The sequence below is a fragment of the Notothenia rossii genome (genome assembly GCF_949606895.1).
Source record: "Notothenia rossii genome assembly, chromosome: 2".
NCBI lineage: Eukaryota > Metazoa > Chordata > Actinopteri > Perciformes > Nototheniidae > Notothenia > Notothenia rossii.
Window position 1 is genome coordinate 80538682 of NC_136904.1, and position 288358 is coordinate 80827039.

At 41.1% G+C, this 288358-nt stretch overlaps 15 protein-coding genes and 1 long non-coding RNA gene across 40 annotated transcripts; 5 read left to right on the top strand and 11 right to left on the bottom strand.

Annotated features, from left to right (window-relative positions):
* Positions 1-4203: 4203 nt before the first annotated feature.
* LOC307028480 (leucine-rich repeat-containing protein 58-like) lies at positions 4204-11173 on the bottom strand. The gene is made up of 4 exons (XM_079663539.1): positions 10418-11173; positions 6503-6631; positions 6101-6378; positions 4204-5512 (listed from the first exon to the last, which is right to left on the bottom strand). Exons 1-4 carry the CDS (start codon positions 10876-10878, stop codon positions 5319-5321), a joined length of 1062 nt encoding a protein of 353 aa, XP_079519665.1. The 5' UTR covers positions 10879-11173; the 3' UTR covers positions 4204-5318.
* A 983-nt stretch (positions 11174-12156) lies between these two features.
* Positions 12157-32906, bottom strand: LOC307029474 (follistatin-related protein 1-like). Its single transcript, XM_079665541.1, has 11 exons — positions 32750-32906; positions 32585-32641; positions 20231-20332; positions 19968-20097; positions 18384-18416; positions 17952-18082; positions 17037-17155; positions 16575-16687; positions 15748-15858; positions 15531-15625; positions 12157-13508 (listed from the first exon to the last, which is right to left on the bottom strand). Exons 1-11 carry the CDS (start codon positions 32750-32752, stop codon positions 13464-13466), a joined length of 939 nt encoding a protein of 312 aa, XP_079521667.1. The 5' UTR covers positions 32753-32906; the 3' UTR covers positions 12157-13463.
* Positions 32907-38411: 5505 nt separating this feature from the next.
* LOC307028032 (uncharacterized protein) lies at positions 38412-46727 on the top strand. Of its 5 annotated transcripts, none has more exons than XM_079662750.1 (5): positions 38412-39274; positions 42963-43316; positions 43405-43489; positions 44593-44671; positions 44777-46727. In XM_079662750.1, exons 1-5 carry the CDS (start codon positions 39205-39207, stop codon positions 44882-44884), a joined length of 696 nt encoding a protein of 231 aa, XP_079518876.1. In that variant the 5' UTR covers positions 38412-39204; the 3' UTR covers positions 44885-46727. The 5 variants fall into 5 exon arrangements, 2 of the variants coding, with proteins under 2 accessions (XP_079518876.1, XP_079518877.1); XR_013804815.1 differs by lacking the exons at positions 42963-43316; positions 43405-43489; positions 44593-44671; positions 44777-46727 and adding exons at positions 39352-39473; positions 39794-39878; positions 41219-41288; positions 41395-41785 and having other exon boundaries at positions 38474-39274; XR_013804817.1 differs by lacking the exons at positions 42963-43316; positions 43405-43489; positions 44593-44671; positions 44777-46727 and adding exons at positions 39352-39705; positions 39794-39878; positions 41219-41288; positions 41395-41785 and having other exon boundaries at positions 38490-39274.
* LOC307028033 lies at positions 46490-64778 on the bottom strand. 4 transcript variants are annotated; one of them, XR_013804820.1, is made up of 9 exons: positions 64316-64778; positions 59506-59580; positions 59231-59340; positions 59067-59145; positions 58860-58934; positions 50098-58564; positions 48836-48904; positions 47894-47941; positions 46490-47549 (listed from the first exon to the last, which is right to left on the bottom strand). It is a non-coding gene; the product is annotated as an uncharacterized lncRNA (long non-coding RNA). The 4 variants fall into 4 exon arrangements; XR_013804819.1 differs by lacking the exon at positions 47894-47941 and having other exon boundaries at positions 59236-59340; XR_013804821.1 differs by lacking the exons at positions 47894-47941; positions 64316-64778 and adding an exon at positions 59742-64290.
* Positions 64779-71230: 6452 nt separating this feature from the next.
* On the top strand, positions 71231-117684 carry LOC307029422 (nectin-3). 4 transcript variants are annotated; one of them, XM_079665392.1, is made up of 8 exons: positions 71231-71623; positions 78292-78630; positions 78741-79043; positions 84738-84831; positions 105885-106042; positions 111091-111190; positions 111320-111412; positions 111616-117684. In XM_079665392.1, the coding sequence occupies exons 1-7, from the start codon at positions 71554-71556 to the stop codon at positions 111396-111398; spliced, it is 1143 nt and encodes a 380-aa protein (XP_079521518.1). In that variant the 5' UTR covers positions 71231-71553; the 3' UTR covers positions 111399-111412; positions 111616-117684. The 4 variants fall into 4 exon arrangements, with proteins under 4 accessions (XP_079521518.1, XP_079521519.1, XP_079521520.1 ...); XM_079665393.1 differs by having other exon boundaries at positions 105885-106033; positions 111088-111190; positions 111320-111399; XM_079665391.1 differs by having other exon boundaries at positions 71232-71623; positions 111320-111399.
* On the bottom strand, positions 100842-103351 carry LOC307029419 (zinc finger protein 862-like). Of its 3 annotated transcripts, XM_079665384.1 has the most exons (4): positions 103042-103351; positions 102718-102858; positions 102247-102502; positions 100842-102132 (listed from the first exon to the last, which is right to left on the bottom strand). In XM_079665384.1, exons 3-4 carry the CDS (start codon positions 102451-102453, stop codon positions 100951-100953), a joined length of 1389 nt encoding a protein of 462 aa, XP_079521510.1. In that variant the 5' UTR covers positions 102454-102502; positions 102718-102858; positions 103042-103351; the 3' UTR covers positions 100842-100950. The 3 variants fall into 3 exon arrangements, with proteins under 3 accessions (XP_079521510.1, XP_079521512.1, XP_079521511.1); XM_079665386.1 differs by lacking the exon at positions 102718-102858 and having other exon boundaries at positions 103047-103351; XM_079665385.1 differs by lacking the exon at positions 102718-102858.
* LOC307029423 (gap junction alpha-5 protein-like) lies at positions 111616-165943 on the top strand. Of its 4 annotated transcripts, none has more exons than XM_079665395.1 (3): positions 111616-111721; positions 154853-155090; positions 163417-165943. In XM_079665395.1, the coding sequence occupies exon 3, from the start codon at positions 163518-163520 to the stop codon at positions 164649-164651; it is 1134 nt and encodes a 377-aa protein (XP_079521521.1). In that variant the 5' UTR covers positions 111616-111721; positions 154853-155090; positions 163417-163517; the 3' UTR covers positions 164652-165943. The 4 variants fall into 4 exon arrangements, with proteins under 4 accessions (XP_079521521.1, XP_079521522.1, XP_079521523.1 ...); XM_079665396.1 differs by having other exon boundaries at positions 163455-165943; XM_079665397.1 differs by having other exon boundaries at positions 163478-165943.
* LOC307029424 (uncharacterized protein) lies at positions 116875-131435 on the bottom strand. Its single transcript, XM_079665399.1, has 6 exons — positions 123252-131435; positions 122856-122942; positions 122343-122642; positions 121848-121974; positions 121713-121737; positions 116875-121582 (listed from the first exon to the last, which is right to left on the bottom strand). Exons 2-6 carry the CDS (start codon positions 122935-122937, stop codon positions 121463-121465), a joined length of 654 nt encoding a protein of 217 aa, XP_079521525.1. The 5' UTR covers positions 122938-122942; positions 123252-131435; the 3' UTR covers positions 116875-121462.
* On the bottom strand, positions 131454-167682 carry LOC307029421 (gap junction alpha-8 protein-like). 2 transcript variants are annotated; one of them, XM_079665390.1, is made up of 3 exons: positions 167609-167682; positions 145250-145420; positions 131454-136246 (listed from the first exon to the last, which is right to left on the bottom strand). In XM_079665390.1, exon 3 carries the CDS (start codon positions 132725-132727, stop codon positions 131480-131482), a length of 1248 nt encoding a protein of 415 aa, XP_079521516.1. In that variant the 5' UTR covers positions 132728-136246; positions 145250-145420; positions 167609-167682; the 3' UTR covers positions 131454-131479. The 2 variants fall into 2 exon arrangements, with proteins under 2 accessions (XP_079521516.1, XP_079521515.1); XM_079665389.1 differs by lacking the exon at positions 167609-167682 and having other exon boundaries at positions 145250-146045.
* Positions 167583-173100, top strand: acp6 (acid phosphatase 6, lysophosphatidic). Of its 2 annotated transcripts, none has more exons than XM_079665387.1 (11): positions 167583-167764; positions 168375-168594; positions 168706-168834; positions 169782-169912; positions 170037-170116; positions 170206-170293; positions 170469-170601; positions 171325-171425; positions 171578-171670; positions 171748-171913; positions 172003-173100. In XM_079665387.1, exons 2-11 carry the CDS (start codon positions 168382-168384, stop codon positions 172135-172137), a joined length of 1269 nt encoding a protein of 422 aa, XP_079521513.1. In that variant the 5' UTR covers positions 167583-167764; positions 168375-168381; the 3' UTR covers positions 172138-173100. The 2 variants fall into 2 exon arrangements, with proteins under 2 accessions (XP_079521513.1, XP_079521514.1); XM_079665388.1 differs by lacking the exon at positions 167583-167764 and adding an exon at positions 167812-168137.
* A 352-nt stretch (positions 173101-173452) lies between these two features.
* On the bottom strand, positions 173453-197668 carry bcl9 (BCL9 transcription coactivator). 3 transcript variants are annotated; one of them, XM_079663964.1, is made up of 10 exons: positions 197423-197668; positions 195391-195558; positions 182715-183194; positions 180903-181216; positions 180308-180415; positions 179980-180166; positions 179132-179225; positions 176785-179014; positions 175993-176265; positions 173453-175849 (listed from the first exon to the last, which is right to left on the bottom strand). In XM_079663964.1, the coding sequence occupies exons 3-10, from the start codon at positions 182999-183001 to the stop codon at positions 174810-174812; spliced, it is 4533 nt and encodes a 1510-aa protein (XP_079520090.1). In that variant the 5' UTR covers positions 183002-183194; positions 195391-195558; positions 197423-197668; the 3' UTR covers positions 173453-174809. The 3 variants fall into 3 exon arrangements, with proteins under 3 accessions (XP_079520090.1, XP_079520091.1, XP_079520092.1); XM_079663965.1 differs by lacking the exon at positions 197423-197668 and adding an exon at positions 197041-197386; XM_079663966.1 differs by lacking the exon at positions 197423-197668 and adding an exon at positions 196460-196644.
* A 15133-nt stretch (positions 197669-212801) lies between these two features.
* LOC307028871 (uncharacterized protein) lies at positions 212802-222709 on the bottom strand. 2 transcript variants are annotated; one of them, XM_079664238.1, is made up of 7 exons: positions 221372-222709; positions 220643-220716; positions 220200-220428; positions 217348-219320; positions 216672-216884; positions 213825-213944; positions 212802-213693 (listed from the first exon to the last, which is right to left on the bottom strand). In XM_079664238.1, the coding sequence occupies exons 1-6, from the start codon at positions 221709-221711 to the stop codon at positions 213840-213842; spliced, it is 2934 nt and encodes a 977-aa protein (XP_079520364.1). In that variant the 5' UTR covers positions 221712-222709; the 3' UTR covers positions 212802-213693; positions 213825-213839. The 2 variants fall into 2 exon arrangements, with proteins under 2 accessions (XP_079520364.1, XP_079520363.1); XM_079664237.1 differs by having other exon boundaries at positions 216672-216887; positions 221372-222708.
* Positions 222710-223904: 1195 nt separating this feature from the next.
* On the bottom strand, positions 223905-231652 carry chaf1b (chromatin assembly factor 1, subunit B). 3 transcript variants are annotated; one of them, XM_079664511.1, is made up of 14 exons: positions 231523-231652; positions 231034-231179; positions 230319-230451; positions 230038-230158; positions 229461-229564; positions 228971-229067; positions 228761-228845; positions 228439-228532; positions 228267-228336; positions 228086-228177; positions 227819-227978; positions 226889-227506; positions 225329-225417; positions 223905-224461 (listed from the first exon to the last, which is right to left on the bottom strand). In XM_079664511.1, exons 1-14 carry the CDS (start codon positions 231644-231646, stop codon positions 224361-224363), a joined length of 2034 nt encoding a protein of 677 aa, XP_079520637.1. In that variant the 5' UTR covers positions 231647-231652; the 3' UTR covers positions 223905-224360. The 3 variants fall into 3 exon arrangements, with proteins under 3 accessions (XP_079520637.1, XP_079520638.1, XP_079520639.1); XM_079664512.1 differs by having other exon boundaries at positions 231034-231174; positions 231523-231639; XM_079664513.1 differs by lacking the exon at positions 231523-231652 and adding an exon at positions 231427-231511 and having other exon boundaries at positions 231034-231174.
* A 612-nt stretch (positions 231653-232264) lies between these two features.
* On the bottom strand, positions 232265-243365 carry morc3a (MORC family CW-type zinc finger 3a). Of its 2 annotated transcripts, none has more exons than XM_079664510.1 (19): positions 243178-243365; positions 241563-241635; positions 240509-240641; positions 240172-240398; positions 239683-239824; positions 239144-239300; positions 238022-238150; positions 237795-237914; positions 237591-237688; positions 237397-237504; positions 237149-237277; positions 236096-236173; positions 235810-235843; positions 235593-235658; positions 235374-235494; positions 235209-235281; positions 234055-235120; positions 232932-233146; positions 232265-232825 (listed from the first exon to the last, which is right to left on the bottom strand). In XM_079664510.1, exons 1-19 carry the CDS (start codon positions 243214-243216, stop codon positions 232663-232665), a joined length of 3171 nt encoding a protein of 1056 aa, XP_079520636.1. In that variant the 5' UTR covers positions 243217-243365; the 3' UTR covers positions 232265-232662. The 2 variants fall into 2 exon arrangements, with proteins under 2 accessions (XP_079520636.1, XP_079520635.1); XM_079664509.1 differs by having other exon boundaries at positions 234055-235123.
* Positions 243366-244521: 1156 nt separating this feature from the next.
* Positions 244522-273099, bottom strand: dop1b (DOP1 leucine zipper like protein B). 2 transcript variants are annotated; one of them, XM_079664507.1, is made up of 38 exons: positions 273028-273099; positions 264108-264285; positions 263061-263242; positions 262775-262945; positions 261748-261928; positions 261510-261608; positions 261083-261206; positions 260884-260993; positions 259660-259771; positions 259081-259201; positions 258846-258965; positions 258457-258565; positions 257945-258181; positions 257550-257851; positions 256915-257309; positions 256010-256284; positions 255773-255925; positions 255517-255617; positions 255216-255406; positions 253191-254751; positions 252913-253012; positions 252392-252583; positions 252129-252251; positions 251889-252023; positions 251728-251783; positions 251163-251267; positions 250594-250660; positions 250350-250509; positions 248213-248295; positions 248013-248122; positions 247775-247924; positions 247486-247547; positions 246775-246903; positions 246525-246661; positions 246369-246424; positions 246143-246286; positions 245878-246016; positions 244522-245679 (listed from the first exon to the last, which is right to left on the bottom strand). In XM_079664507.1, exons 2-38 carry the CDS (start codon positions 264243-264245, stop codon positions 245422-245424), a joined length of 6888 nt encoding a protein of 2295 aa, XP_079520633.1. In that variant the 5' UTR covers positions 264246-264285; positions 273028-273099; the 3' UTR covers positions 244522-245421. The 2 variants fall into 2 exon arrangements, with proteins under 2 accessions (XP_079520633.1, XP_079520632.1); XM_079664506.1 differs by lacking the exon at positions 273028-273099 and adding an exon at positions 268779-268985.
* A 1893-nt stretch (positions 273100-274992) lies between these two features.
* slc5a3b (solute carrier family 5 member 3b) lies at positions 274993-281418 on the top strand. Its single transcript, XM_079663527.1, has 2 exons — positions 274993-275294; positions 277752-281418. Exon 2 carries the CDS (start codon positions 278019-278021, stop codon positions 280143-280145), a length of 2127 nt encoding a protein of 708 aa, XP_079519653.1. The 5' UTR covers positions 274993-275294; positions 277752-278018; the 3' UTR covers positions 280146-281418.
* The last annotated feature ends 6940 nt before the right edge of the window (positions 281419-288358 follow it).

The window sequence follows — 288358 nt, forward strand, 5'->3', positions numbered from 1 at the left end:
GCACCACGCAGTTGCAGTTTTTGGCAATTCAAGCAGGAAAGTAAATACTCTGTTCAATACAAAACTGTGCCTGAAATTCATGTGAGCTTCACATTCTCTAAAACAAGATCTCAATGGCTCAATGTTTAAACCCTGAGGAGAATGCAACAAAAAAAAAAGTAGTTATTTTGAATATGAAGCTACTTAAGTATGTAGGTTTCTACCGGACACAGATGTGAAAATACTTCTTAGTTTAAAATAAGAGCCGGGAACAAGTATTGGGCATATCACGCCACGATGTTTACCATCACAAGCTAAAATATCCAATGGTAAGGTTAGTAAAAGTGCTATTCTGTGCTTGAGATTATTCTTCTGTTGACTAATGCTGGTACTGGGTCCACTATTATTATGGATTCTGATGTCTACAATTATATCAAAAACCACCTAAAAGCAAAAACACATGACAAACTAATCAGCATATGAAATTTGAAAAGCTGTGACACAGAAATAGTGAACTCTGGAAGAAAAGAAGACAGCTGCCTCTCTACTCAACATCACCTGTGCTTTCTGATCAAATGACACCACCCCATTGAATGACTAAAACACAGTTGCCAGCTCTGTTACACCCAAAGCGTGGCAAATCCTCTCAGGTTTCCTCCAAGATCAGGTTCAAGATGGACTGTACCAGCAGCAGTTGGACTGCATCAATGCTCAGATTACCAGGATCCTGAATATTTCATCTGGCGACACAGGGCTCACTCAAGAAAGCAGGATTCAAGAAGCAGAAGCTGGATGAAACAGGACGCGTGTCGCTCTACTGAGGTTACGGGGGATCAACTCTAACATAAAGATGTTCTAATGAACAAACACAGGTGTCACATACAGTTGCCAACTTTTTTCTAGACTGCCATATTGTGCATCAGCTGGAAGTCTGCCAACCACAATAAAAAACAAGTGAGGCTTTCAATCCAGTGACACACAGTTTCCTGTTGAGCCCCTCCTGACAGGGAGCAGCAGCACCGTTTCCTCACATGGAAGCAGCTGTGATTCAATACCTGGCCACAGCTCCAGTATTCTGCAGCGTGTAAGACTGTGTGGGTGTAAAGGCATTGTTCCGTGTGTGTGAAGCATCTATCCCCTCCGGTCTTACACTGTCCTTGGCAGAGCCTGGACGCTCCCCTGGGACATGCCCAGGTTTGCCCACTAACACACAAAGACAAATCCCTCTCTGGGACGCTGAGGCTCCTCCTGCTTGGTTGCTATGGACCTGGATTAGCAGTTCTGGATCAAAGCTCCCCTGCAGGCTCATAGTGGGTAGCATCAGTCCACTCACTCTACCTTCACAGCTGATTGTAGTTTTTAAATTAAGCGGGGAAAAAAATAAGTATAGAAACGAATAAAGCAGTAAGTGCCAGAAAATGTGCCATGTGAAATGTTTTAAAGCTCATATATGATATCAGATTTCTAGTATGTAGTCATAACTAACTTGAAACCTGCATTACTTGATTCTTTTTGGAAATATACCACTATCTAGCTGACAAACTGCCCACTATGTTCGTTAGCTAGTGGCTCAATGTCTCTCTCTGGTCTCTGATGTTTGGCAGGTGTAGCAGTTTCCTGGATACTTTAATCCAGTTTACATTAAAAAATATGTATTAAAACATCTTTAAATGATGGTAATACAAAACATCTACTAATAAAGTGTCAATAGGTCTTTGTATTTTTTACTTGGTCAAAAGTTAGACAATGAAAACAGGGAAAAATGTGAACCGTCAGCAGTGCTAATTTCTGGATTTCAAAATGTGGTAAAAGAAATACCTCAAGGCCAAGCTTTATTCAAAAACTTTCAACAGTAGCTCCACCAATCAAATCTGGGTCCACTTACTAGCATTTTCAAGACTTTCAAGCGTAGTTTGTAACAAATCTTATATTGAAGGTCCACTTGCTAGCTTTTTTAATTAAATGTGTTATGTCTGACAGTTGAGCAAAAATAGTTTCAACTTGAGAGGAAAATGGAAGAAAACTGTCTGATTGCTCAAGGAAAAGTTACTGTAAGTATAATCTTATCAGCTAAAAATGTCAAACCTGGATGTTAAAGAGGTGTTTTCCTGTAAACTGCAACATCTTCTAGCTGATACGCACTTCCTATTCCCTCCAAAAATGTTGTATCAATATGTAAACTTTTCTCCCTTTTTTGTGTAAAGGGGATGATGTTGGGTCAAATGACTGTGATAGCATACATTTTTTTTTTTTTTAAACCTTCAAGTTATTCGCCATAGCAATCAAACATTGTTAACCCAGTGGTGTATTATCATTCGCCCATTGCTCATCTCTCCCTATAACCACGTTCAGCACCTCCTCGTGGCTCTGGGCTCAGACCAGACGTTCTGCGCTGGGATTAGCAGAGTAACTCTGAGGACAACGTCTGACTGTGTGAGGGCGTCTGCAGTGTGTGGCTGTCGTGTGTAAAGGCTCAGCTGAGTGTACAATTATAACTCGTCATGTGCGAGGTCTGGCATGCAAGTTAATACACACTGGTTATACTGTGAGCTTGTATGCCTCTGACCAGGGGCGATAAGAGGCTTAGAGTATCAAGCACCCTGTATTTCAAATAACTTTGCTGTTTGATCTGCTGATCACCTGCAGTGCTGCATTTAATGTGATAGTCGAGAATGAGGTGCCCCCATGAAATGAAGCAACCAAAAACATATTTTAGACACAAACAGTCCTCAATTACAACTGCAGAGGGAAATGTACCTTGCAGAGTCGCAGATCACTGGAACAGAGACAGCATCTTCCTCCTGTGAGACTTCAACTTCCAATCACCACGTACTGCTTCCAGTTCATCATGGCTGCATCGGTTACATCTCAGATTGCATTTGTGACGACACACTCCTAAACACAAAGCATGAAGAGTTAAAGCGTGTGTAAGGTAACTCCACACAATGTGCTAGAGTCTCGCTGGAGAGTTCCTATGTGCCTGCTGTTGGTGACTGGGTCCTACTGTATGTGAACATGTGTGTGAAAGATTGAAAAGCAAAGGAAACACTTCAGTCACACTGGAAACCAGAGGGGAATTGGTCAGACCAAACAAACAATATATGCACTCAAAAGATCCTTCTTACCAGGCTAGACTTAAAGAAACTTTAAGGTGAACATGCTAGGAGAGGACACAAAGTGTGAAAAGAAACAAGAGGAACAAAGTGTTTCGTGGCCGTTGGCAGGTGATGGTAAAGGATTATTCAGATTGTGCTGAATGCACTTGGCATCTCTAGGTTCTGGCTTAAAGAAAAGGTTTCTCAGTATTCACACTAAAGAATGAACTCACCTTCAAATGCAAATGAAAACTCAACACATTGAAAAAGCACACACTGTTTGGGTGGGTTAATGTACAAAGTAACATTTCAAACTCTCCAATTGTTGTGCACAAAAAACACATTCCCTGTATACTTATCTTGCTTTTTATTAACTGGCATTCAAAAAAAACTTTAAAATGTCCATCCATCCATCCATCCATCTTCTCCCGCTTATCCGTGGTCGGGTCGCAGAGGTAGCAGTTCCAGCAGAGAGCCCCAAACTTTCTTTTCCCTGGCCACATCAACCAGCTCTGACTGGGGGATCCCAAGGCGCTCCCAGGCCAGAGAAGAGATATAATCCCTCCATCTGGTTCTAGGTCTACCCCTTGGTCTCTTCCCAGCTGGACGTGCCTGGAACACCTCCCTAGGGAGGCGCCCAGGTGGCATCCTAACTAGGTGCCCGAACCACCTCAACTGGCTCCTTTCGACGCGAAGGAGGAGCGGTTCAACTCCGAGTCCCTCCCGGATGACCGAACTTCTCACCTTATCCCTAAGGGAGACACCAGCCACCCTGCGGAGAAAACCCATCTCGGCCGCTTGTACTTTAAAATGTCCTGTCCTAAAATACTCTGCTTTAAAAAATAAAAACTTGAATGTCACAATACAAACACCTTTTAAAGATATAACAAATCAGTCTTTATTATTGTGATTATATTCTGTACAATCTACTTACATTATCTGAATGGGGTACAAGTAAATACAATTAATATATCTCTATATATTTTCTGTTCAAGTGTCATCTATTCTGCAGACTTTAAAATAAAAACAGTTTGTTTAATATTGGAAAAATAATTTCTATAAAAACATTTAATTTAGCTATGAAAGGGTATTTGTTCTCTTTGCTGCTGTTAAGATAATTAGTACAAAATCACAAAAAAAAACTTGAATTCATAATGTTAATTTTGTCACATTTCAGGGTGCATATATCACATTTCTTCTCACTCTGTTTTACTGTGTTAGAACTCACCATTAGTAAGGCACTTGTATACTCTAGTATAGGTGTTACTGTAACATAGAGGAGCTTTCTTGTTTTCTAAACATTAAAAAAGGTCTAATGTGAAGCCAAGGGCTCCTCACTCCTCACTTAAAACACAACCTGTCTGATATCTCCCAGCATACACAAATGAAGATGAAGCAGAGATGTAAACAGGAACAGCCATTTCCTGTTTAAAATGATGGTTTCTGTCTCAAAACGACTCAGCAAAGATCTGCAGTGTTGGCTCCGTTTACACACATTTATACTCTTATGTCAAGAGAAAACTGACCTGAACACAAACATGAAGGCTACCGTGTCACACTCAATAGCTTTTGTTACACAGTGATGGTTTTCACAGGCCTGGACAGACTTTCTTCAGCAATCTCACACAACCCATAATCTTGATTCATTTACTATGCCATGATAGCAAACCAATGATCAAGGCTGTTGTGAGCGGACCATGGTGCAGACTAACAGATAAACCTTGATCTTTTCATTTTGTTCGGGCAAAGCAGCTACAGTGTGTCACTAGTAGCAAGACAAAATACATACAATTGTTCATATCCAAACTTTCAGAAAATGCATGTACTTTGGCTACTAAAAAGCACCATGTGTCAAAAGATAATGTTTGCTGCATTGAAAACGAAAAGAGCCCTGTCGCTCCTTCACTCACTTTCACAGTTTCACTGCCATCGTATGCTCCACCATGAGACCAGCACTTTGACAGATTGTGGGCTTGCAAGGCTACTTGGAACAATAAGGTCTTCTTCACTTTTTTTACGTAGTGTAATATGTGGTGAGAGAACGGATTCTTTATATCCAATAAAATGAAGTCAATACATTTCCAGGTCCGTAGGAGGGAGTTGTTCCACACAGTAAAGTAGCATTACTGTGTGTCAGTATGTCTGAGTTTATGTGGAGTAAAGTCTGACAGCCAGGTTCATCTCTGTATAAGTGGTTAACAGTGACAGGACTGACAGGCTCAGAGGCTGCTCCATAACGTCCTGCTATCCCAGAAGCACCCTCTGCAGGCGGTAGGCGGGCACGCTGCTCTCGTCCTCTGACTCGGCGTCGCTCTGGGGGTTGGAGCTGCAGGGAGACGTGCACTCTGGGGAGCACAGGTAGTGCATGAGGGGCAGCCGGTACTTTCCACAGAAGTCCACAAACTTGATCTGGCGCACACATGAATCAAAGTAGACGCCTGGAAAAAGTAAGAGAAGAAACAGGTTTCAGGTTACTTGTGTTATTCTGAGAGAATGTATCTATACATTAACATGATAACGTTAAATTCTGTAAATTCAGATGTAAGCAAAACAGCATTCATATGCAGGCTTGGGAAAATATGTAATGCATTTTATAATATTAAGTGTCTTTCTCTTTGGTGCGGTTTCGTATACGACAGCATATGTTATTCAAGTGGTTCTGGACCAAGGCCATATCATCAAAAAAACCTCTTCATGCTACACAAAGTTTGGCAAATGTTGACCTCAAATCTTTGCCTTTCTCTCAGATACATTGTGGATATAGTTGACCTTTTCAGGTCTCTGAAATGTCTTTTAAAGTATTTGTGCTTTATGTTTGAATTGGTCAAAAACTGTAGAAACATGTCAAATCTTCATTTCATGCGGTCATACTCACAAACTAAAAGAGAAGAGTCGGTTGTAAAAAAAGAAAGAAAACTGAGCTCCATACTTTAGAAAATAATGATGATTACAAAATTGAACAAGATAAAAAAACCTCAACATCAATCTGTGCATTTTCTTCATGTAACGTAATAAAAGTGTCTCACCGGCACACTTGGGGTTGGGGCACTTGCTGGCCAGGTCCAGGTAGCCGAGCAGGTTGGAGGGCAGGTCGCAGGGCGAGTAGGGAACATTCCGGCTCTTGGCGGAGCGCGCTGCCAACTCTAGCAGTGATGGAGGGTCGTAGGTCATCTCCTTGACAAAGCGCACGACCAGTGGGTTGCCACGGAGACTGAGCTCTTGCAGATGCACAAGGGAGAGGATCTCCCTCGGCAGGTAGGTGAGCAAGTTGTTGTGGAGACTTAAAGATCGCAATGAGTAGAGCCTGGAGTGGGACAGAGAAATATTTTCACATACAAATTGACTACAGAAATTATTAGATCAATGCATTTACAAACCTGGCTTTTATGTAATCTGGAAATCAGGTTACAAGACACTGGTTTTGTTACCTGGTGAGCTGAGGGGGGACACTTTGGATGCGGTTGTCACACAGGACCAGGTAGCTGAGGTAGGGCAGGTTAGCCACTTCTGGAGGAATGGCTGTGATGAAGTTTCCACCCAGATATAACAGCTCCAGACTAACAGAAAAAAGGGACAAAAATAGTTGATTTTTAGTTTAAAAGGTTTAATTAAAGTATTTTAGCTATTTTATGGAAACACAAAATTAGGAGGGATACATTATTTTGTGGTGTAGCTTCAGCGTTTGCAGTAACCTTTGCTTCAGTTTTAAAGTGATCATGTTTTGTAGGTAAACATGTCATAAAGGGAAACTTTTCTGGCAAACAAAACTGAAAAGTGAGCCCAAGTTAAAACTAATACATACCACAAGGGGGAGCTAAAGATGCATGGGTTCATGTTGAAGCGTTTGTGTGAATGTTTTTGTGTCTCTACATTTATTTAGTAATTTACTTGGAAGCCTACTCATCATCAAAAAGACAAAAGTGTAGAGATAAAACAATAGGTCCAAAATGGTCTCATCATTACGACATTACTTTAAAGTACACACTTTGTTGCTTCATCAACTCAGGAAAAGGAGTGTGCAAATATAACATTTGCAATACATGTACATTTTTGTTAAAGCTCCTAAGCAAGACAAACTTAGTTTGATATTTGATGGCTAGAAGAAAAAACTGCTTCCATGTTTAGTACATGCGTGTTGTATTAGGACAACATACATGTGTGTTGTATTAGGACAACAAAAGGACTCCGGTAGGTTAATGGAAGTATGGAGTACACAGCGGGGTAATTGGGAGTGAAACAGAGAGATGGGGTGAGAGAAATGGATGGCTGGTCAGCAAAAGTAAGCTGTCCGGCCATCTGCCTGCTGGAACTGATGACACAGCGACCATGAGAGAGGAAGCCATTACGCTGACCTTGGTGGTGGACCACTGAGCCCCTCTGTGTTAGGAACTGAGACATTTGGGTCTCCTTAATAGCCTCACAAACACTCAAAATACCAAACAGATCATGCATTTTAGCCAGAGTGGCAAAGTCCCTCACCTTCCGGTGGACCTCCATGGGAACTTATTCAGAAAAAAAATTATTTATTGAAGTCAATGGAGAGAGAAAGATTATCTTTCGATCCCGTTTGAATTGTGCCACGAATTACACATATGATGTGTGTCAATTTAAAAGATAATTTTGCAAGTAAAAAAAAAAAAAATGTGTCGTAAAACCAGTGGCGGCGCCAGAGATTTTCTCTAGGGGGTGCTGTTGGGTAGCTTGACGTCTACTACACTTACTGTTTAACATGTTGGGTTACTTAATGTTACTTCATGGTAAGGCTAATAAACATGACAAGGCTGTAATGCTAACTAACGTGCTAGCTACTAGCTAGGTAGCTAACTTGATCCAGCCACTCCTGGTCCTTTCATCAGACGGGAAGCGAAAGAATGAGCAAGACCCATTGCTGGTATGATAACAACCTGGTACTAAGCCCACAGGCATCTTGATAAAGTTATCTTATCTTAGCCAGCGCCATATAGATAGATGCTATCTATATGAGAGATAGCTATATGTACTACAGCGTCTCCAGCGCTTTCGAACGGCAATGTCCGTGGCTGTCTCCTCCTGATTGGTGGAGTTGGCCTAATAGCCGTAGCGCCACTTCTGTGACGTCATCGAAATGTTCAAATCTGGATCAGTCTGTATCAGATCCGTTGCAGCCCCTTTTTAAAAGATTTGGGCATGGAGGAAAATAGAGAGGGTTGTGTTTTCTGATACTTGGTGAGTTCCCTGGAACACCGGGACACATATTCATGTATAAAAGACGCACAAAAGTGCATTTTGCATGATAGGTCACCTTTAAGCTGTCTGTGGCTCTTTCCCGCTGTAACGATGAAAATATCCCCTCTGTGGGACTAATAAAGGTATTCTGATTCTGATTAATATAGTATTCATCCATGCTTTGATTATAGGCGCGAGTGTTTTGTAATAACAAATATATGTGAAAATAAATTCTAAAAATGTATTAAAATGACAAACACATGTGTGTCCTCAATACACCAGAAAATACCTTTATTTGGCTTTAAGCTGCTTCAGTATTTACGGTAAATTAAGTATTTTGAAACATCACTGAAGCCTAATTGTGACAAAAATGTGTTAACCCTAACCCTTTAGTAAAAGGAAACCATGGGAAGTTTGAAAGGAAAGGGTCACTACAAGTTATAGTACATGAAGTGGCTCTTATTTATGGCCTCTTACTGAATGTGCAACAACAAAGTTTTAGCATATGATAAAGTAAAAAAAGACTTGGATGTTTGATCACAGTGACTCATGGGTCACAGTGACCCATGGGTCACTGTGACTTGCTACTGTTAAAGTCTGGAAATGATAAGATAGTAAAGTCAGGACTGAGCTCCTTTTCTTCCACATACTGTACATCTTCCAAAAGCATTACAATGAGAAATTAAGTGCTAGTTTGTTTATTTCTATACGTGTGATATATTATTCCACATACTTTGCATTAGGGCTGCTCGATTATGGCAAAAATCATAATCTCGGTTATTTGGGTCAATAATTGATATCACGATTATTAAAAACGATTATCCATTTACTTTGAAAGTTTCCATTTATTAAAAAAAAAATGTGAACAGTATGTTTTTAACAGTTGATTACCCTGAACTTTAAGCATAATTCAACTGATTTTTTTTTTCTTTTTATAAATAATCGTTTTATTTCAATTATGTTGTTTTCATAATCGTTGCAAGCCAAAATCGTAATTGTGATTAAAATGCCCTACTTTGCATATTCTTTAATGAAGTGTCAGTTAAAATGAAAACTTGGCCTATTATGTAGAATGTGGGGGGGGGGGGGGGGCTTTTTTAATCCTTTTGTGTTTTCCTTTTAGATATAATCGCTTTGAATACAAATGGTAATGATTGTCACAAATATTCCATGACACTTTTTCCAAACTTTCCCATAATAAAAAAACAGCCGGGGGTTGTTACTGGCACAGCAAGTAGTAAACAACTATCCTGCACATACTATGAATCATGATGTTTACAAGACATAGTGACTGGAAATGATCCCCGAAGCACCTTTTACAGCTTTTGGTACATTCTGCAATACACTATTGATAACAAGTGGTTTAAAGCTTTCCAGTTAGAGCACATGTCATCAAATGTTGCAATATACCACACGTGAGGACACATGTTTGGTTAAAGGCTGATATGGTTAGAGGAATGGCAATGCACGAGTGTATGCACTAATATAGGCACTTTGTCTCTAAGCCATTTATTTGTTTTTACTTCAACTACACTTTTACAATGTACACATATGTTCACTGTCAATGAATCTGCTAATTATTTAAATCAGTTGTTCGATTTCACTTGGTCCACTCCATGTCAAAAATGTGTGAAAGATGAAAATGTCCAGCAGACACAATTAGCAATATAAAGTCCGAATCACTTAATTCATAAAGTTGAATGAAACAAATTATCAAAATGTTAAATATTAAATCTTTGTTGATTACATTTATTAATATACAATTTAAGATGTACAACTAGTTGTCACGTTTTGCTTAACATACTAATATTAAGCAACACATTTTTGTTTAGATAACTCGACAGTTTGAACACTATTATACGTTACTCATTTATAAGTGAGGTAACCATAGCAACATCGCTAGGTTCCATGTTATACTGAAGCTATCAACCTAAACCGTACTTAAATAATGTGACAACGGTCATTGCACTGAAGTCGATAATATTCGCCGAAAAACAATAATACACTTGGAAGTAGGCCAAGTTGCCTTGTTCGTCCAACATCCCGCCCACTTCTGTAAAGCTACCTCGTATGACCTAGATATAGAATATTGTGGGATATATAAATATAATATTGATATAGCTACCCTCTTGACCTACCTGGTTAGATTTTCTATCTCTGAAGGTATGCTTTTCAGTCTGTTTCCGCCGAGGGAAAGCGACTGCAGACGGACCAGCTTCATACACTGAAGTGGTATCTCCTCGAATCTATTCCCACTAAAGTTCAACACTTCCAGCTGCAGAGAGCCGAACTCTTTGGGCAGCGAGAACTCGTCCAGTCGGTTGTTCTTGGCTATCAGCTGCCTCAGCCTGGGCAGTCGTGTTATCCCCTCACAGATGGCCGACAGCCCGTTGTTGCTGATGTCCAAAAACTCGAGGTTGCAGAAAAGGCTGACCGACGAGGGCAGCGAGGCTAACCGATTGTAGTTCAGGTAGAGCTGTTTTGTGTCCTTCTTCCTCTCGTCGCTAACACTGTCGACGGAGAAAGTGTCCAGGCTCAAACGGGAGTAGTCCAGCACGTTGTCGCCTACTGCTGCAGCTGCCCCTTCGCGAATCTCCATTTTGGTAGTTTTAGCGTGAATTTAAACTCAGAACAAATTCCTTGCAGAAATTGTTGCTTTAGGCTGAACGCCCCCGTAAACCGCGAGTTAGCTCCAGGATTTGTTGTCTGTTTTGGACCTCAAGAATGGGAAGATTTCTACACAGCCACTCGTAGAAACCTAACCACATCACAAGAGGGAAATCTAGGTCACTACTTTTGTACTGAGGACACGCTACTGTAGCTACATGATCCAACATTGAATGTGGTGTTGCTCTCCTACAGTGCAGCCGTTCTTTGACTGAATCGTTTACGTCCATGTTTAGACATTGGCTAATACTTGACACTGACCCCGCCCACGCACCCGTTGATTGGTTAGTCTCCCAGTCTGTCATATATCAGAAGTACTAATCAAGAGATTTGTAGCAGGTTTATATGGGGACCGTTTATTGATATTTTTATAGCCGTACAACAACACGTTGCTGTGTGTAATTGCTTAATTTTCTCAGTCTAGTTACAACAGAAGATTGATGGCCGATGATCCATCATGCCAACTGTCCAGCCTTGTCTGCCATTGTGCAACACCCCTCTTTTATTGCATTATGCAATAGGTTACTCACGCTGACTTGGGTGTGCATAGAATGTGAATATGGTACAGGATAATCGGGTTGCTTCTACTGTATTCAGATCTATCCACATGCCTGTCACTGCCGTTCATTTTATAGCTTGCTATATGATGAGAATTAGGGCACATTCAAGTTGTGTACAGTTTTGAGAAACTGCTAATGGCTGATGTAGTTAGTTAACACACATTTAGAATCAAAATATAAATGTTAAGATAAAATGCACAAGATGTTCAAGCGTCCAAATGTGGAAATGTTTTCTCATGGACCAGCTAAAATACAGGGATGTTTAAGCCTAAAAGTGCACTTGACCCTCATATTACCTTTACAATGTACTATAATAAGAGTATGAATGTAAAGTTATGCAAGTGCTTCACAAAACATTACCAAAGACAAGAGCAAGAAATGACAGAGAAAATGGCTATTAAGAAAAGCAAGGGAAGAATAACTAAGTTTTGGAAAATATATGTGTGAGAGAAACTGTCTGGTTGATAGGTAATAACAACAATTTTGGATTTTAAAATACTCAGGCAGTCAAATGAGAGTCTACAAGGGAAGTAATGTGTTCCTAATGTATTTGTTATAGGAATAACAGGATGAGGGGGAACTTCCTCTTTCACTTCAGTATTTTGAAATTGTAATTTGGTAAAAACACATACAAAGGGACAAAGCTATGCTATGGTGTATTGGGCTTTATTGGCATACATACATAATCCTTACAGTCTCTGCACCCTTAGTGGAATATAAAGATTTAGCTTGAACCTAATAATACAACTTTCACACAGACATTTATCAAGGATGGAGTCACAAAGCACTGTTTAACTGCTTAACTTCAGCAAAGCACACTCAGGAACACCTATGTGCAGGCAAAGGTAGAAACCATACTTTTTGCAGGTCTAAGGCACTGGTTTTATTGTCAATCCTTCCAATTTAGATACAGGATTTTAACAAATACACATTTTACAAACCAAACTAGTCTCAGCATCACACTTCGTTAGCACACAACCACATAATCACACACACACAATTCATATTCACCCGGTTATTGATGCGTCTACGCTACTATAGCTGAGGCTAGTCCTTCTGTTAGTGATTTTGAAAGCACAGGTATAGCGTTGTTGCTGGGTCCAGAGTAATGTTTTACCTGGAGATGTTTTTACATTATTCAAACATTTCATAAAAACTTTGGTTTTACTTTTCATCATGCTATATTCAAAGATCAGGTCTCACCTTGGTGCAGTTGCTCCACAGTGACAGCTGGACCACTACGTCTTTGTCTCTCAAGACACAGACAGACATGTTTAACCAAAAACCACCAGAGAGACTTGCCTGAGCATAACATGGGAACAACAGTTCCAACTCAAGCTGATAAAACATCGTACATAAACTTGAGCTAAACTAAAGCATAAGAAAGCTAGAAAGGAAAGAAAGAGAAGTGCATTCGTCAAGTAGTGGCCTACTGTGGCAGTTCTATATGGCAACAAAATCAAAATCACTAGTAACTTTACCCACTTGTCCCATCTTCCTGAACCAAGATGCTGATCGTAAAACCTGCGAGGGAGGGGAGAACAATTCTGCAAGTAGTCAGATCTCCAACAGCTCCCGCATTTCAACAGATTAACTCCTAGATCCTTTCAACACTACTTTCTCAAAAAACGACTCCCAAACAGTGAGAACTTGACATGTTTTTTTTTCATAATAACTGTAAAAATATAAGGATTGTAGTAAAAAAATAGCCCCAGCGCTAGTGTAGAGGCAATACCACAATCAAATATGACAGTACTGAACACAGGGGAATCCTATAATACTCTTGCCCCTGAATCTAACAAACATCAACTCAAACACTTAAACATCGTAAAAAAATGTATAATAATTAACAGAGCAAGAAACATGGAAAAGTCAGTATAATAACACATGTTCGCTGAATAAATCAAGTATGGAGAAAGGGTGATGACGTGAATCCTCTCCTTCATTGTTTCCTTATTTAGGCCTCCTTTGTGCTGCTGGACTTCATCTTCTCAACAGTTTCCTGTTTCCAAAACAATGAAAAGGATTGGACAAAAAAAGTGAGATATAGTGTACAATTTATTTAACACACTGGATTTATAATGATGTAAGGAATTTTGTAAAATCTTTGAAAAAAAAATGAAATGTAATGCTTTATTCATGAAAAGCAACATTGATTTGTAGCAATGTCCTTATGACTGAGTTCAGCTACATCTGGTCACCTCAAACTCGCAGCCAGTTTTGTTTACAAAAGCCTCATAAGCTGCCCTTCTGGAGTAGAGTGTACATGACCTTGCTGACTCAGCCATGGACTCAAGCCAGAGCCCTATAGTCCTACATAAATAAGCAAGCACACACACAAGAGCAGAAATGCCACCAAAACATTTTGACTGTAGAGGTTCCAGAAAGATTTTCAGAACTTGGTTCTAGAACTTCATTCCTAGGTTCTAGATCAGAATTCCTGGTCTAGAGCGGTTGAAGAGGCAGCACGTCTTTATGTGTTGTCCAGGAGGTTCCAGCACTTCTTTTTAGACCACTGTTTGTTTCCTTAACACTGGCAGCATTATTCCTTTATGTTCTAAGTGATACCCAGACCTTTTTTAAGCATCAAGTGTTCTACCATTGTAATAGGCTATGTGGTTTAGAGAGCACTTCAACAAGACTCAAATTAAAGCAGCAGGGTGGATTTGGCGTTAGGGCTGCGAAAAATATTACACGATAACAGTGACACTAATAAAACATTTATCTATTAATGACTATGAGTGGACAATTAACAGTTGACATGTTGAGTGACTTCTGACAAATGTAGTTAACATATCACATCATGTTAATGCTGCTATTTTGATTAAACTTAGTTTTATACATCTTTCAGTATTACTTAATCCACAATTATTTTTATTTTACGATTCTTACTTCTGTGTGGCATTGTTAAGAGATTGTGTCGTTGAATTTTCTATGACACGGCTTTGTATTTTTACATTTCTAAATCCTTTAACTGGTTTCACTAATTCCTTCAAAGTATAATTCACTTTTAAGAATACCCAGCTATATATGTTTATGATCGTGAATCATTCACACAAAACCTTAGTTTAGGACATGCCTTCCACTTTACAATCTATATAATAAAATGAAAGGTTGATGATCATTGTAGCGGCCAAAATCCTATAGAACCAAAACAGCCGCTGAGGCACTAGTTAGCGGATCTTACGCAGGGCAATGATCATCCAAGTCCAGACAAGAACCTCTATTTGTGCATTTTATTCCAATAACAAAATGTTTTTTTATCAGGGTGTTTCAAGCCACACAAAGGAAAGCCATAGGAAAGGCTTAAGGAAGAGAGATATAGGAAACCTGTTCATTGTACTTTGTTATTGGAATAAAATGCACAAATGGAGATTCTTGTCTGGATTTGGATGATCATTGCCCTGCGTAAGATCCGCTAACTAGTGCCTCAGCGGCTGTATTAAGTTAATTATCTGTTTTAGTTCTATATGATTTTGGCCGCTACAATCATTTTCTTTCTGCCATATTCCCTTTATTTCATATCCATGGCAAATTCATAGTTTCATCGACCTTATTTAGAAAACATCTCTTTATTTCCCAGCTTTTTCATTTATTGCTGCTCTTTAAAAGCCAAGATTCATAAAATTGCTGATACCCTGGTTCACTGAACTGTGTAAGGTTGGTACAGTCACATACAAATGTACAACTACCAATTCTTATGTGAATTGTTTTTTACTGGATGAGCAGTTTGATTCAAATCCTCTTTGCCCTGGAACACATTGCAAGTAATGAAGGTTATATCCTGAAGGAATATAAAATAAGTCACTTGGGCTATGGCTCAATGTCAGGGATATTACATTGACCTTACATTACGTTTATTCCTATGAGCAGAGGGCAGTGATGGCGCTTTGAAAATACACATTGCAAGTTTTGACTTTGGCCAGGTGCTTTTTTCTGACTTATAATTTACGTGCCATATACACGATGAGCACATTACATACTTTTTCTTGTTGACAGGGGTTTTCAGATAACAAAGACAGACCTGGTGCTTGTTGAGCTCGGCCACACGGAGGTTCCACTCCTCCTCAGTCATCTCCGCCCCAGCATCCAAAGACTCATCCACAGCTGCCGTTTTGTCTGCACAGATAACAAAATAGTCAAAAATGGCCACAAGGCTTTTTATTTCAATGTGTTTGTGTGTGATTAAAATGACCAAAAGAATAAATAGCATAAAGATCATGCCCAGTGTTTCAACTCACCAGTGCAGGTCATAGCAGTGCAAACCCAGTTGCCGCATGCACAAACACATCGGTTACACTCGACCTGGGTCTCTGCTCCGTCCTCATATGTCTCATCCTCCAAGGCACATTCTGCAGAAAGACGCATGGCAAACTTATCAGCCAAATCTGCAGATAGTAGACTGCAGCAGAGTGATAATCGAAGCAGCATTTAACTTTAATCAATTTGCATGGCCAAGACTTGTCAGCATTTAAAAATGCCACATCATCCATTCATCCAGTAGTTTCATTTGAAAGTTGTAGGCCTTTGGCATGTTTTTGCTTACTAATCAGTAGTCAGCGATGTGTGTGTGTGTGTGTGTGTGTGTGTGTGTGTGTGTGTGTGTGTGTGTGTGTGTGTGTGTGTGTGTGTGTGTGTGTGTGTGTGTGTGTGTGTGTGTGTGTGTGTGTGTGTGTGTGTGTGTGTGTGTGTGTGTGTGTGTGTGTGTGTGTGTGTGTGTGTGTGTGTGTGTGTGTGTGAATGTTATTTCTCTGACAGAGCCTCTGCTTCCTGTGAACTTTATCCCACATAAAGCTGCATCACATGACTGAGCAGACTGAAATCAAGACTTCAAGACTCCAGACTGCAAAAGAACCTGTTGTGATGTGTGAACAGCACAGCGATCTGGCAACCTCGAAAGTTGTGAAATGAGAACCGTAGCTAAAAAAAACAAGCAATTTGAGGCAGTTTGCCAATTATCAGGACTGCCTAAGTGAGCTTATGTCAATGCATCCATAAACTATATCTACTGGTGTGTAACTCTTTGTTAAACTATGTCAAAGTACACAAGCTATCACTTTAAGCTCACTCTTCTCTGGTGGATTGAAGCCAGGCTTCAGGCAGTTGAGGAACTCATCAAAGCTCAGCTTCCAGTCGGCGTTGTCATCAGAGAGTTCAATGAGGGCATCAACACACAGGCTCCTGGGAAGCACAGATAAGCACGTTGTAAACATTGGATAAACATTAGCTCCTCCAGTGGCAGCACATTGCAAAACAAAGAAGCATACAGAAGAAAGAATAATGAGTGTTGTATCCCGCAGAGTACAGGTGTTTATTCCAGTGCAGGCTCCCACAGGAGGCCTTCAGTAAAGTTTAGCTTGGTTAGATAGAGTTCAATGATTTTCCCTGTCTAGCTTTAAATAGCACAGCCCCACACAGATATGGATCTGCATGTGCAAGCATTGCCACAGCGGAAAACTTTGACACAGTTTGGGTGGAACATTGCAAACAGTGGCAGTTTTTCATTTTCCCTGCCAACAACCACACTGACCTGAGCAGGTTGTTGCTCTCCTGGTCTGCGTAGGACTGCAGCTCCACAACAGAGTCATTTTGTCCGATGAATTTGAGCAGCTCTGAGGAGTCCAGCTGGGAATCACCATTGTCGTAAGACTGCAGAAACGTACAGAGAAACATGAGAGAGACAGTTAATGCTTTTGTACAGTAAATATGAACAATCAAACTAAATATTCACAATTAATATATTACTTATTGGTGTTTTTGATAAACACATCAGTCTAGGACACAGGTACATTTGCCATCACTGCCACCAAATGCAGCTAGAGCACACCAGTTGCCATGACAATCTTCCTGTAAAGATGTGGTAAAGTCACTTTGTCATGAAAACTTAAAGACTGCCTCTACTTACAGCCTGGATCTCTTTTGTGATATTTTAGAAATGAGGCTGGGACAGCAATGGGTGTTGGAGCATGAAAAACGATATCAATTAATTTTTTGGCATGTATCTTCATATAAATGCTCATCACATTAAATGAACACCAGGGCTGCATATTAACCCGAAGGCTCTATTTTTATTGTCTGTGTAGGGCAACTTAACAAAGGGTTAGACCATGAGATGCTAAAGTTAGCTATAAATATACTCTCAAATTATACAACGTATTGTTATGCTGGGACAAAAAAGAAAAAGAAATTAAGCGAGTTGCACAAATTGTTCAAAGAACCATCTTCCCATTCTGCTTTAATGTCATTCATGTACTAAGAAATAGAGGAAGGGTTCCAGCTGACATGCTTGAAAGGTCTGCTACATAAACAATTAGACAGAGTCGGAGGTGGCTCTAAGGAGAAGAGGGTTTGGAGAATGTCCACATGAATATATAAACTTGGGAACAATTGTGTGCACTAATTGAAACTGGGTTCATTCTGTCCTGTACAGAGAGAAAAAGCCGACCTTGAAGTACTTGAGCAGGATGTCAGAGAAGTTGGATCCCTTGGCAAACCATCCGTCTGGGACCACCTCAGTCTGCAGCCACTGGATCACACGACCCCTCAGCTCATTGCGGTCAGCAGCATAGCAAACCACTGCAGGGGAGGGAAGATTTCCATAGGTCAGCAGCATTAATGAATAATCCAAAGGGCAACATTTATCTGGTAAGCTATCATGTTTCCATTAGTGTATACGTCAGAAGTTCCATATTAATCAAGTGCTTTCCATTAGACTGTAAAATATAGTTATTGCACAGACATAGTGAACATACCCATAACCCACCTGGGAAACATGGACTTAATCAAAACACAAAAGAGGTACACCAATAAAAAATCATTTAATTCGATTTTTGTTTTTTACGTGGCTAATATACAATATACTAATACAAAAACTCACCTGGGCTGGCAGCGGCCTTTTCTGTTTTCTTCTCTAAAACAACAGAGAAAGACAAGAACATTTAAAACAAAAACATGCATTGACTTGATTCAGAATAATGGAGATAAACTTGGTTGCGACTGAGAATTAGGCCAACGGTCTGCATAGAGTACAGCGTGATGTAACTATTTTCCCTAAATACTTTTTCTGCCACAGCACTGATCAATGTCAAGTTCAGCGGGGACAAAGTGTCATATCACCCAGTGACAGTGGTTAAAGTTCACTCAAGATAAGATGCTAATATTACATTATTTCAGAGATAAGTCAAGGCCAGGAGTCAGCAGGGACATGTGGATGGCCCTATATTGTTCACTAGCCACCCGATCACTTCAGGTATCAAGTCCATGAAAAAATGGCTGCTTCTGAGATCACACACTAATCCGTTCAATTAACTCCTAACAGTATGATCAGCACCTCTACCAATTAACAGATGAGCCATCCACTGAGATAAATGTAACATTTGTGATATTGGGCTATATAAATAAACATTGATTGATTTATTGATGATTGATGAGCCAAATGCTGTCGAATGTTAAAGATACAAAGCAGGCTTTTAGTTAATATTTGAGATTCTCAAGTGTGTGTGGTTGATTAAAATGGCGGCTCCGTTGTTTAGGGTGAGTATGAAGTCATGTTGGGATAATAAACTTAGGAGCTTAGGGGTCCAAATTGGGCGAATGCTCAAATAACAAAACAATAACAAGGTTAGATTTATATTTGAGCTTCTACCCTCAGTTGACTTCCCACATATCCCTGTAATAACATTACATGTTATTAGTTTCAGGAGTCCCTGGACTCATATTTTACGACAGATTACTTTCTGATTGGGTTATATGCAGTGAGGAATATTACATTTATAAAACCAGAGCATTGGTATTGGATCATTGAGGGCATCAGCAGGTTATCAGGTGCAAAGACTTTGATCGCTACATCTTTACTCAGTAACACCGTGACATGCTAACCATTGAAGTGTTATTGTTGGGTTATGTATCTATCACACTGATTCAAACAATGTCAGTAATTAATTAGAAAGGATGAACAGGGTAAAGGGTACAGCTACCACATTCAGTTTTTCAATAGCACGATAACTAGAGGAACGTTTCTCAAGGGTTCAACGTAGCTAAAGCAAAACGTAGCACAGGAAAAAATGTTGGAATATGGTTTAAAAAAGACCCCCTCTGCTTCCATCATACTCCGAATTGGCACCAGGTAGAAAAAGCACCCTTGACTATCAGAACACTTAATGGCCCTTGATAAGAACATACCGTACTTGTAATATTCAATGATAAAAAATTTACAGTCTTAACCTCACTCAGAGGTGTAATTTATTGGGATAGTAATAGAGACATTTGATAAAGCAGTTGATGATGCTAAGGTTGGCTTAAAACCTATGTAACAGTTATCACATGCCAAAACAAAAATCATAAGTCATTTTATAATGCATTTTATGAAGCATGGGCATCATAGATTATGTGACTCAAACTTTCAATGTTAACTCGTTGTTGAAGTTGTTAAAGATCAACAGGGACGTTTTAGTTCACCAACCATGGCAGTGTCCATCGTGGGCCACCTGGACCTTCAAGCCAGTCAGACAGGCATCCCTGTGGAGCTCACAGTGATTCCTGTAGGTCTTAGAATTACTGCCACACACTGACCTCTTGTGGGGCTTACAGCTCTGCAAAGACATGGGGAGAGAATACAGCTGAAAACTAGGGGAATAGGTATTTTTGAAAGGTTACCACTTTTTCATTGTGTTGAAGTAATGTCCCCTGGTCTCTACAGAGTCACATACTGTATGTAATACTCACCTCTATACACAGACAGCTGGGCTCCCCTTTCTCTGTGACAGCACACTCTCTGCCAGCCCCACAGAACACATTAGCACACACCTTGCTCTTGCTCTGCAGCTCCTGAAAGAAAGGAAACAAATTCAAAGTTGTTATTAATTACTAGGCACTTTATAAACATTATTGATTTTTACAGATTTCACCCACAGGGCGGCGCTGTTGCCCAATTAAATTAACATACACATTGATAGGCATTGGGAAGTTGCCAACCACATTTTAAACATGTACTAACCACAAAGTTTCACATTGAACCATCAAACTTCCTCACAGACATATACATTGACCGTTTCCTCTTCACTCTGTTAACCAGTATCGTATCTCTTCCTTGAATACATCCGGAAATGAAGAGGCTCTCTGGTTTAATACTTCCCCTTTTTTCTGTTTGTTAATGAGAAAGATATTCCTATAGAATACAATTCCTCTTAAAATTGCTCACAATGGACAATGACATTTGAAGAGCAGCTCCTGAAACAGGAAATGTAACATTCAACTATGCACGTACTGTATCCTCACACACACCAACACGCAGCTGCTATACAGATAAATAATGGTCATTAAAGGAAGATGAAAAATAACTAGTAAAACTAAGTAACATTAAATATACGTATCAAAAACAAATAAGTTAATTCATATTCTAAATCTTTGATTTTAAAATGTCTATTTTTCCATGAAATTCGTTTTTTTCCCAACAATTTTTATACAGCCAAAAAAAAGCCAAATAGCCAAAAAAAAACTGTAAGTGTTGTCTTTTCTCCTCAACACTTCATTTTAGCAAACACATCCAAAGACACTAATCAACTCTGCTATCCTGAAAAAAATGACACCATTTCCCCTTTAGGAGGCGCTAACTCACCAATATGGTAAATTCAAATGGTCATTACTTTAGGGTTATTCTTCTGACTCACTTGGAAACACAATTCACCTACTTTCAAAAACCTTATAGAGTATGCTGTTAATGATTAAGACATTCATAACCAAATACAGCTGCAGCGATGACAACATATCTCGGTTTGAGGTATTGGAGACAAACTGAAGACAGAATGAGAGGCAAGCAGGATGAGACTTCACATGCGTCAGTTAAACTTTTATTTTCGAAAACATAGTCAGTCTAATTTTCTCTTGTTGACGCTTGCCTTTGTTTCCTTGTCTTTTGTTTGTTTATTGAATATCACCAGAGGACTTGCCAAAAAATGAGTTCACTAGAGCTAAAAATCCAACCAATCACAAGACGCCAAGCAAGCGGAGGTCCTAGAGCTGCTTTATGACCCTCATTACTTCTCCCTTACTCTATCTGTGTGTATTTGTATTTGTATAAGTGTGTGTGGGGGTTTGTGTTTGCCTGTGTACAGGGTGTTTCCACATCTGGAGTCTGAGCTGTGTTTTCCTTTGGGCCCATTCCCATGCTCAGTGAAATATGTTCTCCTCCCTGTTTCTCCAGACTCCCCTCCTCCTCTTTAAGCTGCTGTTTCCTGCAAGAGCGAGACAGAAAGTTGGCCCTCCATGTGTAAGTGCACGTGAGCTGGCTTCCAAGCTGCTGTGTGTGTTTGTCCAAAGTCTGGTATGTAGGTGAACCTGGAGCTGGATTTCTGTGACCAAACTCTCATAAGCTCACTAATGAAAGAATATAACAAGATGGATGCTGGGAGAGGGGCGGCAGTCACATGCATGTGTTGCAGTGCAGCAGCGTTAACCCTGAAGTGGTCAGAGGAGAGGGATCGTAGGGTTTTGCTTCATTTCTATGCATACTTTTAGAGACACGCACATATTTGCACTCAGGAGTTGAGGTCATGGAAAATCTTCAAAGCGATCCCTCTGGCTTTGAGCATGTTGGACAATTCCGTTTGTTAGACACAGCTGGGCGAGAAGCTTGTTGAAACCTGTAGAAACCTTCGATGAGATCATGAATAATGGATGGGCGGCTTAGATAAAGCTGGTGTAAACGTAGAGCTCTGACCATCTCTATAACCAGCAGAGGAAGCGTTTCTGAAGTGGTTTGTTGCTATGGTGAAAGCATGTTCAGGTTCCTGTTTTGGAAAGATCACAGAGGTGTCAATCAAAAGAGGCAAATGGAACCAAGTCCCTTAGTTATATCACAGCAGAGTGTGTTCAGGATTTATTATTGACACAGACTGTACAAAAACAATGGACAATCGACTGTAATGTCACCAAACCACTCTTCAACACACCAGGGAAGGGAGGCTGCCTTATGTGGACATAAATCATGCCTGCATGGAGCCTTCATTGTTGCTATGAACTGGAGCGGGCAGACATGCATCATCATCAAGTACTGTTGTTGTCCTTGTTTTGGCTCCTAACCTTGCCTTGGTCACAATTCAAGGCTTACATAGAACCCGGACAATATTTATCTCCCTGTGTGACTCTAAATCTGTCATATTCAGCTATTTAGTTTGAGTTATATTTGATAAAAATGCACATATTTTCTGGTTTCAATACTCTTCTTTGATAGAAAAAGGTTATATCATTGAGTTGTTGACATTCGAACAACATTGAGGACATCCTCTCGGGCTTTGGACACAATGACCATGGATTTCCTAATTCTTACATTTTATAGAACAAACAACTTATCCATTAATCAAGAGCGAAAATAGCCGTTTGTTGTACCCGTATTTAGGATTAAGAGTTTCAGAATTGAGGCTTTTAAACTCCACTCCTGCACACATTGCATACATTGATAAGGTGTTAAAGCATGACAGTATCCTGGCTTTCTACCACAGTAACAGATGGCAAATTCAGGTGTCTCTCGACCAAGGTAATTTTTGTTTCAGAAACCAAGATTAAGACCATAATGTCAACATGCTGAAACACAACCAGTATTCTCTGCAGACCCCACCATGGGTGGATACTACAGCGCATGCAACACACTCATTAACCTAATCACCATCAGAGCAAACATAACCATTTTTTGTCTACAACTCAGCACAAAAAATAACAAACACACCCGCTGTTTGTGTCCTACTAAAATGACATACATTTTTCATTACAGCCAACAAATGATGCAATATTTTCCTTCACATTAAAAACCAAACACTGGAGCTATAGCTCAGGTACGTGACTGGTGAGTCATAACAGATTAAACAGAGGTGTTAATACAGAGAGCTGCCTCAAGCATTAAACTGATTGCATATACAGTGTACACATTTCACAGCTCATTTTCCTCTGTCCCTTTTCTTCCATTTCTTTGTGTTTTAATCTTTTAGTCAAAAGGTTACAATTATTTAAAGGTTTGAAGAAGATAAAAAGATGAGTGATATTTCTCAAAACCCTCAAGTGCATATTTAATCTTCCTAACTCTGCGTGGTGCCTTACAATTCAAGTCAAGTATACTTTTATTTCTACTCTGCGGTAGCTCTCTCTGTCATGTCATCTCACTCTCAGTACCATGCCCTTTTTTAGGCTCCAAGAGATATGTCAGTGATCCGAGACCAGTTTTGCAGGGCTGGATATGAAAGAGAGGAAGAAGAGGATGAAGAGGCTTTAAATAAAGTCTGAAGAAACAGGTAGCTGGTGAAGATAAAAGACGAAAGGCAGGAGATTGTGTGCACTCTAAAGTCAATTTCGGCGTCATGCTAAGGCCGACTGCAGTTGAAGGCAATATATTTCCGCTTCATTAAAAAAAAAAAAAAAGCCTATTTCATTATTCACTGCTGATAAGGCCGAACAGAAAGGCTAAACCTGCCCCCAATAACACATGAAAAACACATTAAAACCTCGTTCTGCATGTCTTTCAGCTGTACATGCACAACCGTATGAGAAATGAAGCCTATCCGCCATTTACTGCATGTTTTGTGCATATGTGTTTGTGTGTCACTGTGTGTGTGAGTGTGCATATTGGTGTGTTCCCGGTGACGCTCCATTGATCTAGCCGGCGATTCGATGCTTCTCTCCCATGGGTGTCACTTTAGAGACACGGTGAATCCATTCCCACAGTGCACCCTGCCCCCTCATTAACATAGCGAACATTGATTTACGGATTGTAAACAACCTTCCCTGGATGAGCCTGCAGTGATAAACAGCCTACTGGACATAACTTTTAAAAAACAATACTTAACTTTAATTATTAAATACCGCAATTAAACCTTGTGTTGGTAATTATAAAACAGTATGACTTTCTGTAGCAATCAAGATTAGTTTAATCAGCTTGATTGGTGTATTGAGCACACAGAGCTTCACTTAATGCAATCCAATACAACAGCCCAGCAGTAAACACTGTTCATATTGAGCTTTCCCAACACTGTTTGAGACGTTGATTCAGCGCTTGGCTCATTGTGGAGGTTTTACTTTCCTGGGCTGTAGAATTGTAACACATCACAGCAAAGGTGAAAGGTTGTTCGGCTTTAGCAGCATGCATCAGCTTCTCTATGTGATGTTTCCATTATAGCTGAATATAATAAGCTGCAGAAAGATAGGATTTGTTCTGTTTTTTTACGAGATGTATTGCATGAAGCTAGATGTAAGCGTAAACTTCAAAGATACAAACGTTCGACAAAACATGTTCCTCTTCCCCCTACGGTAGCCTGGTGAGTGTTTTTATGAATAAAATATTAAGCTTTTGACAACTTGAAATGTTAAAATAAAATCATCTCAGAAGGGTGAAAGAATATGGGAGATTAATGTGGTTTTTATTCACTCTAGTCACTAATATGAATTACTAATCTATATGCCACGCTAGAAAAAATGCTGCAAAAAAAACAAGAAAAGAATAAATGATTACAAGATTTAAAAATGGTTGAGATGCTTTTTCGGCATCTTACTCCCAAAAACTTAAAGTTATTCTTCGACTGAAAGTATATTTCAGAACTCACAATGAAGATGACAGGAGCAGCTGAGACAGTTAATTCATAGCAGACATTAAAGCTTCCATCTGTGTGCTGTCTCAATTAAAATGTTTAGCTGCTATTAATGAAAAGTTAGGCTTAAAACATACTTCTAACAATAATTATTATGTAGAACAATTTATATGATATGGTTGTTTTTAGAACAAAATGGATATTTGGTACATATGAAGGAATAAAAGGAGAAGTTCGACATTCTGAAAGATACACTTTATCCATTGTCGAAAGTAAAGAGGATAAATTCCATTCATGTATATTAATATGAATCTCCAGCTAGCAGCAGATTAGCTTAGCATAAAGACTTGAAAAAGGGAAATCAGCTAGCCCGTCTCAACGAAGAAACCTCCAAAGTCAATGAACAAGATTGAAAGAAAATAAAAAACGCCAAGTCGTAGGAATTATTTCTTTTAAATTGTGTTCGGTTTGTCCAGAGTATTTACAAGTATAAAAAGTTAAAGTGTGAATCTTGATGTAACTTTATTCAGTTTATTTCCAGACTAAAATGACTTTATTTCCTATATCATGTACTTCACTGCCAACAAATTGTCTCAGACGGACGGACAAATGCACGCACAGCCAGGCAATGCAACCCACTGTTTGATAAGCCTGTTTTCAGTAGGAGAAACAATGAAGGTGGAAAAAAAGATGAAGCAAGGTGAAGGACAGGATTAGAGGTAGGGGGTGTACATTCCTGAGCTTTGTTTAACCTCAGCTGGGGTCCGACAGAGTTCGTCTTGAACCAAAATCTCCTCAGTATCTAGGTCAGAGAGGTGCCGGCTCTCCCCCTTCCTCTTCCCTCTGTCTCAGATTGTCCAGCTCTGTTAGTACATGAGACCATGCCGGGAGCAACGAGAAGACAGGGGGGGGCTCCACTGCACCTCCCTCTCACTTCTCTTCCCCTCGAACCAGAAGAGAAGTGGAGCACAGCCAAAGCAGAATAAGAACCACTCGTACACTAACTACAAACCACGAGGAATTTAAACAAGCTTGTGACTTAATCCATCCCACAGGGGAGAAACATAACAGACGATCATTGGTTCCAGTTTTTAAAAGCTATAGAATTTCCCATCAATAATTCAAGTGACTTCATTCTCAAATGACAAGCATTTTCTTCCATGTTAAACCATTCAACTGTATCTTTGTATATACCAAATCAGGTTTAAGCCTCATTGCTTTCGTACTTCACAGATCAGAAATACTCACTCAACCCCCAACAACAACACAATAATGAGGCCAAAGTGAGAGTACTTTCAGTGTGTACTAAAGATATGAGAAGTACAAGTGGTCTCGAATGCTTTACGGTGGACCAGGTCTGAGATGCAGAAACAAAGGGACTCTGTGTAACGACCAGTATACACGCAGATCTGCCTGTTATCCTTCTCCCTGTTTCTTATTCAGTGTGAAAGGAATGCACCAACGGACAGGATGATGTCACCCAGTCTGCAGCCTCTTATTTTACACCCACAGGCCCCGTTGTTCAAGAGCTGAAATTTAACAACTACACCCTGAAAGAAAGAAGAAGAAGAAGAAGAAGAAGAAGAAGAAGAAGAAGAAGAAGAAGAAGAAGAAGAAGAAGAAGAAGAAGAAGTAGAAGAAGAAGTAGAAGAAGAATGGACAAAGGAATGAAGGATTGAAGGAAGTTAGATAAAGTCAAACACAGTGAAAGTGAGAGAGGGAGAATAAAGAAAAGCAGGAAATTAGTCACACTCTGGGCAGAGCCACATCCGCTAGCAGTTAAAATGTCAGCGGAGAACATAAAATGCTATGAACAGCAGCAGCCCCAGTCTCCCCTCCCCTGTGCACGCGGTTGTCCCCCTGCTGGGACAAAAGTATCCCCTCTCCACCACCTCACCTTTGGAAATCCCCGAGGGAACTGTAACACTTTAATCCGTCTCAATTCATCGACATTTCTTGTCATCTTTTTCTGCATAAAGTACAGATTGTGTTTGTTTGTTCTCTAATCATTGATCCAATCATTTCCCCCCATGTCCTTTTACTCTCTTATTCTCTCCATCTACTTTGCCACCTTTACCCCCCCCCCCCCCCCCCCCCCCCCCTTTACCAACCCACCCCTGCTGGTTCTGGGCATTTTTCCACTGACAGGAAAGGAGAGATGAAGGGGAGGGAGACAGGGAGGGAGGGAGGGCTCTTGCTAGACGCAGGCCAAAAGAATGAGTAGATTCCCTGCCCTCTTCTCTGCTCCCTTTCTGAGGCCAGTATTGGGGCTAAAGGCTGGAACATGTTTTTAGAAGGAAGAGGCTCATTTAGAGACTGCGTGACGTGTGCAGCCAATTAAAATCTGTTCAAAGACCTCCACCTTTATCATGTCCATGTCCAACAGTCAGAGGGGATGTGATGATAAATCCATACAACTTAATCTGGGACACAGAACATTTCTCGTAAACTCTGACAAGGCATGTCTACATCTTAATGTTTCCTGTACGCTATAGAAAACCTTTGGGACATTTTTCATGTTGGGTTCAACTTGGATAAATAACCAGCCAATTCATCAATAATGAAAAAAAGTCCACAAAAGCGTGATCCTTAATTCAGCGCCAACTGTGCCTAAACTCTTCGTAAGGACATTGGTTCAGTGTTATTCCATACTACTGAATCATTCAATTTGTTACTCTGCTTTGAATTTCTTGTATACTTTCTTAAACTTTAAAGCAACACTATAGTTTGTATTAGGTACAACACATTTAAGGCAGCTCCATTTGCTAAATAAAGGTATTTATATGTGTTTAAAGCTCAGAAAAGCTAGTAAGATGAACTCAGAGTTCAGGAATGAAGCTCAATGCTTAACCAATTTAATCGTTTGAGAGGAATGCTTGTTTACTTAATTTGATGACTGGATTTATGATCTCCACAGGACTTGCAATAAAAGTTTTCCTGACGATTCTGACCTACAGTATGTTGAACTCACAGACGCCATGCCTTGCTTATAAAAGTTACTAATAACACTGTACTTTTACTAAGCAAGCATTTCCTTGTAATCAAGTGTTTTTTAAAGTATGATATTGCAACTTTACCTTACAAAGAGATAGTTTAGCTTAGGCTTTTTGAAGTGAGGTAAAAAGGTTATTACCTACAGTGTTTACTTTGGTGAACTCTCACTAACCCTTTAAAAACACTATGGCAACACAACAACACAAACAAACTAAACACTCAAGGCAGCGGTAGAAGATCAATTCCCATATGTTCTCAACGAAGTCTGGTGGTAGCTTGTTCGAAAGGGCTTTTTTTTACGGCAAGGTAAAGCGGAATACATATTCTAAATATAGCATACACTTAAAGGTGGGGTAGGTAAGTTTGAGAAACCGGCCCGAGATCCACTTTTTGTTATATTCCATGGAATGCTCTTAACATCCCGATAGCAATGAATATCTGAAGTGCTTTGACAAAAAATCCATAAAAATATGTCATCTGTGGAAGCCGTAGCGCTGTAAAAAGCACGACCAATAATCTGAGCCGGCCCGGCTAAAATAACTGGATGGCCGACCTGCCTGTCAGCCTTCCATCTGTGCACAAACTTATCTCGTGCCCTCATTGGTCATGTGCGCGTTCGTGTGTGTTGGAGGAGGGGCAGATTTTTTCCGGCTGTGTATTTTCAAATTCTAGCCCACTCGAGCTGGTTTCTCCAAAATGACCTACCCCACCTTTAAACTAATATTGATTTTTTAAATGTTGTCCTTTTTTAAGTGGCTAAAATACCCAATATATGTTAAATTGCTCACAAACTCAGTATATTAAGTGTGGTCTATTCCTTTGAAGTTGTAAAAGTCTGTTCTGTAGCTGACACTGATGTTTGGATAATCCTTTTTTTTGGCATGGCTGCTGTGTTATAGCCCACATCTCTGATCACAACTTATCACAAGAAAAAATCCTTCCATTGCATAAACCACTTCAGAATAAAAACTGTGTGAGCGAGCCACTTTCAAGCAGCAGAAGTTGTCAAGGCTCTCTGGTTAATGGTAGAAACATTTAACAGTGACATTTGCAGAGAATAATGCTGGCTAATGCTGGCGTTCGCCCATCTCTTAGGACCAACTGACTCATGTTCAACTGCTGTTCACATTGAACCCTTCTCCACTTCGGCCTTCAAAGTTCTCGTTTGAATATTTGCTACTACCACCAAGATAATGCTGGTTTAAACTCATCCTCCAATCACCCCGTTTTCACCACCAAACTGCATTTGAGATGCAGCGCCTGATCTCAAGGTGCTTCCTCTACACGGGTCGCTGGAAACAATGAAGATGTGTGGTGGAAGTAAATGTAGAGCACACGTTTTTTTTGTGTCAGAACATTTTTTTAGGCAATTTTGAACTGAAGTAAATCAGAGCGTCAAACTATTACTTAGCACTTCACAATAATAACTCATTGCTGTTGACCATCAGCTACAAAGAGGCTAGAAAGACAAACTGACACCCTTTATGGCCTGAATTCAGGAGGCCTCTTGTCCTGATTATACTATACGTTTAACTTTGATTGTGTATGAGTAAGTAAATATGTCACATTTTCATGATCTGTTGCCCCTTCAGTAGACTTTCTGTAGCTCCTTGTCATTTGACTGTGTGTGTTAATTTATGTGTGCCTTTGAGTGCAGACTGCCGGTAATGATAAGACACCAGTACAGCTGGTAAGCTAAATGAGGACTCCTTTTAAGCCAAGCCAAGAGTGAAGAGAACACACTGCAGGGACATGAAACAAGTACACCCCCCTTTTCTTTCTGTCTCGCTGCACAAGTCTTACCTCACCCACAATCTCCCTTGCTATAATTGCATGACTGTGGCTCCATCTCCTTTCTGTTTTACATCGCGCCCTCTACAATCCCTGCGCAGAATCCATGACTGGATGTTGGGCTACAGTAATTAGAGCAGGCTGATACAGACAGAGGACACAGCGTCCCCTCATGTTCCCTCCACCTGGGCAGATATTTTTAGCCCACCTTGAATGAGCGAGAACAGGCATCAACATGGTGGCAACATGGCGGGGTGTAAGAGACGCTCAATCACAGTCGGCTACAGTTCCAGGGCTTCAACAAGGGAGCCAGCTCCAAAATACTTAATTGTCTCAACTCTTGGACTGCCTAAGAGGAAAGGAGGGCTTGTTGCGCTGACTTTCTCCTGCCATCTGTGTTTTCCAAGATCCAGAGCCGCTGCAGATAACTAAATTAACCTCTGTCTCATTCCACCCAGTCACAGCGGATGAGGCAGGATAAAACACTAACACTGCATGCCACAAAACAAGTAAAGTAAACACTGCTTTCTCTCTCTCTCTTTATATATGCAAGTGTGTGCACACACACATGTCCCCCGAGGCTGAAAACTCTTATGACTTTCACTACGCCTGCATCTCGACCTCCTTTGCATATCAAGCTCCCGGCGTGTTTGAGTAAAACATCAACATCTTATTCACAAGATGCGTATCTGGTTTCCTGCCTGCACACACGCAGTTTTCCAACACCGGCTTGTCATCAAACGCTGCAATTTCTCACCTCAGGAAGCACACAGGCATTCTCCTTCGTAATATTTTAGGAGTGAGTGTCCAAATTTGAATACCCTGCATTAAAATCCTGAAAATAAGCACATCAGTTCACACACACAAGCCCTATGTCCACCAGTGTGTCCAGCTCCTTCATGCCATGTATGTAACACACATCCCCTTACCTAACCTAAATACACCCTGCAGGCTCATTAGGTCCAGTTTTGCTCCGACTTGTTGACCTCCTTTAGACGACACACAGGAATGCCAGGACAGGCCCTTCCCATGGCCAGTGCACAGGCCATATATCATAAGGGTAATTACCTTTGGAGAATAGATGCCTTTCTAATGCCTCCCCATTAACTTTGGTGGGTACACTCCACAGACTCTGCTGTGTGCTCTGTCTTTACCATGCCATACCTCACAGATCACGGTCATGAATCCAATAAACGCGAACACAATGGCACATTTTCCAGCCACTGGGCAAAGGTAGGGAAAGCAGTTGAAGGTCATGGGAGGGCCTGCATGTCAGACTGTGAGTGATGTCATAGCTGAAGACACTAATGGCCTTCTGTGTGAAGCTGTAAAGATAGACTAGGCAGCGAACAATCGGTTTATCTTGAGTTTCACATTTGGTGTAGCTGTTTGAAAGATGTATCCTCTAATCAGGCTACAGCTATTCCCCCTGTTTATTTCCTCAGCATGCATCTGTTGTGCAGGTCAACAGAGGAGTCAACACAAAGCCAGGTGTTCAACAGCTGTGCACGGTGAGGTTAAGACCATCAACCACCACCTGGTGCGTGTGTGTGTGTGTGTGTGTGTGTGTGTGTGTGTGTGTGTGTGTGTGTGTGTGTGTGTGTGTGTGTGTGTGTGTGTGTGTGTGTGTGTGTGTGTGTGTGTGTGTGTGTGTGTGTGTGTGTGTTGTGTGTGTGTGTGTGTGCGTGTGCTTGGGCGTGTTTCTATTTCTTAAAGAAGCAGTTTGACATTTCGGGAAACAGGATTTTCACTTTCTCACAGGCAGTTTAATGAGAATATGGAGGTGTACATCCCTCTGAGCCATCAGGCCAGATAATCTAACAGCACTTTATCTCTGTGTTTACTCAGAGGTAGGACTACTTAGCACCGCAGTGTGAGAGCAATAAGGTGAGTATTCTCACAGCTCTGCACTCACAACCCCAGTGTCCACAGACAAACACACATACTCTCAGACTGACCACCCAAACACAGTATTTGTTTGCCATCAGAGCAGTTGCCAGTCGGCGGAGCGTTTTGTGCTGAAGCATCCTTTAATATTGATGATGAGGGCCATGAAACCCAGCGCTGAGCTTGCGGTGAGATGTACACAGACTCCAGCCCTACTTTCTTTTCTTTGCACAGCTGCCTGTCACTCTTGTGTCCTCTTACTGCAGCTTTTGCTGTGTTAACCTCACAACTCCACAAAATAAAAACCGAGACTGTATTATTATTATTTTCTGTGTCTGTATGTGTGTGGTCCAGCACCATGCAAAATGTGAGTTTTTGTTTCAGATTACAGACACTAATACATGCCTATGAAACAGCATTAGGCCTATTTGGGCAAAACTTTCCAGGATTATAAATGATGTCCCTGTTGAAATAAAACGTGCAATTCATTTCAAACCTGAGTCTGATTGTCTTCACAATTGTGCTCATAATTGCCATTGTTGAGTGGCAACGACAATGGCATAAATGGATCTCCTTGAGAACAAAATAAAATCTCTAACAAGGCACACAGCACCGGGTTGTGTCATATAATAGACTGACTCAGACCTTTTTCCAGATGTTTTCTAGCTCGTCTAGCTTTGTGAACAAAGCTGCTGTGTTAATGTGCCTCCAGACGTTCCAGAGTTATGTGTGGAAAAACGTTTAGTACATGTAAGGTAACGTTTTGCACTGGTTGAAACCCTACAGAGAAAACTACTAGTTTCAGAGTAAGAAAAAACGTTTTAGCCAAACTTACCTCAGCGTTGGAGGCAGCTACAGCCAGCAGAAGCAGTACGGAGACACTTCCCAACATCTGGGCACGAGAAAAGAAAAAGTAAGAGTTAAGCAAATCCATCACACCAGTTCCTCGGCATGTTGAGGAAACTTGAAAGAAAATGTCACATTTTTTGTAATACGTTACCATTTTTCGTAGAAGCTGCTCGGCTCGGGTGTGTGTTCGGAGGAGAAAGGGAGCTGGATGTGTGTCGGAGGCAAGCAGGAGGTTCCGAGATTTCAGGAAATTTGAGGAGCACTGAGGAATTCGTGCCAGCCCGTCAGTCTCTCCTCCTCTCTGCGCGCCGCGGCCAATCAAAATGTCTGGAGCCCTCCGAGGACGTTTACACCAGAGGAGAGGAAGAGGGGGAGGAAAAGAGGAAAAGAGGAAAGTGTGTGTGTGTGTGTGTGTGTGTGTGTGTGTGTGTGTGTGTGTGTGTGTGTGTGTGTGTGTGTGTGTGTGTGTGTGTGTGTGTGTGTGTGTGTGTGTGTGTGTGTGTGAACCTCTCCTGAAAAATCACCTTAGATCGTAATTACTGTTGCGCGCGTGTGCGTGGGGAGGTCCATCATTTTTAGATATTATCACACGCCTCCAGTAGTCCATTATTTATTCTAAGCTAACTAAAATATATAACATGTATCAAACAATCAGTTATTTAGATTGATTAAGTTGTGTTAATTGTTCAATGGTAAAAGTTGGTTTCAGTTCTTAGTTTGTGTGATAGACTATAAATTGATGAAACTGCATGTTTAGCCACTAGGGAGCAGAATAACTAGCAAAACCCAGCTGAGAGATTCGCATTCTTGTGAATAAAGTAGCAGGGCTACAATCGAATATGTATATTTAATTGGCATACAACACTAGATTTCCATTACATTTGTGGATATTATTTTGGCTTTAGAGGAAAATGTCTACCTGCTGCAGCTTGAAATAGCGCTAAAAACAATAAAAGACACAGGAGAGGATGAATACTACAAACATAACAAAGAGCAAGTTCACATTACATCTAGCCATACTACATTTAAAATATTTCTTGTCCTTTTGCAATACTAACAACACTTGGTAATAATGCGACCGTCCTTATTACGTTTTAGATAGAATTGTCCTCTGGAAATACCCATGTTTAAAGCTAATCAAAACTGAAAAGGTCCCAATATTTTATTCATCCTGCTAAAATCTGGGAGCCTCTTTTACGACATAAGTAATGACGACTGAAATAAAAAAATGTAAGTTCGAAAATGTGCAACATAACTGAAATCCTCCTGACATCATTACCATAATCAAAATGTTACCCTTAAGCCGATAAAGGAGAAACATCCCTTTTGTGATGCTGTTATGGCCTCTGTCTAAAATAGATGCAATTGAATTGGATAATAAAGCATAATAAAATTGCTTTTTGTTTGTTTGTCTCTTTTTTTTTTTTTTACTTACATCACAATAGTTTATACTATTATAACGGTTAGAAGAAGGATAGGTTTATGTTTTAGATTTTTCTTTGCAGGTCCGTCATGTCTTATTATTTCTGTCTAAAATCATATTTCAGCTGTTACATCAATAATATAAAACCCAGTTCAAGCTCAAGTATCTTTCTAGCAATTTCCTCCAATCAGATCCTACATCCAGTAAAAACCCTGTGCAGAAAGCTCTCTTACTGAAAGATTAATGTTTAAATATTCTTATGATTTAAGTATTTCATGATTACTAACCATCATTCATGTGCACGCTCAAGCGAAGAGAAGGCTAATTTACTGTAAAAGTGATTAAGAAGAGCAGAGTGAGGCATTGAACACCACGTCACACTGAATGTTGAATAGAAAGTAGAGGATTAATGATTTTCTTTCTACAGCAAGCCATCAATATAACTTCATCCCCTATGAGGACATCCACCTGTTTAAATAGATGCTGAGATTATTTGACAACCTGGGGCTTTTTGTATTTGTGAGTGTGTGATACGTTTTTTATTCTACCTGCCTTGAAGTTGACTTAAAAGGCTACATTTAGTTTTCTGTTCCTAATGCATGATTATCATATCTGTTAGAAATAATGTTCTATGTTTAAAATACTTCTGCTCTGACTGAATTTTCTGACCTTTGATTGCCTCTCCATTCCTATTAGGAGTTGCACAAGAAAACTTGAACTGTGAAACAAGCATCTAAATGTATACATCTTGGCAAAGTGACTAAATGTTTGCTATTTACTTTCCAGGTTCGACCCTGATGCAAAATGTTAATACTTAAAAGGAAACTCTTTCGATTTTAAAGATCAGTCAGATTGGGGAGTACTACTGCAACAACAATGCTGTTTCAAACGTGTGGCTCCAGAGAGGGATGAGTGGAATCTGGCTAATTGCATCAGAACTAGACTTTGAAAAAATCAAGCGGATGGAAGTGAGAAGAGCCTGTTTCTCATTTCTGCTAGAGGCCAAATTAGCCACTGCCAAAGACGATAAAGCAGATAAATGTTTAACTGTCTAATTTATGTCCTACAATGTTGTAAAGGTGAGTCTGTCAATTTCTATGTTAACCTATTTCAATGCATTCATTGGAAAGGTATTATCTTAGTTTTTCCTCCACTCTTTTAATACATCACCGGCTTGTAGCAACAACAGCATGGTTACTGTATTTCATCGTTTCTTTTCTCACACATCCAAAGCAGATTAGCGTCAAGTCACACACGCCACGAAGTCTGAGAAACTTGTTCCATTTACATTTAGCACCAAACCCACAGTCTTCCCTTTACATGTACCTAACCACGTAAAACTCAAAATGCAAACCCCGGTCTGGTCTGGTGTCCTGCGCTTCGTATACGTGACCATCAGAACCTGTTTGTGAGAAGCATAAAAAAAGGTTGTGCGCAAGGAGAGGCTGCAAAATCACAAGAACCTTTTTTTTTATTAAACAATTGATTGAAATCAACACTAGATATGTTTGTTCCTAAACAAATGTCCCTGTTCATGTCGTTATTTTACCAACAAAAAAATCTCAACAATAAAAAGCATGTTTCTAAAAGGAACTTCATTTATATGTAATGTCAAAGCTGATACACTTAATCCTGTCAGCCATTTTTTCAGTTTTTGCCATCTTTCCTCTAAAACTTTGCCTGCACTTACACATGTTTACACACACACTCAAGCCCATACTGACATGTTTGACATATTAAACACAGATTTAGAACAGGACACACATTTCCAGCAGATTAGTTTTCACAGTGTTCAATCTGCAAGCAGCCGGGAGAACATGAATACTTAATCAGACAAACTGTTAAATCTGTCTTCTTGCTGTAACGTCTAACAACAAATATTCCCTTTCCAAACCTTTAGAGTAAGCACTGCTCTCTGCTACTACTGATTTGAATTCATGCACGCACATACAAGCGAATCATACAGTATTCAGGAAGGAGAACAGAGGTATTAGCTGCTCTGATGTCTCTCTGTGTTCTGCCAGGGGCTTTCCAAGAGGCATCTCAAATATTCACAAACATCCATCAATGCCTGAAGGGGTCAGAGACCATCCCGTCACACGTGCACACACACACACACACACACACACACACACACACACACACACACACACACACACACACACACACACACACACACACATGCACACACACACACACACATGCACACACACACACACACACACACACACACACACACACACACACACACACACACACACACACACACACACACACACACACACACACACACACACATGCACACATACACAAAGGCATGCAGCATACACATTGAATTAGTTTCTCTGTTGCTCCTGGAGTTTTCTTTAATCATGTTTTTTTCTTTCAATGTCTTTCTCTGAAGAAGTGTGATTTAGAGGCAGCTTGTGCGTCAGTGTGTGTGTGTGTGTGTGTGTGTGTGTGTGTGTGTGTGTGTGTGTGTGTGTGTGTGTGTGTGTGTGTGTGTGTGTGTGTGTGTTGTGTGTGTGTGTGTGTGTGTGTGTGTGTGTGTGTGTGTGTGTGTGTGTGTTTGTTATTCTCTGTGAGATGGCAACATGTGTATGTGTGACAGTTAAGGTTTGAGGCTTCCTGTGGTAGGTGCATGTGTGTGTAGGAGGACCCTGCTGAACCTGATAATGTGATCATTAAGGACTCCTGTCTCAAATGTAGTGCTCATTATATTGCCGTGCCTTTATGATTTCCCAGTTGCAAGTATTGAAGAGCAGGGATGAGGGGTTCCAAACAGCTAATCAGTTTCTGAATATGGTTGTTGTGCACACACACACACACACACACACACACACACACACACACACACACACACACACACACACACACACACACACACAAACAACGCCCACACAATAACCCAAACGCAACAACTATGCTTAGCTTACAGAGAGGAAGGGGGCATGTGTGCAGCATCGATAAGGACTGATGCCCCTTCACATACTGCTCAAAAATATGACACACCTATTAAAAAGGAGTCTTGCCTGATCGTTAATGTTTTCTTCAGCTCCTTGACCTTTGGTCACACTGTGGCCTTTTTACAGTAAGAGATCTTCAACCTATAACACAATTTCAGAGAGAGAGAGTCTCACCTATGACAGTCAGAAAGCTTGTACTTTAACACTTTAAAATACCTTTACAGTTTAATTCCGAAGAATTCACACTTAAAAATGAGTACGAGAGAAAATGATAAATACACTATACAACACAGACCCACACTCACAGACATACACGTTCACTCTATGTTGTGACCTAATGCTCAACTGTAGTGAGGAACAGGAAGTTGGGAAAAGATTGTTACAGAAGCCCCTTCTGGTGCTCAGTACAACTAAAGCAAGTCCTTCATAATCACTGCTTTAAATCTTTCTCAGCTTTTTCATTTCATGTACCTCCACCCTAACTTCTTTCTTCCAAGGTCAACTCTGCTTTGAACACATTAATCACATGCCACCCGTATATCTCTGACACCTTTGAAAAGTGTCAGTTTCCTCTTCCTGTTCTTTTCTGACAGTTGATCTCTGTGTACGTGTGGGCAGAAATGAAGGAAGTGAGAATCATCTTATATGTGGCCGAGCCTGTGTGTGGGGGTTGTAGACGTAGACATGGAAATATTGGTTGTCGGCTAAGCTACATCATCGAGATGTGTTCCTATTCTGGAAATACATCCTGATGAGACCATGACATTTAAAGGGATTGAAGTAATTTGACAAGAGTACAGTTTGGTTTGAATGAGTATGTCTGCTGATTTCTTCTCACAGCAATGCTATTCATTTTCATGTACTCTTTATTTGTGTTGCCAGTAAGTGGAGCAGCAGAGTACCGCTAACACTAAAGTTCAAAGCAAGGCAGGGGAGACACACTTTTCAAAACAGACTGAAACGAATGCTGGTTATCATTGTCTCCTTATTCCTTATTATTATTCTTCATCACCTAGCAGCTGGTGCAAACATACGGATGCGTCGTACATCACATTTTTAAACATAGCCCACTAATGACAGGAGGCCTTTTTGTTTTATATTTCAACCAATCCTCTCAACATCAGAAGTTCTTCACCTTGTACCATGAATATATTTTTGATGTCTTGATGCGGCTTTAATGATTGGTTTAATGTTTGGATTTACTGAACTGATCCGTAAATACTTGCGGAAACAATCACTTGTAATGAAGGAGTTAAGAATGATAATAATAATAATGGCAAATCTATTTTGCATCTACAACCTAAGTAAGTACGATATATACAATATGTTTAAATGAACCCAGTGACCCACAAACACTCACACACACACACACACACACACACACACACACACACACACACACACACACACACACACACACACACACACACACACACACACACACACACACACACACACACACACACACACACACACACACACACACACACACACACACACACACACACACACACACACACACACACACACACACAGCAAGGAAGTTTACATTTATATCATTTATAATTATTAAACCTTTGTTCAGGTCCATCATCGAGAGTCATGGGCTTACCAATGAAGAGCAGTCTGTTCATACTCAGTCCAATAGAGGTCAAACCTGCCAAATGTTTATAAAAAACTTGTGTAAGCCAAGACACTGAGCTAGCAGAAATAACGCACTAAATTAAATTCAGCTATGATTTTACTCCTGCTGCGACATCGGTCTGTGAATGAAGGTTTAAGAAGTGTGGTTTTCACACCTCTGATGCAGCAGCACAATATTTGTTGTTTTTTAAATCCCACTGAGAAACATCAGAGAGCCGTCATCTACACATGGTTATGATGGTTAGAATAAGGAGCAGGAACATGTAACTCAACCACTCAACCGAAAACAAAGTGGTTTTCTGTAGTTATACTTGAGTTAATAACACAAATGAGTAATGTGAAAATTAGAAATGATAGTTTATATTCAACCTGATGCAAGTTTAAATTCTCAATATTGTACACATAAATTGTATGATTCCTATATGACTTTATTTAATGTACAGCAAAAGTATGGACACATTTTCAGCAGTCATATAAACGAACTATCTAGCAACAAACCACTTCCTTTTCTCTGCGCCTCCTACACAAAGACATCTCTGAAATGATGTTGAAGTTTCAGTCTGTCTGTATCTGATGGACATCATGTTCAACCGAGCAGCTCTGCTCTCCATTCAACTGTATGCTATTGGCCAAGTCTTCGCAGGTACAGTGGACATTTGTGTTTGTTATGCATGCTTTTCTGTAGATATACTAATGATTTAATATTTCCTTCAATATTAGGGATTTTTCTGGATGAGCATAGGAGTATAGAGGTGTCCAGGGGAGGCTCAGTCATCCTCACTTGCAACATTTCCAACACAAATGGAACGCAAATCAACTGGAACAAAGGCAACACAACAAATGTATCACAATTCAACTGGAACAAAGACAGTTATCTTTTTGCATATTCATTCACACATAATCTGACTTTTTCAAATTTCACCTCTCACACACTGATAGACATAACCTTACCTCCAAAGCTAAATATTTCTAATGTTCAGCGTAACGATGCAGGACTCTATAGATGTAATGTAACTCTGATAAGTGGTACAGTATATATTGATTGGAATTTAACGGTGTACGGGGAACCTGAAGGTATGTTGAGCACAAAGTAGGGCTAATCATTTATACACCATAGACATGCCGTATGTTACTGAAATTAATTCACGTGTGATTTGTGCAGGAGTCGATCCACTGTGGTTTTACACACTCTCAGCTGTAATTGGATTGCTTCTATGTGTTTTCACTTCAGCTGTCTGCCTCTTCAGGTGAGTCTTATCTTTGGGCTTTCGGGTTTACGAAGTATGTTGTATGATTTAAGTATATATTTTTCATAATTAATTACATTTTAAGTTAGGTTGGATTTAAATCATAATTTCTCAGACACCTAGTTTGATTTCGGTTCAGTCTTGATTTCATTTTGTAATGTCAGCAATCTAAGCTCCATCCAAAAATAAAGCAAAGGTAAATGGAATCTCATTTGTGGCGCTCATGGCATCAGTTCTTTCTTGACATTTGATACCACAGTTAACAATAAAATCTCGCCCCATGGTCCAACCAGCAGCTCTAGGTAGATTTGCTCTAAGGGTTTGATGAAGTTTAACAAAATATTTTCATTAGGAACAGTATGGCTGTGGCTCAGGGGGGAAATAATGTAATGTCCTATAGGCATCGCCCAGTGACGTGTAACCTATGTAGAGGTGCTTTGTAAGCAATAAAAGCAGCAGCTAAATAGCATCAGGTAATCACTGTTTACCAGAGACACACTAAACTCACACTACATGGATCAAGTTAAGTCCGCTTTACCACTGTTCAGATACCTATAGAACTATTGGACAGTTGATGCAATCAGCTAATACAAACTACAGTATCACTGAACTTTAAGTTTTCACTAAGTAAGCATAGTATGTATATTTTTGTACGTGTGACCCTATAATTGTAATCGCTACAGTAAAAAGCATGTACGTTTCGAGTCAGCACATCAACACTTCTGGAGATCCTTTTGTTGAAAACATGAAGAGTAACGAGAACGCTCCATTTTGATTTGCCTTTCCTTAATTCTTCATTGAAGATCATCTGGTATGTTTGTGCAATTCTCTTTAGATGCACAGTATGTTGTAATACAGAGTGTCACATGTTACAGTAGCCTCTTTGGGTTTTGTGCAATCTAATAATGTCAAAGTCAAAATTAACTTTGTCTTTGGCCTTTTCACCGACACTGTAGCCTTCAAAAGAAAACCTTCAACATATATTAAGGTGTTGAAATTGGCCAACATCACTGATAACAATAAAAGAAAGAGAAAGCACCCCTCCTCTCGACTCAAAATTCCTTTAAAAACAAACAAGATCAGTGTCCATCGCTTATCTGTCACTACTTAAAAGTTGTATTGACACGGGGATACCTTTTTTTTTTAAATCTAAGTCATTTACAACGAGGGGCCCTGAACCTCCTGCCAGAACGCAGTACTCTGAGTTTAGAAGATGGGGGATACTGTGTATAATATATATATATAACTCAGGGGCTAATTCTCAAGAATAAGTATTGTTACTTTAAGTACATTTTGCTGATAATACTTTTGTACTTTTCCCTCAAACTTTTTCTCTGCAGAAAACACAGAGCCAGGACGCCAAACCAGATCGCAGTCGAGGGGCAGATGGATATTCAATCGGAAGAAGAGGTCAGAAAGACTTTGACTCTCAAATGTACTTTATTTTCATTTCTTCCTGCGAGGAAACGTTAACCTTTAATTTCTATCTCTTTTGGTTGCCCCACCTCGAACGCAGGGTGTCACAGGCAGTAGGACAAATATAAATCGCAGGAGTCAGTACATGGAGAGGGTCAATAACCTCTATGATCGCTGGTGAGCTGAAGCCATTTTAAATGAAGAGACACGGTCAAACCAGGAGCTGCAATGAAAGCCAATCAGAAGGAGGGACGACTGGTCACTGATACCTTTGGCTTATCTAACATTTCATTAAAACCAGTGTTGTCACTTTAAGGACATAATGTTTTACATGTTTATTTTATATTTATGGTATTCTTTGTATTTTTTACATCTTCTTATAAATATGGTTTATTGTTGATGTTTTTGTTGATTGTTTGTCCTCATCTGTCCTGAACTCTGAGCAAATCAAAGCTGCTGATGATGTCGGCCAATAAAGTTACTCAACAGTTTTGTGTGCCTCCTAGTGTTTTGTTGAGGCATTACAGGGGAGGTGTTACAGAGTAGAGTTTTATTTTTATTAATTATTTATTTCAGTTTAAGTAATCTGTGAGTGTGTTTCTCTGCTGTTTTACTGATCGGACATTCTAAATATGTTTAGTAACATGATAAATCAAGGGTATTACGGTTGGGATTATGTGATGGTTGAAGATCTCTGCAGTACGGCCATTTTGTCAATTTAAAGCAACAGATGTGGTTTTTTCTAATAATTTTTAAATGTCTTTTGATCAAAACAGTGAACTCTTTCAAAGCAAGAGCTGTTTACTCATATGGGGAAAAGCCTATTCAATCCACTGAGAAAACTGACTTGATTTGTTTCCAAAAGTATATAAGTCCCAGCATAAAACTAAATGTTCAGTTTATCATATGATTCCTAATGACATCCTTATAAGATTCAAGATTCAAGGGTTTTATTATCATGTGCACAGTACTGTAGCTAGTTGTGGAAATAAAAATCTTAGGTCCCGAGCTTCATCAACAATGTGACTTATATAAAGGACATAAGACAACAAAAATAAAAATAATAATAATACAAAAATAAATATGGAGCAAATGAAACATGTGCGATATATTTGAATACAATAGTGCAGGTGAAAGAAACAGAATGTAAGATTAAATATTGTACAGTGAAATACCTATACATAACTGTTATTATTATTATTATTATTATTATTATTATTATTATTATTATTATTATTATTATTATTATTATTATTATAAATTAAATACATTCTAAAGATGCAACCAGATGAATGCTTTGGGTAATAATGGTCGATTATTGACATTTCTTTAAGATTTATTTTTTCTAATCTAATCAAATCAATAATTCATTTAATTAATCCATCTAATTTTAGTCATGTGAATTAATTTAAGTGTTGAGCTACCAAAGAGCAAGCAACCACTTCCTTTTTGGGCTTTTGTTGCGCCTCCTACACAAATACACGTAAAGTTCCTGTTGAAGTTTCAGTCTGTCTTTATCTTATGGACATCATGTTCAGACTAAACCTAACAGCTCTGCTCTGCATTCAACTTCTATCCCAAGTCTTCGCAGGTACAGTGGACATTTGTGTTTGTTATGCATGCTTTTCTATAGATATACTAATGATTTAATATTTCCTTCAATATTAGGGATTTTTCCGGATGAGCATAGGAGTATAGAGGTGTCCAGGGGAGGCTCAGTCATCCTCACTTGCAACATTTCCAAAACAAATGGAACGCAAATCAACTGGAACAAAGGCAACACAAAAAATGTAACACAATTCAACTGGAACAAAGACAGTTATCTTTTTCCATATTCATTCACATCTAATCTGACTTTTTCAAATTTCACCTCTCACACACTGATAGACATAACCTTACCTCCAAAGCTAAATATTTCTAATGTTCAGCGTGACGATGCAGGACTCTATAGATGTAATGTAACTGAGCTAAGTGGTACAGGATATATTGTGTGGAATTTAACGGTGTCCTGGGAACCTGAAGGTATGTTGAGCACAAAGATGGGCTAATAATTTATACACCATAGACATGCCGTATGTTACTGAAATTAATTCACGTGTGATTTGTACAGGAGTCGATCCACTGTGGTTTTACACACTCTCAGCTGTAATTGGATTGCTTCTATGTGTTTTCACTTCAGCTGTCTGCCTCTTCAGGTGAGTCTTACCTTTGGGTTTTCGGGTTTACGAAGTATGTTGTATGATTTAAGTATATATTTTTCATAATTAATTACATTTTAAGTTAGGTTGGATTTAAATCATAATTTCTCAGACACCTAGTTTGATTCAGCTGTCTACCTCTTCAGGTGAGTAATAGTTTTGTATTTAGTCCTGTGTCATTACTAGAGCTACATTTATCTATGTTCTAAGTAATGTACCTTTTCTTCATATTTGCAATGACTTCCTCCACCTTTTGTCGTCCCGTGTTCTAGTTACAATGTGAGACGTTTACATATTTTCTAGATTTACTGAAATATTATTAATACTCATTCCAGTAAAATGCCATTGCATAATTTGAACTGTTGATGATGTTGATCGATTACTGCACCAACTCTTTTCTTGGCAAACATTTGGACTTCTCAAAGCAGGAAAAGTAAAGGTGTAACTAATGTTAATGATGGCTCTATTCCTCAAGTCACACACACGCAGAACTCAGGAGCTGGCTCACCTAAATAAAAAGCAGCCATCATGTTTTTCAAACTGTGCTTCTCGTGCTCTGACGACTCAAAATGTCTGAAATGCAAACCGTCAAGTGTTGTCCCCGTTTCAACAAATATTTGCTTCTTTTATATTATAACGTGTAAAGTGTGTTGTTTGAACAAGATCCTTACATTTTTTTGCTATTTTTTGGCTCAGTGGTTTTATTTTTTAATAAAGACATTCTATCTGCTTGAGTTTGCAGTTTTATAAAAACCCACTATGGGCGTCCAAACAAGTGTTAAATAAACCCTAAACTTGAATAAAGAACATTTACAAGATATTGGACAGTTAATTATCTAGCCAATTAACTGCAAGAACCTTCATTCTTCTAATCTGATCACATACAGTACCCACACAAATCCTGCATCCTGGACTGTAAAATATAAATAGTTTAGCCATATAAAACAGATTTGAACCAAGAGATCACTTTAAATCATGGCTATGTTCTGTAGGTCCGAGCAGCTGGATTGGCCTTTGAAGCAAATACCAGTCAGAATGGCTACTCCTCGTATAATAAAGTTTCTGAACTCAAACTGGAAAGTGTTTTTTTATCTCTGCAGGAAAAGCTGGACTAACACCTCAAACAAGGAGAGCAACATCATGAGTCACATCCAGTTCTGTGTCCAGTTGGGAGGAGAGGTCAGCATAACTTTGTCATTACTCAAACAATAATGTTATTGAAACAATGTTTTATGCTTATTGGCTCTTTTGATATCTGAGTTTATTTAGTTGATTCACTTTCAGTCACTGCAGGTGGCTCCACCTCCACTCCACAGCTGTGCAGTCTACAGGGTGAATCACGAGCAGAGGGAGTCTTTGCAGAAGCTTCAGATTCAGTTTAAAGCTGAATAAGAAACAGTGCAACATGAAAACGAATGTTGCATGTTCCATCCATCCATCCATCTCCTGCCGCTTATCCGTGGTCGGGTCGCGGAGGTAGCAGTTCCAGCAGAGAGCCCCAAACTTTCTTTTCCCTGGCCACATCAACCAGCTCTGACTGGGGGATCCCAAGGCGCTCCCTGGCCAGCGAAGAGATATAATCCCTCCACCTGGTCCTAGGTCTACCCCTTGGTCTCTTCCCAGCTGGACGTGCCTGGAAAACCTCCCTATGGAGGCACCCAGGTGGCATCCTAACTAGGTGCCCGAACCACCTCAACTGGCTCCTTTCGACACGAAGGAGGAGCGGTTCAACTCAGAGTCCCTCCCGGATGAGCTTCTCACCTTATCCCTAAGGGAGACACCAGCCACCCTGCGGAGAAAACCCATCTCGGCCGCTTTTACATGTTGAATATCTGTAACATGATTTAGATTTCTGTTTGGTTGCTTTGTTTTTATGTATGAATTAGAAATAGGTTAACTTAATAGCACCCCTGTTTTGGTTGCACCTTAAGGTGGTGGCTAAGTTGCTCTGTGTGCCAGGCAGGGCAGCATGCCTTGTTGTGGATGTGATTGCATATCAAATCAATATTGAAGATTTTAAATAAAATGCCCACATTTGAAGTTTGCTGTATTTTCTTCCTGTTATGATCTGGACCAATCCAACGGTGTCCATCACTAGTGTGCAATATAAAAATGATTGCATATAGTTTTCTAAAATAGGGAGATATATGATTACTTGTGTGTTAATATAAAACATTTTTTGATTTCATTTGATTTGAATCAGAAACCTCATGTTAGCTTACCATTGGGTATTAGACCATACATTGGTTACAATATTTTTCTTTTATTTCTATCATTAAAAACATCGATATGTAAATATGTTACATTTGTCTCATAACATCTTGTTATTATGATTTCTGTATCTCTGATGTATGACTTGTACATGAACATATTTTATATTTAAGTTTAACATAGTGACTTACCAGATTCTGTGACTTACAAAAAACTAAAATGTTCATCATACGCTTTATTTGGAAAGCTGTTAGAAAACTTGGTGCCACCATGGTTATCAGACAGGATCACAGATTTTGACGGCGGTGATTTTGTGTGAAACTACACTGAAAAAAAAAGGCCGTTGGATTAACATGATTTTAATATGGAAACCGGTTGCACACATTAAAAACATGTGTACTCAAAACTATTCCATTATGTTAAAGACACACAACTATGTTATGTCAAAGAAACATGAAATTGTTATGTTAATGTGAATATTTCCTTTAATATAGGTATATTCATTTACCCTATGTTTAACCAACATGACTTTTAATGTTCATTTTAGGATTTTAATATACTCAGTATATTTCATTTGTATCTGTTAAAGCCACATTAATGTTTTGTTTAAACTACATGCTATAGTTTTCTGTTTAATCTACCTAGTGCTCAAGGGGTACATAAGATTATTTATTTCATGTGAATAGAGGCATGTCGTACATTCTTCTACAGGATCCATCCTAATCTCTTATGTCTACCGCATTTATCATAACATTTTAAAACAAATATTCAATAAAGACAAACACATTTCTTTGAACAACATTCATGTATTTTTCTCAAAAAATAAAACAATATTAACAACCACCACACAACCAGATGAGTTTTGGGGTTTTCCATCATGCAGCCCCAGGAGAATTAACAAATACATTGAAAATAAAGAAATAGAAGAAATAGAAAATGTTTGTGATGCATGTACATATACATTATTGTGTTAGAACACAGCAAGCAAGCTTAAAGGAAACTATTCTCCCGACCAAAATAAAGGTTTATTGGGCCAAATGGCAAAGAAAGGCTTATTTTTGTAACTCATTCATAGTAAACAATTAACAGAAAATGTCAACGCCTAGCCGAAAAAAGGAAATGTTTTTGCAAATCCATTATCTAAATAGTAACCTGCTAATATGAAAGGGCACTTTAATACAAAAAAGCAATGGCATTGCTTTGGAAAAATACATAAAAGTATAATAATGGCCTGGTTTCTCACCACATATGCACTAAAGAAAGTATTACAAATAAAAACAAGAACTGACATTTTGAAGTTAGTACATTAGTACAATTAGTGCAATTAGTACATTCTGAAACACATGACAAGTGGTACATTCTGAAAACACATGACCCCAGGAAAAACCCACATTTCTGAAACATGCAAATCAAGCAAAAAGCATGAGCAAAGGAAGTGCAAGACAGTTGTATCGATGAAAGTCCAGTATGAATGCTGTAAAAGTTCACAATGGTCCATGGCAACAGCTCACTCAAATAGTTTGTTTTTAAACGCTTGGGCTTTCTTGGAGAGCATGTTGCCGTCTAGCTCCATTAACATTTGCTGGAGCACTTCGAACGTGCACTTCAGTTTAGGGGGGTCATTCAGGTTCATTGCATAAATTAGTCCAAACAGCATGGTAGCAGCTAATGCAATGTTGTCCACATCAGTTAGTACCTGTTGGCCTTCCAGGACAATCTGTCCTCTGGTCTCATCTGTCCTCTGGTCTCATCTGTCCTCTGGTCTCATGGTGGAATTGTGTTTGACGACATAAAGTCCCACTGTAATCCCCTGAATGGACCACAGAATGACGTCTTCATCTTCTGCCTGCAGAGCGCACAGTCACAAAAGGAACAGAGTGAGATCTAACAAATCAATACATATATATACCCATTACTAAATCCCTGTGTTTAACAAGTACATTTGGTCAGATTTCAGTACTTTTAAGCCTCCTTGTTATCTGACATACTCCTGTCTGACCTGATAAAAAATGTTTCATTTCCTGTATCCGTTTTAAATTAAAAGCCCTCTTGCTTTTCCGTGTAGTCTGGCTATTAAACAAAAAACAGGGATGTCACATACTTTAGGCTATATACTATGTGGTGTTTCAATAAATACATATTTTAACGCCCAACAAAAAAATCAAAAGGTCAAATATTACTTCTACTGACCACAAACTCTCATTGAGGACAATCCCGGCCTAAATCGACATCATCAACCTAAGTGAAGGGGAGTAAGAAAATAAATAATCTATTTTGCTCAATGAAATGTGTACACTATTGACTCGATGTATAATTTCCTTAAAATTAATTCTTAGTCTAGTTATGTTTGACATAATACAGTTCAGACGCTGGCCATCTGTCCTCCTCTCTTCTCAAAAACCTTCTGAAGTTTGTCAGAAAACACATCCAGCTGAGAGAGAAATCTTGATTGGAGGGGCAGGCTCGTTATACGCTTAAACTCCGCATTTATCAAAGAAAACAAAATATCACAGTCATAAAAATCATGAAATCTTTTCATTTTCTAATGATGTTATGATTGTAGTTGTGTGCTTGCCTCAAAACGATGCAGAGAAACTAGTCCATGCATTTGTTACTTCAAGGCTAGCTTATTGTAACTCTTTATTATCAGGGTGTACCAAAAACTCAGTTAAGTTGCTTCGGCTGATTCAAAATGTATTGACCAGAGCACGGAAAAGGGACCACATTACTCCTGTTTTGGCTCCATAGTGAGAATAACTTTTTATATCAAGTAAGAACAACCAGGTTAGACTACATTACATTTCATTTACGTTTTTTTCCAAAGCGACTTAAAATAAGTATTACTATAATATAAGAATACATATAAAAAACACCCTTATAGCCATTTCAACAAACAAAACATTATCACTTTTGTGAAGGAGGCTTTATCGCAGAATGTTTGGCTTTTGCCTATCACTTTCTGAATAACTTTTGCCTGATAAATCAGAAAATGTGTATATCCCTGCAATGTTTGCAGCATGTAAATGTTATGAATAAATATTCAGAAATTGTCAGTGTAATACCAGTTTTCAATTAGTTAAATATCAAGTTTAAGTTAGTCAAGTAAATCACACAAAACATTTGAATACTCACCATTTACTACAGAGCCTTTGGAACAATGTTCAAAGGAAGGCAGAGGTCAACCTTCTCCACACCAATTACCTATCACAGAAAAACATATTTGAAATTATTTCATTATTCAAACACAAATACAAAAAAAATGTTATGCTCCTTAAAGGCGACATGTACCTTTAGGTTAATATGAACCGACTTCGGCCGAGATGGGCGCCTCCAGTGAAAAAAGCTACAGTAGCCTATACTAATGCAATGAGTACAACTTTGTACGGAGCCATACACATCAGTGTTGCGAGCTCATTTCCATTGGTTTCAATGGAGACGTGCACTGCAGCAGCGCCCACCGCTCGTCATGTGACGAGGAACAACCAATCACAACCGAGAAACATCTCAACTTCCGTAAACACAAGTGTACGGCAAATATGGAAGATACGTTCATTTCACAGCGGGTGGATCGTCACCCTTACTTGATCTGTCCGGCATGTCCCCCATATTCATGGTATGTGCACCGCTGCTAAAATGTAACACAATCATTAATATCCTCCACTTTCTAGTATCAAGTGTCGCTTTCCGGGACACACCCCCAGACACAATATTGTGTCTCTGTTTTGATCTGTGTGTATTTACGGTATTTACATGAACACAGAGCGGATCAAAGCAGAGACATAAACACCGTTTTTTAGGGAAAACACTGCGGTCCCACAGACAATATTGTATCTTTAACAATCAACACCTTAAATGGGTAAAGATGGTCGCTTAACGTAAGGTAGGCCTACAACCTGCATCAGCGCCCTTAAAAGTCGGCACAAGAGTAGATCCGGGACCGACGCAGTAAAGTTCTACACCGCCTGACAGCAGACATGAAACAATAATTTAAAACAAGACGTAGCCTATAGACATGCAAACATGCCGCAAGCTCATCCATCATATATGACTGCCCCCTCCTCACTGAGCTCGGTTTAATGTGCATAACTTTGGGCAAGGTTCATAGTTTTAAATATTGTAAATCAAGCAACTGTCGGACTTACGCTCTACAAACACTCACAGTATAAAAAAACACGCTAAACACAAGTCAATCAATATAAACTCACCTTATGATTTTCATGGCTTTATCCTAGCTAACACCAGTGAATGACAATGTTTACACATTGACAGCTGTATTTACGTTGCTCGTTGTAACGGCAAATGTGAACTCTGCTTTTTGCAAACAATGCGTCTTGTGATAACCTGTAACTATGACGAACATTTGATGATTTTAAATCACTTTAAATAACTTTTACCTTGTAGAGATGTTCTCGCTTACTCCTCCGATGCGGGAAGAAAATGGTAGAGTTCAGTGTAGAGGGGAAGCTCAAAATTTATTTTCAAAATATCATATTTAATTCAAGGATACATTGGTTAAAACAATAGTCAAAAATTTCAAACAAAATGTACAGCAGTCGTGCCAATCATCAACTCTTAAGACATTAGCAATAAAGGTCAAATCTGTGTTTCTGTTTCAAATGGTAATGTTATGCTAACGTGCACTATTGTTATATTTCATTTTTCATTTCTGCTGATTTCTTTTGTGCTGTGAACATGTCAGCGTTTCATGGCCAGCAGATGGTGACAAAGGTTACATGTTTCACACAGTCACTGTAATGCAACATTATAGACCAATTAGTAACTTGGTAAGCCATTTTTGGCAAAAGATTTGTGTTTGTACACTCTAAAAACAAATGCCTTGGCTCAACAGAGAAAATCATCGCAACAGTTTGCATCGATGTTTATTGAGTTAAGACAACTTCTAATGAAATTGTCTTAAAGCAAAAAAGTTATTTGAGTTAGGGGAGAAGGCTTTTCCTCTACAATCAGAGTTGTTTTTAATTACCACTTACTTAATAATTGGTAGCATAAACACAAGTTTTGAAGTTGATTACTCAAAAGATTAATTTGTTCCGACTAGTTTTACCACATGATTTAAAAGGAATTTTAAGTTGTGTACTTAATTGCCATCATTGTGAACACACGTTTTTAAGTTGACAACCATTTAAAAATCAAGTTTCTCCAAATATATTGTATTCAATAGTTTTTTTTCTTAGCTTTCTCATGTTTTTGCCTTTAAAGAAAGAAATTAATTGATTCCACAACAAAAATATTAGGCAATTCACTTTTATTTTGAACTGCAGTTGTTTATTTCAACACATGATGTTTCAATCAGAGAATTCATTTAGTTTGAACATTTATTGACACATGCCATATGATGAAGGTGCATGAACACCTGAAATCACAGCTGACTGCAGGAGAGAGGAGAACCATTTTAGTTTAGTTTGGCTGCAGGACGTTGATTGGCTGCTGGAGAATGAGGTGAAATGTAATAGGTTAAAGAGAAAATGGGGACACAGCAAATAAATGCTGCCATCACAACAAAGTTAGAGGCCTTTAAATATTTAAAACCAGTGCCAAATAAGTAAAATCTGTAAAGTGTTTGTAAAACTACAGAAACAAACTCTCAATGGCCACCAATCTGCAGATCACACACATCAATTTTACAAAAGATGTGACAAAGATGTTTACACTGCCGACAGTCATTATTTTAAACAGTATGAACACATTTAACGCAGAATGCTTGCTCATTCATTTGTTTCCCTCGACCACGATGGTTGCCATCGTATGGTCAGATCGTGGGGTGGACCGGTCACTGATGAAGGCGATATTCATGTCCTTTTGAAGCACATTAAATAATAGGTTAGCGCATAAGAGATAATGAATTAGGTAATTGCATACTTTTTAAACTGTCACTCTTAGCTAATTCAGAGCCATTATTACCAGCTGCTAAAGCAACGCTGGTATTGTTTTCACCTATTGAGTCTGCATGTGTGTGTCATCATGGCAATGTGGTCCTGAAGACACAGAGGTGGTTTTGAGTACTTTGCCTAGTGTTTAAATGCATGTGGACAGATTTGGTCAATCACAACCGTGCAAGTTTTAGTGTATCTTCTCATCTTTTTTGCAGGCTCCATACAATATTTGAACTGGTTAAGTGAAGAGCAGAAGCCACTTTTCAAATGTTACACAATCCTTTTCCCATGCCATTGCTGTCAACACCTATCCATGCTGAACGTTGCTAAGATATTATGGATTGGGGTGTGGCCAAAAGTGCAATATGCTTCAAAATGTAACTGACAGAGAGCAGTGCTTTTGTCCTGTGTTTTTACACTTTGCCCATGGATTTGATTTTATTTCAAGATTTTTAATTACGCCGCTAAACTCCTTGAAAAGGTCCTCTTCCTTTTCTCCAAGGTACACGACAAGGCAGCGGAAGGCTATAGTTCTCTGCGTACTTCAATTTTATTTTGCTATTTTTGAAAAAGGAAAAAAAGAGAAATTACCTAAATGAATATATTCTGAATGGGTGACTGCCAACAACTTGCATTTCAATGACAACTCTAAATAACGATCCTACCTCAAGAAGCATGTCCTTGATCTGCTTCACCGAGATTCATTTTTAATAAAAAGCGATATCACAAAAGTAACCAAAGTATTTTTACACTCACAGTAGCCTCTACTACTTTGTATCCTCTCACAGAACTATTCACAGTTCAAAGGCTGCTAATTTTGGTCAAACAGCAATTTGCCTATAAAGTGCAATTACAAGGCTACTGTATTTGAATGACAAAAGATGACACTCACCTTAAAATGTCCTTTGTATATTTCTATTTGTTTTAACTGTCGGAACTTGTCCAGGCATGTTAAGTGGGGGTGGACTTGAAATCCTTAACTCAAGGTGTAGAACAATGAAGTTATCAAGCCAATTGCATTACTTACTACAACTTGAATTTTGTTTTAAGTCAATTAACGCAGAAATCAGAGTTCAAATTACACACAATATTAAGTTGATGTAATTACCAACATTATTACGTCAACACAACTTATAAATTAATGTTTGCAACTTAAAATGTGTATCTAAATCAATTAACTCACATTTTTTTATCTTGCAACCATCCATTTAATTAAGTGGAGGTCAAAGGTCGCCTGAATTCGTTTTTAGAGTGTAGGGACAAAATCAACTCGTATAGACCGTCCTACATTTTGAGATGATTGCATTTTGTGTGATTTGCTATTTTTCGTATTATTACTTTGTTCGTTGTCATGTACAGACTGAATTTAAGACAATGCTCAAAGTCAAGACTGCATGCAGTTAAATGAATAGTGACAAAAGTAAGATAAATTGAACAGGTCTATAAAGAGGCACACGGTTTTCCCTTGGGTAAGCAAGTTGTCAACATACATTGAATTTGGGTTCGGATTGACATAAACACTGGATGGTGCTGCCTCACTGAAGACATCAGAAACAAGCTACCGTACATGGGGAAAAATAAAAAACTCAGGTCTATATAAAATATATATATATTTTTAAATCCCTTGAGTTAGCGTTAGAAAATAGAGGAATTGTGGTAAGACGGATAGGTCAAAAGGTCATGACAGAACAAAAAGGCCCTGGCTGAATAAAAGCTGAATTTATTGAAATAACAGATTTCTGACAGTATTTGTTAATCGATTAGTATTTTATTTATATATATTATGTAGAGTAGACTGACTTCAATGGCTGCATGTTTGGGGACAAAAGGACTTGACAAAATAGTTTTGCTTGTTTTTCTTTTTATTTCACTGCATTATTTTTACAGCTATAATTGCAATTCGATTTCCTCTCTTGATGCATTATTATAGATGTAATTACCCAGCTGCAGTGGTGTAACTTACAACATTTACTCGAGTGCGTTACAGCTCGGAGGTACTTTTTTATAGGTACAGCATATAGGTATTTCAAAGATAAAGCATAAACACAAAGAACATCAACAACATACAACATGTTTAAAATCTTGGAAGTGACAAGACCAAATTCCCTTACCTTTTGGTTTAACTTATTCAGATATGTTTTGTTCAACAATGTAGACTTAAATAAAAATGACAAAAGGCTTAATATTGATAAATGAATCATAACTGAGTTTGGAAAAATGTTCGGGGGCCTGAGTTCACTGTGTTTTCTTCATGCAGTGAGTTAGGGTTGGAAGTTAAACTGCAACATATTTTGTATTTCCTCTTCCGACAATGTGCTTTATGATATAAACAATCAAGTACTGTTTGCAGATTGGAAACGTATTGCTTGCAAAGGGATAAGGAATGCAGATCCCCCGCAGTAATGGCACAGTTGCCTTTTGTTTGACAGCAATGCTTACTTACACAGTACCTACTATGGAAAAGCTGTGTGCACTAAGTCTCCACTGTCTCTATTTAACTTAAATGATCAATACAACAACAATGTGCAATATAGATACTTATACGAAAATAAATACTGTGCAATACTCACCTTTATGTGAAAACCAGCTTTGTAATAAAGGTCCCAACATTAATATATAATGTCTCAACACCTTACATTACAGTTCACTAAGTTCTGAAGTTGCTGTCATCATTTTTGTGGATGTGTACTTACCTACTTATTTGTCTTTATTTGTATTCTAGTATAACAACTGTGTGCTTTTCTTCTATATATTAATATGTTAGCTCATTCTGTATTATTGCCTGCCTTTTTTACCTACTATATGCCACTATTTCTTGTATGCCAATTTTACTGTAACAATGTCAATGTACCCGCTGTCGGACTAATAAAGGATTTCTGATTCTGTTTAAATTGTGTTGTGTGATCATTTAGATTGACAATGACACTGAACAGTGCTTGAATTGTTTTGTGAACAAGCTGTAAAATATGTAGTAAGATTACTCTTTAAGCTACTCATATCCTGGCGTAGTAAACAAGTCGGTCACTCTGAAAGAAGTACTCGGAGTATATTACATTACACTACATTGCAATTAGCTGACGCTTTTGTCCAAAGCGACTTACAATAAGTGTGTCCGACCAAGAAGATACAAACTTGAAGAAAACAGAATCATATAAGTACATCAGGTTTCATAGAGCTAAAACATTTCAAGTGCTACTCAACTAGCTTTAAATAAGCCAGCCCTTTATTAGTATATAAGTGCTTTGTTAGCAATTCTTTGTTAGTAATTCTATCGATCGAAGTGGAGTCGAAAGAGATGAGCAGCATCAGTTTCCCCGGGGAGATCTTCTCCGCGAAACGAGGCTTTCACTTAGGGACCATCAACAAATGACTTTTCAATTACAAAAGAACATTTTTCTTTTTAATAAATCGACAGCTTCCCGATCGAGTGAATGTGAAGCAAATCACTCAAAAATAAATGCTGGGTCAAAGAACTACACTGGCTGTATAGGATACACCTCTTTTTATTGCATTTTAACCCTCTATATATTTTATATTAATATTTTTGATTGAAAAATGAGCTTATTTCTTCAATACCTTCCAGGTCATGTGACCTAATCACTCAAAATCAATGTTGGGCCAAATAACTACACTGGCTGAATAGGACACACCTCTTTTTATTGCATGTTAATACTTAAATAATTGTTATATTAATATTTTGATGCAAAAATGAGCTTATGTCTTCAATACCTTCCAGGTTATGTGACCGATTCACTCAAAATCAATGCTGGGTCAAATAACTACACTGGCTGAATAGGACACACCTCTTTTTATTGCATTTTAATACTTAAAATATTTTTATATTAATATTTTTGATGGAAAAATGAGCTTATTGCTTCAATGGAGGAGCCTGTGACCTAAGATGTTCATCGTCATAACTACACTGTATGTTCGTACGAATAAAAACCTTGAACCTTGATTAATTAATTAAAGTGCTACTTGTTGTTTTGCCCGCTGAACGGCTGGTCCTGTGGCTCATCTTTTTTTTTTAACTAGCAGATGCTCAATCTAAGTCTGTTCTTCAAAGTCACTGTCGGACTCAGAATTCTCAGAAATATGACCCTCACATTCTGATACACCTTCCTCTTCCTCTACATCATCATCAAATGTTTCTCTCTCTTCCAAAATCATTTGCAAGGCCCTCTGAGCAGAGAATAATTTGGCCATCTTGAACAGTTGTGATAAGACACACACACACGCACAATTTCCACACTTGTGTTAGCCCCGAACATCCTGTATGTAATATAAATGTGTAGGGGGGGTGTACAGTGGGTGGTCATTGAAAATGTGTTCTGATATATGTTCTTCACAGAAAATTAGCCAACGCCATTGAGTGTGAGTTTGAACAAATAATGTATCATATTATTTTTCTTTAGATAAATAATGAAACACTATACAAAGGTTAATAATATATTAATTATTTTTTGTATGGAAAATTCTGTTTATTTTTTCAATAGCTTCTCTTTCATGTGACCGAATGTCACACTCAATTTTGTTTTAACAGCTTCTCTGTCATGTGACATAGAAGCCCAGGGACGTGTGTTTGGCTGGACAGGAAGGAAAGAACGAGGGCATATGGAGTGGAGACCATCACATTTGCCAAAGCAAGCCCATTTAGCAGTGTTCCTCCATGGATTTTCCCAGAAGCTAAAATAGATATGAGTATCAAAAAAACCTCACATCTTTCCCAAATGTCATGCCATATTCTTAACACAATCTGAATGCTCGCAAAATTAAACAGTGACATGGATAATACATTTGCTTAGGGAGGCATAAGGGTTAATGTGCTTATTTAATTCAATACTACAGCCATCACAGTAGGATGTTAACATAATTTACTGTAATTGACCCAAGGATGGCAGATTGCTTAAAGTTGCATTGTAGTCTTACGATAAGAGATACAGTAATTAAATGAGATTTTTTACTTTTGTAATGTTTGTATTTAGGAAAATATGTCAATGAAAGAGGGAGAGATGGACAGCACAGTATCAAGAAACAGTCTTACAGCGCACCTACGGGTGAGGAAGACAAGGACACAAGTCAGGGTGACAGGGAAATAAGTAACGCACAGCCACAGTCTGAGATAGACACAGAAGAGTCAGACCAGCAAAGTACAGAGACAGCCACCGAAATGACAACAAAAATGAACGGAAAAGGACAAACAGGCAAGGACAAGAAAGGGCCAGAAAAGGATAAAAAAAGAAAAAGAAAGAAACAAAAAACAGGGACAGAGCCTGTGGGGAAAGATGAAGAAAAAGTCTTACAGCGCACCTAAAAGTGAGGAAGACGAGGACACAAGTCAGGATGACAGGGAAATAAGTAACGCACAGCCACAGTCTGAGATAGACACAGAAGAGTCAGACCAACAAAGTACAGAGACAGCCACCGAAATGACAACAAAAATGAACAGAAAGTGCAAAGCAGGGCCAAAAAAGTAAAAAATTGCCATGACAAGAAAACAATGGAACAAAATTAAACCTAAACATGGCAAAAAAAAAATCCGTCCCCCCTGACTGATACATTTTATCAGGAATTTTTGAAAAATAATCCATGCTGCACACTTGCTTTCAAATACCAGCATGTTAAGACAAATGATAGCCGTAAAAAGAATTCACCATTTTTCTCTGCCTCTGCAAAATGCACATTTAATGGATGCAACGCTGTCTACGGTTTGTCAAAAAAGAACAGGCCGAAATCAACGGATACAAAAATATTTTTTAAAGTCATGCGCATTGGTGAAGTTATACACCATAAAAATCAAAGGCGATTTAGACCAGCAAAATACACAAGACGAGGAACAATTTCCAAAGCCTTAACCAGTGGTGTCAGCAATTATTATTACAATATGTTAAGACGGACACCAGTAGAGGAAATAATGGCTGGTAACATAAGCAGAAGCCTCACCAAAGACGTGTTAAAGAAAATATCCTCTGAAGTGAAGAAAAGTGCAAGGCTCCACGATGACATGATGCTTGAACTCATGTTGACCCAAAAAATAATCAAAGAGAGCAGCAGTCATGCATCATCAAAAGGCTATCTTCAGCACCTACAAATTGATCCGTTTGCTGTACATTTATACACAGATGTTGGACTAAAGATATTGACTGAGCACTTGAAAAAGCCAACACCTACAACTCTCTACCTTGATGCCACAGGCAGCGTGATACAGAAAGTTCCTGATCAAAATAAGCGGGTCCTGTATTATGCTTTGGTTTTGCCCGGAATGGGTAAGGATAAGCCTCCCTTGCCTGTCACAGAAATGATCACCAACAGCCAGGGGTTGACTGGGACAAAAATTCAGCCCTGGCATTTTCTGTTGACCAGCCCACTACATTTTCAGCAGACACTACATAGAAGTCCACTAAACTTGCGGCATCTTCTCTCATGCATACTACAAAGGAGAGTCATATTCCTTGATAGCAGTTAACAAATAAAGCACTTAACTATGAACTCAAGGACTAAAATTGACAGCTATATCAATCAACCTTTATTCATTATAGTGTCAAATCACAACAGAAGTTATGTCATGACTAGGGGTGGGACGAGACTAACGGGAAGAACCCTTATGCTACCCTTTCACTTTTTAGTCTGTGACTGTGAAAATCTTTTGGTGTAAGCCCAGTATTAGTTCAAACCAGACTCGGACAATAATAACAAAAAAATATCCTGACAAATAATCTAAATAGAAACATATTACAGACAGTAGCAGCATTAGAGCTGAAACTCACTCACTCATTATGAAACCATAAATAGAGAATTGGAAAAAAATATATATATATATATACTGTAGCTGTGTGAAAAGTCTAAGACATGGGTTACAGGTCTGAATAGATATGCATTCTCATATACGTGTATGTGCACAAGTATGTATTGCTCTATACTTCCTCGTCCGCAGCCAGCCAGCTCCACTCCTCACCAAATTCGTGACCTGCAAGAAACAGCAAACAGAACTTGTACTCAGTATCTGTGTACTGACAAATATATGTAGCCATGTAGCCTTTTTGTGACGTAGTGACACTTAGTGAACAAATGTATCTGTCATGAAGGATGACTTAAGTCTCAAAAGAGCCCTAAGGCCTACCTGCATAACTGTTAATTGAACTTAAAAGATATGCAGATGTTTGAAATTAAAACCATCAATATGAAAATCTTCAGCCAGGAAATAATCATAATCAAACCTTTTGTTTCAATCCGAGACAAAACAAGTTGCATAATAAACTCACAAAGTCAAGACGAAGCTCTCAGATATGATGGATGACTAAAGCATCATAGAAGAACTTCTAGCAGGTCAGGAAAACCTGTTTGATAGGAGATAATGGTAGCAGAGAATATAAAGAGACATTTATGAATTACCAATTGTCATTTTATCACACATATAGTATGTTTCTTCACATAAACCTTTAAACATACACATATTGCATTCCTCTCACCACATGAAATAAGCTCAGGAACCTAAAAGTGGCCCAGTGAATGATGGAGCCTTAGGCTCTCATATATAGGGTGGTCCACCTAAAAGAGAGATGGAAACATTACTAAGTCTCATCATCACAAATCAAGTATGAATTAATATAACATTATAAGACACATGACATACTCAACAAATCATAGACTTCTCAAAAAGTGGTGAAGTGGTAAGGGAGCGAATCCTCGAACATGGACGGAGGGGGAACAACTCCTCAAGCTCTCACATGTCAAGTGGTCAACCTGAGAGGGAATCGGATACATTATTAAGTCTGAAAAATAAATAAAATGTTTTCCTCTGTCCTGCACCTAGAGTTGAAAACTTTTGGGATGTGCATTTCTTTCAAAACTTTTTTAAATGATGAAGTATGAATTTATACAACATTAAAAAATACATGATAAACTTACCAAATTCTAACAGTGACAGAACAAGTCCACATATAGAACAGAGGGAGAACGACTCCTCAAATATATCAGAACAACCTGTAATGGAGAATAATTGATAATTTAGTGTACATGATCACATCATTAAGGATCAACACATAAGCACAATACAACTTCTGAAAAGCATCATTAAAATGACAAATAATGAATTACTACATCCATAATGTGTGATAATAACAATAATATTAAATATTTCTCGCCTTATCAGTGGAGCAGCTTTTTAAGCAGCTCACTCTTCTCTGCAAGTCTGTCTATCACAGAGTCAGAGTCCAAGGACATGAGGATGTCTTTCTCTGTGGCCATCAACATAAATGCCTCCAATTTATCAGATGAGAGGGTGCTTCTGAGTCTGTTTTTAATAAACTTCAAAATTGAAAATGTGCGCTCACAAGCCACCTGTGTGAGGGATGATGTAAGCAGGTATTTATAAGCAAGGCCTAGGGCAGGGTATGCATCTGTTAACATGTTGAAATGGCGAAGTATCTGGTAGCAGCACAGAGGGCATTCTTTGCAGGAGCAACAGCTTATGGGAGTTATCTCAACCTCTTCTGTGTTGTCCTCCTCACCACCTGATCCATCTTCTACTGTTCTTGCTTTGTACTCTGCCAATGGGGATGCCTTCAGCCTGTTCCACTGGAGTGCAAAGCTTTTCAACTCGGCCTGCATATTTTCCTTGGTTGCCCTGCTGTCAAATCCTTGCAAGCACTTGCTTAAGTCTTGAAGGGCAGACTGGGGAAGAGCACTGGTGCAGAGCTGAGGGAAGTTTCTGGGATCCAGACATGCCAAGTCAGCATATAGATTTCCGTGTGTTAAAAAGCGCCTATGAATGGCTTCAATTGCTGTGTCCATGATCCGGTTATGCACATTCACCTCATAGGATTTTTCTGCATCATCCAGGGTCTCATCCTGAGCCATCTCTCCAGGCAAGACTTTCTTCATCCTCCTCCTCTTTTGTGGCAGTGTGGCCTCCACTTCAATGTCCGTGTCATCTCTCTCTTGGATTTCTGTGTTTGTCTAGTTGACAAATGTGTCTGCTGCTTTTTTTACAGATTCAAAATCTCTTCCCAAGCTTTTCAGCGTATCCTGTGTCGATGCCACCATTCTGTGAGCAGAGAGGATGTCCAATCCTGCCGTCTGAAGGTATTTAGACAATGGAGAGGTATGTTCAAATATGCGGAGGAAGATTTGAGCCATCAAGATCGTCTCATACTTGAGCAATGACTCTGCATATCCTCTGGCCATGACACGGATACATGGTTTCACTGTTGCCTGTTTCTGTATAGCTGATAATGTCAACAGCACATCAACGTACAGACCATCTTCCGGTTTTCCAAAGGAGCCAAACACCTTCTTCAGGGCCTCATGCTTGGCCCACCAGCGTGTCTCGCCAATAGGAGCAAGGCGTCTACGTCTCTTGTTTCGGCCTGACTCTTCCCACACATTCATCCTTTTATATGACTCTTTGATGAATACCGCAATGCCATTGAGGAGCGCAAACAGGGACCCACTCTCAATAACAATCTGGGTTGTGTTTGCAAGCACCAGATTTAGTACATGTGCGTAGCACCATACAGTACATGCACCTGGTTTGGAGATTGTGCAGACAATAGTGAGGAGAATCCTTTGTATTGGCCTTGCATGTTTGATGCCCCATCAGTTGCATTTTCAATGCACATGGTCTTGCTGAGGCCCATTTTGTCCAGAACTTCTGACAGCATGTTGACAAAGGCCTGTCCAGTGGATGAACTGCACTTCAGCACTGCAACAAGCCTCTCATGAACAACATCAGTAACATACCTCATAATTATAGAGCATTGATCCTGAGAGGTGATGTCCTGTGTTGTGTCCAGCTGCACTGAAAATATTACTGCTTTCTTGATATCACTGGAGATGTTTTTTTGAATGAGATGGTGAATTGCATCTATCAATGAGTTGACTGTGGTTTTGGAGAGTAAAGTTACAAGGGAGCCTCTGCCTCTCGTGCCACCAGACAAATGCAACTTTTTGCTGTTCTCAATGCAGCTGTCCAGGGGTGCTCTTTTAAACAGAAATCATACTTCCCCAGTAGAAGTATGAGTTCCAAGAAATTACCATGATCAACTGTGTGGTCTTCCAGAGTATATGCTGCCTCATTTTCTGACCTCCTGTATGCAAGCCCCCTCTTCCCAAGACCCTTGATGACATCTACGATGCGCTCCAAAACCTGCCGTCTCTTTCTGACCTGCTCTCTGTGCGCCAACATCTGACTGCCACCAAACACACTGCTGATATCAGCACTGGCGGATTTCAAGAGGTAAGCTTCAGCACAGTTTCTGTGTCCACTGCTTCTCTCATGCTCCTCTGTGCGCTGGTGTATATGCCTCCAATCTGACATTCCACTGATGAACAGACTGCTATCAGTTCTATTACCGAATGCCATGCAGATGAAACAATACAGCATGTGACGCTCTGGATAGTATGTCAGCCACCTTCTACTGGTGCCGTCTCTGCTACAGAACACTTTCTGCACCACTGGATTGCTACTTTTTTGCTGAGGATGGTAATTTAAAAATGACTGGAGATTTCTCTGATCAGGTTGTGAAAAAAAATCTGTTATTTGACTGGCACACTCATAGCTCTCAACAGCTGTTTCCCTCTCAGGTGATCCTGTCTTTGGGCTGACACACTCCTCACTCTCTACAGCCAAACCACAGAATAATGTACAAGATAAAAGATTGTTCATATTGAACGAAACGTTCGCGAGCGTAACAACACTAGTGGCTTTGCCATGTTTTCATTATGACACTTAGTGTTTTCCAATGCAAAAAAGTCAGATCTTTGTGACAATACCTGAAAATGCTCAAGACAGCACTATACACTAGAGATGTTAAGATTCACCGATTCGCATCGGTGCACCGGCATAAACGTTCAAGATGCGAGTGCACCGGTTGAAAGAGTGCACATCGGCTACAGTTTGGGTTGAACTCGCGATGCATCGATTGCGTAGCGTCTTTGCATCGGTAAAAAACCGATTCATTCATATAAAATCCCCTTATCTTGTCAACGTTCAGCAGAGACGATCTTTGATATTTGCTTCGCCACTACGGAGAACGAGAGTCTCAGTTATCAACACACACGGAAGTTGAGGAGAAAGAGAAACACAGCGCAGCGAAAAATACCTACAAATCAAACGTTTGGCAACACTTCGGATTGTTCAAGAAAGACGGTGTAATAGTCATTTATGCTATATAGTTGACCGCAGGTCATGGAGAGTAATAAGGTATCCGTAGACCTTTGTATGAGGTATCTTTATTACTTAACAGGTCTACAGCCATGATACATAGATCCGTCCTAGATGCGGACTTGCATACACACAGTATCACTCCGCAGCCGCACCCCATCAGTAACGTCCTGATGGTATATGTGCGCGGCACTATTACTACAGACGGTCAACTTGAAAAATCACTCGCAAATTGTTAACGATGCCGAGCCGCTTTAAAGTACACAAGTAGTACGAGGAACTTAGCGACGCACACAAAGAGGCGACGTGGGGTCTGCGGCTGAAAAGAGAAACCTGAAAGTGAGACATATGAGTTAAATCACTCAGTGAGGTGTTCTGTCAGAGAGAGGTGTTTAGCTTACAGCAGCCTGTGACGGCCAATAATAATTTAAATGTCTTCCTTACTGTAAGCAGTTATGAAATACCTGTTTGTGAAAGGTTATTTGTTTTCTTTATTGTTCAGATAGAAACCAATGCTTTCTGCTCACTGGTGAGTTAGCCTCTGAGTGTTAAGCACATCAGGCTGGCAGCTGTATGGGCATTGCTCTATGGTAGCTGTTATTTGCACATTGTTAATCATGAGCAATGCATCCTTACATTGTTTAACTGTGAGGTGTTATACAATTGTACTCTGGAGAGCTTTTAAAGGTAAAAAAATAAACGGCATGATGGGATGTGCAGTACCAAATATGTAAAGCACTTTTTTGTTAATGTATGATTTGCTGCATATAAGGAATAAAACAAAAATCCTCTGTCGTACCATATTGAAGTATCATTATTTTTGCATCGTGTTGAATCGCATCGTATCGCCCCGAATCGCATAATGTTGAATCAAATCGTATCGAACTGTATCGCAACAGGGGTGAATCGTATCGTATCGCATCGCCTGGTGTTTCAAAGGTATCGTTAATGTATCGTATCGTGGTAACGTATCGAGATGCGCATCGCATCGGCCTCAGTGATGGAGATGCACATCCCTACTATACACAGCCATTTGAAAACTACAGTAAAAGTAACACATTTACAAAGAAATTAAAGTTACACACAAATTATGAAATAGTTATCACCTCAGTAAACAATAAATGAATTGAAAGATTACAATAAATTCAATGGCAAATATTGCAAATTAATCTAATTATTTCCTATAGGTTTACTTATATTTTTTGCTAAAATTCAAAGTATCTCATCTGTGTTTACAATACAGCTTGATTCCGCCGCTTCATCTCTACTTACAGCTCGTTGGTCCATGTGAACGTTTACTTTTGCTATGGCTACAAGAAACCGCTGACGTTAGCAGCTCTTAGCTAGCCTAGCTAAATCATCTGAACAATAAAAACCCATAATATCACAATTCGGCATATTTAAACAAAATCAACCACAACTACCAACATTCACAGCCCTTCAACTCTGGGCTAATATGTTGTCACAAGTAGGACTATGCAGTTACGTTTTCTACTTTTTTTTTGGACATGTCTCAAAAATGTAGCCTAGCCAGCCCAGGCTAACGTTACTTACCATGTATTCCTCCACTCGCTCGTCTCCCGGCGCAGCAGCACCTGCTGGGGCGGTGACCACGGCACCAAATAGGTCCGTCAATTTAGAATATTTAGCAGCCTCCACCAACAGAGACTTCAGCTTTTTAAGTCGCAGTTTTTCAGCGCCACCCGGGCGTTTCTTCTGCTTATCCATTTTCAGCGCAGCAGCAGCCCGTCCCGCGACTCCCACCCATGCCATGAGGTCCCGCCCCACCCTGGTTTGTGTTGTGATTGACAGCACTGTCAGGGCTCTCTGAGCCTGTCAGCCCATGATTGATTGACAATGACAAACAATAGACCAATAATATGTGTCGATGCTGGCAACACACTGCTAGCCCTCTGTAACCAATTGGCCGGCCCAATTGGAGGGAATTTAGAGGGAAAAAAAAGAAAAGAAAAAACATTGCGTCCGGCCCACATTGGGTCAACGGCCCACCGGGACGATGCCCGGTATGCCAGATGGCCAGTCCACCCCTGCCAACAGCCATTCCATTCCATCTATTTTCCATTGGCTCATGGAATTTAAAAGAAAGTTGTCTCACACAACAAAGAGAAAGATAGCACAGGTTGAAACAGATTATGTTGGGCTCTGATAAACAGTGTGCTTCTGTCTTTTAACAGGGAAAATATGTCAGTGTACCTTAACAGAGCATTTGAGATAGTGTCTGGACAAACTGAACATATTCCTAACTTCACTGTGCTGCATCTGTGCTCTGCTCATAGCATGAAGGTTGTGTCACAAGCATTTGGGAAAAAACTGTAGACAGAGGCACACAGGAATATGCAACATTCTGTTTTGCGTACATCCTAAATTGCACAAGTATGCAGGAAGCCCTTGATGTGTTTTATCATATGTGTGTGCTTTTTGATGCAGTGGAGTACACTCATCTGGTGAAACAGAGCAAAATGTACCTCGACAAGTCCATTTTGCAAACTCGGGACGTGAAACTGGAGGAAAGTGGACATGTAATGGGAGAGGAGGAAAGCAAAATGGAAAACAATGCTCATAGCATTATTGGAAAGTCCCCTTTTACACAAGCTTTTCAAGTCAGGCGGGACCAAGCAGAGTGTGACATTCTCTCTGACGATGTTGTTCATGTAAAAAAACACTACCTCTGTCGTGGTGTCATTGATGCACTGTTCAAAAACGACATGGGGATCTTCCCATTGTGGAGTGGTTTGTTGCTTGGGGATCTGTCGCGACATAGAAAAGGTACCTCTAAAAAAGATGGAAGTCAAAAAACCAGGGATACCAACTGCCATGTTGAGCTCTGGTTTGGGTTGGTCAAACACTCCATCCTTTTAAAAAAAAAGTACCTGAGACCAGCAGAGTTCATCTCCAAAATGTATGCCTCAATACAAGGAAGATATATAGAGCACATTGAGCAACACAATCTGCCAATGCATATTCTGGACAAAAACTTTGGACATCCTAGCAGGCCAGATGATGACCACGAGGAACAGTGGAACAATGATTAGGTGCATGTTGTAGGGGGAGAATATGAAGATGAAAAATGTAAATACAGCATACAAACTTATAACAGAAACTAGATTTCTAAATCAGACTTTAAACTGCAATTACAGTTTCTGTTCCTGAGCAGCCTGTTTAATGTCATTTAGTGAAAACTCTAAAAGGGACTGAGGTTAAATGCATACACATGGACAGTTTAATTATATTTTGTGTATGTAGCTTTGATGGTGCATATACAAAAACAAGGCCTCCGCCCAAACATTCAAGATTGTTAACCCTCTGGTATCTTTCAAATGCACTACCCTAATTAGTCATTCGGGACAAAAATGTCCAGAGTGACACCGGAGGGTTAAAAGATTCCTCAAGTGTCCATATTAAACAGAATGCATCTATTTCCCCTCAATCCTGACTTAGTTGACCTGGCTGTGGAAAAAAAAGGACACCGAGGTGGTCGTGGCAATGCTCCCCTCACAGATGAAAGGACGCATCTTACTTATCCGCCACTGTGAGCTATGCTCACTTCGACCCCACCAGTGGTTGACAGGGGAGGTACGTGACTACATGTTTCAAGTGACTGAAGTTTCACTCTACACTGTGTCATTTTCTTTATCTAGCATTTAACGATTTCTGCCCAAAAAGTATCTGAAAAAATTTTCTAGATACTTTTGTCAGTCACAAGATTCTCAAAGTTGCAGGGAATGAAAGTTCAGTATAACTGGGAATATGCATTAATTGGCAAATTGTTATGATTTCTTTTGCCAGGTAATTGAAGGCGTGTTTCATGTTGCTGCCAACAAATTTGGCGTTGTGAACAAAATGTACTTGCTAAATCACTACACAGGTGTCATTTTGTTCGGGGACAGAACTCAGCTAACATGACATCTCACAGTTTACCAAAGGTAATGTGTGTGGTCTGTGTATGTTTATGTGTGTGGTGTGTTGTGTTTGTGCATGGTGATACTGTAGGGGGAAGTAGGTGTGGATTTGATATGTGGGCCCACACTCACCCATTAGATACATGGAGTGAAGCATTGGCTGAGGTCTTAAATAGGAAATTAACTGAGATTATTTGACTGTATCCTCTCTGAAACTATAGTCATTAGTTAAATCACCTGATAAATCTACTTACTATTGAATTTCCATACCAACACTTGTTTTAAGCACGACAAATGAATGGCACAAGAACATAATTGTCAGACTAATGTTGTTGTTATTTTTACCTTAGCCTTCAAGTTTGTTTTAATCCTTTATTTGATGCCATTATAGGTAAACTTTGACAACTATGAAGCTGTCCTGTCCTTTGTACTTGTCAACAACAACCACTGGAAGTTGCTGGTTTGTAATTATTTTTGTTATTGTATTATTTCTGTTAAAGCATAAGACTTTCATAGTGAAACCAAAAATATTTTTTGATGAAAAGTGCTTTTACTTTTTCACAATACATTCATGCCAAAACCAGCACCGTATTCCTGGTGGATCCAGCTCAAAGCATCGAAGAGCTTGATGACTCCGAACATGCTGCCAAAAGAATACAGTAAATCAAAATCCAATAGATATTTGAAAATTCAAGGAAAAACTATATTTAAACGTAAAAAATGTGTCACATTTAGTTACATTCATACTCACAGACAGCATTGAAAGCATTTTAAACAGTCTGATACAGTCTGTGTTCAGACAGTGATATCTATAGCTGACCTGTGGCTGCCCCTTATACAAATAAATGGTCATATGGTGAATACAAACAGTATGAATTTCTGTTACATTATCTTTAGGAGCCACATAATTAGAAATGTAAAGTGTGTTGAAATTATCCTTTCTCAGGGAGTACTTCAGGATGAGGAGGACACGCCACAGCATAACAGACTGGGTGGATGTTAAGTGGAAGGGAGGCGTTATGGGTCACCCACTTCAAAAGGATGGATGTAGCTGTGGTGTCGTTGTTGTGAAAGTGAGCTGAAGAGATTCTGTTTTCATCCAGTTAACAAGCAGAGTTTTTAATGTGAAAGACAGTTTAATGCAAGGACGGATTTAAAAAAGCTGTCAAAAGTAGTGGTTGACCGATAAAGGTTTTTTAAAGGCCGATGCCGATCCCCATAATATTTAGCAGGCAGGTTGGCCAATGGACAATATATAGTATAATGCCGATATCATGTTGTTGTTTATTGTATTTTTCACAACTGACAACAATTGGATTATGACACAACATTGCTCAACTTAAATTAGTATTCACTTGAACACAGAAAGTTTAATTGACAAAACTTTGCTTCTGAATATCTCAAAATTCCAATAATAGGACCGGTCTATATCAATAATTAAAGGTTTTGGGAGACATTCTAGTCAAGGGTGGATGTTTTCTATAATGTGTCTCATGTTTTTGTCTGTATCTGTATTACTATACAATAAAGAAGAAAAACCCTCCATAACATAAGTGTTGTTTGTTTAGATGGCAAAGGCAGTCATGGAATCCTTCCCTCTGATCCCGAATGTGAATTTCGAGTGTTCAAAGAAATACATGACACAGGAGAGGAGAGAACTGGCTCTCGAAATCCTTGATTCATCAGGTAAATACCGTAAATATGAATATATGTATATGTATATATGGGTGTCTGTATGTATATATATATATATATATAGATATATATATATATATATATATATATATGTATTTATATAGAAGCTGACATACATGTATTGTTATCTTGTTTCATTCTTTGATGAGCACACTTATTGTGCTATGTGTGCTGCCTTAAGGCCTCCAGGATCTGGATCTCCCATCACAGACCGGGTGAGCTGTTGTGAAGAAAATGTGTAATTGTGATGTCTACATTTATTTATTTATTTAACAGGGACAGTGCACATTAATGAACATTTCTGTAAATATGCCAGAGTTAGCCAAGAGGCTATTTTTCATCTGTAGTCCCTGGACAGATTTTAAAAGTCAACCTAAAACACATTTAATTTTAAACAACTAAATACAATACATTTAAAAAATGCAACACTCACTACTGGAATACTTAAATCAAAAAAATGTAAAAGACAGAACAATAAAACAAAAAAAATAAAACAAAACAATAGAGCATGTTAAAACACAGGGAGTGGGTTTTAAGGAGTAGATGATTGTGTCAGCTGATTCCTCACTAACACTTGAGTATTAAGACAACTGAATGGTAATCTAAGGTACAAATATATTATAAATACATTATTTCTTTCACTTCAACAGGTTCAGTGGGATGACTGCGAACGATGGTACCATGCCCAGTGTCTGGCAATGGACAGCAGAGACCTTAAAAAGGCAGAGACAGGATATTGGAAATGTCCTTTGTGCAAGTAATGCTTGAAATGTGCTCAATGATGACGATTAGTAAAACATATGTCCTGTGTAGCCTTGTTTGTATTACTTTCTGATCATTAATCACTGGGTCACATGACAGGGAAGCCATAGAAATATTAATATTAAATAGAGGATGTAATATTATCCGATATAAAGAGCTGTTTCTATTGTGTACAGTGTAGTATTCAATTAATAAAGTGATTTTGAGTCATTAGTTATTGAAGAAATAAGCTAATTTTCACATAAAATTATTAATATAAAAATATTTAGAGGGTTAAAATGGAATAAAAAGAGGTGTGTCCTATTCAGCCGGTGTAGCTCTTTGACCCAACATTGATTTTGAGTGAATCGGTCACATGACCTGGAAGGTATTGAAGAAATAAGCTCATTTTTGCATCAAAATATTCATATAAAATATTTTAAGTATTAAAATGCAATAAAAATAGGTGTGTCCTATTCAGCCAATGTAGTTCTTTGACCCAACATTGATTTTGAGTGAATCGATCACATGACCTGGAAGGTATTGAAGAAATAAGCTCAATTTCGCATTAAAATATTAATATAAAAATATTTTAAGTATTAAAATGCAATAAAAATAGGTGTGTCCTATTCAGCCAATGTAGTTCTTTGACCCAACATTGATTTTGAGTGAATCGGTCACATGACCTGGAAGGTATTGAAGAAATAAGCTCATTTTTGCATCAAAATATTCATATAAAATATTTTAAGTATTAAAATGCAATAAAAAGAGGTGTGTCCTATTCAGCCAATGTAGTTATTTGACCCAACATTGATTTTGAGTGAATCGATCACATGACCTGGAAGGTATTGAAGAAATAAGCTCAATTTCGCATTAAAATATTAATATAAAAATATTTTAAGTATTAAAATGCAATAAAAAGAGGTGTGTCCTATTTAGCCAGTGTAGTTCTTTGACCCAACATTGATTTTGAGTGAATCGGTCACATGACCAGGAAGGTATTGAAGAAATAAGCTAATTTTTCCATCAAAATATGAATATAAAATATTTAGAGGGTTAAAATGGAATAAAAAGAGGTGTGTCCTATTCAGCCGGTGTAGTTCTTTGACCCAACATTGAATTTGAGTGAATCGGTCACATGAACTGGAAGGTATTGAAGAAATAAGCTAATTTTTGCATCAAAATATTAATATACAAATTATTTAAGTATTAAAATGCAATAAAAAGAGGTGTGTCCTATTTAGCCAGTGTAGTTCTTTGACCCAACATTGATTTTGAGTGAATCGGTCACATGACCAGGAAGGTATTGAAGAAATAAGCTCATTTTTCCATCAAAATATGAATATAAAATATTTAGAGGGTTAAAATGGAATAAAAAGAGGTGTGTCCTATTCAGCCGGTGTAGTTCTTTGACCCAACATTGAATTTGAGTGAATCGGTCACATGAACTGGAAGGTATTGAAGAAATAAGCTAATTTTTGCATCAAAATATTAATATACAAATTATTTAAGTATTAAAATGCAATAAAAAGAGGTGTGTCCTATTTAGCCAGTGTAGTTCTTTGACCCAACATTGATTTTGAGTGAATCGGTCACATGATCAGGAAGGTATTGAAGAAATAAGCTCATTTTTCCCTCAAAATATTAATATAAAAATATTTAGAGGGTTAAAATGGAATAAAAAGGGGTGTGTCCTATTTAGCCAGTGTAGTTCTTTGACCCAGCATTAATTTTGAGTGAATCGGTCACATGACCTGGAAGGTATTGAAGAAATAAGCTCATTTTTGCATTAAAATATTAATATAAAAATATGTTAAGTATTAAAATGCAATAAAAAGAGGTGTGTCTTATTTAGCCAATGTAGTTCTTTGACCCAAAATTGATTTTGAGTGATTAGGTCACATGACCTGGAAGTTATTGAAGAAATAAGCAAATGTTTCCATAAAAATATTAATAAAACGTATTTAAAGTATTCAAATGTGTGTTCAATAACTGTATGCTCTGGAGTGAATTTGCTTCATATTCGCATCATGATCGAGAAGCTGTCGATTTATTAAAAAGAACATTTTTCTTGTGTAATTGTAAAAGTCATTTGTTGATGGTTCCTAAATGAAAGCCTCGTTTCGCGGAGAAGATCTCCCCGTTAAACTGATGCTGTTGTCGGTTCCGCGAATGTCAGTCGAATATCCAACCTAAAACCAAATTCAGCGCGGTGCGGTACCATATAAAATACGCACTGTTTAGTGTACAACGTCACGATTTCCCTCTATCGGAGGTTGGGAAGTCCCAGTTTTCCATTGGCCCCTTTAGGAGCTGACACTAGCTTTGCTCTGATGGCGTAGGATGACCGTGCTATGATTACATCCAGGATGTTACACCCATGATGGACGGACAAATATTGTTTTAACTTTAACGGGAATCTATGGAGACCTCATAATGCACGGTGTTTCTCCAGCAGCGTCAGTATTCTTATCGGTGTTTACGTTGATTCAGAGCACAGTCGAAGGTAAGCTTTACAAGCTAATAGTTATCGATGTTTCCTTCAAATAAAAGGACTTGCTCCATGTATACACGTTACGCTATAGGTATGGTAGAATAAAATACAGAGCTGCAGTGTACAAAGTAGCATACTCTTTGTTCTCTCCTTCGATAATGCGTTCTGCTACACGCATTATCGAAGGAGAGAAGAGGAGCTGCTGCTGTATTTGACCATAATGTAATGAACCAGTAAACACCTTGTGGAGCACATGTCTTGTAACAATAGGGATGAGAAAACACGAGGAGCAGAGGTGGGAACTGTGAAGAAACTAGTACATTTACTCAATCTGACCTTGAGTACAATTTTGAGATACTTCTGTACTTTGCTTGACGACGCTGAAGTTAGCTTCCGATTCAGAGCATCCGATTCGGCAGTTAAGGGACATTTAATTTACAGCGCTGAGCGAACAATTTGTGAAAATACAAACAAGGGAGATTTCAGTGCTTTTTTCGCATCCTGACCACATTAGACCAGGTCCTGATCTAAAACCACTTGACCTAGACTCATCAAATCTGGACTGGATTATCCCAGAGAGTCTAAAGATTCTTTATAACACAGTTTCAGATTTGTGAAACCTTTATTCTATTTGTGAAAATACAAAAAAGGGACATTTCAGTGCTTTTTTTATATGTAGACCACATTAGACCAGGTCCTGATCTGAAACCACTAGACCTAGACTCATCAAATCTGGACTGGATTATCCCAGAGAGTCTAAAGATTCTTTATAACACAGTTTCAGATTTGTGAAACCTTTATTCTATTTGTGAAAATACAAAAAAGGGACATTTCAGTGCTTTTTTTATATGTAGACCACATTAGACCAGGTCCTGATCTGAAACCACTATACCTAGACTCATCAAATCTGGACTGGATTATCCCAGGGGGTCTAAAGATTCTTTATAACACCGTTTCAGATTTGTGAAACCTTTATTCTATTTGTGAAAATACAAACAAGGGAGATTTTGCAGCTTTTTAAAAAATCTAGACCACATTAGACCAGGTCCTGATCTAAAACCACTATACCTAGACTCATCAAATCTGGACTGGATTATCCCAGAGAGGCTAAAGATTCTTTATAACACAGTTTCAGATTTCTGAAACCTTTATTCTATTTGTGAAAATACAAACAAGGGAGATTTTGCAGCTTTTTTTTAAATCTAGACCACATTAGACCAGGTCCTGATCTAAAACCACTAGACCTAGACTCATCAAATCTGGACTGGATTATCCCAGAGAGGCTAAAGATTCTTTATAACACAGTTTCAGATTTGTGAAACCTTTATTCTATAAAACCTTATACCTTATACCTTATTATACCTTAAAACCTTATCTTAATTCCAAGGGCAGCGGTCAGTGCAGCTGACAGTAATACACCTCTGTGCTGCTCACATGCTGAAGTTGATTAGTATGAAGTTGTCCATGGTTCAGTGCAAGGAGACAAAACTTTTTTTTTTGTACTGTTTTGCCCTCCTTCAAAATGCTACTGTATTTGGCCAGGTATTGTCAATTTCAAGGTGTATGGTACATATTTTTTCATCAAAGACTGAAACTAATGGGTGCAAGAAACATCTCGCAGCACTGCAGGAGGCCATACGGACACAGAAGTCAGAAAATATCAATTTCAAAAATGAAGATGAAGACCACACACCTTCTGATTTTGAAGATATGCACAGATCTCTCACAAAATCATCCCCTTTCTTTGCTCCTATCAAAGAGGTGGTCACACAAGCACAGGAGGAAGCAGGGAAGGAGGATGACGCAAACGGAGCATGCCAGCCAAATCCTCATTATTGTGACTCTTGTGGAAATAATTCTCCATTGCGCTGGTACTGTGCCTCTTTGGACAGGTCTGATGCTTAAAGATCTTGGCAAAACCTGTGACAGTAATGCTGTTGTAGAGAACTGGTTCCGCACAACAACAAAAAGTGATCCTTTCATCAAAATTGCACAGAAGAGCAGGAGACTTTCTCCAGCTACAGCAAGAGTTTGTGGTTGGAAGACTCAATAATGAAAAAACAGGTGCATCCTTCAAAAACATACGCTGAAGGCAAAAGACAATCTGAGGGACCAGAGACACTTCCTCTGTCACAAGAGGAGACATGGAGGAAGCGAAGTAAAACGCAGAAAAGAAAGTCGAAGTACTTCAGCCGCCCTACTCCAACTGCTCAGAGAAAAAAGTATAAACTGTCTGAAACAGATGCAAGGGGAAAGCAAAAGGGATGCTGTCCACATTGGGGAGGAGAGGGAACAATTGGACAGCAAACTGTGTCAATGACAACACTTGCACAGTGGACAACCTCCTGTACACCCTGCATCTCGCAATAAAAAGGAGACAAACATTACATTACATTACATTTAGCTGACACTTTTATCCAAAACGACTTACAGTAAGCACATTCAGAAGATACAACCTTGAAGAAAACAGAATCATATAAGTACATCAGGTTTTATAGAGCTAAAACATTTCAAGAACTACTCAACTGGCTTTAGATAAGCCAGTCCTTTATTAGTATATAAGTGCTTTGTTCGTAATTCTATCGCTCGAAGTGGAGTCTAAAGAGATGAGTTTTCAGTCTGCGCCGGAAGATGTGCACGTGCTGGGGTGTACGGTTTAACCATGTCCTGGATGTAGGAAGGGCCAGATCCATTCGCAGCATGGTACGCAAGTACCAGTGTCTTGAAGTGGATTCTAGCAGTTACCGGAAGCCAGTGAAGGGAGCGGAGGAGCGGCGTGGTGTGGGAGAATTTAGGAAGGTTGAAGACCAGACGAGCAGCTGCATTCTGGATGAGCAGCAGAGGTCTGATGGCACATGCAGGCAGACCAGCCAGGAGGGAGTTGCAGTAGTCTAGGCGTGAGATGACGAGAGCCTGGACCAGAACCTGCGCTGATTTCTGGGTCAGGAGGGGACGTATCCTCCTGATGTTGTAAAGCGTGTATCTGCAGCAGCGGGTTGTAGCAGCAATGTTTGCAGTGAAGGACAGTTTTTTATCTAGGGTCACACCCAGATTCCTTGCAGTCTGAGTCGGGGAAACAACAGAGGTGCCGATGTTGATTGTTAGGTCAAGAGTGGGACAATCTTTACCCGGAAGGAAAAGCAGTTCAGTCTTGTCAAGGTTGAGCTTGAGGTGGTGAGCAGACATCCACTGAGAGATGTCTGCTAGACAAGCAGAGATGCGTGCAACGACCTGGGTCTCTGAGCGGGGAAAGGACAGAATTAGTTGGGTGTCGTCAGCGTAGCAGTGGTATGAAAAACCATGCGGGCTAATGACAGATCAGAGCGAGTTTGTGTACAAGGAGAAGAGGAGGGGACCAAGAACAGAGCCCTGAGGGACCCCTGTAGTTAATTGACAAGGGTCGGACTCGGACCCTATCCAAGTAACCCTGTAGGTGCGGTCTTTGAGGTATGAGGTGAGGAGGGAAAGTGCAGAGCCTGAAACTCCAAGTTCTTGGAGAGTGCGAAGGAGGATCTGATGGTTCACCGTGTCGAATGCAGCAGACAGGTCCAAAAGGATGATGACAGAGGAGAGGGAGGCTGCTTTAGCCGTGAGCAGTTCCTCAGTGACAGCAAGGAGGGCAGTTTCTGTTGAGTGACCTGCCTTGAAACCAGACTGGTGCGGATCCAGAAGGTTGTTCTGATGGAGATAACAGGAGAGTTGTTTAAAGACAGCGCGTTCAAGTGTTTTAGACAGGAACGGGAGGAGAGAGACAGGCCTGTAGTTTCTAACATCAGACGGGTTGAGAGTGGGTTTCTTTAGGAGAGGGTTTACTCTTGCCTCCTTGAGACTGTTTGGAAAGTGACCAGAAGTTAGAGAAGTGTTGATGAAATGGGTGAGAAACGGTAGAATATCAGGAGCGATAGTCTGAAGGAGGTTTGAGGGGATAGGGTCCAGAGGACAGGTGGTAGGATGGGCAGAGGTAATGAGGGTAAGAACCTCACTTGGAGAGAGAGGGGAGAAGGAGGTCAGTTTGCGGGTGAAGGGAGGGTCTGGTGACCCAGCGGTGAGTAAAGGTGAGTCAGAAAAAGAAGAGCGAATATCATCAACCTTTTTTTCAAAGTAGTTAACAAAGTTGCTTGACAGAAGGGAGGAGGGGGAAGGGGCTTTTGGGGGTTCCAAGAGGGAGGAGGGGGAAGGGGCTTTGGGGGGGTCCAAGAGGGTGGAGAAGATGGAAAAAAATCTTTGGGGATTGCAATAGGAAGATTGGATCTTATCTTGAAATAAAGTGCTTTTTGCCTGAGAGATGGAAGCAGAGAAAGAGGAGAGGAGAGTCTGATAGGTTAGGAGGTCGTCATGGTGTTTGGATTTCAACCATTTCCGCTCTGCTGCCGGAAGGATGGTTCTTTTAGCACGCAGTGCGTCATTTATCCAGGGAGCAGGAGGGGACTGATGAGCCTGCAGAGATGTGAGAGGACAGAGAGAGTCCAGAGAGGATGAGAGAGTAGAGAGGAGAGTTTCTGCAGCAGAGTTTGGAGGCAGGAGTTGGAACGAGTCAGAGGAAGGGAGGGCTGAGAGCACCGATGAGGCAAAGGTAGAGGGGGAGAGGGAACGGAGGTTACGGCGGACAGGTGCAGAATTAGAAGAGATTAGTTTGTTATGTCTGGAAAGGGGTAGAGAGAATGAAATTAAGAAGTGATCGGATGTGTGGAGCGGGTTTACAGAGAGGTTAGAAGTAGCAGTTCCTTGAGAATATGAGATCAAGGACATTGCCAGCGTTATGAGTTGGTGGGGATGGAGACAGTGAAAAAGCAAAGGTGGTTAACAGAGATGTTAGTTCAGATATCTTCCCTGTCTGGAGGTTGAAGGTATCGTGGTTTTAGATCAGGACCTGGTCTAATGTGGTCTAGATTTTAAAAAAGCTGCAAAATCTCCCTTGTTTGTATTTTCACAAATAGAATAAAGGTTTCACAAATCTGAAACTGTGTTATAAAGAATCTTTAGAACCTCTGGGATAATCCAGTCCAGATTTGGTGAGTCTAGGTCTAGTGGTTTTAGATCAGGACCTGGTCTAATGTGGTCTAGATTTTAAAAAGCACTGAAATCTCCCTTTTTTGTATTTTCACAAATAGAATAAAGGTTTCACAAATCTCAAACTGGGTTATAAAGAATCTTTAGACTCTGGGATAATCCAGTCCAAATAAATCGGCTATGCAGCGATTTAAGAGGTTCAAACACGGAGGATTGTTCGCTCAGCGCTGTAAATTAAATGTTCATTAACTTTCCCCTTAACTGCCGAATCGGATGCTCTGAATCGGAAGCCAACTTCAGCGTCGTCTTTGCTTGAGTATTTCCATTGTATGCTACTTTGTACTATACTCTCCTACAATTCAGAAGTAAATCTTGTTCTTTTACTCCACTACATTTATTTTGTACCTTTAGTTACTTAATAATGATTACTTTTACTTATTGTAGGCTACTTTAAGTTAATTTTTATGCGTATGCTTTTGTACGTTTTACTTGAGTGACTTTTTTAATGCAGGACTTTTACTTGTCACTGAGTATTCCTACACTTTGGTACTTTCTACTTTTACTCAAGTACAAGTTCTGAGTCGGCTACTCCTCCCAGAGAAGTATTTATTTAAGTAAATTCAACCACATAGGCCTACTATGAGATGCAAAGGTTAGAAACTTGATGAGGTGTAGTGAGTGTTTACTTTAGTAGCCTACTTTACATTTTCTTAAAAGACACATGTTCAAACAAAGGCTCTATCACTTCTCTCACCTTTTTATATATAATGGCTCTGCATGTTGTCCCATCACATATGAACTTTTTAAAAAGCAAAAACTAGGAGGAAAGAGACACAATAAACACAAAACAATGCATCTACATCTTTGTTCAATAATGTTACGTGACAGCTGACACGTTTTCATATTGAACTTATTCTTTCAGCTGGGAATCTGTATGGTTCATATTGACACTATTGACTGAAATATGATGATTTCTTTTTTTAAAGTAACTAGTTTAAATGCCTCTTTTTAGCCCATTTCAATGTGTCTGTTTTTATGACATTTTAAATTAGTACTGAACATTGCTATAGAAATATAGCCAGGTTAAAAAGAGCTCCCTCATACCATGGAAAACTCTGGCTTTCGGCTCATCACGGAGCTGCCATCCATGGCGGATCTTTACTCCCAGTGGCTCAGGAAGAAAGCCCTTATCAAAGACGCCATCACCCCAGCCAGAAACTGTTCTGTCTGCTACCGTCTGGCAGGCGTTACCGCAGCATCTGGACTAAAACCACCAGACTCAGGGACAGTTTCATCCCACAGGCCATAAGACTATCAAACACCTGAACTTTGAAACAACATCCTTAACATTAATCCTGCTGCTACTTAGAAACTATTTATCTAACATACCATATTCCAATCACTTGTATATAGACTCTTATTGCAATATTTCACTTTTTTTTAAACTATTTTCTTTTTGTATTTACTATTTACTTGCACTATTTTGTTCTGTTTTATTGTGTTGCACTGTTGGAGGAGCCTGTGACCTAAGATCTTCATCGTCATAACTACACTGTAGCTATGTTCGTATTAAAAGCCTTGAACTTGAACCTTGAACACAATCCTGCTGTTTTATTTTTTGCCTGATGAGATTAAATGTTTTGCCTGATGAGATTTTATGCATCTTGCAGCGCTTCAGGTGATTGGAGGAAACGTCACCGTTGTGCAAGGAGGGACTGCCAACTTTCCCTGCCAACTTATCGGCGCTACGGAAACACTCAGCCAAATTTCCTGGCAGAAGAAGACCAGAGAAAAACCTCAGAACAATAACTTCTTTACAATTTTGAAGACAGGACCACATTTTGTCAATGGATATGATGACCGTTTTAAATTTACTGGGGACTTAAAAGCCAAGAATGGATCCCTGCAGTTATTTAGAGTCACATTGATGGACGAAGGCACCTACACCTGCATCTTCACGCTGTTTCCCAGCGGAATTCACAAGACTGAGATACCTCTAAATGTGCTTGGTAGGCTATACTACAGTGCATACAAACATTACTGAGAGAATACAAATGTGACTAATGTTTATACCTCTATGGTTTTATGCTGACTTATTTGTGTATTCTTACCCTCCTAGTGCCTCCGGTGACAATCCTGAAGGATGATCATCCTCTTTTGGGTAATGAAGAGGTTTCTCTTGTTACCTGCACGGCTGCTGGTTCAAAGCCTCCTGCAGAAATAAGCTGGCTCACTGGTGCTCTGGCAGGAAAAGTAAGAGAATCAACCACCTCCACCCTGAATGCTAACAGTACTACAACCACAATCAGCTCGCTACTTGGAGTACCTACCAGAGAATTAGACGGTCAATTGGTCAAGTGTGTCGCCACCAGTGCAGCCATGAAGATTGAAGAAACCCTGCCCTTCACCATACAGCTCTACTGTGGGTATACAAATACTTTCTTACATTTCTAATTCTTTATCATATTACCATTTTCAATCTAAGGATTCATTCATTAATAATATGAAAACCAGGATGTTGTCAGTGGCTTTTGCGGATTGGGCCTCTGACTTGGTTGAAGGCCCAATCTCCATTAATGCTGGAGATAGATTTTTAAAGGACATACAGTATTACCCTCATTTTCAGGTTCACGTTTGTATTTTGTGCTTCTTGTTAGGGCTGCACGATTTGGGGAAATAATCTAATTGCGATTTTTCTGACAGATATTGGGATTGCGATTTGCGATATTTGTTTTTAATCGACCAAACGGAAGTTTATTGTAAAATGCGGCCATATCTCAGGCTAGGAAGGTCATATCAACGTGCTCCCGTCTCTAACACCCCCGCAGCCCGAGCTACGAGTGAAATAACTAAACTTACATGAAACTTCCGTTGGGTTGCTTTAAAGTCAAGCTTCAGTTTAAGATTCCCCCTGTACTAGATGTAAAACATGTGATGGAGCATTACTAACTTGACTCAGATGGTTTGTTTCACCAAACCATCTAGGAAAGCTCCATTGGAAGCCATTTGGAAAGGGCAGGCACTTTCAAAAATACCTGGCAGGTGATTGAATCAATCTGTCTATCACCTTCTATCATGGGCCACTTCTGATTGGTTAACAATGGCTGGTACATGTGGAGCACAGCACTTCTGATTGGTGTGGATGACTGACACACAAGAAGAACAAAAAAACAAAATGTAAAAAAAAATTGCAGGCTTTGCGATTTGATAATCGCATCATTTCAAATCGCGATTTCGATTTAAAATCAATTAATCGTTCAGCCCTACTTCGAATGTGACATGTTTTTTTGTTCAGTTTGTTACCATACTGTGCTTCAATACCTCTTTTCACCCTCTGTCTGTCACCAGAGCCTGGTCTGCTCTGATTGGTTAGCTGGCTGGCTCTGATGTAATTGGTCTACCGCTGAGAGATGTCCCACACCTTAGCCTTAATGTCTTGGAGCGCTAGCCAATAGAAGCATATGTGATGTGATGACTACTGTATGTGCTTAGGCCAAAAAATAAACTCTGGAGATAACTTAAATATTTTAGCCTTTACAGACCATTCACATGCACAAAAATGCAAATAGCACACTTCAGTAAATGGATAACCCCAAAAAAAACAATAGGGCCTCTTTAACAAGACTCTACCTTCTCAAAAGTAATATCATTTGTTTGTGCACCCTAATGATTCCACAAGAGAGTCATTTAATACTGCTTCTATACTTAGCCATTAAACATTTACAAGCTTTTCAAATAATGGCTTTTCTGGCACGGGTGTGTTTCGTTTTAATGTTCCCTCTGGCTTCATTAAGACATGTCAAGACATGAAGTGGTAGCCACAGAACTCGTGCAATACTTGGCCCCTGAGGTGTGAGGGAAATGGAGACTACATCATCCACAGGCTGCATCAGTGATTTCTTCACTTATTTTGCAGCTGAAGCCTTAATAAATGACCATCATGTCCGCTTCTCATTATAATTGTTTTTTATTTTATTTACATGATATACTCAACAAACTTAAATTGGATATTTCACTGTCTCTTTGTCTTGTCTTATCTTCTTTCCATTAGTCTTGCCTCATGGACAGGTAACATTAATTAAGCTCAAACAAGCGCTTTGTGGAACGTTTGTGTAGTTGAAGGACACATACTGTATAATGGCACATATTGTGTTCAACTAATCAAATTAGTCAACTGCAGTATTTTGAGCGGTTAGATTTCACACAATGTACAGACTGAAAGAGAACTGAACATACCATACTTCTTTTTTTAGCTGCTTCTTTAAGGGGTCTCCATCTTCATCTGCTCTGCCAGCCACTTGCATGTCCTTCCTTACCATGTCCTTGCCTGTCAGCTCCATCTCCAGCATCCTTCTCCCGATGACCCAAGAATGTTTTCAATGCATGTTTCCAAACCATCTCAGATCTCAATCTTGCCTCTTTGGCTTTGTCTCCAAAATGTCTAACCTGAGCTGTCCCTCTGATCATTCCTAATCATGCCAATCCTTGTTATTCATCTTCAACTCTGTCACGTCCCCCTCTGCTTCCTGTCTCTTGGTAAGTGCCTCTTCCATCAAACCATACAACATATCTTTCACCTTTTCCCAACTTCCTCTTAAAATATCACACTTTTTAATTTGGATATCAATGCTTTCTCCAATCAAGACACAATGCAACTCCTTCTGACCCTCTCTACAATTCTCCATAAACATTCTCAAAGCAAACTTGCATCTGTCGCGCTCTTTCCTGACATGAAACTATACTGCTGTTTTCTGATCGACTTTTCATTTCATTTAATCGTTTATTTGAATCGGGACAGTGCACATTGATGAACACTTTAAAACAAAATAATGCTTACAAGTGTAAATGAGCCGGATTTTAGCTTTGAGATCATTTCCATCCGTAGTCCCGTCACATACAACATATAAGAACATGACATTTATATACATAGCAAAATGAAATACATGATATGCAGGAAGAGCACGAGCAGCATACAAGCATTTACCACATGGCAGTACAATGTAGCAGCTCCGACATAAAGTGCAAGAGAAGATAAAAGTGCTACATAGAGTGCAAGAGGAGATACCCCTTTGTTAAAGTGCATTTAGCGGTGATTACACGTCTGTTTGTTGCTCAACCATTCTTTAAGTTGACCTTTAAAACTATTGAGAGTGGGACAATCCCGTATCTCATTTGGGAGGCTATTCCACAATGAGCTGCCTTTAATGGAGAGTACATTTTGTCCACGGTACAGTGGTGGTACGAATGTGGCTTTCTGTCAAACACCTTGATAGCTCTCTTGTACAGCTGTTCTATGGGTTTCAGGTTTGTGGCACAAGCAAAACAACTAAGCTTCCTAAACACATTATATCTTAACCTTCCCTTTCTCTTCTGAATGATCAACTTTACACCGCTGCAGTTTCTACAGGTCATATTTCCATTGTTGAGGTCTACTAGAATAGATTTAAATTGTGCAATTTTCCAAAATCACATTGGTTTCTCATACAGCATCTCTGTATAGTATGTGTATTCACTCACAAGTCCTAAATGGCTTGTTGGAGCTCCTGCCCCCCCTTCCCTGTGAGCCCAGTGTGCTCTGATTGGTCGGGACGTTGTGAGGCTCGTTGCGAAGCTCGTTGCGAGGCTCGTTGCTGCTCGCCGCTGCTGTGAGCTGCTGCGAGCTGCTGTGAGGAGCGGACAGGTTTCCGGGTCGGCGATACAGCGAGAACAAGCTAAACTCATCCTGAGCACACACAAACACTCACAGCCGAAGTAAAAACAATAAGTGTGGCTTGATATTGAGTAAGAAAAAGGTTTATAACTGCGAGAATGGGTCTGCGGAGAGCATTTCTCTGCGATCCCAACTCGTCTATTACTAGCGTTCAGGGAGCTCTATGCAAGTCAATGGGGACTCCCTGTTAGTTAGCCAAGGGATCCTGGTGTGTGAGGTGCTCCGCGGATTGGTCCATTTGGGCCAATGCGGTCATTTGTTGTTGATTTGGGTATTCACACGTCACAGAACCCAGGAAGCAAACAATGGAAAATGAGAAATCTCCAACGAGGCGTTCTGGGGCAGCATAGACAGGTCTTTGCTGTGTTAGAGTTTTACTCGCTACAGGGTGTACTTTGAGGGGTTTTGACTCTCCAGACCGTTTACATGCATAAAAACCTTCATAACACACAAGGGGTAATAACCGGGAAAGGATGACATGGGCCCTTTAAGTGTTGCAGCATTTTTATGGGCTACACCCAGATTCCACACACAAATTCCAATCCACCCAAGCTTGAACATAAAGCAACAGAAATAACCGGCATGCATGTATGCATATAAATTCTTCTTCAGTGACAGTTCAATAAAATAAAAAATACATATATGCTCCTAAGTCAATATGCTTTTCAAGTGCATCACATCAGCTTCATTTAGCTGAGGTAAAGTGTTGGTATAAAACCAGACTGTGGAACTAGACCTAACATCCATTGGAGCCCTTTAGGGGATTTATCTTTCCTGAAAAATGTAAGGATGTCAAATGATAAAATCACCTCACTTGTCTTTTCAAGCCAAGAACTTATTTTTTTTGACAAAAGAGCAAGATGGTGCAGACAATTGCAAAGACAGGGACACAAATAGGTGAAAGAAGGTGTTTAGAAAAATATCACTCGTCATCGGCTTGAGCTTCAATATCAGGATTAGGGCTGCACGATATTGGAAAAAACTGACATTGCGATTTTTTCCCCCTGCGATATGAAAAATACAGGAATTGAAGAAAAGAAAAACCATCCTTTCTTGAACTTTAATGCTATACAATTAGTATTTTTTTTAACAATATTTAACCGGATGAAGGATTTTAGTCACGGACATCTGGATCTTAAGTTATCAGAGCAACAAGCTGAGCTAGCTCGGTTAGCAGCGCCGAACTGCCCTGGAGAAACACATGAAACTACTTTATTCAGTGTTTTTAACTTTAATCACGGGGTCCGTTTGCTTTGGAGATTTGATTGTGATTGGTGGTTTACTGTGCATGCAGAGCCTGCATGTCACTCACTCAAGTACCCCTGACATGAGCCGCACATGTTTTCCTTTTGTAGAAAGCAGCAGAAGGATTGTAACATGATGTGTTTGAGTTAATTTGCCTACTTAATATCGCACGTCATAAAAAAAAGAAATTATTGCATTTTTTTTTTTTTTTAATCGCACGTCCTGCGATGTGAATATCGCGCATGCGCATATCGTTGCGATTATCATCACGACTTGATATATTGTGCAGCCCTACTCAGGATACATTGACTACAATGGAAGTAGTCATCACACACAGAGCTGGATGGGACAACTAGTTCCCAGAACAGTGTCCTTCACATGCTTTGTATACAAGACAGGGTGTTATTCAGTCACAAGATACATGTATACCGGTTCAAAGCAGTATTCGCTTAGTTCAGATTAGCTAAGGCCCACGTAAGCAATAAACATGACAGTCATATGCCTATCTCCCTAGGGGCTGTGCCATCATATTTAATCGTCGGAACATAGTTATCGTATGTTCAACACAGTGTCTCATGAGCTTCATCCATGTAATCATGCATCCGGTTACGTACACAGCTACGTACTGTAGGGCCTTTGTTATCATGTGCTACTCTGATATGAAAGAGTACATTCAATGTTTTCACAACAGAAGGTTATCAAAAGAGAAAATAATAATGTGCATTAAAACAGCTAATGGAGAAGATGAGTCGATGCAAACAACAAAACAACTTTAAAGTGTTATTTTTCGAACAGTTCCGTGTACAAGGATTTACTGTCTCAGTGGAATTCCCCACCCACATCTCTATTTACACAAAACACTCCGGCAATAGCCTGCAGCTTCCTCTTAATTTTAGATACGTGGCTTGTTTGCTATGAAATGTAACACCATGACCTTGATTTGCAAAGCAGCCTCTCTTTGAAAAGTCAAAAATAATCTATCACAGCTAAAGTAGTGTAGATAAGAGGATTCAGCAGTTTAGAGATCCATGAGGTTTAGGTTTTTAAAATCCCTTCAATCAGGTGCCTTAGAAAGCATGATAACAGTGTAATGGTTCAGCTGTAATTAGTATGTTAAAGTTAAAACAATGACCGCTTATTCTCTCTCCCTGTCTCTTGCAGTTCCACCGATGAAAGGGACCATTCTTGAGATTTCTGAAGGCTCCTTTATATGTGAGGCTGAAGCAAATCCACCTGCAAACATCACCTGGAGCAGGTACTGTCGTCTGAATTAACTGGTTTCAGTGAACAGGATCTTAATCAAACAATATTATGTTTAACCTTGAAGAACTGTGTGGTTTGTTGTTCTCACAATCTATGGTTGGATGGTAAGAGTTGTGCTACTAGCCAATGTATTTGAAGGATGTAATAGTGTGTTGTAAAATTTACATTTTGGATTATTGTTTTAGCTGTAGTGGTGCTCCAATAAAAAGCATTGTCTAAAGAATTCAAAACTCTAGAGACATATCCCAAAATGTTTGAATGGCAGTAAAAGTACATTTTAAAAGGTTAATTATAATTTGTAGATACATACAGTATATGCTTCAGCAGGTCAATAATGTGCTCTACTTTCAGTTCTTGTTTCTGGTTTCCAACCCGAGGCAATATTTGTTTCCAGAAAGACATTGTTTGATTATGGTTCACAGTTGGCTCCACTGTCCATATGTTGACTCCATAAAACCATTATCAGTGCAGACTCGTTGTCTCGGAAACGGAGCTTATCATCATGTCCTCTTGTCCTCTCCTTCTATTTTTTTTTCGGGCACAACCTCACTCATCATACATTGTTTTAAATGACACTCACTCTTCGCCATAAATAACACAGCTTTTCTATAGGGTCAAATTACTGTAGGTCTCACTATGAATGCGCTCAACTTGATTACTATGCGGCGGCGGTGTATAGCCGAATCACAGCCCAACCCTTGAGCAACCACACAATTTCACTACATATTTTACTTTTGTAACTCTCAATGTTTGTGACTAATAGAACTCCTCGTGTACTTGTACAGCCAGCCAGTCATATTTATGCATTAAGTGGGGTGCTGCTTTGAGGTTTTGATTGATATTAACTAGGTCTTCTTGAGCCATACACTGTCTTGAGATCTTATCCATTGTATCTTTTTTTTTTTTAAACTTTCTTTTATTGATTTTTTCACAAGGTAAAATTACACACAACAAATATTACATTTCAGAGAGAACAGTGCCTGTACGGAGACGATCTACATAGTTATCAAATATTGCTTGGTTTTTTATCACTCATTTGTTATGTACCTTAACCATTTTTCCCAGCCCTTAAGAAATATGTCTTCCATTAGTTTCAACTTGTATGTGATTTTCTCCATTATTAGGATATCACCAATAATATTAACCCATTGTCTTGGTGTTTCCGCATTTAGCCAGTTTTTAGTGATAGCCTTCTTTCCAGTAGCTAGGAGGATCTTGATCAGGTAATGATCTCAGACATTTACAGATCTTTCCATATGTCCAAGGTATAATACCAAACAGGTTCGAGGGATTCTATAGCCTAATACATTGAGTGTTGAATCTTTTTTGGCTTCCATCAAGCACGAATACAGGGTTGACACAACTTTGGGAACATCATCATGGTAAGCTTGTGCAATAATCTTTACAATAGGTTGTATGTCATCTTCATTTTTCTTAACCTTTTTTGTATAGTAGTCCCTCATTTGCATATATCTGAATAAGTCTTCGTTCTCTAGGTCAAAGAGGTTTTTCAGGTCTTGAAAGCTTCTAATTTCTCCCTTCTGGATAACCGTGATTATGGCTGTTAAATCCTTTTCTGTCCATTGCTTGAATCTACAGTCATAGCTTCCTGGTTTGAATCCTTTGTCATAGGCTATCCAGTCTAATAGTCCAAGTTCCCTTCCCAATTTCAATTGTTTAATAATAGAATACAATTTTTCTAGTGTAAATGTTGTTATGGGGTCTAGGTCTCCCTTTTCTTTAATATGGGGAGGTATTTCTCTTTTCCGTATGAGTGGTTGAATTGGGGACTCATATGTAAGTATTTCGATGTCTTTCCAGCGGGCTATATAATCGGAGTTGCACCAGTAAATGAGAGGACGTTGTTGTGCTGCATGATAATATTCCTTTAAGTTTGGAAGTGCCAGTCCCCCTCTTTCTTTAGGGACTTGCAGTGTGGTATATCTTATCCTAGGCTTTTTACCCCCCCATATGAATCTTGATATAAGCTTATCCCAGCTTTGGAACTGAATCTGCTATATATTTATCAGCAAGGATTGAAATAAATACAACAAGCGTGGTAGAATATTCATTTTCACTGTATTTATCCTGTCAATAAAACTCATCGGGTAAGTTTTTCTAAATCTTTCCTTATATCTTTGTCAATACATTCATAGTTGCTTTGGTACAGCTTTGCTACATTTTTTTTTATTCCTAAGCATTTAATTGATTTAGCTTCCCAGTTTAAGTGTAATTCTTTTAGTTTTTGATTTGTAGCGCAGTTAAACATAAGGATTTGAGTTTTAGATACGTTTAATTTGTATCCTGAATATTCACCGAATTGTTCCATAATTTGCATTAGCTTTATAAAGGAGCTTACTGGATCTTTCAGCATGATCATGACGTCGTCTGTGAAAAAGCTAATAACATGTTTTCGTTGACTAATTTCTATTCCTGCAATAGCATTTTCCTGTCTGATCATTTGGGCTAATGGTTCTATATATAGAGCAAACAGGGTAGGGCTGAGACAGCAGCCCTGTCTAGTTCCTCTTTCCAATGTAAATCTGCCTGTTAGTGAGCCATTAACTTTAGCTCGAGCTGTTGGTTTGTTTGTCAAATGCTTTTTCCGCATCGAGACTAATCAGTGCTGCTGGTATTTTATTTTGTTGTATTCTATGTATGATGTGTAACGTTCTTCTGATATTATCATGCGTCTGTCTACCTGAAACAAAGCCTGTTTGGTCCTCATCTATGAGGTCTGGTACTATTGTTTGTAGCCTGTTTGATAGTATTGTAGTGTAGAGCTTGTAATCAACATTAAGAATTGAGATTGGTCTATAATTTTGGCAAAATTCTTTATCTTTTAGTGGTTTGGGGATATCTGTAATAATTGCTTCTTTCCATGAGGGGAGAGTATCCTCTTTTGACTTGATCCCATTAAAGGCACCTAGTAGCAGTGGAGACAGCTCTTTTTCTAGTTTTTTGTACCACTCAGATGGGAATCCATCACTACCTGGAGCTTTGTTTCTTTTCAGTTTTCTGATTGCCTTATGGATTTCATCTATAGTTATCTTTGCTGTTTTACGTTCATTTTGAACTTTACCTATAGAGGGCAGAACCAGTGAGTCTAGGAATGACTTTGTACACATATGATTCGTTGTAGACGTTTGCATGTAAAGATCTTTGTAATAATCTCTAAAAATATTTTCAATTTCTTTGGGTTCATATTTAGGTTGATTTGTTTTAGGGTCATGTAGTTTGTTGACTGTGATTGCTGCCTGTTGCTTTCGTAAACGTCTTGCCAACTTTGTAGCTTTGGGGCCTAATTCATAATAATTTTGTTTAAGATATCTTGCTTTTATCTCCATATCCTGATGTAGTAAGTTGTTGATTTGGTTTCTCACCTCTTTGATTTGTTTTTGTGTTTTTCTATCACTTTTTTCTTTATATTTTTGTTCTAATTGTTTCAGGTCGGCTTTGAGATTATTATATTGAGTTTATTTTACTTTTTTGAAGTTACTTGTAATATAAATTAATTTTCCTCGTATTACTGCTTTTAATGTGTGCAATTCGATTTTGAGAGGATAACAACTGGTGACTTCTAGAACTGTGTGAGTCACATTCTGTTTTTAGACTTCTCTGTTTCAGTTTCTCTGTATAAATGCTCAGTAGTGATCTGATTGAAATTGTGATTTTAAATCTCAAAACCGCTACAGTATCTGTCAGGCAGAAACTTGGGACAAGTCATTTGACAGAAACCTTAAAACTGAACTAATTGACTGCTAGGGTTAACTTTGATTTAAACATTTGTAGAATAATAAGAGCTTTATTGAGTAGGTGTAACTGTATTAAGGGTTAAACTCATAACTTTATAACTTAGGGTTTAATGTAATTGGAAAAACATTGTGACACTGAAAATATAATAACAACTCAGGAGGTAGGCAGTCTAGATTTTCTTTTGAGGGCCACCAGCTGCAGAGAATTAACTAATTAAAGGGGCGTGGCCCCACAGCTGTGAGAAATCAGCAATCACGTGTCCATTTTAGGTAACTTTCCTGGAGCGTCAGCTCCAGCGTCACACTGACAAAGACAAAGGAGTCCTGTTGGAGTAAGACTGACAAAGACAAAGGAGTCCTGTTGGAGTCACAAGGGAGGCAAATCCTACTCTGATTGAGCTAAGTATCGCTGGTGTTTTTATTTTATTTAGTTTTTTAGCCCCTCATTCTATAATCATGTGTATTTTCTCCATTCCTGTTTGTGTCTTCTCGCAATTATCACTGGCCCCGTGTAGCCAGTCAGCTGTTCCTAAATCTGACTTAATCTCTCGCTACACTTCCCTACAGTCTCTGGATTTCCTTGCTCTCACTGAGACCTGGATTACTCCATCCAACACATCCACCCCAGCAGCTCTCTCCACAGCATATTACATCTCCCATACACCCAGCCCCTCTGGCAGAGGAGGTGGCACTGGTCTCCTGCTCTCTCCCAAATGGAGCTTTTCCCTCTTCAAGCTACCTAACTTCACTCCTTCCACCTTTGAATTCCATGCCGTCACAGTAACCCATCCTATACAATTAACCATTGTTGTTCTCTACCGTCCAACAGACGCCTTGGGGGACTTCTTGGAGGAGTTAGATCATCTCCTCTCACACATCCCTGAAACTGGCCCTCCTGCTGTACTTCTCGGAGACTTCAACCTCCAGACTGGGAAGACATCTGAACTAACATCTCTGTTAACCACCTTTGCTTTCTCACTGTCTCCATCCCCACCAACTCATAACGCTGGCAATGTCCTTGATCTCATATTCTCAAGGAACTGAACTACTTCTAACCTCTCTGTAAACCCGCTCCACACATCCGATCACTTCTTAATTTCATTCTCTCTACCCTTTTCCAAACATAACAACCTAATCTCTTTTAATTCTGCACCTGTCCGCCGTAACCTCCGTTCCCTCTCCCCCTCTACCTTTGCCTCATCGGTGCTCTCAGCCCTCCCTTCCTCTGACTCGTTCCAACTCCTGCCTCCAAACTCTGCTGCAGAAACTCTCCTCTCTACTCTCTCATCCTCTGTGGACTCTCTCTGTCCTCTCACATCTCGGCAGGCTCGTCAGTCCCCTCCTGCTCCCTGGCTAAATGACGCACTGCGTGCTAATAGAACCATCCTTCGGGCTGCAGAGCGGAAACGGTGGAAATCCAAAAGCCATGACGACCTCCTAACCTATCAGGCTCTCCTTTCCTCTTTCTCTGCTTCGATCTCTCAGGCAAAAAGCACTTTCTTTCAAGATAAGATCCAATCTTCCTATTCCAATCCCCAAAAACTATTTTCCATATTCTCCACCCTCTTGGACCCCCCCAAAGCTCCTTCCCCCTCCTCCCTTCTGTCAAGCGACTTTGTTAACCACTTTGAAAAAAAGATTGATGATATTCGCTCTTCTTTTTCTGAACCACCGCTGGGTCACCAGACCCTCCCTTCACCCACACACTAACCTCCCCCCTCCCTCCAAGTGAGGTTCTTACCCTCATTACTTCTGCCCGTCCTACCACCTGTCCTCTGGACCCTATCCCCTCAAACCTCCTTCAGACTATTGCGACTGATATTCTACCGTTTCTCACCCATTTCATCAACACTTCTCTAACTTCTGGTCACTTTCCAAACAGTCTCAAGGAGGCAAGAGTAAACCCTCTCCTAAAGAAACCCACTCTCAACCCGTCTGCTGTTATAAACTACAGGCCTGTCTCTCTCCTCCCGTTCCTGTCTAAAACACTTGAACGCGCTGTCTTTAAACAACTCTCCTGTTATCTCCATCAGAACAACCTTCTGGATCCGCACCAGTCTGGTTTCAAGGCAGGTCACTCAACAGAAACTGCCCTCCTTGCTGTCACTGAGGAACTGCACACTGCTAAAGCAGCCTCCTTCTCCTCTGTCATCACCCTTTTGGACCTGACTGCTGCATTCAACACGGTGAATCATCAGATCCTCCTTCGCACTCTCCAAGAACTTGGAGTTTCAGGCACTGCACTTTCCCTCCTCACCTCATACCTCAAAGACCACACCTACAGGGTAACTTGGAGGGGGTCCGAGTCCGACCCTTGTCAATTAACTACAGGGCTCTGTTCTCGGTCCCCTCCTCTTCTCCTTGTACACAAACTTGCTCGGATCTGTCATTCCGGGAAAAGATTGTCCCACTCTTGACCTAACAATCAACATCTGCACCTCTATTGTTTCCCCGACTGAAATTGCAACGAATCTGGGTGTGACCTTCACTGCAAACGTCGCTGCAACAACCCGCTGCTGTAGATACACACTTTACAACATCAGGAGGATACGTCCCCAGCTGACCCAGAAAGCGACGCAGGTTCTGCTCCAGGCTCTCGTCATCTCACGCCTAAACTACTGCAACTCCCTCCTGGCTGGTCTACCTGCATGTGCCATCCGACCTCTGCAGCTCATCCAGAATGCAGCGGCTCGTCTGGTCTTCTACCTTCCTAAATTCTCCCACACCACGCCGCTCCTCCGCTCCCTTCACTGGCTTCCGGTAACTGCTCAAATCCACTTCAAGACACTGGTACTTGCGTACCATGCTGCGAATGGATCTGGCCCTTCCTACATCCAGGACATGGTTAAACTGTACACCCCAGCACGTGCACTCTGCTCTGCATCGGCCAAACAGCTCGCTGCTCCCGCACTGCGAGGGGGACCCAAGTTTCCATCAGCAAAAAGACGTGGGTTTGCTATCCTGGCTCCAAAATGGTGGAATGAGCTCCCCATTGAAATCAGGACAGAAGATAGCATACACATCTTCCGGCGCAGACTGAAAACGCATCTCTTTCGACTCCACTTCGAGCGATTGAATTACTAACAAAGCACTTACAGTTGGGCAAAAAAGTATTTAGTCAGCCACCAATTGTGCAAGTTCTCCCACTTAAAAAGATGAGAGAGGCCTGTAATTTGAGACAAAATGAAAAAAAAAAATCCAGAAAATCACTGTCTGATTTTTAAAGACTTTATTTGCAAATTATGGTGGAAAATAAGTATTTGGTCAATAACAAAAGTTCATCTCAATACTTTGTTATACCCTTTGTTGGCAATGACAGAGGTCAAACGTTTTCTGTAAGTCTTCACAAGGTTTTCACACACTGTTGCTGGTATTTTGGTCCATTCCTCCATGCAGATCTCCTCTAGAGCAGTGATGTTTTGGGGCTGTCGCTGGGCAACACGGACTTTCAATTCCCTCCAAAGATTTTCTATGGGGTTGAGATCTGGAGACTGGCTAGGCCACTCCAGGACCTTGAAATGCTTCTTACGAAGCCACTCCTTCGTTGCCCGGGCGGTGTGTTTGGGATCATTGTCATGCTGAAAGACCCAGCCACGTTTCATCTTCAATGCCCTTGCTGATGGAAGGAGGTTGTTACTCAAAATCTCACGATTCATGGCCCCATTCATTCTTTCCTTTACACCAGTGGTCACCAACCTTTTTAAGCCCAAGATCACCGACCTCGGCCTAGGTGACAGGCGAGATCTACCTATTGCAGAATTGAGTGGAAAAGACGGCCCAGACAATGCTTCCAATTTGAGGCCTTTTATATAGGCTAATTGCATCTGAATTACTCTTACAATGAAGGCTCCATAATCAGCTCACGGCATATAGGCAGGGGTAAAGTGCTATTGGGGGGCAGACCTCACCTCCTCAAGGGGGGTCCGGGGGGATGCTCCCCCGGGAAGATTTTTTTTAAATATTGAAGTTGAAAGCATCAATCTGGTGCACTTTGAGAGCAACATGAAGAGATCTATGGATACCTCTCTCAGCACCCATATGAAACAGAACTGTAAACAGATTTTCTTTTTCTTTATGGATATTTTACAAATCACATTAAACTGTATTCTTGTTTTACTGCCATATAGTAGGCTATTTCATACCTGTTTTTCATTTATTGTCTTATTGTTTGTATAACTATAATGATCATATGAAGGTGTGCCGCGGAAATAATCTTTTGAATAATTTGTGACACAACTGTTCTAAACACTCAAGAGTCCTTTAGCTCACCTGAGCCCCTCAGTCTGACAGGAGAGGACTCTCCTCCAGCTTGTTGTGGAAACAGCTCCTTATGTCCGTTAGTGCAGCTAGCTAACCAGATGCTAACATCACGGTCCCCGCTAGCACCGGTCCCTCTCTCTCCCTCACTCCCTCTCTATCACACTAAATGCGCTATCACCACACACAAACAGAGCCGAGCTTGAATGACACAAGCACACGTATATTTCCATGCAACTCTCTGATTGGTCTGGTGTGTTGCCTCGGTTGCGTTCACTGAACACGGGAAATTACAGTCCTGCCGTCGTCTCTTGTGTCATCATGAGGTTCACGTAAAGCACGGTTAATGTACTATATTATTGAGGTGTCTCAAATATACGTCAATCAAGTGGCACCTGCTAACGGGGTGGTGGATGATAGGTTTACATCTAAAAACATATTTTTCAAACATTATTATTTTAATTTAATTTTGTTACTTTTTTTTTTACGGCCCGCAATCTACCCGCACCACACGGTCGATCGCGATCGACTGGTTGGCGACCACTGCTTTGCACGGATCAGTCGTCCTGGTCCCTTTGCAAAAAAACAGCCCCAAAGCATGATGTTTCCACCCCCATGTTTCACAGTAGGTATGGTGTTCTTTGGATGCAACTCAGCATTCTTTCTCCTCCAAACACGTCTAGTTGAGTTTTTACCAAAAGGTTCTATTTTGGTTTCATCTGACCATATAACATTCTCCCAATCCTCTTCTGGATCATCTAAATGCTCTCTAGCAAACTTCAGACGGGCCTGGAAATGTAATGGCTTAAGCAGGGGGACACGTCTGGCACTGCAGGATTTGAGTCCCTGGCGGCGTAGTGTGTTACTGATGGTAGCCTTTGTTACTTTGGTCCCAGCTCTCTGCAGTTCATTGACTAGGTCCCCCCGTGTGGTTCTGGGATTTTTGCTCATCGTTCTTGTGATCATTTTGACCCCACGGGGTGAGATCTTGCGTGGAGCCCCAGATCGAGGGAGATTATCAGTGGTCTTGTATGTCTTCCATTTTCTAATAATTGTTCCCACAGTTGATTTCTTCACACCAAGCTGCTTACCTATTGCAGATTCAGTCTTCCCAGCCTGGTGCAGGTCTACAATTTTGTTTCTGGTGTCCTTTGACAGCTCTTTGGTCTTGGCCATAGTGGAGTTTGGAGTGTGACTGTTTGAGGTTGTGGACAGGTGTCTTTTATACTGCTAACGAGTTCAAACAGGTGCCATTAATACAGTTAACAAGTGGAGGACAGAGGAGGCTCTTAAAGAAGAAGTTACAGGTCTGTGAGAGCCAGAAATCTTGTTTGTTTGTAGGCGACCAAATACTTATTTTCCACCATCATTTGCAAATAAATTCTTTAAAAATCAGACAATGTGATTTTCTGGATTTTTTTGTTTCCCTCACTTTGTCTCTCATAGTTGAGGTATACCTAGGATGAAAATTACAGGCCTCTCTCATCTTTTTAAGTGGGAGAACTTGCACAATTGGTGTCTGACTAAATACTTTTTTGCCCCACTGTATATACTAGTAAAGGACTGGCTTATCTAAAGCCAGTTGAGTAGCACTTTAAATGTTTTAGCTCTATGAAACCTGATGTACGATATGATTCTGTTTTCTTCAAGTTTGTATTTTGTTGGTCGAACGCACTTATTGTGAGTTGCTTTGGATAAAAGCGTCAGCTAAATGCAATGTAGTGTAATGCATCCCATAATATGGCTGGGTCTGTGTTGTTATTGTTTTCCTCTAAGTATTTCTGTATTCCATCTTTGATTTGTTCAACAACCAATTTGTTATTCAATATGCCCACGTTCAATCTCCATAATGTGTCTCTCCGTCTGCACCCCACTTTAATATTCAAGTAGATTGCACAATGATCAGACACGTCAGCCAGTCCAATTTGACAGTCCTGTATTTTATCCCTATTTTCCTTCTGCATAAAAAAGTAATCAATCCGTGAGTGTACTACCGAGTAATAACTGAAATCCTTTTCTTTGGATTAAGGTCCCTCCATACATCAAAGAATCCCATTTCTTCCCAAGTGTTTTTCACCAGCTTTGTAATAGGTTTTTTAATTCTCTTACAGTTTTTTGTTTCCAGATCATAATCCATTATCAAATTGAGATCTCCCCTACTTATACATATTCCCTCTGTTTCTACTGCTATCAGATCAAGCAAGGCCCCAAATAAATACTTATCACTCTCAGGCAGGGGCGGATCTAGACAAATATTCATGGGGTGGCAAGAGGGTGGAAGGAGAATTTGAGGGGTGGCATCCCCTGGCAGAAGTATATTCTGATTTAATCGCAGTCATATCAATCAATGTTAACTTGGAAAGCCACAATATTGATATTTTAACTCAATAACATTAGGTGAGATTATTGTGGCACATCAGTAAAGCCTTAAATATAAATATATAAGGTGGCACACGTAATTTAATGAATTTTAACTGATTGAGTTGGTTTAACTCTTAGACCAGCAGGGGTACCAAATATGCAGACTGCTGCAATAAGTACATTAATTAACTGTCTCATCGATGTGTGTCTGTATGAATATGATAATATTAACAACCATATTATTCCTATCAGCTGTCAATCACAGTTATGATTCACATCTTCAGTGTTATTATTAAATAAACTATATTTTTTGGAGGAGTTAATGATGAACGTTCCTCAAGATGCTTGCCCACCCTCCTTCAAATTTGAAAGACCAGTAATTACTATCATAATTCAAAAGAATCAAAGGAACAGTTCAGCGCCACACAACTTCATTGCAAACAGTTACAACCTTGACTTTACATCAGAAAGAACAAACATTAAAGAAATGACTAACTGCATCAGTTAGGGTTAAAAAAAACTGTATTCAGCTAAAACATACATCGCTGCAGTTATTATCCAGTGGAATGCCCGTACCTACTGGCCTAGTTAAATCAAAGTGCTTACTTTTTTTTGGCTGGGCAGTGAAGTTTTACACACCGTCTTATTTAACTTTCTCAGGACTTGAAACTGTTTTTTGGGGGCAGACCCCCACAAAGAAGAAACATATATTTATGTAAGGTCATCATCTTAACAGTTTATTATTCTCATCGACTCATCCGTGAGCAGAGCATCAAGTTGGCATGTCTATAACAGCTGAATGTGGCGATTACCATCTTGATCAGCAAAACGCCACACAAACTTAATAAGATTTAAAGCTATGGTGCGTTTTGATTCAATGCTGAGTACAGCTAAACTTGACAGGCTCCTCTTTGTCATAGTAGACCGCAAACAGTTGCAGCGCCAAAGTATTTGTGTTGGGTAATCTATGGTAGGGCTGCTAACCCATACAGTGGTGGGGCTCAAGTCAGTATTTGCAATGTAATTACATACAGGCTCCCCTTGACAGTGAAACGCCACGCGTGAGGTTTAGATTATTTCCCTGTCTCAATCCAAATTGAACTGTATGAAATAAAAAGGCACATTTGTCTTGTATTAAATAAAAAGGGCGACCTGGAGCCAATCCTGCAATTTCCTCACAGGTGAAAGAGTTGAAAACCCAACTCCAGCAGGGGGATCTGGGGGGATTCTCCCCCATTTTTTGCATTCACTTGCACTCGGACATTAGAGATTTTTTCTCATAAATGTCCGATGAGCCACAACTTTTCTTTCAAAACAAAGCTGCCAAATGGGGTGGCAGCTGGGGTGGCAAGGCATTTTTCTGAGGTGGCAGGTGCCACCCCGTAGAACCGCCACTGCTCTCAGGTGGTTTATATATGTTCACCAATGTTACTTTAGTTTTGTCAATTGTCCCTTTCACAATAATATATCGTCCCTCTCTATCTTTTATTTATTTTTGGTACTCAAATTTGACTGCATTAGAAATTAAAATTGCTGCTCCTCTTTTACGTGCGTTAGAGTGGGAGCTGTAAAAGGTGTTTTTGAATCCAAATTGTTTTAATTGTTCATGTTCCGTTTGTGAAAGGTGGGTTTCTTGTAGGAAAGTAATCTGTGACTTTTCTTTTTTTGATTTTCGTTATAATTGTTGCTCTTTTTTTCGGGTTTCCCAAACCATTAACGTTAAGGGAAATAAGCTTAATTCCGTCTTGTTTGTTAGTCATAGGTTGATTTTCGTTCAGTCATTTTGTAGTGTCTCGCACTCAGGTTAACAGTGATATAGCTATTGGCACTTAACAACATTGAAAACAAGAAAACATTTCTAAACGACGTCCAAATAGAGGTGTCAACAACCCTCGGATGTTGACTCACCTCTTGTTCTGAGGGGTAAAGTCTTCCATATGGGAAGGGCCCCCAGCTAGTAGTAGGATAAAACCCAAATTGAGTTAAACTGCCCATACTAGGCTTATAACACAGGCAGCTATGTTTCATTCCCTTTTTAAGCCAACATGCCATATATCAATATGTCACTTCTAATTTCAAAACTAACAGTTCTTAATGTTTTTGAATAACATTACAAGGATAAATTCTTATCTTTTTCCATAATGCGTCAGGCTGAAGAGGAGGACTTTCATTCTGTGTTGTTTTCTTAATGTTCGAATTCTCGCAGCAGTCCTCTCGCCCGTTTGCCTGTCTGCGATGTTCTGTTGTTTCCGACGCGTGTCCAAGTCTCGATCCCCGTGGGTTTGAGCACGCCGCGGCCAGCGTAGCCTCTCGTGCCGTATATTCTCAAATTGTTCTGTCTGGATCTCGATTCCATATCATCCATAAAAGTTTCCATAAACTTGTGTTCTTTTATTATTTCCTGCATATCGCTTTTTGCCTCGCTAGGCTACTCCAGAGCTCAAACTCCTCCGTGCAATTCACAACGGCTTCTATTTTATCATTTTGCTGTCCAACTTCTGTGTGTATTTTTACCAGTTTCTGGCTAACGTCTTCTTTGAATTCTGTCAGCTCGTTTTTTATTTGAGTGGCGATGTCCTCCTTAAAGATGGTCAAGTCAGTTTCAGCTCGCTTCGCATGGCTTCGATTTGCTTGCTAATGCTGTCCAGATTAGCTTTTGGTTTAGCCATTGCTGTGCTAGCTTCTGCAGTTAGCCTGTCCTTTTCTTTGTTAATATTAGTTTTTTCTTTACCTTGACGGTTCTCGCTTTTCTTATTCCTTGCTTTTGTTGACCCTCCGCTCATTATCAACTGTCCAGGATGTTTTAATTTTCGAGTTAGGCGGAGTTTATTCTGTTGGCATAAGGGAGCTCACTGTTCAAACGACCACAATGCTCAGCTGTCCATCCATTGTATCTTTGTCTTGTGACTGAAAGGGCCAAAGGCTAGACCTACTTTGGTTGAACTATGTGGCTGCGTCCCTGCTTTTGACAAATAGGTGTATGATGTGACATGCGAGATTGACTGAAAATTCTAAATATTGGTCATGTTGGTAGGATTGGGTAGGTGTGGTGTTACTTGTTGGTACATGGGTTGGGGGGGGGGGGGGGGGTTAGTGCCCAAGGGCCCCTGGAGGTACTAATCCGGCCTTGGATATCAGTCCTTAAAAAATAGACGAGGCAAACTACACGAGACGGAGTACAGAGAGGAGGTCCGAACCCTGTGGGGGAGAGAAGGCTGCGGCTGTAACACATGGTGCCAGGATAACAAACTTCATCTCACAGCAGCAACACACAGGAGCTGATTGTGGAGGTTCAACATAGACTCCAGAGGCCTGTACGACGAAGCCGAAATTTCGCTTAGCAAGCTAACTTCAGTTAAAGCTTTAGGGTTTCCGGTCCTATGACTCCACGCTGGTTCACTTCTTAGCAGGCTAGATCTCCATGGTAACTTATGCTGAGCGGCTAACCTGGGGGGTATACTACGAATCTAGTTCAACCTATCCTGGATATGTTTTGAGTTATCCGGTTGACTTAATCCAAAACAAAGCCGCTCTCGCTAAACTGTCCTACAACGCTGGCTATCAACTCGTTCGCTCAAGCCAGCTGTGTCCTATCTAGTTAGGTGCACGTTCACATAAAAGGGGTGGTATCTGGAGCATTCGACCAATCACAAACATGGAGAAGCGTACTGGCAGCGCAGCGTCATACTTCCTGAATGAAAAGTCAACTATAATATTAGTCAAATATGAAGAAGTTAAACTTTAAACATCCATGACTTAAACACTTTATCCAGGATAAAAGCCACATAGCTACACCTGCAAGGTGAATACAGCTGGTAAAAGAAAAAGTGTTTGAATGCGTACATTAACAGGTTTATGATATCACTGCCCTTTCTAAGACACGATCTGACTTTAATTACATTTGACTCGAGTGTTTCGTCAACTTAATGTGTTGCTTAAAATAATACTTATGCATACAGTATGTGACACTGTGAGTGTTGCACAGCCAGATACGGCTCAGCTGACTCAGATAAGGAAATATATGATATATTATGATGTGATATGATGTGATATGAATGATAATGGGACACATCGACGTCTGCACTCACAGTGCCGCGGACTGTAGGCAACGTAATGTTACTTTGAACGGGTAACTTATGTTGTGGCAGATATTTAATTAAGCTTTCTTAATAGTATAATAGTTATAATAGTCAGATTGCTCTGAAGATGGGAGGTGATATTCTATTCATTTTCACGTTCACACAGTCGGTGATTTTGGCCGGCCGTCTTTCCTGCAACGGCAGTTTAAACTGTATTTCCTCCGCACACTGAGCTCTGATTGGTCAGCAGGCGGGATGCTTTCGCTGAGCTGATCTCTTATCCTGGAACCTATCCTGCTTCGGAGCACAGACTAGGTTCCAAGATAAGTCACCATGGAGATCTAGCCCGCTAAAAAGTGAACCAGCTTCTTAGTACCGGAAATCCCAGAAGTCATCTTGCTAAACAAAAATCCTGCTTCGTAGTATACCCCCCTGGTCCGGAGCAGGGGGGTATACTACGAAGCAGGATTTTCGTTTAGACGGCCGGCCAAAATCACCGACTGTGTGAACGTGAAAATGAATAGAACATCACCTCCCATCTTCAGAGCAATCTGACTATTATACTATTATGTTAAGAAAGCTTAATTAAATATCTGCCACAACATAAGTAACCGGATCAAAGTAACATTACGTAGCCTACAGTCCGCGGCACTGTGAGTGCAGACGTCGATGTGTCCCATTATCATTCATATCACATCATAATGTATCATACATTTCCTTATCTGAGTCAGCTGAGCCGTATCTGGCTGTGCAACACTCACAGTGTCACATGCTGTATGCAGAAGTATTATTTTAAGCAACACATTAAGTTGACGAAGCACTCTAGTCAAATGTAATTAAAGTCAGATCGTGTCTTAGAAAGGGCAGTGATATCATAAACCTGTTAATGTACGCATTCAAACCCTTTTTCTTTTACCAGCTGTATTCACCTTGCAGGTGCACCTATGTGGCTTTTATCCTGGATAAAGTGTTTAAGTCATGGATGTTTAAAGTTTAACTTCTTCATATTTGACTAATATTATAGTTGTCTTTTCATTCAGGAAGTATGACGCTGCGCTGTCGCTTCTCCATGTTTGTGATTGGACGAATGCTCCAGATACCACACCTTTTATGTGAACGCGCACCTTACTAGATAGGACACGGCTGGCTTGAGCGAACGAGTTGATAGCCAGCGTTGTAAGAGAGTTTAGCGAGAGCGGCTTTGTTTTGGATTAAGTCAACCGGATAACCCAAAACATATCCAGGATAGGTTGAATTAGATTCGTAGTATACCCCCCAGGTTAGGTTGCAGGATAAGGGATCAAGTCAGTGAAAGCACCGCCTGCTGACCAATCAGAGCTCAGTGTGCGGCAGGCCTGGAATTTCGTCATTTTAGGGGCAAGGCCACTTGGCCTTTTGAGTTGTCAATTTTTTAAGGGCACAAAGGCCAAAAGCCAGGGCACCAAGGCCATAAATTAAAACAATGATTTAACATACGATATGAAGTGACTACGATTGTATATGCATTTACAATACTTTTATATATGTTTATTAAGCATTCAATGGACACCAAATTGCAATTAAACAAATTCTTTATGAAAACTACAAAGGATTCTTATAGCACAGACATGTTTGGCTCACTGTGAGACTGTGGTAGTGGGCCTACGTCAAGGTGCGTCCTTATTCTGAGTCACTTGAAGATGGAGATGATGACGAGTCAGGGAGATTTGGACTTTTGGGGTTCCTTTGACCATAGGGATGAATATTGGGTCTCCTTTTGTTGATGCCAGCTGCCCACCATCTTGCCACAGCTTCATCACTTTGATATTCAGCAGGAGCACAACCCTGGGATTTGATGAGGAGTAGATCTTCAATTGTTGAAGTGTGCAGGCTTAAACGCCAATCGCCCTGCATTCTCTTCATTACTGAGAACTGCCGTTCAACTTGAGAGGTAGAGACAGGAAAAACTAGGACTATTTGTATTAGGTGCAGCAGATTGGGGTACATTCTTCCCTTCTCCAACAAGAATCTGGACCATAATGGGAGGAAAGTTTCCCTACTATGGTGACGCACAATGTCGTGTTTGGCTCTGAACCATTCTTTGTCTACCTCAGGCACATTGCAGCCATTTTTGGTCAGGAGGGGCTCGAAGTGTTTACACAAATGATGGATTTCCTCCTCCCCAAACTCCTCTAAGAAATTTGGTTCTGTTGGGAAATTGATGGGATCGAATATTTCGGCAGCCAGGAGTACAGGGTCGGTGGAGAAAGTAGAGAATCTCTCACCAATGGCCGCAATGATGTTGTCAACTATGTTTTTCCTTGACAGAAGGAAGGCTTTGGCAGAAACATTGGACTTTCTGATGTTAATATCATTGTATGCAAATTCCTCACTGGTGGTTGTGAAGGACTCAAGCACTGGACGGAGATAGGGGCCTGGCTTCTCTGTTTGTTTGCGTAGCGCATCCTGTGCAGCCAGGATCCTGCTAGGCACACACGACAAGGGCAGTTGATTGCCTTGGAAATTCAGTGAGAGTTCAGCCAAGTCAGATAGAAGATCCTGATACAGTGCCATGTGAAGAATAAACTTTGGTGAGGTCAACTGCCTTAACACTGCCCTGATCTTTTCTTTGTCTGGTGATGCCTCATCCTGTCTTTCCTGGAGGTGGGTAACAATGCTTCTGTAGTTTTTTGTCGCAAGACAGGAAACAGCCCTCCTCCTGTGATCTATCCACCTGGTCCCCATGGAGCGAGCTGGTTTAATGACGTGCTCCTCCAGTTCCTCTCCAATGGCCTTCAACTCCCTCCATTTTTTGGGAGAACGACGGTAGAGAGAGTAAATCTTCATGAGCAGGTCATCAATCTTGTTCAAAGAAAAACAGAAAATACAGAATTAAATAGGCATTATTAAGGCATTAATCAGACATTGTATTACAAATTCTATTTTCATATTTTATAGAAGAATTACTCCTCCTACCTGTTCAAAGTATGTGCCCTTGAAGGCATCCTTCAGACATAGCTCTAGTCTGTGGGCAATGCAATGTACTTTAAGCATCCACGGCACATGTCCCTGTAGTTTGGTGAGGACACCATTTGTCTTCCCAAAATTGACTGCTGCACCATCAGCTGCTGTTGCTGTCAAGCAGCCACTCAGATCAATGTTGTTGTCTGCACACTTTTCCATAATGGCCTCAAATATTCCATCTGCATTACATGCTGTTGGCTCTGCAATACTTTAAAAAATAGGGAACACAAAAAAGAAATTAAGAATTAGGTCTTCTTACTATTAAATAAGTGAAAATGTAATTACAATCACCTGAACCTATGTAAAATCATTACATTCTTTCTCTCAATTGTTCTGCCCTTTTCTAATTAATTGTAAAGCAAAAAAACAAACAAACATATTTTTACATCTATATAGTAGACTATTTGTCTCTCTTATTCTTACCCAAGTATTTTGATCGCGTTTTGAAAATTGGGCGATATAAACGGGCAGCAAACTTTGAACTTCCGTCTGCGATCGCCGGTGGTCAAATAAGTCTGCTCAGAGGTCTTTGACAGCTAACAACACAGCGCTGACTGCTTAGCACTAGATAATAATAAAAAAAGAACACAACTGCAACATAACTTATCCAAGTAGTAACAAAAACACTTCAAAATATTATTATGCATTACCATACGAGCAAGAAATAGTAATGTTATCCATAAAATTACACTTAAAGCTGGACAAATGAAAAACTTAACGGCAAACAGGATCATCACAAAACCTTACCTCACCTCAGCCTTTTCTTGAGCGGAGAATCAGCTAGCTAGGTCCTAAACCGTCCTACGCACACGGACGCGTGAGGGGGTGGGCGGAGATAGGTCCTAGACTGATGTCAACTGTCATCATAGACCGTCCGAGCGGTGCATTCCAGGCTCAAATCAAGCGCACCGCTGATTTTTTTTTCCTCCTTCAAAATATGCTGGTGTTGAAGCCGTGTCAGAAAAGAGGCAGACTGCTAAACCACAAAACTTAGTCAGAGAGGGCATCAAGGCCACTGTGGCCTTATGGCAGATATCATTTTTAAGGGCACAAGGCCAAAGTGGGAGGGCACCCTCGTGGCCCTCGTGAAATTCCTGCCCTGGTGTGCGGAGTTTAAAGCGATCAAGTCATATTACAGGAGAAAGGAAATACAGTTTAAAATGCCGTTGCAGGAAATCTTCAGAGAAATCTGACTAATATAACATCAGCGTTAAGAAAGCTTACTTAAATATCTGCCACAACATAAGTAACCGGATCAAAGTAACATTACGTACTGTACAGTCCGCGGCACTGTGAGAGCAGACGTCAATGTGTCCCATTATCACATCATAATGTATCATATATTTCCTTATCTTTTTTTTTTTTATATTACATTTCATTTAGCTGACGCTTTTATCCAAAGCGATTTACAATTACAGGGACATTCTCCCTGGAGTAACTAAGGGGCTAAGTGCCTTACTCAAGGGCACATAGTGGTGGTGTTCCTGGTGGGATTTGAACTCACAACCTTCCGATCTTCACCCCCACCTCACTATCCATTAGACCACTACTATCTGAGTCAGCTTCTTGAGCCTTATCTGGCTGTGCAACACTCACAGTGTCACATACTGTATGCAGAAGTATTATTTTAAGCAACACATTAAGTTGACGAAACACTTGAGTCAAATGTAATTAAAGTCAGATCCACTCGTGTCTTAGACGGGGCAGTGATATCATAAACCTGTTAATGTACGCATTCAAACCCTTTTTCTTTTACCAGCTGTATTCACCTTGCAGGTGCAGCTATGTGGCTTTGATCCTGGATAAAGTGTTTAAGTCATGGATGTTTAAAGTTTAACTTCTCCATATTTGTCTAATATTATAGTTGACTTTTCATTCAGGAAGTATGACGCTGCGCTGTCAGTACGCTTTTCCATGTTTGTGATTGGTCGAATGCTCCAAATACCACCCTTTTCATGTGAACGTGCACCTAGCTAGATAGGCAAAGCTGGCTTGAGTTAACGAGTCGATAACCAGCGTCGTCGGACCGCTTAGCGAGGCCGCGTTTGTTTTGGATTAGGTAAAATGGGTAACTCAAACATATCCAGGTTATGTTGAACCGGCTTTGTCGTACAGACCTCTGGAAGCTTGCGCTATTTGTATTTTTATTGTTGTTTTTTTATATATATTGTCTTATTTATGTCTTGTAATCGCACTGTTGAGGAACTTGCGATGTAAGTTTTCATACATTACATAATTAAACCATAGTTGCGTAATGCGTATGTGTTATGACAATAACCCTTCAAATCGTCAAACTACATTGGCCATCTTCCATCAGAAAAATCTGAAAAGTTTATAAAGGCAACATTTGAGGCCAGTGACTATTTGCTCGAAAAATACGTGGAAAACCACAATTTAGGGTGAGTAGCTAAAGTATATCCTAAAATATGTAGATTAAATTAGGGAATGTCTAACAGTGAAGTGAGTGTGGTTGTTACAATAGGAAGATAGCAGTGTAGATCAGTGGTTCCCAACCTTTTTTCCCAAGAGCCCCCCCAAATGACTCCACACACACACACACAAGGGGGGGGGGGGGCGCAACAGCGGTAATTAAAGTTTCAAAGTCTCAAAATGCTACAACTACTGTCACAAACTGGATGAATGTGAAGTATGTTGTTAAAGGAGGATGAAAGCGTAATGAAGGAGCACTATTGGAGTGACTTTGATGGTTGTTATTGGACTCAGGATTAATTCATTGGGATTCCCGCTGTATGAAGAAATTAAAGGATGGCGCAAGTGGAAACAATTCACAAAGGGATTAAACTGTTTAAAACCTAAAACACATGCTCAAAGTAAGCCGGATTTTGCCGATGTGTTAATGTGGATTCAAATGTCGTAAATAATCTACAAAATGGAGGAGACCGATCTGATCGGAACAACTGTGACAAATAATCCAACTGAAACCGGCATGGACAATGACTATGTTTTAAAAATGCGCTTATCCAGAAAAGCCTGGTTTGGACACTTTACGCGCATAAGAAACATTTATATTAAAGAAACAATTATACATTTCTGTCTTTTTAATGCCTATAATAGCTACTAACTTGAATTTGTATTCAAATTAATTAATCAATTATTTTTTATATTTTATTGTAATGTATAGACAAGGCTTTTAGTGAAAATCATGTATTGCGTTATAATTATATGTAAAAAAAAAAATCTAAATATGCTATTTGGCCTCAAATCACCTGAGGCCTGGCGCCCCCCCTGCGATCTTTGGCGCCCCCCCAAGGGGGGGCCCGTCCCCCAGGTTGGGAACCACTGGTGTAGTAGATGACCAGCACTAGCCTATGTTGTTTATTCACAGGCTACTTTGTCCTAACTTGCTGAAACAACAAATGTTCAGTGAACTTTATTCCTCTTTCAACCTGTAAGATCTTGTTAATGTTTGATTCCAACAATGTTTTGTTTTCTCTACAGTTGTTGCCAAGCTGCAAGTCGATACGTTGATGTATTTTATTTCCCCATGTCATATAAATACCAAAGATACTTGTCGTTGTTTTAAATCGTGTGAAAACTAATTATCCTCTCTCCTCTCTGCCCCTCTCCAGAATCGACCTCCTGTGGCCTCAGTCTGCTGTCAGAGAGGGTGCAGTGCTAAGGCTCAAGGAAATGACCCGTGACCTTAATGGCCTCTACCAGTGTGAAGCATCTAACCAACATGGAAGTAAACAACAACAGCTCTGTGTGTATGTGGCTTTGACTCCAGGTAAGGTCTGTAAATGTTTTATTGGGTTTGGATTTGTTCTTGTCACGATCTGTCTGTGTTTTGTTTTGTCTTGTATTTTTCTGTCTTTGGTTTCCTGTTTTATTTTGATAAGTGTTCACCCCCTGTCTTGCACTCACCCTAACAGAAGGAACCAACCAAAGATGGGCCAAGCAGATCCATTTGAGGTGGATTTACTTAATTTGAACTTTTCATTGGCTTGCTGCTATGGTAGGTGGAGGAGAGCGTCCAGTGTTCAGCAGAAAGAGACTGCTCTGGCAGATGCGCACCAGGTGGCAACAGAGGAGCCATGTTTAGTGAAATTCTTACCTGACTGTATTTTGGACTTCCTCTCGACATGTGTTTCCCGGCCTGCTAGCCCCAGTCATGCTAGCCCCCTGCTTCTTCTTCATTTCCTGCTCGTGTCCAGGATCCGTTCTCGGGTACTCGTCTGGCTTTTGGAGGTCCACGGAGCCTCCAAAAGGCTCCTAAGAGAAGGAGTTGCAAGTCCAGACTAGCAGCCCGAGCCCCTGAAGCCATGCTTTGGGCTCCGGTACAGGCCCCAGCAGCCATGGTTCCGGCCCCAGTTCTGGCCCCAGCAGCCATGGTCCCAGCCTCAGTTCTGGCCCCAGCAGCCATGGTTCCGGGCCCAGTTCCGGCCCACAAAGCCATGGTTCCGGCTCCAGTACCGGCCCACACAGCCATGCTTCCGTGCTCCATTACCTGGCTTACACAGCCAGGGTCCAGGCTTCTGTTCCGTGCCCAACAGCCATGGTTCCGGCTCCAGAACCGGCCCCAGCAGCCATGGTTTCGGCTCCAGTACTGGCTCAACGGCCGACGCCAGCTCCCCGTGTCCTGTCGGCGTACCGGCCGACTCCAGCTCCTCGTCTCCTGTTGGCTCTCCGGCCGACGGCAGCTCCCCGTGTCCTGTCGGCGTACCGGCCGACTCCAGCTCCAGCTCCTCGTCTCCTGTTGGCTCTCCGGCCGACGGCAGCTCCCCGTGTCCTGTCGGCGTACCGGCCGACGCCAGCTCCCCGTGTCCTGTCGGCATTCCGGCCGACTCCAGCCCCCCGTGTTCTGTCGGCGAACCGACCGTCAAGTCTCCTCTTAATTCCCTTCTCAAGTCCCCTCTCAAGCCTCCTTTCAAGTCACCTCTCGAGTTCCCCCTCAAGTCACCTCTCGAGTTCCCCCTCAAGTCACCTCTCGAGTTCCCCCTCAAGTCACCTCTCGAGTTCCCCCTCAAGTCACCTCTCGAGTTCCCCCTCAAGTCACCTCTCGAGTTCCCTCTCAAGTCTCCTCTCGTGTCCTCTCTCATGCCCCCTCTCGAGTTCCCTCTCAAGCCTCCTTTCAAGTCACCTCTCAAGTTCCCCCTCAAGTCACCTCTCGAGTTCCCCCTCAAGTCACCTCTCGAGTTCCCTCTCAAGTCTCCTCTCGAGTCCCCTTTCAAGTTCCCTCTCGAGTCCCCTCTCAAGTCACCTCTCGAGTTCCCTCTCAAGTCACCTCTCGAGTTCCCTCTCAAGTCACCTCTCGAGTTCCCTCTCAAGCCTCCTCTCAAGTCACTTCTCGAGTTGCCTCTCAAGTCACCTCTCGAGTTCCCTCTCAAGTCACCTCTCGAGTTCCCTCTCAAGTCACCTCTCGAGCCCCCTCTCGAGTCCCCTCTCGAGTCCCCTCTCGAGTCCCCTCTCAAGTCCCCTCTCGAGTCCCTACTCGAGTCCCTTCTCTTGTCCCTACTCAAGTCCCTACTCAAGTGCCGTTGGAGGTCCCGCCAACTCCATGTCCTGTCCCGCCTACTGCTCTTCTACCGGGGGTCCTGCCAACCCTGTGTCCTGTGCCGATAGAGGCCCCGCCGACTACTCTTCTGCCGGGGGTCCTGCCAATTCCATGTCCTGTCCCGTTGGGGGTCCCGCCAACGACTCTTCTGCCGGGGGTCCTGCCAACCTCATGTCCTGTCCCGTTGGGGGTCCCGCCGACTACTCTTCTGCCGGGGGTCCTGCCAACCCTGTGGCCTGTGCCGTTGGAGGCCCCGCCGACTACTCTTCTGTCGGGGGTCCTGCCAACTCCATGTCCTGTCCCGTTGGGGGTCCTGCCGACTGCTCTTCTGCCGGGGGTCCTGCCAACCCTGTGGCCTGTGCCGTTGGAGGCCCCGCCGACTACTCTTCTGTCGGGGGTCCTGCCAACTCCATGTCCTGTCCCGTTGGGGGTCCCGTCGACGACCCTTCTGCCAAGGGTCCTGCCAACTCCATTTCCTGTTCCGTTGGGGGTTCCGTTGACACCTCCTCCGCCGGGTTTCCTGCCAACACCATGTCCTGTCCTGTTTCGGGTCCCATCGACACCAGCCCAAGTTCCGTCCAGGGTCTCGTCTACGTCTGACCCACCAGGGGTTCCACCTGCTCCTGCCCGTCCTTGTGCCTGGCCCCCTGAGTTCCCCAGCCGCGGTCTTTGCCCTCGATCCCGGCCCCCTGACTTTCCCCGGCCGCGGTCTTCGCCCTCGAGCCCGGCCCCCTGAGTGCCGCGGTCTTCGCCCTCGAGCCCGGCCCCCTGACTTTCCCGGGCCGCAGTCCTCGCCCTCGGGCCCGGCCCACTGACTCGTCCAGCCGCTGCCTTCACCCTCATGCCCGGTCCCCTGAGTTTGCCCGCTGTGGCCTTCGCCCCTTTTTGAACTCTGCCTTGCCCCCGGCCCGTCCGCCCGAGACCCCCACCATGGACTCTTTCTTGCCCCCGGGTCGTCCGCCCGAGACCCCCACCATGGACTCTGCCTTGCCCCCGGGCCGTCCGCCCGAGTACCCCTTCTCGGCTTCTGTTTTGCCCTGGGATGTCCGTCTGAGTTTTTTCTGTCTGTCATTGTTGGTTCCTTGTTTGTCTGTGACTGTGTTCACGGGGTAGTGTTCTGTTCGTCACCGTGTTAACCTTGAAATAAAGGTATTTTCTGTGTAATCTGCATTTGGGTCCTGCCTGCTTCACTCACCCTAACAGTTCTTAATTCTGTGTTTTTGTTTTTGATTGTTTTGTGGATGTATTGCTACAAAATGAATTTATGTTTGAAGTGTAACCTATGGAGTACAAAGGAGAAGCTTATACAGCTAGTCCTGGAGTTGAATCACAGCATGTATTTAACTTGGATAACTCCTGGATCTTTCTCTGTGGAGCTATTGTAGCCATGACTACCTGAAAGGTCAGACCAGGACACAAAATGGTGTTTGTGGGATTTGGAATGTTTCGGTATCCGCCCAGGAGCTAAAGGCATGTCCGTTTCACCCTCCCATCCCTGAGAATGAGACTTAGAGGGAGAGTTAGAAAATGCAATATGGGTTACTTTCAGCCAACACTCCACTGCAGGAAATGATCATGAGGTCTGAGGAAACATGAAGTTTTATTTTTTGAATTAATCTGTTTCCTATTTCCTAACTGCTGTTTTATGGTAGACGTTCAGTTACTGCTTTTAGGAATCAGTCAAAAGCAACAGCCAAACTATACTATCATAAGTATTTCTCAAATGAAATAGAAAAATAAAATATAGTGTCCCAGATGAAAGGTGCTTGCTTTATGAATACAAGATGGGATATAAACATGTTTATAAAAAATGAAATGAAGAAATTAAATGATGCCTGGAGAAGTGCTCAGTCTATCTCCAAGAATGTCTGTCCGACTGTTAAAAACATTATGAAGGTCTCATTGTGGTAGGCGGGAGAGAGTTGAGCTGAGGCCTGACAGCACTTCTTGGAAATGCTTGACTAATGACACATCACAGTGTTTCCCCTAGGTTTACTGCTTTGGGGGGTTTGCTGCCTGAGCGGGGTGGCGTGGCATTGGGATATATATTTTTTAAATCCTCTGGAGCAGAGAGAGGAGCTGTGGATTATTGTTATTGATTAATGCATCAGTGTTTCTTAGGGTCAAAAACACTAAACTCACAACTTAAAATGAAAGCGTTTAGTTTATTTGAAAAAAGAGCACATGTTCAATTTGAAAAGTGACAGTAGATATAGATTAGTTGCTATTTGGTGCTATATATATATTTATATAAAAAAGAATTATAATATATATTTTTTAAACACCTTGAATTTCAGGGGGGGCGTGGGGCTCCGTTGGCGGGGCGCAGCGCCCCTCCAGAGACTATTAAAATGCTTTTTGATTTCATAACAAAAATTACATCAATTCAGAAAAGGAAACACAGAAACAGGGAACTTGCTGCTTGTATTAGTAAATTATGCTAATGTTGGCTTGTTGAAGCATTAAAATGCATTTAGGTTAATCATGTACTTACTCAGGAACTTGATCCCACCAAGCATGTATTAAGAGATGACATTTTTGTATCTGTTCTATATACAGTTTAATAAAAAAAAACTAGCAAGTTAAAATGAGATTTTAAAGTAAAATTAATTAAAATACATAAAACTTGTTAGTACACTAAGCCACAGTACGAAGCCACACTTCAGCTGTTGTAAAACACTGAGGAAAAACACATTTATATTTATTTTATTTTATAAGTTTGATCTAAATAGCTTTTTCTCCTGTGTTTATGACCTTACAACAGCTGGAAAAAATATGGGTACTGTTACTAAGTTTAAACAGTAATATGTGTAGCAAAAATGTTTTGCTTGATATTATAATAACAATTTAGGCCACAAGAGGCTGACAAGCAAATAATTATTCAACAGGAAAAAATCACATGGCAAAACCTTTTTTCACATGTAGACCTTGTTTTTTTAATTCTGTTACTGTAGGCCATAAACACAGGATAGACAATTATGTAGATCAGACTTAGGAAGTCGATCACCAGAAACTTATTTTCTTAATTCCCTTTCAGGGCTTCCATATTTGTAATGAAAGAGGAGTCAATTTTCCCTCTCCAGTTTTCTCTAGTTTAACCCAGAGCTCCTAGTCTGACTTGGTCAGTTTGACTGCCAGAGATATGCCCAGCCTAAAATAAATTCATTTTTAATATATTAGGCTTTAAGTTGGGATCAGATTTGGTTAGATCTACCTTTTTTATAAACTGCAAGTGTTGAATTCCTGTTTCTCTATATACACGTTTGTCTGTCTCTCTCCAGGAAACTGCACTGCTTGTTGGGTCTTATTCAGCCTTTTGTTCATCCTGATTGTCGCTGTGGCTGCAGTAGGGTACCTTTACAAATCTGGAAGGATTCAATGGTACTAATAAATACAGATGTTCTAAAAACACTTAACTGCAATAGACATTTTCTCTGCCAATCATACCGGCAATTACTGTTTAACTATGTATATGAGTTCTTTAATATTAATTGGTGGTTAATTATCCAGGAGCGGAGACAGGCAGCCGGTCCCAGGAAATTCACCTCCACCTGAAGAGGGGGAAGTTTTACGAGAATCCAATCAATAAAGTATGTATAATAGGTAATTTGTTCAATTTAATTTTGTGAGATCTGTGTTCCTCAAAAACAACTATCTAACCTTTTTTAATGCGGCTAGTGTTTAAAGTATTACATGTGTTTTTTGTCTCTTTTTTTAGATGCTCTTTTATAAAATACATTTACACTGTTGGCATACTCATTTAAAAAGTGCTTCTTCACTTAAATGTTTTGTATTGTCTGCCACAGGGATCTTCCTGAAGTCCATGGGAGTAGCAGGGTGGAGTGCAGATGGACTCTCCTCGGCTTGTTTCCCTCCTGACTCAGCCGTTAGGGAGCAGGTGCAGCTGTCCAGGTGCTTTGTATTGTAATGTCCTATGATAACAGCCTTTACAATTATATTTGGTTTATTTCTAAGTAAATAGATGAAGTTTTTCCCAAAAGAAGAAGTGATATGGGAAATGTATGTAGTGAAAGTATTTTTCAAGCTAAAAAGTGGAAGCTTCAATTAATGTTTACTTTCTATGGCTGAATGAAATGGAAAGTTTGCATGACCGATTAGCGCAAGCATCGTGCATCAGTGTTATCTGACATCTGGCTTTAATGTTGAGAGGCTGCACTATCAGTAACGGCTGTAACTGCCACGATACTTCCCTTCTGGTTTTCTCCCCACACATAGCTTTCACAATCTGCAGTGGCTCTCAGTTGATATGCAAAGCATGAAGGCTCTCTACAGCCAGAGTTTGTTGCATCTGTTCTGGGCCACTGTAGAGAAATGACAGACTCATAAGAGGCTCATTCTAGGCAAACAAAAAACAGTTCTTAATTTCAGGTTACACCAATGAGAACTTGGATACTATAATCAATCTCTCCTATTGGATCCCCCTTAATCCTTCACACTGCTCGTTTCACTGTTGCTCAAAGCAGAGGATTATAAAGAGTGTTTACAACCACACAAGAAACAACCCAACAGGCCAAACTAAATATTGCTGAGAAATTTCAATACTATTTCTTAATTTATTTAAAATATTTTACTAAGCTGGACTTGATGTGTTGTTTTTGTGTTTACAATGTTGCAGGTAACAGACAGACCAATCTTTCCTGACAAACAGTCTATTTAATGATGCGTTTTCCCTATACCACATGCATACAGTATGTAAGAGAATACCGTCAGTGTTGAGATGTTACAGAAGAACGTGTTACATTCTAAACCCCTGATTCTATTTGAACCAACCCCTAGCTTAAACATTTTTATTTATCTGCTCAAGATCGATTGGATCAATGCTCTAAAGCCGCTATCACATTAAACACAGCCTTATCTGTGAGCTGCTGAACTTCTAAGCACCATCACATTTCATGGAATTTTTGACTACTACGATTATCTACTGAGTGCTAAAACGTTTGCTCTGCTTTGGAACTGTCGCTCTGACAATGTTTTAGTTGTGTTTAAGTCAGCCACACTCTTTGTTATCTTTGAATAGGTGTATAGCATCCTCCAATGTTATGGGTAAACAAGCCTAAAACAGAAAGACCCCAAAGTCAGCAAAAAAGGAATGAATGATGTTTTAAGTTCAGTGAAGGTCAAAATGAAGAGCTGCCTTACGAAAACTGTAGAAAAACATTATTATATTATTGATAAAGTTGCACTGCATCTTCATCTCCTAAATATATTTGATAATTATCAGTTAAACAAAGTATAAAGTGTTTGTTTGGCTCTTATTCAAATCATTAAAGCCATCATGTTAGCATACATTGTACTGGGAGGTTACTTGGGTTGTACAGGTTATGTTAAGTTTCAAAAATGTAAAAAAAAAAAAAAGGTTTCCTTAGTTAAGCATTTAAAATTTACAACATTCCTTTTGTAGTGGCCAAAATCCCCAAAAGTTTGTCTTGTAGCTCGATACCTCAAAAGTTATTGTTCTTGGCCACATGTAGAGCTTGGGCCTGTGTTAGGAACTCAGAGACATAGGAGGTAGGACCCAATTGCACGACCCGGGGGACAGAGGTAAAGTATCTGTAAGATACTTAATTGTTTCAAGAACAGCAAAAATGAACAACAAAAAATGGTCTCTACAAAAATGGAGAACAAAATGAAAACGCTCACGTAATGAGGATCAAAACTTTCACAAGAGCACATAGAGAGCATAGACTGAGGGACTGAAGGACCTGACTGTGGCAAAAGACAAGAGCAAAGATCTGACCATGGAAAAAGACAAGAGCAAAGATCTGACCATGGCAATAGACAAAAACGAACTGACACTGAACACTGGGAGACAGCGGAATTTAAACACAGGGTAACAAGACACAGGTGGGAACAATCAGGGGCGGGGCTGACACTGATGAGCACAGGAGACACAGAAGGGGTGACAGGTGAAAACAATCAGGAAATTAGACACACCAGGGCTACTAACGACAGACAGGAAAACACGGGGAGAAAGACCAGACAATACACAGGGAGGAAAACATGACAAGGAGAAAAGCAAAACACCCACTACCAGACACACAAAACTAAAAACGTGACAACACAAGAATCGTGACAGAACCCCCCCCCCCTCAAGGGACAGATTCCAGACGTACAAAAACAATCCAAAATCCAAAAAGGGTGGGTGGAGGGGGTCCGGAGGACGGGTTCGGGACGACAACCCAAAGGCAAAGCACAGTCCATGATGGGTGTCTCAGGCGGACGACCCAGGGGCAAGGCAGAGTCCATGATGGGTGTCTCGGGCGGACGACCCAGGGGCAAGGCAGAGTCCATGATGGGTGTCTCGGGCGGACAGCCCGGGGGCAAGGCAGAGTTCATAATGGAGTCCTCGGGCGGACGACCCGGGAGCATGGCAGAGCCCATGATGGAGTTCTCGAGCGGATGGCCCGGGGGCAAGGCAGAGTCCATGATGGATGTAACGACGAGACGCCAGAGCTCACGTGGACATGTTTATATAGGCTAATCATTGTTTTAATAGGTATATTGACGACAACTTCCCCTTTCCCCATCTTGTCTGTTGTTTCCGGTCGTCTCTGTGCTCCCTCCTGCTGATTACCCAATTGTGTTCACCTGGTGCCCTGTGTTTGCTCCTCCCCCCCACCTGTGTCTTGTTAGTCTGTGTGTGTATTTATGTGCTGTGTCTTGTTAGGAAGGGGGTGAGTGTGGTGTCAGAAGTGTGATTGACCAAGTGAGGAGGTAAAATTGACGAGAGGAAAGAAGAGGGACCAAAGAGAGGAACCGCGGCTGGGGGTGGCTATGCCTGGAACTGACCAGCGGGCCACGGCGGCTGAAGCAGCAGGAGACGCGAGACAAGCAGGAGGAGACGCGAGACAAGCAGGAGGAGACGAGAGACAAGCAGGAGGAACGTGCACCTCGAGTTTGGAGGGAGGGCAGGCCCGGGTGACAGAATTGAAGGAGGAGTCGGAGGAGGACAGAGCTGGGTGCCGTTGCCGCGATCAGGGGAGGGATACATTGGGTCCATGGCCTCAGGGAGGGATATATTAGGTCCATAGCCTCAAGGGAGGGATCTAGTGTGTCCATAGTCTCAGGGGAGGAATCTATTATGTCCGTTCTAGACACTCAAGGACTTGAAGAAAGCCAACTTGGTGGCAGACTGTCTATCTCGGGTACATGAGAATTGAGGTACTGTGCGCTTTAGGAGAAGAGGGGGGGAATGTAACGACAAGACGCCAGAGCTCACGTGGACATGTTTATATAGGCTAATCATTGTTTTAATAGGTATATTGAAGACAACTTCCCCTTTCCTCATCTTGTCTGTTGTTTCCGGTCGTCTCTGTGTTCCCTCCTGCTGATTACCCAATTGTGTTCACCTGGTGCCCTGTGTTTGCTCCTCCCCCCGACCTGTGTCTTGTTAGTCTGTGTGTGTATTTAGGTGCTGTGTTTTGTTAGGAAGGGGGTGGGTGTGAGATCTTTGTGGCTGCAGGATGTGTTCACGGAGAACAGCAGGATTAAGGCTGTGAAATGTGTGCACATGATTTTAATAAATGCCCAATTCGGGTTATATTTTTGGACGTTCTGCCTCTGCCTCCTTGCTTGGTCGGGCCGCTCAACGGTCAGCCTCACAATGGAGCTCTCGGGCGGACGGCCCGGGGGGAAAGCAGAGTTCATAATGGAGTCCTCGGGCGGATGGCCCGGGGGCAAGGCAGAGCCCATGATGGAGTTCTCGAGCGGACGGCCCGGGGGCAAGGCAGAGTTCATGGTTGAGTTCTCGGGCGGACGGTCCGGGGGCAAGGCAGAGTTCATGGTGAAGTCCTCGGCTGGGGAACTCAGGAGACCGGGCTCTAGGGCGAAAGCCGCTGGGAACTCAGGAGGCCGGGCATAAGGATGGGCAGGAGCTGGTGGAACCCCTGGCGGGTCAGGCGTAGACGAGACCCTGGACGGAACCTGGGCTGGTGTCAGTGGAACCCACGACGGAGCAAGGGCTGGTGTCGATGAGACCCGAAACAGGACAGGACATAGGGTTGGCAGGAACCCCGGCAGAAGAGCAGTTGGCGGGACCTCCAACGGCACAGGGCATAGGGTTGGCAGGACCCCCGGCAGAAGGGTAGTTGGCGGGGCTTCCAACGGCACAGAACATAGGATTGGCAGGACCCCCGGCAGAAGGGTAGTCGGCGGGGCCTCCAACGGCACAGGGCATAGGGTTGGCAGGACCCCTGGCAGAACAGTAGTCGGCGGGGCCTCCAACGGCACAGGACATAGGGTTGGCAGGACCCCCAGCGGAACCTCCAACGAACCAGGACATTGGGTAGGGACTTGAGAGGGAACTCGAGAGGAGACTTGAGTGTCAGACTCGCTGTACAAAATCCACTGGGCGTTTCGGTTGCTTTTCAACGTTTATTTCCAGCAAACATAAAACAAAATAGGAAAACAGTATGTAACATAAACTTAAACAGCAGATCCTAATAATCTGTCTTTTACTAAGCATAAGGTTGCGTCTGCGTGTCAACGACGGTATTGCTGCTGCCTGCTGCTCTCCCGTCACACACCGCACCTCTAACTTAAAGCTTTAGCCCCGCCCCCTTCACCTGAGCAAAGCACACCTCTCACTGAAACAGAAAAATGCATTAATAAAGGTTCCAAATAAATCAAAACAAAATAAACTTAAATGCGGCTCCTACACCTTTACATAAAAGTAGTCCAAGGGACATACATGAACCGGCCTCTGATTTATCCTCCATCTTGTTCTCCATCTTAAAATGATAACCTTTGGCCTACATCCTGTGTTAAAATGCGCAGCAGATGTAGCGATATCTTATTGTTCTATTAAAACCTATCCGTTACAAACATAGAAAGTCCTTAAGGCTTCATCTCCTGTGGATTTTGAATATATGCCAATGTTATTTGTATTTAAATTCATCAAATTGCTGTCCACACATTTCACACAATACCAAGCTCATGGTATTTCTCACACTAGTGACAAAAAAAATATTCCTAGATTTCATTTTAGACTAGTTTTCGTCCTTAGATTAATAGTCCAAGATTTTACTCATGTTTAGTTAAATATATCCTTCTTCGATGTAGTTACACGTGTGTTTTTAATATGTTTATCCTGAGTGTCTTCTTTTCTATTTTGGGTTATGGGTTATTTTGTTTTTCCTTATTCCTCAAACTTTGCTACACAGCGCTTATTTTGACAAAACAAATGTTTGGAGGAGAGGAACAATAAATCCGATCTACTTAATTCCCCCTATTTCTTGCACACATATTCACTCTTATTTGAATTGAAAATGTAAATTATTCGTGTGTAAATCAAAAATGTTTTGTATTTTGTAAGAAATACATCTGAACCGTGTCAAAGACATTAAATACGGAAACCTTTATTAAATAAAAATATGAAGTATATAATTAAGCTACTAAATGAATGCACTCTGCTCTATATGAGCGTAAACTAAAGCTATGTTCGTTGGTCAAGTTATTTATGATGATCGATATGTTCATTATGAGAAGTTTTGTTTTTGGAGGGGGGGGGTTGTAGTATTGTGTGTGCAAATAAAAGTGTAATTTTTATGTACTAAGGCAGCTATTTCCCTTTTCCTTCTCATTATAGAATATCGGCTTTACGTTTTATACACATTTTACTATTTCAGTTGCTGTTTGTGATTCACTTACCTTTAATATTTTTAGATGTGCATGATTATACTTTAATTTTTGTTATTTTGTTATTTTGAAGTAACATTAGTAGTAGTTAAGAAAAGTGCCAGATCCAAATATTTTGATCATTTGCTGTTTACCATTATCTGTTTTGCCTTAAGTCAATGTTCAGAGTGTCATATACCTTTCTTTAAACCTGTATGGAAATAAACTTTACAAATCCCTCGAATATTTCTGTATTTAGTGGGTACACAGTTTTGGGATACAGTGTACAGTTAAATACCTCCTGTGTAAGTGTCATACAAAGGAACTTTTCTATTCCTAAAAAGCACAAGGTCCCCTATTATACTGTTTTTCATCAACATCTTATAGGTCTCAGATATATACAAAACATGTCTCTGAAGTGTTTTGCTCGAAATACCAAACAGATCATGCATTGCAGCCAGGCTTGGCTCTATAGCTTAGGGCCAATAGGAGACCTCGATGCATTCTTTCCCCTCCTCCTCATTAGCATTCTGTGCATCTAGTCAGTGTGACTAGTGCACATTTGAAACCCACTAGTACTACTAGTGAACATTTTAAGCCTCACTAGTTACATTTCAATGTATCTCACTAGTTAACTAGTAAAGGGCAAAGGGTTCACTAGTCAACGTGTAGACATTTTGAGCCCCACTAAGGTCAAAAGAGGTGTTAACTAGTGAACCTTTTGCATTTACTAGTTAACTAGTGATTGATTCTGGGTGTTACTAGTTAACTAGTGCAGAAAAATGTATGCCACTAGTTAAAGGTGGGGTAGGTAAGTTTGAGAAACCAGCTCGAGATACACTTTTTGTTATATTCCATGGAATGCTCTTAACATCCCGATAGCAATGAATATCTTAAATGCTTTGACAAAAAATCCATTAAAAAAATGTCATCTGTGGAAGCCGATGTTTACTTTTATTTACTGTAAAAAGCACGACCAATCATTTTAGCCGGCCCGGTTAAAATAACAGGATGGCCTACCTGCCTGTCAGCCTTCCATCTGTGCCCAAACTTATCTCGTGCCCTCATTGGTCATGTGCACGTTCGTGTGTGTTGGAGGAGGGGCTCTGTAAGGAAGTGGCAGATTTTTTCCGGCTGTGTATTTTCAAATTCTAGCGCACTCGAGCTGGTTTCTCCAAAATTACCTACCCCACCTTTAACTAGTTATGCTTCTTTTTCGTAAGTTAACATTTCAGAGCTTTTTCAGCGCACTAGTTAACTTGTAAGACTTTTAGTGTCACTAGTGCGGTCAGAGGGCCACTAGTTCATCAAAAAGCTTACAAGTTGGGACTTTGGTGCTACTAGTGATTTCCCACTTCACGGCGTATACTGCCACCCGAAGTCCCCGGAGTTAGGGACTGGCTTCAGTAGAAGCTGCTGGTGCTCCCAGCAGCTTCTACTGAAGCCTTCCGAGTAAATCGCCAGAACGCTGACAACTCCTCATCACTCCACCGCTCCCATGTTTTTTTTTGTGTTGCCATAAGTTATTCTCTCTCCGTTGGTGCTCGGGCTAATGCTAATAATTCTAATGCCAGCAAATACAATGGCGGTTTCACAAAACGTTTCAGAGTATTACGGGGTGTGGTTTGCAATTCGCCCAGCCAATCGAAATTGGTACTTTTTCTCCCCAGGATAGTACCACCTCTCTAGCAGGCACTACAAATGGGGGTAAAAGTTCTCGGAACTAAAGTACTCTTTTTGGTGTGAACGCAAAATTCGAGGCACTATCGGAACTAAACGGGAAAAGTACGGGGATAAGTACTCCGGTGTGAACGCGCCTAATGACAGGAGTAAACACAGCTGACAGCTGCGTTGAGACTATAGCCATTAGAGCGTCCGGTGTGAACGCAGCATAATGCAGTTCAGAGACCAGACCACTGCTTTGACGCTTTTAAAGCAACTTCGATATATTAACAGTGTGAGGGGCACAAAGGCCACTGTGGCCGTAGGACGTACAATTATTTTCGGGGCTTAATGGCCAGACCGACTGGCAACGACGGCCATGGCCATCATAGCCGCTGTGAAATTCCTACCCTGATTGCAGCATCCCATAAACCCCTCTGTTTCAGCCCTGTTTCAAAAGTGCTCATTCTCTATCTTTTACTTTAGATGAAAATAAGGAGCCACTCCCCACGCCCCTCTGAGAGATATTTGGTTGAAAATAACACAATAGTGCTCTAGGAGGAGAATCAGGTGATAAGGTGGGCGGGTGTTACCTTGGCTGGTTATTGGCTAATGGTTACACAAGCCAAAACATCGTTATGACATAAAGTTTGCCAAAATCTGATCAGCTCATTTTCAGACAGGTTTTTATATAAATGGATCAGGACAAAAAGAGAGAGAATCTTTTTCCTGAAACTTTCAGAATCTCTTTACACAGAGGGGACACATGTTTATGTGTAAAAGACATGAACAACTGGATTTTGTACAATAGGTCCCCTTCCATTTCAATAAGTGTGACACTGTGGTGCGAAAATAAATTAAAACTCTTAAAGCAGAGATTCATATTTGTGTAATGTTATTACAATAACTGCATGAACATTGATCGTGTCACTCACATATTTCAATAGTAATTTTCAAAGCTCATGTTCTACTTAATTTTAATCTTTCCTCCATGCTGACTTGCTAACAGTCTTCCACTTCAGTTGTTTATTCGACACATTACCGCCTCCAGCTGTCAACGACAGAACAAAGGAAACCAGTGGCAGGATGTAAATGTGCAAAATTCCAGGTGGTACTTTGTGTTGTTGTGGTGCTGTGCAGTAGAAACCAAACTGGGACCCAGTACAAGAAAAAAACTCAGAGGCGACTTAAAAGCCTGGAATTTGGGCGTTTCATATAAATGGTTATTAAAGAGCCAGACATGGTAATAACAGACGACATTGAGTCACGCATGGTGATCTTGTGGTCGCAGTATCACATGACCGGTAAACTCCCTTAAGCTTTACTACCATTATCTACAGAAGCGTACAGAGAATCTAAGCTTCATGGGATATGTGTGTGAGCTGTTGAAGCTTAGCTGCTCTTCAGGACTCCCTTTGGTATCCTCATCAATCATTTTTTCAACAGTTTTCTTTGTATTCACATCTATCTGCTGAACTCCCGATAGTCTTTTTGGTAGCAATGTACCTTTAATGAACTACATTCAAAATGTTCAACATAAGGTAAAAACATAACAGTTGAATAATATACAGTACAGGAAAAGGCAGAAAACCTACTGGGCTTCTTTTTTTTTAAGCCTCGCCCCAAATAATGTTAGAATTCACAATTTTATAGACAGCACAAGATTAATATACAAGAAATATTAGGAATTCAATACTGATGGCAAACCATAACAACAGCATACTATATTAACATATAACACAAATGCATAAAAAGAAGGACATGTATGTGTATATATTATGGTTATACAAAGTGAGCAACTGTTACAAAAAGTAGATAAATAGTTTTTTTCTGTGGTTTTTGTAACACTTAATACAGGTACGCTATTCTAACAGGCATTCCATCATTTGGTCCCCCTAAATCTGATTGTGAACTGGGGAAGAGGGCGTTCAGTTACGCCACTCCTGAAGCATGGAACCAGCCTCAAACTGGGCTGAAACTCAGAGAGCTGCTTTCTTTAAACAGACTAAAAGCTACTTACTGACCTTGAAGCAGGCCACTGCGTCTGTAAATGCTTTGGATAAACTTGGTGTATGACTGTGTTGTGATTGTGTGTTTTAAAATGGTCTGTAACTGAGCTGTAACCATTCTTGGGCCAGGACACTCTTGAAAAATAGATTTTTAATCTCAATGAGACCAATCCTGGTTAAATAAAGGTAAAAAAAACAAAAAAGGATGGGTAGAAGGTGTTGTTTCCCTCAGATCCACAGTGCTGTAGCGTCTTCTGGCACATTGTTTTCATCTTCTGCCTTCATTTAGAGAAACAGCACATGTTTTCAACAAAAAGACTCTAAAAATAGACGGTCCTCTACCTGCTCAGTACTGAACCCCTCCTTGTCTAGACCTAGTCTTGAAAGGGAGAGGCTGAATATTGCCATGTTGTTGTTGTATGACATCATTTTCCAGACAGTTTTCATAAATAACTTCTTCTGGCTGCTGTTAAAGAAAAAAAGGACCAAAGTCATTTACGTTTTGTCTTCCAGTACAACTGCAGCTCATTTTAATGTCAGTATCTCTTCAAAACGTATTGCATAACAGTGAATAATCCTAATGACAAATAATTTACCATTTCTGAGGTGCGAGAACAGTTCCTGAAAGAGAAAGACATTTTGTTTATGCGTTAGAGTATAATGCCATTAACCCCAAACATTTGTGGGTACGTTTTAAGATGTTAAATAAATAAGTACTGGATGCAACTTACTCTGCACGTTGTTTATGACATCTATACAGAATGATTAAAGCCAGTATAAAAATCAAGCAACACACACAAGGGACAACAACTGCCGCAACAATCATCAGCTTGTTTGGATTTCCAGGTACCGCTTCCTCTGGGGGAATAAAAACGGTATTAAAGTTATTATGAGTCTAATATGCAGTTACATTTAGCTCAATGGAAAGACAGGGTGATTCTGTGAGTGTGACATCATTGTTTCATAAAGGAAGTTGAGGCTGTGGTTGCGACTCATGGCATTACATTTCTAATATCGTGTGCATTGAAGGAAATACTTCAAAATCGACAATCAAAATCTCAGAAAATGTGTAAAAGCAACTCTATCTAGTAGTAGTAGCATACAATGGTTGTCTCTGTTTAAAATCCAACATTCCCCCTGTTCCTGTTTACATCCTATTTCCTTTGATCTTTCCTTAAGGGTTACTTATACAGTCTGTCCTTATAATTTAAGAGTTATTAGCTCACCAGTGATTTTCAGTTCCCATTTACATTCTTCAACTCCCATCACCGTGCTGATCTCACAGGTGTAGTTCCCTTCGTGAGATTTCTGGACTCTTTCTATGACCAGGGCGTACGGCTGGCTCTCTGACATATTAATGTTCAGTCGTTTAGCTTCTTCACTCTTGTGTAAACTTTCCTTTGGCAAGAAACTGAAAAGGGGTACGCTGTTCATCTTCCATGTCAGCTGATTGAGCGTGCTGTTTGAACTGATGTTACAGTGCAGGATCGCTGGGCTGCCCACCTCCCTTGAGATCTTGTTTCCTTCTGTGAACATCATCAAATGTAGACCAATGTTTATATGTTAACTCGAACCGTGTGAGCAATATTTTGGTACATATGTTAATTCATTTTATTGCCAAGAGATACATGTACAAACATAGAATTGGTATAGATCTAATAAAGAAACTTTAAACAATTTCAAACTACTCCTGTACTTTTCAAAAAGTCAGCGCGAGGGTGTTCTAAGTGATTTTTTACCTGCTGTTGAGAAAATCCAGAACATGCAACAAGTCAGAAAAAAGGTCCAGTTGATACCCAAATATTTAGAAAAATCCTCCATCACACCTTAAAACAAAGATAATTTCACTATCAACATCATGTTAATGTGTATGTAATGTGGAAATATAACCAATGGTATGTTGCCTATTGCTGTATGTAGAAAAGTATACCTCGCTGACATTACAAAACGTTTCCTAAGTGCTCTGGCCAAAAGAGGTAACAATTCAAATCAATACATCACAGACAGGCAAAGAAAATTAAAATAATAACCCAATTTGTGTTACAGTGTCAAAATAATACAGCGGTTACATATTCTCCTAATAGATTAGACTGCTGGTAAGAATCAAACGTCCTGTAAAGTAACTACTGACTTACCTGCAGTGAGTATCTACATCTGAAGGCTACGAAGGCAACAAATAGTAAACTATATTCATATGAAAATAAAAGGAACTCAAATGTGTCTGTACGACGGTGTAGCTGTCATGCATGTGAAGTCAGGTTTAAACCTCCTACACACCAGAAATAGTTTCAGCACAGGAAGTAATGGCTGTGCATCTGTGGCCGTGCTGACTATGACGTGTGGGTCTGAGGTTGAAGAGCACCTTATGAGCCTTTCTTTTGAAAGACAATGTATTACAGGATATGGGGGGATGTCTTTAAGTACATTTGCTGAAGTACAGCTTTGAGGGCTACATTTTATACTTTAATTTCACGACAATTTAGAGGGAAAAGTGTACTTTCGTTTACTCCAATAATTCTATTTCATACCTTTAGTTATTTTGGTTTAGTTACTAAATGTAATAAGTTCAGCTTTTACCAACTAAAGTGATGAACACATGAATTGTGAATAATTATAATCCAGTAAAAATTATATGTTTCTGAAATTGACAATTCTGAATAATGAGTACTTTTACTTTTGGTGCTTATACTTTTCAATACTTGAATGATCTTATGTGTGAATACAGAACTTGAACTTGTAACACAGTACTTTTACAATACTTTTACCTTAAAATGTAAGTAAAATATCTACTCTGTCCACCCCTGCTCATGAGTGATTGACACTAAAGGTCACATTGTATAGGTTCCTTTTCTTTTACATCCAAAAAGCAACACATTTATAAAAGTACATCTTCATTTTTGCGGACACTGTAGACATTGAGAAAAGCAAACTAAGTGGTTTTCGTTTGAATTGATATCATCATATCAACTCATAAAATGAAAATGAAACAGAAATGACCGTTTGCATTTTCATTTTGCTGTGGGTGTCACGATCACAGGTACAGATCAGAACCCAATAGCACGACTCAGATACAACCAGTGTTTTGCAATGTTCAGTTTATTCAGGTCAGGGACAGGCAGGGTCAAAACCAGGAAATCCGTCAAACAGGTAACCAAAACCAGACAGGAAGCAGGCAGGAACTCGAGATCCGTATACAGGCAGGCAGGGGTCAAAAACCGGGCAGGACAAAAATCTAGGCTAGAGAATAACACTCACTGGAGAGCTTGGCGGAAACGACAAGACAATCTGGCAAAGGACAAGTGATAGTGAGGTGGTATAAATACTGTGGAGTGATGAGGGAATGACAGGTGAGGGGAAGGGCTGGGAAGACCAGGTGAGGGAAGTGAGCTGATTACAAGAGCCTGGGGGAAGGCGAGATCTGAAATGACAGGAGAGTTTAGATGAGCCACCAAACAAACAATAATAGATGTGTCTAACTTGTGACAGTGGGTCTGTGGCCGTGCTGACCGAGACGTGTGTTTGTACGTGTGTGTCTGTGGTTGAAGAGCACCTTATGAGCCTTTCTTTTCAAAGACAATATATTACATTTGCTGAAGTTTTGAGGGCTACATTTTATACTTTAATTTCACTACAATTTAAAGGGAAAAGTGTACTTTTGTTTACTCCAATAATTCTATTTCATACCTTTAGTTATTTTGGTTTAGTTACTAAATGTAATAAGTTCAGCCTTTACCAACTAAAATGATGAACACATGAATTGTGAATAATTAGAATCCAGTAAAAATGATGATTGAAATGGACAATTCTGAATAATGAGTACTTTTACTTTTGGTGCTTATACTTTTCAATACTTGAATGATCTTATGTGTGAATACAGGACTTGGACTTGTAACACAGTAAAGGTCACATTGTATAGGTTCCTTTTCTTTTACATCCAAAAAGCTACACATTTATAAAAGTACATCTTCATTTTTGCGGACACTGTAGACATTGAAAATGCAAATCATGTATCAAACCACATCAAGGATTATTTCTGAAACAGTATGGAGCTCAAATGCTTTTTCTCCTGCGGGTTTACCACAAGGTGAGTTCTTTTTTTTATTTCCTGCTTTTTTACACATACTCTCTCCAGTACAGCTTAGCTCTGTGTGTTAGCGATGCTTGCTAATGTAAACAAAGGCCATATTACTTCAAATACACGTTGGGCATTGTTTCTGATAGCAACGTTTCTGATAGTGCCGTGGGTCCATATTACGTCATATCGGACGCAAATCTGGATCAGCTCCGTTGTACCCCCGTTTTTAGAGATTTGGATACAGAGGAAAAGAGAGAGGGTTTTGTTTTCTGACGCTGCTTGAGTTCCCTGACACACCGGGGACATATATTTATGTATAAAAGACATCAAAAAGTGCATTTTGCATGATAGTTCCCCTTTAAAAGCTGAAGTGCACCAATAAGAAGTCACCACTCCACCGTAATGCTCTCTGTCCAAGGTTGTCTGGGGTTTCTGCAGGACACTCTTAAGCAGGCGAGGCCACAGTGAAGTCAACAACCCAAGTCACAACAGGCTGACACCCAGTCCTTTAAAATACGATTACAGCAGTTAATCACCATGTTTTTTTTTTTCGGAATGTATCCAAGCAACTGGCCTGCTGGCGTTCCTTATTTGACACACCCTCTAAGCTCAAGAAGAACCTCAAAGGATCCCTTTCATTGTGAATAATGACAGCCTGTAGTCTTGATTCAGTCGGTTTAACATCACGATATCCTTCCACTTGCACAGTACTCCGAAGTCCTCTTTTATAGAACGGACTTCAGTCCCTGTCTTTCACATACTCCCATGCAGCAGTGAAACAAGTGAAGGGTCTGTTATCAACCGGTGTTTATTACTACATCCTGTTTATACATTTTCATCTGTCACCATCATATGTTTTCCTCTAACAGGAAATAATGAGTCAGCCATCGTGATGTCTAAAGTAAACCTGTTTAAAAAGGAAATGTACTTTTTTATAATAATGTTTTTTTCACATCTAATACAAATACATTTAAAAAAAAAACGATTGAACAACTATTAAAATGTTGTGTTGCCTTTACTTTAGAATTCAAGTTATAAATCTATCCAAGACACATTTGTTACATAAAGGAATGGAATTTGGACAATATGGTGATTTCATTTAGTTAAATCTTAGCTACTACTTGATTAATACTACTTGACAAAGGAACAGTGAACATAAGACGTTTGCTCCCTCCCAATGGACCGCACAGCACTTCATTGTCCGATACACATGAAATGTACTAAACTTTCAACCCTAGTTTGACAAGAAAAGAAATAGATATGTGTGTCCCTTTAGAAGCTGATATGTCTAAGTGATTTATCATGCCAGCCCAAAGTTCCCTGCGGGTCATGGAGAACAGGTTGGTTCAAGGGCTTTTCTCAGAAATGACTTCATCAGAAGTTTGTGGTTGACTGAGTCAAAACTCCAAAACACACCATGAGAGGCCTCTCACATTAATGACCTTAGATGGTGCTCCGGCCATGCATAGTGAAGTGTGTTTTAACATTTTTGCTAAATTCCATTAACTCAATAGTTGACACATTCCAGCAATATATTTAGTTTGCTGGAGGCTCAATCTTGAAGAAAAAGGCTGCGTCAAACCAAAGATTAGAGGGCAGTGACCACAGGGTGTAACTTGTCGCTCGACCAGAAACAAAAATAACCCAAAGCTTAGATCTTACTTTGTCCCTGTGTGCTCCTTTTCTGAATAGACTACTTGAGGAAAAGTCTATACATTCTTAAAAGCAAACTATTCCCCTAACTCTTTTGTGTTTTTGCGTCGATAAAGACGCAAAAACATTGGAATAAGCACAGGAAGCACCAACAGTAGTTTACATGTTGCAGCTGCTTTTGGCTTTTGCTTTTCCTGTGTGCCGGGCATAGCAGTTTGCTACATATTGTGAACTCAACTACACACACAGTTGTCCACATTTTCAGAGTATTGATGTGTATTCCAAACATAATACACTATCAATAAAACACCAAAAGGGCAATAGATATTGGTTTCCATTGGTGCCTAAATAACCTGTTTAGTTGTTTATTTTGCATGTTTATGCTTTGGAATGTGCAATTTGCAGATAGTGTAGCAAAGACAGTCTAATGGTATCAGCTTTAAGTGTATTACTTTGCAAACTCTGTGTAGAGCAGATAACGTGCCTGATGTGACGCACTTGATAAATGTCATGGCAACAAGTTTAAATGTTTTCAGAGATAGTGCTTCAAGGATCCCAGGAGTGTTCAAGCATTCAGAGAAAAACTGTAACTTTTAAAACCAGCCGAGAATGACTCGTCTAGGAATATAAATATGTTTTACAGTGCTGCCCCATAGTGGCGATAGGCAAAATAAACCTCTATGCTCTTATTTTTGTTACTTTTAGTCCCGGTGAAGCATGCGTTATCGCTGTTACAAATCCAAAGTGTAATAAACGCTCTCCCTTTGCTTACATTAGATTTCTCCCACAGTCCAAAGACATGCAGACTAGATCAAATGGAAATGCCCTTAAGTAAAACTAAAGGTACCAAATTGTAGGAATACTCTGTTACAAGTAAAAGTCCTGCATTCAAGAGGTTACTCAAGGAAAAGTACAAAAGTATTAGCATCAAAATATACTACCAATTACCAAAAGTAAAAGTACTCATTATGCAGATTGGCCCATTTCAGAATAATATATATTATACGTTTTGATTATAATTATTGATCATTAAAGTGTTATCAAAGCTGGTAAAGGTGCAGCTAGTTTTAATGACTTGTTATACTGCAGGGTAGCTTGTGGATTTATTCCAGGTGAAACTAAAGTCTTATTTAAATGTTGATTATATTTCCGAACATTAATCAAAATCTGTAAAATAACTAAAGCTATTAAATAAATATAGTGGAGTAAAAGTACAATATTTACGTCTGAATTGTAGGAGGGTAGAAGTAGAAACAACATTAAAATACTAAAGAAATGTACGGCTACCTCAACATTGTACTCAAGTACTTGGGTACAATGTACTTAGTTAATTTACACCACTGCTCGTCTGTCATGTTATCATTTCTGTCTGTGACTAAATAATATCAGTTTGCTCATTTCCTAAAACCAAACTAGTTAATAGCAACATCTTTAGAGAGCTACAGATGAGTAGAAGTCTGTGCTGGAAGGTAACTGAGTACATTACTCAAGTAGTTAACTGAGTACTTAGTTAGAATTATCAGGTACTTTCTTTGATTTATATTATGCTATGTAATTTATACTACTACTCCTGTATACTACTGCTACCAATACTCCACTAAATGTATGTGACTGCTTTAGTTACCTGATAATTCATCAAAATACAATCACAACACCTAACATGCATTATTTTAGGTTTAGATAACATGAGATTATTAATATGTATTAATACAGAGTTTACCTAAAAGTATAAGAAATGTCCCCCACTGCAATATTAATGATGCTTACACAATAATGCACCAAGAATTATGATGTATTACTACTTTTGGTAGTCTAAGCACATTTTGATGCTATTTCTCTGCACACATTTTTACTTTTTTCTTCCAGCAAAAATATATCTACACTGTGTGTTTCACATAACTTAAAGATCTCTGTGCTTCTATTAACAAATATATAGACTTTTGGACACTGTGTGTATGAGTGTGTGCATGGATTAAAACCTAAAAAGTCTAAACTGCCATGGAGTTGTGTGCAAATGCCTATAAATGTTTCTTCCTACCAATCTTTAATAAAGCCACAGTTCAAAACCCCATGACTATACAGCATTGTTACTTCCTTGTGTTAATTATAAGTCTTGCTCTGCATTATTATTATTATTATCTCTGTGTGTGTGTGTGTGTGTGTGTGTGTGTGTGTGTGTGTGTGTGTGTGTGTGTGTGTGTGTGTGTGTGTGTGTGTGTGTGTGTGTGTGTGTGTGTGTGTGTGTGTGTGTGTGTGTGTGTGTGTGTGTGTGTGTGTGTGTGTGTGTGTGTGTGTGTGTGTGAGCGATGCGTGTGTGTTTGAGTTAACTTTGCTGAGAAACAACACAACACAACACTTCTTGACCACGTGTGACTTTTTATTGGGTTGGTTCACATTCCAAAAAAGATACTGCCACACATCTATCAGCAAAGAAGACTACAAGTTAGTAAAAAGTTTTTTTTTTTCTTTTCAAAGATTAATCATGTCTTCTTACAAACATACAGGCAATGCAACAGTCTTACAATACAAAAAATCTTACATTACCAGTGATATCGATCGTACACAAGGACCAGCATGATGCTTTAACTGTTAAATGTTTAAATGTGTTTAACAACAATTTGTTGATTCTTCAAAGGCTCTTTTTGATTTCACAGCATTGGATCATGGGAAGCAAGCAAAACGATGATCGGGGGTCACAATGGGGTCAAAGTTGCCTTCTCTCTGAGTTTCTTTAGAGCCATTTGATCATACCCCCAAAACCAACACAGTGTCTGTGTGTGTGTCTGTGCATACAAAGGCATGCGTGTAAGACTTTCCTGTGTGAATGGGTTCATGTCCGCTAACATGCACCTGTATGCCTAAAATGTCAATACTTTAAATAGCCTACTTTGCTGCATAATGAAGTCATGTTTAATGTGTGTGCTAATTGGGGTGTATACAAAATTGAACTAAAATAGAAAATTAAAAAAGCAAATAAAACATAAAATTCAGAGGTCCCAGAGCAAAATAAGCACTTGCTACAATCTTACAACATTAGAGAATTTACATTTACAGATAAGGCACAGTAAATCATACAGTGGCAGCTGTTTGAATAAACAAAGCCAGAGAATGTGAGCGTAAGATTGGTGATAAACCTAAGGCATATTTTAAAGCTTAACACCTTTTGTATTAAAGCACTTGCCAATGATTTGAAAATAAATTCATCTTTACTCAGATAAATGCATGACACCACAGCGTGGGATTTTACAATTCCTCTGTGATTCCTCTAAAAATCGACAAAACTGAAAACAGCTGTTGTTATGTACATTATCAGACATAGGATGGGGTGTTATGTACAGAGGGAGTTGCCCCTATTTGTTTGTTTGTCTTTGATTTGGAAAGCATGTCATCAGTTTTGTTATTTTCTTGTGGGGTGAAGACCTGCTATGTTCACTTAAAATCAAGTAGAAAGATTTTTTTCAAAGCCGGGTCAAGGATGCTTGTTTTTCATTGATGAGCGCGGTTTCTTTTATTGTCTGGCCTCCAACAATACTTTGTGCTGATGCTGCATGATCTTTATCGCCCGGACGCCTGTTTGTACAGAACGAAAAGAGAGGATTTGGCCTGAGGTCGCTGCTATAGTTCATTCTCTGATAGGGCAAAATGAGCCCCGCTCTCTGCCATGGACAACTTATATCACAGTTCTACTTAAAGGAAACAACACATAAGCAAATCTAAAATGAAGAGATGCAGAATCACATTGAAAAAGACATTCAACATGTGGTCTTTTTTGTTGTTTTTCCTCACTAACTCAGCTCTGGCTGTGCTACCTGGTATATAAACATGGAAAGGAGAGAAATGCTCTGAAGTTGATGCACATCTCTCTTCACTTTAAAGAATCCTGTGTAAATGGATGCATATGAGGTGTTATGAGGGTTAAAGGCCTTGCACAGAGTCTAAATCTCTGAATGTGCAAAAGAAGGTATGCTCTTCTCAACCTGAAAATTGACTTTTCTTCCTCTTCCCAAAGAGCTGTGTACTTGTTAATGTACCGGCGCTTAATTGTGTTATTTGTGTATGTGAGAGCCCTTTCACCGTGTCGTGTGCAGCCATATGCTGCATTTGCAGTATGTCGCTGTCTGAATGGGAATGAACGTCAGTGCCTAACTACAGCGAAATTACTGATTTGCAGACACACAAGTATATTATAACTCTCTTCCCCCTATCTACTCAAACCCCCTGTAAAAATGTCTGATCCTCCATCGTATATGATTAAAACTCTTTCAATAGAAAAAGATGTTTCTAAAAATTGAACATGGATTTTCATCAAGTAAAAACATTTCCCCCCTGTATGTGTCCTTTCCACATTTTTTTAAATATAAGAACACACTTAATAAAAAACCTACTCCTCCCATCTTTAACCTCTACTTTTTATATTTCATTTTTATCACAAACACGCAGATTTTGTATCGCCTTGTTGAATTGATGCCAGTGTCCTAAACGTTTTAATCTATCCCTGTTGATTATGTTTTTCATCCATCGGTTTTTGACCTGCTTGTTCAAGAGTGTGCATTGTCTTGAGTTTAATGTGTGTGTGCTCTCTCTTATGCTGAACATTGGGTGTGTGCAGGTGTACATGCGCTCTCTCTCAGGGGTTCATACGGTGAGATCGTCTGACCTGGCCCTGCTGCTGGCTTTGCTCAGTCGGCTCAGCGGTCTGGTGTCTTCTATCGTATCCGTGGCCTCCATCTCTACCTCGGCTGGAGTTACCCCCTCTACCTCCACATCCTCATCCACAACCTTCTCCACTCTCTCGGCATTCACCTCTTTGGGCTGCTCCTCCTCGACCTCTTCCTCGTGTAAAGTCACCCCCGCTGTCTCCGTGGTCTGGGCGTAGGAGGGCAGAGTCTCGTCATACACCTTGGAGATGACCCCCATGGGCACCACCTCCTCCGCCTTCTCCTCTAGCCCCGGGAAGGGTGGGGCCCCTCTGCCAGCCTCCATGCCCACTTCAGCCAGCGGGTAGAGGTGAGAAATGGGAACTTTCTCCTCCTCCAGCAACCTGTAACCTTTGGCCCTCTGCAGGGAGGGCACAGCCAGGGGGGGCAGGCTCTTCCCTTGTAGCGGCAGCGGGGCCGATCCCTCGCCTAGGGCAGGGGACGGGGCCGGCTTGCGAAAGACAAAGCGGATCTTCTTCAGGCCCAGGTGACTGATCTCCACAAAGTTGAGGAAGAGAGAGACGCAGGCCACAGCTAACATGAAGATGATGAAGACGGTCTTCTCCGTGGGGCGGGACACGAAGCAGTCCACCGTGTTGGGGCAGGGCCAGCGGCTGCACTTGTACAGCGGCAGGATGCGGAAGCCATACAGGAAGTACTGGCCCACCACGAAGCCCACCTCGAACAGTGTCTTGAAGATGATGTGGCAGATGTAGGTCCTCAGCAGGGTGCCCTCTAGCCTGAACTTCTTGCTCCCCTTGGTGCTGGTCTCCTTGGTGGTGCGGACACTCCCCTGGTCGGGGGCCAGAGGGAGACGCTCCTCGCTCAGCTCCTGCTGCCGGCTAAGTTCTGCATCCTCACGCTCTTTTCGTTTCTCCTCCATGTGGACATGGTGCACAGCGTGACCCACGTACACCAGAGACGGTGTGGAAACAAAGATGATCTGCAGCACCCACAGGCGGATGTGGGAGATGGGGAAGGCCTCGTCGTAGCACACGTTCTCACACCCAGGCTGCTGTGTGTTGCAGACGTAGTCAGACTGCTCATCGCCCCACACGAACTCCGCCGCCGTGCCCAGGATGAGGATACGGAAGATGAAGAGCACCGTGAGCCACACCCGGCCGATCACCGTAGAGTGCTCGTTAACTTCCTCTAAAATATTACCCAGAAAGCTCCAGTCACCCATGATCGGTCCGTAGCACTGCAGAATGAAGGGTGGGGTAGGAAGGGACACAGAGGGTGAGAAAAACAGGGAGGGTGGGGCAGGCAGGTCAGAGAGAGGGAGGGGACAGAGAGGGCCAAAAGTAAGGAATGTAGGAAAAGTAAAACTTGTCAAATCAAATTCTTTACTTAGTTTTATTCGACGATACGTGATTCTATTATTATACCGAAAAAGTTTTAAACTTTTAAAAAGTGGTTTTCACGTCAATTTTTTTAGATACAATTTATTTTGGGCAAAAGCTCGATTAAACATTAACATTTGGGCGTTGCATTGATTTGGAAGGCTACTTATATTCAATGTAAACACAATTTACTATTTCGAGCAATAAGAGAGAAACCAAAAAACAGCTGGCTCTCGCTCTTTTAAAAAATCCACCCAAAAAGGCCAAATAAAAAAAACTATGAAAAGAGATCAATAAATGACAAACAGTCCCTTCTTCTGTAAGGTATGATATAGGTTAAATGTAATCAAATGGGCAACTTGCCACAGCTGCGGCTCCGGCAGAAGTTGAGTCCTGTCCCGTTCTCTTGGCACCCGGCAGGGAAAAGTGAACTTTGTTCTGCCCTCTTTCCCACCTAAAGCCCCGTCCTTGTCGCCCCACTGAGCAGATGTGAATGAATCGGCTCTGATGGTTGGTTTTTAGTTTGCTGCAATATTTAAGCTTGGAGCCAGACGGCCTTTATTTGCCGGGCGACGTGTGGTGACGCAGAAGACAATAGGATCAACAGAGCCAGAGCGGGGATGTATGGGAGCAGGCCTCAGGCTCCCACACCAACATGGACACTGTACAGGCCACCGAGTCCACAGCAGAGCAGCTCCATGCACGCATTTCCTCACACATATGTATGTAGATGCATAGATAAGTTGGATAAAACAACAACAGCATCTGATGTGCCTTCAGCTGCACTGCTATGCCTAACATTAGAGCAGAGAGGCAGGTCAGCGACAAACTATCAGCCCGGGGAGGGAGAGTTTATGTCCTCTTGGATTTACTTTGGACATGTTGTTTACACAGCCACTCAATGCAGAGAGCAGGAGGTCATTTCAATTTTGGATAAGAAAAAAAGATGATGCTATAATAATGTTTAGTCTTGAAAATTAGTGTCTGGTTTTGATAAGACAAAGTGGTCGCCATTTATTTCTTATTTTATTTAATTTATTCAATTTACCCATTCACAAATACATACAAGCATGATCCAGACCTATGCACTTCACAGTGATACTATAGAAGTCAAAACAAACAAACAAAAAAACACAATTCACATATAAAATATTTTAGTAACTCTGGAGAAATCAGAGTAAATACTAATGAAAAAGGCCATCTTGCCACTTTCCAAAGCTATTGAGAGAAAGCTAGTATATCAAAATGAAAAGCAACAGTGGCACATTTTGTATCATCCCTACACCAGATACTGTATTAACTGAGCTGTCTCAAGAAACACATTTGATTTCTGATATGCAGTGTAAACGTTTTTCTCGATCTGTAAACCTCAACAGCCAAAGGAAGAATACCAGTTCTTAACTTTGATGAGCTATATCCTAATTTGCAGTCAAACTAGTTTTTAATATTCATATATATTCTCGTTTATTTGTTTTTAATCGTATTTAAACTATTTAGATGCTTTTGCTGTTATACAAATACATGTATCTCATTTGACGTGCTTTTAAACATTTAGCATCTGGATTAATTTACAGAGAAGCATCGCTTGACAATCAGTAGTGTTATCAAACTAACATTTTTAAATGGTGGATAACAGAGTCCGCCTCGGTGTTCATGTGTGCGTGTATCATCATATCTGTGTCACTTGGCTGGAATGTGAAGAATGTGAACCATTGAGTGAAAGCGCATGCTGAAACCTCCCTATTATTGAGGTTGGTCAAACTTTCACGGCTCAGGGAAGAAAAACATCTAGCAGCAGTCTTTGATCTCTAAAATCATAGCACTGCTGTTTGAACAGAGGGAGAGCTACTGCAGAGCCTAAAGAACTCTCTAAATATCTTTTTTTCTCAGTATATAAAAAACATGAAACTTCGTTCAACTCAGTTATTTGCTATAACTGTGGCTCATTATACTAAATAAAATCATAATGCTTGATAATGTCTATTTATATCATATTTTATACTGATGTGTAATAATAGTGTGTATAATTTTAAAAGGTCCCAATTGGGTTGTATTAGGTAGCGTCGTTACTGTTTTATGTTCAACTCTTAACTGGTGACTCATATTTACCATATTTCACCTAATTTTATTTTTGTTTAAATTCTTTTCACACCTATGTTTGAAAAATATCTAAATATATGAAAGGTCTAAAACATTTTTTTTTTTTTAAACTAAATTAAACATTTAGGCTGGAAGGAGTACCAAACTTATAATAAAAATAATACAAAAATATGTATGATATAAAATACAATTTTCCCAATAAAAACATCTCTGGTAAAAAGATTTAAACAGAAGTATTAAACATCTCCTGCCCACTGAGGACAAATCTCTGCTGATAAAATACTGTAAATGAAATGGTCAGACAGGTGGTTTAGTTTTGAAAGTTGCTACCTTTATGGGAATACTTCAATATGTATACAGTACAGCCTGCTTAGTCTGAGTTGTTACACTAATGTCACTTTAAAATGAAACATTTGGCTTTTTGTATCAGGCAGATGTGGTTGTCAAAATGTGTTTTCACGAGATAAAAACGAGTTAAATACTATAACGATTAAATAGAATACATTTATATCATAACATAAGTGATAAACAATACATAGGATACTATTTGAATCTAATTTAACAAAAGTGTGCATATTTAATAAATATAACGTGTACCTTTATGAATTTCAACACTTTGTGCACTTTTTTTTTGTCTTATCTCCACACTGTTGAAAAACCACATATAAAAGGGAAGGAAGTTAACGATTACAAGGCTGTCTGGAACACACAATATGTCAAACAAGTCATTTCCCATTACACAAGCTAAGTTCCAGGTTCCACAATTGTTTCAAACTCCCAAGAATTTCCTTCAATGGGAAACTTGTGAAAGTGGACAAATATAAGTTCAAGGAGGTATGACCCACTGTCCTCATTCAGTTTAAAGAAAGCTACATGATTTGAGTTAAAGTACAGGTAATAGTAACATTTAAATATAAATAAAAAGGGAAATAAAGCAATAGAGCATCTTTTATTTTTTTCAATATATATGTACAATGGAAGTAACCTCACACTCCAGGCCACCATGTATCATCTATCAATGGTTCAAATCAACAATCATAAATCCAGAAGTCATCACTCCTTTTATGGATATATCTCCACTCTGCCCATCTTATTGCGTCCAACCCTCGCTGCCTCTCGACCAATAGCGTTCTCTGTCCTGGGTGACATCACTGGGCTGGTGAACTAGAAAGTCCACCTCTTGATGTCTGCTCTCTGTTCTGTTGGTTGGTGAGATGAGCTTCACTGATCCCACAGCTTTTTTACAAATGCATGATGTAATCCTAGAGCAAAAAAAATGGTGCGAGGCACCATCTTGTTAAATGTCCTCAAATCATTTACTACATTCTGAATCACATGGTGTCCTGGAGCATCAGTGTATATGTTCATAACTAGTGTCCATATATCCAGGAGCATTGATATTTTCTCATATAAAAATGTCCTCCAACCAAAAAAGCCAGAATACTCGCTCTCCTTTGCCCCGGATGCCACATGGGCCGGTGGGTCGGAGGGTAGAAGCCATGTTCAAACTCTGTGGAGGCATCAGGGTGTATCCACTTAGCAGGGGGACCAGGGGACTCCCTTTAAAGAGCAGTGTGTTGGTATAGAGGACGCTTGCATGCTAAGCCCTACGGTGGGCCCGTGAATGGCACCGGGATTTCACACAAAGACATGATGTCATGATGCAGGGTGCGGACTCTATTGAGCACGTGCAGTGAGGCGCAAGGCCAGATTAGACCTCCGAAGCAGGGCACCAACTGGCCGTTAATCAGGATGCTAACACGCTAACAAACATATCGTACAGCGATCTGCCTACGGGGCTCTGGTGCCACACGCTTCCTGCTCGCAGGGCCTTTGAGCGACAGGAAGTAACTGAAATCTTACTGTTGTAATGACCTTATCAATTTAATGCAATTAAGGACATGTTTTTTTATCGAGCAATATGATGTGATTATGTCACATGGTTTGTTTTGGGTACAATTAACACCTCCCATCACTGCCTGAGGGAAATCTCCTAGAAGGAAGAGTATTGAAGTCAATCATTTATGTTTACAGTGTCAGTCAAAAAATATCACAGGGTATGTTGTAGTTTAAATCCTCTGCAGAGTTGCTTCTTATTTGGTAACATTATGGGATCGCATCCTTATTGCAGTCATTCCTGCAGCGAAGGGGAAACTGTCCGTTCCAAACTGCAAGAACGCACGCAAACTTTATTCATACTCACAGGGGTTACATATATGACATATTTGCACTGCTGCTGTGCATGCTTTCATTGAGCTGCTTTTGATAGTGCGGGCCTTTTGAGAGGGAATACACACTTTGACAGGCAAGGAATCATTCTGACTTCTCTTTTCATCTGATGCTACAACTACTATTAACACTTATTTTGAGAGGCCTTGAAGTTTCTGAACCTCTCTTTTGCAAAAGAGGACAGGCGCAAATCCACTGGTTGTAAATCCCCTAATGAGTCAATGATGCAGAATATCAGCTTCAATAGAGTATTCAAATGAAGTGTAAAGAGTGTAATTCAGGAAGACTGCTGTATCATATGAGCTAGGTATTTTTAGCTGACAGCAAAAACTCTCCACAGAAAGTGAATTCTCATATAGAGCAGGATTGTTAAGCTTAAGAATATCCAGAAGCTGGGGCAGTACCTCAAATTAAAGAATGAGCTAAAATGACTCTTCATTTTCTTTTTCCTAACAAATGGCAATAAAACACTGAAATTCCGATATACAGGACTGTCTCAGAAAATTAGAATATTGTGATAAAGTTCTTTATTTTCTGTAATGCAATTAAAAAAACAAAAATGTCATACATTCTGGATTCATTACAAATCAACTGAAATATTGCAAGCCTTTTATTATTTTAATATTGCTGATTATGGCATACAGCTTAAGAAAACTCAAAAATCCTATCTCAAAAAATTAGAATAGTTCCTCAGACCAAGTAAAAAAAAAAGATTTATAACAGCAAAACACAATCAAACATTTGAAAATGTCCATTAATGCACTCAGTACTTGGTTGGGAATCCTTTTGCACGGATTACTGCATCAATGCGGCGTGGCATGGAGGCAATCAGCCTGTGGCATTGCTGAGGTGTTATGGATGCCCAGGATGCTTCAATAGCGGCCTTTAGCTCATTAGCATTGTTGGGTCTGGTGTCTTTCAGCTTCTTCTTCACAATACCCCACATATTCTCTATGGGGTTCAGGTCAGGGGAATTTGCAGGCCAATCGAGGACAGTAATGCCATGGTCAGTACACCAGTTACTGGTGGTTTTGGCACTGTGGGCAGGTGCCAGATCATGCTGGAAAATGAATTCCTCATCTCCATAGAGCTTTTCAGCAGACGGAAGCATGTAGTGCTCTAAAATCTCTGGTACACAGCTGCATTTACTCTGGGCTTGATGAAACACAGTGGACCAACACCAGCAGCTGACATGGCTCCCCAAACCATCGCTGACTGTGGGAACTTCACACTGGATTTCAAGCAACTTGGATTTTGCTCCTCTCCAGCCTTTCTCCAGACTCTGGCGCCTTGACTTCCAAATGAAATACAAAACTTGCTTTCGTCTGAAAAGAGGACTTTGGACCACTGTGCAACTGTCCAGTGCTTCTTTTCCTTAGCCCAAGTCAGACGCCTCTTCCGTTGTCTTGAGTTCAGAAGTGGCTTGACCATGGGAATACGGCTATTGTAGCCCATTTCCCGGACACGTCTGTGAACAGTGACTTTTGATACCTGGACTCCAGCTTCAGTCCACTGTCTTTGAAGCTCCCCCAAATTCTGGAAGCGACTCTTCTTCACAATGCTGTTAAGGCTGCGGTCATCTCTCTTGGTTGTGCAGCGTTTCCTGCCACATTTCCCCCTTCCAACAGACTTTTTGTGGATGTGCTTTGAAACTGCACTCTGTGAACAGCTTGCTCTTTGAGAAATTTCTTTTTGTGTCTTACCCTCCTGATGGAGGGTGTCAATGACGGTCCTCTGGACAGCAGTCAGATCAGCAGTCTTCCCCATACTTGTGATTTAGTTTACTGAACCAAGCTGAGTGTTTTTCAAGGCTCAGGAAACCCTTGCAGGTGTTTCGAGTTAATTAGACGATTCAAGTGATTCGTTGAACACCCTACTAGTATACTTTTTCATGATATTCTAATATTTAGAGATAGGATATTTGAGTTTTCTTAAGCTGTATGCCATAATCAGCAATATTAAAATAATAAAAGGCTTGCAATATTTCAGTTGATTTGTAATGAATCCAGAATGTATGACATTTTTGTTTTTTTAATTGCATTACAGAAAATAAAGAACTTTATCACAATATTCTAATTTTCTGAGACAGTCCTGTATAATAATTATAATATAACTAAATATAATGTATTTAGTAATGGTGTTTAAAATTGAGACGCTCACACAGCATTTTGAGGAAAAATCTTATGTTTTGAGTTTCTATCTTCTCTTTTACTATTTTAATCGTCTGTGTCATAAACATTTTCACAAACACAGAAAGGAGGCATTCACAGCGGGTTTAAAAAGATGGTATCAGCGATGCCCTTCACAGATACAACGTGACCTGGGGGCAGCACTGAGTCCCATGACATAGCACAACACTAAGACCTCAATGGCATCAGGCTTACGCTTAAAGACAGAGATCCACTTGTTTCTAAACACTTTGTTTGTTCAGCCTGCAAACATGAGTCCATACATATTTTGTGCCCAAATGTGTAACATCGTTTCTCTTTGTGTTTGAGTGACCTTCTGCCTCGCTGACAAAGCCTTCGTTTTCTACTCTTTTCATGAGTCATCTGTTTGGAGCTGCTTTCTTTTGTTTTGAATGGAACCATGAGACGTCAAGAAACCAACAATTCACAAAACACATGTCTCTGTTGTACCACCACTTTTACAAAGAACTTTCTCTCTCATTTTGAACACGCTTTTCCTGCATTTTCTAATTTCCTCTGAGAACCAAGCAGTCGTTTCCTTCCTGCAATAGTAAGAACGTTTCAAACTATTCTCAAAGGCCTTCAAAATTCATAGAAGAACATTGCGGCCGCTTGCTTTAGATTTGATTGATTAAAGCAGAACTTGACCATGTTCATAAACTGATACGGAAACGTATGCCAGTCAATCAGATTGAGTTTGTGAGACGCCTCATGCATGCACACGCACGCACACACGCACGCACGCACGCACGCACGCACGCACGCACGCACGCACACACACACACACACACACACACACACACACACACACACACACACACACACACACACACACACACACACACACACACACACACACACACACTCACTCACTCAACATGTGTCACAGCTGGTCCCGAGCCATAGCATTGTGTTCCACAGGGCAGAGTTCTTGCCGCCCAACTGGACTTGGGTTGGACCATTGTGTTCAGGAGGTCAGATTTGTTGCATTTGGACCAGTTGGCTGTCTTTCTGTGCTCAGACGCTCTCCCAGACGATATCTCATGAGACAGATTTGTTTAAAGCTTGAAACTACATGCACATAACCAGGCCTGTTCAACACACTTTACTACAGGAACTGGTGCACAAAAACATTCACATAGTAACATTTTGAAAGCTAAGAAAGTAAAATGCGTAATTTTGGCTTCAGAAATTAAAGTTTGTTTCTCCGTAAATATTTTTTACCGGCTATTGTATGACAGTTTGTTGGATAGTTAAATACAGATTGATTGTTTTGGAGATTACAAATTAGAGCTGTGTGTTTAAATGGTGAGAAGATTGGTCTGTTTGGACTCACTACCTGCGTTTGTGCTTAAGGTTTCCCCTTCCATGTCCTGTTAACACCAGAGAACTAGCCTCCTGTGTCTGTGAGGGGGTCCCGGTTGTTTAAAGGGCCCACCATTGTTTTGTGCGTAGGTTTGGTTGTGTTAGTCTGTTGTTCAGATGTCAAATGTTTGCCGCTTACGTATTGTATAACTGTCTGGAAGCAAGACTTGATATCCTGTCATGTGACCGCCAAGTAGTACGTTTAAATGAAAGCTGGAAGGTTTTAACATAACTTGGTTATTACCCATCTCCCCATTAATATAGACAATCTGTAAATTAAACTGCCCTTTTTGTTGATAAAAAAACACACGTAAAAATATAAACTTAAAGGTGGGAAGGTTATTCACCTCAGAAACACTTTTTATTATATTCCATGGAATGCTCTTAACATCCCGATAGCAATGAATATATTAAATGCTTTGACAATAAATATATACAAATATTTCATCTGTGGAAGCCGTGGCGCTGTAGAAAGCACGACCAATTATCTGCCTCGGCCCGCTGCAGATAATTGGATGGCCTACCTGCCTGTCAGCCTTCCATCTCTTGCACAAACTTATCTCGTGCCCTCATTGGTCATGTGCGCGTTCCTGTGTGTTGGAGGAGGGGCTCTGTAAGGAAGTCTGAAGGAAACGGCAGAGTACTTTCAAATTCTAGCGCACTCGAGCTGGTTTCTCCATTCTTATCTACCCTACCTAGATACTATAGACCAGGGGTACTCCAACTTTTTTGTTAAAGGTCCACTTGTGAATCTTATACAAGGTCAACGGTCCAGATCAATGCCAGTAAAGTGTCCCGTCCCCCCCCCCCCCCCCCACGGAGCGGAGCAACGAAACTGAAATTAAGAAGCAGTTGTGGCGCGCAATGCCTGGGGGGGGGTTCCCGACATGTCGTTGCAGTAAATTAAAGGGTGTTTCATGTTGTCCTGTGGACCTTCTTAATCTTTTTTTGTTCTTTTTTTTTTTAAAGAACATTTAATTTTGTTTTTTTGTTTATTCTGGTTTGTTTTGTGCTTTGTATCTTTGATTTTAAATGTATTTATTTATTGAATGTTTTGTGAGCTGAGCTGTGTGGCTTTATATTTGATGTATCTCTCTGTACAGCACTTTGGTCTGGAGGTTTTAAAGTGCTATATAAATAAAGTTGGATTGGATTAATCTACCCTATTTGGGGGCCCCCTTCTGGTCCAAGCACTTGCCTGTCGGTAAACAGCGCCCCTGTATACACACACACATTCAATAAATACAGTATGATGGCTTGAGCTAGTGGGAGAAATGGCACTGTTTGTCTGTAGCCAATGCCTTGAACCTCGGCAAAAATGGCATTAGAAGCATTAGAAAGTCAAGGTAAACTTGCGGTCTGCAATGTGTGTCACGCTCGCGCACACAAGTAAATATATATGCACGTTCATTCTCACAACGCGTCAGACAATGCACTTTGTGATGTCTTTTATACATAAATATGTGTCCCCGGTGCGTCAGGGAACTCACGCAGCGTCAGAAAATAAAACCCTCTCTCTTTTCCCCCGTACCCAAATCCTTTTACAACGAGCGGATACAGATTTGCTGCCGATCTGACGTCAAATCGGCAGCGGACCCACAGAGAGTTGCTATCAGAAACAATGCCTGACGTGTTTTGGACGTAATCTCGTCTTTGTTTACACTAGCAAGCCTCGCTAACACTCAGAGCTAACCTGTACTGAAGAGCACATGTGTTTAAAAAGCAGGAAATAAAAAAAGTAACTCACCTTGTGATAAACCCGCAAGAGAAAAAGCATTTGAGATACTGTTTCAGAAATAATCTTTCATGCGGTTTAGAACAGGATGGCGTTTTATCACAGCAGAATTTAACTTTATCTCCGGTAGAATTCTGATCAGGCATTAGCTCCGCCTCCTGTTTTTTTTTTTTTTCAAGCTCAGGACCCAAAATCCGCGTTTCTGTAACAGGGCTACAAAAGAGGGGTATGATGAGCAGTATGAGGAATGGCTACAATGAGTGATCTGTTTGATAGATCACAGCACAAAACTTTAGACATGTTTTGTATAGGTATGGCCCTACAATATATGTTTCCAATATAGCATAATAGGTCCACTTTAATTTTCATCAGATTCAGAATCTTTTTTTTATTTTTTATTATTATTATTATTTATTTATTTATTTTATTTAATAATGGGAAACAGGGTTCGGTCCGGATTGATTTGCAGATCGGTCCTGATCCGGAAGCCCTGCTATAGACTACCCAATTGCCAGTGGCGACTGGTCATTAGGGACAGGTACAGCCCCACCTAGTGTCAGCAGAAAGTATAAAAAATGATGATTACATAAAAAAATATTTAAATATAAAATAGATTTTAAGATCATGTTTAATCATCTGATTCGTCTGTACATTGCTGTTTTAGTCTGTGTTCTTCTAATTAGTGTCTACAGTGTATCCTATTGAGCTGTTTAGAGCCATGTGGGACAAAACCCGATCATGCCCCTCCCTCTCACTGTCTAGTGAACGGTGACTGTAAAAACACTGTGCATGCTCAGAGTATTGTCCTATTTAATGTTTGTGGCAAAAAAATAGTGACCATAGGGGCACTGAGCTGCCATCCCCACCATACGTCATCTCACATCATTCAGAGCTGATTGGCTGTAAGTATGTATGCCGCGAAAAGTGTAGTATGTGAAGAGGAGACGAGAGACGCGTCCTAAAACCAGGAAGTAAGCTGCGCATGGGTTCCCTCCACAAAAAAGCAATGAGTTTTCTCCATAGGATTTTAGAAAATAGCTAAAAAATAAGATCACTGGGAAACGTACCTGTTAGATAAATGCACGTTTTGTTCAGCCGGATAATATCCACATGTCTACCCTACTTTATAATTTTCGAATCATAAATCTATCGATTAGATTTATGATAGACTTTTGAAACTACAAGAAGATAAGGAGGACCTTTACAAAAAAGTAATTGAGATTTTGTCCAGAAGGATAGGCAAATGGACTTCATCTTCAAGTAAGACCGTAATTTTATTGAAAATGGGATCTTACTAAGAGAGAACAATTCAATATTTAAATGATAACATTACATTTTTTGGGTATCCTTTTGTTGAACTGTCTGTTTAAAATTAATCGAAGCATCAGACAAAAAAAGCTTTTGAAAATAATATAATATTTTGATTTAGGTCAAAATATAATATTTGTAAACCTGAAGAGTCAGAGCCAGTGCCAGCCATGAACCTCACTGCACGTCACTGCAGAAGCTATATAGACATCTACGTTTTTTGTGCCCCACCATTTTTGTACATATAAAAACGCCACTGCCAATTGCTGATAATTATATTATTACCACTAAACAGCTCTGTCAAATTACCCGGAGCAGCAGCAGGGCAAAGGCACTGCAGTAGTTGATATAAAGCTAAAATGAATTCCCCCTTAGCTATACTTATTTCAAAATTACCTATAAACATGTGCTGATCCGAAACTTTTGTGAGACATTTTTCTTGTTGTAGTTTTAATTTCTCACTCCAATATGACTAACAGCCACACTGTTTAGTCAGGTTTTGCAACATTGAAGAGTGAAGCCAGGTCTTCAGGTGTCTTAATTCTTCTCTCAGCTTCAGAAGATCAGGCAGGAACGACATTTAACAACGTTTATCCTTTATTACAATTTGAAAACGTTACTAGAGTAGTGCTCACAGGGGGCGCAATACACTAGTTCTTTATTGTTTTAGTTTTTTTTATTGTGTCCCCACCACTGTCCAAACAAAGTTGGGCCTATGGTTAAAGTGCTCAAGAAAAAAATGTACGAGTCATATGTTTGGAATTGTTATCTTTGTTTCTGTGTATGTATTTGTTTTACATGTAGTGACTCGTGCAACAATAATGTAAAGACTGTCAGAACCCTCTTGAAACTGACATGAAAGGCACTGTTTGCCTCGATGACATAGGAAGGAGGGGCCAACGCCAATAGTTACGTTTATCCACTGCAATAGACACAATCAACACATTTTCGCTTTAAGATCTTTTGTGTAATTAAACTTTTTTTTATATGAAATCTCATATTCTTTTTTTTTTTGTGACCAACTTTTTATTGTTTTTTTGTTGCCCTCACAGAGGGACTTATATACACAGATATAAATTATATAGACAATAATACAAAAATAAAAATAAAAGACAAAGGATGAAATCTCATATTCTATGTATATTTAGCCACTCATTTCTGCTTTTCTTTTAAAATCATCTTAATTCCCTTAGTTTGTGTTCATGGATGTGCTCAATAAATATAATGTATTGTAAGTATTAGTCAATTTATTAGTTTATGAATTCCCAAGTGCAGCTACAGAACCAAATAGTGCCAGATCACTCACATTATAGTCCTAAAAAACCTTCCCAGAATTATTTTGTATCTTCTTGAGTCCTAGTGTGTGTGTGTATGTCAGAGAGAGAGAGAGACAGAGAAAGAGAGGCAGGGGTGAGAGACGAGGTATAAATTGTTCTCACCAGTGAAGAAGGAAGTGGAAGGGCAGCTTCCTCTTTGTTGACGCTGGGCATCATGGGAGGGAGAGGAGAATCGATTTGCAAACAATGGAGAAGGGGCTGTTGGAGGGCGGTTGGAGGGCAGACAGGAGGCGGTACGGAGGAAGGATTGAAGTGCTGTCTGGATATTAGAGGCTGGATGAGAGAAAGTGAAGTTTAGGAAAAATATTGATGGTTGGAGACAGGCAGGAAGTACAGGGACCACCTCTCTTGGTCTCCTGTAAATCAGCATTGTTCTGTGTTTCTTTGTCGTTTGTTGTTCCCACTTTCCCACAGCTTCATCAACTTAGGGGTTTCCACGATGTTTCACATAATGATACATGTCCTTTCCTCAAATGCAAAACCACTTAGGCCAGTCGCCTCTTCTTTGATTAATTTCTTCCTGTATAATTACTAAAAAATAAAATAAAATGGTGATGATCCAAGAATAAATCAATGAGTGTTAAAAAGACCCTATTGTGTTTTTTTTTGTTTCCCCTTTCATGTTGTGGATGTCTGTGCATGTAAATGGTCTGCAAATGTAAACAAACTTCAGCAATATAGTGACATCACAATGCAACACATGTACTTCTATTGGTTGGACCTGCATCAAATTGTACGTGATGGGCTAAGGGGTGGGACATCTCTCAGCGGTTGACCAATCACAACATCACAACAGAGCCGACCAGCTAACTGATCAGAGCAGACTGGGCTCTGGTTTCAGACACAGAAAGCACAGGCAGTGAGAAAAATACAGCACTTTTTGAACATTCAAGGATGTAAACAGTGACAGTAGAGCAGGGGTGGGTGGGGAACCTTTTTCCTCTCAAGGGCCATTTCAATTTTTTCAACATCCTCCGAGGGCCGTACAAATGATTGACCTCTGCTTAAAAATACTAAAATCACAGCCAATTCATTTGGCCTTTCTTTCATGCTGTGCAAAGAAAAAACAACCTCTTGATCCAGATATCTTACCAATGCATGACTCGCGTATTCACGTGCACGGTTGTGGCATGACCACCAAAACAGAAAGATATGGACACAAGATGTGTGCAAATGTATTTAGTTTCCTATCCATGTGGACATGATTTAGGTGGTGGGGGACCTAACCTCCGCGGGGCATGCTCCCCCGGGAAGATTTTGTTTTTTAATGTTGAAGTTAAAAGCATCAATCTGGTGCACTTTGAGAGCAACATCATTAGATCTATGGATACATCTCTCAACACCCATATGAAACAGAACTGTAAGCAGATTTATTTTTCTATATGGATATTTTACAAATCGCTCCTTTTTCAAACTGTATTCTTGTTTATTAATAACAACTTTTTTTTTACTGTCATATAGTATTTTATACCTGTTTACTTTATTCTCTTATTTTTTTATAACTATAATGATCATATAAAGACGTGCCTTTACCTCGCTGGTTGTAGAAAAAGCTTCTTATATTCGTTTGCATAGCTAGCTAACCAGATGCTAATAACAACAAAGTTATTGATCAGTATGACAGATGAACAGATCGCCACTGGGCTTTCAACTAAAGACACAGACACGCAAAAACTGCGGCATGTCTACAGCTCCTTATGGGTACTGCAATTAATGAATTGCCGGAGTGGCGATCTGGTGCTCTCTGTCAGAACTGCACCCCTATCAAACGAGACATAATACCACTGACACGTTAGGCTCGTGTTGTGTTCCAGGACCCTGACCTTGGCTAGGAAAAACAGGCACTCTCTTGTTTAATTTTTTTGCGGTCTAGATTTCTCAAATGTTTTTATTTTTTGCGTGTTCTTATAAATTATCTCGAGGGCCGTACCAAATTGTCTCGCGGGCCCCTATACGGCCCGGAGGCCGGAGGTTCCCCACCCCTGCAGTAGAGGCACAAAATACAACCTAAAACTGAGCATATTATCACAAACGTTGTGTTTGCATTTGGTGCATGACAGATAGAGTACTGTGGTAATTCAGAGCTTCTTCCTAAAAAAAAGTACTGTAAACAATGCCTGTGAGAGCGATTACAATGAATAAAAACAATAAAGTAGTTAATGTGCTCAGTATCGCTTGGAGCAGAGTTTGTTAATGTTGTTAGTGGCCCTTTACACATAGTTCAGTAAGGTTTACAAAGGTATGTTGATTAGAACAGCTTAAGGATAAGAGCTTATTTTCTGAAAAAGTGAGTGTTTTGACAACGTGTATTGCTCACTGGTGCACAGTAGACCCTGGGAAGCAGTAAGGCGTTGTTAATGGACTTATAATGGAAATCAAAACAAAAGGAGGATGGAATTGGGAAATGTTTGATAAAAATGCATGAAGGGTGACTAAGGTTGCTGAGGAATGCCATGTAAGACGGAACAACATGTGTACGTATCGCTCAGGACAGGAAGAGCTGCCTGAAGGGCTGGAGGTGGATTTCAGAGGAGGGTAACACCCTGGTCTCTATCAGGGGAACACAGGGCCCGAAACAGGATGATTTCATGCCTCCAGGTCCTCAAAGTCAGCCAGCCGCCCAACACAATGTTATCTACGGATAGGAGGGCCGGCACACACGGTCAACCATCCACTGACAAGAGTTTCTCACACTTGTTCAGCGGGTAAGAGAAATGATTTACTATTCAATGTTGTTGCCTCAAACAAAGCAAGAGTCACTTTCACAATGATCAGGACCAACAGGAAGTCATAAAACAGGGCAATGGTCAAGTCTATGAGAAAGAGAATATGCTAAGCTGCCCCAAAAAATACAAAACAACAATGAATGATTTTATTTCAATTGTCAAATCAGCTGTAAAACTGCCTCACTTATTATGTATTTATTTGACTTAGAGTAAGTCCAGTCAAAGCTTCAGTGGGGAGGAAGAGGCCTTATTGAAAGCCTGAATGGCCTTCTCGTTGCCCTTGGCCGGTGACTGCATGTAGCACGTCTGCAGGACTTGATGAACAATGCCGTCCTTTCAGTCACTGTTTGTTTTCAGGGATGTATGGTGGGCACATAAACACACATACACCCCTTGTCTGTCTTCAATGGCTATACACACATACAACATATGGACAAAGTCAATCTGTTCACACACACACACACACACACACAGCACCCGTCTGTCCTCATGTCTGAGTTAGTCAGTCGTCTTGGGTAAAGGGTCTTGTAGATATCCCTCTTCCTGCATTTGTTTAGTCCGCTCCTTCTACACGACTGCACACTGGGATGCTGTAATGCCACAGAAGTGACCAAGGGGAAAATATAATAAGAGTTTGTGTTTCCTCCCTCTCTCTATATATCTTGATAACCTTGTTCTTAGTAGGGCGGAGGAGGAACTGACAAGGTTTTGTTTGCTTTCATTTTGTTAAACCATCCGTTACTGACTCTGCATAAAGAAACACAGTAATCTTATAAAAACTCTAGAATAAAAACACTGATAGGTTTGAAATACAGTCTGACTGATACTGGATATTTGAGGCCAACAGATTCATTTCATGGCAGATATTTTTGACTGAAAAACATCGGTAATGACGAATCTGTTGTGTCCCATTAAACAGTGAAAGTGAATGAGCATGCCCAATACCAGGATCCTGAAACTGAAGCAGCCAAATGGCATTCAGCTGTTGATGCATGTCACAGAACAGATATCAGACCAATCGAAAAAGCAGAGGAAGTTTCATGAAATACATAAGGGCACATTTGTAATAGCTGCTACTATGTATGCACATTCAGTCACTCATTCATGCATCCACACACAAACACTAAAAAAACACTTGACCTATAAGCCAAATGTTAACCTTGTATATTAAAAAAACTGTGGTTGCTATTGAGTGGGGACAAAATAAATGTCACACACACACATTGATGAGGGAGGCGGATGATATGGGACATGCTATTCCACATATCTGATGTGTTTTAAACCTTGAGAGCACTGAGGAAGCTTTAAAATGAAGACACAGACACATAATGTGGGTCACACATGTCTGACCCACATGTGTCTTCATAGGCTCTTCGTTCATCATCATATCCTCCAGTCCGGGACAGCATTTCAGTCAGCAGCAGAGTAAGAGGTCAGTCGTTCAGAATAGCATCAGTCTAATTTGGTGGATAGATTTGAAAACAGATGAGTGTCCACAATAAACAACAAAGGACTGACTGTCTGCCTGTCAGCTTCTCACAATCCTCCACCTGTTGCCCCAAAGCTCTGTCACCCTAAAAGGAGCAAAAATCTCAGACAATCATTTTTGCTGCGCTTGACCATGTGCTTTCTTCTCTGGGTAAACAGAGTAGCACTGGTTTTATAATAACCTGGTTTGAATGGTAAAGAAGAGATGACAGTGAAGATTAAATGTTATTTTGCACTGAGAACAAATAAACACATGTCACTTGTCCTGTGCTGACAAGAGGAACAGTAGAGAACTCCCATATCAATGTAACTTCTTCAAACTTCATAAAAGTTTGGAATAAGGTCACAAATCGATGTATTAATTGATAACAAAGAATTCATTCATGCATTATTGAAAAAAATAAGGAATCAGGGAAGACTTTTGTAATACTTTTTGTTGTACCAACTATGTGTACAATATTTGCAACATATATATATATATATATATATGCCGTTAAAAACTGTGCAATTTATACCTGGCTGCTAAATCCTCAGAACTGTTACAGGGTGTGTATTGTTGTAAAATGTGTAACTTATTTTTATAATTTTTGTAAAATGTGTAACCTTTTTATTATAATTTCTTTTTTTATCCTTTTTCTATGCATGCTTAGGTAACATTAAGCTGTCTTATACTCTTTTCTGCTGTAACAATGTAAATGTCCCCTCTGTGGGACTAATAAAGGTATTCTGATTCTGATCTGAACAGTGCAACAGGATGTTTTTCCCTAAAGACAACATGTCACCAGTAAGTGAGCAAAGTACAGTAAATTAGTTTAATTGACAGGAAGTCTGCCACAACAACATGTCAGTGACTTTGACTGAGTTTGTGCTGACATACCGTAGAGCAGTGGTTCTCAACTGGTAGGTCGCGACCCAAAAGTGTTTTTTTTTTTCTTTGGGGGGAAAAAACTCAAACTTTTATTTTGAAGGCCCAATTTTCTAACGCTGTGCATGCAGTAGGCGTTGGACTGGACGTACCGGAGACCAGTAGTCACGTAGTGATCATCTTCTCAATAAAACATCTTTGCTGATGTTTTTTCGAGTCTTCTGGCCAATCAGAATCAAGATTGTAGCCGGAAGTCCCCACGGAGAATAACTTTGGGGTAGAACTATTCTTTATACATCCATGGGTACAACTTCAGATAAAAATGAACAAATAATGAAATATGATCCCCGGTTTGATGATTGAAAGGTCACAGAACAATGGGGGCTATCTACCCTTACCCACAATTTAAAGTATTTCACACAGACTATCTCCTCTTTGCTCTTCTCTCTGTGAGGAGCAGCAAGCTGTCAGAACTAAGTGAAAAACAAACAATGGCCTAAAATATTATTAATATGTCGGGTAGTAATAGATTTATTTATTTTCTTCTCAGAGTGTACCAGAATCCCCCCAGACCCCCATTCTGGGGATGGGTTTTCAGCATGCGTGCCTTTTTATACAGTTCAGCTTTGATTCCATCATCTCATAAACCTTTTTTAAAAGCAGACTTTAGTTCTGTGAAGGGATATATGCACTGTAATTCACTTTAATGAATATTGTAGGCCTACGCTGAAAGCGTATATTACAGCACGATTTTTTGTTGAATAGATTTGAGTGCTTCAAAATGTTGGGTCGCGATTTATTGACCAAGTAAAAAGTGGGTCCCGAGGCCAGACCAGTTGAGAACCACTGCCGAAGAGTATGTGTTTGCTTTAACCAAAACAACCTCTAGATTCTCTTCCCACTGGAGTTTCACTGTAATGCTGCATTTTGCTGTCATGAAAGCAGATTACACGAGTTAGTGATGGCCGCTCAGGAGCACGTGTCCATCAAGCCTGGCCTCCCTGAGAGGTGAGTGAGGCAGGGCTGAAACGGGTCTGTGACATGAGCAGAATAGCAGGCAGGGGTCAGGCGAGTGGGCGGGTTTGGTGGGTTACACTAATGCATCCTGGCAGTGTGGGCTTTTTCCGTCAAACACTCAAGTACACATACGTTCTCACACACAGGGCACACATACGCAACACAGTTGTTGTCTCCCTCTTGCTCTTGATCTCTCCATAACACACACACATTCAGACCTCATCTTGGCACCGCGGAGAAGCTGAAAGTGATGGGATTAAGTGAAGTCGTGGAACATCACTTCTTTGTTACAAATCACTTCATGCTGTTATTCTGTGCGAATGGTGTTCCACTTCTAAATCCATACTGATGAGCAGCGCAATGGCAACCTCAGATTAAACTTTATGTAATTAGAAATCAGCAACAGCTTTTCCATCCCTTCAAACACCCCATTAAAGGCTGATTGAAGCCTGAGAGGATGTTAGGTGCTCAGTGGGCTTTTGTTTAAGGAAACTAGGAAATCAGGGGCAATTGTAACAGATGAATTGAAAACCTTGATGAGGCTTAAGGAAAAAGTGTGTCTTTTCTTTGGGGTAGCACCCTGACAGTCTTCACTTTTGTTTTATAAGAGCATGAAAGACCTAAATTAATAAAAGTACAATATTTTTGGATGGAGCTGCAGAGTCCAAACTCCTTGTCAGAGATCTCGAAAGGTTTGTCATGAGATCCTTATTGGTTTGTTTTTTCTGCACGCTCAACCATTTTCTCTGCTGCCTGGTCAAAGGAGCAGTTGTTGGAGAGGAGAATTTAGCCTTTCAGATCCCTGATTAGGCCACCAGAACGGAAAGGGGGAAGAACATTTATCAAAGGGCAAGAATGAGGGGTATCTTTGATTCGCTGAAGTAACAATTTACTGGTGACTGAAATGAAACATAATTAAATGAATACTATCGGGTTCATTTATTGACTCTCGTTGAGAAAAACAACAGCACTTTCATAATATTTTATTACCTCCTCCAGGCAAAGGCCTGTGGGGGGTCATGTGTTCGCTTGCCTGTGTGTATCTGTCTCTCTGATGCATAATCATACATACTACTGGACCCATCAGTTTAATATTTTGTGTGCACATTTATGACTTTAAACTCAATGACTTCTTGTTATCGCAGGGATACACAAGTTTTGAGAAATGTATCCTTTTCACTGTTGACTTCTGATAACTGGCATGTCAGTGCTACAAGGGATCAACACCTTCTTTAGTTTGGAAACGTATTTCCTCTAGGGATTAGGAACTGTTCCTGTCCAGATTAGCACACTTCTCATCTAGGATGCAAGTGTGCCGACCGCTTTTCACTGCTTCGTCTCATGCAACAGATTCACTCTCATATAAATCTTTGCAGTTAAGACAATACTGGTTTGTACTCATCGATTTAAAATAATTTACCATCCGAAGCTAATTAGCTTACCCTGGCACAAAGACATAGGGTAGATAGTTGTTCTTGCTCTGTCTCAGTGGTAAAAAAAATAAAAATAACAGGTCTCCAATTTAACCCGGGATATATCCTTGGTCCATATTCTCCACAATGGAAGTTTTTATTGACTCGAGGATGCTATCAACAAGACAAAATGGTAAGCTGAAACAATTTCCTTTCGATTTAGGGTAGTAAGGTTAACACACAAAAATACAACTTGATTATGGTTTAAGATAACTGCTTGGTTAAAGATAGAAAAACATTGTTGGATACATTTTCAAACTGTGATTGTTTTCAGTCTTAATGCTAATCTAAGCTTCTGGCCGTACCTTCACTTTCACCTGACAAACATGAGCGTGGTGGCAGTCCTCTTATCCAACACCAGGCAGGAAAGTCATTCAGCCTATTTCTGAAGTTGTCAAACTATTCCTTTTAAGGGAAATCTTGTATACAAAAAAAGAGATTGAGTTTGACAAACAAACACAGATCTAATGTTGGAAATGATGAATAAAGTCACATCATTAGTAAATGTACATTATAAATGTTCGTGTGAGTTCTCATATCTACTGTGTGCCCTCCACACATAACTACAGCCATTTGAATGCACGTTGGCCCCTTCAGCAAGGATAAATCAAACCCAAAGATTTCCATTATGTAATGCAACATGTATCTGCAGGCAGGTTGCGGAGCAGAGAGATTGTTCTGGCTTAAAACTCACACCTCACATGACAGTTTGATCTAACTCTTTGTTCACATCCTAAGCTTAAGCAAGTAGTTTCAGACCTTGTGGAGGGCTCCTTTTAGAGCAGGAGTGACACGATGAACAAAGCCTGGTACAATATTTCCACCAAAATCTTTTAAGGTAACAATATGAAGCTCAGCACAAGTTCAATCAGGAAGACCAATATCCTCTGGCTGTTACACTTCAATACTCTCTCCTCTATCAATAAGTGATCGGGGGCGTTATTCCCCAGCTATCATTTCCCACCATTTCTCACAAGCCTATCATCGCACCCGCTAGCCCCTTTAAAATCTGCTCTTCCCTCTCTGTCAGTTGTCATTTCAGGTGTCAAACGCGCAACCCTCCTCCACCCCTTCGCCTCCTGTCTCCTAATACAGGGCCAAGCTAAAACCTTCTCCCTTCAGACCGGACCGAACTACTTATCACCACCACCAGTGTCTAGACCCCGGGGGGGTTCATCGGAGCGTTTTTTCCCCTCCTGAATGATCATCCTGCAAACCGGGGCCTAATCGCCAAACATCATTTCATTCACTTGTTATAATCTGTCAATCACTATTCCTTCATATTATGTGTCCCGGTAATAATCATGTATTTCATACATCACGTCTCTCCTGATTGAACTACTAATTGTTTCATCCCACAGGCCATAAGACTATTAAACACCTGAACTTTTGAAACAACATCCATAACATTCATCTGGCTGCTACTTAGAAACTATTTATCTAATATATCATATTCCAATAACTTGTTGCACTATTTCACTATTTTTCGTTTTGTAATTACTTGCACTATTTTTTCAGTTTTTCTGTTTTATTGTATTGCATTGTTGGAGGAGCCTGTGACCTAAGATTTTCATCGTCATAACTACACTGTAGCTATGTTCGTATGAAACAATAAAAACCTTGAACCTTGAACGTACTTTATGTATGTTTTCTTCATTGTTTGCTCAATTTAAATAGATAAATACAATTGTTTGCTTGAACTCTCCTTCAAAATGAGTATACAAACATATGGATAAACACAGAATGGCGTTAGAAACTCATTAAATAATTGTTATGTATTGTTAACTTTGCTATAAAATCTTGCACTGTAAGAATTGTGCAGTGTCTGGTCCTGAACACAGCACAGAACACAGAGCTGTAAACTTTAAGGACCACACAGTAAATAAGAGCATGCTGGAAGTTTACTCCAAGCGGAATTGCCATTGATCCCAGAAAACAATTCCACTTCCTCTCCCGCTGTCGGAGAATGATTCCCAGCAAAAAATAGAGCCCTAGGGATGTAAGGAAAATAAGTGAGGGGGGGGGGGGGGGGGGATAGGAGGAGATGGAGGAGGAGAGACAGAAGGGAGGGCCGTGTGGGGAAACACTCTTGTGATGCCCCTGCTTTTCTTCTCGTGCCCCCTGTGTGGACTAACAGTTTGGTGTTGAGACGAGACTGAGCTCAGATGCCGCCCACGAGAGACAGATGCTGTTGATGTTCACACGAAGAAGAAGAAGAAGAAGAAGAAGAAAGTATTCCCACCATCACACTGAGCCTTTGGTCGTCAGCTCATCTACAACATCACCTGCCAATCATCCACTGAGTTAAAGGTGGATTTAGACAGATAAGGAGAAGCTACTTGATCAGAAACAGACCTCAATACCACTCAAAGCAGGTAAGCCTTAAAGTTATCACATTACAACTTTCCCTTTTTGGTAAACAATGTGAGACCCATACTACCAGAGAATTAAGATTAACATCTTGAAGTGAATGTGAAGTCTGTGTGTGTGTTAGAGCCCCTGACCTCTCTGGCAGGTACAGCAGTACTGTACGCTCTATCTGTCTCTCTCTACCTCCTCTATGCTTATAACTCTCATAAGAGACACATATATTCAAACAAAGTGCAGCCCTGGAGACTTGAGGACACAGAGCCACCAACAATGTGTTTAAACTCTATGAACGATGTGTTACTTCTGTGCTGTCTCAGGGGCTGATTATTAATCTGCGTTTACAAAATGTGTTTCCAACATGTATTAACCAATTCACCAAAGCGTAAATGAATGCTAGAAAATTGATAAAAAATAACTAAAGGAAAATGCACACTTTTGGGGTCAAAGCCACACACTAATGTCATTTAATCTTAAATTCCATAAACCACAGGCTAGATAAGTGTTAAATCAAGTGTTTGTGAAAGTCTTGCAATTAAAAACAATTCCAGATGAAGTATTACTAAAGTACAACTTTTGGTAAGTAAAATTGATAGTATGCTGGTTGAAATGTGTTACATTGCTATACCTTATATATTATCTCATTTAATATGACCTATGTATTAACATGTATGCTGTAGCTGGCCTTGGAGGAGCTGATTCGACCTACTTGATAGGCTACGTTTGACTGTGTATAGGTTAGAATTTATCCTTTTCTATGCTAACATTAAAGAAAAATCATAATCTGAAGAACAACAAGTTACTAAATAAATCAAGTTTTGTGAAAAGCACAATTGTCCCCTCTGAAATGCAGGGTAGTATGAATGAAGTAGCAAAACATATAAATACTTCAGAACGGTACAGTTATTTATTAAAAGTACTTGCTTACTTTCCACATATAGACTACTTAATAAAACAATTTGGTGAGATATTTATATTTCGATAAAAGATAACAACATTTGCCAAAAAAGTGCAGTCTTTTGAATGAGTATCCACAACAAATCCTTGTCAGGGTAACATCAATTACTTCTGTCTCATTGTTTTTCTGTATGAAACCCAAGACACATTAACACCCACAGATAACAACTCACTGTAATACAAAATGAATCCTACTGTCAACAGAGTCATAAAAGATATTTCCAAATATGATTCCAAATGTATTACAAATGTAAAAATCTAAACAACAGGTTATGATTGTGTAAAGTTGCCTCATGCTAAAACAAGATAAAATGTGACAGGCTCACTTATCAAATTATACGATATCCATTACCAAAGATGAATTCATATCAAAGACTTTAAAGATAGTCTTGAAAATAATAAAGATCATAACAAGCCACTCATTTAATCTATCAAGCTATCCAGGAATTTGAGTCGGGAGTGTGTTAGTAAGAATTTCTCTCCATGAAACACCTTGCAGCTGTCTTCGGCTCCAGTGTAATGCCATATGCAGCCAAACAATAGATCATAGCAGACTGTGGGTCTGTGTACAGCAGTGGGCAGATGAAGAGCCAGGCAGCCATGTAAGGTAGCAGCGCCGGCTTCTGCTGGTGTGACTGATATATGGCAGCCTAGATTCACGCCAGCCTGTAAGTGGTGGCAACAGGTGACTCCCATGAGTGTGAAATATTCTCCTCCCCATCCCGCGTCAGATCCACTTTGTATGTCACACTATCCCTATCTCATCCCTCTAACACGCCAATGCCGCTAAACTTAAACATGCTCATCCTTGATTGTAATCCCGACACACATGGGAGAGATATGAACGCCAGTCCTGAGGCTAAACAGCTGCCGCAATGCACACTGGGATTGACCCCCTTCAAAAAGGTCAAGTTTAAAAGCCATGCTTCAGATACAATGGAGGTCTTATAAGATCTAAATGAATGTGCAATGGGCATATCAACGAAATGAATAATCCTATTTTTTTTCCATTATTCACTCCAATAAATAAAACAGCTTTAATCACTCAGAGAATAAGGGTATCAATCAACTGAGTTTAACTGCAGCCTGGGTATGTTTGGCATCCTGAATGCAGGTCTGTTAATGTCAGCTGAGACTGATGCAACCTGTGTATCAATGTGTTCGCGCAGAGCACTTGTGTGGTTGGTCTGACATTCCTTTCCTCGTGCTCCGCTACGGCTGTTCCACTGAAACGTTGCTGAACTGTCACAACACTGCAGAGTGAACTGTAACTGGGAAATAATGTTTAGGTTATAGAGCTGCTGGCAAGGGATTTTTGTTTGGGATCATTTAATATCAGCTTGAAAGTAAAGTGTATCTACCTTAGTTGACGTTACTTAACCAGGGAGTATTTTCTCAGGAGCAACAAAAGAGTAACAAAATACATTTAGTCAGACAATCACACAAACAGCATGCAAGAAACAATTTGTCAGATAACCAACAATTAAGAAAAACTAGAACAAGAGTATATCAAAACATCAGATTATACAGTTTTATTATCTTGAGAAAATTAATAAATCTGGCTTGAGGAAAGTTTGCAGTTTATTCCATGTAATAGGCAATAGCTGAAACTAGAAAAATAGATGTGCAAATATGGAATCTCTAGGTTAGTTATTGGATCTTGTATAACATTTCTAAAAGAGAAAATAGGCTGGTTGGAAGGTTTGCTTATCAGAGTTTTTTCATGAGATTATTAATTTCGATCCATCCAATTTTGTGATGCAGAGAGCAATTGATGTGGAATATGTGCAATTCAGATCACTCTTTGCGCGGCAATGATGCCTTTGACATGTATAATCTTTGATAAAGCATAAAGGGTTTCTACACAGATGAAATACTAATGATTTGGATCCAAATAAAGTATGTTTAAAATGTGGGAGTAATGCAGTAAATCCTCAATGAATGGTTTTACTTTACAAAAAAACAATCAGAGATTTTTTTTACAGCAATCAAATACATTTTTAGGAAAGTATCAAGTGTTTCTTGAGACTATAAATGTATTCCTAATGTAATTCACTCACTGTAGAAAAATGTCCATAAATGTCCAGACCAGAAATTGTACAGACATGTATTTACATAAAATATCCTACAGCAGAATCACTGGGGCAGCTTGCCAGATATGGCTCTTAACAATTGTTTTAATATATAACTTGGTCCCTTAGTCTGGGCCTGTGTGCCCAAATGTGTCCCTTTAGAACAGGGGTGGGGAACCTCCGGCCCCCGGGCCGTATACGGCCCGCGAGACCATTTGGTACGGCCCTCGAGGTAATTTATAAACACACGCAAAAAAGAAAAAAATTAAAGAAATCTAGGCTGCAAAAAAAATAAAAAAGCGAGTGCCTGTTTTTCCTGGCCAAGGTCAGGGTCCTTGAACACAACACGAGCCTAACGTGTCATCACCTGGTATATGTTTCGTCTGACAGGGGTGCAGTTCTGAAGGAGAGCATCAGAACGTCGCTTCAGCCCTTCCAAAAATTGCAGTACCCATAAGGAGCCGTACACATGCCGCAGTTTTTTCGCGGCTGTGTCTTTAGTTGAAAGCCCAGTGGCGATCTGTTCATCTGTCATACTGATCATACAGTCAATAACTTTGTTGTTATTAGCATCTGGTTAACTAGCTATGCTAACGAATATAAGAAGCTTTTTCTCCAACCAGTGAGGTAAAAGCACATCTTTATATGATCATTATAGTTATAAAAAAAACAAGAGAATAAAGTAAACAGATATAAAATAATATATGACAGTAAATAAAAGTTGTTATTAATAAACAAGAATACAGTTTGAAAGGAGAGATTTGTAAAATATCCATAAAGAAAAATAAATCTGCTTACAGTTCTGTTTCATATGGATGTTGAGAGATCTATCCATAGATCTCCTAATGTTGCTCTCAAAGTTCACCAGATTGATGCTTTTAACAAAAACAAAAAATCTTCCCGAGGGAGACCCCCCTGGAGGAGGTGAGGACCCCCCTAGAGGAGGTTAGGTCCCCCCCCCCGACTTAAATCACGTCCATATGGATAGGAAACGAAATACATTTGCACACATCTTGTGTCCATATACTTTCTGTTTTGGTGGTCATGCCACACCGTGCACGTGAATGCATGCACGAGTCATGGTAAGATATCTGGATTAAGAGGTTGCTTTTTCTTTGCACAGCATGAAAGAAAGGCGAAATGAATGGGCTGTGATTTTAGTATTTTTAAGCAGAGGTCAATAATTTGTACGGCCCTCGGAGGATGTTGAAAAAATTGAAATGGCCCTTGAGAGGAAAAAGGTTCCCCACCCCTGCTTTAGAACATGTCAAACACTTTTCAAGAGAACAAATGAGTTTCCTTAATGTGCTTTACTTTCTACTGAATAAGATGAATTCATTTGTCAGTTAATGTAGTTTTTAAGTCTGTGCATTGAGATCATTTTGGAGATTGCTGAAAAATGTTCTTCATCCTTTCAGACACATAGAATAACATTATTGTACTTTATACCATAGGCTGTGTAAATACTTTTCCCTCCACTGATGTCAGTCTAAACATTCCATATTAAAGGGGAAGAAAATGCATATGCAGCCATCTAATTGCCTGTGTGTTTATGAGGACGGCGCAGCGTATCCTGGTCCTCTGTGAGGATCCGGAGTCTGTCAAACACGGCATATGTGCTGAGAGGTACAGATCAGTGGAGGAATGTTTAAATCAACCCTGCCCCCTGTTGTTCTCGGCCTGTGGATGAACTGCAGGCTGTGGGCAACCAGCTAGTGTTGGAAGGTCAGTTTTTAAATTCATCGACGAAAGTATACATTTCATTTGGTCATTTGTTTACTTCTGGCATCATGATATATCTCAAATATATTATACAGTATATACTCTATGATTTTTTGAAAGATATAACTCTGAAACCTTCCTCCACATGCCAGTTTACAGCAATACAAACATAGATTAATGATCCTATAAAAACCTTCCAAGTGCCTAAGGTGCTACCACAGTCCCGACCAGAGTCACTAAGACAACACTGAGCATCACAGCAGGATTCATTGTTTTGTTGCAGGGTGGGGGAAAAACCCACATAATGTATTCCTGTTGCTCTGCAGTGAGTCACAGCAGCAGCCGGGCTCAAGTCAGTGTCATCTGACTGGAAATTATAATCCAGCCACGTTAAAAGTGAGTCTGGTCAACTTTGATACGACACTGAATTTGTGAAATGATTGTACAGTAGTTTTGGAGTCTGCTTACTGGCATGGTTATTCATAATGACTCTCAATCACTTATCTTAGATTGTTGTTCCCTGGGACTCTAAATCTTATCCACAGGACACACAAACGCACAGAGGGACTCAGATATAACGTCAAAGAGAAATGACTCAATACACCATTTGCGCACTTCACCATTTTGAATTCCGTAGAACCAGATTGTCCATTACTCTGCCACAGAGATTATAAACAAATATGACAGCCATGATGGTCACCAGGCAGAGCGGAGTGTTCAGCAAAGGGCACAATGCATCCCAGTAAATCCATGGTTATTGCCACAGGACACACAGGAGCACAGGTGTCAGACGGCCCACAGTGGAAGGTGCTTTGTACAGCAAAGGAGTTCACTGGGATGTCTCGGCTGTGACCTCGCTGCCCTCCCCCCCTGCCTCCCACTACTTTTAATACCGTGTTCCTTTTGTCCTTCGAAAATCATATTGTTTGAGATTGCTTCCTCTGAGAACAGGAAGTGGCCGTTGAGGGGGGATGACAGAGACTGGTTTGAATTAGCATATTTGATCAACTTTTCTCAGTAAAGAAAAGCACCATTTATACCATACTGTGTACATACCATGGTACATACTATTGTGTTTACTGTACTACATAACTATACCAATGGTAGAGAGCAAGTACATTTCCTCAAGTAGCTTCAGTGTTATTGGTACTTAGGATAAACCCTACTGAATAATGAAACAAATGCATTCAACTCCTGTTAGTGAAGTGTCATATTTTGAAAGCAATAGTGCTTTAAGTAAAAGATGAAGTGATGACCATCTACAGCATTAAATAGCTACTTGTTAATGCATTTGACAAAATAATAATAATATGACTCCTTTCAAGGCGTCCATTGTGGAGTTTTATTTGAGATGAATTAAATGTAGGACTTTTTAATTGCCGCACATTACATTTACATAGTGGTAATGCTTTGGATCTGACAGTGACAGATCAGTAAACTCTCACCTCTCCTCCTCTTTCACATTTTACAAATCAGGGAATAGATACCAAATGAAGACATTGTTTTACAAAAGTAGTTTTAGTTTAGTTTAGTTCAATCTAGATTATTTTGATTTTCCAACTGTATTCTGCAGCAAGCTAGTCATGACACACATACAAATTAGGGTGTATCACAAAGTTCAACTTTGAAAGAGTCCAGGGGGAGATGTATTGTTAGCAGGGTCTGCACAGGTGAGGAAAGCCTGGTGTCAGTGTCTGCTGATAACAACCAGGCTTGTGTGTAATGTGTGCCTCCTGCTATTGTGCTGCCTGGACTCTCACTCCCTTCCTCCTTCAGCTCTCTGGCTGTTTGTGATTTACGTTCAAATAAAGATCATCAGCTTTATCCTAGGAGGGCTTTGAGCCAGTTCCCGGAGTGAGACAAGGACCCGCTTCACTAACTCACAATCCAACATGGTTAAAGTGTTACTGGTCATAGTTGCAACTATGACCAGTGTGACGTTAGCGTGCGAAGGAATATGCTGGAAAACAAATGGCAGACCAAACTTTCCTGAGCTACGCACTAGCCCATCAGCCACGGCGTTGATAGAGGTTGAACATTTCCTCTCGCAAATGTTATGATTGAATCCAATACGGTAATAATAAGGAAACAGTCTAAATGGCAGATAAGTATTTAAGAATGTCCCATAGACTTGCTTGTTACCCTTCTTTCCATGCTTCACAGATAAAGAGCACAACGTTTTGATTTTCCATCTCATTGCCATATATATACTTGATAGAGACACCAAGAGGGGGGGGGGGGGGGGGAGACAGACTGAGGGTCATAGACCATCTCTCTCTCACACATAACTAGTGTCATCGTCAGCCACAGTGGACAGTGGACTATGCAATGGGAATAACTTATTATGGAAACAACTGCTCATGGATAACAATGGGCGGTAGATGAGAGGTGGTAAGAGAGAATATTAACTCCCTGTTTGGTGTTTTTTACACTGTGATTGTTGCGATTATACTGTATATCCTACCTGACCATTAAAATAACAGTTTATCTTTTTAACACGCAGCGTTTGAAGAATGTATACGTTTTTTATAACCTTGCCAAGTAGGGCACTAAATTGAGACGTGATACGTGTTGGAAAAACCTGTCAAAGTTTACTTTCAGCCGTTTTACAGTGCTATAACTCATTTAACTTTGAAGTCTAATTGCATTATAAAAGCTGGCAGTAGGCGACAGTACATCGTGCATTTAGAAGTCGGAGGTCACCCCTCAATGGAGTTAGATGGCTTTTCTTAACCCCTCAATGATGGGGTCACTTATTGCACACATAAAGCTGTCTTGTGAACTTCCTTATAGGGTAATTCTTGACTGAGGCTCGCCAGCCTGTCACTGCCATGTTTGGGTCTAACCTAAACTCTAACTAATGCTGCAGGTGAAAGCACACAGTGTATAGATGGAGAGATCAGATTGGAGCTCTCAGATGGAATACATCATGTTTGAGGTTTTCATTAGCGGAAAGGAAAGGACATCATGGCTGCAGTTCTGTTGTCGTGAGTGAACTCTGCTGGTCAGGGACCACAGGCAAAATAGAAACCATGCAGCTCAGGCCGGTCACTCACAGCATTGAAAGGACAAAGTCTCCTAGCTTTGACTTGCCCCGCGGTGGCTTGTTATCCTCTCAATCTGACTATCATGCATAATTTGGAGTTAGGGTATGTAAACACATATTGTATAATATTAAGATATTCTTTTACAACATCCTCATTATTTACTTTTGCATGACTCCTGAACTTCCTCTGGCTCGCTCATGGGAAAATGGGTGTTCTCATGCCACTGTGTCCAGTCCTCTAGCAATTCACAGACGGAGGAGCTATTTTTATGCACATTATGCCACCCATACACACACGCAAACACGCAAACACACACACACACACACACACACACACACACACACACACACACACACACACACACACACACACACACACACACACACACACACACACACACACACACACACACACACACACACACACACACACACACACACACACACACACACACACACACAAGCTGTCTGACTGGTTGTATTTTTTTCTCATTTCTCATTTCCCCCCCTCTCTCTTATGTCCATTCTCCACCTCAGGAACTTCACTTCTTCACCTCTACTGCACCTTTCTTTAGCTCTTCCTCTCCTCCATCTCCAGTCTTTGTGTCTCAGGTGTGTGCTAAGGCCTGTGAGCAGTGATGGGGGATTGGAGTCTCCTGGGGAATTTCCTAGAGGAGGTCCAGGAACACTCCACCTCGGTGGGGAAGGTCTGGCTCACCGTCCTCTTCATCTTCCGCATCCTGGTCCTTGGCACGGCGGCCGAGTCCTCCTGGGGCGACGAGCAGAGCGACTTCCTGTGTGACACCCAGCAGCCCGGTTGCACCAACGTGTGTTATGACAGCGCCTTTCCCATTGCCCACATACGCTACTGGGTGCTGCAGATTGTTTTCGTCTCCACGCCATCCCTCATCTACATGGGCCATGCCATGCACATTGTCCGCAGAGAGGAGAAGCTGCGGAGGAAGGAACAGGAGGAGAGAGGGGAAAGTGAAGAAGACCTGGAGGAGGAGAAGGAGTACCTGCAGCGGAAAGAGACCGGAAAAATGTCTTCTGAGGGGACTGTCCCTTTCCGCCTGAAAGGAGCGCTGCTGCAGACTTACATCCTGAGCATCTTGATCCGCACAGTGATGGAGGTGACATTTATCGTGGTGCAGTACAGGATATACGGGGTGTTCCTCAGGGCCCTGTACCTGTGCGAGACCTGGCCCTGCCCCAACCCCGTCAACTGCTACATGTCCCGTCCCACAGAAAAGAACGTCTTTATCATCTTCATGCTGGTGGTGGCCGGTGTGTCTCTGCTGCTGTCTGTGTTGGAGCTCTACCACCTTGCTTGGAAAAGCAGCAGGAGGTGTTTACGCAACAAGAGGCTGAAGAAGAGAAAACACAGAGCTGTGACGGTGTCTGCGTCTCTGGAGCCCAACAGCCCACCTCTGCCCTCGGCCTCCTGCACCCCACCCCCTGACTTCAGCCAGTGTCTTGCAGCCAATGGCTCAATGAACCCCTTGACCTCTATGGCCTCTCATCCCTTCAACAACAGGATGGCGCTGCAACAGAACTCAGTCAACTTGGCCACAGAGCGGCATCACAGCTGCGACAACATGGAGGACCAGGAAGACTTTCTGAGGATGAGATACGACCACATGCCCACAGAGCTGCCAAACAGCTGCGCACCATCACCTCTGCTGCATTCCGGCTGCATGAAGGACAAACGCCGCCTGAGCAGGACCAGCGGGAGCAGCGGCCGGGCTCGACAGGACGATCTGTCCGTTTAGCCGGGGAGAGGAGGGGGATTTGACTTTCAGAACCAAAGAGAAGGGACAAGAAGATCAGTTTAGGAGGATACAAGTGTCATTGCTGAGTGAAGGGGTCAGAATGTGAACACAACCTAATTATGCAAAATCTGGCATTGAAGCCTGCAACTTGACTACAGAGAATGGGCTAAATGTTCACTGTAGACCCTGAGATATGTGTGTGCACTATGTGATCTTTACATGTGTAAGCTCTGAGAGCAGATAGTATTTGTGAACCAATCTTTCCCAGTGTTAGAAAAACTAAAAACCAAACTGCAAAATAATTTTGAAAAGAGAACAGGGTTAACAGGTGTGATACCTGTCTAATGCACATTTTATATTTTTGTTAAAATCCAAAAACATAAGGAGAGGAAAATATGTATAAGTGAGAATGACATGTCTGGACGTGAGATGACTTAGGGAAACCATTTCATTGGAATGAGAAATATGATACAAATCTTAACTATTTAATTCATTACAACATTGTTTTTCTCTCCAACTGCAAAAAATTGAAAACAGGGAGTTAATATGCAATAAACTGTGAAGCTTGCCAATACATACTCTAAATTGGATGGTTTTCATCCAGGGCATATGCAGTGCCTTAAGACGTTTGAAGACATTTTTAATTTTAATTTTAATTTTTTTTCATACACCAAGTTTTTATGTATATTTTATTTTTCCAAAAGCCAAAGCAGACTGTAAATTCAGATTAAGCCATATTTTGACTTGCTAACCTGATTGCACTACACCCGGGTCAAGTAAAGTAAACTGTAAACTAAGAATAATCACCTAACATTATAAATGAATTTTTAATTCAAACTGTGTTCATTGTGTGCGTTGTGACGGGATCATCTGTGTGCAGAATGTAGCCTGATTTCTTTTGAGAGAGATCCAGGGGAGAAAGAGCTCTTGTCTGAATGTTGTTATGAGGAGATCTGGCCACTGGGTGGAAACATTGCACGTTTTTCTGTTTCTGTCCTGGAGCCATTGTGTAAATAGCGAAAAAAAAATCGATGCAAAATGTATGTTTTAGTTGATATCTTCAAATGTATTCATTTACATTTGCTGTGTCTCTTTCTTATTTTATGTATCATAATTGTTTAGGTTGTTTGTCACAGCAATTTGTAAATGAACATCCACTGCAACTGGGGGTTTAACCCATCTCCTACAACAACCAACCACAGACATTGTTTTGGTTTTTCCACAGAGACTTTTATGCAATAAACGTCATCACTATCCATTATAAATCAATAAACCATCAACTGTACAATCTACACTTGTGTCCCCGGATGTGGTAATTAAAGTTTTTCTTAGATCTCTCTGCAACATCAACATAAATAAATCTGTTTTGCAAAATCAGAGAAAAGTGTACTTGATAAGGTGCAAGACCAGCTTGCACCATTTTAAAACCTTCATAAATATAGAAATGATTAAACTAAATAACAAGTGGAAAGGAAGAAGAGGATGAAGCAGTCATTTTTTGATTAGCCACTTGCATGTTCTAGTGAGTCTGTTCTCAACAAAAAAAAACTACAAGACACAGACTGGAGAGGATGTGCAGTATTAACACAAAGAAAGACTGTCTCGTTATCTCTGCCAGGAAACTGAGCACTAATATCCAAATTGGAAAGTCAATCAAAATGTCTCTAAGTTTAGGCAGAAAAATCTATTTTCAGGTATATTAAGTTTTTGATATTGATACAGTGACAAATCAAATCAAATCAGGTTTTATTTATATAGCACATTTAAAAGCGATTTTTGGTCGAGCCAAAGTGCTGCACATGTAATAAAAACACTACAATCACAATAAGAGACAATAATTTACAACAGAAATATAAAAAAAAAAAGACACAGGGAATATTCAGGTGTCATGTCTCTGACTAGAAGGCCAGAGAGAAGAAGTCTTTAGTGATGATTTAAAAAGTGTCTGGGCCAACCTCACATGGAGGGGCAGACTATTCCAGAGCCTGGGGCCAGCTGCTGTAATAAATAGCTACATATGTTTTGAGTCAGAGTAACATATCAAAAATAGGTATATATTATGGTAGGCCTACATTATGAAATATGGGCAACCATGGTGGAATGTAACTAAGAACTTTACTCAAAACAATACAGCATACTTGTACTTTACTTGAGTATTTTCTCTTCATGCTTATTCATACTTTTACTCCATTACATTATGTAGGCAGATGTTGTACTTTAGAATCCACAACATTTATTTTACAACTTCAGTTACAAACTACTTCTCAGATTAAGGTTATTAATAAAAAACAAAAATCAATGTATATGTTATTATAGTTTAAGCAATCCACCATTATATGAAGTAAACCCAACCTTAACCAAGTGCAACAATTAAGTGATGAACACATTAATGCATCCTTAATTTTAATAAAATATTATCAATAAATGTGATTCAAAAATGGGGAATTCTGCATTACATTTATTGATCGCCATAGGGAATTTCAGGTGTCTTACAGTAACAGAAATAAGCGTAAACACGGAATAGGACAGATATGAATTCACATAAGCAGAACAATTATAATAATAATAATAATAATAATAATAATTATAATAAAAATAATAATAATAATAATAACAATAACAATAATGATAGATATAGCAGTAGAAACAAAGAAATATAATAATACAAATATAAAATGACTAGGCTATGTATTTAAAAAGTGACAGTATAAGTGTGTTTTACATATACAGGTATGTATAGTTGTGGGATTGTTAAATATATATACAAGTCAATGTTGGTACCTTAAATATATGTTATGCTAATACTTTTAAAAGATCTTGAATGCAACACTTGTGAAGTGCTGACACACGGAGGGCCTGTAGGGGGCATTAGCCCGCTTTGATGCATTCCTGCACTGTAAAGGGTCAGAGTGAGAGGTGTATGTCGGGAAATGTAGTTCTGTCTTCGCAGCTCTTACCTTCACTTTCATTGTACAATGGCATTGGCTCCCCTACAGTTCCCGACATGTCCTTTGGTTTGAAACTTGGGGAAGACCTGCCGAATCACAAGTGAATATATAATTTACTGAACACTGTTTCTATCGAGATAAAGCAGCAGAACCTCGCCTCAGAAAGTAAGTAGATAGTTAGCTTCGTTGCAACGGTTATGAGCTAGCTAGGATGACAGTTGAGATGGAGGTCAAACTTCCTGTTATCACGATATGTAACTAGCTCGTGTTGAAACGTTAGCCGGTTTTTTCTTACTGTGCTTCATCACGAAGACACAAATTCATCCATTTGTGTTGGCTAGCTCAGGATACCATTACTGAGCTTACAGGATTTAGTATTGTAATGGCATTAACTGGATAATTTCAACGTAATAAATAATGTTTGTAGTGGTGCTACAAGCAGGTTACATACCTTAGACTAGAGCCACAACGATTACTTGTTTAAACATAATCGTTTCAGTCGAAATACCCCTGTGGTTCCAGCCTCTCAGATTTGAAGGTTGGTTGCTTTTATCTGCTTTTTTTAATTAAATGTATTACTACATTTCTGAAATTGTGTGGAGAATGTGCTTACAATCTAGACCAATATGCAATACACTAGAAGTTGCTTTGTGAGCTGGGTGGATATGACAGTACACGATGTGCATGATATAATTGTATTTGGAGGTGATATCATTGTTGAAAATGCATGTGTGGTTAATTCAGACATTGAACAAAGTGTCTGTTTTGTTCACAGCGCAGCCATGAGGAATCTTTGGACCAAAGCAGGTGTTTTTGGTTCGGTGTCGATGGCGTTTGGTTCCATGCTGTGGTCACAGAAAAATCCTGACTCGGACCAGGCCAGTTCCCCCTCTGGTGAAACGGATCCCAGTTCTTTATACGAACTAAAGCTGGTCCAAGTCCTGTTCCGACATGGTGCTCGAACGCCGCTCAAGTCAATTCCTGATGTGATGGAGGTAAATCTCTTTCTTATTTAGCACTCGTGGCTACAAAAAAAGATGTAATGTCACATAAAATCTTAATATATAATACTAATTATTTCTCTGGACACAATTGTCTTTCCTAAGGCCCAATGGGTGCCAACGCTCTTGGAGCCTCCAGCACACACCCAGATCAACTATGAGGTGACGGATCTTAACGGTGGTCCCAGGCCCCCGGCTCCTGTAGAAGACAGCTATCGGAAAAACATCCTGAGCGTGAGTAATCAGAATACCTTTATTAGTCCCACAGAGGGGAAATGTACGTTTTTACAGTAGAAAACGAGTCACAGACAGCTTAATGTTACACATGTAACATGCGTTAAAAAGTGTTCAAGTAAAAAAAAGAAAAAAAAGTTATGATATAATAAAATAAAAAAAGTTACACAACTTACAAAATACACATCCTGTAACAGTTCTTAGGATTTAGGCGCTCCCTGTGGAGGAATGCTTCGGAACAAGTTCAGGTGCAGCAACTTGGGTTGTCTATGTGAGGATAATAGCCCAACACATTTCCACAACTGACATTTAAACCTGTAATAGCTAGAAAAGTGTCATTTAGTTTAGGTGTGCCTGTTCCAAGGCTTTAACCGTGTTCAAATACGTTTTCCTAAACACTTACTGAGACAAAGAGCTACGTCTGAGCTTTCTCTGCAACACAATTTAGTGTCTGCTTTGGTGAATGCCTTTGTTTTTATGTGGCTCTGTATAATAAGGTTCTGACAAGTGATTGTGTATTAAATACTTTTTATACTAAGTGTATTTCAATGTTCTACCCCTAGATGTGAAGAAACTTGTGGATTCAGTATTCTTTCTCCATCTAGTGGCCACTAGGATTCATTACCAAGCTGCACAGATGACATTAAAGCGAGTTCATTCATTAAACTCCTGTCTGTTACGCTGCTGGACTGTGTGTAGAGCCTCCTAGTGAGATGTGTGTGTGCCAGCCACTGTGTCCATATAAATGACCATTTCCTGTGCTGAGTTAGCTCCTTTGCTAAAGAGGTTTACTGCACTGGATTTAGCTTAGCAAACTAAATCCCACAAAATGGACTCGGGCCATCCTTGTACCACATTCTCTCTGAATTCCTGCATGCGATCGCAGGTGTGTGTTTGTTAGGCCACATCTGTGAGATAAACCTGGTCGTGTTTGTCGCTCTTTGCAGGGTGGCTCGTTCTCCGGTCAGCTGACCACCGTGGGCATGCAGCAGCTGTACGAGCTGGGCAAGAGGCTGAGGACGAGATACGTAGAACAGAGCTCCTTCCTCAGCTCCACCTTTAACCCAGCTGAGGTCTAGTAAGTGTTGCAAATCATGAAGGATAGCAAGGATATAAACACTTTCCTGTACACTGTGGAGTGCAGTTTAAAAGAATATCCGTCTAAATGGCTGCCGTCCATGACCAGTTTTTTCCATTTTTAGTGTACGCTCTACTAATATTGTGAGGACCATTGAATCTGCCAAGTGCCTGGTAGCAGGGCTGTTCCAGCAAAAAGAAAAAGGTAGGGTACAAATCCATATGAGCATTATGTCATTTTTCTATTCTGCTACTTATCTAATGTGTTTGTGAAATGTTGTCTTCTACTTAAAGAAATTGTGCCTATATTCACAACGGCGTCAGAATCTGAAATCTTGTATCCTAACTACCACGGATGCAAGCTGCTGAAAATCCTCGCCAGGTTTGTAGACAACATCTTTATTCCAGGCATCGAGCATCCTTTGCTCTCGCTGTCCCAAAACTGGACTCTAGCGAGATAAATGTGTTGTGCAAAATTATTAGGCGAGTGGCGATGCCTGTGACACGTTGTCATGGTGTGTCTGTGTTTTGTGGCTGACACTGTGTGTTCTGTGCAGCCACCGCTGGGCAGAGTCATCCACTCTGCCAGACATCGCAGCCGACCTGCAGAGGATCCAGAGCGCGCTGGGCATCGCCGCTCACCAGCACATCGACTTCATCCTCATTAGGGACGACATGGTTGCCAGAGAGGTGACACCGCTGCATCCTGATTCGCATGACTTTTATTAGGTCTCACCACAAGCTATCCGAATACTATATGATTATTATGAAGACAGGTCCTGGATGGAGGTGGCCACCCAGCATGATGCTAGTTATGCAAAGCGTAACTCAACAACAGCGTTCATCTGGGTCAAGACATTTTAACAAGCTAAGATACCAGATCCAGCATGATTTGAGTTTGAGCAGTTATGGTATTTACTAATGAAGATATAAGGAGAAAATGAATTCTTAAAAATTAATTAACGGGTGATGGACTACATTTCTATTCCCATTTCCCATATCGGACGTCAGAGGGGCATTTTGATTTTCAAATGAGCTTCTCTCGATGAAAATGACCGCGTGGGTGGCTTTACTTTATTCCCTTTTTATGAATGTACTGATCCATTTTCCCCCTCAACAGCCAAAGCAAAACACTGAAGCCCTAACTAACAGTTTGTCTTATTTTATGTTCAAATCCACTTAATATCAATTACAACTCATTCAAACTATCAGCCGTAACTAAAGCAGCACATTTCACAGTCAATCTATGCTCCACTTAAACAGAAAACAAAGCCTCTGGGGGATTTGACTGTCGCAGCTTAAACATTACTTTAAGTCCCCAGCAATAGACATGTTGGAAGTTCCCTTCCTGTAGTTTGTGTCGCTCACAGCATCGCTAATAACTGACTGTGTCCTGTCTCTGCACATTAACAGGCGCACGGGCTGCCCTGCCCACCAGTGCTGGACTCCTGGAGAACCAAAGTGGAGCAGAGAGCTGTGGACATGATCTGCCATGTGTATGAACCCAGCAAGAGGTACACCATTAGGATTTAGAATGGAGGCTTTCAAAGGGAAAAGGCCTCCACACAGTTTCAGGGGATGCACCTATTTTCAAGCTCTGTCTAAGAAGGCCACAGTCCTGGAAAACCATTTGTTTTGAGTTCCCCTTTATTTTTGTTTTTTGCAGGGAGAACTTGCAGCTGTGTGTGGGACCCCTCATGCATAAAATGTTAGCCAACATTGAGGGGAAACTACAGGGCACCTCGTCCGAGCCAAAAAGGTTAGACACCGTTTTGTTTCCCGTGCTTCTTTGTGTTCTTCAAATGACCCACTTTAAATTCCTCCTCTCTCAAACAGGAAGCTGTTCTTGTACTCTGCCCATGACACCACTTTGATTCCCTGTTTGATGGCTCTGGGAATCTTTGACATGAAGTGGCCACCATACGCCGCTGACATCACTGTGGAGCTGCACCAACACCGGGAGACCAACAAGCCCTTTGTTAAAGTTTCATACATAGACCAGGTAGGGGCGGAGAATGTGTCTATACGTTTATTTGATAAGCTGTTGCATTTCTTCCTATCGTTAACTCTAAATTGCTTATCTTTCTGCAGGATCAACTAATACCAGGCTGTAGTGGAGTGTACTGCCCACTGGATGAGTTTAAACAGATCCTCTCATCATACTCGCTGAGCTCTGACCTCTACCAATCCCTTTGTAATAGCAAAGAGGACTCAACCAAACCATAAACCTTCAACCAACTGTAACACTGTGCTACTCACAATACAGTTATCACACATCATGATTTTCTTCATTTAAAATCCTCCATTCTCACTCCTGCCACCATGGAAAACCTTCTGTGTGTTCAATTCCTTTTACATTAACAGTTTACATAACACTAAAAAGTATTACCCTCCTCTTTTGTTACCATGGCAGTAAAGTGTTCAATATAGGTAGATTCATTTAATGGATATGGCATATTGACAATTGTAAGTGCTAAACCATTTTTTGTTCAGTTCAAATTTGCATTCACTTAATCTGATTGGTTTGAGAATAAAAGGCACACTATTTTAAATATTTTTACCAAAGTAAGCCCTACTCACTATCGTCATTAATCTTTAAAGGCAGATGACAAAAACATTCATTTCTCAAAAGTGTTTGCTAGATCAGCAGAACACTAAAGCAGGAGAAATTGTGCATTTGTTATGGACCGTTTCAGCTGTGGATGAATGTAAATGTGCTATTCCACGGAGTATTTAATGCATGTACACGAGGTAACACTCCTGTACGTGTAAAATAGTTTTTAGACAACATGGGAATGATATGGTACAGAGGAATAAACTATATCAGGGTTGCTTACACAGTAGGATATATTGTTTGTTTAGTTAGTTGCAGATTTGTTGAAAAGGGAAACATACAGATAATTATCAGCCTTAGAAGTTCAAACCGTTCATGACCATGTAGAATCTGCAGAAATTGAATAGTTATGCTACTGTGTGTTTAAAGAGTGAAACATTAGTTTGCCTTCTTGCTGGGATGTGGTGATACCATCAGAACACAGTATAATGTATGCATGAATACGTGCCCATTATACTGTATAGACCTGTGTTAAAATAACACACATTGTAACTCATCAGCGGGAGTTTCCCGTGACCTGCTGCTCGAAATATAAAGCTTTGGATTTGCGAATAACCAATAAAGATTTTGATCAATGAACGTCTTTTTTTTGACTATCAAATGAAGACCTTTATACTAATCCTACCAGCTATGTAACACTTCAAAGCACAACTAGTTTGAGTAGAAATGCATCAACATTCTTGCATCTATTTTATATTTCATAAGTGTGGTGTCCTCTGAATTACCTCCTGATATAATGTCAACTCGGCCACGCCGCTTCACGGTATGACTTGCTCTCTTTGTTCCAGCTCAACGCTAAGCTGCTTTGACGTGTAGAAGACAAAGACACCACCTGGTCCACATCACTGACTATAAGTGAACAGACAATAGCCAAATGGTCCCATACATGCTCTCACACACACACACACACACTCCATAGACAACATGTATATACCAAAACAATATCTTTTATTTGTAGTCCATCAGCACAGCCCTGGTAGGCTATTCTGCACCAAAGCCAATGGAGAAACACATGACAAGCTTATACAATAGAGAAAAAGAGAGGAAGTCAACTGGATGGTAAGCAGTACGTGTTTACAGTTCTGTGTCTCACTCTGGACACCACACCCGCCTCACTACATTTTTACCAGATCTACCTAGCTCTAGTTGTATAATACCTGGCATACCTGCTGTGGTATTCAGCCACTCCTGTCCCATTCTGCTGACCTTTAGGGGGGATTATTGCTTTGGGAATGATTATTACCCAGAGTCAACAAGAGTCGAAACAAAACAGAGACACAAGAAGAACACACATAGCACATCTGGGTATTAGCAGTATTATTCACGCTGGCGAAAGTTGAGTCCTGAAAGATTTGGAGCACCAAGTCAAATGAAATGGACTGGGGATTATCATTGTGCTGCAAAGCTGCCAGGATCCTCACGCTTAATGTGTTGCTCTTAATGGTAAACACAAAGAAAGAAGACGCTTTCTGCAGACGGTCCATGTTTGTGCTTTTTTAATAATACTATTATCTTAATGAGGTCATAGTTTGGTTTGTTATACACTGGAGTTACAAAGGAAATTAAAATAGACTAAAATTCGAATAGCCCACCAATGGTAAACAGTACAGTATTTTTAGGGGGCATTCCTCCCCCAATGAAAGTTGGGCAAGAGGAGTTGAGAGGTCACTGATAGAATGCCTATACATACAGACACATACATACATACCACACAAACATACAGTCTGTCAAGCACGCACACGCACTCTCACACGTATATACTGTACAGAAACAGTCAAAACAATGGAGCGAGAGACAAGATGGAGTTCCACTAAAGTCTTCACAAAGCACAAATTCTTCTTATTCCTTTCTCTTGTTCCATATCACTTTCGTGACAAATTTGTTTTTTTAATTTGAAAAAAGTAGACATATACTGTAGCATTGCCACGCTGACTTTGAGTTAGGTTGATTCCATTTGATGTTGAAAGTCATCTTTATAGTCAGATAATCAAAAAACACAAGAACATTGCGAAATTGATGCACAACAATCCCATACATTCTTAAGTTCATGAGTTAAAGTTCATGAGTTCAAATTCAATGTTCTTGTGGCAAAAGTACTCCAATCCTGTTTGAGTCTACCTTGGAATAGTTCCCACAGGAGGTTACTAGGAGACCGGTTAGCTCCGTTCTGTTCGCTTCTCAGTACATCCTGTCTCCTTTTACACCTTTACTCGAGTCCATCAGAGTTTTCTCCACACCCTTGTGTTTTGTCCAAGAACATTCTACATACAAGTTTTCTGTTGGATTAGAACATTCCGGGGCCCGGACTGAACCCCATGTCCATGTCACGAGGCCTCATCTGACCCCCCATCATCATTGTCTGCTGTGGGGGGCCGCCCATGCCCTGCAGTGACATCATCATGTTCGGTGAGCCACCAGGGCCGGGGTGGGCCATTTGTCTCCCCTGCATCATCCCTCCTGGACCCCCAGGAGACATCATCCGGTGCTGGGGGCCCATCATGCCTTGGCCCATGAATCCTGGGGGCCGCATTGGGTTGTGGCCAGGGTTGCCCATTGGCATGTCTTGGGGGCCCATTACCCCGTCAGGACCTCCTGGCATCCCCCCCATCCCCTGCATGGACATCCCCATCCTCGGTGGGCCACCACCCATCATACCCTGCATGGGGAAACCAGAGGGGTGTGGTTGTTTCCCCCCAGGGTTGTCCCCCCCACCTCGGGGGAAGTAAGACAGAGTCTGGCTGGGCTTCTCTGACGGCATTATCCTGGACAGGTCAAACTCAGGAATGCCGGACGCTCCCGGCCGCATCACCTCATGAAGATCTGCTTCACTGAACCCACCCTGCATGCTGCTAAACTCTGGCCCTCCAGGGTTATTCGGCTTGCACATACCCCCATCACCCCCTCCCCCGTGAGACATGTTCCCCATTCGTCCTCCCATAGGTCCTCCATCTCCCTGGAATCCCATTGGATGACCAGGAAAACCTTGTGGACCAGGACCATTGTGCGGGGAGAAAGGTCCCTGATGGGAAGGGGACTGCGTGAGGGGGTAGCCCTGGCCTCGGTGAGGATAACCCATACGTCCTTGGGGCATCATTTGGGGGTTTCCCATACCGGGGTCTTGGGGATTTTGTGACATCATCATGCCATGAGGCATCATGCCTGGGCCCATATTAGGGGCATTGGGAGAGGGCATCTGTTGGGGCATCCCATGTGAGAGAGGCTGGGATCCCATTTGATTCATTCCCAGAGGACTGAGGGCAGACATTGGTCCAGGGTTTCCTGGTCCCATCATACGAGGATTTCCTTGGTGATTCATAACCATACCTGCATGCAAGAGAAAGAGTGATTATATATTCGCAACATGCTCTTTAGAAGAAGATCGAAGTGAAATAAGTATAAATATGGTCCAAGGTGGTTGAAAATGAACATACAAATTAAACAAACAAAAGATGTATCAGATGTCTTACCATTGTTATTCACCGACGGCAGGTTAGGTGAGCGAGCCGGGGGCGAGTCGTCATCAGAGCTGGCAACAGTCTTTATAGCGTCATGATAGAGCGGGGTCGAGCTGGGCATTGCAAACTTGGACATGCGTGACATCATGATGGAGAGGGGGTTCTGGGAGAGAGTTGGCTCAGGGGGTATGTTGTACGGACTGCCAGACGGGACATTGCCTGGATGTGACATGGAGCCAGATGGAGCTCCTGATGAAGGAGGGGCTGAGGGAGGGCCGTTACCACCTAGAGGATGGCAGGATGAGAGAGAGAGAGGACTTTTCATTCTCTGTAGATTGTTTTTTTTATCTGTGATGATGTGTAGTGTGTGTGGTAGTTGAGGCTCAGTGAGATTAAAATGTTGTGCCACAAGAGGGAGCTACTGGACCAGGAGCCAGCCAGCCCCACCCCTCATACAGATGTGTAAGCTTCCTTTAGAGGCACTTGATGATAAATACCCTCCACAACTCTTTTATTAGTGCTTTTCAGTATTGTAGACATATTCGGATTCAAAAGGATTTAAAAATGGAGCCGACATGTTTCATGGGATATTTACCACCACTTACATTAGTGACTAAAATGCAATAAAAACTAATTCAACATCAATTTGATATCAACTCAAATCAATCAAAAGCTAAATATTAACTTAATTAAATTGAATGAGGATACACAGAAAAACTATTCAAATCAATGGCAATTCAAAAAGGACAAAAGTGGAGATAGAGGGGATGCTGAACACAGATAACAATAGAAAAACGGTTTTACCTTGATCCATGCCTCCCATCATGTTTGGTGAGGTGATATTCAGGGGAGGCTTGCCCCCCTGAGGCTGGACTCCAGGACTCTGCATGGGTGGTTTTGGTGAGGATGCCCATCCTGGAGAGGGGTTAGGAAGAGACGGAGACCTCATATGAACAGGAGAGGCACCAGCTGATCCCATCATGGAGTGGGGGGATTTCATTGGTGCTGAATTTTGTTGAGGTGGAGGGGCATTCGGGCCGGTGGGACCAGTGAGCATGCCAGCCAGCTGGGACGGAGTCTGGGGGGATTTAAGGTTTCCAGAGGGAGAGCCCATCATGGGGGACTGTACTTGCCTCAAAGGAGGGGACTTAAGAGGGTTGATACTTGGAGAGCTCCCCCCTCCTGCTTGGACATTCAGATCTGCTGGCTTGCGGCCCCTCTGACCTTGTGAAGGGCCACCACCAGGGGGGAGGTGGTTCATACGGCCATTGCCTCCTGTTGGTGCAGATCTGTGGTCTGGACCAAAGCCTGGGTCTGTATGTGGACCCCTCATTCCTCCTGGACCCCCGGGGAAGGGCCGCCCAGGCCCCATAGGAAAGTCTCCTTGTTGCTCGGAGAAGGGAGGGCCCGGCATTGGTCGGCCATGTGGACCCATGTTCTCCATTTGAGGTCCTCCTCTCATTCTCATGATCTCATCAGGACTCATATTCATGGAGGGATCTCGTAGCTTGGAAGGGTGCATATGAGGTCCTGGCCCAGGGCCGGGCCCCATGCCAAACTCAGGCCCCATTTCCCTTCCCCCCATTCCCTGGAGCCTAGAGGATGGACTCATAGGACCATCCCCGGGCATTCTGGGAAACATGCCCATGCCATTACCAGGTTCCATACCACCTCTTTGGTGCCCCATCATTCTCTGCATGTCCATCATCATGCCTGGAGGGAGGCCCTTCTCCCCCCCCATACCTTGGTGAAACATTGCCTCTTGAACTGACTGAGGATTTGGGAAACGTTCACCACGACCCCCTGGACCAGCAAACATTGGCCCGGGTCCTCCAGGGAAACCTCGTGAATCTCCCATCCGGGGTGGCATGTCGTCAGGCCAACCCATTCCAGGCCTGGGGGGTCCGTCCATCTCAGGGTTCATCATACCAGAAAAGCCAGGCATCCTCTGCATATGTGGGGGCATACCCCTGGGGCCGGGGCCAGGACCAGGGCCCATGCCCATGCGCTCCTGGTAGTGCTCCGGTGGTCCACCTGGTCCTCCCCACATCTCCCCAGGGCCCATCTGGTAGGGAGGCGGGGGTCCTCGCATCATCCCACGGGGACCATGGGGGTGCATCATCATGTCTGGAGGAAGGGGCCGGTGTTGCATTTCTTGTTTCTTCCTTTTCTCTTCATAAAACTCTTGCTGTAGCTTTAACCAGGCCACCTGTTCTGGGGTCATCTGATCCCCGTCTCCACAGCCCACTGGACCCCCCATGTGTGGACCCATGTCATCCTGTGGGAAGGGGGGCATGTCCCTGGGACCATGGGGTGGACCATGTGGTGGGCCAAAGGGGGGACCTTGGGGTCTGGGTCCTCCTGGCCCACCTGGTGGTCCGAGACTCTGAGACTGCGCCATCATAGCCTGCAGAGGGCCTTGCTCAGATCTACGCGGGGCACCGTCAGGGCCTCCATCATGGGGTCCTGGATGGGATTGTGGGGGCCCGCCTGCTGGGGCATCACGGTCATCGGGGAAGAGCATGCGCTGAATATCGCGCAGGGTCTGCAGGGAGCGCTGGCGATGCTCCAACTGTTCTTGGGACAGACCCTCTGTGTTGGCCTCCATGTTCAACAGCTCCTGGGCCAGCTGCTGTTGCTGCTGCTGCTGCTGGGGCGTCAGACCTGCTCCACCAGAACCTCCACCAGAACCTCCACCAGAACCTCCACCAGAACCTCCACCCTGCCCTCCTTCACCTACTGGTGGAGGGTTGAGGCCTGCCTCAGGTTGGGTGACGGGAGCCTGGTCGACTGGAGCTATAGCGTTACTGGGGCTACTGCAGGGAAGATTTTTGGATTCCATGCCTGCAGAGGACGGCCCTTCCTGCGTGAGAACACCGGATTGGCTCCCTTGGTTTGAAGGCTGGGGGGGCGCTGGCTCTGCCATGCCAGGTAAGGACGGCTTGGATCCAGGCTGGTGGCTCTGATCTTGGGCATGGGACGGGGGCTGCTGGGGAGGCTTGGAGTCATTTCGGAGGGCGCTTGCTGCATTGTTCTTTAACAGAGAGGGACAAAGTAAGGATTAGATTTCGACACTCTAATGCAAGAAAGCATATATATATGTGTGTGTGTGTGTGTGTGTGACGTGTAAAAAACGTAAGTGTGTCTTTACCAGAAGGTGAGCTTTGTCCTTGCTGTTGGAGATGTTTTTCATGTGGAAGGCAATGATGTTTTCTGTATGGCCAGTTCGAACTGCATCAGCCGCTCTGAGGACGAAAAGGCAGACAGACAGATATCAGTCATCAGAAACAATAAACACGTGTGTGTGTCGGTGTGTTTGCCCTTTGAGAGAAGGTGAGCCGGATGAATGAGTGCTAGATTTAACCATGAAGGTAAAACCAAGGACACACACTCTCTCACACACACACACACACACACACACACACACACACACACACACACACACACACACACACACACACACACACACACACACACACACACACACACACACACACACACACACACACACACACACACACACACACACACACACACACACACACACACACACACACACACACACACACACACACACACACACACACACACACACACACACACACACACACACACACACACACGATTTAGGCTATAACTGGGAAAGTTGGGGGACGTAAGAGAAGTGGTGGGAAGCAAGCATACTATACACACAAACAGCTGCAACAAACATCAAAGACAACAACAAGCACTGATGACAGGGGCACAGAGATACACTTCAGGCAATTGACATTGTTAGTGATTCTATTTAATTTTAACTGCAATTCCACAATGGGTTTCACTGTGGGTGTATGTTTTGCTTATGCAAAAAAAAAAAAAGGGTTCAAATAGAGAGATGATGATTTAATTATCCTGCCTAAATACAAATATTTTAAAAAAGGCATAAAGATGAGCTAGAAGTAAATACTCATAACTAAACAACGGGGATGCATAATATGGATTTTCTTTCAGATTCCTTACTTGTTGGCCATCTCTGTGGTGAAGACATAAACGAGTTTTGTGGGCGGTTTCTGGCCGCCGGCAGGTTCTGTTGTGGAGCTCTGGCCTCCCATTGTACTGTGGGAAGGCGTGGAGGAGCGACTGAGTCCGGCGTTGGAGGTAGAATGTGAGACTGAGTCCTGGGGCTTCACGTCACTGGAGTTACAGTCTACAAGGACACAACAGAGCAGAGTATTAGGACCAACACGGGCCTATGGGTAATGCAGTTCTACTGAGGAGCTGTCAGAAGTCAAGTTGATCAGCGCAGGGACTGCTATGCATGCTTGGATGCACACGTTAACACACTTACTGAAGAATCCTTTGTCATCTTCGTCACTTTCTCCCCCAGAGCACCAGTCAGCTCCACTGTACGGCTGCCTCCTCTCCGCCACACACATCCTCTTCACCCTGCTGCTGTCTGCACACACACACACAACCACCAGTGGGCCTGGGTTTAACTATGTTTTTAAGATGCCATCTGACTGTTGCCGTTTGTAGACGAAGAGACAACCAAAAACTAAATGTACAGCACTTTTTTTTTAAATAAAGTTATGAAGCGATACATGATAAAAGGAGCACAGCAAAGACCAACCAGATGCATTGCAGCAACAACAACACAAGCACTGCAGACATGATTCTATTTAAGCACTGTAGTTGTATATATGCCGAGCCATTCAAAAGCAGCTACTAGGGACTCTTAAAAACATGATACAAAAATTGCCCCCTTAATTAAACTACTTTACAATTCTGGTGAGAATAAAAACCTGGTTCCAAATAGTCTCAGAAATTGTAATTAATCCTCAAGATTGGCTGTAGCACTTCACAAGGATGATGTAACAATGTCTGACAGCATTCAGAGAGGATAAGATAATAATGATCGATTGCTACCTTAGCGTGGTTCTTACCTTTCTCCTCACTCGTGGGCGTTCCGCTCTCCGGCTGATCGAACGACTCCACCGAGGTGCTCCTCTCCCTCTTGACTTTAACCTTGGAGCTGGAGCCAGAGGTCAGGCCCTGGCCGTTCTTCAGCCCCATGCCCCCCGACACATTCTGCGCCCCTTTGGAGCCAAGGGTTTTGGGGTCGCAGGGGGAGGGCTGTGATTGGCTACCAGTGCTCCCTGGTTTACTCTGATTGGGCATTTTAGAGTCCATCTGGGTGGCAGTGGAGGGGGACATGACGGGAGGCGAGCGTACCATGGCCTCCGTCTTAGGTTTAGGGCTGATGGACAGAGGAGAGAGGAAAAGATAATGGGCAAAATTAATGGAGAATAAAGATGGAAGAGGTCTTTTATTTTCCCCTTTTTCTTCTTTGGAACTGTTAAACCCAATGCTATTACGGCGTAAGAACACTGTATAGGGTTATTGGGAATTCCTTTTGCCCAGTTAAACCTGAAGGCTGCAGAGACACAGCCAGGCCATGTAAAAAATGGCTGCTGCTTTCTAGTTATACGAGCCTTTGGTTGAGGCAACAGGACACATCCAACTGGCAGAGAACTCCCTTACCACACCCTAATCTCTCTCTCTTTCTCTCCCACTCTTGCACACACACACTTGTACATGTAGCATGAAACAAATGCCAAAATGTCCAAAAAAGCACAGCCGCAGCTCTGCACACTTTGTACATTGTATGTACATTCACAAAGACACACAGTTAGTAGAAAAATAAGGCAAAGCTCAAATGTTGGCAGTCCAGACAGCTGTTTCCAGAGGATCCAGAACCATGAGTCAGCAGGGGAAACTTCCAACCTCAGTGTACTCTCTGACCCTGGGACAGCTCTGGATCACGCCTTCAGAGCTTTCAGGTAGCAGAACGGAGTGAAGAGGCTGATCTTAGATCTGCTGCATTACTTTCACCTACAGAGGCTTTCTAAACAGCACAGGTAGCACAAGCCTATAAGACGTTGTTTCACTGCTCACATCTTGCCATGATAGCTAGTGTCGACACTTTTAAAGAGGAAGGTCTCAGCCTTTAATCGATGCGTGTGAAGATTGCACATTTTCTCAGATTAACATGAGCTTTATCCAGGTCATCCGATTCCCACAGAAAATAAAAACTTGCAGGCTTTGTAATATAAAGCATTCAGACACAGGCCATTGTTTACCGTACGGGGATAATAAAAGTGTGACAAAAAACAAATGCTGCCTTAGAGCCACGCCTGAAGTCTTCTGCATCAGCTTTTTAAATGCCAAACCCAGCACATTTTGCAACTTGCAACGAACAAGGTATGAGTTTCACAACATACACTGGGATGCACTCAGCACTCTGCAACCAGCAATCAGCCAATGGACGGCCTAACTTGGCATGTTTACATGGCTAAAACGCAAGAACACATTACGTTTTGAAAGAAAATGTTTCCATGATTACAAGTAGTCTCTTTGTTTTTGTTCAAGCATAGACCTGCCATTTATTTTTTTACTTCATTCAGTTTTGAACAGAGGGTTGCGTGTTTGTATCTGTTCTCTCTTCCCAGCTGTTAGTAAACACTGACAGCTAATGTTTATTCATTTCTCGACACTGAGATGATTTATTTTAAGTTTATGTCTGTACTGGACATAAGCGTGTGCTTCCTCAGTAAACCATGTTTGTGGAAAGACAGGACTTCAGTCATCAGCTGTTAGTAGTCCATAATAACAGTGGGTAGAATTAAAACCTGATTTAGTGTCACAATACAGGATCTCAGAAGCTCAAACACTCGAACCATGCTGGAGCCACTCACCTCTGCGTGTTGGTGGATGGAGAGTTCTTCAGCCTATTGGAGTGCATTGATGGGGCTCCCAGGACTACAGAACATGGTGGAGTGATGAGCTGGTGTGGACTGCCGGTGTGTGCGAGCGGCGCCTTTGCGCGCACGTTCCTGGAGCCAGGAACAGGATTCCCGATGTTCGAGAGGTTTCCGCGGCCGTCCTTGGCCTCCTCTCGCTCTTTCTTGCCTCGCTCCTTCTTGTTGAAATGTGTCGCTGCTGTACCTGCCGCCGCTGGCCTCTCCTCTTGGACCTCCAACATTCTCTCTATGTCCTTGTCTGTGAAGGTGTGTGCGCGCTCGTCTCTGTATGTTTGTGTGCGTGTGTGTATGTGTGTGTAATGCGAGAGAAAGTGTGTAAAAACAATAACAAGAGTCCAGGAGTCTTTTCTTGTTCGCTGTGTAACTAAATGTATGAAACTCCCCCAAGGGGGCTTTCAACGGCCCTTGGGCACACTGTGAAGAGAGAGCGAGAGAGAGAGAGAGAGAGAGAGAGAGAGGAAAAATAACAGTTAAAAAACTGGAGAGCGGGCCAACAAGCCTGAAAAAGTGACACCAACCCAAAATCTTTTTAGTATCATCTATTTGTGTAGGCTTGAAAGGTGGTTGTTAAAAGTAGTTTTCTCTTTCACAGTAACTTCGGTCAGATTCAATTCATATCCGGAGAATGGATTCACATTTTGATAATTTCCTAACTACCTGTATTGCTATCAAATAGAACAAAACATTGTTCGATAGCATTACAATGATGACTCCGGCAGCATTATCTGCATCTACACCGTTTTGGAAAGAAAAGGTTTGTAACATACTGCCATACTGTTTTATAGAGCTCAACAGCTAAAATGGTTAAAACAAGCTTAGTTTGTAGTTTATATGTTGGGTATAAAGTCACAAGACAAGACATGATCTATTCAAGCACCATAGTTTCTTCAAAAAATTCATGTAAGGGCCCCTATTGGAAATAATAGTTTTATTGTGTATATAAAAAGATGACTATTGGATAATATTATCATCCGATTTTAAACCTCTAAAACATCAACACTGGTAATGGCCTGACATCTGTAACCAATCATCTGTCAGGTTTTTTTGTTTTTGAACCTCTAGAGGCTTTGGGTGTGATATTGCATACATTATATAAATACCAGCACTAAAATGCATCTGTAGCAAACAGTGAAGTGTGTTGGAGGGATGGGGGAGATAGTATGGCGGTCTCAACTACCACTGTGTGTCTCCGCTTGTGTGTTTGTAGCATGAGAATCCTGTTTGAGAGAGCAGCCCAGTCAGTCAGATTACATTGTCATCCTGAAAATATTTAGGAGCTCTTCCAAAAACACTCAACATTGTAACTGGCTCCAGAGTTGCCCTGGGGAGAAGGAAGGAGGGAGGGAGGGAGGGAGGGAGGGAGGGAGGGGGAGTGAAGGGGGGGTGTTGCTGGGAACCAGACAGCATACACAGACTCCCCGCTACAGCAGCAACACTCGTCTCTCGCTGGGCTACAGGAGGAGTGATTTACAACTCTCAGGGCCCTCAGATCACTTCTGCACGCGAGCAGAGGCCGGCTTCTCCGCGGGGGGAAGAGAGGGGGGGGGGGGGGGTACAGAGGAGCCTTGTGTCTCCAAATTACACTGATTAGACTAACCTTTAAATATAAGAATAGACTTTCTGACACAGCAGTTGGGGCTTTTCAGAGAAGCAATGGGCTGACTATTGATTGCTAGACTGTGATTTGACTCCGTGTTTATTTACAAAAGAACTGCTTGAAAAACCTCTGTTCTGGTGAAACCACTTTTTTGCATGCTTTGAACAAAACTGTGGAAACAACGGCCGCACCAGAAATCAGATATTCTTCAGCAGTGATGTGCAGCGCATTGAGATCAACAGACATTCCACACGAGGGCTCAAACTATGGACCGGGTTTAAATGTTCAAAAGTTAGTGTCTAAATAACTTCCTACCGTCAGCAGAGCAGAGGTATTTTAGCTCAGATCAGTACGATGTTGGTAGTTGGAGCAACATTTCGAAGTAGGACAGGGAGTGAGGGAAGATGTGATGAGAAAGTGGAACAAACTGCTATAACACTGTCCCCAAGTGCTCAGTAATATCACACAATTGCTTATAGTTGTGCTTTTAAATTGAGAGAATCATTTAGTGTACGTAAAGGCCAGGGCACACAACAAAGTAGTCCACGTCAGGGGAAAAAAATGTCTATAGCTATTCCAACGGCTTCATTAGAAAGGAGGGGCGAAAAACTTGTCAACAAGGAGATGTGGATACACTGACATATTTAACAAGGGCTTTGAACTAGTCTCTCATTTTCAAACTCAAAATAATGTGTTAAGAACTAAAACAGAGAGCTCAAGACATAATATTAAAATCCTTCTTACTTTAAGAGGGTGTGAACCTAGGATTTTTTGATTTCCACTATTTGCAGAAGTCAACAATTTTTATTCCAACATCAAAAAAGTTCTGCTGGATAGTTTCAGATGCTGTTTGAGCATGTGAAAAGCACATTGTTTGAAGCATAGTGCCGTGATGGTTCTAGGTGTTTTGTCAAGCCTGCTGTGGTTAATGTGGCTGCGCAGTGACCAGGATGAAGCACCACAGGGGCCTTGAGACATGATGGCGGTCCGTCGAAATCCTCCGAAAATATACTCAGTTAACTAAAAGGAGATCGCAGAGAACCAGCCTCCTCCCTAATTCAGCCCTTACCATCATGTTTGCCCTCAAGGGCCAAACCTGAAATCGTACACAAATGCGTGTAATGTGAGAATGTACACGCATGCAGACGCAAACAGCAGGACCTGTCAATCACCTGTTCCCTCCAATCACACGCTAACGAGACACTAATTGGGGAGCTTGCTGACATGACTGTCATAAGTAACGCACTGACACACAGATACACTACAGCCCACTGAGCGTGCACACACACACACACGCACACACACACACACACACACACACACACACACACACACACACACACAACACAACTGCGTAGAGGTAATCACAGAGATTTCTCTTCTTCTATCTCCTGAAAAGAAGCTGACCTGTCTATCACGGCACACACGAGGCGCTGCAGTGCATGCTAGTTAATGGGAAAACGGTATAATGAGGCTCTAAAAATGAGCTTCTTGCCTCTGATATAAATACGAGGATCCACATGAAAAGAGGGCAGAAAATAGTTCAATTCAATTAGATTTGGGTTTTTGCATTGCGGGTGGCACTTAAAGAGAGCATTTCATTTCATGCTTATGTAACAGCCGTCGCCCGCTGGCTGAGTCCAGTGTGGAGTAGACCTGCTACGTCACCCAAGTTCCTCCGAAGGGGAGATGGGAGGCGTTTCAGTAGAGTATCCCTGGTATGGTAAGTGAAGGTGTGTGAATGAGAGGAACGTTGACCATGCTGGAAACAAAATCCACTTGAATTTAATTTTTGAATGCATTAATAGTATAAAGACTTTATTTTAAAATGATAGGGAAAACACACAAGTGCAAACACACACCAACTCAGTCCCGCTGTTGGCTGTCAAAGGCCCTGCTGATGTTTCAGCCTTATTTATGCAAATCCCATTTTGCAGTTCAGTCACAATGGAGTGTTGCTCTCTCTCGCTCTCTAGCTCCCCTACGCGCTCTCCGTCTGCTCGGCCTCCATTTCAAGAATTTAGTCCATTATTTGTTTAGGCCTACATCAGACACATTATTTCCAACTCCCCTCACAGTTTTCTGCAAGAATATACAAAAACGCACAGCCCATCAGCCAGGAACCATGCAGTCTGGGGAAGCGGCAGCCAACTCTCTCATACAAAAGCCTTTCAATCTATTTACACAAGGCACAACTTATGGGCACCCAATATTCATTCAAACTAAATGACGACATATGAAGTCTCGAGTCAAAAGTTTTGCAACAAAAACCATTAAAAAGAGGGAGATGGGTCTGTACTCTAATTTGTGTTCAAAAGCATCCACAGGTGGTAATAATTAGATAATGGTAGGTTGAAATGTGTACTTTGAAAAGAATCCTCCCTCATCAGTATCTTGAGAGCAACGTGATCAAAAGCAGGAGACGAAACTGTTTAGTATTCCCACGAGACACTACAGTGTTTGCTTTTCATTTCACTCGTGATAGGAATCATGCATTATACCTAGTGAGGGTCTAACATGCCTCAATAAAGTGAGCACAATTGACCAACACTGTGTCGGACAATTTGGTCCTTCATTTTATACTGAATATAAAACCTTCTGGTGTGCAGGAACTACTTTTTCTGTATTTTAAGAGAGCTGAGTAATTAAGCCAGTTATATGACTCATGAAGTTAGCAAACTCTAGGGACTGAACAAACACAGACATCACACGCAGAGCATATTGCATAGAGGATGAGTATGTCTGACTGTCTATCTATGTATTAAACATTTCATTTGTATGAGAATGAATGTGCTACTTCTTTCTTCTTGAAGTTGCAGAGGCTAGCATCATCTTGATTATTATTATTACACCAGTTCCAAACCTTTTTTATTTTCTCAGTTATTGCTTTGGTAAAAACATATTGCTTTAACAGCTAATAAGATAATAGCAATCCATTATTTATTGTGCAGGTATAAATCAAGTAAAAAGCCCAGTTTGTCCGTGTGCATAACCAGTTTCTTTACAACAACCAGTTTCTACACATACCTTTCGGGCTGCTAGTGAAGAAGTAACTGCAGAAAGCATTACATGTCCAAAGCGACTTACATACTCAATACTGTGGGCAATTTTGGGGTGAAGCGTCTTGCCCAGGGCCACAACGACATGCTGACTGCAGTGGGGTTTGAACCCGTGACCCTCTGATACCAACACCAAGGCTCTATCCACTGTGCCACACGCCTCCCTAAGCAATACACTACAAAAAGCAAGACTTCTGCTGCCCTCCAAGCAAAGCTTCGTAGGACATCCCACAGCACCCTGGCTGAGGAGACACCTGCATGCTCACCTGTTGGGGGGGCTCCCTGAGAGCACTATCACATGCCACACCCTGCAGATAGCACACGTGACTCACGCTCGGTACATACAGAATGTCAGGAATGCCAGGTGTCACTAAAGATAGAGCTGTGACGCCACAGATGTAACATTTCCCATGATTCATCTACCATGACAGGCAAGGCCACTGCACCAGGCACAGCACGAGTATGACTGAGTTCCAAGCCACGCAAATATTAGCAATTCAAATGTTTACATTGAACTGCACACAAAGTACACAAAGTACATATCCACACAGGTTTTCTCTTCTATGGTATGTTTTAGCATTCTCAAGATACATTTTGTGAGGAGATTGTAGGGTGGACAGTTGGTGCCATCAAACATTTTTACACAATGAGAATTTTGATACACAATGTGGATTTAATATTATATGCAAAGGTAAAGGCTGATTGTAAAACGGAGACAGTGTGGTGAGTTCAGAAAATGACATCACTTTACTACAATGCAGCATTTCAAACTATGAAGGGATAAATCTTGTCTCATATCACGAAAGATAAAATATGGATACATTGTCTCCCTACCCTTCACTCAATCTGCTGTCTTCCCGCTGGTCTTTCTGTCCTGCATTAGTACGACTCTCACTCCCCCACCCCCCGGATCATCCTCTCCTCTGGTCCGCAGACGATGCCCCTCCATCCCCGGGGAGGCGACATGTGTGTAATGTCACATTTTGTCATATTGTCATATCATATCGTGGTGACAGAAGCCTCGCCGTGTCCATCACATTGATGGAAGTGGCAATGAAAACAGGAGGATGAGATACAGGGGGCTGTGATACAGATTACCCGGAGGAGGAGGGGGGATTATTACACAAGTCGCTCTCTTCACAGAGAGTGCGGGTGGGTGTCTGTGTCTGAGACACACACGCACACACACACAGCTGACTCACTAGTGACACATCTGCTGGCGTAGCCTGGGCACGGAGCCATGTGTGGCGGCCAGCTCCAGCAGCAGGACTGGCACTCAGCACTCCGCCTCACACACTTCACCCTGCTCCTCCATCTCTGTCCATCTGCCCTGCGTCTCTTGATAAGTGGGTGTGGCTTGCTTTTGCACACACACACACACACACACACACACACACACACACACACACACACACACACACACACACACACACACACACACACACACACACACACACACACACACACACACACACACACACACACACACACACACACACACACACACACACACACACACACACACACACACACACACACACACACACACACACACACACACACACACACACACACACACACACACACACACACACACACACACACACACACACACACACACACACACACACACACACACACACACACACACACACACACACACACCTTTCTACTCTCTACGAGACAAAGACTCCATAACCTGCAAGAACAATTTGCCATTATTTCTAAATACAAAAGAAGCAATGATACAAGTTAGGGGCTTTCCAGTATCGAATGGTTTTAGTACAATAGAGGTTAACATTTGGTTGTAAGAATTAAAAGGTAAACGTCACATTTAGGTTGCATATATTGCAACGTTTGGAATAATAACAGACTTAATAGCAGCATTTCACTAGGTCACATTGGTCAATTTCAGACAATTAAATTGATATTTCTTTAAATTAACTACTCGGCTCGTCTCCGGATAGCTGAGAAATGAAAGCCAAAATGAAAAACCATGTGCAGAAATGAAGTATTACTTGTAAAGTTAAACACCTACATCATTTGCACATCTTGAGGCAACAATGTTTCTTCTCTATCAGGAACATACAACCATGCTCTCTTCTACTTGAAGTTATGACTTTGCATCCACATTGAGTTTCAACTGTTAGCACAGCAAACCCCTGACCACTGGAGCTACAGATAGACCAGGAGTCTGCTTCCCCGTCCTACTGTGAAGCACTAGGGTTGTATGTATCAGCTGTAAGAAGAGGACTTCAAAGGTCGTACAAGTGAGGCCCCGACAAAGGTTTTCTCTAAGGATCTCCATTTGGAAGGATGCCTCTCTCTCTGACTTGTGGCTAAACAGAAACTACATTTCCTTAAGAGAAACTGCGCTGCCCTCTGTGCAGACCCCTTCTCTTGACAGTGCTCTCTGGTCCGTGACTCCCTCCCTCCATCCTGGCGGTCGCTCCCACACTCTAGCCACATTCCTCCTCTGCTCATGCTGGGAGGACGTCTCCCTGTGGCTAAAAGCATTGTGGGAAATCCCAACGAGCAGGCCCTTAAGAGGCCGACTGTAAAGTGTTAAGGAGGCTTGTGTTTCTCTGTTGGTGGTCAAAAGGATCTTCCTATAGTTGTGTTACACACTTAAACATGAATGTTATTAATTCTCTTATGCTAAACCTCCCAACTAACAGCAGAGAAACATCAAATACGCAGCTAGTCAACACAAGCTACAGCGAGCAGACCCTCCATTTATGGCTCTTGGGATATTTGGTAGGAAAGGAATGACATTTTAAGATGTGCAGCCCAAATTATTTTTCTCATCAATTATTTGGGTAAATCACTAACACAAACAAGGTGACTTTGTCAGACCGTGTGACACAGTTCAGGCATCTCCACTGACCTGGCATGACATCAAACAAGACCAGATATATTTTACTCAAAGCAGAACACTCAAAGACACACACAGTATGCAAAGCATGCACCGTCTCCTCTTCTATCCAACAACAAAACGATCACTCTGGGGAGAGTACGAGCCAGATTGTGTCCCTGAATTACCCCAGTTTTTAATCGGGTGTCATTCCCATGGAATTTTAAAAACACACTGGCAAAGACCTGCCCGATTAGATATACAGGCACAGAGCAATATGCGCGCACATACTCATAGCATTACACATGGAAATACTCACATGCGGCGGTAGTTAGCCGTCCTAGTAATGTCTGAGATGCAATGAAAGCTGCTCTGCAAGTTTATAGCATCTGCTCTTCTCTTGAGTCTGAGCTTGCGTTCCTGCGAAACTGCTAATGGTCTGCAACAAGAAATGTTCACCTAGCTATTAACCACATGCTAATATGCTATAAACATTTAGTGTTTAGCCCATGACACACAGGTAGAGATGCCCAAAAGGTCAAAGTAATCTGCCCATTCATCGTGATATAAGGGTCACTCATAACGCCTTGTCTTCTCAGGAGAAGAGATGATTAAGCTGCACAGCTGCACGGTTGTTAAACTCTAGGAGAGGCTTTAAAACTAAGTGTTGCAATATTTGAGGGGAAATATGGACTTTTTAAAATCTACATTTTTACCCTGTGTGTTTTGGAGCTTCAGATTGTTTTTATACTATGTTCAGGGTGTGAGAGGCAGGGAAACTACATTCACTTCCTTTGCTTACGAGCACGAGCAAATGGCTCAAATTAATTGACAGTGAGCCAAAAACAAACGTGAAGGACGAATGGGAGATGTGTGCAGTTCAATTCTAAGCTGTGGGACCCTATTCGGAATTCATGATTTTCAAATGATGTGAATATGAGGCACATCCCGCTCTAGGCCATCCAGAACTAAACTGTAGAAGCAGAAAGGAGGGAATGTTGATTTCTCTGCCCGACAGACTGCAGACACATCCCTGCGACTTTGACAACACACTGCCTCCAATTATCTGCTCCACATAATCCAATATGAAAAAGCCACCAGAAATACACCAACAATCTTATGAATCCACAACATTACCGAACTGTAACACTCAAGGCATCACATAGGATGTTAGCATCAGTACTTTAGGTACTACATTTCACCGGGAGGTCCCTGCCAATCGCAGTGATTGACTGATTTCATGTAAATGACTACGATATGTTATTTGTGGATTTGTAGACTGTTTCTAAAACGTTTGTCAGCTTTTCAAGGTTCTGCAGTTAAAGAAAAACGACTGTCAAAATGGCTGAGAAGCAACAATCTCTGGTGGTTACAATTTAACTAAATCTAATATTAACCAATGTTAACACTGTTAGTAGTTTAATTTGTTAAAAAGCCACTACTGTATACCCTACTCTACTACTACCAAATACTTTTTGCGAAGCACTGACACATACAAGGCATCACTTATCAGGAGCTCAACCGAAGAATATAAAGGATTGAACATACCAGAAGTTTCTTCCCACAAATCACTTGATAATAATAATTTGACACAGCAGATGGATGCTTATCAGTGATCAAATTAAAAACCCAAGCTCAATGGATTGTGTCACATGGAGCACATGTTATGGGAAATTGGAGCGCAAGTGAGTGAATATATTTTTTAATAACTTCCTGTAGATTAAGTGGAGAAATGTCAACTTAAACATCACAGCCTGATAGAAGATTTCTCTCTGAACCACTGCGGTTTTTATTGTGCCACAGTGATACATTAGACTTTGCTAACTCCAAAGAGTGAGTCTGGAAGCTAAGGAACTCAGGCAGTCTGATCACAGATAGCTGAGGTGATTGCAGGTCAACATGGCCCCCAGGTTCCTCCTGAGAGCCGCTGTTTGAGAGGACCCTCCCTGCGGGCCTGGAGGAGCAACATGTCTGAGCAGTAACTGTCAATCACAGCACAGAAACATGAAGGCAGAATTATAGGTACATTCTGACTCAGCCAGACACGTCCCCGAGGATCCGGTGTGGGCAACAATCCACACAAAGACTGAGACCTCCTACACCAAAAAAAGATATGAACTGCAGCCAGTAGAAAAACCCATTCATATTTAAAGCTGTTAACGTTCGGAAAAGCAAACTAAGCTTTAAAGATGTACTATTAGAGGCTGGTCCATAGAGACTTAAGACATTTCTTTTAAAAAATGCTGTCTTCCAGCCTTGTGTGGCCAATTTCCTTTATTTTTCTAAATTATCTTTATTACATTAGTAAAAAGTGATGATGTTTCTTTCAAAAATTCTGATATCTAAACTCAGGGTTCTGGCTAATATCAATCAAATAGTGGTTTACTTTTTTTTCCAGTCCAACTGAGGAAGACATGCCAACCGCACAGCAACTCATAACTGAATTGACTCAGAAATTAAAGGTGGAGTAGGTAAGTTTGAGAAACCGGCTCGAGATACACTTTTTGTTATATTCCATGGAATGCTCTTAACATCCCGATAGCAATGAATATCTGAAGTGCTTTGACAAAAAATCCATTAAAAAATGTCATCAGTGGAAGCCGTATCGCTGTAAAAAGCACGACCAATCATATGAGCCAGCCCGGCTAAAGTAACTGGATGGCCTACCTGCCTGTCAGCCTTCCATCTGTCCACACACTTAGCTCGTGCCCTCATTGGTCATGTGCGCGTTCGTGTGTGTTGGAGGAGGGGCTCTGTCAGGAAGTGGCAGATTTGTTCCGGCTGTGTATTTTCAAATTCTAGCGCACTCAAGCTGATTTCTTCAAAATGACCTACCCCACCTTTAAATGTTTTTAAAGTCATCAAAGCTTGTATTATGCCCTCAAACTGTAAGTTGAATCTAGTAGTTCTGAATCCTCTTCAACAAACGGAGGAAAGAAAAGGGGACTTGTGTCAAGCCTTACTTTCTTGGACCTGGAAAACAAATGCAAAAAAAAGGGAAAAATACCCTCTATTAATACCATTTTTGAATCTCTTCTCTTTCTTTACTGAATTCACATGCTCTGCCGGCAATATCAAAGTTAGTTGACTGTAAAATAAATTGTACAGAGCATTTGTATATGTTATATATAATAGCTATGTCAAGGCGTGTTATTTCCCTTGCAATACAGCAATAATCCAACATCACTCTTAATTCCCAAACAAGATACATTTGCAAACATATCATAGTTACTGTACTTTGAAGCCTGGCTATTGTAAAGTCATTCAGCCGATTAACTAAATGATTTTATAATTAATTGTCAATTGATATCTCAATCAAAACAAAATCAGGTTGTTGATGCTTTTCTTCGCTGAATGTAAATACTCCTTAGGACATAAGACAAGGTTTGGAACAATAGATGAAACAAACACTTGGGTCTTATTAACTGTGTGAATGAGGAGCCTCCTACCACCCACTACACAGACGATAAGACAAACTGCCTTTCACACACATCGCTCTATGTCATACGCAAGCCTTTGCGAGTTTTAATTAGAAAACCCATGAAGCAAACAAGTGCACGGAAACATGAGAGGCCAATACACAGAGGAGATAAATAAATCCTTTGCTGCTTTACATCAATTTCCCTGCGTCCTTTCCCTTAATGTGGTTTTGGGTTAGCACACTTCGAATTAGATAGCAGATAAATAAACAGTGTGGACAGCGTTCTCAGGGAGAGCGGCCTGACGGTGGTGTGTCCTCAGCGTGTGCAGATGTGAGAAGAAGACCAAACATCGCACTGATAATCCGAAAGCAGTGAGGTCCTTTTCCTCAAGACGCATCCCTGAGCATCAAGAGTGGCCGTGCAGAGGGAACTGCTCTACAATTCAACGCCTCTCATCAGACTGCAGATATCAATGCAGGCACGGCCATAGATAAATGTCAAAGAGATAGGGAAAGGCGTTAGGAAGAGCCTGTGCCCGCATGCTTACTGTGTCATCAGAGCCGATTAGGACTATGATTTTAAGTGTTCACAGACGTGAATTATGATGGAAGAAAATTTGATCAGTTTAAAAATAAATTATAGGGAGGAGTATGACTTAATTGTGAGAAGACGACAGACCAAATATATTTAATTAGTTCTGCTTTCCTGATTTCTACATGTTGTGAATACAAATATTTGCTTTACTACTACACCATGGCTGTGCTAAAAATCCCCACCCTTTTCACAAATGTACTACTACCTTAAATAGAAACATAGTTCTGTACTGTGTGGTAAAACATTTAGTATTAGATTTCCAACCATTGCTAATCATTGTCATTTTGCATGTGTGGGGTGGCTTGAGATGTAATTAGATAGAGTACGTATTTCTACATACTTGTAAAGCATTGCATTCAGGGATTCTTTGCAGAGAGTATTGCTATTTTTCGTTCCCTTTTGGGTGTATCCGACAGGTAACCTGCTAAAAGGTTTTGAAAGAAATACATGAATTGACGGGTCCGGGTTTAGGTAAAAAGGAAATCAGATGGAATGATTGTGCAGCTTTTCTAACATCTAAATATGTTTCCATTATGAAGCATAATCAGCCAGCATGATTTTTGTACTGTGAAAGCCGGGAACTGTGGCGCAGAATGTGCACAGCATTACAACACCCATAGAAGCCGTTAGAAAAAGAGGAGGAGAACCCAGCTTAAAGCAGGGTCAAAATGAAGCTTTGAAGTGAGTGACTATGAAGCCTGTGTTTTTAATCACTGGTCAGGATGCATGACTTTTATTAACAGGTTCGGCTCCAGTCTGGGTTCGACTTGGAGATAATTGCGGGTCACAGGTCGTTTCCTGTGCTGAGGTTAGTGGGTGCGGGTGTGCAAAACTAGTCCTGTGAAGGATTCTGAAATGCATCGTAAACAGGGAAATATGTTGGATGTGTTCCTGCCATGTTTTATGGTATTTGGATCTTCTACAGTTATGCTTACAGAGAAAGTAATAAATACATTGGGATGAGAGAACAGATGTGCAATCTGTCCTGGATATATGTTTTCGGAGAACAGGGAAGAAGTGTACGTATGAAAGAAACTCTGTGATAAAGTGTGAAAAAAGAGAGGTAAGAGTTGAGCTGGGTTACCTCAGAAGCCCCCCTGCCCTTTCAGCAGGGCCTCATATGGAGAACCAGGCCTCAGGTCCCCTGGGCACTGATGTCTGCTCCCCTCGACTCCTCCCAGTCAGCCACGGAGGCTGTGCAGGAACCTGGATGGCCCACTCACGACACCCTACAGCCACAAGTCATTCACACCTGGAACAGAGGGAGACAACTTTGCTCATCGGGTGAAAAACAAACAAGCAAATGGCAAGGAAAAGCACTCAGTCACCCGTGTTGACAAGACCAACATGAAGCAAACACATAACCAGCGCAAAGCCTAGGTCATTAGGGGCTACAGTAACCGTGTATACTTGCCTTTTTAACCCAGACACTCATTTATACTTCAGTTATCGACCGGTGTGCACATAAGGGACTACAAAACAGCAAATGATACTCTACCAAGAGCTTCCTGGCTTCTTTGCATCCAAGACTACTTTGTCCTCCCAAATATCAACTGTGGGAGTGATATAATGGCTCTTTTTTTAGCACCTTTGTAATGCAAAGAAAATAGGGTAGGAGTAGTGACCATCGAAAGGATAAATATGAAACAGCTTGAAGACTATGCAACAGATAGACGTCGTGGCAGACGGCAGTGTTGCCTAGCAATTGAAGAGACCAGAATCCTGAAACAGGAAGGTCTGCAGTTCAATCTCAGTAACTGGCAGGTATGCTTCAAAACACTGAAGCACTACCTGCTATCCCTGCTATCACCAATGATAACAGCATCAGCTCAAATGACTAGAATATAAAATGCAAGAATGCATAATATTTATCCTCACATTTTGAAAACATTATGGGAATAAAATGCTGGATACATACAGATAATATATTATTGAGTCCATGCAATGTGTGTGTTTAAAAAAAAAAAGGAAACATCAATGACAAAGTGACTCATACCATACGGTTTTCTTGTTCTGAACATTTCTACACCTGTGGATTTTGTCACTCACAATTCAAGTTTTAAAAAGATTGTTAAAACTAAAACACTGAGCACATTCTTTGCTCTGTTGGTCTTGCCAAGTTAACACAGCACAATGCCACACAAGTTACTCACAAACAGGCCTACTCGAGGAAGTCGTCCTAAAATACACACAGGCACCTACAAACCTAAAACTCTGCAAATAAACGTAAAGCTCACAACAAGTACGGAGACTACACTTCCCCCCTGAAATCTCAGCGCCTCACTGGACAACTCTTGGCGGACAAAGTAATTCCATGGCGCTTGAAACTCCAGGAACTTTTTTTTTCTTTTTCCTAAAAGAAGTTGTTCCTGTTTCGCCAGAGAGCTGGGGGGGAAGGGAAGACTTCAGCACTTGCATTCATGGAGCGTCGGCCAGCGCAAACAAAGTCTTCCCCGAAGAGGGAGGCACTGGACGGCGGCTCAGAGCGAGAACAACGACGTCGGCCACAAGCACACACAAAACGAGATTCATTATATGGCTTTGTGTGCTAATAAAACAATCCGGGCCCTCCTTAGGTAAACGTTCATTTTCAAGTTAGCTCCGTTCACAATGTAACAATTAAATCGCTCGGCAGATGATAGGGCTGGTCGACACAATCAGCAGCCGAGGCCTATAATCTCGCTACGCGTTTATAAATCATATCAAACACATTTTTAATAAAACAATACAATACCATTGGCGTGGTACTCCCGAAGAATGCAGAACATGCATGCTGCATTGTATCCTTTTTTCATTTTCACCAAGCACGGGCGGTCCTCCAGTATAATGGGGTAAAAACCAATATTTCTCCGCGGGTTTTACACCATGCTGAAAACATCGTGAATAATCCGCTTTTGGTGCACTGTAAAAAACGGCATTTACGGTGGAAAGGGTGCTCACTGTCTGCCAGGCCAGACACGACGTGGGTTTAGCTAGCCAGCCTTCGGGGACAGAGGCAGAGAAGAACGGATACCGGAGTGAGATGTCCCCGGGAGGAGGACCCGCGTGTGCCCGTTGCCAGGAGGCGAGCTGTGGACCGACACTTTTCACCTGGAAACCAAGAAATAAACACTCACCTGGAATGCTAGCTTAATTCTCCGTTTTCCTCGAACGACGGATTCATAGCGTACACTAATGAAATCACAACATTATCACGGGAACATTATAAAATAGAAATATGTCTCCCCCCTTTCGCCCGAGCTTTCCAGTGGTCCTACTCCATTACATCCCAGTCAAGATTTCCTGTCGTCTCTCCACCCCCCTCCGTTCCAGCGCGATGGTTTAGCCCGAATTCTAAGTAGCAATTCTAGGTCAGGTCTGTGTGCCAGTGAATGTTACTGTCGGACAGCAGCGAGACACCAGCGTCCACCCAATGTTAAACGGTAAACACTTAAACATTTAACACAGGAGGAATAACCAAAATGTTTACATATATTTTTAGTCAATACACTCTTGTTGTCTTTGTGGAGACGTCGAACGTACCCTTATGAAAGCACTTGGGAGTAGTTGACAACACACTCGAGGAAGTTTTGACAAAGTTGTAACCTTATTCTTACTAACTGGGCTCCCATGGAGACCTCATTACTTTTTGTCAATATTTTTTTTCCAATGACTTTGTATTGTTGTAATTTTTAATAAGATACAGTCTCTACGTAGGCTATTTTATTCTTCTATTTGTTGTTGCTTGTAGAATATTGTTTTAATGTTACTAGTATGGGTGTTGAGTAGCCTGAAACAACAGCTTTGAAGAGCTGAGAAAATAACTTAATCAACTGATTTGTTGATTGACATGAAAATAATCTGCACATTTTGATAGTTGATTGGAAATAATTTTTTCTCTATAGTTCCAGTTCCCCAATAATGAGATGCTGCTCTTCTTATGTGAAAGTGATCAGTACATCTCTTGTCTGTGTCCTTTTTTATTAATGTTGCTTCTCATAACATAGATGACAAAAATGGATACATTTAACAAGAAAAATAATGGGCAGCTTTATCTATAATCGTTTGTAGCAGCCGGCTGTTTACACTGCTGACATTTGGCATTGTGTGGAAATCCGTTCTGGGTTTTTTTTTTTTTTTGTCCTGATGTTTTTGTCTATTAATAAAGCTGTACATTTGGCAGCAGCTGTATCTTGGGCTTTTTTAAGAAACACTCACTTAGCAGCATAGATGCATTTTTCGGACAGGAGTATTAATGCACTTCCATGAAGTTGGGGGAGTCACACAAAGGAAAAGAAAGGTTTAAAATTTCAAAGCAGCAGGTTCCACATTTTCGCTCCCAGCTGGCATTGTCTACTGAATGCTGGGATTTTCACCTCTGCACACATTTGTCCATGTTTTTTTGCAAACAATCCTACATTTCCCACAATGCACCCTTCCTTGTATCTATCAGCCCTGCCTGGCAAATGGCCATGTCTTTTAAACTCCACCTCCAGCTTGTTACACAATAGTCCTCAAATTCAAGCTGAGATACCCCTGATGAAACTGACCTTTAGTTGAGGGAAACATATTGATGGAGTTCTCTTTTAAGCCTCTAACTTACATATTAGTATTTGTATTTTGTACTGCATAAGTCAAATACTTGCTGGGTTCATAACCAAATCATCCTAGTTGTGGTAGTAATGATGCAAACGCTAACCAGTCAAAGACAATTTACTTAAACAAAGAAGAATGGTGATAGAAGAAAAGGTATCTTTATTGAATAGAAAACCCTGTAAGCGTTTACATAAAAACACCAAGAAAAACAGTTTAAAATGTGAATATACCACAGAAGGATGTAGCTGTGTTGCTAATGATTTGCATTGTGTTTTAATTAAATATGTATTATGTCCTTAAAGGATGAACGCATTTGTGATGCACTTGGTTTACCCATGTCATTTTACAAGAACAAAAAACTATAAAAACGACATATAAGACAAATCAGTAGGGTAAAATATTTCTCCAATATCACTGGATCGTCTTTATTCAATTTCTTTAAGCAGGGTTACTCAATGGCATCCAGTTGTAATAGTGTTCATGATGCGCAAAGTAGCTAATGACATTAAAGAATAGACTGATGCCACTTGATAAATAAAATGAGGTTCCCCTGCAGCACACACACTCTTATCAGACTATCACAAGCCTCAGAGGAAGAGTGAAACACTCAGAACATGGTCCTTCTCAATATTTAATCAAGATACATTTCAAATCTAACCCAAATGTATAATCGCGACAACTGGGGATTTGAATGAATTGGTGTTTAATTGCACACACTATTAGCTGGCCTGATTGTGTGTGTGTTTGTGTGTTCTTGTACTTCTCTGGGAACTGATTCAGACTGTCAAAGTGAAGATGTTTTTGAGACGTCCTTCTTTAAGAGACTGTTTGAAAGCGAGTGCTCACTTTTATGTGCGCACACGGCGGTTTAAATGTTCAAGGACATAATCAAGAGTGTATTATATATTTTATAGTTAGCAACAGGGCTCGCTCACAATTTTCTAAATTAGGCCCATTGTACCAGCCTTGCTGTAACTGATTTGGTTTCATGTTCTGTGCTTTTTTCCCCTCTCGTAGAAGTTTGGTCAATAAATCAAATGGCAAAATATTATAGAATATCCAAAGTTGACATATTAATTTTGCAGGCTTTGTCACATAAATTGTCTTAAAACCCAAGAATACAAACATAGACAACGTATAAGCTGGGATTGTTACATTTTTGAAGTTTTGACAACTCATTTGAATCTCCTTTTCCGTTGACAAGCTCTTTAATTCTTTGTGAAGCTAATAGGTTATGTGGTTTGTTTGAAAAACGTTTACTTTACTTTTTAGACGTTAGTATGTGCTATGTCTCACAGCATGCATTGTTCATGGCTGCAGAGCATCGGCAGTGTGGAAGCATTTTACAGCAGTGAGCGTTGTGGGACACACACTTAAGACACAAAATCATGGGCTGCATACTTGTGACTTTTGACAAGCAGGCCATGGCTACGTTGGACGTGTTTGTGCATGCGAGCAGAGATCAGTGACACACCACAAAGCTCTGTCTCTCTACACTCCCTACCTCTCTTGTTATGTGTGTTAGTGTGTGGGTGTGCGCATGTGTGTATGATAAACCCCACTAGTGGAGTAATAGTAGACTGGCAGTATTCCCAGACAGGGTTGCATTAGACATGCACACTCGCAAAGCTCTTCAGGTCGATGTTCTGGCTCTCCAGCACTGCAACTCTCTGGCATGACTAACACAGAATACTTTGGATACGGAAACTGGAAAAACAAAATCCGAATTCGGCCCAATGTTGCATTCAAACAACTGAAGAATCCTATTTATTGCACTGTGAGTGTGTATGTGTCTGCCCATCTGTCTGCCTGCATGTGTGTGTGTGTTTAAGCAGGACACCAACATTGACTATTCACTTATCATATTACCATCTGCATTATTTAAAGCTTCGATAAACAGTCTTATGCTTTGGAGACACTCTATAGACACAGAGAGGAGGGATGAGGTGGTGGGGTTTGAGATGCGTTTTATTAATAGAGACAGTAACTCTGACAAATTAACAGGTAGAATATTAACTAAACACAGTCAAACTGCTGGCCTTAGATCAGTGGTTGAGGGGAAACTGGGATGCCTGGTGGGTTTAGGGTACAGGTTTATGCATCTTTGTGGCTCCTGTGATGGCCCACAACAGCCTACAGTTTGTTTATTAGCAGATTTGCTGGAGGTCCTGTGAAGAATTGGCTGGGTTTTCCAAAATACTGAGACAGTGAGCTCACTCGTACAGCGCTGAGGTCACTTACCAGAGTGTGGCAGCCTGACCAATCATCAGTCAGCCTATTATCATGGTATGCAGTGTTGCTATGAGTAACAGAGACAAGCACTGCCTTGCAGATCTCTAATGATAGTTGATGCACTGAGATGCTACCACTTGGCCTATTATGTTTTCCGATCCTGCTCTTTTATAAACAGCCTTGCATTTCCCTTTGTGTTAGTCTTGCTCTAGTTGATTGTGTTCAATTATAAGTTTCAGGATCATTTCACCTCATTTCCTTCCTTCTGCCTCAACGTCTCTTCCTCTACTCCCCTTGTTTATTGCCCCCTGCCCCAGTGTTTTCTGACTCGTCCCCGTGGCAGGTGAGTGCAAACAAGCCGGAGGACTGAAACAATGTTAATTAACCGATCATTAACGAGTCAAGGCAGACCCTGGAGATCTAAGCAGTTGCCCACCCACCTGCGTCTCACCATTTCACTAACTGGACTGTTAATGACTAATCAGAGGCAAGAGTGATTAGATCGCCTCCTAACGAGAAGGATTTATGATTGCACGGGTCTATTACGAGGCAGATCCAGGGCGGAAGAAGTATTAGGTCCTTTACTTAGTCAAAGTACCAATATAACAATGCAATACTTCAATACAAGTTCAAGTCCTGCTTTGGAATAAGGCACAGAACAGTAACTAAATGTATCAAATGCACAGACACTACATTACACTGACTCTGACCCTTACTTAGAGAGATATACAGCGTATTATTATTGGATTTTTAATGCATCAATGTAAAGTATCTTTTTACTGTTGAAGTTGGTCGAGCTGGAGCTACTTTGGACTGCCTTGTTTATGGTTTGGAAGTTTAGCCCAGTGGCTCCAAACCCCAAAGGTTCACGAGATGAATCTTAGGGGTGTTGAGATGATTTTGAGGAAAAGCAGGCGCTGTTGCACACATGTGTAGTGATTTGGAGTTTAGACTTTGCTGTTTAGTTCCAGAGATGTTTTGGCCTCAAGCACATATTTAAATTAAACAATTTGAGAGGTTTAGAGGGGAAATGTTTATTTGGTAAAACGGCTGATAAATCATAGTCAACTCTAATAACATTTATATGCAACTAGATTTCAACAACAAATAGGCCTACTTCTGGGAGGCAACGTAATCATTTAGTATTAACATGAGGAGAAAACCTCAGAAACGGTTGATTCCTATATAGTAAAAGGTTCACTGTGATTTGTGTGACCCCGCCAAATGCTATCCTTGGCTTGTGTGTCTCTGTTGAGCTTTAGCTCAAAATAAAACATGTATTGCTAGGGGATGCAGCTATCATGGCAATCAGCCAGTTCTGTTCATTTTAAACAGACACTGTTTTAGTCTTTATCTTACTATAGTATTTTTGGAATATAACATTTTAATCTGTAAATAAAATCTGTAATAACTGATTATGAAATGCACAATATTTTCCTCTGAGATTTACTAAAGTAGAAGATTCAAGATGTAAAGGCTTTATTGTCATATATGCACATAGGCTATGGCAAAGAAAATCTTAAGTCCAAGGCTCCTCCAACAATGCACTATAAATATATGAGACATAAAACAATAAAATGACATTTAAAAAAACACAAAATAGTGCAGAAAAGAGTAAAAGCAGGAGTTAATATACATGTAAATAGAATAAGATAAACAAGAACAGAATTTAAAATGATATACTTTACAGTGCCATGAAATACTGTGAATAGTAGAAAGTAGCCGACGCTGGAAGTACTCAAGTACCTCAATAATTGTACTCGAGTATGAGGGTCTCGCAGACATTGAGGACATATATGACAATAGTGTGTGAGTGTGTGCCCCCACCTTCAAACACCCCCCTAACTGAAGGACGCCCTGCCTCACAGAGCGTTCTCTCCTCATATCTTTGTGTATGGATGCTTACAGAGAGGAAACGATAGATGCAGACATTCCACAACCCATATTTCCCCTCACTCTATCTTGTTGCCATGGGAACCGAAGCAGACGGGAGACAGGTTCATATCGGCCTCCCTCAGGTCTCCAGTCACAGTCTCCTTCCCTCTCTCTCTCTCCCTCTCACTGTGTGTGCTGTCAGAGCGGCTGCTCCTGTGTGGGCCACTGATACTCGCTGATTAAAGGAAGTTATAATTTGATTTTCTCAGCAGGCGCCGTTTAATAGAGCAGTTTAACTAAAGCTGTGCCATCCCCAGGGCTTATAGAAGGAGAGGGAGAGGAAAAAGGAGAGGGAGATATATACGGAGAGAGAGGGAGTGGGTGAAGGGAGTCATGCTAATCCCAAACACTGAGCAATCACCCCACCACTAAACTCTCACCGTCTAATTCTGTTTGCGTATTTCACCGTCTCTCTCCCCCTCTGTCTTTCTCTCTGTGTTTCTCTTGCTCTTCCTCCGCCGATTAATCTGTGCTTCCCTCTCCTCTCCCCTACCTCATTTCTTCCTCCCTCTTTTTAGTGAGGCAAACATGGGAGGGCTGGCTTCTCCATGTACAAGCTTGCTGTATTACTGGCCCATTGTTATAATAGTGTTTAATTATCCTCTCAGCTCAAATCAGCCCCATCACTCTGCTTCTCTTTCCCTTACCCCCGCTTCCCTTCCCCTTTCCCACTCCTCCCCCTCCACCACCCGTCTGTGATGTGTCTAATACTTCCCCCCCACCTCCCCTCCATGCATCTCTCTTCTTCCCTACCCTACCGCCACCACCGCTCCCCCGCCCTGTTCTCCAGCTATTTCAGACCCATTTAGCGGGATAAGCATCTTGAGACAGACAGAGGGGTTTTTGCTCTCTTTCAGAGAGAAGCGAGGAGAGGATATGGAGACTGGCATCCATGGTGCCCGACTCTGAATACCAAACAGGGGCCCGGGCATCTTAATATGCAGTGTGGGACAGAGGCTGAGATCAAAGAGACGCACAGACAGACAGAGAGATGGGTTGGGGGTGGGAGTGTGTGTGTGGGTGTGTGTGTGTGTGTGTGTGGGGGGGGGGGGGGGGATACAGAGATGGAGAGGGAGAGAGAGGTGAGAAAGGGAGGGAGTGAGTCCTCTCATTTCTCCTCATCTGAGCATCCTTTCCTTCACATCATCATTTCTGCTCTGCTCTCCTGCGTCACTCCCTTGACCCTAAGAAAAATCGACAGCTTAATTACCACGCCGTGCAAATCTGCACGCCTGCCCCGTGCATTGATGTGTTTTTTGCTCGAAATGTGTGGATGGTGGAGAGTCTGTCTCTGTGTCCCCCCCCCCCTCACATGTTTGTTATTGTAGATTGGGGGTGGGGGGTGTTGGAGGGCGGCTCTACCTCTGCCACCTACCCAGCCCCTCTATCTCCTCAGTCAATTAAGATTGTGAGTAGCTGTCCCTGAAGCGGTGTAGACAGGCTAAATGAAAAGGCAGTGGATGTGAAATATGAATCATTAGAATACTGCAAGGACGGGCTGGGGGGGTGGGGGGGGGGGGGGGGGGTGGGTGGGGGGGGGGGGGGTGAGTTTGGTAGAAAAGATATGGAGAAAAAAGGAATGGTAGAGAAAGGGGAGAGTAAGAATGAGAGAGCAGATAATAAAAGATTAACGTCACGCCTCTCAGAGTGGTGGGATATCAAAAACCCCTCCAGATCAAATTATTTATCCCTGTCTATAAAGGCAGAGGAAGAGGAAGAGGGGGAAATAGAGGAAGATCAGGAGAAAGAGAGAGGGGAACAGACGGGGGGGGGAAACGAGTGAGTAGAGGGAATTGGAGTAGAATGGAAAAAATGGCGCGAAGATCTCTCTCACTCTCTTTGATGACGGTGCTGACAGCAAAACAAATATGCAGTGTATGTGTGTGTGTGTGTGTGTTTGTGTTGGTTCTAAGATTGAAAAAAGAGGGAGAGAGAAAGAAAGGGCAGGCAGATGTCTGCACTCACTCTGTGGGAGGCTCAAGGCTGTTTGCCGAGGACGGAGAGACAAGAGAGAAAGAAAGAGAGACGGAGAGGGTAGGATTAAATGAAACCTGTTTCCCTTTGATTCTTCACTAATTTGCAGAGAGATGAAGAGCCCCGAGAACAAACCACCTACGCAGCACAGCGACACACCAAACCACACACACGCATCACTTGCCTGAGTCTCAATAGAGTTCACTCGTGCACGCTGACACACACACACACACACACACACACACACACACACACACACACACACACACACACACACACACACACACACACACACACACACACACACACACACATTCGTCTGTAACCTCACCGCCCTCCTCACTGATGACATTCGAATTCTCCACATGGGCTGTGTAACCCCTGCGTGACTTAATCTCTCCTCTATTTTTAATTCTCCACTCTTGACTGTATTCCAACTGTACTTCCCCCCTGCTCTCTTTTCCCTATGTGCTGAAGTGAGGAGCGTTATAGCACCAGTACTCCAGAATACCAGCAGACCGTGTTGCCCAGATACACATTGACTAACACCCGCGCTCACACATGCACGCGCCGGCGCAAAGTCCTTCCTCATTAGCCCTGATTCCCCCTGAGTGACATCTTTAACAAAAGGATGCAGCCTCTGCCGCCATGGCAACAGCCTCCTCCATCTCTATGCGGTGCTTCAGACTGTTTACATGATGGGATCTCACTCTCCATCTCTCTCTCTATCGGCTTCCTGCACTCTAATACTCCTCTGTTTCTCCCTTCTCTCCCTCTATCTCTCACTCGGTTTGTCTCTCTCTTGTCACAACCCTCTGTCTCTATCTCCAATTTATTTTTCTCTTCCTCCTCTCTGGCCGCCTTGCTGTTGAGGTTTTCTTTGCTACGTATTGTTTTCCTCTCCTCCCCGAACCCTTAAGGACTTTCAGCAGAGACCACCTGCTTGTCAATCAGAGAGGGATATGTAGGTCTAAATCAGAGAAAGAGAGGGGGCAAAAAGAGAAAGAAAGTGACACAGATGAGTGTGTGCATGTGATTAAGAGTGTGTGAGAGCATGCATGTGTATGTGTATGTGAAATAGAGTGTGAGGGGCTTCCAGGAGACTCTGATATCTAGGCCACAGGAGTCCAAGGCAGCCAGTGTGTCTGGTGTCACAGCAAATCAACTGTCAGCTGTACACCACCTGCCTGCCCACACACACACACACACACACACACACACACACACACACACACACACACACACACACACACACACACACACACACACACACACACACACACACACACACAGTGTGTGAGTCTGAGGAGAAGAGACTAAGAATAGAACACCCGGAGAGTGTTGCTGTTTCTTCCCTCACTGCTCTGCTCTCCTCCTGCCACTGTCAGCGATGTGTTTTTGCAAGTGGCCTCCTCCATGGTAGGAATCTTTTCTGTGTTCCACCCTCTCCCCAGAGCTCGGCCCAGCCCTCCTCTCCCACAGTGAAATGAGTCACCTGAACTGCTTCGCTCCACTCCGCTTCTGTAGGTGTACAGAAACTGTTAAGGTCTTCTTTTTTAGGAAGAAGAAAGCAAGGCAGGCAGACGTCATCTACAGCCCTCCGATGTGTTCCGCCTTCATTGACAGATCAGGAGGGGATGCGAAGCGGTGAAAACACAGGAGAGGCGCTTCTGAGGCGGGGATTCGATCCGAGGCCAGCGGGGGTGCGTGTGGTTTCGGAGGCCTCAGCCACTAAATCGTCTCTGGGGGGGGGGGGGGGGGGGGAACCGGAGATATTAGACAAGATGGAGAGCAATTGTCTCTTCTTTGAGTACGAGGAATGGTTAGGCCCTGTGTAGCATCTAAATCCACATCATACATACGCTGTGTGTGTGTGGGCACGTACACAGAGGGATGTGTGAGCGCTGCTTGCATGCAGCGTGTGTGTATGTGTTTACGTGTGTGTGTGTGTGTGTGTGTGTATGTGTTTACGTGTGTGTGTGTGTGTGTGTGTGTGTGTGTGTGTGTGTGTGTGTGTGTGTGTGTGTGTGTGTGTGTGTGTGTGTGTGTGTGTGTGTGTGTGTGTGTGTGTGTGTGTGTGTGTGTGTGTGTGTGTGTGTGTGTGTGTGTGTGTGTGTGTGTGTGTGTGTGTGTGTGTGTGTGGTATGCTGCTCTCAGTCTGGTCCCTCTGTTTCTCTGCTGTCTGTGGCCTCCTCTTCCCCATGAATACTAATGTGCTTCAAACCCCAGAGATCAACCCTCCTCCTCCTCCCTCCCTCCCTCCCTCCCTCCCCCTCCCCTCCTCCGCCAGCCTCCCTCCCTCCCTCTCTTCATCCCTGCCTTCCTCCACCACCATCTTCATTCATTTCTCGGCCCCCTTTACCTTTCAACTTTCCCTCTCTTTCATCTATCCTTTTACTCCCCAATCTTTTTCTCCTCCCCAAACGCCCTCCATCGCTTCCTTTTTCCCAGCCTTATTTCCTTACCCTTCCCTCCCTCTTTCGTTAGCCTTTACTCCCCTCATTTTCCTCTTCTTCTTTTCATCCTCTCCTCATCTCAGCCTTTCGTCCCGTTCATTTCACGTTACATTGCACAACTCTTCTTTTGTCATCACCTCTTCAGTAACCTTTCTCTCCTTTCCTATCCTTTATTTTCTTATCTCATCTAATCCTTTCTTCTTTCCTTTCCTTGTTTTCTCATATTCATTCCGTCTTCTCCTCACCTGTCCTTCTCTCCTTTCCCCTCTTCTTCTTCCCTCTTCTTCCTCTTTCCTCTGTTATTCTCTCCTTCTCATGTAATCTCCCCTTATCTCATCAAATCCCATTTTTTACCTCCTTTTTTAATATCCTCTTCCTCCTCTCCTCATCTCTTCTTTTCTATCATCATTCTCCCTCTCCGTTCTCTCTTCTCCTCATCTCTACTCTCCACTTTCTGCCTTGTAGGCCTACCCTCCGTCCTTTACAGTACACTTCCTCAGGAGGACATGTAAATGAGGTCAGAACAGTCGAGTATATCAACTGCATCACTCAGGTGTGAACGTAGGTGTGCACCGACGCATATACATGCACATATCAAACATGTTAGTCAGTCAGTGTGTGTGTGTGTGTGTGTGTGTGTGTGTGTGTGTGTGTGTGTGTGTGTGTATGTGTGTGTGTGTGTGTGTGTGTGTGTGTGTGTGTGTGTGTGTGTGTGTGTGTGTGTGTGTGTGTGTGTGTGTGTGTGTGTGTGTGTGTGTTTGTGTTTGTATTTCGTTATGTGTGTGCGATGTGTTCAAGTCCTAATAAAGAATTTCCTCTCTTAAGCTACAGTGAACCAAGTGCTCCAATTACACAAACGCCTTCACCCTGATACATTTTGACATCCTGGAAATTATTCACGGCCTAATTCATTTAAAATTGCATTCCGTTTCTTGGCCTCCTTTTTTTTTACCACAAGCCGTGGAAACAGATGATGAGCCGGGGTGAAGGGATGAGAGGAGCTTTCAGTGACTTGTGTAACAGAGGCTGCTGCTGTTCGGTAGCCTGCTGCTTCTGCTGCTGCTGACTGGACGTTCTCAAACTTTACTGCTTTCCACACACAAAGGATGAGTGTGGAAATAAAACACTGTGACTGCCAACAGCAGAGTGTGCGTCTGTGATGATATGAGAGGGAGGGAGACACGAGAGGGATGTGGAGAGTGAGTGAAAGTTAAGAAAATGGGAGGAGATGAGGAGGTCAGTTTTAGTTTGTTAGGGAGGAAAGAAGCAAGCTGCTTGTCGTGTGTTAATCATTATGGCCAGGTTGTAAAATATTCCTGTTTGTGTCAGCAGGCAGCTACGTGTGTGTGTGTGTGTGTGTGTGTGTGTGTGTGTGTGTGTGTGTGTGTGTGTGTGTGTGTGTGTGTGTGTGTGTGTGTGTGTGTGTGTGTGTGTGTGTGTGTGTGTTCAGCAGCAGCAGTGGGAATAATGAAGGCAGAGAAGAGGAATCCTGCAGGAATCCATTTCAGTCTACATTCCTCCTGATGCAGAGCTGAGAGCAGTCAGAAGCAGAAAGCAACAGGCTACTGGAGATTGACCCTGTTCACGCACACACACACACACACACACACACACACACACACACACACACACACACACACACACACACACACACACACACACACACACACACACACACACACACACACACACACACACACACACATTCTTAGGACAATAACAGCCTCTACTGGGGAGAAAGCACATAACATGACCACACAGTCGAACACAGACAATTGCAAGCAGGAAGAAAAAACCTCCCACAGACTGAACACAACACACACACACACACACACACACACACACACACACACACACACACACACACACACACACACACACACACACACACACACACACACACACACACACACACACACACACACACACACACACACAGGATGCGCACAGATTGTTAGTAAACAGATTAAATTGGAAAAGCTATTCACAACGGCATGCATGCAGAGCAACACAGGCAAATATGCAGATGCACATATGAGCATCCGTGTGTGTATGCTCGCAGACACACACGCAATTCACACTGCAGGACCACTTCAGGTTTCATCATCTTCTTTTCCTTTTTTTTTTAGCTTTCTTTCTCTTGAGAGCTCGGGAGGAGGGGGGACCAAGGGGGGTGTCTCATTCCCTCTCTTTTGTTGCTGCTGGGCAGAGAGAGCACATATCCATACAGAACGCTCTCTCCAGGCTCATTCACACCCACACACCGTTTCCCCCCCTCCCTCTCCTCTCCACACACACACATCCACAAAGATACAACATCAAAGAGCCGCCACCGCCGAAGGATTACTTCAGCCACACAGCTCTTCAATCCGGGTCTGTTCCTCTTGCGGATCCCCCCTCTCGCCTGGCTGCACTTGGTACGGTCCGAGCATTCCTGCCAAGTAGCTTTCACACATGGAGGGGAAGCTTGTCTCAAGCAATTGCTGACAAGCTACAAACAAGACAGCCTCCCTCTCTCTCTCTCCACTTTTTTTTTACCCTCCCTCTCTCTTTCTCTCAACCCTCCAACTCAGGTCTGCTCCTCACTCTTCTCCTTGCTCTTTCTAACATCTCCATCCCCCCTTCTTTTTCTCCTTCTCCCCCTTATTCCTCCCTCCCCCTCTCTTCTCTCTCTCTGAGAATGTGGGGGCCCCACTAGCATAAATTGTCAGCTGTTCCTGGGCGTACTCCATGGCTCCCTAAACTCACATAAGCCCACATATGCAGTCGCTGGTGGGACAAGGGTAACCCAAGTAAGCCCTGTCGGTTATGAGTCTGAAAAAGTATACCGTGGCCCCCCAATAATGCTGCAGCGTGAAGGCACTGAGAGTTTTACGCTATAATAAGCTGCAACAGATACTCAGGCTAATGGTATTTTGGGGTTTAACTTCAACATGCCTTCCTTTGGCCTTTTTAATTCATTATAGTAAATATCTGCACAATATTTTTGGACTGAATCGTCATGACATATGGACATACTATTACTATCACTTTCCTGCAATTAAAGAGTTTATTTTGACAATAATTCAGGGTCAATCCCATTGACCTTTTGAGAGTTAAGAGTACCAGAATCATTTACCTTTTTCTCAGTTTTTATACTTATTACTGTCACTAAATAATTGTAGGAACATACAGGTAATTTATGCTTAGCTAGAAGTCATGGAAAAGTGGACACTATAAAACTGTGTTTCCCTAACTCTGAGATTGGGGGTGTCTGGTGTTTTCCAGAGGTAGGGGTTCATAGGGCTTGCATTGTAGTCAAATTGTGACAGAGCGGCCATTGTCCATTAGTGCAGGCTGTCATCTAGTGTTGGGTTTGGGTACTGTTGGTTTAATAAAGTACACTTAGGGTTTTTTTTGAGGCAGCAAAGCAGATCATTTACAAATAAAAACCTGAAGTACATACAGCAAAGGGCTGTGTATTAGATAGAATAAGGTACAGGTCAAGATCATAGGTTTCTGTAAGATTTGGAGAGAAATAAGCCTACACTGAAACCTGAATAATGAACTCTAATGCTTTATAAAAAAAATAATATATATATTAATGTGAGTGTCTTCTGCCGAGTGTTACACAAATTGAACAAAGAAGTCCCTGCTTCCTCTGTCTGTCTGGTTTAATGAGAATCCTCATCACCAGTGAGACTTCTTTGCTGAAATATTCTCTTTTGACTATTCCCCATCACAGCTGGGGAGAAATTCAGCTGCAGAGATGTTTGGGTTAGAGCCACTTGCCTCAAAATACTGAAGTTTCAACATGTGCTCAAAGTGAGGTGGGGGGTAGTTTGGACAGAAATTAGTATAATGTCAATGGCAAATAGTAAATACATTTACAATTCCCAAAACAATGCAACCCAACAACAACAAATTAATGTCTTATTTTCCACATATGTGTTTTCAGCCAGGAATAAGGATATTGAACAGCGTATGCTTTTTAAATCTTCCTGCATAATAATGACAGAACATCTGCTCAAGTGTGGTTGGTATTAACTTACAGAGACAGCAGCACCTAAAGACAACATGCATTGTACGGACTATACACAACTTCTGTGAATTGTTCATGCAGATCTGTCAGTATCATCAAAATACGTCAAAAATATACTTAAAAAATGACTTTGAACGTAAAAGTTGTTCAATTGAAGGGTCAAAAAGAACAATCTGCAACCTGCAATTGATTCTGTTTTCATTGTATTCATTGATTTATATCACATAATACAAATAATGGAGGATACAAAGAACAGTGTGTACAATTTGCCATACAATTAAAGGTAAATAATGCTAGACGAACTTCATGTTGGAAACACAATTCTGATGGAATACTTGTTATATCATTATTTATGAATGCCTAATAATGAGTCACGCATCCGTCAGTAGTATTGAGACTCATTTCACTTCATAGGAGGCAGGTGGGATAAACACTGCAGAGACCAGAGTGAGCAAACAGTTAGTGGGTTAATATTAATGACAAGAGGAAGTCATGGAAATGTGCCTTCAACTGCAATTTGAATACTTTTGATCAAGGTGAATAATGCTGCTAATTTCCCCCCAGATGCATTTAAATAGTTTGACATCCAATATAATGAACAGCTAGTATTCAAACAGTGAGTTATCTATTTTTCCATTATTTATTAACTTACAACTAAACTATGAGATTTGAATATGATTTTGATCTGCTTTCAGCCGTTATTTTCCTTTCCTGTATCCACATACTTTTATTCCTTGTAAATTCCCTGTCCCAATATATTGGTGTATTTACTAAATAGATTTTTGGGTGATACTCAAAGTTTAATCTTAAATTGGTAGAGTTAACTGTATTTGATCTCGCCTGCACACAAAGGCTTTCATTTTAGCTGCAGATGAGCCAATGGGAAAGGATGGTAAGAAGCTCTTCCTCATTCCTCTGGATCACTTCCTCCACATCCAGTGTCTTGTATAACCACCTTACCTTAGTAATGGGATTATTTTTGCAATCAAAATGTAGTAGGATAAATGCAAATATTTTCCCTTGGTAATAATCTTTTTTTTAAATTAGTAGTCTGGTGTTCCTATTGCTTGTTTTGTCCAACATACTGTTAAAAAAAAGACAATGGAAAGAAGCAATTAGAGAGGCTTGGAAGACATTAGGTTTTTTCTCACAAATTGTCCAAATTGTTAATATTACTAGTTAATCATGTAATTGTATTAGCTCCACTACTCTACATATACATCTACTATACTTAGAACATGATACCCACCTTTTGAAATAGTTATATCTACTTAAAAATGTAATTGAAGCAAGAACAAGACATAAAAGGCAAAAGTTTATTCCGTTTTTTAACAGATAACGATATGTGAACGGGTTGCATGTAATCAGTAGGAGGGGAATTTAAAGTAGAACAAAACGACGTGTGTCTTTTTCTTGGATTAAAGTGAGAGGAGATCAATAAAACATCTGTAATGACACAGCTGTGTTGATTACTATTCAGAAATTCACATTTTAAAAACAAGAAACATTTTCCCTTTTTAAAATTGGCAGCCTTAGAAAAGACAGTGCACCACAAATGGCCTGCAAATACACATGCAGCGGTGTCCCTATAGCAACCGGAGTCAAATCCACGACTCAGGACCAGTAGAGATGACATGATTGATACGAAAAGAGGGACTGGTCAAGCCGTTTACAAGTTACCACGCCAACAGGACACAGAGCCACTGAAACACCCAAAGGACAGTCTCACTCCTAAGACCCCCTCTTGCATTACTTCAAGTATTCCCGCCATAGACTCAAAATCTTCAATTTCATCACTTAGGTTCACAACATAATCTATTATATAAGTGCACTCAAGAAATCCTCTATACATAGAAAAATAACAATAAGTAGCAGTAAAAGTTATAACAATTACTTTACATTTTATACACAACCGTGACGATAAATCACTTTATACCGTGGCATCAAATTCCCCGCCCCCTGAGTGTAATGTTCAAGTTTAACCTTCTGTAGCTACAGAAACAAGGCCAGCAACCTACGTTTGGTTATTTAAATAACATTGGCGGTCATTGGCGCTGGCAATGATTAGAATCAGAGAAAATACGCCTTCCCATAGACCCGGGCTCGTGTGTGACGAATGCATTATGTACAAGCTGCTGATCGATCATGTGCCTCTGGCTCCAGCCCGCTCGCTGTGTCACTGACAGCCTTCGTCCTGGAGAATAAAACACAAATGTCAAGACAAGAAATCAATGTTCCAAACAAATCTGATGAAGACGTTTTAGGAGTGATGGTCCAAGCCATAAAAGTGTAACTCAGGTGTGAATGGATTTTACTCTCACCCACCTCAGTCTCGCTGCTTCAGTTTCCGGCAGCGATGCAGCTCCGGCATTTGTACAACTTGGGGTCATGTGTGCGGATGTGGCTCCGTACATTCCTCAGCAGAAAGAACGTCTTACTGCAGAGCTACACGACAGAAAGGGGAGGACAGAGAGTTAACGAGATATAAATAGACAGAGACAAACAGAGAAGCGTTACATTTTTATAAAAGTACTTAACAATATTTAAAGTACTTTCAGTTGTGTACGGCAAATGTGAAGATACAGCCTGCAACTGGTTAGCTTGTAAAAATAGGTTAGCAAAGCTTTGTCCATCCATTTTATATCAGCGGTCGGATCAATGGAACGCATCACTAATCTCTCCATCTTGGTCGACCCCTGGGCCCACCAATGAGAAGCCCCCAGGAGGCATACTGACGAACTGGGCCCTTACAAAAAGGGACGGCAAGCGGCATTACTCTCAGCTCCCTAGTGAACTGCTCACAATTTATATTAAAAAGGGTCTGTATTATTTTAGCTGTGCACCACAAGCTACATGTTGTTATGTAGAGCCCCTCCCTTTTCGAATCTATCTCCAAGTCTAAGCTCAGCCACATTTAAGCCGCTTGTATTCAATATATTATTCTTTAGGTCAATGCCCAGAGAGGTCAGTCATCTCCAATGTACCACTACTCATGAAAAAGACTCAGGGGGTGTTTCTCAATGTCAAGCATACTACGTCATCGAGTGCCGCTGAAGTACTGTTCCAATGTCCAGCATACTTGGAAATCTACCAAGCCCGGCATACTTCGTTTGGAGAAATTTCGAGGCTGCACATGTGTAGACTCCGCGGTCTTAAAATCCCCACAATGCTTTGCGCACGGACCAATTTCCCCAAAATCTGGAAAATGTAAGGCGGGGCCTCTCATGTGATGCAAACCTGCACACTTGCTAGCCTGTTCTACTCTTTGTTTTCCGAATGCCTGGAAGTATTCTTGCCTCGCTTCTGAAGCAAGATGCTCGGCAGACATGTGCTACCGAGCAATCGTACTCGAGATTGAGAAACACAGAGGTTCTTGAACTCCCTCACTTCAAAGCAGTATATCACTCCTTATTCTGTCAAAAGTTAAAGAATAGTAGAACATCCAAAGTAAGATCTTGTTGGCCTCATCTATACAAAGGAGGAAGTCCAACCTCCAGGATCTTTGTCTGACAAGTATCAAATGGAATTACTAAAGCAAAGAAAAAGCGTTTCATAATTGTAAACAGGTACATTATCCAGGTCAATGTACTTTAACAAAAAACTCTACACTTTATTTCAAACCAATGCACAATGGGAAGAACACCCAGCTCACACTGACACACCTGTCATATTTGAATCTCACAGTATGATTAGCTTTTACTCGAAGGTTTAAAGAGCCTGTGACACGAGCTTCCCCCATCATCCAAACCCATCAATTTGAGTAAATATTGTCCCCTTGAAAACCGTTACTGAACTGATTTTGGATATTTGTACTTTCATAACCATTAATCTGCCCTTCAATGTTGACCATTTTCTGGATCTTCTCGGGGATTCTTCAAGTCCCGCCAAATTATGTGTGACGTCAATGCGGGCACAGCGCTCCAGCTGCACGGTTCAGGATCTCAGCATCTGCATGTAAACGCACGATGGGGCACACAGCAGCAAGCTCAGACAGCGATGACAGTTTAATTTTGAACGTGTCTGAGAGCTCATATGAGGCTGAAGGATCGGTTTATGTTGTATCTGTTAGAAGTTTAGGAATTAGGTGCGTCAATATGGGCGATCATACGGTCATGTAGCCAGTGGTGGACTGGGACTAAGAAATCATCCCGGGACTCTCGACCGGCCCACTTCGGTACCGCTAGTAAATTGTCAATGGGGGGAGTGGGGGATGTGCTAGTGACTTATCCGACCGGCCCACTTCGGTACCGGCACATCGGGATTCGTCCCGATGGCCAGTCCGCCACTGCACCCAGCCCAGCCCACGTAAACTGTCAACGGGGGGAGCCTCGCTGCGGGAAAACGGTGGACCTAGTGTCCCGATCGGAGTGGGAATAATAATAATAATAATAATAATAATAATAATAATAATCCGTGCATTTTATCCATTAATTTCCCCAACATTGTGGTAAAAAAAACCTTAATCCATGTTGGTGTACTACAACTACAAAAAGCATCGGTTTGTTTTCTCATCAGGAAATGCAGACCGGCTCAAACCAACGATTTTTAAATCATCATCCTCACGATCATTTAATGTATCATATGTTCGCCGAATTGACATGAAAGCACTAATAAATGTAGTTTCATCCACTTGAGTTTAAAACTACAAAAATAATCGATTTGTTTTTATATCACATCCGACGGGAGGAAATTCAGCAGCTCTCACTACCGATTTTTAATCCTAATTTAATCATCATCTTCACCACGATCATTTATGTTTATGTTCGCCGAATTGACATGAAAGCACTGACAAATATGAATATATTGTAGTCAACTTCATTAAAACGTTATTAACGTGCCTAAACTCAGTAATTCACCATTTTTACGCATGACAACACACTTTGTCCGTGTTTGGCTCTCTCGCCGCACAGTGAAGCGTTCCCGCATTGACGTCACTTCCGGCTTCCCCGAAAACTTCAAAGTGAGTCGAAGGAATTTCCCCGCGATGTTCGAAATTATTGATATTTATCGGAACGGTATCGCACCTTCTTTTTTAAACTGACGGTTCGAGATGAGTAGTAGCCCAATATTTCATTGCACAACAGTTGTTGGGTGGGAATGAAACCTGCAGGGTTCTGGTGCTCGGGGTCATGACTTTGATGCATTAGTTGTGTGGTACGAGTCAGTGCTTACCAGACATGGCCAGTGCTTGCCCTCGATGTGTCTGAGGCGATGCATGATCAGAGCGTCACAGCTCTTGTAGGAGGTGGAGCACTGCGGACAGGCGTGGGGCGCCTTGAGGCCTTTGGGGACCTGACTACGTGGCCCTCGAAGCTGCTTTAGCCTGGCCCGACACACAGCGTCCATCCTGACACAACTCCTGCTGCTCCGAGGGCGTTTCCCCTGCTGCTGGAGATGCAGGAAGAAGACGGGGAAAGTCAAATATTATATTAAAAAAAGATGAAATAAACATCATGAATGAAAATGTAAAGGTTTAGATCAAAGTAAGCAATCACAAGCTCACGTTTGGGCTGTACTTCCCTTAATACATTTGTATTCGTCTGACACTCTTAGGATTTTGTTAACTAATCAGTTACGTCATTTAAATCAACAGATCAGTAACGTTACTCAAAAAGGAATATTACAAAAGCTCCACTTTAAAACTTGTGTTTCGCTAGAGATGTGATGTAAATAAGTGCATCATTAAAAAAGGCAATAAGGTGACTAACTGTTCAACAGATATTAGATTATTTTGTGGGAACAGGATGAAGGGGACATGGTTGAATGCATTGCTGTACCGACCTTTCACTGTGTTTATGGTCACAGAAGACATGAGCTACTAACACAATGTGTACTCTCTGTGATCTACCTTTGACTTGGTCCGTGTGGCCTTCAACCCGGCACATTTGGCCAGTTGAGGATTGATGCTGCGGGCGTTCGGCCGGGGTCTCTGAGCCTTGCCTTGGCTCACGCTCCTCTCCACTCTCTCCTTCTTTACCACAGGCGGGGCGGGGGGTCTGGCTCTCAGCAACCTGTGAGGGGATTCCACCGCTCCAAATCCTTCCCCAACTTGTGACACAGAGCGCGTCAAGCAGATGTCCACGCTCTCCTCCTCTTTCTTCAGTATTGCCATCGGGCCCCCTGCTGGCCGACAGAAGCTGAACAAAAAGCCAGAGTCCAGTAGCTTGATGGGGGGCTTGCTCTGGCGCTTGCCCAGGTCCGGTGAGGGGGGATCGGGGAAGGCTCCTCCGACGGGCACGGGGTCTGCTGGCTCCTCTTTGATAACTTTGTACAGAGGGTGGTTGTAGATGGATGCGGGAGGAGGCTGGTCTGAACACTTGAGCCCCTCGGGTTCATCGACCTTCACTCTCGGTTTAGTGTCCATGACCTTCCTCCCCTCCTCTCTGGGCTTACACTTTGTCTTACCCACCTCCCTCGTGGAGGCCTGCTTAAGCTTAGCCTTGGTTGCAGGTCGGCTGCTGTTGTAACGCAGCGTTCTCTCTGCAGTGACTTTATGTTGGGCCTGTGTCCTGTGTGAGGGTGGAAGCTTGTGGGGTGTGTGGTCATGGGGGTTGTTTGATAAAAGAGGGACACCTGAGACAGAGTATTCAGTTGGTTCTGATTTAATCCTCACCATGTTTTTCACTTTAGTTTTGATGGCGTAGCCTCTGAGAGGCTGCTGGGCAGTGTCACCCCTCCTCAGCGACCGCCTGAGTTCCCTCCCCATGAAGGGAGGCCTTGATGCAGGGCGGAACATGTCTGGTATTGTACCTTTACTTCTCATGCTCCTGTCACTCGGAGGGACGGTCTTTGGCCTCTTTGGTGTCATCTGCACGGTGATGATTGGACCCAAAGGCTTGGCCTTTGCTGACCTGCTAAGAAGATGAGTGTTAACAGGGTTACAGAGGGGCAGCGACAGCGTCACAGCCCCAAATGGCAGTCCTGGGGAGGCAGGGCGTGGTTTCCTACGCTTTGTCAGCGAATAGTTGTTAGCCTTCAGCTTTCTTAATCGTTTCTTCTGTCTCCAGCCAATCAGATCTTCTGGTCTTGGGAGGAGGGCGGTCCTCTGTAACCCGAGAACATTCATCAGATGGTACTTCTCCTGTGCTCTTTCGTAATCCTGTTCATCCTCTCCAACCTCCTCCACTTCCTGCTTTATCCTCACAGGGCTGCACACAGTGACCTTTGAAGCCCTTGACATCGAGGTGCGGGAATGCTGTTTGGGAGAGGGAGATTTTTTGTTTCTTCGAGGGCTCTCTGGCATGGGCAGCAATCTCTGAACCTTTTTGGCAGCCCCAGGAGTGGAGCGGAGAAGACGGGTGTTTGATGGTGATATGCGCGAGTAATTCTGCGACTGTGGGGTGGATGTAGTGTGTTTAGGGGTGGCAGCTTTCTTGGAAGAGGGAGATTTGAAGTCCATGAGCTTCATCCTGTGTGAGGGGCTCAGAGGGAGACCATTATGGCATTGGGCTTTTGGTGTCCTGCGCAAATTGTGCCTTGGACTTTCCTCTAATGACTCATTTGATGAATCCAGCCTCAGACTGAAGCAGTTGTTCATACTGTCCTCGAAATCCGAAACCCTTTTCCTTTTGCCTACCCTCTGCTGGCGGTGATGCTCATGACAGGCGCCGGCACAGGCACAGGCACAGGCTGAGGTAAAGTCCTTGCCGGGATGGAGTTTTTGGTCTTGCTCTCTCATGAGGGCCGAGCAGGCTTCCACAGCAGGCCACATGCCCAGGTGGCGGGCCATGGCGATAACTTCAGGAAGGTCCTCCGGGCGGACAGACAGAGTGGAGGAGTAGGAGAAATCCAGCAGAGACAGGAGGCTGTCCTCACTGAAGCCTGAAAGGAGATGGGAGCCTTTAATTACATACTGGTTAGTCAGTGAGCAAAATGAAAGTGAGTGAACAGCAGGCAGAGAGGGAGCAAAGTGTAAACATGATGGTAAAGACCATATAACCAGCACTTTAATTAGGGCCATTTCTGCTTTTATGACATGTATCAAAGATGCGTAAATAAGGAGACAGACTAGGGCTGTGTCCCAATTCAAATTCTGGATCGTTCAACTTCAAATGTCTGGATCAAATAGGTTTTTACAAACTGCCAAGGCAGACCCTTTCTAAAAGGACTTTAAATGCAGCTTTCAGTAGCATACATACAAACCATTGTTTGAATAATCATCAGAAACCATGTCAACTTAAGTCTTCCGTCTTGCGACTGCATACAAACAAATGTATTAACAGTCATGGTAATCCCAGGGCTTTAGAAAAACATTGATTAGAATTAAATGCATCGTAACTAGAGCTGCAACGATCAGTCAATCAACTACTATTTAAATCATATAATTAATCTTTTATTTTTTCAACATTTACTGATACCAGCTTGTAGATTGGAAGATTTACACTTTGTCATAAAGGATAGTTAAATATCGATGTGAAGAAATAATGGGCACTAGACATTGACTTGACATTTAACAGCAAAAATAATCAAGTGGTGAAGTCAAATCGTTTTGTTTTTTTAGGTACACTGGTGATGAGCTTAAAAAAAAAAAGAGTAATGACTGAAGGAGTTAAAGTGGAACTGCTTCCTTCAGAATAAAAGCATTTTGGGGACATCTAGGTACAAGGTTCAGGCTCAGTCAGCTCTAATCGACCAACTGAACTTAAACAGAGCTCTTGCAGCAATGTGTTTTCATTGTGTCACTTTGGCCCCTAATCTTACCGGTGAGATCTACGTCTGATTTCATGCTGGAGTCCATTTCTGTGAAGATTTCCTGGAAGTGATCGCTGACGGCTGCCAGGACAGCTCTATGGGCAGAGTAGGATTGTCCGTTGGTCCGCAGTGTAATGTCACAGAAAAGCCCGGCCTCCCGCTGATTCCTCAGCTTGCTCAGCATGTCAGCACTGTGTGACACCATCGTCTTGGTGACACATCCTCTGCCACCCAGCCCCTGAGAGACAAAGACGGCAAAACGGAAGAAGATAGCGAGGCATCATTATTGTACTGCAATGTGTGTGAAGCACTTGCAGAGTGTGAGAGCAAGACTTAGGTGAGAATGAGAGAGACAAAGTGTAGATTAAAATGTGTGAGATGCAGAAAATGAGGAAGTGATAAAATGAGAGCTGAAAGTTTGATGAGTGTAAATTAAAATGACAGTTATGTACCTTAGGTTTCTTGGTGTGCTGGCTCTGACACTCTAGGCAACCCAGGACAAAATCTCTGATCTGGAAGTACATCCCTGTGAAGAAAAACAATAAAATATATCAAACCTCCAGCAACATTGGTGTCTGATGTTGATCAAAAGTCTGAGAATGTTGGATTCACTGTCTCACAAATAAGTAAAGCAAGTGACATGATTAGAAGCCTTCAATCATGTGTGAGTACATGTCTTCATCTTTGATTGATTTAATCACTAGTGAGTGCTGTTTCCCTACACATCCTAACAAAGAGACTAAAGATTCAAAGGCTTTATTGTGCTATGCACAATAGATACAGCTAGTTTTGGCGATATATAAGAGAAGATGCATTTGGGATAACATTTACTTTATTCATCCCAAAAAAAATGTTTTGTCACAGAAGCATTTTAACGAACATTACACAAGTTAATCATATAAGATATATATAATTATAATAGAAATAAATAGACATAAACACTAAATATATACATATCAACAATACAAATTGAAAAGAATACACAATATAAAATGTACAGAATAAGTTAGAATACTATAATAGACAAACCTACTACATTGCCTGACATATATAAACATATGATACTTACATACATTGTGAATGTGTGTAAAGTAACTGCATCTTTCTGTTAATGTATACAATGTAAGCCTTGGACCTTAATATCCTAAGTACCAGGCTGTGTGCAGTGAACTTCCTCATACCTTCCCACCAGTAGTTTTCAGCCACACATTTGTAAGTCTCCTCCAGGGACAGGTGGGGCTGTCCGAGGCGCCGCCGGTGAAAGGTGGAGAGGGCCTCCTGTCTCCGGTCCTCCTCCAAGACCTCACGGTAGTTGAAGAAGCCCTTCTCCAGCTTCTTGCGGTACAACAGCCCGTCTATGGTCTCAAAGTTGGGCGACCACCGTGCGGGAAGTCCACGCCCTTTCATGCTCCCGGCTGCCTGCATCCCTCTGTCTCCGTCTTCATCTGACCAGGTTTTGGACGGACAAAACGTCTCTGCCTTCGTGTAGTGAGCCTTCATGTGGGTGCAGTCGCCGGCCATTTTATCAATTGTTTTAATATTCTGTTGTAAAAAATGTAACTTTGTGTCTTTGGCTGAGAAGCACCACAGCTGCTCCCTCTGAAGTAATCAGTCCCAGCGGGGGACTGAAAGCCTAACTTTACCCAACGACCTGAAACAAAGTCCACGTGGATACGGTGACAGCAGACAACAGGGCACCGTTTTAAACAATAAATACAGAAGAAACAGTCTTTGATACCATGCTAATAGTCTGACAAACCCTAGTGGACGGATACAAACTAGCCTATTAGCTTAAATGAACCGCAACGTCTCTCATTATGGCTTATACAAAAGCTTGTTTTTCCAAAGAAGAAGATGGGCATTTCATTAGCTGTCATCACTTCTTCTCACTATCCAAACAGTTGTGGCTAACATCCCTAAAACATCAAAATACTTTCTTTTGGGGAAGCATCTGGTAAAATCTACGCCACAACAATATACATGTTAGACTGTCCATCCGAGTGTAGATAATAAATGCAGCCAGGAGTATCGCGCCAACAGCCCCGAGACAAGTGATGTAAAGTCACCAGTTTCACAGCGACCCTGTGAACAGGCGATCCCCGCGAAACGCTCACCAGCAGCCCGTCTCCATCTGTCTCAGGGGTCGGGAGTGGCCCTCCGGCGATGGATGGCGGCGGGCAGCCTCACCTCCGACGTTAACTTGAGATTTCTTTTCGCCAACTCGAGTCGGAAGCAACATGATGACGCAGCTATCAGCTCAGCATCGCCACTTGAACCAACGACCTAAAAGCGAGGTTGTCTCCGCTATCAGTCAGAAATGTTCAAAATCACAAGATCCAATCTCCTCAAAAGCGACCCAACAAGCTCCGGTTAGACACCCGACTTAGTTAGTAGCTCTCTCGGTGCCGCAAAGCCAGTATGTCGGTCAAATGCTCTATTTTTCTAAACTCGTAACCTTCTGTTTGTTGCTAATCAGCAGACTAACCGAGACGAGTTTTCCCCGCCTTCACACAAAGGCTATTAGCAGAAGCTTTAAAGAGAATCTGCCAGACGGCATGTGATTGGCTGACAGAGCTGCCATTGAAATTAGTTTTCTTCCCAGTGCAGCAAGGTAGGTTGCTCCCACACGATGCCAGTATACTAGAATTTGCTTCACTAGCTACAAATAGAATACACCCATCATACAGAACATAGAACCCACTGTGTATTGTATCAATACTGTAATAAACATACTGGTTATTTATTTTTTTATTTCACTAAAGAATGTATAAAAGCTCAACAACAGCAGCAAATGTATAAAGTGTTACAAATACATAAGAAGAGGATAACAATACATCCAAAGATAGTTGATCTTCAGAAACAATTATTTTTGATTGTATTAATTGAATGTGCCATATATTTCTGAGTCTAGAGTCTGACCACAGTAAATCCTTCAACCATTCAAGGCAACATCAAGACCTTGTTTTTAATTTCCTGTTTCTGTCTTGTATTGACCATCATGTTTGTTTTTAAGTGTTATCCAATCATTCGGAATGTTATAATTAATCATACATACAGAAATAACTTAGTAGTTATAACTTCTATACAAAAATACTTGCAAACACAGGATGCATTTATAATAACAGTTATCTGTAAATATATCCATGAGCATTGAAAGCTTATGAGACATGTGTACTCTGATGACTGAGCATTCGATGTAGCTTTTTGCACTTAATATACAGATAGCATTTTGTTTTAAGAAGTAGAAAATGAAGCAAGTCTGTTTGACACTTTGCATTAAAATGTATTGAACAGTGAAACCAAGTTAAGACTGCACTAAAGTAACCATGTAATACTATAATACACAGAAGTCCCATGCTCTGAATTTAGGGGATTCAGTGGTTATAGTTCTACAAGAGGAAATGCATGGGATTGGTAATATCCTGGATAATCCTTATACTTTGTGTAAATCCCAATATGTTTAACATGGTCTCATTTTGTTTAGGTTTTGATAATACAAATAAAATCCTGGTTACAGTCCAAAATACATTTAGACTAACAGTCATGCACATCATCGATATACATCTACTCAGCAACATTAACCCTGCATTGTCCTGGTGCACACAAAGACATACTTTTCACAAGTGAACATGTTTTCATAACCATCAGCAGCTTGTAGTTGGAAAAGCACGAATCATCCCACAGCCTTGTACTGAAAACCACTTAGAGGCAATATTTATGAAACGTCCTTTATTAGACAATGAGAAAAGACTTAACCATTTGAGCTCTTCACTTCAGCTGCTGGCCCGCAGTCTTCAGCAAAATAAGACGTTTTTCACAAAGCACTAAACCTTGAAGTGGTTCTTTCTTCTTCTTCTTCAGGTTTTCAGCAGTTTAACAATCACATTATTTAAAAGAAGTAAAACAACTCTTTTTTTTCACTTAAGCATCTAAATGTCAAAAGAATCCAATACAACATTGTTAATGTATGATACAAAAATACACAATAAAAATAAGTATTAATACAAAAGACAGTTTGTTTTATAACCAAGTACATTATGTGAGGAGAAAGCTTTTGAAGGAAGTACAACCCACACACGGTGGTGCTTCATCCGGGGAACATCATTGTTTTTACACTGAAGCGTCTCCCTCTGCAGTTTTTGATCTTTTCTGAAATCACTGAATCACACATTAAGTCTGGGTGGCACTGCTCTTCGATGCCGGCTCACTGGTCTTGGACCGTTTTGGCTCTGGGGGCTGGCACACCGGATCGTTGGTAGGAGAAGGGCGTTCTGGAGAAATGCAACAGAACGGTTTAGAGACAGAAGGGTTACACCTGAAATAGACTGACTAGTAAACACACTAATAATTCAAATGCAGGAGACAGGGCATGACGTGAACTCCCCCTTACTACAGATGTTGGTACTTCTTTTTTATTGTTGGCTATCTATTGCATCGGGCAAGTCAGCCAGGTGATCATACAGAATTCAAACAAGCCCCAGTTTAGTTGAAATTATTCAAAATGGTATATTCTTTATTCCATTCTGTCTGCCGTATTTGCCAAAGCACAAACACAATGTTCCCGTCCAATGAATAATCCTTTGTTGTCTGTTTACTTTCAGTTTCACCTCTAAGCAAAGTGGTTTGCGTGGTCAGGCCATTGGTTTGTTAACAACTTGTCAGATTGTCTCACTACTTCTGTTGCTGGCTCTATTGGACTGTTGCTGTGTTCCCAAATCTTAGCAATTACCCTGGCCAGTACAGCAAGTTTATCATACCCAATGGAAAAGTCAAACCTACAAAAATAAGCCAAATAGCAACAGTAATATTGTTGAGGGTATGTTTTAAGCTCTATAGAAAAAACACATATAGCAAATGTCATTAAAGTGTTGGATTTAACAGTTTCTGCAAATATACACTGATCACAAATAGGGATGCACTGATTTACATTTCTCTGAAGAGAGGGACTGCTATCTCACATACAAATTATTAAAACATCCTGTGCTGAGGCTTCTGACTCGGTACCAGGAGAGGTACAGGTGGTCGGTGCATTCCTAAGCACAACAGAGGTGTGAGGCTGTCAATGAGGGAGGGGGATTTATGAGACATCAGCCTCATACTCGCATCATTAAGGTAGTCAGAGTATCACCCTCACTCACCGTGTTTGGCCTTCTCAGTGGAGGAGAGAGTGCGGAAGAGTGAACTAACAGCTGGAGATCGGGATGCAACTGTAGTCAAAGATACCCTCCTGAAACAAGTGGAAAAAGCACAAATGTTATAGAGGCTTCGAGCGTGAGAAAAACAAGTACAACGACTTTTACTCTTGAAGAGAACAAAGTCAATCACTGCTCTGCTTCGTGTCTCTGTGTTCTACGTATCCAGTCCTCGCAAACTAGTCAAACTAGCCAAGGCGAACGCTCAAAGTTACAGATAAAAGGCAAATCCAAAAGCATGTGCAGGCCTGCCTTTGTCTACACGCAGTCTGTCTGAGTGATTATTATTTTATAGTCAGTGGGGGGTCCAACGGATCCCCCATACCAGACAGGGCTTTGTTCTCACAGCCCGTACTGAGCACGGAAACAGAGGAAAACATCACAAGCCCATTACAGCCTTCCTAATTGATCCTGCATTTGTTAAAGTATCTTATATCAAAATATCATTTCACACTTTCTAAACATCACAGCTTTCTGACGTTTAGTAGTCATTTGTAGACGGCATCTTGAGAGATAATCAGCTTTGATCATCGGGGGGAGGGAGGGGGATATAGAATTCTTAAAGTCTGATGCTAGTCACATTTGAATAGTTCAAGTATTTCCATAAATTACCATAAGCACTTGTGTTTCGAAGCAGCACCTGCCTTCTTCACACCATGCAGTGAATCTTAACAGAGGTACATACTCTGAGAGGAGACGTTTAGGTTCTTGCTGTGAAATATATTATTTTACGTTAACTCTTTGGCTTAAATACTAACCAAACGTAACAGCTTTCCCCATAAACTCACTGATTGGTTCACTACGCCTGCTTCCTGTCCAATTTAAGGTTTAGTTAAACATCTTTAAACATTTTTTCTCCACTGTATATCAGTAATACATGGTTCACTGAACAGTCCCCCTGTGTGGTTCAGATCAGAAAGCCATGCAAGAGAAATGCATTGACCTGATTGGTTCTTATTCTTTTACAATAAGGTCGCTCTGGTATTTGATATAAAAAATACAACATTTTGTTTTTAAAGGTTTACTTATTTACTAATGATGATGTAAAAACGTATGTATATCTTGTTCCTAACGCAGGAATAATGTTTTTACATTTATTGATTAACATGAGTTCATTGTGAATTTTGATGTATGATCATTACCTGAGACAAGGTGGTTATGCACTTGGATGTGTTTGTCGTTTTGTCAGCAGGATTCAATGAAAGACTACTGGTTTTTAGAAAACTTAGTGGAAGGCTTAAGCGTGGGCTAGGGAGGAACCAACTTAAATATATGGAGTGGATCCGAAGTTTCAATTAAACCTTGAAATATTATAAATTAAAGTATAGATAAATCATCATGGTTTGCAGCCCTACTACACACACATATTCCTGCCATTGTGTCTGTCGATGATCAGAGCATAAGTGTGGAAATAAAAAATGTCACACTTTCATTGGTATAATAATAAACTAATTTATATTTGCCAACTCTGGACAAATCATACCTAATACCCCCTTTTGCAATTACCTTGGGGTGGGCCCCTTTGGGGTGGTGGTACCTTTAGGAGTCGTTTGCCCAGCGTTATTACCACTGGCCTTAGGGGTGGAGGGGGTGAGGGGGGCGATGCGGGGCTGTGTTGTGGACGAATTGGTAGGGGTGAGAGGGGTGAGACGTGGCTGTGTTGAGGAGGACTGGGTCGGGGTGAGAGGGGCGATGCGAGCCTGGGGAGTGGAGGGTGCGCTGGGGCTCTCAGACGTTGGGGTGTGAGGGGCTGGGGGAGCTGTGGTTTTAGGGGAGGAGGGCTTCCCCCAGCCCTGCAGGGTGTTCAGGGTGATTCTTCGGGGCAGAGGTTTGGACTTGGCACTCGGGGTGCTCTTCTTCTCCTCTGGGGGGGTGAGAGGGGTGACTTTGCCGATGATGGTTTGGGATGTGGGGGTCTGGGCTGAGCTTTGTGGCTGGGTCAGGGGAGAGGAGTTTCTAGCAGCTGCCGACCTCTTGCCCTTTTTCTCAGTAGCAGTGCTCGGTGTAAAGACCTCCAGGGTGGGGGGCTCCTTCAGCACAGTGCCCAGCTCCCCAGGAGAGAAGGAGAGGAAGGAGCAGTAGCCGTCTGTGGAGGACACCGCCAGGAAGGAGCCGTCCCGGGACCTAAAGAGGAGATAATATGAAAACATGTCAGTAGGTGGAGGGCTAAAACATATTTAGAACTGATCTAAGGCTGAAGCGTTAGGCTTATTCCCCCCGACCCATTAAGGTGACTTCAGGTGTTGTGCCTATCAACCAGCTGTATTAAAAGTTGCCCAATTCAAGCTTATAAAGAGGACGTTATCTTCCTACATATGTTTTAGTAAGTATACATTCTTATCAAAGACATGCACACAACTCATTCCCACAAACGTTGAAAAATATGTAAAGCTTTGCAAGAACGCTAATGGCCGATAGAAGTGATTCCCGGTTTACCACGTGAGGTCGCTGAGTGTGTGGTAGTGGATGTTTGACACCAGGCCGAAGGGAAGGGTCTGCTGCGTGTCATACAGGTAGATGGAGTCCTCGGACGCCACAGCGAACACCATGCGGTACGGCAACTGGAAGACGTTGGGAAGAGTCTGAGCCGTACCATCTGCAGAGGAGAAATGGAGGAAGGGTAAACAACACAGACAAGTAAAACATGAAAGGGTAAAGAGGATAAAGAAGGGAGGGCTTCATAATCCCGTCACACGGTCTTGCCTTCTAGCGTCTTGGTCCTCAGTTCAAAGTAGACGGGGCAGCATCGCACAGCCAGTGTAGCTTTAGACGGACATGGCAAGTGTGCGATAGGCCTGAAACACACACAGAGGTTTGTGCATCAGCAATAATTGACAACATTGACTGAAAAACTAAGTATTCCATTGCATGTGACAAAAGTTACCTCTTGAGACTCTTCCTGGAAAAGATGTAGGTGGTGTTTATGATGTTTTCTCCAATCTCCACGCACCCAGCTGAGGTCAACATGTAAGCTATGTTAATTTGGATTCTACAACAATCAAATGAGCCTGGTAAATGCCAGCTAGAACCACATTTTAAGCAAGTTATCTAGGTACCTGGGGCGAGCAAGAAAGACCCATCTGGTGTGAAAGAAAGACGGCGGAAAAACGACCTCATGCTGTCGTCATGGAACATTCTGTGCTGCTTCACCTGCGAACATGAAGACAAATGCAGCACTGAGTGTGTGGCTTGTAGGGTTGACAGAAACTGACCATGATCAAAATCGATTATTCGGCAGCCCTGGTGAATAATAATCGATTATTCGACCGATCCATGACAGACAATGTTAAATGTAGTATATGGCTGATTATAGACTTTAGTCACATGTAAAACAATGTGACTCAACAGAGCATGATGAAAAGGAACCTTTGTACTGACCTCTCCCTCTGCGAGAGGCCCAGAGCTCATCTTACTGATGCAGAAGGCTTTCTTCTTGGTGTGAGTGCTGTACACACGCATCACTCTGAAGAGGAGGACAGACAAAAATATCTTAGGTATGAGAAGTGACTAGTGGCTAACATTAATACATTCATTTCATGAAGATTAGTCGCATGATGAGACCATGAGGGGTCTGGATCCATGTTGTACCTGTCACAGCTGAGAGTGGCTACATATTGCCCCAGAGGATCCCAGGTCACCCCCTGCACGTAGCTCTTATGGTCATTCAAGATGGACAGCTTCGTTCCTGAACACATAAAACAGTTGCAACACACATAATAATTCTTGTAATAAAACCACGTTGTACATTTTACACATATATAATCTGTTCTATATTTTATATTCGATATGTCATATATTTATATATATAATATATACATGTATATTTTCTATTTTATTTATATTCTTGTTTTGTTTTATTGTAAAATGCCTTGTCTTTTATGCTGCTGCAACAAAAACAATTTCCCAAATTGGGATCAATAAAGTACCATCTTATCTTATCTTATAATAAATACAGAACTTAGAAGCAAAATAATATGTAATCTTACACATCAATATGATCATGGATTTGTTCTTGAAATCCAAAATATAACAGATGAAACTGAAAGGAATACACAGATATGTATGAGTCAAAGCAAACCTTTGTTGATGTCCCACATAATAGCCGTGTTGTCAACAGACCCGGAGATCATGGAGCTTGCGTCCCGTGTCCAGCAGATGTCATACACATCCTCTATGTGACCCCTAAAGACACATTAAATGATGAGAAATCCATTTGTATATCCATACACGTCTACACCTATCAGATAGCAAGTAGATCAAACAAGTAGATCTCAAAACTCTTACTAATTCAACCAATTAAATAAGATAAAACAATGGGATCTATTACCAAAACCTCTGCATTGTGGCTAATAGATCTGCAGGGCAATATTTTGTATACAGTGGTTAAATTCATTGTTTCCTGTCAATCGGACAATTTCAAAGTGAAAAGTAGAACAGTTTCTCTACAAAAAAGTCTAACTATGGTTGCTGCCCCTTTTATTAAATAAATACAATCCCTTTAAAAAAACAGATAAAAGAAAATGTAACAAGTTTCCCCCAGCAAAACAAATGCACAGTGGGGCTACATGTTTTGTTTGAATCAACGTCACAATATTAAGGTAGGTTTTACTGGATATTTTAATAACCGATATATAGTTACTGCCAGAGTTGCGTACCGTAAAGTCTTGACCACAGTCCAGCTCTCTTTGTTGAGCAGAGCGTCTTCATCCTCCTGGAACATGGGCATCGGCTCGGGCTCTTTAGAGTCATTGAGCTTCCACAGCAGAATCGCTGCATCTGTAGCAACAAAGAAATACAAAAATCACCCTAGAATTACTAAAAGGCCACTGATTTGAAATAATTTGTTCTGATTTGAGAATGACATTGCCTTCTAAATGGCCTAAAAAAGTACATAGTACAAATTAGACCGAGCGTCTGTGTATAATGTGAGACCAACCATCTCCTCCTGAGGCCAGCAGCTCTCCATTGGGGCTGAAGCGCACAACATTCACAGCCTTGGTATGTCTGGTCAGATTAGACAGAAAGTCCACCACTGCCTTCCCGTCAGGGCCCATGTCCACCCGCCACAGCTGCATCAACATGAGAACAAAAAACAGTTAAACATGTTGTCTGTAAAGGACTGCGACCTTGTACATCACAGCTGCAAGTAAATACAGAACATGTACCAATTAATTACATTTTCAATCATAAAGCTCCCATACAAAAATGGGAGTATGAGGACAACATGTCTTAAGATATAATACAATTTGATTAGAAATCTATTTTTTAATTACACATGGTAGATTTGCTTTCTTAGCATACCCATTGATGTTTGTTTGGTGGGATATGGTTTACCGGAATAACAGTTTGCATATCTAACAAGCTGTACTAAGCACTGTTTCATGTTTCATGTTAGGTATGTCAATATGAAAATGCAAGGTTATTATATTCTGTCAGAAACCACCAGCAATGGTACATTATGTTTCCTCTAACACAATAGCTGAAACTCCCTTCTTTGGGTCTGCACATCTGCCCAATGCATGCACATATTTAAAGTGACATTTGCTTTGCCTTATGCCACACAAACGCATAGGCACGGATTTACATCACCGGGTCAATATAGTGAGTCTTGGTCGGACTAGTATGTTATTTGTCCATCACTGTGCACTCACTCTGACTGTGGTGTCCACTCCAGCTGTGGCCAGCCGACAAATGCGACCATCCGGGCTGTGCTGGAAGTCCAGACTGTAAACTGGCTCCTTGTTGTGCCATGCAATCTCACACGTAACCACCTTCATTTTGTATATGAATGACTGACCTCAGGAGGAAAAAACATGCAAGTATTAAATGTGATACCTTTAAAAGTTTATAACGGGCTGACGTTGCATAATATATCTCTACATACTTGGCAATAGAGCCCTTGTTAAGGGTTACAGAAGAACTTAAGTCACTGAAAACGAATGCTAACTAGCTTTTATTGTTAGCACTACATTTAGCGGGTTTGTTGGGAAGACGTCAAACTAACATTGCATACAAATGACAAAATTGGGTAAGCGTTTACATACGTGTGAAGGTTGGTTACAGTAACAGCTGAGTTACATACGTTTATACGTTATCCTTGTGTTTATTTGAAGTTATCTCAAAGTAAAGTACAGTCTTACCTCCTCTGTTGTCCAGCTGAAGCGAAAAGTAATTTCCCGCGTATGATCCGTAAAAAACTTCCGGCCGAGGGAGCTGCAGTGATTGGACAAAAACGCGGAAGAGGCGGGGACTGTCTGGCCGCATTACCGTTTCAGTCAGTTTAGACAGGTGTTTAACTTTTTTAGTTTCAAAGAATGTTCTATTATTATTACTTATTAACTTATAAGTTAATATAACGTATGTTATATCTTTATATAATATATAACATAATCATTATTTAATGCAAATATCATATCCGAAAATCCAAATGTAATTGTCATAAATAAATAAAGCACTACATAAACACTGTCAATATAATATGTGCAACCCCTTTAGCGTATTTGACATTGTGGTTTTTTGTTTATTTCATTTGTTTTCTGTATTTTACTTACTATAATATAAAACTTTTTTAGGTCAAACATTTACATGTGTTATAATCTTTACTCTACCCTTAATTGCTCTTATTAGTTGGAGGTAAAGTATGTGTGAGGGGACATGTGTGCCACTACCATTTTACTCGTTTTTTGTTCAATGACTGAAGCACACATTTATACATTTAACCAAAAAGGAAATCTATTGTTCCATTGTCGCATTTATAAAACAAATTCAAGAGAGCTGTTAAGAAGTAATAAGTGAAGGTTCTGGATAATTCTTGATAATCAGAAGGATTGAGAAGGACACCAATGATAAGATTTGAAAGAAAATGTCATCACAGAGCAAGGGCAGCATATATAAAAATATATATTTGACAGGAATACAAAAAAAAGTATGCTTCAATTCAAACTTAACAGGAAACAGCCTGCTATTATTTAAAACAACATCAGGAACAGTTTTTAGAAAAATAAAGGAAACTGAAATTCCAGGATTTTACACAGTTAAGAACAAAGTTAATGTTGTATTACATTCATTATTGTATCGTGATTGTATTTGTTATATTGCTTTAATAAGAAAAGAAAAAAATTGTTTAGCAGTGTATAATGTTAAATTCACTATCATCAAAAAAAAACTGTACAAATTATATCTATAACCCTTCAAATAAATACAACGGAATTTCCCCCACTCACAGTATCAATGATTTACAGGTGGAGTGAGGTACCTAATTCAAAGACCTGATGATTTGTTTATTTATTTGTTGCTCCGTCTCTTGGTGCAACAGACACCCCACTAGAGAGCACCTGTTCTAGGATCTCATCAATGACATTGCACTGGTAATTGACCTGGTCCAGTTCCAATGGCACGTAGGAGAGGAGAAGGCGCCCGACGTTGTGCCTCAGCTCAATCAAACTGAAGGAGGGAAGAAACAAAACCAAAAAACAGAATACGTCATTATTCTACGGCTGCCGAGGTCAGGAATCCGATAAATCAGGTATTGATCATCTATCAATCTAACCTTCTGGATGTTTCCGAGCTTGAGTGGGAGCTTGACTGTGTGCCAGAGGTAGATGCCTCTCCTGCCTCCTCTGGATCTGTTTTTACGGTGGAATCAGAGGCTCTGTGTGGAGTTGTACTGCTCTCTTGTGCGTTATCCTTCTCCTGCTGCAGGCTCAACCTGAACTCCTCCCACTGTGATACCAGGTTGGTCTTTTCCTCTTCCAGACTGGCCAACTAGTGAGCGAACCCCAGGAGAAAAGAACATTATCAAAGAAGGCAGGTCAACATCAATTACACAAATATCTACACGGGCTAGCAAATAAAGGGTATATTATTGAGAAATTAAATGTAACAAAAGACAACAACAACACAAAACAATATGCTTGTCGATATACGTTTGATTTATCATAATCTCTCTAAGGTAAAAGAAGAGAGGCAGATTTTTAACGCATGTGGAATAAATAACTAAACTACAGCACCATTATAGGAAATGATTTAGCATTGTTGGTATTATTATGAAAAATGGTGTAATTTGACATCTTCAGTAAGCAGAGATTGGCTTAGGGGAGAAGAGTTAGGCAGAGGAAGTAATAAAGACATGTGACACTGTTGGCTTTGGTCTATTTATGGGATTTGTTGAAAATAAAGCGTAACACCAGTCTAGTACGCCAGTGGTTCCCAACGATTGTTGTCTCGCGTACCTCTTGAGCTGCTCGCCATTCTATAAGTACCCCCTCACTCATCTGTTATAATTTGCCTACATTTTTTCGTGTATTAAACCCTTTGTTATCGTGTTCAACCCAACTGCTCCTAAAGGAAAATCCATTGTATAACTCACATTCAATACAAATGCATTTAAACCTGAAATGTACACTTGTTGTCAGGTAAAAATAATTATGTTAAGACTCACTACTTATTTAGGAAGCAACCCCTCCCCTCTGAACAGTCACTTTTATCCGTCATATTTGAAAAGAAACAATGTTATTTTCTGTATTCATGTAAGACAAAAGTTAGTTATTTATTTGGCGATGAATGGACCTGCGTACCCCCTGCGATCCCCTCAAGTACCCCTAGGGGTCCCTGTACCAGTGATTGAGAACCACTGTTGTACGCTACACTGCGTATACAGCTGTAAGACTGACCTGTGAGCGCAGTTCATCTTTCTCCTTTTGTCTTTCATCCAGCTGTCGCATCAGACAGTCAACTTGCATCGCAATCTCGTCAAAGTCCTTTTCCTCACATTGGGCAGTACTGGGTTTGGTGGCTTCCAGTGAAACCTTTTCCTTAATAAGTTCTTCCACTTTCTGTTTGGCCTTCTCAAACAGATCTTTGTAGTCCTTCTCAGATTCCTCCGTCTGGCTGGCCTGGTTGGAGCTCTCCTTCTTCAAACTGCTCAGCTCCTGCAGTCTGCTCTTCGTGTCGTGCAGTTGGCAGATAAGACTGTGCACCTGCTCTTTAAAGGAGTCTCTCTCCTGAGCGATTTCCTGCATGAGCTCTAGAAGCTGGTCCTGCTGCCCCTGTACCTCAATCACACTGGGGTGGGGATGTGCAGAGTCTTTTTGAGCCCAGGAAGGTCCAGCTTCTTCCTCACTATCTTCATGATGTGTCACTCCATTCTGCAAGGTGAGCTCTCCTTCATTCTCACAATGAGCATCTCCACTGCTCGCTTCCTTCCTTCCACTCTGCTCCACACTGCAGACACCTGAAGGCTTTGTTATATTAGATGTACTCAGCCCCACTCTCTCCTCCTCTTCAGTTGGAATTTGGTCCTGCTCTTCCTTCTTTACTTTGGGTACATCTGTTTGGGTGGTGCTGGTGGACACCCCTGTGGGGGGTGCTGTGGAGGTACTGGTTCCCACAGCTGCAGACGCTGAGGAGCTCGTTCCCGCAGCATTTATGTCTGGGCCGTTATCCAAAGCAGCATCATCGCTGCACTCCATCAGCATGCCCACGTCAGCATCACTTTGCTCCACCTCGGTCTTCACTTTAGTCAAGTCTAAGGACAGACTTGTTGGCTTGGGGGTACTGACCGTCTCCAAGATGCATACATCATCATCAGTGTCCTCATCCTTTTCACTGATAACTGGTGGGGAGCTCAGTGGGCTCACATTCACTGATGTTGAGAGGTCTAATTTGCCCTGATGGAAGCCATTCTGTCTCGGCCTTTTGGGGGTTATTTGTGGAGAAGCCGGCTGGGTTCTTTTCCCCCTGCTGTGCACACAAAGCACAATTAGAATGCTTCTTGAACAAAGTCACATGGATACATTTATGCTTGTAAACAGCAGATAAAAACTACCTCTGAGGGAGATTTGCCAGTGAGAAAACACCGGATATATATGGAAGATCACTGCTACTTGAAGGGCTGCAAGCTAGAGAGAAATAAAACAGATCTTTTTTAATCTCTAAAACGTTTTCTCTCTCTCTCTTTCACACACATAACACCGAACGCAGACGCACATACCAGCTTGTGAAAGGGGGGGGGACCTCAGTGGAGCGGAGAGAGCTCTCGTAGCCCCCCCTAGGGGCAAAATGCTGTTAAACCTACTCTTTGGAGTAGTATGTGTGGAGGGGGAAGCGACAGCCTGTCAACAAGAACAGCAACAAGAGAAAAAAAGTAAGACAGTTAAACACAAACGGCTTCTTCAGTAAAATGACATCACAGTTAGTCGTCTCTCCCAACCTGTATTTGGGCCTTTTTCTGCTTGGCGAGATTAGCCAAACGCAGCGCCTTTCGAGCCTCCTCAGCCTAGAAAAATAAATCTATATTTTAGTGCTATTAGAGAAATCTATACTTTTAAATAATTAGAAACAAATACTATCATTAAAATAACTTGTTATACCCAACTTGGTACCATGTGGAGGAAACAGGTGAATTACAGAATAGGGTGCGTCCTTACCTTTTGCTCTTGAATCTTAATGTCTTCCCTTTCTCTGTAGATAATACACAAGCACAGGTTAGGCAAGGCAAGTCACTTTGTTTATTATGCTTAAATAATGTATTAAAGAAGATTTTGGCAGATTAATACAAAAAGATATGATCAGAAAGTCGGCCAGTCGATTACAGATGAGGATAAAGATACGAACCTCAGAAACATTTAGGGTGTGATTGATTTCACAATATATGCAATTCATTTTGAGTCTGAGCACTAAATGAGCTTTTTGGGCAGTGTCAAAATGTCTCACTTTAGTTTATACGTCTTGCGGTATGAAGGTTGCAGATCGTCATCTGAGTCCACAGGCTCCTGTTCTGCTTGGCAGCTCCTGGGAGAGAGAAAATGAAGATGCTTCTCATTTCAAATCAAAGAACAATGTGGCAAAAGTTGGAGTAGTATTTCTGTGGACGACTGAGATTCATGTTAAATAGAAAGGACAACTTAAACTTCATTAATGTGCATTTAAAAAAAGAGGAATAGTTTCGGTGAAAACTAAAAAGGTACCATGGGGTCAGATTATAATTTTCCAAAGGGGGGTTCGTTTAGCATGAAACACTTGAAATAACTAAAGGACAAGTTAAACAAGAAAGAGGAAAGAAAGTGAGGTCATAGAAAACGGTTTCTGCTAAAAAGTGAGCAATGATTGAGAGTCAGACCTAAATGTTTCAGATGTGTGTATCTCACACTGCACTGTAACTTTAATTCATGTATCTTTGCTTTTAAATGAGTGTTTTTAAATGTCATTTCATAATATTTTTCTTAATGCTCTTAATGTCTTTCATTTTTGTAAAGCACTTTGAATTGCCTTGTGTTGAAATGTGCTATATAAATAAACTTGCCTTGCCTTAAATTGTGTTTTGACCTATAACCACGCCCTGTAGAGGTTATTAACCTAAATCCTAAATCTACTCAGCCATTTCACATTTGACTCCTAACCCAACTGTCTTGATTAGGCACCGCTCAGTAGTCCAGCAATGTCCCTGCTTATCTGGCTTAACTAGTATTATAAACAAGTTATTACAGCTATAAACAAACAGTCAATCTGCACCTGGAGATCCATTTGGATTCAATAGTATGATTATTGTGATTTAATCCTTTGAAAAACATCTGTTTATGTTTAGAGGTTTGTTAGTGGCTCTAGTATCTGATGTATCCACAGGCGTGTGTGTAGATCTAGACATACTTCTATGGAGTTTAACTTAGCATTTAAAAAAAAGGAGATGTGGATAGAAATGTATATTAGTTTATTTATCACAGAAGCTTATTATCATTGCAACTGGGTTTTGGAGAATGCTTTAGTTACCTGTACTGCGGATCCGGGTTCAAATGGCAGGACCATTTATCTGGCAACTTGTCGGTGTCGATCCCATCAGGGAGTTTGCGCCAGTTCAAACACTCATCACACATCACCCAGTTTTGATCCGGTCGCTTCCTAAGGACAAAGAAAGAGACAAGTATCAGAGCATGTAGAAAGCAAACATTGCTAGACAAATATGTAGAAATGTAGATCACACGATCTCACATGTAGATCTCCCTGCAAAATGTACTAACGTGGTATCTTCCATGGGTATGGTGCTGTTTGGATTCTCTTGTTTTTTCTTGTAGTTTATTTCATTCCAGTACTCCTCCAGTTTGGTCCCCAAGCTGTTCATTGTTTTCCTATAAAAAGAAATGAATACTTCAGATTTCTGTATTCCTGGGCTTTAATCGTACAGAGATAATCAAAACAGAATTGATAGCATTACCTGTACTTATCTGTCTCATCAAAGCTCTGTTTGTTGTGGGTAGGTTCCAGATAGAAACACTCTATGATCCCAATGACCCCAACACCTTTGTTGTTGGCCTGCAGAAGGCAACGGTTCAGAAACATGAATACCAGATGATGACATTTAGAAACCCTTGAAAATGTGTAATATTCAAACACACTCCACAAAACAAAATCAACTAACCTTGAGCTGGCAGCCTACACGTTCATAGGCTTTGATGAGCCGATTCTTGTGATACAGCATAATCCCATACTGGTCTTTACTTCTGGTGTTATAGCCAAAAGTGATGGGAATGCGTTTGGTCTAAAATAAAATGTAAGGGAAACTCAAGAAACACGTGACAAAATAAAGACAGGACAACAATTTCCCAAATCATACACAATTATCTATTCTCTGTGAAGAAAGGATACCAGGAAAATGGGCTTGTAGTGGTCCTTTCTGACGAAGGCCAGTGTCTTAGCAATGAGCTGAGATTTCACCTTTTGACCCCGTACGATGATCTGCATCCGAGGCTTCAAGTAGAGAATACTGCAATATGCCTGCGGACAGTAGAAACACAATTATAACCTCATACAAATGAAGAGATATCAAAAGTCAGTATCAGGTTTTAAGGAAATCATCTTTTTCTCTTGGACACAACACAGATTACTTACAATTAAATGGATTCAATGTTTTATAAACCTAAATTAAAAGGTAGTGTAGGTAAGAATGGAGAAACCAGCTCGAGTAAGCTAGAATTTGAAAATACACAACCGAAAAAAATCTGCCCCTTCCTTCAGACTTCCTTACACAGCCCCTCCTCCAACACACACGGACGCGCACATGACCAATGAGGGCACGAGATAAGTTTGTGCACGAGATGGAAGGCTGACAGGCAGGTAGGCCTGCTTCTCGTGGTTTCCTTGCGTCCCTCCATGCTTCCCTGGTGGGAGGGACTAGACGCAGGGAAACGACGCAAGTGAGGGAAGCAAGGATTTCATTTAACCGACCTGAGACGGGGCCTCGGTCAGGGCTGATTTGGGGTGACAAATCGCAGGAGTGCCATAAATATTGCTTTAGATCACAATTACAACACTTAGATGTTAAATGAGTCATCCTGGGATTTCCGAGTCGTAATTTGCATTTGTGTATTGGCATTTTGTCTGTCTCCTCCCATTTGGTTAACACACAAAACATTGTGTTGTCCCTTTCCTCGGGATGCAAATGGGAAGGCAGACAAAGCTCCTTGTGTGTCGTCCCTTACTCCCTGGCAGTATGAATCCTAAATACAATCCTCTGTGTTGACTCTGAAGCTAAGATAAGAATCCTTCTTCAAACTGGATCTCAGTAAAAAAATTGAAACAGAAATAACTCTTCCAGTTTTCTTTCACAACTCCCAACCCACTAAAAAATACATTCTCACTATTTGTAAACTGGAAGATTTGCGTTTTTTGACAAAAAATTTGTACGTATAAGTTACATAATGTACCCTAATTGGCCTCAGTTTTCCTGCTTGTATAAGTATCACTATAAAATGTGTGACTGGGACTTACCCGCAGTGAGGAAACACTCTCAGGGATGTTTGGCTTGGTCGCTTGACTTGGACCTGTTTTTGGAGCAGCGTCCTTCATTGTCTCCTCCAATTCAGATGGTATTCGGATATCGTAGCGGTCCCTCTCAAAATCAAATTCTGATGTTTTACTAGATGTACTGTTAAAAATATAAAAGAAATACATGGGCGATCAGTCTTTATCATAATCTTTGAGTTATTGGGGCTCCCTAATACTAACAACTGACATCGAACAGCAAAATCACATGCAGAACTATAGCGTTATTCATTGTTGATAGGTAACAACCCTGCTGCTGTTTGTTGGGAACAGATTTAAAGCCAAAGAGGACACATGGTTGTGAAACACATTTTTTAAATACAAACATCTAGGTTTGACTTCTTATTACCTCATCGATCATGTTTAAATGAATGATGACTAGATTAGAATAGTTGATATAGTCTGATCAGGCATGTACAGGAGCTACTAGCCCTTGGTTTCTGAAATAAAACATAAAGGTTTGTGTGTGTGAAGAACCCACAGACCTGCGGAGATTCCAGATGATGATCCGTGTGCCGGTTTTGGAACTGATGGCGTTGATCTCAGCCTGAATTTCTTCCAGTTTGTTGAATGGGGAATAGCGCAGGATGTCCTGAAGACTGGCCTTGTGTTCTTCTCTTACACTGAGTATAGCCCAAGTTAAGGAAAACGTCGTAAATGAGGACAATTGGAAATTCGTATCTGGTGTACGATGACATTTGTATGTTAAGCAAACTATTTGGGGTCTCATATTATTTTTCTACAACTCTTGTCTGGAGAATTGGAATGCTGTAGTGCTGTGTAACATTTTGAGCATACGGCTGTCAAAATGTCATAACGCTATTTAGTGTTTAGGGTCTATCTGTTCTTGTTCTTTTTCTGTTACATTCGATCTAGCACCCATTCCATCAGACGCTGGGATTTGCGTTTCATTTTCATAATTTACATATAGTTTACATGAAGCAATATGCCTTAACGCAGCAGGTAAAGGATATACTTGTTTTTTTCTTTCCGTTCAAAGCATACAATAGGAACAATTATTTGGTTAGCACTGATCTTTTCCAGGTAGGTCTGAGAGAGCATCCCGACGCAGGACACACTCTTTGACTTTGAAAACACGATGGCGTCTTTGCCGAGGCGCATGGATCCAGACTTGAAACCGTTGCCGTACATACCAATCGGCTTTATTCCCTTTACAGGAGTTTTGTCACTGTAGCCAAAGCTTAAAGGGGGAAAAATGCATAAATTATTTACTGAGTATAGGAATAACAGCATGGCTTATACATAAATGTATCATGTACAACATTCGTTTGGTGAGCCATTTCAAATTACCTGAGCATCTTATGTATTTTATCTTTGTCCAGTCCATATCCATTATCCATAAAGCTAAGGCAGTCCTGCTTTTTGACCACAATCTTATCAATCCAGAACTGTTTGGCATTGACATCTGGATCATAGGCATTGTCTGTCGAGAGAAAGTTTGTTTAGGGGTGTAACAGAAAACGATTATACCCACTTACTTACTTTAATACTATCATTGTGTGATTCTTATTTTCTAATGTTTATCTTTATTTACTGGCTTTCACTTCTTTGCTAAGCTTGGGAAAAGTCATTAATAAGAAGATGTGTTGCAATGTTGCTAGTTACACTCCATGTGCTCCAACAGTATGAATTGCAGCTTCTGTTGAACTGAAAACATCCTGATACTGCCTCCCTAACTCATTATCGCCACCCTTGACCCCTCCCTTTCTCCTCTCTCTGTGTTTAAATATGCAACCCAAACACTATTTTTTTCCGTCTTTCACTCTGCAGACAGTATGCTCTCGGAAGGACTGACTGAACTTTCTTGCAAGAAATAAAACACCTCAAAGACAGCTGAATGGTTTGACTCTTTATCCATATTTCATAAATAAATTCTCACCACAAGGGGCAACCTCCAGCAATTGAAGTTCCCTCATGAAGGGAAGTAGAAATGTATGGAGGATTTTTTTGACTTGATATGATGTGTGTGTGTGTGTGTGTGTGTGTGTGTGTGTGTGTGTGTGTGTGTGTGTGTGTGTGTGTGTGTGTGTGTGTGTGTGTGTGTGTGTGTGTGTGTGTGTGTGTGTGTGTGTGTGTGTGTGTGTGTGTGTGTGTGTGTGTGTGTGTGTGTGTGTGTGTGTGTGAATACAACAGGCCTATTATCATTTTACAGCAGCTTACAAGGTGCATCTCTCTCCTTATTACGCTGCGAAGGTGGAATTTAACAGTACTAGATGGAGTACTGCAAAGTAATTTTTTCAAGCCTTTAATGCTATGGATACAGTATCTCAATGAAACCCAACAATAGGGATAAACAAATAATTAACAAATTAACAAATAGCAGAGAAGAAATCATGTGACTCACCGATAAGCTCAGCTATGGCGCTGAAGGGCCAGGTGTGGCTGGTGGAATTGGCATGAAGATATTTGGGACAAAGCTGCAAGGGAAGCAAATTAAAAAGTACACAATAATTACATCTAAGCGGACTTATATTCATACATCCATATTTTCATATTTAATCAATGTTTCCCAGAGCATAGATGGTCAGAGCACAAATATTATTTAAGAGCACAGCAGAGGCTTGCTAAAATAGTTATCAGTCACTATTTGTTAAGTGAGTTACACACAGGCAGAGTCTTTCTGATTTACAGAAAGAACATATGTTGCAAGTCAAGTTTGCAACTAATACAAATATTTCTAGTTTATGAAAACAGAGCATGAGGGTTTTAAAATACACCTAAATATAAAAAAAAACTTTCTTACAATTGTATGTACTAGTTGCAAGTCTATTTATTCAAAACAACTGTTATTTCTTGTCAATTCATTCATTTATTGTTGATCTTTCAAACGAATGTATTTCATAGCTATACACATATTTGTTTGTATTATTATATGTTATAATTACTTGAGTTCTTCCCCCAAGTTTGCAGTTACTGTTACTGAGAATTGAAAGTGAAAGTGGAATTAGTTTGATGTGGTCACAGCAGTGTGTGGGGTAGCAATCTAGTGATAGCAGTACCAACATTTTTTCCCCAGTGTAACAAGCAATCACAAATAAAGGAAAATACAATGAAATATAAAATGCTTTTGATTTCCTTGTGTTAAAATGACACACATTGAGGGACGTTGGCGCCATTTAAAGATCAGTATCAATACGTTATAATTGTTAATAGCAGTTTGATCGTTTTCAGTAGAGTTAAAGAACCGTCATTAGTGGAATAATTAAGTATGCAGATCTTGTACTTAAGTAAATGTAGGAATACTCTGGTACAACTAAAAGGCATGTATTCAAAATGCTACTCAAGTAAAAGTATAAAAGTATTAGCATCAAAATATACTTAAAGAACCAAAACTGAAAGTGCACATTAGCCCATTACAGAATAATATATATCATATGTTTTTATTACAATTACTGATGCATTAATGTGTTTGAACAGCTGGTTAAAACTCAGCTGGTTTTATTTACTTTATGCTGCAGGGTAGTTTGTAAGGGTTACTCCAGGTGTAAACAATGTATTTTAAGAGTTGTATATGTTTCACATCATTAATCCAAATGTGCAAAGTAACTAAAGGTATTCAAAAGATATAGTGGAGTATAAGTAGGCTACAAGATTTACCTCTGAATTGTAGTGGGGTAGAAGTAGAAAGTAGCAACATAGATTAAATACTCAAGTAGAGTACTAGTTCCTCGAAAATTGTAAACGTAGGCTACAGTACTCGAGTAAATGTACTTACTTTACACCACTGCATTTACCTAGTAATAATTCAATCTTAATTGTGCTAGCTGACACGGAATAAATGCCACCAAAGAGCAGTCTGACCGTCATCATGGCATGTTGAAACATATCAATAAACATAGACCGTGGTGCGAGCTCTTTAACGTTACCGATATATTATATATACTATTCTTAGCTATATCTGCAGTGGTGCAGTTCACGCCACAGTTTGTCAACATTAAAACCGAGTAAATCCTACTTACTGTACTGAGCGGGACACCGCGGTCTCCTTGCGCCGCCATATTTTAGTAAACACGGATGTCACCGGACCGGTAGGGCGGTGTTTGTTTGGTACGCACTATTTCAAACTGTGATGGGGTAATTTCACGATAATTTTTGAGCTCGTGAACGTGAGCCTCCTTCAGTTTCTGAGGGCGGTATATTCTTGGTATTCCGGTATGGGTGCCCTGAGCAACCAAAAAGGACGAAATGCGAACATATCAAATAAAAGCGACATTATTATTATTATTATTATTATTATTATTATTAAACAGTTGAATATGTGACATAATCAAATTCCTTGATAAAACATTTGTATTAGAGATAGAGTAAAAAAAAAAGTAGGCTACAAACAGTTTAACTACTTGTCAAATCGCTACTTCCTGTTGTCAATACATCAGTAATACCCAGTCTATGGTAATACCATGTAGGGCTATGTTGTTCATAATATTGAATGTTACATGTATTATGATCACATCTGGTTTGACATTTTCCAAAATAGAACTACAAATGACACTTTACAGACTAAACAGTCACTACTCACTACAATAACATGAGGAGGTCCACCATCTCACCACTCATGAAAGCTTCCAGCTCATAACAGTCCAGTGAAAAGAAGGAATTTGGTTATTATCTGGAATGTTTTTTTTTCATAATATATATTACAAAAGCCAACACCATCAACGAGGAACCATTTTGTTTCCAAATTGGCACTAATTATTTATGTCAGTACTAGTACTCCGCCAAGTGATAGAAGGGAATGGTGCTGGCACTGGATGGATTTGTGCAGAATATGCTACTTAGTATTGACATTTCTTAACTAGACAGATTGTTGGTTAGAAATAGGTAAGTTCTGCTCTGCTTAGTGTGCATTACTCATTCATATACATTATTTTGTTACAGTTGCATATTAAGTTATCATGCCTAAGACAATGATCTTTTTAAGCAGTTTTTTAAAATTGGATTATTCCCATCTTTTATAAGGTCATGGCAGCTGATTAAGCAACTTAGTGTCCATATTTCTGCAGCAGCATCCTCAAGCTCCTCCAGAGGGATTTCAAGGACGTTGCTTCCACCTGTCCTCATTTAGACAAAGCCATAAGGTGTGCTGATGACTGTGTGCAGTGATTTGACATTGAACACAATGTTTAACCTGTTGCTAAAGGGTTACTAAATATAAGGCAGAAGGGGTCAGTGTTCAGCATCTTGAGCACGGACACTGCAACATGTGGGCAGAGGGAATCAGGAAACAAAACATCAATTCAGTTTTGAGTCAGTCAACAATTTCTCTCCAACCCAAAAAAGTAGCTTTCCTTGTAAAGTGAAAACAGTGTTTAAACTTAATATTTAATGTATTGAGTCTTCTTTCTGTTAATTCAGAACTGGACATGGTCCTTTAAACATCCAAAATAAATTACATTAGCATTCATCATTGCGGGAAAAAAACCACAACAGGCAGTTGAATAACTATCCTTCCAACAACTACAACAAAATGCTGATTTCCCTTGAACTCCAAACATGGCAAGCATGTATTTTAGCATGGTACACCCAATCAAAATTCAAAGGGTTTTCATGGTGTATACAAATCACATTCAGTAACTTACTCATAACTCTCAACATGAATCTTCGCTAAAGGTTTGTAAGGTCTAATAGTGACATATCCAATGAAGATCAGAGAGAAAGTACATCTAAAACTGCATCCATACACTGTTATATACAGTACATTACATTCTCAGAGTCAGATAGACATTTAGTAAGGGAAACATTCACATTAACAATGCTTAATGAGGTTTTCACAAGGAATCTGCTTTTTGGCATTAAACAAAAAATATTGACTTGAACTACAGTCATTATTATATGCATGCATTATAATAACAATGTCCTTTTTTGAAGTTGGTTTACATTAAGACTATTTTTACATTATATATCTAAAACCAAATAAAACAAAGAGAAGACACTTACACAATATTAATGTGTGAATATTTGCAATTAGGATGATACTGGTCCTTGAGAAAGACAGAAGCATTACAATGTGAGAGCACCTCAGAGGTACACCTATGTATGTGGAGAGAGATAGAAAGATAAGACATTTAAAAAGCAGAATTCCAAAATATTTCCTTTTTTTGTAGTTCACACTACAACGTTATCACCGACTGTGCCTATTTTAGTAATGTCTCTCTTATGGCTGCAGGTTAAAGAGCTTAAGAAAAGGACTTCAAGCTTCAGCTCTAACTCTCCACGGAGTCCAGGAACTCTTCTTCAATGATGTACTCCAGCCTCTTCAGGACCGTGTCTGGATTAGATGGTGGGTAGTCTGCTGCTGGGAAGTGCGGCATAGAGGGGCTGCAGGGGGACGAGCCCTGGAAGGAGCAGCAAAGGGTGCGGAGGAAAGGCACCAGCTGGGTGATGGAGGACAGGGAGCGCTGAGTCAGCAGAGGGAACTCCAAATGCTCTGTGGACGATTCCTCACTCAGCCCATTCAGTGTCTGAAATAACAAGAATGAGACATGGTCATGTCATAAAACCTGAATTAATGGGACTTTTGGACTTTGTATGTTCTTTTTCAGCGGAAGTTTATAATTGACAATGATCATCTGTTGCATTGTGCCACCTCACAAATCTGTTATTACAGACACAATCTTGCACACACCTTGGTGCTTTTTAAGCCATATAAGTTTGCTTACCCCATATCGCTGCTGTATCCCTTCCAGTACTCTGACAACATGAGGACTCGGAGTGCATTCCAGTTCTACTTCTATCAGCGCTGCCTCTGGGCCACCGTAGCGGTTCACATCCACTTCAGGGACAAATGCCCAACGATACCTGTCCAGGGAACAGATAGTTACACAGAAAAGGTAAGACAGTAAATAAAACGCAGTAAAAACAAATCATGTGTATGAAGTCCACATAGCTTCTTCAAAGTCTTTTTGTTCTGAATTGGGTTCTTACATCTGAAAGAGAGGCATCCTCTCTGGAGGAAAAGCCAAGGAGGTGTCCAGAAACTTGCAGGATGACAAGTACATATCCAACTCTGCCTGGGAGAAATTGAAAGGTCCATTCTTGTCAACGGCTCCCCGCACTACTTTAGTCTGCCTGGGTGGTACACAAGAAAAGTATTGTGAATATGAGAGTAAACAAGAGCATCATTCAAATGTGAATAAAATATTCAACTCACTTTGAGATGTCATTCTCTAACTGCAGAGCTTTCTCCAGACGTGCAAATACGCGAATCTGAAAGAAAAAGTTGTAAAATAGGATTCCATTAAAGATGATTAAAAAAAAAACACATTTACAGTATTGGTGTTTAAAGCCAAAGAAGGTGGGGTCGTACCAGTTCTGTGACCATGATTGGCCACAGAGATGTGAGGTGCTGGGACGAAATCCGCAATAGGAGAACACGAAACATCAGGAACATCTGGGCGGTAACGTTAGGGCTAGGGTTCATACGCAAAGCCTCAGTGAGACGCTCTGAAAAGAAAGGGAGGGAGGTATTATAAAGGTTAAAGAAAACGTCCACTGCCGATCAATCTCTTGATTTAACATAATTACATAGAAATCTACATAAATGTCCAGAAACACACCTTGAATGAGGGGCAGATACAGATGATACTGGTCCAGCTCTCCACTGCACATGGCAAACGCCTGGCGCTTCAGCAGCATGGGTTTCTGGTCTACATTGGTAAACAGTTTCAAAGAGCCACTCTGCATGCCTACGACACAAATAAATACAGGTCAGTAGTATTAACATTTGTATGTGTATAATGACTAGGGATGTGACGAATAACTTGTTTGTAAAAAGGACTCTTATCAACCCCCATCTATTGTGCAACATCCTTTATGAGGAAAACAGTTAACAAACAAGTCATACAAGATAAGAGGGTCAAAGGTCAGATGTCAGAGTGACAGGTGCCACATCAAAAGGGATTTGGAGGCTGGACTAAGGTTTATGAGGGTCATAAATAACTCTTATCAGGTACTTAATCTCATTTGGACACATACGGTGTTCTTAATAGTACTCAGGTCATCACAAATGTCTCTTCAATTTGAATTAAAACATTTTGAAATCTTTTGAAGGGTTTAGCTCTCTTCTCTTTTTTATGAACTGCTATTTTTAACATTCTCCATTAACTCTCCATCCCTAAATATCTGTTCTCTGACATATCTGCAGCAATGCTTCTCCATTAGCGCCCTTTTATGATCTAGGTGTATAGAGTAACAAATTCACCTTCTATGTCACAAATTAACCCTTTATCTTTACCACACCACACACATTCCCTACAGGCTGTACTTACTCATCAGATCTTTAAACATGGTCTTCTCATGAGTCAGCAGATGGTCAGTAATGGATTTCCAACTTGAGAGAAAACAAGGAGGAGGACATTAGACATAGTTAATCCCCAATTCATTCATGTAATACAATTAAATACATTTTAGACTAATGACGTTTCATATGAACTTGAAATTAGTAATTTAGCATTCAAACACATCACAAAATGTTCACCTTAAGAAATCTTACTTGTCCAAAAACAAAAGAACCAACTAGTAGGCTAAGAGAGGGTAGCGGGTAAATAAGATATTAACCTGGGAGCACAGGAGGCATCCATGGTGAAGAAGAGGGGATCCATGAAGAGCTCAAAGACCTCCTTTTTCCAGGCCCTTTTGGTATAGGCATACCCACTCAGACTGCTTAGCAGCTGGGCTCCTGCTTCGAAGCTGGGCATGTTGTAGGCACTAGAGGAGAGAAAGGCAAGTAAGAAGACGTCTACAGAGACCACACAGACCAAAGCTGTTGGCATTGAGAGCCATGAACACTGATTACCTGTGGTTCTTCAGGTAGGGGAAAACATAGTACATGAGTCGAGTGATGAGAGGAACGGCCTTCTCCTTCTCATCACTGCGGTATATCATGTCTAGAAGTGGTGCCAAGACCTATTCAGCAAGAGAATGTGATAAACGATACAAACACAAAGAAAGTCACGCATTTATTTTTCCTCATAAATAAAACTTGAGAAATCTTACCTCAGCCAGGAGAACCAGAGCCTGCACGCTGTAGGCCGAGGGGGCCGAGGAGGAGACCATGGTGCTCGCTTGAGCCATTGAGTCTGACAAGGAGATAAGAAAGGAATAAGAGTTTTCTTTTTTTTCTGAAATGTTATATACCAAAATTATTAATTGAATAAACTAATAAATAGATGTCTATGTAATCAATAATGAAAGTAATTGTTTGTGCTAGTTTTAGCAGCCGACCCCTTCTCTTAAGTTACAGTTTTTCTCAATTGCTAAACCCACTATTTAGAATCAAAATTCATTCCTTCAAAACAAGAACATAGCCATCTAAACAGAAACACACTTGCCATAACTCTGAATATCTTTTGCAAAATGCACTTACATGACCAAAACTGAACATACTGGTCACAAAAAAGAATAAGTCGATCGAAACAGAACAAATTGTCCTCTAATGAGACAAATGTGTTTTCATAACTGAAACTCCGGTCACCATAATAACCCATTCTACCATAACAATATACATTTCTTGCAAAGTGCTCTAAGGCACTCAAAACTAAAAATACCCCTTCCAAAACCAGATACTTCTCCAAAAACAAACATTTGTCAGCTCATTAGAAGACTATTTGAACCGTCATTACTAAGTGGCACACTAAATACTGACTACAATCATCAATACACAAACCTCAAGCTATCGATATTGGAATCTGAACGGAAAACTGACAAGTTGGGAGAAACAAACTTACATATAGGAAAAACAGAGTCTTACTGTAACTATGTCATTGTTTTTATGTCTCATTTTCAGTAGAGCACCGTAACAGAAACAAAAGATGAATAGCAATACACTGGAAAAAAATAACATGGGTAAATGATGTAAATCAGCAGTAAAGCAGAGAATGAGATCTATATAGCTTTACTGATCTGCTCTTTGGCGTCTGTCTGGCCACATAGCCTCATCTACGTCACAGCGTATGTCTTCCCTTGCAAGGCGGCGTGGGAAATATCTCCTTGCGTGTCGACACCACCCTTGACAAACATCTTACTGAAGTGAGGGAGGTCTTTTATAGGATTCTCACTAATTACAATTACTATAGGAAATTCATTGATGTCAGCTGTGAGCAATTCATTTACATGGAAGTGAAGTACTCAATTCACCCCAATACAAAAAAAAACATTTCTCAATGTGCAAAAAGGAAAAGACCACAATTACTGACTGTAAAAATGTTGTATCAGCTATAGCTAATCCTCCCCATATGAACATCTCAAAGAGCTATGCAAGTCATATCAACACTATTATAGCTTTACCGGCACCATTTAAAAAAATATTTTAAGTACAGTCATGCAAATTCTATCATGTAAATGTTTTCAATGTAACATCATTACTGTAAGGTATACAGTACATTCCATGGAGTTACCTTTTTCAATGGGGTGATTGACTGATAACAAGTGTTAATATTTTGCACATCAAGTGTCAATTAGTGTAGCTATGGTCTAAGTTTATGAGGAAGTGTTATCCACTGTGAGAAGATTATTTTTGTTTTGTAGACATGAGTTACACAAAAGATTTTTGATCTTTGTGTAGAGAATTATAACTTCAGTTAGAGAATTGTGTGATCTGTTTTGCAAAACACTGCTTAGCATCTGCATTTTGTGTGATATCAATGATAAATGGTATACTGTTGTAGAGAAATGGTTTTCTGTTTCGATGGCTGTGCTGTTGGTTTGATGAAAGGAATTTTGATTCTAAATAGTGGGTTTAGCGATTGAGAAAAACTGTAAGTGAAACACTTGTGTCCATCCATGGAATACTATTTTTAAGTGTTGACTTTACTTTTCCAGCTCTTCAATTTCTCTCAGTGATTTCAGCATGTCTCCACTCTTCTTATATATTCCTCCTTTATCCTGTTGATCTTTTCCTACCACTTTTATATGACTAATCCAACCATTCAATACAAATTGAACAACAAAATCTGACTATTTGAAACAGTTTGTTTGGCTGTGTGACTGATGTTATCAGGCGTGGCTCAGCCAATCATTATCAAGCACCTGAACTTTCTGTTTTATATGAATCCCCTGAAGTGTTCTCAACCAGTTGATGGGCATTGCAGATGAAGTCAGCTCACATGCATTTGACAGAACTATGTCAAATTACCATAGTGATCCCCATCCAAATCTGCATCGTCATGCTCCTCTGCATCAGGGCACACCTGTGGCTGCACTTTGACCTCCAGGCTGCGGCTCAGCCAACTGGTCTGCTCCAGGGAGGAGCCTGCGATCTCCCCCACTGCCTCCAGGATCCGCTGAGTCACCTCCTGCACAATAACGGCCCCATCAATATCACTACAGTGTCATAGCTAGAGTGTTACAACATTACATTCTATATAGCTGACTCATACCTGCAGGTCTCTGGTGTACTTCTTATTGTCCAGGCTGGGGAGCCTATTGACAAAGTCATTGAGTATTCTGCAAAACAGAAACCATTAATAAGTAACATATTTTTAATATAGGAGACCAACACATGTTATCCAATCCAATCCAATCCACTCCACTTTATTTCTATAGCACATTTTAAAAACAGAAGGTTTGCCAAAGTGCTTCACAAAGAATATAACATCTTAACCAAATATAATATTACAAGAATAGATAAGAGGCACACATAAGAATAAATACAAGGCACATAAAGACTATGGACAGACAATAAAAGCATACAAATAGGTAGAGCATATCATTTCATTTAGCTGACCAATTACAGGTACATTCTCCCTGGAGTAACTAAGGACTAAGTGCCTTACTCAAGGGCACACTAGTGGTGGTGTTCCTGGCGGGATTTGAACCACCATCCATTAGACAACCACTATACCTGTCATAGAGTGCAGTGCATTTATCAGCTGTTTAAATAAAGGGACTAAATCTGCTTTTTGTTGTGCAACCCTGTATTGTACAATGGCCTGTGTGGAAAACTGACCCCAGCAACAAGAAGTGGCCGGGCGGGGCCAGGTTGAGCTGAACAGATTCCCGTAACAAACTCAGAAGAGGAACCACGTTTTCCTGCAGAATCTGAGCTGAAATGCTACAAATAAAGAGAAATTATTAGATTCAAGTCGATTTAATAAATAGAGCATTTCAAAATAGACAGTTCTCAACAACATCAACATTTTTGCAAAAAATATAATCACTTGAAAAAAGTAGCTGAATATAATGCATAAACACACAGTACATACACAGAAACAAATACATTCATGCATTTAAGATGAATGCAAATCACATCTTTAATCATTGCAGGGGCAGGCAAGAGTAAGTGGGCCTTAAGACACATTTTAAAGGATTCAATAGATTCTGCTGTATTATATTATACTTTCATGGAGACTGTTCCAGTAGCTACTAAGAAAGCCCTGTCTCTAAAGCGTCTTCAAGAAGATTGTGGAATAGTTAACAATAAATAATACATAATAATAAGGAACATTTGTAAATTGTAAATCTGTCTTATATTTGTATTCAACCTGAGGTGAAAACTTGCATTTCATAATTACCTCTGGATATAGGTGTAGCTGAATTGAAGCATTGGTATATCTACCAGTGTTGACTTCTGATGGAGAGAAAAGTCAAACATGATTCAGGTCAGGGAGAATGTACTTCTGAAACTTCCAGAATACACGTGTTGAGAGCTGTGCCTGTATGTGTTTTTGTATACCTGGTCCCCTTTGATCTGATGTGGCTTTTTCACCACCTCCTTGACCAATTGTAGGATGGTATCCGTGTGCAGGGTGTGCAGTGATTTGACCAGAGCCACAATGGTTAGACGAGACTCACTGGCCACAGGTAAAACCTAAAGAGTGAGAGAGTTATGATGCCAACAAATGCAATAACGTTTCTTTGTGAGATAGACGTGTATATGTTCTTTCTAGATTTCTGTAAAGACTGCACTTTTTACTTTGTTTTTATGTCTCCTTTTACTCTTCCTGCTGCTCCACACTGCTGCCAGTGAAGCCATGAGCTGAATCCCATAAGGCCCAGTTAGAGGGACCAGGAACTCCAGTATCCGCTGCCGTAAGATCTAAACAACGAGTGAAAAGAATAACATATGCACATGGTTTAACAGGAGAACATGTGTACTGTATGTCCAGGGTCGACACAACCTAAATGACACAGATCTGTGATTACATATATTTAGAAAGGCATAAATGTGAATGTCACCTTGGTGCTTTTAAAGTAGACAGAGGTAGAAGTGTGTCTGCTGCTCTGGGCAGTGTCTGCTCCACGCGTCTGCAGCTCTTCCCTCATGACAACTCCCCACAACAACACCATGCTACTGAGCATGTGCGGTAGTGCCTCGATCACAGCGTTGAGTGCATTCCGAACATCCACAGGATCGCAGGCCACCAAAGACTGACAGAGAGAAAGAGAAAGGAATATGGGTATTCAAATTCTTATTCAAATAGTGTGTGTGTGTGTGTGTGTGTGTGTGTGTGTGTGTGTGTGTGTGTGTGTGTGTGTGTGTGTGTGTGTGTGTGTGTGTGTGTGTGTGTGTGTGATTCCTCACCCTCTTGTTGTCCTCTTGTGTGTGTGTGTGTGTGTGTGTGTGTGTGTGTGTGTGTGTGTGTGTGTGTGTGTGTGTGTGTGTGTGTGTGTGTGTGTGTGTGTGTGTGTGTGTGTGTGTGTGTGTGTGTGTGTGTGTGTGTGTGTGTGTGTGTGTGTGTGTGTGTTTCATTCCTCACCCTCTTGTTGTCCAGTAGACAATAGTGTGTAATGGTGGTCAGGCCCTCCAGCAGAGTGAGAGGGTAGTCAGGGGAAATGTTTTCCCTTCTACCACTCAGGCTGTTTGAAACAAAGAACAAACCTCATAAATAAAAATGTATTTTACTTTTCTTTACTGACTCATTTTAAATGTAAGTAGAAAGACCTTACTAGCAACTCTTAACATTGAAAAGGACAAATTGTTACAGTGTAAAAAACTATGTTACTGAGAGACTCTGTTTTTAAAATGGTCCTCTACCTCGGGTTTGTCTTCCCTCCATCATGCTCGTAAAGCTTGACCAGCTCGTCCAAGTTCCTGCAGATCTGACTGATGAGTGGAGCCACAATGATGCCTAACGATCGACCCAGGTATGGCAGCGAGGAGCACAGCAGTGACACCCAGTGGGGGTGCATGGAGTAGCCGTACTGTGGCTGCAGTGCCCTGGCTGCGGCAGAAACAAACATTCCCTGCGCTGTGATGGGATGACTCTGGACGTACTGGGCGGCCTTGATGGACTGCTGAAAAAGAACCGCAGTTTGCCATTCACGAGCCAGCGGGGTGGTGGCAGTTGGGGATTCACGAGGCTCTGCGGGCTGGCCAGACGCGGAGGCAGCCCCGCACACATGGTACTCCAGCACTATGAGAGCCTGGAGGAGTTTCAGTAACTCCATTTGCAAGGGGTACTGTTCCTGTCCGCCTCCTGCTCCAAGATTCACCAGACTCTCCTCCGACAGGCCGCCCTGCTCCTCCAGCAGCTCCACACCCTTTGGGGGTCCCTTGTCCGTTCCCCTCTGGCCGGCATACATGGATGCGGAAAGTGTAAGCAGAGCATATTGCTGCACTTTACACTCTGACAGGAGTCTGCGGATGGGCTCCATACTGGCCCCGTTGCCCTCTTGTCCCTGTGCGATGCAGCCGAGCTGGTTCACCATGCGGGTCAGCACCCCCACGCTCTTCACCTGAACCTCCCTGTTTCCCTGCAGGTCAAGCGGACCCAGGCTCAGATAGGAAGGGTATTGTGAGCGCAGGAACCTCAGGCACAAGGAAACTAGCAGTTCAATGAGCTGGGATGGGGGCACAGAGGGGGAGGAGGAAGGAGAGAGGAGGCCGCCGTAGAAGCCCTGACCGCCCTGAGCCTGCTGGTGGCGCTGCAGGAGGTTGGAGACCAGGTTTAAATGTGCAGCAGAGCTCGTGTCCAGAGAAGTGTAGGAGAGTGCGTCCACCAGAGGACACTCAGCACTGCTCCTCATCAGACTGTCTAAGAGAGCCAAGCCTTGCAGCAGATGGCGCCACCCGCCCGCCACAGGGTACAGGAGCACATGGCGGAACAGAGAGTCAATGGCCTCTCTCTTCTCACGCTCCTGTTTCAACAGGCGAGACCTGGCTATTGCCTCCAGCTCCAAATCGTCCTCATCCTCGCTTGACAGTGAATCAGAAGCCTGTGTGTGACCGGACTCCATCCTCCGCAGGCCGTTGAGCACACCTGCTTCCTCAGTGCTGGGGACAGAGCCGGAGCTGGAGTTCTCCGTGGATAACTGGGCACCACTAGTGTCAGCTGACTCAGTGTGTTCGCTCTCTGCTTCCTCCTCCTCCTCCTCTCTATCCTCCTCTTCTGTCACTTCGCTCACACTCCTAGATAACGCTAAGGTGTCTGGTTCTTTGGCCAGCTCCGGCCCACTTTCCAGCTCTGCCCACAGGGCTTCCCGGTCCACAATGTTCATGAGATTTAAGGTGGTGACCTCTGTTGCCATGGAATCTGGAGATGTCCCAGATGTTTTGGTGGAGCTTCGACTTCTGTTGTTCAGAGCTTTCACATTACCTTTAGGAAATAAAGATAAACACAATTAGAGCCAAACCAAAGATATTCATACAATTTAAATATTATCAGAGAAGCACCGACCATGACCAGTGATCAGCCAACTAGTCTCATATGTGATATTTCATTAAAATGTACACAAACATGATGTTTTTAATGTTGTTTACACGGTTGCAGCTGCAGCACACAATTCATCCGGACACACACAACATGTTTTTCCTTTGTCCTTTCTTCTTTAGAACATCTGCAAGTCCAAATAAGTTGTGGCGGAACAGCCAAAAACCCATTCGAAGCATATTTGAGATTTGTTTTACAGTAACTTGGTACAGTTTTAGAGAAAATGTAAAGAAAACCCTGCATCGTCAGAAATCCGAACCCAAAGGTCAGACTTTTAAAAGGTCGGGAATTGAAATAGGTGAATCTCAACATCCACAGCATTACCAACACATGCTGACAGATGCACTTACCAGCAGTGAGATTCTGTTTGATGCTCTGAATGGAGCAGCGCTGTGTGGAGGGGTGGAGCAGCATCAGCAGGATGGGCTCCAGGATCCGGATGACATCATTGAGGGACAGAGCCCTGACCAGCCAGCACTGAGCTGCTGCACTGATTGATCCGTCTGTACAGCTCAGACTGTCCACCACAACACACAGAGACCTGACAGAGATGCACATTTTTAAAAACAGTTAGATTTTGTAAATAAAGGAACCCAACACCCCATGTCTTAATCATAATAATGTGTGTCTATACATGTATTATGCACTAACCGGTCAAATGAGCGATTAATAGACGTGATCCTGTTGGTCTGGATCTCCCGGGTCAGGTGCCACAGAACCGTGAAGCGGTGTAGTGCTTCCAGCCTAACAGACTGAGGCAGACAAACACAAGGATACATTTTTACACTGTTCTTCAACTTGCCACATTAGTAGTAGCTCTCTTTATGTATCCTGTTAAAGCCGACACACGGGAGAGCATTACATTTTGTGAATGACTTGTGTTCAGTGTGTTTGCAGGCTTACACACCTTGTCTTTGTGCAGTAGCGCCTGGCAGATGATGTCTTCACAGATGGACGCCGATGGAGCCAAACAGTGAAGCCTGTAAAAGAGCTCCACACAGGAAATGTGCTGCTCTCTCCTCTCCGTGTCCAGCTGGTTCCACAGAACCTGGGACACCCTCTGAGTCACGGGAAATAAAGAAATAACGATTAAATATTGAATTTAAATTGAGCTACAACATTATTTTCCATTTTATAATCTAACCTGGTAGAAATCTGTGCCTTCCTCTACGACACGAAGCATAGCAGGGTAGATGGGGGGCACAGTGACCATCTGCAGCCGCCCACTCAGAGGGTTGGACTCAGATCTTTGGTAGCGCTTGTGTTTGTCCTGGATGACCAGCGCTAAGGACTGGGAGTGGTTGATGAGCTCCAACAGGGAGGACACTGCAGTGTGCTGGATGTTGTAGTCTCTGGACAGGCAGCACAGTATCATCAAAGACCTCAACCACACTGGCAGGCTGTCCACATCCATCCCACCTACGGAAAACAAAATCACATTATCACTTCTGTGAGGCTGGAGTCTGTGATTCTAATGCGATACACTTTGTGTCAAATTAGGTGATTAACTCCTCAAGGTCTACTGGCTGTCAATTCTGTGTGGGGGTGGAAAACTTTTTTTTTTGAATAAAACCTCAAATGTAGGCCAACAAATATTACTTGAAGCAGAAAATTTGTTTGATAAAAAGTTGATTTTTAGAAATGATGAAGATCTATCTTTGATCAAAGCATTTTGACTTTTGGACTTAGACAGTTACAGAAATGTTCTGTAACAGAGAGAGGGCAAGAAAAGGTGGAAAGTGGACTCAGTTTCTTCAAGTTCTAAATCTAAATAATGTCAACATTATAAATGAGGGTACTTATTGGTACAGCCCTACAAGCCACATATCATCTTTTCGGCAGGGGAAAGATGATAGGCAGTGGCAGTGAGAGTTAAATCTGGCACAGGCTGAGGTTCTCAAAGAGCACTGACGGGATCTATTCATATTTCTTTGGTTGCCGAGTTCAACTATGATCTATCTTTCTGTCTAGAATTGCAGCTCCCACCTTTAAAGTATGTAGCTGACAACAGTATTAAATCAGCTGGATAAATAACTTCTCTGTGCTGACCTGTGTGGCCAAACATGTGAGTGTGGAGATCCAGAGTCTCCTTTTCGCTCAGGTAGACGGGGAAGGTGGTGCACTCCAGCAGCAGGTGGCAGGTGGCGGTGAAAGCCTGTCGACCGGCCTCAGAGATCTCCGCCCTGCTGCGGGGCATGAAGCCGGCCGCCCAGTCCAGATGCCCCCGCTCCTTCTTCTTCTCTGTGGGGGCCGCTGGGGGTGGGCCTTCAGATACAGCGCGGGGTTTAAACTTGTGTGGATTGAACAGTTCACTCAGTTTGTCTTTGATTTCCCGCCCACCTTTGGCCTGTACCGATGTCTTCTGATCAACAGAAGCAGCAGTAAGGTCGGCCTGAGATTCTTCCTCAGATACCCTGACGTCCTCCACCTGCACCAGCAGGTATCTGAAATAGTGAGGGAAAGTATTTATAAAAATCAGACTTAATAAAGAAGAAGAAGAAAAACATTGATTGTATCCCAAAGAAAAAATTCAGGTGTTCACTCAGTTGTGATTACACACAGTACAATACACGCACATGCACAGGACAGGAACAATACACAGTAGGTCTGAATACATATACAAACGCATAATAAAGGAGGTCAATGTAGGTTGCGGCTAATTCAACAATGTCTCAGTAGTTTACCTTTTGCTTATGAAGGCCAAGATGTCCTGCAGACACTGGCTCATGTTGTCTACGCTGCCTCCCCTCCTCCACACTCCCTCGGCTTCTTTACAAACTCCATTTCCCTCCTCCCTGATCCCCAAGACTCGTGGGAGATGCTGCTCTGATGGTGAGGCGCTGATTCCCAATCCGCTGTCTTCAGACCTGAGTGTTGGGTAAACACCGTCTGCCTCCTCTCCTCCATCTCTCTTCAGCTCCTTCTCTGCATGGTGACCATTAACCTGGCCTACCTTGCCATCCCCCTCTCCCTCCTTCTCAATATCCTAGATAGAGTACAACCCATGTTAAGTCACAGTAAAACATAACAAATAAATTCAAAAAGGAACACTACATGGTTCTGACTGTAAATGCCTCACCTGATTTGTTTTGCTTTCCTCCTCCGCTGACTGAAACTCCAGCTCTTCTGTCTGGGATCCAGGCTCATTGTCCATATAAGCTACAGGCATCTGGATCTTACTCAGGACCTTGAAGGAGGCGCGGAGACCCTGGGTGACATCTTCCAGGCTGAGAGAGTCCATGTGGCTGTGCAGGGTCCGCAGCATGGTGCCCAGCATCTCAGGGAGGAACTGGGACTGAATGTCAGCATGGAGCTCCTGCGGGAGAAAAAACATCATAAAACACACCATTTGTGTACAAAGTAAACAAAATGTAACACTGAATAATCTTCAATATTTATTTAGTGGGTACCGGAAACTTACCGTATTCTCTATTTAAGCTATTTGCTTTCCATTGGTCATGTACAGTATTTGTTAGATTTAGCGAAACCCAAATATTTTCGTGCATTATTTTTAATTATCAATAGCATTATTTGCTGCATCAATTTAATTTAACAGATGAGGGAATTAATAAGTCTGAGTAAGTTGTTTACCAGAGGGAGAACGTCAAGCAGGAAGATGATGAGCGTAGACATCTCTGTGACGGACGGAGCAGGCTGAGTGCGCTCTTGCTGAGGAGGCGTGGGTGGGTCATCTTTGTCACTGTTGGGTAAAGAAGGAGAAATCAAAACAGTGGTCTTTGTCTGTTGATATTTGCGGGTTAACCAAAAAAGTTCACATTCCTTTTTCTACATTATCTTGGCATATTCATTTGCACAGAAACAAATTATTTAATTCAGCCATTTGCTGACATTGTTGTTTACTGTTAATGCTGACTTTTCCCTGAAATATTTAATGTCCGCAAGTCAGCACTTGACCATTTTTTACACAATAAGCATTGTTCGCTTTTGTAAATAAGGATTTTGTGTCATTCCTGCCGTACCCGAGAGAGGTGCAGAAGCGCCGGGTCATGTACTCCCACAGGTATTCACTGTTCATGGTGCTCACAAGCATGTTCACCGTCTTTATGATCTCTGATGCATTTTTGTTCTCTTTGATCCTACTGTTGAAGAGGAATGGGAAAAGCATGATTTTTGTCTTCCATTTTTGTCATGTTTTCAGTTAAAGTGTTCAACATGCATTTTGTTTGGATCTTTCCTTTGCTCGATGGTTCTCACCTGGCTAGCTGGTTGCCTGCGAGCCCTGAGCTGGTGATGCTTTCCTCTCCCACCATCTCTCGACAGTAGCTGTAGAAAGCTCGCACCACCTCCAACAAAACACTGTTCAAGACCACTGGACCTGCAAAGAAACAATGAGCGTTATTCACCGTTAAATAAATAATACATTATTTTCGAAAATAGTTTTTTTGTCTTGTGCTCAACCCTTTTTAGATTTTTGTTTGGGGCGATTTTGAAGAAATTCTCTCAAATGTTCTTTTAATTTCTGTGTGCACACAGCACTGAAAACTCATGCCTTGTTATTTGAATTGGTAGGGCGTTAATGCTGAATGGCATGACATTTCAATTTATGGGAACATTTGTTTATTTTATAACACAAAGGGACTAACAATTCAGTGGTTTAAAATAACATATCATGAATCAGGCTTAGACTTTTCTAAGGACCTTTGAAGAGAAAAGTAGGAAGATACTGGTGAATGTGGCCTATTGAAACTTGCTTAGAGAAAAGCCGAGACATAAATAAAGAGTGGTGGATCCAGTAAGTCGTATTTGTTTACTGTACTGCTTGGAGCTGCCTACCTATCTCCGGTTTATCCAGAAGACTGATTATGATGCGGAAGGGCTTAAGGTGCCCAATCACATTCTCTGGGTCGCTCTCCACATCCTTCTGTTTGAGGATGTTAATCAGGGCCTGAAGTCACAGAAACACATAGAGAATAAGGAAAATAGGAACACTGATAAAAACTGACACCTGTGACAGGTCAATTATGCTTCCTCTCATTTAATCTACAAGCTAAAATGTACTTAGTTCAACTGTGAACAAATAGGAATACAGGAATCTTTGCTAGGGTTGCAATTTACAATTATTTTCATAGTTGATTCATCTGCCAATTGTTTTCCGAGATTGGCAGATTTATAAAATGTAAGAAAATACTGATTAACACTAGAACCGCCAACGGGTCAATTTTACCCGCAGCTGTTTTTTGATTGTATGTAACTTTTTTTCAATAAAATATTCAAGTCTCCCAGTCCGTGAATTTTCCTGAAAGTGTGTTATGTAGCACCCTCTGTTGTTAAAAATCGCCAAAAGAAATGCCATTTATACCTATATCCGCCAGTGGGTAATATTTACCTCATAGAAAATGCAGCGTAAACATGACGTGTTGCTATAGCAACACCTTTTGTCTACTGCGGTTCCTTATGGATAGAGAGATAGATTGAAAGAGAGATATATAGATGGATAGATCGATAGATGGTTATAGATAGAGAGATACATACCTAAACAAAACACAAGTCTAACACCAAGCGTTTAAATCAGCACTGGTAGCGATATTTTATACTTCATGCTATCTGCACAAACTATATCATATGAAAAGCTGAGAGTCCACAGATTCTATTGGTATAAGTTTCATTCCTGTGCGATCAAAACTCACTGTTCTTGTAGGATACATAAAAGAACATTGTACCTTGAAAATCAATAGCGGGTCAATTTGACCCGTCGGCGGTTTTAGGTATACAGCGACCTCTGGCAGTTCTAGTGTGAAATAAACATACGGTTTTACTACTTCTCAATTAGTGACCTTTTCAGGTACTTGTCCCCCTCAGTGTGTAGTTATAATGCGAATCTATCCAACCCTAATGGCTGTTGATTTATCAATAACCTACATACATGAACATGGTATCGATCGTGTCAACTAGCTCTCAGCATAAGCTAATTTCTCATATTGTTGAATTTTAAAATCAGGTTGTAGTATTTTTAAGTATTTATTGTTGGTTTTGGTTGTGTGTTAACAAATGTGTTACCTGCACAAGGAAATCTCTGGAGTAGGTGTTGAAGTAGAATGTTGTATGCTCCTCAGTGGTAGCAGAGAGGGTGGGGTGAGGTGCCACCATTGCTCCTTTTCTGTCCGTCCCTGAAAACACATACACAATGGTAAATACTGAGTTTAACAAGGAAATTGAATGGGTTAATTTAGATTATTATCATTTAGATTATCGACACCTAGGAGCCAGGCATAGAGGCGTCTGTTGAGGGACATGTCTCTGCGGAGGAGAGTGAGTGAGGCTGCAGACACCACTGCTGTCATCTCTTCCTGACTCATGGCAATAGCGGACTGCTCTGTGTCCTAAACAAACAAGGCAGGGAAGTTGTATTTATAGAGCAAATACCATAAACACAGGTCGGTTCAAGGTGTAGTACAGAGAGGTTTATAAAACAACACATTTAGAACAAATACATTCAAATAAAAATTGAGACAACACAATAATAGAGGTAGATTTATATAGATAATAATAAAAAATGATCTAAAACTAATCCGTCTGTCTATCTAGGAAATGATGAGAGTCAGGACGGGCCCTATGTTAAATGGAAAAAAAAGGTGAACGATGTTGTCCAAAAAAACAGGAAGTGTTTTGATGTGACTACCTACCAGGCATGTAGCAAAGGGGAAAAAGTAGAGCAGGATTTCCAGCATGTTCCTCTGTACCAGGACATTTGAGTCTTGCAGAGAAAGACACACCGACTTTATCTGAAAAAAGACAGAAGGTGAGAAGGTCCGACGACAGATGAACTAAACTAAAACATGACAGAAATACCAAATATATTCCCATATTCATTAAATAATGCATATACCACATTTGTTCAGTTACAGAAACACAGACACTCACCACCATCCTGTGGTCGTAGCCCAGCATGTGTTTTTGCTGACGCAGGGAGTCAAAATGCGTGACTATGAAGACGGAGGCAGGCAGCCGCACCATGGGAGCGACCAGCATGCTGCCCCACAGCGCACCGTAGAACACCTGCTGACCCACCAGGAGGGACAGGCGGAGCAGCAAGGCGTCAGTCCTGGACGGAGAGAGAGGACAACATGGAGAGAAGACATTAAACTTATACATCTGTGTTTCTGAGTGGCAGGATGACCTTGTGGTTAGTGATGTTATACCAATCAAATCAAATCTTCCATTGTTTTTGTATACGAGTAACGCCTAAAGCAAACCGATGACAGTATATAAGCTGCTTATGCTGTGTCACATTACCTGATGTAGTCTCTGATACCAAGCTGTCCTCCCATAAAGTGTACATTTGTTTAGCATAAATGAAAGTTGTTAGACAAACTAAAAACATTAGTTAAACATTAAACAATTCAATTAAAATGTTACCATTTTTGAGTAAGCAAAATATATGAGTTATTCAAAGGTTAGAATACCCATAATTATTTGCATAGAAATGTATTTTTAGAAGATTTTATAACTTGATTACATTTTAAATGTTTTTGCTGTACTAGTGGCAAAAGATTATGTAAAAAATGACAGTTTCTGTTCTCTCTTTACTTCCCTACCCTGTCTGCAGCTTTCGGCCCCAACCCCCTTTGTTCCTTCTTTAATGAGTCACTCGTGTATACTTTCATTATCGGAGAAACTTGAAAGGACATATTTGCAGATAAATGCACACCTGGTTATCAAGTATGTTCAGCAGCAGCAGAGTGTAAGTGTGATTGACAAAAAATAAACTGCAGTGCCCGTGTTCATCTTAATGACGGAACATTTGTCCCAGCACAACAGTGTGGCTATTTGTTTATGACACATTTTACATCAGACTTTGGATACAGAGCGTGTCAGTAGGATACATTTATTTTTGGTTTGGTGTTTTCATGTGATATGTTAACAATAAGAGAAATATAGAATATAGTACCTGTCGTAAACCTCCAGCCCCTCCTCCAGGCCTGGCAGCAGTCCTGTGATGAAGGCCTGGAGACTTGGCAGCAAAGCCCTCTGCAGCGGGAGATAGTAGCGCTCGTACAGAGTCAGCAACATGGGCTTCACTGCCATGGCTGCATGGCCCAACAGCGGGAACAATCCTGAGCTGAAAACATAACACACACACACACACACAAATTCAATATCATAACATTCTGCACACATCAGGCCAGTTCTCTCCACAAGCAGTAAAAGGTTCATGCCAGTTTCTTGTAAGTCACCTGTAAATGAACAGATCCTTGGCCAGCCATTTTGATCCAATGATTTTGAAAATGACCTCATATGTCTCCAGAGCCTTGAGGTGTACTCCGCTCGGCAGAGCGGGATGTAGACACTGTGAGAGACGCTTCCCTATGATCAGCCTCTTTGGCAGGAGGGAGTAGCGAAGGTTACTCTGCAGGGCCTGAAGGTAAAAGACAGGAAAAAAAGGTTAGCAAATGGCGTATTGCAAAAATACTGCTAGATTACAAATCACATATAAAACATAATATGTACTGATATCTTGTTAAAAACACACATTCTTTAAATTATCCAGTGCAATTAAATATGTTCCATTACTTTCCATACCATTGCAGACTCTCCACCCACCTCACTACATATGTGTTTTCAGTGTAATTAATTTCTCAAAAAATGACAGAATAAACAGAGTTAGAGAGGAATTTGAATGAAAGCATTATTTTTCTTTTTGTATTATAATTTGATTATCATTCATTATTTTATCATTTATTATCGTGTTTAAACAACAATATCCCATATTAGTTTGAATTTGGCAGAACCATCCAATAAAACAAAAAACAATCCGACACAAGCATGTTGGATTTTTTTTTAATGCATATTGTCAGTGTTTTCTATCACGTTTTCTGTGTAATCTAAGATGTTAATTGTGCATCAGCACACAAAGACACTCCAAAGTAAACTCTGCAGGGGGAAAGTACAGTAAAGTGAGACGTTTACTGCCCGAACTAAATAGCCAGAAGACTGGAGCAATAAGGGTGTGTTATAGAGAGATAGAGAGAGAGAGAGAGAGAGAGAGAGAGTTTCAATAAAAAAAAGAAACTTCCTCATCAAACAGAGAACTGAAACACACAGCAGCTGTGAAGTTGACACCTGCAAAATGACCACACCAAAATAGAAAACCGCAAAATGCTACTGTGAATTCAAATGACACAATAGACAAAGTTCTTAATACTGAGATATCCGGTTAAAAATATAATAATTTACAGTGTTTATAGGATCACATCCACTCATCCCTCATACAGTTACCTTACCTTATTGAGCTTCCCCAGGGAGGAGATGAGATCGGCCCACTCACTCGAGGACTCAAAGTTTCGCAGCGCCTTCTCAATAGCCGCTGCATAGCTACGGTAGCGGTAGTCATTCTGCAGTTCTAACTCCTCAGGATCCATGATACATCAATGTGATCCCAGCATCTTCAGCACAATATTCCTTAAAAAGAGGCAAGACAAACAACAGATCTTAAGAAAAGATGCAGACAGATACTATCGGCTCCTGGATATCCCTCTGCCTCTGAGGCTTGTTTCTGGCTAATACAATTAGCCAATTAACTCTGTTCACTGATATATACAAGCCCTGAGGCTATGGGGACAAATGTCCTCATTCATGACTGGTCGGTGTTTGTGTGATTGACCTGTGTTGCAGTCTGAGGAAGGAGGAGTCCTGCTAACACAAACTGTGGCCATGCAGGATGTTTAAGAGAAAAAAAAAGTTATGGACTTGGGACAAACAGACAGAGGAATCCAGTTTGTTTTCAGTCTTGTTAACACAGTGATTTAAAGCAGCATTAATAGGCTTTTTGGCCGGCTGAGGCCATACCTCAGTGACATTGACATGTGATCATATTGATTAAAATGTTGTCAGAGCACACATCCTGCAGATAAAGGGCAACCTCAGCGTTCATTGGAAGTTGTGTGTTTTGCCACTAAGTCAATTGTCAAAGTCAATGGCTCTTCTAAAGGCTCCACTGCGTTCACTAGCATATGCTGTCTCTTCCTGTCTGCTGATGTTTGGTGATGGCCAGGTAGCATACTGAGCAGTAAAGTTGTAGTCAATAAAAACCAAAACAAATGAGCTGAAAGGCACTAAAACGCTGAGGGAAAACATACAGTGGAGTTGGGTTAAAAGCTTGTTTCAATAAGTGGACATGTTTATATAGAAGAATAAGAATTTTGTTTTACTTCAATCTCGTTTTGGTTGCATAGGCATAAAAGTGTTTAACATCTTAATATGCTGCATTATCTAGAAAGAGTAGCTTTCTTCTTACTTTCGAGGTGTGTGTGTGTGTGTGTGTGTGTGTGTGTGTGTGTGTGTGTGTGTGTGTGTGTGTGTGTGTGTGTGTGTGTGTGTGTGTGTGTGTGTGTGTGTAATGTATTTGAATGAAGCTGAACAGAGAGATGGGTGGGGGTGTAGACGGCAGGATTAGAGAACAGACATCTGGACTCTGTTCGTGAGCTGTGAGGAGCTTTGTGGAGTGACAAACCCAACAACACATGCAGAAACTTCACCCCAAATTGCTCTTGTGGGTATTGTCCACAGTATGAGTGTATTACATGTCTGATATATGTAATATAATTGAATGTAAAGCACTTGGAAAAGGGCTTAAGTAAATATCATGATCATTATTATTATTGTCATAAACACTCGGAATCAGGATGGCCTTTTGACAGAAAACGAATAATAATCATCAAAGATAATTATTGGCATTCTTTTTTGAAAATGCCTCTCCCCAAAACACAGTTTTACAGTGGGTTTTTTGTTGCTTTATCAAAAATAATAAGCGATTATGAGCACTTTTTGTTAACTTGTGTTTGTGACATTTCATAGATTTAACAACTAGTAAAGACAATAAATATGTCAAGTATTATGAAGAATGAAAATAAAAAGTAAAAAGGCCAAAACCAGATCATGACCCACAGGAATGAGACGGATAAGGGTGGGTGGATTACTTAAAGGGGTAAATGTGGAAAGTAAGAGTATAGCAACTAAGTGATGGAGATGGATAAAACAAAGATGGTGTCGCGGCTTCCTTCATTTGTTTCCGCACCAGTCTGGTTTCAAGGCAGGTCACTCAACAGAGACTGCCCTCCTTGCTGTCACTGAGGAACTGCATACTGCTAAAGCAGCCTCCCTCTCCTCTGTCATCATCCTTCTGGACCTGTCTGCTTCATTCGACACGGCGAACCATCAGATCCTCCTTCGCACTCTCCAAGAACTTGGAGTTTCAGGCTCTGCACTTTCCCTCCTCACCTCATACCTCAAAGACCGTACCTACAGGGTAACTTGGAGAGGGTCCGAGTCCGACCCTTGTCAATTAACTACAGGGGTCCCTCAGGGCTCTGTTCTTGGTCCCCTCCTCTTCTCCTTGTACACAAACTCGCTCGGATCTGTCATTACCCCGCATGGTTTTTCATACCACTGCTACGCTGACGACACCCAACTAATTCTGTCCTTTCCCCGCTCAGAGACCCAGGTCGTCGCACGCATCTCTGCTTGCCTAGCAGACATCTCTTGGTGGATGTCTCCTCACCACCTCAAGCTCAACCTTGACAAGACTGAACTGCTTTTCTTTCCGGGAAAAGATTGTCCCACTCTTGACCTAACAATCAACATCGGCACCTCTGTTATTTCCCCGACTCAGACTGCAAGGAATCTGGGTGTGGTCCTAGATAACAAACTGTCCTTCACTGCAAACATTGCTGCTACAACCCGCTGCTGCAGATACACGCTTTACAACATCAGGAGGATACGTCCCCAGCTGACCCAGAAAGCGACGCAGGTTCTGCTCCAGGCTCTCGTCATCTCACGCCTAAACTACTGCAACTCCCTCCTGGCTGGTCTACCTGCATGTGCCATCAGACCTCTGCAGCTCATCCAGAATGCAGCGGCTCGTCTGGTCTTCAACCTTCCTAAATTCTCCCACACCACGCCGCTCCCTTCACTGGCTTCCAGTAACTGCTAAAATCCACTTCAAGACACTGGTACTTGCGTACCATGCTGCGAATGGATCTGGCCCTTCCTACATCCAGGACATGGTTAAACCGTACACCCCAGCACGTGCACTCTGCTCTGCATCGGCCAAACAGCTCGCTGCACCCGCACTGCGAGGGGGACCCAAGTTCCCATCAGCAAAAACACGTGGGTTTTGCTATCCTGGCTCCAAAATGGTGGAATGAGCTCCCCATTGAAATCAGGACAGCAGAAAGCTTACACATCTTCCGGCGCAGACTGAAAACTCATCTCTTTAGACTCCACTTCGAGCGATAGAATTAATAACAAAGCACTTACCTACTAATAAAAGGCTGGCTTATCTAAAGCCAGTTGAGTAGCACTTGAAAGGTTTGGCTCTATGAAACCTGATGTACTTATATGATTCTGTTTTCTTCAAGGTTGTATCTTCCCGGTCGAATGTACTTATTGTAAGTCGCTTTGGATAAAAGCGTCAGCTAAATGCAATGTGATGTAATGTAATGTTTCCATCAAGCCACTAGACGTCTTTAACCGATAATTCTAACGCGTATCTTTCTTTTATTTGATTTTACAGTTGTGATGACCTGTTTGTCTTCTGATGATGTGTTGATGTTGTGTGACTGACAACTTAGTACTTTCTTTGAGTTGTGTAGGATAATATAAGTTAACGATTAAAATTAAAACTGTGTCTTGACGGCATCTTTCACACAGGTTGCCCATCTGTGTGTTTCTTAAGAGGCTGTCGCTGTGGGAAATGTATTATTTTTTAGTCTCTGCAACAGAGGTAACATTAGGTGTCAATATTTGGCCTTTTTCACAAAACAAAAAACTGGCTCTAACAGATGGATTATTTGTGTTCTTATCCACTGCCAGCATGTTCAGTTGAGTGAATCTTTGAATCTTGTACTATAGCTTAATAATGCATATTTTTCATTTGATCTTTTTGGTATGTTTTTGATCAAATGTCTTACACATGTAATGAAATAATCAACAGTTTATATGCATGCAAGTGTTTTGTTATTTCTGAACAAAACAGAATAATGAGAAATGAGAAAACCTTCTTATTCTAAAAAGCCACATTAAGTACTCGTGACTTTCTTCCACATTTACAACCTTGATATCAAAATAAGGAGTGGTTGAAGACGAAATATGTAAAAAAACAACGTCACCCTGCATAGCAAACAACCCTCAGATTAGGTGCTGCTATTCTACATATTGCCTATTTGTTTAGACGTATCCATCCGTATTTAGATGGATTATAAATCTTCCTTCAAAGAGACAAGTTTTTTGTGTGCAAGCTTCAAGCAAATGAGGATCTATAAAAACAGCCTAATCATAGGTGAGAGATAATCAACCTCTATTGACCAAGCAGAACTTGATGCATGTTCTCACTTCCTCATTGTATGCATCAGCAAAACAGCAAGTGCGATAAAGCATGCATTTCTACAGGCTGCTGTTGTGCAAAGGAGTGAGTGCCTTGATAGTCAGTGAGTGGACACACGCACTATAGCACACAACAAACTCTGCTATAGACTGTGTCACCTAACCGACACCACCACCATAAAGAGCTTTAATATGACGCTGTTTCGATGAAATGGCAGATGAGACAAGATGTCAACACAAACTGTGGCCATATGATAGAAGTCAGTACTGTTTGTTATGTAACTGCACGACCTCAGACTTAATGTGTATATCACTGCAACCAAGACTTAGTTCAAACATGTTTGTGTAGCTTATGGTTAGCTACATTTACGTCAAGACTGAAACAGGGATACATCTAAGATAGCAAGCTAGCAATGAAAGCACAAAGTTAACGTAGCATTCAAACGTAAAGGTTTCAATTTTAGAATATCTGAGGGAATAATATGGTATTGTGGCTGTAACAAAACAACATGTACAGTAAAAGCATCGTGGTAAACAACATTAGCTAGCTATCAGGTGCATCAATGACTCACCAACTGCGAAACAAGCCCGACAGGAGCCCGAGGACCGACTCTTCAGAGCAGTCACACTTAAAGAAGCGACAGCCCGGTCCCCATTGTGCATCCTTCAAGCTATGGTAGCTCTCAGAACAAGTGGTTATTCGTCCTGATGATGGGTGTCACAAAACATCTCCAGACGAGAGAACCAGGGGTGATTGACAGAACTGGGCGGGACCCACCAACTCAGCTGATTCAGAGCTGAAAGCGGACGGAATGTTAATTTCCCGATAACTAAGGGGTGGGGCGGCGTGTATTTTAATATAAAAGAGGAGATGTTTGTCTTTAAACCGTCGTCAGAAGGTCAATACATGCGAAATATTAATGTAAATTATTGCGCAAAGAAAAACTAAACCGGTTTCTCTTCGTGCAGTTTTAGAATTATTATCGGAATAATATCACTGCCCCCAGGCTTTGGTATAGTCCAGGATGTGCCTTGTTTTCAAACCTCTCATCCCACTGCTAGATATTTGACAGCGAACTGCACACTGTATTGCAGCCATAAAGTATATGATAGGATATTAAACTAAAAACACAGTGTTAGCTATACTTTTATTTATGTCATATTTTAATGCAATGTATATATATCTTGTTGTGGTACATACTGTAGGATTGTTTTGGTTTTAAACTCCTAGTTATACTTCTTGATAAAAAATATTATTGTGTCAAAATTCCAAATTGTCAAATGTAATAGTTTTGAAATAATGAATTGATATATCTTGTTTATTCCATTTTGTATGTAAACAAGGATCGACAAATACCGGTTTGAGTCTCTAGATGGAGCTACTGTATAATGCAAACAATGTTTTAAAACGTGTCTGTACTAGATTGCTAATACTTTGATAATGTAGCCACCATTTATTTATGTTTCAAGTGAACAAATTATTTATTTTAAAGGCTGCAATGTGGTATTCTACTTATAATAAACACTTGTAATCCATCACCAGAAAATGTTCCAACCTTTTTGTCCAACCATTATTTTACAGCATGGTCAGAAATGACAAATAGTGTTCTTTATTTTCTTGTTAAATATTGACTTTGTGCATAAGGAAGTCAAACAAAGTCGTGAAGTTGTGACTTTTTACCCCATGTTCTACCTGAGACCAAGTAAAGCTATATCATAACTCAATAAGCTACTGTTAAATAACAGACTGTAGAAAAAGCAAATAGTATACATGTATGCAACATTAAACGCCTTACAATTCAAACAGTCAGTATAGAAGCTATTAGAGCATTATATTTCTCAGCCTTAAGCACCAGAGGACATGAGCCGACTCATAGAATAGGACATTTTTATAGACTTAATGACCGATACTTGAAATAGCAATGAAAGGTATGGTTCATATTAGATTAGCAGTATAAACATAGAGTTAGAAAACACATTATTGGATACAGAAATGTCTGCCACAGTGCTCAAACAATGCCTTGGCAACTAAAATGCACACAATTTTCACTGTTCATTTTAAATAAATTCACTTTCACGTATGAGTTATTGATTTCATTCTTTCTTTTATGTCTGTGATTTTGAAAAACATCACAACAATGACTGAATCTAGATGGGCTACGTCATTGGTCGAGTAAGAACCTCTTGGGTTCTGGCATGGTGTTTATCAAGCACTGCATATGTTACTTATATCCTGAACTCTGGAGCATAGCACCACATTTGTATTCAGTTCTTTCCTCCTTGGATCATCTCTTACACCACCAATTCTAGCGGATCTTCACCAAACGTGGGTTTAAAAAAAAAACGTGAGTAAAACATTTGAATATTTTGATACTTTTTCCTATATCTGATGGCAAAAGGTTTGGTGTATGGCCTGTTTGCCCACAATTACAGGTATCGGTCCTTGGATGCTTCTGTTTAATTCACCTACTTCATTTACAGTATTTGATCTAACCTGGTAACGCTGGTTTGTAAAATCTTGAATCTAGATTGTATGCATTCCCCAATGTTTGCGAAGTCAGTTTAAAGTTAGTCTGGCTACAACTGACAATACTTTGTGAGGGAGCTATGGTCATAAACACATGTGTAAGTGTATTGTACATGAAGAGTGCTGTGTAACAGTCCACTGATGTTTCTAATCAGCCACAACCAAGTTGGACGAGGGATGGGGAAACAAGGGCTTCATTGTTACTCCGTCCAAGGGGGTTGTTTTATTCATGCGTCTGTTTGTGTTTCTATTGTAGTGATATTTCAAAAACTATATTTCATCTATTCCAATAACATTTTGTGGACTTTTGTCCAAGTACGAATATGCTATTTTGCCTGCAGATGGCTCTCAGTGGCCATGCTTAATCTGCCAATATAAGCAATAAAATAAAAATAATGTGCTTGCAGGATTCTTTATGTAAATATATCAAGTAAATATCTACAGTGTAACATAGCATTACCAAAACAAAACAAAACATCTATACGCTTTTTTTAAATTAGAAATGATACAGTATAACAAACAAATATTGTGATACTAAAGTGAATTGATATTTTCTAACACCCCTCGTCAAGCTCAACTCTCAGCACTGGCTGCTTGATCACAACAATGAAGCCAACTGTTGAGTTTGCACTTGTGGGGTGTGGGACTTGACACAGTCTATACCACAGTCTATATTAGGGCAGGAGGAAGGCAGGACTGTGTGTAAAACACCACAAGTCTTTTGACCATAAGGTGTTTGGCTGCTCTACATCTGGGTCGGCATCCATATTTAAAAATAATGATAATGTTGGTGTAGCTGTTCCTGCCAGGTGGAGCCCTCTGCATAGAGAAGGTTGGTAACTCAGATTGATTTGCCAGGACTTCGAGGCCTGCTATGACACGTGCCCTTTTAACCTGAAAATGTTATGAGGTGTTGCACATCAATTGTATAAATGGCAAATGGACTGCATTTATATATACTTTTTCCAGCCTTTACAACCACTTAAAGCACAAGAGGTATTTTTTCTTTAAGGAACAAAACTGTAACTGCACAAGTAAACAACTTTTTAAATACATTATAATGAAGAAACATAATAGAATAAGGTATTGGAAATAAGTGGCTATATGGTTTTGTTAAAAAGCTGCGTTAATGCCCCACAGGGCTGGAAATTGATCGAGTTAATAGATCAAAGAAAATAAACATCTGCAAACAAACGACAAATCGAAGTCATCTCCCGTAATGAGAGCTGTGGCTTTGCTGCCTTCCAATCAATCCATAAACATGAACGGCAGCCTAATACAAAGAAGGTTACAAACCGTAACACTGATTTACAAACTGTTAATAACCACAAGAAAGTAGAGATAAAACATGGAAAATAAACTGCTCATTAGTGCTCATTCCATCTCCATATTTATATTATATTTTTAGTAATGGACTGAAAAATCTGCCCATTTTGCCGTGATGGAAAACACATTTGAAAGGTTTTCAAATGTAACACGACTAGAGGGGTGCAAATGATATCTCAACCACATATATTCAGCTTAATCCAAAATTGCAATCCTTCATGGATCTTAACCCACTGTGAAACACAGCTGTTGAGGTCTCACCACAGGTTTTATGACTCAGTTTAGCAGGGAAGGATAAACAGGAAACTGCACTATTGTTAGGAGATGAGGCTGCAGAGGAGGATGGTCACTGCGCAATGCATTATTGACAGTTTCATCATGCTGATCTGAGCAATGATAACCTTAAAGTGGCTGCAGTTTAGAGCCACAGACTTTAGTATATCTAAATCTTTATGTTTTGGTCTACTGGAGTCCTTCTTCTAAGGATTTGCAAAAAACATTGGGTCAAAAGGTTTCTGTAAAAAATGTTTTTTAAAAGTAGGATTGCAGTTAAACTTGGGCTAGATAAATGTATACCTATATGTTGTTGTTTGTATTCATGTGAGGCTGTATCAATAATTATTTAACCTAAATCTTATTGTTGGTATTTTTGAAATAGTGTATCTCACTGAGGGTTGCTACCAGTATGTACATGCTTAGTTTGTGTTGTAAAATAGCCTACTGGTGCGTTGCTCATACTATAAGTCATTATGGGCAAGCCAATATGTTTGAATTTGAATGTATTCTTCGGTGAGGGTTTGGAACGTAAGCAAGTAAAGACGAGCCAAAAGAAACCTGTACAAAAGACGTGACACTATATTAACACTTGACCATGTAGGCCTACGAAGCGTCTGCTTGATCAATGCATTAGGAAGCACGATGATTGACTTCCTAATCAAAGTAATATTAAAGGGAATTTCAGCTCAAACCTTTGCCGTTGACATCTCACTCTCACTGCAAACGACTGTCGCTCGACAAACACGCAACACGGAGGCGCAAGGTTTCCTGGGAAATTGAGTTTTTCGTTTAACGGAATTTTCCAAAATATCTGTAGTGAGTGGAAATTTACAGTTTGCCTCCCAGACTAGTGTAGTATGCTGCGAATGCTTTGCAGGATGTTTTGCTGCAAATCAACCATGTGCACCTTAACTGACTGCTGAGGCTGCAGACATTTGCTAATATGAATGTTATTAGGATATGACTGTAACTGCAGCCAATGTGTTTATTACCACTGTGTTATTGATGCGTGTTGTGTGTTATGTTATGTTTTATCATATTTTTTTAGTATAGTAGCAGTTTTAGTGATGGCATTACACGATTGTAAAATAATGCAGAATACATGACACACACGCACACACACACACACACACACACACACACACACACACACACACACACACACACACACACACACACACACACACACACACACACTCCACAGACGCAACACACACAACACACTCTCACACACAACACACACACCCACCCACGCACGCACGCACGCACACACACGCACACACACACACACACATACACGCACACACACACACGCGCACACACACACACACACACACACGCACACACACACACACACACACACTCCACAGACACAACACGCACAACACACTCACACACACAACACACACACACACACACTCCACAGACACAACACACACAACACACTCACACACACAACACACACACACACCCACGCACGCACGCACACACACGCACACACACACACACACACACGCACACACACACACACACACACACACACACACACACACACACACACACACACACACACACACACACACAGACAAACACATTAAAAGTCGGGCTCTCAAATGCAGAATACTTAAGATAACTTAGTAACTAGCTGGAAAAATAAATAACACATGATCATGGTAACCAATATAGTTGAAAATATATGCATGTGGCATACACAAAAATGTATAGGAAGCTGTATCTTCATCACATATTGCATATACATATTCATTTACACAGTATCTGAGGAGCCCACTTGGCATTGTTGCTGCCTGTGGAGGATTGGAGATTTGCATTGTCTCCCATAATTCATTTAATATAATTATTTTTCGTGATCTATGAACTATTTTTTTATAGAGTTCAGCTGGCTCAATCCTGAGAAAAGTATTTTGCAACATGGATGGCACGATAGTTTGTGTGTTGGCTTGAAAAAGATATGTAGCACTTTCTCTCTCTTTTGGGCATTGGTATTGGAATACTAGATAACATTCCATTTTAGGGAGGCTTCAGAAAAAAACAGCACTGAAAATAATCAAAATATATCTACATCATGTCCTTTTATTAAAAGAGGCAGCGGTATAGAGTGCTCGACACTAAAACCCTTAAATCTGATTATGAGCTAGGCTTGTGTGATTGGTGAGAGTAGGGGTTTCTGGTAGCTTCTATGATTTGAGACAAGGTTATCCTGGGTTAATCACTTCATAATTATTTGTTGTTGCATGAAGATTTGCTGAGCTTAATGAGAGGCCAACTGTAAAAGGCTGTAGTTTATATACGCATATCTATATGCCCATGTCTATATGTACCGCCTTCATTTTTATTAAAGTATTAAGAAAAGCTGTAATTGTTTAAGTAATATAATTTTGGATCAATTTAAAGTGTAATTTATTAAAATTATGAAAAACGAAGTCCCCTAATGAAAGTAATAGAGGCTCTGGGAGGTGTGTGTGATTAGTGGCATTTGGCTCGACGTTCTTTTCAATACAGATTTTTTGTATACACTTGTACTTGTTATTTATTTATTTATTGCAGCGTTAACATTTTGGATAATAATCTGGGGGAATTTGAAGTCGCAGTCAAACGCCCCAGACATGTGAGGGGCGTGGATTGAACGGAGGATTGAAAAGAGGCAGCATTGTCTGGAAGGGCGTCACTGCTACCGTGAAACGGAGGGCAGAGGGATGACAACGGACTGCTAACGTGAAAACAACCCAGGAGCCCTGTGTGGTACATGCAGAGACAGTTTGAACCATCTTTAGTGAGAGCTCTTCAGCAGAGGGACGAGTCTTCAGGAAGCAGGCACCTCTTCATTCACATCTCCCCTCGGAGCCGTGTCGATTTGGCAGCTTTAGTGCGTATGCTAACACTAGCTAACACGGTACATCTCTAGTGCTCATCTGTGTTTTAACCATTGGAGCTGGTGACGGTGAGTCTGTATGAGAGCTACCTGGGTGATTAAGTGACAATGTTATCTGTTTAAAATATGGGATCATATGTCAGTGTAAAGGCTGTGTGTCTCTGTTTTCGGTGATGATAGTTAATGTATCAGGTCAAATGTTGAAACTGTCATCGACATATGTCCTATTAACCCCTGGCTAAAGCCTGGCAAGAAATTATTCAAGTAGGCTACGTGTACAATTATATCTCAGACTGGCGTGTTGTGGTAAAATAAGGAAACATGCAGTGAATCGAAGATAAACAATAACACGGAATACACACGCTCCTTGAGGATGCGCAGTTTTGCTGTTTGAGTGACTGTTCTAGACATTTCCACGCGCCTGATCTGTGAATCCGTGCACCTAGCGCCAGCCGTGCACTGGTGTCACCTTTCCTTTGTGTCTACAAAGGCTCTCAGCCGTACTTGGCTTAAATAAAGGAGCTATATGCACCCCAATATCCCTTATAATGAATCCAGTTCTTTCTTTTTTTATATCATGGCTGCCCCACTTGCAGGTTAACGTTCATTTTTAGAATTTTTTTAAGCCAAGGTAAAGCATTCGGTGTTGTCATTAAAGATACATGCTAACCACTGCAAGATACAATTCATAGGGAATTTCCTTCGGTTGTACAAACATCATCAAAGGTTAATTTACAGTGTTCTGGGCTTCATGCACGTCAGGGCTGGTTTGCCTCTGCAACTCTCTTGGCTTTAATACCTCACACGATCTCATGCATTTAACGCCGTTATGGTATTGCTCCAGGCAATACTGGTCTGGTGTAAATCAGTTACTTTGCCTTAGAAAATGTCTATCTTACAGAAATGGGAATAATACTGGCGTAACACTTCTTGATTTTGTTCAATCTAATGATATGATTCAGCCCGGACCAAAGGTTCTCTGTTTCATTGGCAGCACCATATATTTTTATTGTTTTGGCAGCAGCCTCAGTGGCTCTATATAAGTAGGCTTTGGCAGTAATTATGTTTGAATCCCTCATAATATAACTTTGCAAATGAAATGATAATAAACTTTGTAAAACATTGTTGTATTTCAGAGCTAGGTTCTCTTGGACAGTTTATGGGGATCACATAAGTCCTTAATGATATGATGGTAAAATGAAAACAAAGACTTCCTTTTATTCAGAGGGACCGTTATGCGTAGAGCCTTGTTGTGAAGACAAACGTGTAGGATTTTTTTTTTCTATCATGCTTGAAAGTCTACACGCTATAATAGACGCCAGACATCCAAATGTGTGCATGTATGTGTGCTCACACATCGCAATGCACCATACCATACTCAGATTAAAATGTGCATGTGTTATTTTAGGTAAAACAAGAAAATTCAATTTTTAGACTGTCCTAATTTAGTGTGAATAAGCAATGTCCTGTTGTGCCCCTCTACTCATATTTTTTTCATGGCTTTCTTTTTATACTCTACTAAAATGCAAAAAAATAGGGTTTGATTGTATTCATTTTGTCTTTTTTATTGCACTTTGGCAGCAGATTCCTGTGTAGCTTCAGATCTGAGTGGTCTTATTAGTAAGCCTAATTTATACTTTTGTAGCAACACAATTTTTTTATAATGGCAAAGAAAGGGTTCAGAGTATTTTATTTTTTCCCTGTGTCATATGTGGCAGCACTGTTCAATGTTTCTTGAAAACATTACCCACTGTAGTATGTGACGTGTTAATAAACTCCAACTCTCCAACACTGTTGTGTAACTTCCGTTAAATACAGAGGTAAGATAAAGGATCTGCAGTATTTCATGAAGTATTATTCGTACAAAGGTCCGTTTTATACAACCTACATCCTACTACCAGTATTTACCTGGTAGTAGGCTGTCAGTAATGGCTACGCCTCTCTATTTGGACTGGTAGATCTCGGCAGACTGGCAACTTTAAAAGTAGCTCTCGGTTCAAAAAAGGTTGGACACCTTGGTCAAAACCATTCAATGGAATTCCTCAATTTGTCTGTTTTTCCAATATGCTTATGACTATCTGCTTCCAGGCATCTTTATTTTCTGTTTTAATTTAGTTTATTCTTAAGTCTTTTCTTGCTAAATGTTGGGTTTGTTTGAAGTGTTTACTGGCTTGAGTTCTTTGTGTTAGAAGGATTAGTTTGACAGTCATAGGGAGGCTAAAACCGCTTGGAATAATGCAATTGGAAAACCGAATTGATTCAAATCAGCATTCCTATTATTTATATGGTTTATAGAGAGCTCTGCTATGTTTTAAAAATGTCTTTCATTAGTGATTTCTATCATTTTATGCATTTGGGATATACTATTCAGTTTGACTCGAGGCATTTTTAAACCTCACCTGTGTTTTTTATCCTGTTTGTCAGAGAGGGTGTAAAGTGTCTTTCAAAGCATTTGTGTTCGATGTTCTTAACTTCTAAGATTACGGCTCTAATGAGGTGTTTTTCATTGTCTTTGCTGTCTTGCAGGAATGTTAACTCTAGGCTATTCTAGACCAGAAGCCTGCAACATCCTCTGCTAAAACTAGAACGACCTCAGTGCCGGTGGATAACTCCCTCCGAAGCACACCTAGTGTATTTGAGCTGACGGTGGATACTACAGCTTCCAACCAGACAGCAAACCAAAGAAATCATTTCCATTGCTCCGTTTAAAAATAATAAATCAATACGTTTGACTATTGTATTTCTTTTCTTCTTAATCTGTGAGCTAATATATTTTTTAAGTAATCTTTAAAGATGAGTCCTGGATTGGAAGCAGTGGACATAGCTGTGGTAGCACTGTATTTTGTCCTGGTGCTAGCCATTGGGTTTTTTGCCATGTGGAAAGCAAATCGCAGCACTGTGAGTGGCTACTTCCTGGCTGGACGCTCCATGACATGGATAGTAATTGGTGCATCACTCTTTGTCAGCAACATTGGCAGTGAACATTTCATAGGCCTTGCCGGGTCAGGAGCAGTGAGTGGCTTTGCTGTTGGAGCATGGGAGTTTAATGCAATTCTTCTTCTGCAGCTGCTTGGTTGGGTGTTTATCCCTGTGTATATACACTCGGGGGTCTACACCATGCCCGAGTACCTGTCGAAACGCTACGGTGGCAACAGGCTAAAGATTTACTTTGCCTTCTTGTCTATATTACTTTACATTTTTACCAAGCTGTCAGTGGACTTGTATGCTGGAGCGCTCTTCATTCAGGAGTCCCTGGGGTGGAACCTTTATGTTTCCATCGTCCTGCTCATCAGTCTGACAGCGCTGCTCACTGCCACCGGTGGACTGGTGGCTGTACTCTACACGGATGCACTTCAGGCAGTGTTGATGATTGTTGGAGCACTAATCCTAACCGTCCTAAGCCTTATCAAAGTTGGTGGGATGGAGGGTGTCAGAACCAAGTACATGCAGGCCATTCCCAATGTTACTGCTATAATGGCCACTTTGAACGTCACCTATTCTCCTTCGTGCCACATTACGCCTAAACCAGACTCCCTACGCATCCTCCGAGGTCCACTGGATGAAGACATCCCATGGCCAGGCTTCCTTCTTGGCCAGACCCCTGCCTCTATCTGGTACTGGTGTGCAGACCAGGTCATTGTTCAGAGAGTACTAGCAGCAAAGAACATTGCTCACGCCAAGGGTGCTACGCTCATGGCTGGATTCCTCAAGATCCTGCCCATGTTTTTAATAGTGATCCCTGGAATGATCTCCCGCATTTTGTTCACAGACGAGATTGCCTGCATTGGGCCCGAGCACTGCTTGGCTGTTTGTGGTTCTGAGGCTGGCTGTTCAAACATTGCCTACCCACGCCTTGTCATGGCTGTGATGCCTGTCGGACTCAGGGGTCTGATGATGGCCGTCATGATCGCTGCCCTGATGAGTGACCTAGACTCAATCTTCAACAGTGCAAGCACCATCTTCACCCTGGACATCTACAAAAACTTTCGAAGAGAGGCATCTCAGCGTGAGCTGCTCATGGTTGGCCGTATGTTTGTTGTGGTTATGGTGGCAATCAGCATTGCCTGGGTCCCTGTTATTATCCAAATGCAAGGCGGGCAGACATACCTTTACATCCAGGAAGTTGCTGGCTACCTCACTCCACCAATAGCTGCCCTCTTCCTGTTGGGTGTGTTCTGGAAACGGTGTAATGAGACAGGTGCATTTTGCGGAGGCATGACAGGTTTCACTCTTGGTGCCATACGTCTAATCTTAGCTTTTATCTACCGCAAGCCTAACTGTGACCTGCCAGATGATAGGCCTGCCTTCATTGCTAAAGTGCACTACATGTATTTTGCCGCTGGGCTGTTCTGGACTTCAGGGTTGGTGGCAGTGGTGGTCAGCCTCTGCACCTCTGCCCCAGATGAGGAGCAGGTTCGCACCACTACTTTCTGGGGGGTCCGCAACATGAAAAGGCTTCCAACAAAGGACCGAAAGGAAACTTTAAGGCTGACCGAAGAGAGCTTTCAGAATGGCAATGGAAGACTCCTTAAAGAAATACCACAAGATGTCAGAAACGAGAGGTGTTTGGATGGGGCAGATGTTAAACTCTTGGTCTCGTACACTGACCATGACCCAGCAACCCCTAGTACAGAAACATCTCCTGCCACCACCCCTGCAGACCAATTCAATAATGGAAAGTTAGATGTCACCCAAGGTGAAAGCAGCCAGGTTAATAGGAAGACTAGCGGGTTTATGTTTTTCCTGGAAAGGTTTTGTGATTGTAATGACAGACCACAGAGCACTCCGACAAAAGTGCTGCAGGAGGATATCATTGCAGAAATGCTGTATGAGTCTCCCAGAGATAAAATAATCCTCAACGTGGTTCTGGTATGTGTCTGCTGTGTGGGCATCTTCCTGTTTGTTTATTTTTCAATTTAGTCAGCCTCTGTACTGAACTTATGATAATTGGTTAGGGTGCTTTTATTAAAGTGGAAATTGTGTTGAGCTGTTCTAAGCGAACAGTTACATTTTCAAAGTTTTGAAATCTCTGTCTGTGATATTTACAGTTGTCTTTTTAAGCTTTCTAACGGGGATAAAAGCCGACCTAATCATTTTTTCAATGATTAAAGCTTTGCAACATGAAAACAATTGAACTACTTTAAGGAGTAGGAATCGTATTTGACTTGTTGTTGATTTTATTGTTATATTGTTAGTATTTAATATCTTTTTTTCTTTTAACAATCGGACTTGTCTGTATTTTCAGATTTATTCTTTTATTTCCCCATTCTTTTTGACCGTTATTGTAGGCGTTGTTGCTGTTTTAGCGTTCATATGTCAGTAACTCGAGAGGTTATAGGTCATGACCATTTCTGACACTACACAATATTACTCCTGCATTATTTTAGTAGAACTTTGAGTGTTTGATTATTAGTTTTTTATTGTGTCTTTTCAAAGTTATTGTCATTGTTAAACACTATGTATACTTTGTATCCATTACTATTGTATTATAACAATAGACCACACATACCAATGCTGATTATTTGGAATCAATTTATCAGTAATATCATTTTAAATTAACCTTGTGTACACTATAATTCATGTCAGGATCACCCACAATATAAATGTCTTCCATAGCAGACCATTTATTCTGTATATCTACTGTGTGTTCATGTACATTATGGTGAATTTCAGCTCATTTTATCTAGTTTCAAGAGCATCATTTAAACTTCTTACCATATGTGTCTTAGTATGTAATATTAAAAAGAGAAGAAAACTAAGATTTTGGTTTACATCTTGAATATGTTGTACACTGAAAACCACATTTCTTTAAAGCCATGTGATGAATCAGCTTTGTCATGTAGTAAATTTAGCCTTTACATGTTCATATGTTGTGGCTGATCTAGATTGTGTTCATTAATAATAATGATGATAAACCCTAACCCCCATACTCCAGAATACAAAGTATTTGTGTCCACATGCACTTTGGAGTTTGACAATTGTGTTAAATGACCATAGTCCTTAAAAATTGTCATATTTGACAGACCAATACCAATTAATGTCGAGCATAAATTATGTATTTAGAGGATTGATAAGAGATGATTGCTGTGTGTGAAATTGCTTTAAAACATTTGATTTCTCTCTGAGAAAATATACATTTTTTTTGTATGGATTTTATTTTTTGAGACTGATAATAAAAGGTCTGTGGAAAAAATGACTTCTCATTCTTTTTATGTTTTATCTTCTTTGGTTAGAAAACAAGAGGAACAGTGGGATGAAATAGTTTAAGACATTGGCTAAACATGAACATCCATTTCAAACTAAGCATCCTTTAAATTAGCTTTTTATTAGGATGTAATTTCAGGAGACTTGTTTTGTGTTGTTCTAAAGAGCATTAAAACACCAGAAACATTGTTTATTGATCATGTGGCCTTAGGAAATACATAGTTTAAGCATTAGTTTTTGAAAAATTATAAAATTAGATGTGGACTCAACCTTACTAAAGAAAGTTAGAAAAGGCCCTTATCTTATTACAATTCCCAAATAACTGCATTATTGTGCTACTTTGCACAGCTCCCTGTGTATTATAATGGAGATTGATTTAAAAAAAATAAAATAAAAATGTTTTGACGTGTAATGTAACCCTTAGATGCAGGAGTGGCTGGACCCTACACTCTTCCATAAGTGGGTCTAAAAGGACCCGTATTAGAATAATATGTGTTTTTATGCCATGTTTGTCATTTTGGTTAAGAAAAATCACTTGTATAATATTTAGTATTATATTTTGGCTCACATTAGGGTTATTTTATATTTAATTTTTCACAATTTATAATTTTATAATTTTTTCACAGTATTCCAGTCCCTTTTCAAAACTCATCTCTTCTCCACTTGTCTACTCATAGCCCCCCCCCCCCCCCCCCATCAATCCATGCCAGTTGATCAAGTTTGATAGTCCTATGCCCCACACCCTAACCTTCCCTTGTAAAGCGAGTTTGAGTCCTTGAAAAGCCCTATGCAAATAATGTATTATTATTATTATTATTATTATACTGAGTGACAGGTATCAGATCTTGCTGTGTAAAATAATCTTCCTGAGAGGTTTCACTTGTGAAGAAGTCTGTGTGGTCTACAGTGAATGTATTCCTGACCAGTGTGGGTGTAACGCGTTACAAAAGTAACGGAGTTACAGTAATACATTACTTTTTGCTGTAACGAAGTAATGTAACGCATTACTAATGGTATTGGGTAATATATTACCCGTTACAATGCTCAGTAACGCAGTTACAACATATTTTAACCCGAAATTAAATGGTGTTCTGTTGTTTAAGAAAGTACTAACATAGCGAGACATTCCGACACCAGAGAAAAATTGTGCGGGACGAGTAGATTAGTAAACCTGGTGTTTATCCTTAATGCTTCGCGTCAGGATCTTCGGGGGTGCATAGGCATGCATTGCAGTTGCACCCCCAGTTGAATGTTATGCACCCTCTATTCAAAAAAGAGAACGGAGCGAAAAATACAAACAAATTGTGTCAGGTGCGCGTGACCTCCTCCGCTGCGCGTGCATCATTTCCAAAGTGCATCCACAGCAGTGACACACATTTGTGGATAATCACTTATACGAAAATGGTTAAAGCAACCATCATTAAACGCCAGCAATACTGCATATCTACTGCAGACAGTAGCAACAGGTCAGATGGGGAAATCACGTTACCCTCCGTCGTGGACACCAGCTTACTCCCGCCTGACTCGCCGCCCTCGCCCCCGGAGCAGCAGTCTTCGTCGCCCGATTCTACTGCGGCCCGCAGGTGCCAGGATACCACGGCAAAACAGAGCCTAGGTATGTCTAAACAAGTACCCGCCTGTACAGTGGGTTAAGGCGGTCATTTTGCAGCTCGTGGTATACACATAGACAATGGCTAGAATATTCAAGCAAAAATAGTGCCATATTCTGCCATGCCTGTAGAAATGTTGGGTCAAAATTAATGCATACAATAGCACAGATGCCTGCACCACGAATGGCTACAAAAATATCTCATATGCTTATCAACAAGCTAATGTTGCAGCCCAAATGTTCTCCAGATCAACCTCACATGATGATGTGATACAGTAAATATTTTCTTCCCAGAGTATATGATGGGACCAAGGTGATGATGGTATGTCATGGTTTTAATAATACTTTTGCTTTTCAATGTTTGCCATTTCAGACCATGAGCTGGTTCAAATAATATTTTCCTTGATTTACAATATGCTCTCATTTGTTTTATCACTACAGTTTTGAAGCTTTTGTGCTTTTCCATGCCATAGTCCATTTTGGACTATATGAAATATCTCAGGATTGCACTTTTAACAAACTTGACTTGAAATGTTCACTTGCTTGGTTTCAAAACATAACAAATGCCATAATCCTGTTCATTGGGGACCGTAACATCGATGCTATTTTTCATTGCTGTTGCTGGCCACTATTGCTCATGTAAACATGACATTACACGTCACTTGTTAGACGCTTTTATCCAAAGTGACTTACATACTCAATACTGTGGACAATCCCCACAGGAGCAATTTGGGGTGAAGTGTCTTGCAGGGACACAACGACATGCTGACTGCAGTGGGGTTTGAATCTCTGACCCCCTGTTCCAAACACCAACACACAACCCACTGCACTACACGCCTCCCACCTAGTAAACCTACTACTGCTGCTAATTTCAGATGCACCCCAAGTCATTTTGTTCTGGAAACGGGCCTGTACATGGCCATATACTGTACTTTTTCTTTTTTTTTTAATTCTTTTTTCTTTTTTTAACAGACATTGCACCAGATAACAAACCGTACATCAAAACATGTAACAACAAACAACTAAACAAAACGTAACGGGGGAGGGGGGGGGGGGGGGGGGGGGGTGGATGCAAGGATGACTTCCTAAGACAGCTGATTGTGACATACACAGGACATTACATACACAATACATTATACATTACACAGGAGATGCCATATTGACAGGGTTAGATAGGAGAGCTGCGGACAGTGAACCGCAATCCTCCTGTCTCCCCTCAAAATCCCCCAGCAGAGAAGCTGCACGCTCCATGTTCAGTAGGTCCAGATACTCCCTCAGCCATGAGTCCCTAGTAAAGCAGGCTGGTTTGCGTTCCTTCCAGTTTAATAGGATGATTCTTTTTGTGGCTAAACAGCCCAATGTCCAGAGCCGATCGGTAGTCCTTGCAGGATTGCCATCTGGCTTGAGACCCAGTAGACATGCAATGGGACATGTAGGGAAATTAACGTTTAAAGATTCAGACAATAAGGATATTACTTCTGACCAAAGTTTTTTTACCGCTGGGCATTCCCAGAGTAGGTGCAACAATGTACCTCGCTTGCCACATTCATGCCAGCATAAATCTCTGTGTTTATTGTCCATCTTGGATTTTGTAACAGGGGTGATGTAAGCTCTATTTAGAATTCTGAACTGTATGATCCTGGATCTTACACATTTAGAAGAGAACATAGCTGACTGCCAAATGGAGTTCCGTTGCAAAGCAGACAGAGAGATATTCAAGGTATGCTCCCAGGACAGTTGGACAGGAGAATAGGTATTCGGGGCAGCCCTAGATAATAATTTATAAATGTTAGAGACCACACCTGATGATATGATTGCTTTCTTGAGGCGCTGGTCCTCTTCCATACATGAAGCAGGCATGGCTCCCTCCTTACATTTTGTACTGTAATTTTGCCCCACTGAACTAAACAAAATACAGAGCCCATTCCTTGTCCTGTTATTGTTTACTTCCTCTCTGCCTTCTTATGGTGATTTATCTGATGTCCAGCGCTCCGTCTTTTAACCTCTTTTCCTTTCTCTTTCTTGATCCTGCTTAGCAACCTTCATTATAGTCCTTGACAGTGGTCTGTACTGTATTAACAACGTGTCACATGTTAAGAATTTACAATCAGAATCGAGTATTCAACTAAGCCGTGTAATAAAAGTTAGTAGCCTACAAGTTAATTACAAGTTAACAAGTTCGTTTTTAATGGCCTACACAGTGGTTATGCTATACCACATTGCCCTTCACTGGATGTATAATGAGCTGCACTAAGCTACATTTTAGCATTTAAAATACCTAGCCATTCTTTTGCGGTTATTTTGGTGAAAGTAACTCAAAAGTAATATAAAAGTAGTGTAACTCATTACATTTCAGAGACAGTGATATTGTAATGTAACTTATTACAGTAATAAGTATGTATTGTACAAATGTAATATATTACATTTTGGAAGTAACTTGCCCAACACTGTTCCTGACAGCCACAGGTGATGAGAATCAAAGGTTCCGATATGGATTCCATAGAAATGCATGCGGGTCATTTTTGACCCACTTATGGAAGCTTGGGGTAGTAATACAAAAACTACAATTTCTTAAAATGTACATTTAAAATGTGAATGGCATGATATCTAAAACATGTTTTTTGAGGAATAGCTGGAATATGAAATGATAAAAAAATGTAATTACAAAGATACTTCAAGAAAACCACCTCACCGGGTCCAAAAAGACCCACTTATGGAAGATTGGGGTAGTAATATACAAAAACTACAATTTCTTAAAATTTTAATTTAAAATTTGAATGGCATGATATCCAAAACATGTTTTTTGAGGAATAGCTGGAATATGAAATGATAAAAAAATGTAATTAGAAAGATACATTAAGAAAACCGCCTCACCGGGTCCATAAAGACCCACTTATGCATCTAAGGTTGTCATTTTTGGGGTTATATTAAACTTACCCTTGTGTTTCTTTTGGGGCTTTCTGTTATCGTTGACAAGGATTGCATAAACCCTGGCATGATTTATTAATCTGCTCAGTGCTAAAAGTGCATTGGATGATCCCAGGCGTCTTTGCACAAGATTTAGCCAATCAAAAATCCAGGATCAGAGGCTTCTAAAGCTCCACTTCTAAGCTCCATTCATTCCTCCATCCTAGGTCATCAAAATGTTACATCTCTGTAACTTTCCATGATTAGTAAAAGCCACACTATTGAGCAATACAGAAATGATTCATACCAATTAGGTAACGTGTTGATAAGTAAACTTTGTTTAAGAATGACACAGCCGACACTGTTGTGGCATTTAGAGCACAGGCATTTAGAGCACATCAAATGTCATGTCACAAATGTGAAATGAATCCTCAGGTTAACAAGTTGAATTGTAGCATACACCCATTCTTAAAGTGATTGTGCGGGAAGTAGTTGGGAACATATTGAGAAAATGACCTTCTTGTCCTGACAGCATATGCTTTGATCAAGACATGTCAATAGGTAAATGTATTGGTAACACTGAATGGTCGATTTACTTTCACCTTTTGAAATCCTAACCTTCAGCTCCTCCCTGGTTAGGTTGACTCAAAGCCAATGCAGAAGTTGTGATTAATGTCTGTGTGATTCAGCCAACAATGAACATAACTGACGTTGAATGTTTTAACATGTTCATGGATAAATTCATCTCTGCTGAAATAATGTGCTTCAGGCATGTGTCAAATAAATAGCAATTACATGCATCTCTATGTTGTTTCTGTGATGATCAGACACTTTCTCCCTTACATTGTATATCTACTGTAGTAAGTATTTTCAGTGGTGGAAAGTTAAACACATTAAAACGAATCACTTAGTAACACAAACACAGATAAAGATGATGGAAAATGTGATCGTTTTCTCCAGTTTTTGGTCACAACCTAATGAATTGGACTTAATGGCATGCTGGAGAAAAACAGAGGGTATCAACAAAGTGTTTACAATGTATTCAGAGGGGTAACATGAATATCTGTACACCATTTCATGGCAAAAAGATGTTTCAACGCTGTAAATGTGAAACTGGTTGTACTAATGGAAAAGTCCAAAGTAATTATTATACATCCTTTGGGGAACATGACATTTTGCCAAACAGATTGTGCTAAGCCTTACAGAAGATGTTGAACTAGTTCACAGGATAAGTAAAAACTTTGACTTATTGTCTTTCAATTCAGTAAATACAATAGTTGTTTATGTATATTTGAATAAAAGGCAACACAAACTACTGACCTGTTTAACTTTTCCACCACTGTTGCTCTCAGGTTTTAGCACTCATCTAATTGACACCTGTGCACCATAACCTGTGCTTGTGTCTCCCCTCTGATTATATTGAAGCTGCAGGCCAGGTCCTCAGCTCTCATGTGTTGGTGTTATTTTACATCACTACTGAAAGCAACAACACTTTTTGAGTTGAACTGTGCTGTAATTCAAACTAGCTTGAAGCATTTGTGTCACAAATGCTTTGCTAACTCCTCCACTTACCCACTCCTCCACTTACCCCCACCGGACTTGAACCCTCCCTCTTTATTGGAGGAAAGTCAGGATACTGTCCTTGTGGAAAAGTACTGGCAACTGGGCCTTGCTTTGTTCATTGTCTATTTTGGAGAGTGCAAACAGGAACAATAGCCTGAAGCAAATGCTCTGAATGGCCTCACGGCGAGGGAGCGAAGATATCATTAGATTAGGATTAATTCATCTACATGCATGACAGTCTTTCAATGTGTAACGCACATTTTAGTTTTTCTAGTAAAGCCGAAACCCAATTTCAGCAAGGTTTAAATTATTCAAGTGTTAACATAATCCCTTGTAATGGAGCTTGTGAAGATGGGCTAATTAGTTTGTATGGCTCGGCATGGGTTATTTTTGTCAGGTTTACAGGTTGCAGTTGTAATGCTGCATTTATTGTTGTGCACATTGCATATAATAATAATAATCTTTATTTGTATAGCACCTTTGATAGAACAATTGCAGTCCAAAGTGCTTCACATAGACATTTCACTGAAAATGTATATCACACAGAATACAGATACCAGTAAAAGACATAAAAAAAAACTAGACATAACAAATACAATTGCATATAGTTAAGATGGTGAGGCAAATTTGCATGCTGGGTTAACAAGGCACATGCATCATGCATTTAACTACATGTCTCTGACAAGAAAAAAGCAAGTCCCATTTATGGAGCAGCTGGTCAACAGGGATAAGTGGCAGCTATGGCGGTTCAGGATTGGAGTCTTGTTTATCAGGCCTGCTGACCTATCTTTTTACATGTCACTTGTTTGACGCTTTTATCCAAAGCGACTTAAATACATTCAATACTGTG

Excerpts from the sequence above, each read along its gene's own strand:
- LOC307028480 (XM_079663539.1), bottom strand. The coding sequence starts at position 10,878 with ATGGAGATTCGCGAAGGGGCAGCTGCAGCAGTAGGCGACAACGTGCTG. Across the intron at positions 6,632-10,417 it reads GAGATAGAAAATCTAACCAG|TCTGGAGCTGTTATATCTGG; the intron begins GTAGGTCAAGAG and ends TTTTTCTGTTAG. Across the intron at positions 5,513-6,100 it reads CCCCAACCCCAAGTGTGCCG|GCGTCTACTTTGATTCATGT; the intron begins GTGAGACACTTT and ends TACTTTTTCCAG.
- LOC307029474 (XM_079665541.1), bottom strand. Across the intron at positions 20,333-32,584 it reads TAGCTGCCTCCAACGCTGAG|GAGCTGCAGAGCAAGAGCAA; the intron begins GTAAGTTTGGCT and ends CCTTTCTTTCAG. Across the intron at positions 16,688-17,036 it reads GAGAGCAACAACCTGCTCAG|GAGCCTGTGTGTTGATGCCC; the intron begins GTCAGTGTGGTT and ends TGTGCTTCCCAG.
- LOC307028032 (XM_079662750.1), top strand. The coding sequence starts at position 39,205 with ATGGACATCATGTTCAACCGAGCAGCTCTGCTCTCCATTCAACTGTAT. Across the intron at positions 43,317-43,404 it reads GGTGTCCTGGGAACCTGAAG|GAGTCGATCCACTGTGGTTT; the intron begins GTATGTTGAGCA and ends TGATTTGTACAG. Across the intron at positions 43,490-44,592 it reads TCAGCTGTCTGCCTCTTCAG|GAAAAGCTGGACTAACACCT; the intron begins GTGAGTCTTACC and ends TTATCTCTGCAG.
- LOC307029422 (XM_079665392.1), top strand. The coding sequence starts at position 71,554 with ATGCACGGTGTTTCTCCAGCAGCGTCAGTATTCTTATCGGTGTTTACG. Across the intron at positions 106,043-111,090 it reads GTATGTGGCTTTGACTCCAG|GAAACTGCACTGCTTGTTGG; the intron begins GTAAGGTCTGTA and ends GTCTCTCTCCAG. Across the intron at positions 111,191-111,319 it reads AAATCTGGAAGGATTCAATG|GAGCGGAGACAGGCAGCCGG; the intron begins GTACTAATAAAT and ends TTAATTATCCAG.
- LOC307029419 (XM_079665386.1), bottom strand. The coding sequence starts at position 102,453 with ATGGAAAAGTGTGCAGACAACAACATTGATCTGAGTGGCTGCTTGACA. Across the intron at positions 102,133-102,246 it reads AGGGCACATACTTTGAACAG|ATTGATGACCTGCTCATGAA; the intron begins GTAGGAGGAGTA and ends TCTTTGAACAAG.
- LOC307029424 (XM_079665399.1), bottom strand. The coding sequence starts at position 122,937 with ATGGAGGATTTTTCTAAATATTTGGGTATCAACTGGACCTTTTTTCTG. Across the intron at positions 121,738-121,847 it reads TGTCATAAACAACGTGCAGA|GAACTGTTCTCGCACCTCAG; the intron begins GTAAGTTGCATC and ends TTTCTCTTTCAG. Across the intron at positions 121,583-121,712 it reads GTTCTCGCACCTCAGAAATG|CAGCCAGAAGAAGTTATTTA; the intron begins GTAAATTATTTG and ends TTTCTTTAACAG.
- LOC307029421 (XM_079665390.1), bottom strand. The coding sequence starts at position 132,727 with ATGGGTGACTGGAGCTTTCTGGGTAATATTTTAGAGGAAGTTAACGAG.
- LOC307029423 (XM_079665395.1), top strand. The coding sequence starts at position 163,518 with ATGGGGGATTGGAGTCTCCTGGGGAATTTCCTAGAGGAGGTCCAGGAA.
- acp6 (XM_079665387.1), top strand. The coding sequence starts at position 168,382 with ATGAGGAATCTTTGGACCAAAGCAGGTGTTTTTGGTTCGGTGTCGATG. Across the intron at positions 170,602-171,324 it reads ACGACATGGTTGCCAGAGAG|GCGCACGGGCTGCCCTGCCC; the intron begins GTGACACCGCTG and ends GCACATTAACAG. Across the intron at positions 171,426-171,577 it reads GTGTATGAACCCAGCAAGAG|GGAGAACTTGCAGCTGTGTG; the intron begins GTACACCATTAG and ends TGTTTTTTGCAG.
- bcl9 (XM_079663964.1), bottom strand. The coding sequence starts at position 183,001 with ATGTTGGAGGTCCAAGAGGAGAGGCCAGCGGCGGCAGGTACAGCAGCG. Across the intron at positions 180,416-180,902 it reads GCCCACGAGTGAGGAGAAAG|ACAGCAGCAGGGTGAAGAGG; the intron begins GTAAGAACCACG and ends GTGTGTGTGCAG. Across the intron at positions 176,266-176,784 it reads GATGGGAGGCATGGATCAAG|GTGGTAACGGCCCTCCCTCA; the intron begins GTAAAACCGTTT and ends GCCATCCTCTAG.
- LOC307028871 (XM_079664237.1), bottom strand. The coding sequence starts at position 221,711 with ATGGCCGGCGACTGCACCCACATGAAGGCTCACTACACGAAGGCAGAG. Across the intron at positions 220,717-221,371 it reads TGAAAACTACTGGTGGGAAG|GGATGTACTTCCAGATCAGA; the intron begins GTATGAGGAAGT and ends TTTTCTTCACAG. Across the intron at positions 213,945-216,671 it reads GCAAGCACTGGCCATGTCTG|CTCTGCAGTAAGACGTTCTT; the intron begins GTAAGCACTGAC and ends TCTGTCGTGTAG.
- chaf1b (XM_079664511.1), bottom strand. The coding sequence starts at position 231,646 with ATGCGGCCAGACAGTCCCCGCCTCTTCCGCGTTTTTGTCCAATCACTG. Across the intron at positions 231,180-231,522 it reads TCAGCTGGACAACAGAGGAG|GTCAGTCATTCATATACAAA; the intron begins GTAAGACTGTAC and ends TTTCCTCCTGAG. Across the intron at positions 230,452-231,033 it reads GAGTGGACACCACAGTCAGA|CTGTGGCGGGTGGACATGGG; the intron begins GTGAGTGCACAG and ends ATGTTGATGCAG.
- morc3a (XM_079664509.1), bottom strand. The coding sequence starts at position 243,216 with ATGGCGGCGCAAGGAGACCGCGGTGTCCCGCTCAGTACA. Across the intron at positions 241,636-243,177 it reads GCGGTGTCCCGCTCAGTACA|CTTTGTCCCAAATATCTTCA; the intron begins GTAAGTAGGATT and ends CTTCCCTTGCAG. Across the intron at positions 240,642-241,562 it reads CGCCATAGCTGAGCTTATCG|ACAATGCCTATGATCCAGAT; the intron begins GTGAGTCACATG and ends TTCTCTCGACAG.
- dop1b (XM_079664507.1), bottom strand. The coding sequence starts at position 264,245 with ATGGATCCTGAGGAGTTAGAACTGCAGAATGACTACCGCTACCGTAGC. Across the intron at positions 257,852-257,944 it reads AGGAAAGCAAAACAAATCAG|GATATTGAGAAGGAGGGAGA; the intron begins GTGAGGCATTTA and ends TACTCTATCTAG. Across the intron at positions 254,752-255,215 it reads CAAACAGAATCTCACTGCTG|GTAATGTGAAAGCTCTGAAC; the intron begins GTAAGTGCATCT and ends TATTTCCTAAAG.
- slc5a3b (XM_079663527.1), top strand. The coding sequence starts at position 278,019 with ATGAGTCCTGGATTGGAAGCAGTGGACATAGCTGTGGTAGCACTGTAT.